Source organism: Colius striatus, chromosome 3, assembly GCF_028858725.1.
Source record: "Colius striatus isolate bColStr4 chromosome 3, bColStr4.1.hap1, whole genome shotgun sequence".
NCBI classification, from domain to species: Eukaryota; Metazoa; Chordata; class Aves; order Coliiformes; family Coliidae; genus Colius; species Colius striatus.
In genome coordinates, this window is record NC_084761.1 from 12069243 (window position 1) to 12297500 (window position 228258).

Sequence of the window (228258 nt, forward strand, 5' to 3'; positions counted from 1 at the left end):
ACACATCACCACTGCCATCCATGTCTGCATCTCGGCAGGACTGTCTTCAAAGTGTCTTCATGCACTTTTCACACCCCTCCATTGTGTTAGGGAGGAACAAACACCACTGGGGTAAGGATACAGCTTCCTCACATCATCGTGGCTGTGTTGCTTTGAGGCTGCAGTCACTGTGTCTCATGTCAAGGGCAAGGCAGCTGTCCTTGTTGTACCAGCTAAAGATTAGAGGGTGACTTGGAGGGGGATGTGGGATGAGGGATTCAGAGCTGTGCCTCGTAGGCTGCTGCCCTAACCCCTGCTGAAACCTTCCTCTTGGGTGTGGGTCACAGCCATTTGTGATGTTGCTATGGCCTATTTGTGGTCAGTTCAGCTCTGCTTACCGAAACATATTTGGTTTTGCAAAGCAAGTCCCTCATTCAAATCATCCACCTCTGCTTCCTCCAACAAAGCAGAGCACCCTCCTGCAAGTTCAGCTCATGCCATTCATGGTCCTCACAAGGCTCAGGGCATGCAGGAGTGTCTGCAGGAGAAGGGTATCAGTAGCTCCCAGAAAACTTCCACAACCAAATAACCATCTAGGTCCCACAAACATACACAGATGTGAGCAGGTTCCAGTGAACACTTTGGGAGAAACTAGAATACACCCTTAAATACAGGCAGAATCATGGTCTGCCACAACTACAGTGTTCCCATTGCCTAGAATACATTTTTCTAGACAACCTTTGCGTTTGTGTGATAACCAATTTGATCTTTGACTGGTTTAAACTGATGCCAGAGTCTATGCAGCATTACATATTGTGCTGGGGTTTACTGTTTTACACATGTAGGCTGTTAATGTCTAGAAGCTGGTTCCCATGCTAACCAAAGGCATTATCCCACACACAGGGCTTTTGTGGAGAAGCTGAGCTGTTGCATCCAGACTCTCACCTTCCTCAACCTCTGAGCCACTGCTACTAACCTGGAGCAGAGCACTAACATCCACTGAGTACAACCATCTTCAGCACAGTCTCTTAACCCTAATACTCCACACTCACTCTATATTCAAGCTTCTTCATGTAAATGCTTAAAGGATCAGAGCTTTACCCAAGCTTTTCCATGTAAATGCTTACAGGATCAGAGCTTTACCTAAGCTTTTCCAGAACATGCAATTGCTGGATTCTTCATGTGATAACCAGGATGCTGCATGTCATCATGAACTTACTGAGGGCAGGAGCTGGGAGGAGGGAGGGGGATTGGTTTTAAAGTATCTGTTTAGCTTTCCATTAAGACTTATTGATTCCCTTAATTTTTCGTCCTCCTGGTTGCTAGGCAATCCCTCTCTCTACTCCTCACGCTGGAAGCCAGGGCTGCAGACAGAAATTTATATCTTGTAATAAAATCAAATATAACAGAGCCTGTTGTCAGTGACGAAAAGAAAGTGTTCCGTAAAGCATAGGCAGAGCAGGAGAAGGGGCCAGCAAGGGTCGATCTCCAGTGGCCTTTGGCATTTAAGTCCCATCACAGTTACTCCAGACTTCACATTGGGAAAAAAACAGCCCACGTAGGGGAAGGGAGAAGGAGCAAAGTTGGAACTAAATGAGCCAGAATTGAAGATAAACTTTTGTTCAGTGGAAAATCAAAGGCTCAGTTCACTCTCATACATATAAGGGAATCATCTTTCACAGGTACAAGGGAACATCTTTCTTATGAGGAAATGCTGCAGGATCTGGGGCTGTTTAGCTTGGAGAAGACTGGCGGGGGGAGGGACCCAATTAACACTTACAAGTATCTAAAGGGGGGACCTCATTAACAATTAAAAATAGCTAAAGGGTGGATGTCAAGAGGATGAGGAGGCACTTTTTTTCTGTAGTGTCCAGTGACAGGACAAGGGGTAATGGACACAAGCTGGAACACAAACAGTTCCAATTAAGCACAAAGAGAAACTTCTTTGCTGTTCAGGTGAAGGAGCCCTGTCACAGGGACAGTGTGGAGTCTCCATCTCAGGAGGTTTCCACACTCATCTGGGTGTGTTCCTGTGTGACATAAAGGAGGGGAACCTGCTTTAGGAGGGAGTTGGACTGGATGAGCTCTAGGAGTTCCTTTCAACCCTGATAATTCTATGATCCTATGATATCCACAGATTTGCTCTGGTTTATCCATGGTTAAGTGGCTGGTTATTGCTCCAGCGTTAGTCAGCATAGCATTGACCCAGGGCAGGCAGTGAGGTCCTCCTGATGGATGTTGGCTCTCAAGGCCTATGATTCCTGGTGTGGAGCAGGAACAAGGTCAGAGCTGACTATCCCACACAGGTAAGGGTGAAGGTTGGCACAGTGGGGCTGGCAGTCTCCTGAGAGGCTGAAGGGCAGCATTGCTCAGGCTTGTCTACCTCAGACTGTTCCCTCCTGTCTGTGCCAACAGGAGCTGCCACCTCATCTGAGCTTTTCCCCACTTTTTTTTTTGCTGTGGGTACAGCCTCTCGGGGAAGGCTTAATGAATTGGCTCCTGCTTCTCACAAAGTCCCTGGCCAAACTTTCCCAAGACAGGTTGTCACTGTCAATGTGTCACCCTCATTCAGATGCTTTCTGTCTCTCCCCTGCTAAGTGACTTGTTAAGTCTGATATCAAATTTATATACATATGTATATAAATACTTCCATATTTATGTGTGAAATGTGTTTGTTTGTAAACATACACACTTTTAACTCAGTCTTTTCTAAATCACAAGGTTGTTGCCTTAGAAACGGCTGTTATTAATGCCATCTCCCGAGCTGCTAAACATAGTGGCAGCAAGGGCAGCCTCTGGAAATGCCAGACTCTGAGGTCAGGGCAAAGGATGCTCAGAAAATCCTGGAAACCTTTTCATCATCTTTGTGGTTAGGCCCTGAAAATGCACAGAGATAACTATACTTTCTCCTTGCCCTTCCATATTAGCTCCTTTCACCCCTGTACTGCCTTGTTTTGTTCATAAAGAGCTGTTTACACTGTTTTTTAGGTAATTTTGCAGCCCCAGCCCTGAAATAGCTAAATCAATGTCACAACCATGCAAATAAAAGGGTATTAAATACTCAGCCCTTTATGTGAATTCACAGCATAACACGTGGAAGCATTAAAAATTCCTGTCTGAACAGCAAACCTTAACAGAAATATCAATAATTCATGCCCCTGCAACTGCATTCAAGCAAAACTCTCAGGAGTAGCAGGTACACTGGGCTGGATCCCTTAGGCTTCCTCAGCAGCACAGGGGAGGCAGCTCTTGGCAGCTGGAGGTCTGTGTGAATGAGCCATAGCACTGGCCACCCGCACCCATGCTAAAGCAGCTCATTTCCGTTGCAGTACGGTTTCCTGTTCAAAAGAAGAAAGAAAAAGAAAGAAAAGAAGAAAGAAACTGAAATCCTAGAGGTTTTTGTTAAAAAAACCCACCCAAACAGAACAATACATCTTCTTTTCTAGGTTATCCAGTTAAATCAGGAGTGGCTATAGCTGGGAGGGAGGAATGCCACAGAGCAGAGAGCTCACACCAGGGCAATTAAAAACTCTTGAACTGGAAAATCTGACACTGGTGCCAACTTGCTCTGACTTTGAGCAAATATCTTTACGGACCCCGAGGGATTTTTCTCCTGCTGAACAGTGAAAAGCACACTGACTGCATCTGCATGGTTAGGATGCATTGCTTAAGTTGAAGAGGATGATGCAAAAGAAAATGATGCAAGGGTGCAGAAATAACAGGCTGAAATCCCATGTCTGCAGAGCTGCTCTGCACTGGCCCTCAAAGAAAAGGTGTTGTGCAACTCTGAAAGTACCTCAGTGGGTAGTGATTTGCAGGTCAGGGTTTCAGAACATTTGCATAGTGGTTAACTCTGCTGCAAAGCCTGGTGTTGCCAGCGTGAAAAAAAAAAAAGGAAAGTCCTTTACTCTCATGGTTTAACAGCCATGCAGATAAAATTATGCACATCAGACCTCACAGATCTTCTGTAAGGGAGAAGAAATGGGGAGAATAAGGACAAGAAGGGAGTGAAGAGCAAAATTTCTCTGCCCATTGACACAAACACTATTCCTTTCGGCTTCTGCAGCACCCTGGAGCTGAGGAGTGCTTTCAGAGGGCTGCACCCCAGTGAAAAGGAAAGTAGCATCAACCACTTCTCTGAATCTGTCTATCACGTGCTCAGGACATTCTTTCTTGTCTGCCTGCACTCTGGCCAGGCTCATGGCAATGATGGGCTGGTTTGGGAATCAGTATATGGCACAGGGGCTGCTTAGTCATCCTTCAGGGGTAGTTGATATCCAAAAGACATCCTAGAGAATGGGGGGGTAATTGATAGCTTGAGAATGTTGGATGTTTGTATGTCTGCTCCACAGTATACTGGTAAATGTCAACACAGGAGATGCTGTGCTGCAGCAATCCTGCTGCTGTTGCACTGGACCCGTTTCATACAATGTAAAATAGGATGTGGAGGGAACAGGTCCATGCAGAATTTGCTCCATGGCAGCAACCAGGTACCTAACTGGACCTATGTTGATTTCTACAGCCTAATGACAGGCTCTCTTCTGACTCAGAGAAATTAGATTAGACCGCTGAAGTCAATAATTCACCTATGCCAGTGGCAGACCACTGCTTTTAGCATTATTCACTATTTATACTAATTAAAGTATAAATTCACCATTATACTAATTAAAATACTTAAGCCAGGGGAAGCTCTGTATGGAGAAAGCTAACATATGTGTGAAAAGATTAATATATAAGAGTATCAGCTCCTCCAAGAAAAGTCAAAGTGATTATTCAGAGCAGGCCATCATCAATTCAGCCTGAGTCAGAGACAGCAGCAGGACAGGTTCGACGTGCAGCCTACAGGGCAAGCACTTCTAATGGAAATTGCTTTTGCTCAATTCCAATAATTAAATCTCTTCCTGGCTCAAATGGCTCACCCTTCCAGGAACAGCTTGGAGACATTCAAGAGAGAGACTGGACTGCATGATGACCTGTTACAGGGTGGAGACGGAAGCAGCCCAGCCAACTGCTCTCTGCTCTGGCAGTCCTGGGAATCAGTAGCTGTTCCTATCAGGGACCGAGTGCCAAGAGCATGGTGGAGAAGAAATAGGACAGAGGTGCTCAAGCCCAGCACATAACTTCTAGTCTGGAAGTGTCTGGAGCAGAGCTTGAATCCCTCAGAAAGAAGACAAATTGTTTCAAAAGGGCACAGGGGAAAAGAGAAAATGGGGCAATTATAGGTCCCAGCAGTCGGTCTTGTATCACAGGCTGCTGCCCTCAGCTGCTGGTCCAGCTCAGACATCTGACACCACATCACTTTCTGCAACGTTGCTGAGCTGTGATTTGAATAAAGCATTAGACAGAAACAAAGCTGTGGTTTTTGTCTAGAAAGAGATTAGAAATGATGGCCTGAAGGAAGCTGCCAAACAGCTGGAGATGGTAATTGAGCCTGCCCCCAATTAACTCTGTCCACAGAAAGTTGAGGACCACATCTTACCCTTTCTCTGGCTGATAATAGGATTGTTTGGATGTCACTGTTTGCCTCCTAAAAGCCCTCACAACATCAAGATCCACAGCATGCTGCTCACTTATTTGTCTATTTCAATACGCTTTGCCAAAGAAAAATCAGCAAAGAATTAATTAACAGCAATTATTTCTAGCAACAACAGAGCAGCCCTGTTCCAGAAGCCATGAAAACATCATCAGGAGACCCCTGTGGCCGAAAAGCCTTTATAAACAGGTGCAAAAATAAACAGTTTTATAGCAGGCTATAAAAAGAGCCCAAGCCGGGTTGGGGAACGGCAGGGGAACAGCCATTATGATGGCTGAGTTGGAGCAGCCACCCAGGTGACTTTTGTGAAGGAGTTTTAATAAACAAACTACAGCAGAAGCACCAAGCTGAGACAAAGAGCCAGCACGACCAGGTTACTCTTGCAAAAGAGGGTTTACTATACCCGTCACTCTGTGTTATTAGCACTGCTGAAGTGATTTACTGTCTAAGTAGTCAGTCCAACTGATGAGAGCTGTGATCCAAAGTACTCACCAGGTCTAATTTCAGTGATAAACATCACCCTCCTGCCTATTACTTGCTAAAATATGCTGAAATAAAGCCATCAAGCCAGAAATCTCTCTATTCAAATGAGTCCTTCTAGCTGGTACCATCATACCTGCAAGTCTCCTGTTGTGACACTGAGAGGATGGAGGTAGATGTTCCAGACACACTCTCATTTTTCACCTACCTGGTCCTTTTTTCAGGAGCCAGTGAACTCAGCATTTCTGTCCCTTTGGCCAGAACCCTCACATCTCCCGTCACCAAAGCCCTGCAGTGACCTGGTTCCTGTTACACCCCTGTGCTGCACAGCATGTGCTGAGCATCTCCCTGCGTGAAGAGGCCAAGATGCATCTCCTGACAGAGGTGTTCTCCTCCATGCTGTGTCCTATTAGGTGTCAGTGGACAGTCCCTCTTTTCCACTGGAGTCTGTAGCATAGTTTGGGGAGTGGGGGAAAATAAATGGAACCCCATAGTCTGTTCACTTGTACCATTCACGCTGATGTCTGTGCACAGGGACTGCTAACACCTCATCCATGGCATTGCCTGTGCTCTCCCTCATGGATACTTGTCTGGGACAGGGCTGCACAGACTACACAAACACCTCTAGATCAGACAGAAATTTGTATGCATAAAGAGAGGTGAACAAACTTATCTAAAAACTGTTCCAAGCATGCTCATGTACACTGGAGATATGCCAAACAAGAGGCACTGTGTGTCACAGCCATGGGTGGTTAGAGTGAGGCGTTAAATACAGCCCGCTAAATCCATGGGCTGAAGGTGGCACAACCTAACTTCCACACCCACCCTGAAGAGCAAAAGCCAAAGGAGGCAACCACACCAATGCAAGCAACTAGTCTCATTACACTCCTGGGATTTCCTCTTTGGTACTTGTTCCTAGGGATGTGAAGGCTCATTTATCAAGGTGGGGTTTTGCACCTGCCTGGTTCAGCATCCTTGTTACCAGCAATTTTCTCAGCACCGATCTGAGCCACAGCTTCTGTACAATTCCTCACTGCCAGTGGGAATTTTTTTCCCATTTAGGTCTGCCTGCCCAAAAACTGACTTCCTTGGTCCAATGAAACCCTTTTGACCATCCAGCAAGCCATGCACCCATGGGGCTACAAGAGCAACCCAGAGGGAAAAGCTCTCCGTAGCCTGGCAGCAGATTGCTCCTCTAAGCAGGCTGCAGCACACAGCATCACATCAAATCCTCAGGGCAGTCCCACTGTCCCAGATTCTGCAGTGCTATCCTTCTCCTGCCTTGTCCACTAAGGAGATTCAGTGATTCCAAACCCTGCAGAAAAACATAACATGATTTGATAACAGAAAAATGTAACTTGAGCAAACAAAACTGGGCCTGACTCCCTTGCAGAGCACCTCCTCCCATGCGACTGCCTGCCCACACGCTATCCTTGATTAGCAGCTTTGCAAGCAAGCTCACAACCAGGCATGTGAGCAGGTTCTTGCTGAGCAGGGCTTGCCAGCAGTGAGAAAACTAGAAAGCCTCCAGAAATCAGAGCTGTCAACTCCTAGAAGGTTACTGAAGAAGTCAAAGAACTCGGTTGCCTAAAATACCTGCAGAAGCACCTCTCACTGCCTGCTTTGGGAAACCATCAAGGTGAAGTTAAAAGCCTGCGTGATTCTGGGCAGTCTCCTCGATTTCTTCACCTTCTTGCTGTCTTTTTGCAGGGCTACTTTCCTCCACTGCTCCTACTGGTTTGCCATAATTCATAAGGATCTGAACAGAAAAGCATCTGTAACACTGGGTGGTTTAAAGTGTTGCTCATTACACACAGCCAGATGGACAACAACTTACTTCCCACAGTTGGGAACCCACTCTACTCTGTGTGGGAGCTGGGAAAGTCTGCTTCTGCAGAGCTACACATCCCACTGGAGGTGGGGAAGCATGGTACAGTAAGAAATGGATTCAGCCCACCAGACTTGATGCACCTCAACTGTTTTGCACTCAGAGGTAACTGTGGCCTTTGCTGGGCTATATGATGAATGACAAACTTGTCTGTGGTGATTTTCATCCAGCCAAGCCCAGCAGGAACCAGCAAGCATACGACTATGCATCTGCTAATGCAAGTCCCAAGATCTCCTGGAATAATGGGAATAAACAATACAAAGGTGAAACAGTCTGTGCAGTGCTGGAGAGAGAGCACAAGCATCAGAACCTCTAGGAAGAGCCATAAAAATCTGTTTCTGTATCACCATCAGTCCCAGGGCAAAAAAAAGCATCAAGGTCTGTTAAGTTCTCTGCACACAGCCGTTGGACTTCGAGGTGACTTTCTACGAAGCTCCTATTTTGAGCAGCGATCAATTATGCATTTCAAGCCATATGGCAGCTTCATTCCAGAAGGAGGGCATTTTGTCTTGAAATCTGTAAGCTAGAAAATCTGCTGCATCCTGACGGAAATGCAGCATTGCCAGATACTCACAGAGGCAGAATCGTTAACAGAAAAAAAAAACAGAACTGAGATAAGACTAATCAGACACCCAATTTCCACTGAAATGCCCTGGAAGAGAAAAGGGACCCTGGTATGTGCCCTACAAACAAGGGTTTTTTTAAATTAATCTGAGTTAAAGCTTTGATTTTTATTTCTTTGTGGGAAACCTGATACAATATGCAATATTCTCAATTTAGCAGAAGCATCTCCTCCAGGCAGAAAAGTAACTAAAGTCCTCTGGAGTCACTGAATATGCTACCAGAAATGACTGCACTCTTGCATAATAGCAGGAGCGTCATTTGCTTCCTAGGAATCACAGATGAGAAATGTAGAAACATACTGCTCTCCAGTGGAACTCAAACACCCAAGGTGCTTTTCAGAGTCTACAGCAACAAGTGATGCTACAGACACTTTTTGTCCAGGGAGCAGGCTGCTCCTTCTCTCGTAGCCTCATATACCTCAGGTTATGTCCCAGCAGCTTAGTGGAAACAGCATTGCCTCCCCCTGCTCTCCAGGCCTGCTCAGAGATAACATGGGGTGAAATCCAAGAGATGCTCCAACTGATCCAGCCCCTTCTCACTGTTAGCATTGGTTGAGCCAAACCTATGAAAGTGGCAGTAAGCGAAAGCTATTTAGATTGCTGACACAAAGGGCAACTAATCACTAGCAAAGGCCCCAAAGGAAACCAACTGAGTGACTACTTGCCCTAAGTGTAACGCCCAGCTCCAAGGACTGCCGTGGCCTTGAAACAGGCAGGACAAAGCGGGCAGAAGGCTTTGGAAGAGGGCCTGGCGCAAAGGTCGGCTGCTACACCCATTGCCTCTAACTGCACAACCCCAAACATCCACTTCATGGGTGCTGGCAGGGACAGCCCTCCTGCCACACCAGGTAGCCCACTTCCAGGTGGCAGATGCAGCAGCAATCTTTCCCTAGCACAGAGGCACAGGCTCATTGTGCTCTTACAAAGGACTTTGGACTGTGGCCTGCTTCCAGCACAAGCACAGGAGGTTCTTTGTACGGGCTTCTTTATGAAAAAACAGCCAGAAATGTTTATTGTAATCGTTATGTTTGGAAATGTTTATTAAACCTTTTCTTCCTTGTTCTGCAGGGCATTGTAGTTGTTTGGAGAGATCCACCTAGAGAGCTCCAGGTCTCCGGGGAAGACATACTGACCGCTGGCTTGAAGCATTCACTGTAAATAACTGTGCTGATGAAGGTTAAGCTCTTTGTGGTTCATTTGATTCTAATCTGAGCAAAGAAAGAGGGAATTGTGTGGGCAAGGCTCTCCAAAGCACCAACATGCAAAGCTTTGCTGACCTAAAGCCCTCCAAGACTCCCTGGGACAGAATCCCAAGCAGGAGGGTGCCTAGAGTTATAATGTGAGCTAAGCTTTGCTGAAGAAAAGCTATAGAAAAGAAAATGACAATATCCTCACTTATTGATTTCTATTATTCTGTTAACAGTTTACACAGATCTTCACCAGAGTCAACACTCCCTCCTGCTTCAGGCTATCCCTTAGATTACAGCACAATGCTCGTACAATGACACACAGTTTCAGCATTTCAAGAGCATAGATTTTCCCAATTTGGTGTCAGGCTTCTGGTGAGGTTCCTCCTTGGGACACAACAGGAACATTAACTACAAACTTAAGGCTTTCCTTTGGCTTATACACTGCTTTTATTTTAACGAAGCATTGACCAGGATCCCACAAGCAAGGCTAAAACAAAGAGGTTTATATGGAAAGGCTTTAATTGATGATCTGGATCTTAGTGGGGATAAATTGCAGAGCATTCTGGGACTTCTCACAGATGACTCTGCTGTTGTAGAGGCTTCTCCTGTAGAGCAAGTTGGGAAAGTCATCGGACCTCGGGCTTGCCATTGATTAGCAACTTGTTTTTCCACTATTTGTCATGTTGGATCTCAACCAAGATGAGCTGATGGTCCTCACCAGCTCTTACAGCCGCACTGAATGTATTCTCTTCTCCAGCTAATGCCAGAGTCAGAAAATACATGTCACTGCCAATTCCCTGAGTTTTTAGCTCTCTCCTCCCAGCCCTTCTCTTGCCCTGGCATGAAGGGGACAGTACTGTGCAGCTGACTCACTGTGCTGGGAGGAAGGATGAAACATGCCTATGGATATGGACAGGATGAGGGTCATCTTTTCTGGGCTGCTGAAGGGTGTAAAAGTCTCACTCCAGCATTCCCTTTTTAGGGTGGCAATTGCTACTTGTGGAGATGTTCTGGGCAGGATGAAGCCTGCTGTCTGTTTGCAGTGCAGGGTCCCATGGCTCCCTCACAGCGCAGCCACACTCCCCGTGGCACAGACCACTCTTCACTTCAGCAGGACAGAAAGTTTTTTGAAACTGCTTTTCCCATCACTCCATCTCTCTCTCTAGGAGGTCCAAAATTTGGGCCTTTGTCACCATAAACAGTGCCCAGTGGTCACTCTTTCAGGGTGTAATCTGTTTCATTTAAATGGTGACTATCGCTCCAGCTCAACAGCCAAAGTTCCATCACTCAAAGGCTCCAAAACCTTCACCCCTTTCACTCTGTAATAACCTGGAACACTGAGCTGGTATCAACCCTCTCAGGAAAAACACGCACCTAACTCCTGAAGTAACTGTTTGGTGTCAAATGACAGTGCAGAGTAACATCCAGAGGATGGAACTAGCACTGGTAATAGCCCAGACTGCTCCATCACCACTGGTGGGTTCCTTCATATCTACCAGGGACTCGCTTCATAACACTCAGGGAGCACAGAAGCATGAAATTTGATTTCTTTCTTCTGAAGATGCTGGAGATTATTTTAATAATTCTTACTTGGTATCACTGAAAGAAAGCTCTTGTTCCGTGGTTTCATATAAAGTCTTTTAATATCTGTTTCAGCAAAAAAAAATCTCTGTTTTCTTTTCTATAAATGTACTAATCTCACCAAAGGACATAATTTAAACAGTAGAATGAAGTAGAATAAAAATACGCAGCAGCCAGCAAACATTCTTTTCCAACTGGAACCCACTCTGAGCTACGTGCAGGCTGTTCCATCAGATTAGACCCCAGTAACAATTTAAATCCCAGCTCCAACCATCAGTATGAAGAGTAGAATACGTTCTTTACCTGGGTCTCTGTGAGAACAGATGCACAGCGGAGAGAAGCAGAAGTGAAAGGAGTAACAGCAGACAGCAGGACAGACAAGACACATCAAGCAGAGGACATCAAATCAAGGAGAAAGTGTAGGTGAACTGCCTTGGCAAACTGTGTATATCGCTGTCTGCAGGCCCTGACCCTCAACCTGCTGTGTGAGAGTCAGATACACAGAGGAGCGATCCACAGGGTTAAAAGGGGGAAAAAAAAAAAACAAGGAAAATGAAACAGCAAAGGGGAAAGGAGAGGAAATACAGAGGGAAATCCGTTCAGAGACTTACAACTTTCTTGCCTGCTTTCTAGGAAGCTAAGAGGCCAAATTATTTTGGCTTGAACTCAGTATTAGGAAAAAAGAAAGCTCCTTTTCATTAGTACACGTGAGAGAAATACCACTGGCTCTGATAATAAATGGTTAACTTACGCAAACACCAACCAGGGACCTTACAGACATACTCAGACCTGGCTGCTGCTCTGCTCAAAGTGCAGGCTGCAGCTGTGTGCTTTGGAAAGAAATACACTGTTTCTGAGGTAGCTCACTCTTGATCTACTCTGGTTTTTAACATTAACCATTTGTTTTTAAAAGAATGTCCAATGGCATTTACCTGTACATCTCACAGTTACTACATCTCACAGTTACTTACAGCACAAATAATTACCATTCCTATCTCCACATAGATTTCACTGTAAAGATATCAAAAAACCCAAGTGGCAGCTCTACTTGGAGAAATGAATACATTCACAATGAAATATTCCTAGTTAAATGATTAAGTAAAGTTGGTTGAACACAGCTGGCATGGTAAATGAAAGCAGAATCACTACCTGAGTGGTGCCTGGAACTAGAAATACTCTCCCAACAAAGACAGAGGTTATAAGATGTTCAAAAGACACTGAGGGGTATGGTTTAGTTTAGTGATGGGCTTGGCAGTGTGAGGTGAGTGATGGGACTCAATGATCTTAAAAGTCTTTTCCAACCATAAGGATTCTAATACTAAAAAAAAAAACCCCACCCCAGTACCCAACTGTTTCCTATAGCAGGGTGAGAAGGAGACCATCCCAGAAAATGGGATTAGTACCAGTATTTAATAAAAAGCAATTTGCAAGTGCCACAATAGTTTTATTTCCAACCGACAAGTCATTGCTGTAAGCATGTCAGTAATGCCCACGTAAGACCGATCTATAGTTCAAGATCTACACCATTGTTGTCTTTTCAAAATAAGACTTCACTGTTTTTACAGACACATGGAGAACACTTCAGGCAGTAATTGCTTTCTCCCAGGCAAAACATCTATATGGATCTTTAAGAGTAGGCTAGAGAAATGAAAAGGAAAAAGAAGAAGAGTTTCCTTCTTTACAAGAGAAGAGATACTTGAGGGAAGCAGACAAAGGCAGTACTTTTGCTCATTTAAAAATATCTTAGAGAGCTGAACTTTGAGAAAAGGTTCCTTCAGGAAACGCTTCCTATTGCATAGAACGTACAATATGTACTACATAAGAGTTATGTTTTCCATACATGAGGAGTGAAGGTGTCTTTCCTCATCACAGCTTCTCAGGTTTTGCTTCTGATTTCTCATCTATCAGATCTTTAAATCCCAATTTTTCCAGCGGTTCGTTAGCCATAAGTTGCCTAAGGTAAAAAAACCAATAAAACAGTGAAAGAACAAAACCATTATGCAGAACACAGTCTATAGCCAAGAGAACAGCAGTATTCTCTATTTCGTTCAATAGTATTTACTCAAAAGATATCCAAGATGTCCATTCAGAGAGACTGGCACTTGGCAAAGCCTCAGAAATGTCAGCTTTGGGAAAAGGGTACATTTTTCCCTCTTCAACACCGTTTTTTTCAATTAAATGTGTTGTTTCCTGACATAAGACGCTGAATAAGAGACATCAGAGATTGACTTGACTCGCTAAATTTAATTAACAGGCTGCCTGAGAGCTTCCTAAAATTCTATCCGTGCCATTTACCAGATTTGTAAGCTCATGTGGTTTAGGACAGCACTTGTGGAGCCACTATGCATTGCTGCAGGGATTATCTAATGGTTTTTGATTTGCAGCCTTTTCTGCCACCAGTCCACACAGAGTATGCAAGCACTTGGGTATTTCACATTCTTTGTGTGTTTCCCTATGAGCTCCCAACTCCTGCTGAACAGAAAACACTGCAAAGCAATGCAGGAATGGAAACATCCCTCGAAAAACAACTACCAACATGTTGTTTTATCTTGTTTTATTTTGGTTTTTACTTGAACTATGGAGCAAGTTAGTTTTTTTAACTTGTAAACACGGGCAGAAAAAAAACCCCAAAGCTTCACACTGAGAAAGGCAATTGCGCAATGCAGAAGGGGGACAGGCCTCGCGGTTATGCCACTCTTCGGGCTGGACAGCCACACTACCTCAGAACCATCAGCCAAGTATAGTGCTGAAGCCATAATGTACACTCGTTTCTTAGAAGGACCTAAGCTTCCTGCGTGAATCCTCCCCTTCCTCTCCCCGCAAAAGCCGATCCGCTACTTTCCCGGCCCTGGCTGCCGCTCAGCCCCCGCCGCCTGGCCCAGCTCCCACTTGCCTCTCCATGCGGCACTCCAGGTAGGCCATGGAGTGCTGCCGGCAGGCTCCGCTCTCGTAGCCGCTGTCGCGGAGACACTGCATGAACCGCTCCTTGAAGGCGCTGCACTCCCCTGAAACAGACAGCAAGGGCCACGCTACGGCGGGGCTCAGGCGGCCACAGCGGGCCCGCGTCCCCCTGAGGAGGCGGGGGTAGGCCCGGCGCCACCTGCGGGGAGGCCGGCCCCGCGTTACCGCACCGAAGTGATCCAGCGGGAAGGCGCCTTTATCCGGCGGCCGCGGCTTGAAGCTTTTGCTGCTGAAATTCATGGCGGTGGACATATCTCCGGCGGGAAGGACGCGGGACGGGGTCTCTCCGGTCACACACTCGCCGCCGCCGGGGGGAGCCGAACTCCACCCGTCGGGCGCTCCCGCGAGCGCCGAGCGCATCGAGCGAAACACGTGACCGCTGCAGTTCGGCGGGGCGGGGCCACAGCGCTGTGGAAACGGCGTCGCCGTCGCTATGGCAACGGCAGCGCGGCCGCGCGAGGGGGCGGGAATGACGTCAGCGCCGCGAGCCGCGGGTAGCCATGGAGACGCCACTGCCGCCGCTCGCCATGTTGGCCCGGGCCGGTGGCCCCCGGCGCCTCTGGTCACACTGGAGCTGATCCGACCGGCCCCGCACCCGGGCCGCAGTCAGCCTCAGCGAAATAAAACAATTTCTTGGCATAAAACCTTGTTATGTCTCTGAATGGGAAGGGCGGGCTGCCTGCTGAGGGGCAGGGGAAGTGGTTTGTCCTCTCACACTTGTCCGTTTGGAAATGATGGGAAAAAGATTTCAGAAGGAGCCTATGACATGAAACTTGGCCATCAGAATGTCATGGTTGCTCATCCCTCATTAATCCTCACGGTTTAACACCCATGCACAAGCCTGACGGGCAGCACAGAGGTGTTTTATGCCTCCTGCAAACCATGGGTGAGCAGGCAGCTTCCCATCACATGGCACCGATGCTGATGAGGCCAGCAAAACCAGGTAGTCCTACAGCCAAGTGGTCATTGGCAGGTGCTTGGGAAACGGTGACATTCCAGATCCTCAAGACAGATAACCAAGAAAAACAGCCCTTGTTGCCTGGGGGTTTACAGCCTCTACCTGCAGAACTTTAGATCTCATCCTGAGAGGAGGATGAGAAATGGTGTTAATTTAACCCACCTGAGTGTTAAGTGTGAATTACACTGTTAGGGTCTTTTTTCTTCTTTGCCTGTAGCTGCACTTGATTTTAAATGATATTTCATCTGGTTTAAGTTGATTTTCTTTTAATTAAATGACTAAGATAAGTAGAAAGAATTTGAGACTGGGAGGAAAAAAGCCCAGCTTCAATTATTAAGGACAGCCATTAGAGAAATATTACCTGCAGCCCAATTTAAAGTGCATTTTGTTTATGTTTTGATTGCTTTCTTATTACAGTATTGAAATTGTACATGGAAAATTACACCATGTTCTTTTATCTAAGCTACTGCATAAGCTGCTACATAAGTAGCCTGAAATTTAAGGTTAGATTTATTTTTATGTTTTCAAGGGCTATGAACAATAGGTGTTTCTTCTTGTACGGTGATTACCACTTTTCCACTTGACTTCGTTATAACACTTAACAGTAAAGGGAAATACTCCTCTTTCATAAATACATGCAGCAAACTGTCTCCCATATCTCAGAGGACTGAGCAGCAGAGAAGCAGCTTTGGTTTATCTGGACAAGTTTAACTGAAGTATGGAGTCACTTGATTTTGAGCAAACTGCTCAAATTATGTTCCTTAATTTCTCTCACAGTAGTTGACTTGCTGTTCCCCATGTAATGAAGGAAGAAATCAAAGGAAAAAGATATACAGGGCTCCCACGGTGGAATTATTCCCAAACAGCGACAATTCTATGCAAAAGCTATATCAACTTCCTGCATTGTATTATACACATGTTTTGGTTACCTGTTAACTTGGTGTATTTCTTTGGATTCTTAATTTTTGTAGTCACCCAAATTCAGGTGAAGTAGCAGGTGTTTGTTTTTGCTCACTTTATGTTTTTATTGCAAATGTTAGTTGTATCTTCTGGAGTTTCTTTTAAAGGTACAGTTTGTCTTAGAAGCTGATACACGTGCATTACCAGTTTAGTATGTATTTTTCCCAAGGAGATCAAATGAAACCCTGTTAGATAATAAGTATAAAGAAAAAAACCCTCTTATTCACAGATTAAGCCGTTGAGTTCCACAAGAATTCAATAAATCAATGCCACAAAGAGCAGTGCCATGAACAGGGAATCAAATGCTTTTCACATATCATCTTTCAAAGAAGTGAGAGACTTTCACAGCACCTGGGAAATATGTAATAGCTGTTTCAGGGAAAATGTGCTCATTGTAAAGAGAGATCAGATCATTTGTAAAGCATCCAGTGTTTTACAGTATCTCTAGTCTGGAGTCCCGAGCCCTTTCCAAAAATTATAAGGCTGAAATTGGAAGCCCCTCTCCCAAACTAGGGAAAATCTTGGATCTTCCCCTTTAAGTTACACAACTTGATAGATTTAAAAAGAAAAAAATCCTTTGCTTGAATCAGAGCTGTTAGTCATTAATTATGGAGTAAAGAGTCATTAATTATGGAGTAAAGAGTCATTAATTATGTACTAAAGTAACAGTAAAAAATGTTTGCTTTTTTATAGTGTTGTCAGGTCACACTGAAAACTTACTCCACTCTTGGTGCTTGTCCAGCATTTGTACAAATGTACCTTCAGAAGGTGTTTTTAAACACTTAGCATAACTTTGGGAAGCACCAAAATGACTAATACAGAGCAGAACATTTATTGCTTTATATGGGCAGGTTAAACTCCGGGACTTTCATAATTTTCTCCCTCTCACCATGCCGCCTCTTTGAAGAGCCTACAGATTCAAATTATCAGGTAGCTAATTTGAAAATAATTTGTTGACAAGCTGTGAAAGGCTTTGAGTGAAGTACATGGGGATTTTGTAGCTTGACTTGGGATAGCTGTAAGAAATTAATCAGCTAAACAAGACCAAGCACATTCAGACACTGGAATTTGTGCCCTTGAGACTGCTGTTCCCAGCCCAGGCACAGAACACACCTCAGAGAAACATCCTTCCAGGATCACTCATTCCTACGCCTCACCCTCGCGCAGAGAGCACACCGCCAGCTCTTACATAAGGTCTCTTGCTCCATCACTGCCATGGGCTGTTGTAAACCATTTTTCTCCCTTTTAGTTCAGGTTCCTAGATGAGCAAAAATGTAGAATAGTGCCAGAATAGTCTGGGGAACAGGGATTTCTGCTGTGGATGATTAATGAAATCTTATTGTTTTGCACTTACAGGGAAACCATAGCTTCATACCAGTAAGGTCAGGGCCTTAATATAGTATGTGCTTGACAAAGATGTACAGAACAATAGCTCATTTTCTGTTATGACTGAACTAAAGCCCCATCAGGTTAGAGGGGAACATGGTAGAAATAGCAACACTGCGCTGAAAACCAAAGCAAACTTTTTTTCTTTTACAGTGCTAGGTGCAATTCTGGTGTATTTAAATCTTCTTCTCTACATCTCTCTCTGCATCAAGACTGGGTTTTCAAAAGTAAGATGCTGGCTCTGTAGATACCTACCAACTAATCATCCTTCATGATATGCCCTAAAATTGCCCTTGGATTAGTATAATTTCAGCAGTACTGTAATGAGATAGCCTAAAGGTAGAGACACAGAACAAAAGGCTCCTTGGAGCTCTGTCAGAGCAGTTGGTTCGTTCAGTTGGATTTTGAAAATAGATTCTTCATGACCTGACCTCCTCCATCCCAACTTCCTAGGTCAGACTGCCATGGCTTCTTGTGGAACCTGGGAGATTGTACTTCTGGATATAGCCACAGTAGATTTTAGTGCAAGTATTTTATGTAGAGGCATATTATGGAGTACACTACCAGCATCAGATCCCAGGATCTCCATATATTTTTTGTCACTGAGGGAGACCCATGAAGGAATGACATCTCTTCTTTCTGAGAACAAAGCTTTTAAAAGCAACAAAGTTCCTGAGAATGGTTTCTTACTAAAAGGGGTAAAAGCTTCATACATGTGGGAAATAGTCACCTTAGGCTTTGCATTGAGACAATGCACTAATCCCATGCACAGATTTTCTTTTCCCATCACATCCAACCTTTCAGCTCAGGATATGGAGGAAGAAACTCAACCCAAGAACCTTTAATTCGAATTTTGCAGTGAAATGTTGATTTTTTAAAGCACTGTTTGGGAGACTTTTGAAGTAGATGTGCATTGATTTGACAGGTGAATGCAAAGAAATCCAGTAGAAGTTGGTTTTATCAAAATGAGCCCAGTAAACATGTGAGATACTGACCACCAGCCTGTAGCTAAAACCTGATGTGCAGGATGGTAAGGAGTGGGTGTAATCCAATAAAACAATGCAATTAGGGAAAATGGAAGGAGGTCAAAGTCGGAAAGCTTTTGATTGCTTTTTGCACTGGCATTTGTCAAGGTGAGCAAAACCCATTAGCAAGGAGCAGGCTGAGTTTTAACACATCTGAGTCTTTAAAAATGTTAATATTTAATAGGGTGTGCTCGTGCTTTATATATCCCTGATAACAATGGATGGGCTGATAGGCATCTCTTGAGGTTGTAAATCAGTGGCAGAGCCTTGCAGGGCACACAAGCAGTTGGTGTTCACTCTCATGGTTTATTGTGTTATCAGAACTCATTGACTGAATTATGGCCTTATAACAGCTCTTTCTCTGCATTATCCTACTGTTACTGTAGCATTATTAACCTGTGTCCCATTAGAAGACTGTATGCCCTTCTCCAGATGAGCACACAGAAGTTAGATCACTGTGACTGTTTAATTTACAGGCTCATTTTCTAGAAGGAACTGTTTATTTCCCTGAGCTGTGCCCACAAACTCTGCTTGCCTGAGGATGGTACCAGTTCTGGCTTGGGCTGGAAGAAAGACAAAGACATGTGAGCAGGGAGCAACGTTTTCTCCTCAGTCCTGTATGAGATGCCTCACCTGCAAGCCAACTGCTCAGTAAGAGTCCCAGCAATCACATTATTTGCTCAGAGAAGAGTTTAACAGAGCAGGATATTCTTGGAAATGTCTGGGAAAAGAGGGCACAGATCAAGACCCCTCAGTGGTGCAGCAAATCTTGAGATGGACACAACCATCCATTGCCCTCCTTTCTTTGCCCATCCTTCCTAGTCATCTTCTGCATAGGACAATCCCATCTCATGAAAAACTCCACTCTTGATAACAGGTCTTGGAGAACAGGCAGACATGCAGGCACGTTTTTCACATCAATCTCATTAGAGTTTATTGATCTCCCTTGCCTTTGGTTAATGTGCTTTTATTATTATTAATAAATCATCTTTTTTTTTCTATCGGAGCCTGCACCCAGGAGCCTTGGAGGATTCTAGCGTTATTAAAACTAAAGATTTCTAAAGGATTAAAGTGTCCTGTAATCTGACAGAATCTGCCACTGAGGAGTAAAATATCCCTGCTTGAGAATGTGAGAGAGCATCAAACTGTCTCCTTCTCCTGAGCCACCATTTAAAACTGCAGCCTCCTGTTCATGATCACCTCTGCTTTGTTGTCATCCCCCAAGGGTGTAAAGGGTGTGGGTGGCTCTTGGGAGCTGTTGCCCAGGCACGTGGGCTCCCGCAGGACCTTGCCCTGGCATGGTACACAGCTCAGGACAGCTGGAGTGACAAAGCTGCTGCTGTGACCTCCTTCTGGCTGGCTCTCTCTCTGCAAGAGCTGCCCACGCAGCCTCCATCCTCTCACCAGCTGTAGAGCTTGGTCCTGGCTTCTTCCAGGTTACAAAGATCCAGGATCTGTTTCCCAATCTAGGCAGGAGTGCCTGGAGGGGATGGTTTCTTCTGGAGAATTGCATGCATCTGCTCATAAACAGGCAGGACAGCCAGGAAAGGGTCATCACCAAATTCAGAGATAGATATGGACATCCAGGCACACAGTAAACTACAAAATAATGACTGAAGATGTCTCAGGAGCATTTTGAGATTGCCAATAGAGCATTTTTGGGGCAGAAATCAATATCAGCGTCAGCAATGAAAGCACTGTGTTGCTCAAGTAGATAATTTTGCTGGAGTGGCAGAAAGCAAAGAGAATCAGAGCCGTAAGTAGACCCACTCTCATCTGCAATCTTTAATTGACTTATCTTCATGCCACAACCATTCCTCCTTGGTCAGCCTTGTCTCCCATGAGGACTTCCCTGCCAGCTACACCCTTGTCCATGCAGTACTTTGGGCTTCCTCTCGTTTGCCCTGCCTCCTCCACTGGACCAGCAGTGGTTCAGCCAAGTCCTGTGACCTGACACTGTGGCAGCAATCCAGCATGGGTCCTATCCTTTAATTCTGCTCCTGAAATCATGTTGACCACAACATGCCCATAACATAGATTTTCACTGGAAAACAAGCCTTGCCTCAGTGTTGTAGATGAAATAAGAGCTCCAGATTAAGGTAATCCAGGTTTCAGAATAAGATAAGGTGCTTTATTTGGCAAGAATAAGAAGTACATCTGGTCTAAATGGTAGTAAACAAGATCTCAGAGTCCTTTTCTCCATGTAAAGCCACTTTCGCAGAAGGTGTGTTCAGGCAGTGACAGAAGGGCTATAAAGGGACCCCAAGGTACTCGTCCCTACACTTGGACCTAGATATGGCCATACTGAGTTTGCTGCAGTACATGGACTCTAGCTCATTGCTCTATTTGGCAGCAGGGGTGCTTGCTCTCCTTTACTTTCTCAGCAGCTCAAAGAAGTCCATTTGCCGTTTGCCTCCCGGGCCACGACCTCTTCCTCTCATCGGAAACTTGAATGTGGTGGATCTGAAGAAGCCATTCCAGTCACTGATGGAGGTAGGGCCTGAGTGAGCAGGAGGAAAACATACCAAACTTGAAGTGAGAAATGCAGCTGGGGAAATGGAGATGTGGTTGTGTTTGTGTTGTGTGGAGGGCAGAAATGAGAGCTATCACGTACAAGCAGGCTGGCAGAATTACTTTACCCTCAGAGGTATACACACACATACATGTATTTACATATATAAATGTAATACACACATTCCTTCCTTTATATACACACAAATGTAGACCCTCACCCCTTGCAATCAGCTCCACAGTGTTGGTATTTTGAGCCCTTCAGAGGCTGCAGGTAAAAGACTTGCCTTGAGCAAGTCTGCTGAAAGATCAGGAACTATCAAAAGATGTCTAATCAAAAAGATGGCATCAAAAGATGTCTAATTGCAGACCTGCAGACGGACCTCTAGGAAAGAAGGAAGGAAGGAAGGAAGGAAGGAAGGAAGGAAGGAAGGAAGGAAGGAAGGAAGGAAGGAAGGAAGGAAGGAAGGAAGGAAGGAAGGGTGGGTATCATCCTCATAGCAGAGGAAATAGTGTCATATGCATGTTTACTTCCAAAGCTACTTATACCTCTACAATGCAGAGCTCAGCACTGCCTTCTCAGCCCTTCCCCGGCACAGACACACTGGCAAGTGGTATGTAAGACTTGATTTGTGGTTTTTATATGTCTAGGTAAACAAAATGCTTTTCCTTATGCAGCTCCATGGATATTTTTATTTCCAAAAGAGAAGAAAAAAAAAGGTCTGAAATATTACAAAGCCGGGTGCAGTGTTTGTTTGAGAAAGTGTCTGGTGTGTTCACATGGGGAAGTTGGGACAATTCCCACATGAATTTAGACTTCCTCTTTAGAGGTTGAGGTGCCATGAGTGACCTGTCACATACTCCATGACATTCTCCAGTTAGTCCTAGAGGAAAGGGCATCCTGGGCTGGAAAAGTACAGAATCCCTATAGCAGTCACACCGTGTTCATCTGCCTTAACTTAGGGTGCTCAGGATGGTGCAAAGCACAGTTTTGATGAGCTTCTGGTCCTGAGCTCCCAACTGATCATCAGTATGTTTGAGGGTGATGGTATGGAAGAGGAACTGGTTTTGGTGGTATTGGGGATTTTATGATAGAAACATCACATGAAGGCACCAAACTAATTTCCTATAATCCGCCAAACATCTTTCCTTAGGCTTTCAAGCCTGCCACATCCAATACCTGTGTTGCTGAGAAAAAACAGGGTTGATACCAAGAAGTACTTAATGCAAAGAAATGACCAAGGGAAGGCTGGGAGGCAGCTGTGATTCCCTGCCACACACCCTGTGAGCTGCCAGGGATGAAAGAGCCAGTGTTAATGTTATCTCCCAAGCCGTCAAACCACCGTTTGATGAAAACAAATTCAATTTGTCTGGTGTAATAACAGGAGCTGCTTCTAATCTGAAACTCAATTTTGGGAATGTATCAAATGCATTGCAAACGGTAGCCCAGGCACATCGGAAACAAGCAAACATTTGGAGGGGATGGCTTGCAGGGTGCTTAAATGGAGCCTAAAACACCAAGTGAATGATTGGATTTGTCAAAGCCACCTTTCTGTGTAACAGATGATTCATATTTAATTTGCTCTAAAAGCCTAGGGCTCCTGTGGCATTACATACAAGAATATGCTTCCTAGTTGAATTCAAGTTCCTGGTGGCCAGCGAATAATTTCGCAATGACTGCAACACTACCCACCTTGCCATAATTAGAGACAAGTGCTGTCCTGAAAGAAAGGATTATTGTCTAGCTTTGTTTTTGTAGTGTTTGTGGCTTCAGCCTCAAAGGTGTGTGCATGCCTACTTGCCTCAGGTCAGCAGCATTAAAATAAACAGGCCTGCCTGCTACAGCATTTCCTAACCAGCCTCTGAAGGGTAGTATCACTACTGGCCTGTTACTGCAGAACACCACAGGAATGCAATGGCATTCTGTTGGCTTCTCTGATAGTAGCAGAGATAGCAGACACCTTGTTGTGCAAACAGGGTGCAAGCAGAGATGCTGGCAATCGATAGCTGCTGCTCATTTGTTGCATCACAGCAGCAGCTGGAGACTTCAGGCAGGGCTGGGAGGCTCTTTTTGGGCTAGAAACCACCCAGGGTGACTAGTGCCAGTATTTGAGTCCAGATCTGGGCTTGAATGAACATATTTATTCACCTTAACAGCTCTCTAAGATATATGGCAATGTCTTCACTGTGCATTTTGGACCCAGGAAAGCTGTAGTGCTGGCTGGATATGAAACCATCAAGGATGCTCTCTTAAATCACGCTGAAGAATTTGGAGAGAGGGCAGAAATACCCATATTTAGGCAAATGACACAAGGAAATGGTAAGTGACCTTTTGGTTGCTTAGTTTTTGTTGTTTGTCTGTGCTCATTACATTCTTACAGCAGAGTATCATCCTCTCACAGACTGCTTTTAGTTTCTGTAGCTTTGGCAGGAGTATAAGGCCTTACAAATGCTTATTAACCACAGGTAACGTAAGGATGTTGCACCTGTATTTTAGGCATAGTATTCAGCCACGGAGAACTATGGAAAACTATGAGAAGATTCAGCTTGTCCACACTGCGAGATTTTGGAATGGGAAAGAGAACCATTGAGATCCGGATCCTGGAGGAAGTAAATTCCCTTATCAAATATTTTGAATTCTATCATGGTGAGTGTCAAGACTTTCACACAGAGATTGAAAACATCTCTAGCAGAACAATAAAGATTAATCAAAGTTTAACTCCGAGCAAATGGTATCTCATGGTTAAAGTTCAGCACTCACTGAAGGAGGTTATTAAACCGAGGCCTTAAAATATTGAAACTGAGTTCCCAGCTATGAACTCTGAGTGGTAAGTTCTTTCTTTAGGAGCTCAGGACTACACTTCCAGAGGAATCCAGACTGAAATGAGCATAATCACATCATAAATTTGTTTTCATTGCTTGAAATACAGGGAAACCATTTGACCCGAAGATGATACTCAACTACGCTGTATCCAATGTCATCTGCTCTATATTGTTTGGAGAGAGGTTTGAATATGATGATCCTGCATTTCTAACTTTGCTGAAGCTGCTGAATCAAAATACTAAGCTGTTGGGCTCCCCTATGGTACTGGTAAGAGCTTGACTTTATGTTTTAGCTTTTAGGTGTTTTGGGTGATTTCCAGATGCCTGTGTTTGTCCTCCTGGCCTCCCACATCTTGCTTCTTGAGAACATTATGAGCCAGCCAGCCTGTACAGAACACATCTGGAGGTCTGTATCCACAACACACACATTCCCAGGCCCCTGCACTTAGTCTGACAAGCTTGTTAGTGAAGATGAAAAACCAAAGTATTCATTAAAGGAACTATTTTGCCTTCCTTGAAGAACAGAAGCACAATACATCTCTCATATCAGAGATTGTCCCTGAAATGCCATCTCAAATCTGCCTCCTTGCATTACACTTTCAGTAACTGACTTCTGCAACCCCTAGAACTAGGTTTGACAAAGTTATTTTTCTTTTATTTTGGCCACTGAAACTCAATCTTAGCAAAGTAACAGCTGCTAAAAGCCTGATCCTTCCTGACATAAAGCTGCATCTTTTCTTCTCTACTCTTGTCCATGGAGTCACCTTTCTGAGCTACACTGAGGTCTGGAGCTGGCAGTAAGTCCCAACTAGCTAAGCTCAAAAAGCACAGGACAAAGCTACACACACTGTACAGACACTCTCCCAGGAGAAGGCACCAGCTAACAGCTAAGGTTGGATGTTTGTTTAATTGTCTGCCAGGGCAGATAGTGGTTTCCTTGAAGATGCACACAGCTCTCATGAGATAATAGAAGTGAGACCCCTCCTTTCTCCTGACTTACTGCAATGTTGTAAGTGCTATGCCTAAGCTAATTGGCTTGGAAAGCACCATGTTGACACAACAATATTGTCTGTCTGGGGAAGAACTGGCCAGTTCAAGTTCCTTCTGCTGCCATAAGATGTGATGCACCTGATGGCTCTCCCTGGAATGAATATAAATGTTCACATGTCCATCTTTTACATCTGAGACCCTTTGTCCCATCACTTACATAGCTGGGAGCCCTAAAAGAAGATCAATCTGATGAGTGTCCTAGAAGTCATGGCAAGGACTCATGCAGACGCATCACAGAGAGAACATTCTATTTCGGCAGCAATTCAAAGCTGCTCAGACTGTACAAGTGAACATGGGGGAATCACAGCCTGAAATGTCAGGGTATGGGACAAGGGATCAGCAGTGTGATTTGGGATAAAAGTTTGTGTTCAAGATGCCAATTAACAATAAGGCTTCTCTTGCTCCACAGTTATATAATTTCTACCCATCCCTTGGATTTCTCTCTGGAGCTTCCAAGACTGTGCTACAAAACATCAGTGAACTGAACACTTTTCTCCAGAAGCTCTTCCAGGAACACAAAGATGAGTTTAATGAAAATAATTTAACAGGCTTTGTTGATGCCTTTCTGATGAAGCAACAACAGGTACTTTAAAGCTAAGTCTCAGAATCTTTCTATTCTCTTAGCTCTGACTGACTGTAAGGGTTTGGGAGTGAGTGGAAACAGAAGAAATGAGGTGAACAGAATACAGCAAAGCTCATACTCAGAGTAAGATGTGCTGTACTTCCTCCATAGCTCCACTGAAACTACTGGTTAAAGGGACCTAGTTGTCAAGATATCCCATATGGGTGAAATAAGGCACTGCTCAGATCATCCCAAACCTGCCTGCAAGAATGGCACAGTGACAAACTTCATTGCAGTAACTACATTACAATTGAGCTAATAGAAGGAACTGGGGATTGCAGATACACTTGGGACCACACAAATTCCCTACAGGAATGCTAGAATGCTAAAATACTAAATGTTTAGTTTCTGAGACCACAGAAAGTCACAAAAAGTTCAAATGCAGATAAAAATGGTGACAACACTGTCACATTGGTATCACTTGCTCTACAACTTAAAGGCATTTTGGTATGTTTTGAAGGAGTCAAAGAAACACCACACTATGTTCAACGAGGGAAACCTTCTCTTTTCAACCCTGGACCTCTTTGCTGCTGGGACTGAGACTACTTCCACAACTCTACGCTGGGGCCTTCTTCTGATGATGAAATATCCAGAAATTCAGAGTAAGGCTGAGAAGTTGTACTCTTGTACAATGCACTGCTGCACGCTTAAGGTTTTTGGTTGTGGGAGGGAGTGGAACTCATTCAGTGTTGTTTAGAGTAATTATTCTGAGTACTCTGAGAGAGATAACAACAGTTGACTTTACAAAGGAATTTTATTCATTTGGATTGCAATAAACCAGCCCAGCCAAGTGGGAGAGGCTAAAGGCCAGTCTACAGTTACAGTAAAGCTCCCCTTCGTTATTCTCCTGCAGGCTATGGACTGACGTCACTAAAGGTCTCCTCAGGAGCTGATTCTGATCTGGTTTCTGTTGAATGCTATGGGGTTACAAAGGTGTGTGATCAGAATCAGGCAGGGGCTGTATGGTAGTGACTCCATTCAAGCTCCCTCAGCTCAACAACAAACGTGAAATAACCACGTCGTGCCCTGACTTATCCACTTCTGCCTTTCTCAAAGACCCCTCAAAGTTTTCTCCTTTTTTCATCTTGGCCAAACAGGAGGCCATTTCAGTTGCAAGATAAGAGGGTTATCAGCTTCTTAATCCTTTCCTCCCTCCAAGGAAAGATTCAGGAAGAAATGAACCATGTCGTTGAGCCAGGAGAGCTGCCTAAGTTGGGGGACCGGAAAAAAATGCCTTACACAGATGCAGTGATTCATGAAATACAAAGGTTTGCCAACATTGTCCCAATGGGTGTATCACGATCAACTCCTGCTGATGTGAATTTCCAAGGCTATGTGATTCCTAAGGTAAGTTTTGAGGCTAGCAGCTTACACTGCACAGATTACTTACAGTTTTATTTAAAGCAGGCATATAGCCATCTAAAGGCATCATGATGCGTGCTCTGATCTATGATGTGATCCTTTGTCTTGGGTCCAGGATAGCTGTTATAAATGTGCACAGGACTGTGGTCTGCTACAGCTGTTGGAATCCAGAATAACCATAGAGTTTAATTACATCACATTGATTTGAATCTCTTATGCCAAACGTGGAGCCTCCACTTCAGCATCTTTCATGAAAGATCTGACTTTGTAAGAAGGGAATGTTTTGTGCTCCAGAAAGAGAACAGCAGCTACTGATAACAGGCAGAGACAGAGTGGGGCAGGGAAGCATCCCCCAGTTCTGTTTGCTATGACTCAGTCTTCCTTGTCTCTTCATGTTAGAAAAAAGAAAGCAGCCCTTGCTCAACTAGGAGTATGATCCACTGTAAACAGCCACCATGTGTTTCTTTGATCCTGTTCAGGGTACAGAAATCATTCCACTGCTGACCTCTGCTCTGAATGATGAGTTGCACTGGGAAACCCCGGACCAGTTCAACCCTTCCCACTTCCTGGATGCCAATGGCAACTTTGTTAGGAGAGAGGCATTTATTCCGTTCTCCATAGGTGAGAGGGGGAATGTGTGCACCACCTGGGGCCGGGCTAATGGCACAGTTCACACTGATTTCAGGAAAGTATGAAAGTTGGGGACACAGAACAGAGGATAAGAGATTTCTGGTCATATGTCTTGTCCACCATTGCTGCAGGTGACCATATATTGAAGATCTGGGAGACACTGATTTACCCAGAGTCACTGAATGGTCTCACATAACTACAGGCTTCTGCATGGCTTGAAACCAATTTAGCAGCACCTGCAATACACAGAGAGAAGGAAGGAATAATTTCCTACCTCAGCAGCCTGCTCTTACGGACTGTACATCCAGTTTAGAAAATCTCACACACCAACACTAACAGTTACGGTGCTGATCCTCTCTTTCTCCCCTGGTTGTTTTCAGGACGAAGGGCTTGTGTTGGAGAAGGACTGGCCAAAATGGAGCTGTTCCTCTTCTTTGCAGGCTTGCTCCGCAAATTTGTTTTCCAGCCCCCTCCAGGAGTGGATAAGTCAGACCTAGATCTGACTGCTGATGTTGGCTTTACCTTGAACCCTATGCCTCACCTGGTTTGTGCTGTGCCCTATGAATGATCAAACAGCATGGAAACAGAGTAGTGAACACTGCAAGCTTGAAAGCAAATCTAGTTACAGGGGGGAAATGCTGTCTGTATCTGAGCTTTAGGGGAAGGAAGACTCCGGGCACTGCTAGTCTTTCATTCATGCCACTCTTTCCAACAGCTCTCGTGGTGTCTGTACAACACAAACCCTTCAGACAGTCCTGAATACTGCTCACAGAAGCAGTGTGATTCATGCCCAGAATAGCACATCAGAAAGGCAGTTTTCAGGGCTGTTTGAAAGAATGAAGGCTTCAAGCCTCCTCTGTAGAAGTAACCCATCAGAGGCTCTCCCCTGAGAGCCTCCATGGAGAATTTCTCAGCCTGAAGTCCAGGCTCTGTAGCAGAGCTGATTATCGATGGCCAGCTGGAGACAACAGACACTTACTGGATCTGGAAACCTCCCTGGGACGGTTGTTAGCTGAACCTGGGACTGAGCTTCCATTGTGCCATACAAACCCGCCTTATCTTTATTACAGAGTCCCAGACACAAGGGTGTAACATGGGCTGATGCCAAGAGCCAGGCATGGGTCAGTTATCAGAAAACATCTAAGTGGTTTGGGAAGTGGGTTCATTCCAACTCACACAAGGCAATTTATGCTGAAGAGCCGATTTATGATGAGGCCAATCTCGCAGCTTTCTGCTTCTGTTAAGAAAGGCATTTCTACCACTCCCTCACCTCTCCTGGCTTCATGCTGACTCTGGCACTTGTCTGATCCCTTACTGGGCTATCTTGGATCCCTGAACTGGCAGAAAACGACCAGCCACTGCAAGTGAAGAGTTTCTGAGTCAGGGTTGCTAAAGTCTGAGGCAGTGTGAGGGCAATGCAGCCTGAGGCTGGGCAGCAGGACTGACAAAGAAGCTCCTTTCAGAGCTGAGAGGCTCAGCCCTCTTCCTCACTTACATCTTAGGAGCTGTATCACAGAATCACAGAATCTTAAGGATTAGAAGAGACCTTGAAAGATCATCTAGTCCAATCCCCCTGCCAGAGCAAGACCTCCTAAAGTAGAGCAGTTACTCTCTAGATCCTCTCTACCCTCCAAAGAGAGAGGATTCTTTGGTGGATGATTCAACTGCCTTAAGGTCTGAATTGCTCACTCTCACCTTGACTGCAGAGTGAAACATCATCCACAGGCTCCTCATTCAAAACAGTCTCATGTATCAAGTGTGTTGGGATGCACAGGGACAATGTTTTCCATTTGACTGAAAGTAAGGCTTCAGCTCTTTAGAAAATGTTGCTGTCTGCCTTCAGCTCTACACCAGACACGTAGCTCCTGGCATTTCAAGCTTTCTTCCTCTCCAGACATTCCTTGTGCCAGGGATAGCAAGATCTCCAGGCAGAGTAACAGATCAACTTGCACTGCTGACCAAATACCACCGCCATGGCCACCCACAAAGTTGTATGTGCACGGCAGGAGCAGGGCCCTGGCAATAAGAACTGCAAATGAAATTTTGGTGCTTGCAAAAAGTGCTTTGGCCACTCACGTAGGGACCAAAGTTACAAATGCAGAGCTGTCAGTGCTCACATTCTGTCAGCAGAGAGCCTGCATCACTGTCAGGGCTAATAGGATTTTGAATGTAGTCACTGTGAAAACAGATGCAAAACTGGTAATAGAGTCTGTAAGGAGAAGCAGGTTGGACTTTGTTACCAAGTCACTCACCTGGACCATTATTTGTTGTAAGGGGAGGTCTCTGTAGAAAGCTGGTGACACCCCAGTGACTATGGCTGTCCTAGAGCAGCTGCTTGATTACTACAATTAGTGATTTATTTCATGTTGCAGCCATTAGGAGCAGGACTATACCTCCTGAAGGAAGCGTGGCATGTGTGTGACATTTGAATGGTGGTGGGAGACAGAAAAGGAGGTAGCTTCATGCCACCGTATGAAACTGAGGAACAAGGAGTCACTGAAGGTGCTTTTGTGTTGGTGTGAAGGCAGGAAAAGCAGGTTAGAATGAAGAGAAAAAAAGGAAAAACAGAAAGTTACAGAGACTGAGGGGACAGTTATGGTGAATCTGTAGCATAAACCTAAAGCCACTGTGATCTAAAGCTGATTTGTGCTGAAAATGGAAGGAAAGAAAGGAGGAAGGGAATATGAAGGGATGACAAAGTCCTCCGCCAAGACACTGACTCCTCACACTAGCTTTAGTTCACACAACCAAAAGCAGCACCCTAATTGCTGTACTGTACCTTGTACTGGTTCTGCACTTGGATGTGCATTGTTCCATGAGGCCAGCTCCAGCTTCTGGTTCCATCCAAGGAGTCTGCTTGACAAGAAAAAGAAAGCCTTCACTGCTACACTTGCGTATGTTTGTTTTGCTGTTGTTCTATTTGCACTCCAGCTACTACAAGCCTGACCTTTTCTCCTGCTTAATAAACAAACATTTTTCTCTGCTGTTGATCTATCTGGTGTTGTGTGATGAAATTGATTTTGGGTCAAACTAGTAAAATTGGGCTGCATCACCGTTAATACACTGATGCTAGAGAGGTGGGATCCCTGGGCAATGTTTAGTAATGCAGAGTGAGCAATACTCATAGCCACACGTAGCTTGAAAGAAATAACTGTATTTCTGACTCCAGAAAATCACAACTGCTCTCTGAGACAGGAGGTGGCTCTGGATGGCTCTCTGATGTGGCTCCTTGCTTTAAAGGAACTTATCACAGTAAAAGCCAGCAGGAGCTATCTGAGGCTGCAGTCCTGGATGCATTGCTGGTCGAAAATGGGGCTAGCAGGGAAGGCACAGAGATTTGGAGGGATTTACATTAACTTAAAGGATGCGAGGCTGCTGCTTTACTATCTGGCTGTCCCCATCCTGACTTGCTGACAGCGCAGTGGCTGTGCTTAGGGGTCAGTGGAGGTTACCCAAACTCCAGGTCCTCACCAGCACTACCTGGCTCCCATGCCATGGCAGGGGATTGCCCCACAGACAGGAGGGCGCGAGGACAACCGGTCTGCCAGCAGCATGCGGGGCCGGGCTGCCCCAGGAATGCACCCGGAGGGGTGTCAGTGCCTGGCAGGTGCTCAGTGCTGGGCTCTGTGTGCTCAGGCAGGGGAGCACGTAGCAGCGTGGTTCCGGAGTGAAACACGTACCAGACACATTACTGAGACAGGAATTTCTGGTCATCGCAAGAGCTTTACTTACCTTTGTCATTTTAATGCATTGCACTCAGAGCCCGGTTTGAAAAAATCCAATACGCTCCCCCTGCCTGCCCCCCAGCTTTTCAGAGATGATTTAAGTCTCTTTCTGAAAGGCCTTTGTATGATTTCAGCAGCTCCCAGGGCAGGGAGGAGATACTGGGAGAGCGGCTGTAGCTTTTGCACTGCAGGGTGCTGCCGGTCAAACAAAGCCCTGCGGGAACAAACCTTTTGCACGGGGCACAGAGCATGTGCCATCACAAGTTCTCATCACAATGCCCACATTCTGCATCCTGTGCCAGCCCTGTTCCTTCTTGCCTGTCTTTACAGCCCCTCTGCCTCTTCACTCATTTGAGCAGGCGGGGCTGAGTCATCCTGGGCATGCTTTGGGGGAAACTGTTGCCTCCAACACACTTCTTGGAAACTAATAATAAAAAAAAAATCCCAGAGATGTTGCAACACCCTTTGCTGTTTCTGCTCCTGGGCAACTGTTGAGCTGTGACATCTCCAGCCAAGCAGGCAGCTCCAGCATGCCACCAAGCAGCCGTTGGCTCTAGGGCCATGCTGACCCCAGCAATGCCCCACTTCAGACTTCCTTCCCTACCTTCTTCACAATTGCAAGGCTCATGAGCCATATTTGCTGAATAATGGTCTTTAAGTGATCTAACCTTTGGATATAGGTTACCTTTGCCTTGTGCTTTGTGATCATGTAAGACAGTTCTTTCTTCCCTGAAACGCTCTTCATCCCCAATATCCTCCTGAAAAACCACTATTCAAACAGGTAGATCTCAAACTTTTCTGTATGAGATTTAAATCTTTACGAGGGACACAAGCTCCAGGTTTTTAGTATCTTTGACTTAAAATAATTCTCCTGTCTCATTCCCCTTCTGAAGCCTGCAGGGTCATCCATCTTCATTAACTTCAACTTCCTCCCTATATTTCTTAGAAGCTGCTCTTGCAAAATGAAGAATCCTCCGAGAAGTTTCAAATCTGATTTTGTCTTTCTATTCCACTCAGGAATCCACTCATGAGCACTTGATCCAAGCTAATTTTCCACAGCTAGCCATTACATGTCCTCTGCTTCAGACACAAAGTCTGAAATCACATCCCTTCCGGGCAGTTCAGAGCTGACTTTATGAGGGAGTTTATGGGCTACAACCCCCAGGGATACATGGGCTTTACCACTATTAACAACCTTTGATCTCCACTTGACATCAAGAAAACTCAAGTCTCCCATAACAATACTATTTTTCTCTCTGGTAACACGAAGTTCTCAAACTCTACCCAAATCCAAATCTGGAGGTTTCTACTGGGATCTGAAGAAACCTTTTTATTTCCCCCTCCCAGCAGAGTGTTTGGAGGGTCATAGTACTGCTAATAAAGGACCTCGAGGTCTCAGGGAGAGGAGGAGGTTATAGAGGAATGCCAAGCACCTTTTCCCATGTATATGTTCTTGCACACACATGCATGAGTTTGTAATTTGAAACTCTCTTTACTTCTGGACAGGCTTTGCAAACTGCTTAGACCACATTCTCTGAGGTGTTTAAAGAGGGTGGAGTATGCAGTATTTATTTAGGTACTCTACAAACCTTAATAAGAATCGAGTGCTTGTAGCAATCGCAGAGAGCAAACAGAACGCCAGCTGGCAGAAACTGAACAGTGCCACTGCATTTTTATTGCTTCTAACCCCCAAAACCCAGATTATTACTAAAAAAAAAAATGTCTTTTTTCATTTCATTTATCTCTGATCCTACATTAATTTGTCTGCTGTGTGCAGCAATATTATTAGCTGTACTTTATTTTTCAACTGGCTATAAAAAACCAGCTTTTAAATTTCCTCCTGGTCCAACTCCTCTTCCGATCATTGGTAACCTGCACTTGATGGATCTTAGAAGGCAAGATAAATCACTAATGAAGGTAGGACAAAAACTCCCCAACCCAGATCCTTATAGATTTTAAATCTGTCTGGGGTATATCTGTGAAAACTTTTTGTCTTTTTAAATTCAAACTAAATTGTAAAGGAGTGAAAAGGTGTGAAAATTGCTTTATAGTATTTTTCTGGGGCTTCTTCTAACTAGTGTGTGTGTGCCGATGCAATGTCATTTATGAGCCATCAACCATTAAAAAAGACCTCTGGGTAAAACGGGATTTCTTCCTGTAATTGTGAAGATGTATATGAAGTATATAATGCTTGTGGGATTTGAAATATTAATTTGACAGATTGGGCACCCAGAAATCTTTTCAAGCACTAGGATGTGACTAACGTGAAGCGAAATTGCTTCCCTCCTCTCCTCCTTGGAGAACTGGTGTGGGGAATCACACGATGCATTGACCCCAGAAGTGCTTTGGAGAGGGCCAGATCCAGATGCCCTGTAGCATCTTCTCTCTTGATGAATTGGATACGTATGAGAATCTAGAGAATAGGGGGAAGGCAGAGGTGGAAAAGTTACGCTAAGGAACTAGAATGAATAGCCTGTAAGCAATTGTCTTAACCTGTAATTAAGGCAACTTACCCCACTTAGAATGGCAAACTGTTCTTTGGTGCAAGACAAGGCTGGCAGAGGCTGGGGTGGTTGTGTCGGGCTGCTGGGTGCTCCCCCCTCGCCTCAGCAGACAGTGCCCTCGGGGATTGCCCTGCACCAGGTCGGGAGAGCGGGAGCAGCCAGAGTGCGGCAGATCGTGCCTGGGTGCCGTCGTGGCTCCCGTTAGCACTGCCGCCGGCACAGGCTGGCAGGTGTGGGGTGAGCACTGCCACGGGGTGAGGCTCTCAGCGCCTGCTGCTGCTGCTGTGGGTAATGTCAGGGCTGGGGTCAGTTTACCCAGCGGGGCTGGGCAGACGTTGCTGCAGTCTCTAACGGCAGTTTGGAATTACCTCCGCATGCTTTCATCACCTGCTAGGCTATATTTGGTATTGCCTATGTTTGCCTTGACTTTAGGGTTACTCCAGTGGGGTTATCCCTCCATCTCACCCCACGGAGAGCAAAAAATGTTGACTGAGCAACAGGCTGAAGCATTTGTTTGCTGGGCACCCTGATGGGCTGTCCTCCTCCCCTGCCAAAGCTGCCAGTGGACCTGGAGTGGGCTGAAGCTGCACATGTACACCTGGTATCGGCTTAGGCCAAACTCCTATCAGCTGTCCCTGAGCGCTATTTTTAAGCTTCCAGGGAGCAAGATGCAGCCACAGCGAAGGTAGGCAGAGGTAGGCAGGAGCTTGAAAACCACACAGCAAGGCACAGTTGTGGCAGGCAGCTGTGGAGAATTTGTCCTGAGGTGTGTGGCAGTGGAAGAGCCTCTGTGTTATGGCAAAGATACACCCAGAGACTTCTCAGTGTAAAACGAGCATCACTTTCTGTACAAGCATGTACAGCCTTCTGTTCCTGCTGTGAATTTCCGTGCTGTGGCCAGTTAAGCTATAGTTACAAAAGCCAGGTCCCAGTAGAAGGGCAGGGATTTGCCATTTGTGGTCATCCAGAGCAAACTAAACATCCAGAATGGGGCAAACTGCTCCTCTGGTCTAGTAGCAGGGATGCAGGAGTGCTTTTGTACAAAAGGAGCATCATACCAAAGCTTTCCTGTGCAACAGCATCATTATTTGCACTGAAATATATTCTCTGTTCTCATCTTTCTCTGCCTTGCCAATTTGTGTTGCCCTTTGAGGTCTGGTCTTTATGTGGTTTTTTTTGGTTTTTCATTTACTTCCTCCTTAATGACAAAACCAGATCAGTAACATACTGATGGGGGTAGGGGTTCCTTTGTGGCAATAAGCCTAAAATCCATGTGGATGCTGGCCAGGCACCCATACAAAATGCCTCATCTTTGACTGTGATGAGCTCCGGCTCACACATGCTGTTCTGCAGGTAGTGACTGAGCATCTGTTCCCAGTAGGATGCTGACTCACAATATGTCCCTTCAGAAAGCAAGGGGCACTTGCCCCAAGCAATCTCCCTCTTTCCCTTCCTCTCTCCCTTCCTGACCATCACAGCTCGCCTCTTTTTCAGCTTGCGGAAAAATACGGCCCTATCTTCACCCTCCACTTTGGGTTCCAGAAAGTTGTGGTCCTGACCGGGTACGAAGTTGTGCGGGAGGCGCTTGTGAACTACACAGAGGAGTTTGTAGACAGACCATCCATCCCAATATTTGACCAAATTCAGAACGGAAACGGTACTAGAGCAATGAGCGGGGGTGGGTGGGAGGGACGACAGCGTCGCTTAGCGCCAGCCTAACTGTGCGTGCCCAGAGCACGGCTTTTAAACATCCCCCTCGGACCCTTCTGAAGCCAAGCCAGCAGAAAACATTTGGCTTTCCTCACTGGCAGTGCAATGGCTCCTGGCTTTCCATCATTATTGGTAATGTACTTGTGGCCAATCCATATCCTAAACATTGGAGGGTGAGGAGTGGGGTATTTAAAAGCACGATGGTAATTCTGGGGTTAATTTCACCATATTTACAAATTTTCCCCACAGTTTCAGGGGACTTTGGACTAACTGGTTTGGCTCTAGGGTTTTTTTCCTTTTTCCCACTTCCAGGTGTCACAATTTTGGACACCATCAGTCCCTCACACCTTGTCCCTCCACAAAGGCTCTTGGGTGGATCAACATGAAACAAATTCAGGCAGAAGCAATAGGCTGAGGCTGGAAATTCACTCCCACAAACAGGCCCATCATTTTTCCAAGGCAATTTGCCATCCCTCAGGATTTCAGAGGACTTTTGGCCTTGTTTTTCCATCCTCTGCTTCAGCTGAGGCTTCAGCTTTGTGCATCCAAAAGGCAGCTTTATATGCTGGTCACAGGCTGAAGTTGGGATTACAATTAGGAATTAAGTTACCCAGCCATAATATCAATAGATTTCTTTATCACTACATAAAGAAAAAAAAATGATGAGGAGAAAAGCATTTTTCAGAGCTAATTTGCATGCACAACATCCCCATGGGAGACTGTTAGTTGTGCACTTACCTGCTTAGCCCAGGTCTGAGCCACTTAGTGGTGAGTCAGAGCTGTAATTCACAGGGATTGTTAAGTAACAATGGTCACAAATTCTCCCATGAAAACATTTTTTCTTCAGAAAATGCCAATTTGTTGGCTCTGAAGCTGTTTACAGAAAAGGAATGATCCAAATTAAATTGGAATTAAAGAAAAAAATTAAAACACTTAGAAATTTGGTTTGCAATTTTTAAAGAATTTTTGCTTTCCAATTAAAGCTTCACTGCTTTAAAACTCTGTTTATTCCAGAAAAAGCAAACACATTTAAAAACCTTGCAGTCAAGATGAAGAAGTGAAGTGCTGGAATCCAGCTTTTAGATTGACACCATCTGAGACAGTCTTTAGATTATTGGCACAATTTTTTCTCCCACTCTTTCCAACACTCTGACAGGATCAAATACCCATCCCTGCTTGGTGATGTTAGTGATTATCAAGGCAAGAGCTCAGAAATCTCCACAAAATTATAGTATTTTTGTCAGTGGTGAAAACACGGTGTTGCTGGGAATCTCAATAAAACAGTTCAGCACTCAACAGAGTTTGGAGTCTGAGTTATCCCATCCCACAGAGATAAAACATCTTTATGACTAGAATAGGACGAACAGAGAAGCTTCAAAGCCACAAGGTTATTGCTTGAGGCCTTAGACTTGCAACCAAACAGGGTCAGAAAGGTTGCATGACTGACTTAAACCAACATCTCTCCCCAGCTCTACAGCCAACCCATTCTGGTCTGAAAGCCATACCTGCTTATCTTGCACTGAGGAGAGGGCTGGGGCAAAGTGGGTTGGGTGGGAGCTTGTTTTCCCCAAGCCACAGGCTCTGTGAGACTGGGAGAAGGGAGCTAAGAGGATTTAGGGATGGGGCTCACAAATGGATGAATCTTAGTCCCTAAATCCACGGGCAACTGAGCATCAGAGAGACTTGTGGAGATCCTTCTTCATCCAGCCCCCTGCTTTGTCTTGTGCGGTGGGGCTCCTCCGCGCATGAGCCCAGCGGCGATGTCTCATGGCCTCTCCAGGTTTGTTCTTCTCTGTTGGGGAGCTGTGGAGGACAACTCGGAGGTTCACCGTGTCCAGCATGCGCAACCTCGGCATGGGGAAAAAAATGATAGAAGGCAGGATTTTTGAGGAGCTTCACTTCCTTACTGAGAGGATCAAATCCTTCAAAGGTGAGCAGCAGACCGTCGAGGTGCTCCACTGTTGCAGATGCTGATCATGTGCACCGCTGCTGCTGCAGCCTCTCACATTGCCATCTTCCTCCTGTTGCAGGGGAACCTTTTAGTCTGACATCCTTCAACTGTGCTCCAATCAACGTCACCTTTGTCATGCTCTTTGGGGACAGGTTTGACTATAAGGACCCAACATTTGTCACTCTCTTAAGACTCATAGATGAAGTTATGATTCTTCTGGGATCTCCATATTTGAATGTAAGTCACTTCCCTCACAGATTAACATTTGTTTTACACTGGGCTATTACATTTGTGAGCCATGGGAACCACAAGATTTAGTTCAGTGTTTTTCAAATGTTCAGAAACAGCCATTACACCTAAAACGTGGCAGTTCTCTGTGTACCACCTTGGCCATACAAATGTGCTGCCACATTCCCTTTTGCTACTCTCCCTTTTCAACCATCCTGCACATCTGGGTAGAACTAAAATGAGAACTGAACTATGGTTATTTTAGCTCCACAATTTTTTCTTTTTCAACATAACTGCACCCTTCATTTAAGCTTTCTTTGCCTTTGCTGCATTTTCTGAAAAGACTCATTCAGCGTTGATGTCCAGTTGAATGAAACTTCAGAAACCATTAAAAATGCTTCCTTGGAGAGTGCCAGAAAAACTTTGCTTATCTTCAAGCTATCACATCCAGCCCTTGATAGATTATGCTGAGAAAAACTAACTAGTTTCACACTGATCTAAACTGGCTGATGGTCTGGACACTGAAGCCCCGGCTCTGTTGAGAGGCTGACCAAGCTTTTACTTGTAGAGGATCTGTTCCCATAGAAGAGCATAAATGCTTGAAATGAGGTACTGCTAATTAAAGGCTCAAAAGTTGCAAAGCCTTCCTTTATGAAAAACTTCCTGGGAAGTTCCTAGGATGCTAAGATACTACTGCTAAAAGAAAAAGAACTCAATGGAAATGCCATACCCTGGGAAGAAGCTGTTTCAGCATTTTGCTATTTCTGCAGACTTAATGTTTTTCTTTTTTAATTCCTCATTAGTATTTCAATTTCTACCCATTCCTTGGATTTCTTTTCAAAACCCACAAAATCATGCTTGGGAAAATAGAAGACGTGCGTGTCATCTTAAGGCAATACATGAAGGCAAGCAGGGAGGACATCAATGAGAACAGCGTGAGGAGCTACGTTGATGCACTGTTATTCAAGCAGCAAGAGGTATTTGACTGCTTAGCTGTGTTGACTGTTTGCAACATCTCCTTGGGATTTTCTGAGTCTTGGTTTTCAGTCATTTAGTGTAATTCTAGTGGTATTGAAATTAGATGCCAGTCTGTTACAGGTGGTATCATTTACTGAAAGGATTTTTCTATCAAAATCAGGATATGAAAGCCCCTGTCTCCATCTACTCCTTAAACAGCAGCACTAATAATGTCAGATTGACTCCCTGTTTCTACTAGAAAATGCACAAATTCACATGAAAGCTGACCCTGCCTTTCTTTTTACAACAAATCAATAAATTATTGATACTGTTACTCCAAGGTGAATGATAAAGTACTTGACTAATAAATCACCAGTACAAGTCCGAGCCTTGCCCTGCATCCTACTTTAGTAGAGACTTGGTAGTTGATTTAACTCAACACAAAATATTTGTGCTCTGAGTTTTTTCTTCTTTCCAACTGGACCTGGGCCAGCCTTAGGCACTACATATTCCACCCAGCTATGTGGAGGAAAGGTCACTACAGTCCTAAACCTTCCATCTTTGGTGCTCCCATCTTTAGAGAATGCTGTGCATTCAAGATCAGGTCTATTTTATCACTCAGTTCACAAACACAAGATTGCAGTCAATAGTTTCATAGGCTATGCAATATTTCCCAAGCTTGCTGAGTACTGAGACTGATGGTTTTAAGAGCTTTCTTTCCACTTCTATTTTTCAAGGAGAAAAACAAGAAAGACAGCCTCTTCCATGATGACAACTTAATAGCATCCTTACTCGACCTGGTCATGGCAGGAACAGAGACCATAGCCACAACGCTCCAGTGGGCCATCCTGCTGATGATGAAATACCCAGAGATTCAGAGTGAGCTCCTTTCTCCTATGATCCACCTGTGGCATGGCTGATACGAGGAGGGGAGATGCCTGGCCTCATAACCATAGCTGCTCTTTTCTCTTAAAAGCTGAATGCTGTCTCTTTATTGTTACAAACCCCTGATGTAGTTAACTGCTGAATAAAGTCACAACAAAATAATTCTTTGCTTTGCTAGGAGGGAGGATGAGAGGAAATGAAAGCAGGACTCTAGGGAAACAAACCCATCCACCTGCCTAGAGCAGGGAAACCCAGGCTAGTGTTTTAAGAATCCTTTACCACCAGACTCTGGAATAATATGCTTTTCCCAAAATCAAATCTGAGGAGGGAGTTGGCTTCCTTGCTGGGATACATCCCTTTTGCTTGTTCCTTCCAGAGAAGGTGCAGGAGGAGATTGGGAGAACCGTCAAAGCTGGAAGCTGGGCTACGTACGAGGATCGGAAGAACATGCCGTTTACAAACGCGGTGCTACACGAGGTGCAGAGGTTTATCACCCTCCTGCCACATGTTCCTCGGTGCACTGCTGTTGACACCCACTTCAGGGGCTACTTCCTTCCCAAGGTAGGTAACTGCTCCATCCCAGGAACACACCACCCTCTCCAGTTTTGAGAGGGCCACTGAAGACCCATTTCTTTATTGGGAATGTAGGACAGAAGCCCTAAGTAGGTGTCCAAAACCACTCCCAGAAGAGTTTCTACATTAAGTCTAAGAGACTGGTATTGTAAGAGTATTGTTTTATAGTTGAATCTATTCAGCTATGGCAGGTCCAGAGAGATTGGTAATGTAGGACTTGATTCAGTTCCTCTCATGCTTGGGACTTCCTCAGTCCATGAGTGACCCTGATTTACCTCCTCGATGCCTTCTGCACAGTGAATTATCTGCTGGGGAATTTACAGGATCTGACTCTCTGTCTGAGGTTTTCACAGCACTATGTGGGGTTTGGTTTCAAGCCTTGGCACTGATGGGAAAATCTCTCTACTGGCTTGTGGGATAAAATCCTCAGTATCTTCACCTACCCCAGGTGAAGCAAATCTCATGGGACACTGAAGTCTGTGTCACAAAATGAACAAAACCAGAGCACTTTTGCTATCTTTTGTTCCAGGGTATAATTGTAATCCCATCACTTACCTCAGTGCTGCTGGATAAGACGCAGTGGGAGACACCACATCAGTTCAACCCCAACCACTTCCTTGATGCTGAAGGGAATTTTGTAAAGAAAGGGGCTTTCTTGCCCTTCTCCACAGGTAACTAGAGAGCCCCCAATGCCCAAAGGGATATTTCCTCCAGAATCCTACAGATCTCCTCGCATAACCTTATACTTTCCAGCCATTCCCCTGAAAGGATGACTTGAAGGCAAAGTGCTCCAAACACAGACCCTCAGCAGTGACTCTGCATGTTAAGAAGCCAGTCCTCACTGTCCATTAAGTGCTTCAGCTGTACGGGGACCATCATGCAAGGGCTGGGAATCTAGCACAAAGAGGGGGCAGGAAAGAAGAAATACAGTCTTTTAGAAAAGTGGGATGTTAGGATAAATTCCACAGGAAAAGTGAGTTTCAGACTGCTCAGCTTTGGGAGGAAGTGACATTTTTCTATCAGGCTGCTTTTCAAAGAGAAAGGGTTAAAAATGCTGGGAAGGTTGGAAGAGACAAGGAGAGGATGCATCATAAGTGCATAATAACCCTGTAACACGACTGTGACCTGTTGCTGCAGGTAGCTGTGTGACAAGAGATCAGGCAGGCACACTGTGCAGTGTGACTGGGACAGCTATCTTTAGCAACATGGGCTCCTCTATTCTAAAATGCTCTGGTACATTTCAGGGTTTGACTCCTGCTTCCACTAAAACAGCTCAGTTGCTAATGTATCTGGGGCAAATGTTCTAGTTTGGTCTTTCCTTCAAGTAAATACACCACTTTCATCTACAGGGCGAAGGAACTGCATTGGAGAGAGCCTTGCCAAGATGGAGCTGTTTGTCTTCTTTGTAGGGTTGCTTCAGACTTTTACTTTTCAACCCCAGCCAGGAGTCTCAGAGTCTGACTTGGACCTTACAGTCCCCCAAACGACTTTCACATTAAGGCCTCAGCCCCAGGCAACCTGTGCTGTCCTGCGTGAATAAGCACAGCCCTGCTGAAGAGCAACCCAACCTGTGGGGAAGCTGCTTACACCCAACCTAGCTATGCCAAGACCATCACCCCATCCTGCTACGTCACCCTTTCTCACATCCCTCTTCCCACTGTCTCCATCCACTCTGACTCCACTGCCCTCCACTGCTATATGTGCCCCACGGGTTGCTGACTCCCTCGTTGCTCCCGTGCTGCGAGGAGGTGCATATGATCAATGAGAAACCGTGATGCTGGTTGACAAACATACACTTCTCAAGACAGACTGTGCATGGAGCCAATGGAGGGACCAAGAAGGTGATCTGGTGAAGGGGATGCAGCCCATGAGTTGTACATGTGACACCCAGGCTCCTGTGCCCAAGCAGTAAGGAGATCCATTGATTTCTGGGAGCCACACACTTGAACCATGCATAGGCACCTCCTGAACTTTTCCAAGCTCACTAATTATCCATAGCTTCCAGCTAAATCCTACTCAGTAAAGCAGCCAAGGCAAACACTGAGAGAGAAAAAACAGATAGATTCATGTGATTTGAGGGCAAAATTACTTCTGCCTTGGAACAGTGTCCTGAAAGATGCCCCAGAGCCTACAAGTCTGTTAAGACAATCAAGCGCTGCTAGCACCAAGTTCAGCATGGCTTCACAGTCTGAATGAAAAGAGATCTACATTTTAAGTTTGCAGTGTAAATCATAAGGCTAAATGAGATCTGTACCAGCAACTGATTATAAAAGGATATTGATACAGCAAAATAAACTAGATCCACTTCCAGTTTTAAGCATTTCTGTCTTTCCTGATCCTGTTCCTCTCTACAGATGTCCAGGTTAAAGTTCATAGTCAACACTAGGAGTCAGTCTGGTATTTGGGGTGGTCTGGCCACTGGAACCAGTCATGTAATTTCCCTGCAAATGGTGTTTAATTTCACAGTGCTTGTGTTGCACACACACACACACAAGGAGAACTGAGATCGGGGATTAGACTAGACCTGGCTTTGGTTGTTTTCCTTTCCTCTGTAGCTTTGTCTGGCTGTTGTCCTTGTCCATAGCAGTCTTATCTGCCATTATATTCCACAGTCTCATGCCAGCTGACGTAGAGCTCAAGCAATTTTTCATGCATTTATCTGCCTGTGAATTGCCACTTCTTCATATGCATTTTCTTATCATGTGCTTTGTCATATCATTTGTTTCCTCCTTCATTGGAATCCAATAAAGTTCTAATGACATTTCTTGATTACATTTCATATGCCTTCCACCCAGCTTTGTATTACATAGAAATGCAAATGCCATGGGCCCAGAATAACAACAAATATTATAACTTTACTTCAATCTCATGGGTCAGAGGTTCTGCATACTTTCATCCTGGCAAAAAAACAGGTCAACGGGACACCTGTACCTGCAGAGTGGCTTCTCCAGGGAAAAAAGCTTTCCCTTTGTGCTCAGCTGTAGGCAACTAGGCAGTCCTGGGATAGTCTTGTTTTTTCACTTGTATGTCTTCAACTCTTGCCTGAAATGAATGAAAGGTTGCCACCATAGCTTCACTGATGCTGGTGCTGTCCCTCTGCTTAGTACCTTGGACCCTGAGCCTCTTGTCTCTTGCTCTCAGAAAGCATCACTTGTTGGCAATGTCACTCTTGAGGAATGATTGCAGCAGGATGGGGAAGGCAGTGAGAGGCAGGTAAAGTAACCGAGGAGCAAGTCAGGTGTCAGCTCAATGAGCTCTTGGCCTTGCTGAAATTTTTAAAATATGACTTTTGCCTTTGGCATCAGAGAGGCCAGGACCATTCCTGCTCTAATCTCTCCAAAATTCATAGGAACTGAAAAGATAGTTCAGGAACACAGAATCATAGAATGGTGGGGGTGGGAAGAGATCATCCAGTCCAACCCCCAGCTAAAGTGGGTTCCCCTGCATCAGGTCACACACAAACATCTTGGAGCAGGACAGACAGCTTGATGTTTTAAGTAAGAACTGAACAAATCCAACTCACACCGTGTCTATGGTTCGTGTCCCATAGCCCAGCGTGCCTCTCCTTCTGCTGTAACGCTGAGACCAGGGGCTTCTGCACTCAGGGACGTTGCTCAGGTGCAAGGATTGCAGCATCCCCTCTGGTAACTGGCCAGAGCAATAAGCGCTGTGCAAAATACAATTGCTATTTTCTTTTGCCACGAGATGGCACCAGGATCCCTCAGAGTCGCAGGCAGCCCAGCCCTCCGGTCCTCACGGGGGCAACGCACCCTGCCAGCCACGCCTCCGGGATGAATAGGATCTCTCCCAGGGGTTAACCAGCTCAAATGCTTTGTGGGACAATGGCTCAACCCACCTCCCCTAGCTGTCCCACCAGCTCCTTTGCTCGGCATTTCAGTCCAAGGAAGAAGTCAGCAGCTGTAAATGAGTCCTGTTGCCATCACTGATGAGGGGATATAATGAGGCTCCATCTCTAGTCATCTCAGAGGAGGAGAAGACATGGGAGTGTCAGGAAAAGATAGGAGCCAGACGAATCTCACAGAAAGCTAGGAGAAGTAAGGAAAGGACAGATGGACAAGTTTTCTGTCATTGCCTGGATCTGCCTAGCTTTTGTGCTACTTAAGGGAAGAGCATTTTAGAAGCATCTTTGCAATGTTTGCATGCTTGCTTGTTCACACACCATGCTCTGAAAGGAAGTTGTGCTGATGTATCTGAGCTACCTTTGTAAAAATGTTGTGAGCAGAGTGTCTTCACTTGTCTGGGGAGAGCTGTGAAGTCCCACAACAGTGCAGGTGTAGCAGAGCCTGTGCCCACACAGGGACAAAGACTCCCAAAGAACTCTGCTAAGGTCTCTCAGAGCAAGTGGAATCATAAAACGGTTTAGATGGAAAGGGACCTTAAAAGTTATCTATTTCCACTAGAATAGGTTGCTCAAAGCCTCATCCAACCCAGCCTTCAACAGACAAAAAACAACTTTTAGCATCTGGGATTCAAAACCAGAAGTCTGGAAAGCCTTGGAAGCACATCCATCAGACATAGAAAGCGCAGTTATCTGGGAATAATTTACCCCATGTGCAGTAGGGAATGGGAAAAGAACAGAGATTAGATGGTGACAAACATATGTATCTAACACTGCTCTCCAAGTGAAGAAATGACCCACTCTTGAGAAACATCTTCTCTCAGAAGCTCAGAACTAGAATAACTTTCTTATGTTGTGTATTTAATATGTGAAATGGTGGCTGTCCTGTCATTTCCAGTCATATCTTGGCTGGAATTTTCCAGGTAACCATACCCACCAACCTTTCTCTACTTCTTACACAAACATTCGTTCAATAGATATTTTAAGCATCTGACTAGTACCAACAAGGCTTTAAGAAGGAAGACACTACTTGTGTCTACTGCACAGGGATCTGGTTTCTCCTTTGTGCATCTGCTAGGCTCTGCACAAAACAACGATGTGAATTTTTCCCAGCTCAGAGCCTTGGGCTTATGGACGTAGCACAGCACAGACACATTGTGGATGGGATCTCATGGTGAATCCAGCCTCTGCAGTCATGTCCAGTTCAGATTCTTTGACTCCAGGTGGAGGTTTGAAAGTAACTTCTGCATCAAGCCTGTGAAGAAGATGAAGAGCTCCATCGTGGCAAGACTCTCTCCAATGCAGTTTCTGCGCCTTGCGATGCCAAAAGTGCGTCTGTTGGTGGAATGATTGGGTAAGTGGTGTCTCAGCCCAACATGGCAGCAGTAGTGTGAGAGGCAGTACAGCCCTCAGAAATGCAAAACAGTGTGTGATGATACTCAGCAGCCACCATCATTGGTCTCCTACAGACATTTGAACAGAACTGTTTTACTCTGAGCCTGCAAGGAATTGACCTGGGACACCCTAGAAACCAGTTTTCCCAGTGCAGAGGGAAGGTTGAACTCTTGCTTGAAGGTGAGTCTTCTGTAGGTGCCAGTGGTGTCGTTAAATACCAGGATCCAGTGTGCCTCCCAGTGTGGGCTGAGGAGCTGTTTGCAAGTCATCAAAAGCTGGGGAACATACTTATAAACCATCCCCACCACTGGTGTCTGTGCAGTTCCCAACAGAGGCTCAGATCCTGATACTTAGCTAGTATCTTCTAGGGGGGCACTGGAAACTGAGTGCCCTGTGCAGTATCAAACTCTTTGGTTACCTGTGGAGAAGGGCAGGAATGCCTCCTTCCTTATAAAGTTCCCTTCTGCATCAAGGAAATGGTTGGGGTTGAGCTCCTCTGGCGTCTCCCATTGTGTTTTAACCAGCAGGATGGAGGTGAGCAGAGGAATCACTGTTGTTCCCTGCAGCACAACCACACTCTGCTTTAGCTTGTATGGATACAGTAGACTTCTAGCTATGCCCATTTCACTCTTTGATCTGTGTCTGCAAACAAACTTCTGTCCCTGAAGAACTAATTTCTGGGCTTGCACGTAACCAAATGACCCTCAGTTTGTGTGGATACTGAATTCACTGGAATTACTTACTAATCTGTCATTAAACAACAATGGTTGTTGGTTGTTCCTGAGTTTTGAAGTAGAAGAAAGATGTAGGCCAGGCTTCCTTCCTGTCCAGCTGCTCTCTGCTTGCCTCAAGCAGGCAGAATTACTATGCTGTCATATTCCAGAGGCAGAAGTACTCTATAGAGAATGAATGGCAATGGAGAGTGAAAAGAATAAGGAACAGACTCCAGATTACAGAGACCGAGTTATGGGAAATGGGAAGTTGCGTGCATAAACCTGAAGTCACACTGTCATTGGTCTGGGTGTAGAGGAGAGGGGGGATTAGGGAACTGTCTCTTCCCCACCAAAAGTCCTGTGCTTCAAGCTCCTCCACTCCTGACATTTTGCCCTGTGGGTCACTGGCAGCTCCCCTCTTCATCTGCAGAGCAGTAAGTACCTTGGGGATGAAGTAGCCTTTAAAGTGGGTGTCAGCTGAGGTGCACTGTGGAATGTGTGGCAGGAGAGTGGCAAATCTTTGCACCTCGTGGATCACTGCATTGCTGAATGGCATCTTTTTCCGGCCCCCAAAGTAGGCAAGCATCCAGGTCCAAGAACTCGCTCAATCTCTGCATGCACCTTTTCTGCAGGGCATAGGAAAGTCGTAAAGTGAGTTTCCCTCAGTGGTAAACCACTTGCAAATCCTTGCTCATGCTGACTGTTGGTTGGACTACCCCAGGACAGGAGGTTTGCAGCCCCTGCGAGCAGGCACAGAACAGCCCCTCACATCCTTTGGTCCTGAGAAGCAGCATACAATGGTGGAGAGGTTCCAGATGACTTGATTTTGGGTGCTCTGGCATCCAAAAGAGAGGAGCTCTGAAGCTTTTACAGGTGGGCATCACTTAGGAAGTCACTGCAGAGTACCTCAGTACATTATCTAAGAAAAGCAAAACCACAGAGGTGTCTTACTTTGGATCTCAGGGTACTTGAGCAGCAGCAGGATGGCCCATTGCAGCGTGGTGGATGTTGTCTCAGTGCCAGCCATGAGAAGGTCAAGTGCAGAAGCCAATATATGTGCATCATTAAAAAGTGTATTTCTTTTCATTTGCTCCTTTAGAGAAATATAAAGAAAAAAACCCCACTGCTCTTAGCATAGAAAGAGATAACTAGGATGGGTAACCCAGTCTTCAGAGACATTACAGTGTGATGCATGTGAGTTACAAGTGCCAAGATGCACCACATTGACATTTCAGTACAGAAATGCTTCAGTTTTCAGCAGAAATGTTTTCATACTTTGGATGTTTAACCTGGAGAAGAGAAGGCTGAGAGGAGACATGATCACTCTCTAAAACTGCCTGAAAGGAGGTTGTAGTGAGGTGACAGTCAATCTGTTCTCTCCAGTAATGAACGATGGGACAAGAAGAAATGAGCTCAAGCTGTGCCAGGTTTAGATTGGACATTAGGAAGAAATTTTTCACCGAGAGGGTTGTCAGGCATCCACTACATAGGAGCTGGTGGTGTGTTTGCACAAATGCAATAGGAACTTTTGCATCTCTGCACCTGGGAATCTGTTGCTCTTCCCATACTCGTAGTGAGGGATGCATCTGCCTGGAGCATGTTGGAAGAATGGCATTCCCTCTCTCCCCAGGAATGGACTGCAGCTGATGTCTGAGGATGAGTTTTAGACATTCATGTGATACAGCCTTGTTAATTATTTCTTGTTTTTCCTTCAGTATGTACTATTTAACTTATTAAAATAGGAGGATTTAAAAATTTGCACATAAACCATAGCAGAGTATGTTCATTAGACAAGCAGCACAGAGCATCCCTAGACAAGACACTGCACTAGGAATCACCATAGTGTTAAAATACCTCTTGTTTGAACATCAGAGCATCAATGTAGCTTGTCAGGAAGTTTTCATGAATGCTTTCTTTGCTTTCCTCGATGCACTTCTTTAAGATCACACACACCTCTTCTACTTTTTGCAGTATCATCTTGTGGGGTTTGAGGAGAAATCCAAGGAAGGGGTAGAAATTAAATAACTAAAAGGAAAAAAAGAAAAAAATAATCACAGAAAAAAAATTTCTCCCATTACCCTGTAAAACTCAAGTATCATAATGCAGAAATAATTTATGTGAGGAACAAACTGACATGTGTTTGGAGTCTCTCTTTTTTTGGTAACTAAAAAATTGTAATGTTTAAAACTGTCTCTTCTTACTACAAATTCTCTACAGAAATGAATGAGCCTATCAGACTTGTCTAGACAGAGCCTATAAACACGAAGTTAAAAAATACAATTAAGGGAAAGTGATAGTAAACTTGTGAAACAATGAAATTACATTTTTAAAGAGGTTATAAAGCAAAAAGATAAAGCATTACCCGTTACACAAAGAAAACTCCAAATGTTTAGCAAGCCAAACTACTTATGCCTTGAAGTTGTTAGATCATCATTTTTAACTCTCACATGAATTATAAATCAATTACACTCAGTTCTCGGCATCGTTAAATTTCACAGCACGATAAACAGTTGCATTTTATGTGCAGGGGGGTTATTTACACCATTTCTCAATGTTATAAATAAACTGGTTGCAGAAATAGATTCAGAGAGCCCTCGCTCTTCCTAACTGGTTATAATTTTTGCTGTTTTCTGCAAAACAAAACTTGCCACAGAAGTTAAAAGAAAAAGGATGTTGTACTATTGTAAATAGTTCCCACTCAAGTAATAAATTCATCAGCATATCTTTTTTTTTTTAACAGCTTTTTGGATGACTGTTTCAGTATTACCTTAAGTAACTAACACTCTAGTCCTCGTGATGGAGGATTAAGTTTAACAAGAGCTCTTGGCTCAGATGAGAGCCTCTTAGTTGGAACACTCTTTTTATGCAGCTCCATTGAGCAGGTATTGACTTAATGTCACAACAGGAGGTATTAGAAGTCTGCATGCAATGTCTGCAGCTCTGTACTTTGTACTACTACTCTGTAACTTCACTAGTTTCTCAAACAGTAGCAAGAGACCAAAACCCAATAACCCCGAAATACATGAGCAATGACTCTAAGATATGAGGTTACTTCTGGGTTGTTCACACAGCATCCAGCAGAAAATAACTGGAATGAGCCTGGGTATTTTTCTTTGTACATTTACAAATAAAGTCAGTGTTTTAGTAGTTTTATCAGTAGTGTGTTTTCAAAGAAAGTAACTCTGGCCATGCCTTGCAAGAAGGTCTTGATTCCCTCCCGTCTTTTCCCACTGAGGCTTGTTAGGACTGAACATACAAGGGAGTAGAACGTGCTGGCTTTTTGTGTTTTATTCTGGATACTGCTGGAAAAACACTGACCAAAAAAAAAAAACTTAAAAAACCAGGTAAGCAGGATCTGATCTCTTTGCCAAAAGTGCTATGAACGCTTTTGAAATACACTCCAGGAACATTTTCCTGCAATTACTGTGAAACATCAAAACAAAAAAGTTGCCTAGACGCCAGTCCTATATTAGAGTCTGTTTCCTCATGGGAGACTATAATTTCCTTAAACTGTGAAGTTTGCTAAATAATGTGACTAAAAATAATAACACAAAGGGAAGCTTCTATAGCACTTCTGTAGATTTCCACTGACGCTCATGGATGCTGCCCACTTGAAGTCCCACCATGCCGAAAGTCTCAGCTCTCATATTTTCTGGTCACATCAGCATCTCAACCAAGTGCCATCAAATGATGCTTGACCTCCTTCACAGGATGATTTAATGAAGGGGGAAAAGCTGAAAACAGAATCTCATCCCTGCCAATAGCACGGGAGGTGGATTAGATAATCTTTAAATACCCTTTCCAACCCAAACTACTCTATGATTCCATGAATCTTGTGTTTCAGTAACCTAAAGATTCTCTGAAACCATTCAGCAATAGTAAATTGGGTTGACCTCCCAATTCTTATGAGGTACTAGAGCATCTCAGCACAGACTGTAACTTACATGCAGGAACGGAGAGCCAAGAAGGTGCATAACTTCATCTATGAGTCTTAACAGAGTGAGAAATGTTGGGTCTTCATAATCAAGCCTTCTCCCAAAGAGAATAGCAAAGGTGATGTTGGTGGGAGCCATATTAAAAAATCATAACTGGAAAGATTCACCTAGAAATGAATAAAATTACAACTGTATTGGTCAACTCCTAGAGCAACCCAGAGGTCTTCACAGCAGCTCTGTAAAGTAGCATGAAATACCCAATGCGATCTCCAGCTCACCTTTGAAGGATTTGATCAACTCAACAAGAAAGTGAAGCTCCTCAAGCATGCTTTCCTCCCCATGATGCTTCCCCATGCCGAGCTCCCGCATGGTGGCTATGGTGAACCGTCGCATTGTCCTCCAGAGCTCTCAAGAAGAAAAGAACACACCTACAGAGGCAATGATTGTGTGCCCTGTTTGCTGAGGCAGCACAGGGTTCCCTCAGGTATCTTGCAACCTGGAGGATCCTGCTTGGAAACGGACTTAGTTGGGGCCTGTTTTGTTTAACACCTTTATCAGTGATCTGGATGAGGGGATCAAGTGCACCCTCAGTAAATTTGCTGATGATTCCAAACTGAGCGGGTGTGTAGATCTGCTTGAGGGCAGGAAGGCTCTTCAGAGGAACCTGGACAGGCTGGAGTGATAGACCAATTGTACAAGGCCAATTGTATGAGGTTCAACAAGGCCAAGTGCTGGCTCCTGCACTTGGGCCAGAACAACATCAGTCAATCCTGCAGGCCTGGGGATGTATGGCTGGAAAGCTGTCTGGCTGAAAAGGACCTGGGGGTGTTGATTGATAGTGGCTGAACATGAGCCAGCAGTGTGCCCAGGTGGACAAGAAGGCCAATGGCATCCTGGCTTGTATCAGAAATAGTGTGACTAGCAAGCCTCACTTGTCAGGCACTGTCCCAGGCTGCCCAGGGACGTGGTGGAGTCCCCATCCCTGGAGATATTGCAAAGCTGTGTAGCTGAGGTGCTGAGGGACATGGGTTAATGGTGGCCATACCAGTGTTAGTTTAATGGTTAGACTTGACAATATTAAAGGTCTTTTCCAATTGAAAAGATTCTATGATTCTATGAAGTGGACTGAGGGGCTCTGTGGGGAGCTGGTTTTGGAAAGCACCGTGCCAGGTGGGCTCAAAAGGGCAGGAAGCAGTGTTTTCAATTTGGGTGCTGTGCACACCAAAGCTTGAATTTGGCTTGTTTATAGCTTTGTCTCTTTACAGCCACAGATAGTAAAGGTTCTATGCATGGTATTTGTCTCAGGCTGACTTGTTTTTCCATAGGAACATGACCCAGCTGTTTCAGAGAGCAAGGCTAGGAGCAGATGGCACTGCTCTGTCCCTATCATGAACAGGACAAATGATTTCACTGAACAACTTGTGGCTTAGAGGATGAACTGTGTACCTCACAGGGGGACAAGGAGGGGTGGCAGGGAGGCTGGGGGAATACCTCCCAGCTGGCTAACCCATTGGCCAAATAAAGAGCTCAGCTCAGGTGGTGCAGAGGTGTTTGAGTACAATTCAGAAGTCTTCCCTTCCCAGAAGGGCTTCCAGGGCTGAACAGAGCCTATGTCTTCATATGGTGGTTGTGAAAGCAGTGTAGTGTACCCTTCCTCACACGGGGCCTCTCTTGAAAACATGATGAAAAACAACCCCAGACGCTGTATGCATTATATACATATTAGGTCATCAGATCTTTTCCTTTCAGCCCCTTCATTGTTTTTCAATGTCCAGTCTTGGGCAATGTATTTCTTTTTAACATGCAATTCAGAAACATGCCAAAAATGTGTTTACAGAAGTAATTGTTTGAGGTACAAACAGCCAGTGCTATTGCACTTTTGCCAGTTCTTGCAGTCTTTATCATGAGTCATGCATGATCCACACTTTGTCTGAACTCCCAGTAACTGTAGAAAAGGGATTGCATAAGGACCTCAGACTTCATGTTGTGAAAAATAATTTCCTTCCCTCTGTGTTGAAAAGAAAAAAAACCTTGAAATGTGACCCAAGTGCCACTAAAAGGAAAAAAAAAAAAAAGAGAACACAATAAGAAGATGCCCAGAAGTATTTTTCTTAAGAAAATACGTGTCCCCAAGCCACACAAAATGTAGTCCTCAATAATAAGGATGCAGCTCAAGACCCTTAAAAGTTGCTGTAATTGAAAGAACGTATTGGGGAATGGCACAGCAAGCACATCCTTATCCTTTCCACCTGCCAGTACCATTTCCATGCTGGATGTGACAGAATATGAGTATAGCTGGTCTGTCCATAAACACATCCGCAGTGTTCAGAAGGGCATCCTTCACTGCCTCGTAGCCAGTCAGCACCACCACCTTCTGAAACCCCAGATGGACCGTGAACACTGGGCCATATTTCTCTGAAATCTAGAAGGAGAAAAAATCAGAGCATGGAGGTCATCAGTGGGGGAGCAGTGTGTCCTGCTGGCATGGATGAGTTGCCTTCCTCACTCCTGTGGTCTGAAGGGCTGGAAGGATACCAGAGATAAAGCCCTGAACCACTTAAATGAAAAAGGAGTCAAAGCATATAAACACTTGTTTAACTCAACATCTTCCATAAAACCACTGTTTTCTGAGCTGGCTGGGCTCAATTTGGCACAGTGGGTTAAAAGAGGCAGAAGGTAACAAGACCAACAACACGTAAAAGCATAACCAAGATCTGTCAGACAGCTATGGAGCAACTGCTGCCCAGGTGGGCTGGAATCATATCGTCCACTGCAGGAGGATGAAAGAGCAGAGGTGTCCTTGTTTATTACAAAGAGTTAAATAAAAGCTTTGTTGTGATTAATGCAAAGAAGAATATAATGATTCACCAAGGATGGACATATGAGGGCATAAGAAACCATTGCTCTTTCAATGTGCCTTAGGAAATTATTACAATGCCATGCTCTCCTTTTTATTTCTGCTGAACTATAGATTTCAAGCCAATGCACAGCAGGACTTTATAGTGAGATCTGAGATATCGAGTAGCAGGAGCTCTCTGGAGGCTCACAAACATGGTCCTGCCAGACCTTAGAAGGAATTAAGACTTGACTGAGAGCAACGGAGTTCAAACTACATAAAGCTATTGTGAGATCAAGCCTGGCGTCCCATAAAAGGAGGCCAGTTCTGGCACGTAAACCAGAGAAGGCTCAAAAACATAACAACCCTTCCTGCTCTATCATTGCAAACAGGTAGCCCAGGCAGAGTCTGATCAGTGCTTCAGCAAAATAACCAGACCTGCTGAATTCATGCAAAAAAATCGTTCACAGGACACTCCTTTCAATTATTTGTTCAAAATAATGTTTTTGTTGCTGCATCACATACTGTGCAACTTTCATGGAGAAATCCTGTAGGGATTCTCCTTTCAGGGAGGATTTTCTACTCCAGGAACTTTGTTTGGTAATACCCCAAAGTCTTCTGGCCAGTCAGCTTTCAGGTCACGACTGCAGTTTCACAAGCCAAACGTAAAACCTCATCCCACCGAAGCTGTGGCCCTGAGGTCCCTCCCACCATCCTCTGCCCTTTGCAGTCAGGGCAGAGCAGACACAGTGGAGACACAGGGTCTGCGTCCTCAGTCCCTCTCCTTTCCAGCCTCTGCTTTGCTTATTCCTCCCAGTATGGCTATGCATCACCTCAAAATCCCTTCTCCCCTATCCTCCTCTGCAGAAGGATTTTTGGTCTTGTCAGAAACAAGAATCACAGTCCAGAGTGTTTCCCACTTCCCAGGCTCTGTGTGTTGAGTCCACTGTGAGCTGGCTGGTGTAAGATGAAGATGCATCTGCCCAGGCACCTTGGAGGCCCCTTGCATGGCACCATGGTGGAAATGAGACAGGGAAAGCCAACTCCTCTTCCCTGCATAATGCTCAGCAGCACAAAGGACTGCTGGCAACCTGATGTTAAAAGGCTTGGTGTAAGGTGCAGGATATTCACACCCCAAGTCCTGATGTGGGGAATGTCTGCTGAACCACATTTTGGCTCTGAGAGACTAAACACACTGAAATTCCCCCACCCCCCCCATTTTTTTTTCCTGGAAGACAGATGTGTGGCAACTGTGACTCTTGCAGAGAACCTCATCTTGCACAAGTCCAAGTCATTCACACAAAATCACAGAATCTTAAGGATTTGAAGGGACCTTGAAAGATCATCCAGTCCAACCCCCCTGCCAGAGCAGGACCACCTAGAGTAGGTCACACAGGAACTCATCCAGGTGGGTTTTGAATGTCCCCAGAGAAGGAGACTCCACAGCCTGTTCCTGTTTCAAATGACTTTTCCTACATTTCTCCTTTGGTCTGTGCTAGATTAATTCCCATTCTCATGAAAAAAACTGGCAACATGAATACGAAACACAAGCTATTTTGGCAACCACACTTGAGCATCCATCTTTCAATTTGGCTACGTAGACACTGAAATATTTTCAAGTGTTTCACAACACAAGGAAGATGCCAGAATTTATGTCCATCAGCCTGATCTGGTGAAGATACTCACAGTTTTCAATGTGTGAGTAGTTCTCATGTAAGCACCGCTCATATTTAACAACACCTTCTGCAGAGCTGGGATTCAACAGTTCTCTTGATCATTCTGAAACTTTTTAAGCATCACAGGTTTTCAAAAACTCATTTGGCACCAAAACTCAACTCAGAGCTGTCACCAGAGGAGAATTTTAAGTAGGTACACGCTGACATTCGACACTCCAGAAATAAAGGCCTCTTGTTCTTACCTTCATGAGTGACTTGTCCTGCCTTCTGATGTCCAGCAAGTGCAGGTTGCCAAGGATGGGAAGAGGAAACGGACCAGGAGGCAAATTTAAAGCCACTCGTTTAAAAACTTGTAAAACGTAGAGTGCAACTGATGAAAGCAACGTGCACACCCCACAGACGAGGAGAGGTGTGAAAACAGCCATATTTTGGTGGAGCTTGCCTTTCTGGAAGCCCCTGAGCCACCTTTATTAGAATATTCTCATTATCGCATTGTATTTATTCAGGGTTACTGATGTCATGGGTTTTGCTGCAGTTTGCACCATCTTCCTCTCCATCTCCAGCTCTTCACAAAAATTGGAGTATCTATTTACAAAAGGCAAAGTCCAAGCACAACCCAGCTAACTGCAGCAGGGCAGATTTGCTTCATTTCCAAAGCCTAGCTCAGATTCTTTTGCCTGCAATGATTCCCCAGCACCCAGAAGTCCCATATCTGCTTTATTACTAGGCATTGATCATGAATTTTCTCTTCAGACTACTTCTTCACTCCCCTTTTCCATCCTCTTCATCTAACTTCTCCTCTGAGCACAGACAAGTCTTTACTTTCTGCCTTCTAGCTCTTTACCTCAGAAATGCTGATCATTAAATAATCCCATAGAGTAGACAAGCATCACCAATTCTGTGGTGCAGTGAAGGAGAATCAGGTCCTGCAGGCAAAGACACTTGCTCCAGGCCATGCATGAAGCTGGATGGACAACATCTTCCCTCCTCTTCCACCTTCTTGTGTCCCTGCAGTGGAGCATTTCCTCTCAGTGAAGGGAAACAGAGCAAGGCAACCTCCATATGAAAAAATTCAGGACCTATTTGTTGCCTCTGCAGATTGGGAGCTCTGCTGCTTATCCCCACGCTCTTCCTATTTATTGACACTTTGAATCTGGGCTGTCCTAATGACCTATAGGGTGTGCAGACAGAAAGCTACTCCTTTTTACGTCAGGGAGGCCCTGACACCAGCCCGGTGTAAAACACCTAACAAGGTACCTGAACAATTCTTACTCTTCCTTAGAGTGAGCTACAGTATGGAAAGCTCAATAAAATGCAGGGTTGATGATCTCCTCTTAGGTTTTTTTTATTGTCAGAGGCTGGTGAAAAATTAATTCACAGCTGCAAGCTCCAAAGATGTAATTCAGTGTCATGCCTCCCTCTTTCATGAGTGAGTCTTTTAGTGAGGGACATTTCTTCAAGCTACCCATCCAGTGTTAACTGGTGCCATTTTCACTCTATACACAACAAAAGGCATATAAAAATCACATCTTGGAGAGATGAGTTATTGGATCAATATGAACGTGGAAGGCTTTGTAGGAGATCTGCTGTTCCCCCTGGTTTCTGGCAGCATCTAATGGAGTGAGACTTACCAAGAGACAGTGGAAATACACATCACCTTGTTAAAACTATCCTGATCTCACCAAAAAATGTCATGATCTCGTAAGTAAGAAAAGAGCATTTGACATCTCTTTTTTTGAGCCTTTCTAGATCACAAGGATTTTGTAGCGTTCCATGCTGTGATATGAGATGCTACTAGCTTTGAAGGTGCTTTGGGACTCTTCCAAGATGCAGCAAGGTTCACACTGGACACAACGTGCATTCAAACCTGGACTCTCCCATCCACCTCAGTCAGGCCACAGACTGACTGGAGAGGACATGAACTCAGCTCACACCCTGTCCTCTTCCAAACCATGCACTGCCTGGTAAGCATTCATCCACCCATCCCAAAACCCCTTGTGTTACAAACAGCAGCATCTGTGGTAAGAGCAGGAGCCTAGGAGTCTGGATGTGTGTGTTTGCATCCTTGCTTGGACAATGACTTGTCTATGTGGCTTTGAAGAGTGCAGCACAGAGCTGTGGCCCAGGATGGCCCTGGAGCATGTGTCAGCGCTTGGGCTGTGAATGCAGCCATTGTGCCCCGAGTCCTGCTCCCCTGGGGCTGACTCAGCTCCTACCCTTCATTCTAGACATGTCTGGGAGGTATTTTGGGTTTTATGCAGAAAGGAGGTAAGCAAGACACAGTGTAGGAATAGCATCACCTCACACTGTGAGAATTACCAAAAAGCAAGAGGCAGAGACATTACACTCTGACAATAAAAACACCTGTATGGTTCCCAGAGAGAAGGGAGTGAGGAAGCAATCAGGCTGCCTCTGCCAGCACCCTGCCCTCAGCCTGCCCAGCGGGAGGGAAGGTTACTCATTACCTGCTGGGTGAAGCAACCCGTGAAAAAGGCAAAGCTGGACAAAGATAACAGCGTGGTAGATGGCCTACAAAACCATTTTCACTGGAGAGATGCAAGTTAAAAATTAAAATGAAAATTAATTTTTATCTAGGAGTAAATGACCTCTTTGGAAAAAAAAATTCAAATCTCCCCAGTCAGGGCAGGGTCATGTCAGAAGTCACAGGAGAAACGACAGAAAGGGAAGCACAGAAGGAAAAGCCCTTACACAGTGCTCCAGGACCAAACCACGCATGGATTTGTAGTTGGGGAAAAAAATAGTTCCTCTGGCTGTGTTTAACTATTCAGAGGTCAAGCCCTTCCCAGTCAGCCACTCTTGGACAAAGAGAACCAGAGAGCAGAAAGTGAGGTCTCCTTCCATGCCTCAGCTCTTGAAGCCAGCAAAAGGGAAGGTGGGGTTAAAATTCAGGCTGTGATAATGGCCATTTCTGGACTTACCCTACTGTAACTTTGCAGAGCAAGGGGCCTTGGGAACTGCTCGTGGCTCGAGCCCTGCTCCTGCAGGAACTGGAAGGAGAAGAGTGCCTTCAAAATCTTGTGCTGTGTTACCACAGCACAATGATCAGGTGGATAAATCTGTCCCCCAAAGCATCACCTGGCAGCTTTGAGAAGCACCACATTGTGCACCAGCAGTGGCAGGCAGAGCACACTGGGATGTGCTCTCCAACCCTGCAGCAAAGTCCCTGTCACACACAGCTGCATCCCTCGGCCTCTCCCATGGGTGAGCAGCTCTCATGAATTCATGGCCCTTCTGGGCCTTTGGTGGTTGGAGACAATTTAATTTCTGCTTTAGAAAAATGGTCTCGTTTCCAAGCCAGGTTTCTCATTCCTTTGGTTCTAGAGTATTTTTCAAGGTGCACACAGTGAAACGACCTCACAGCAGAGGCAGATGCTCCGTCCCCTCACTCACAACACTTGGCAGCTCCAGTCTGAAGCTGCTGTACCTGATGAGCACTGGGCCAAGACCTTTAGTGTCACTAGGGCATAGCCTGGCAGAAACTCTGCCCTCAGACCTTTTACTCCTTTCTGAGGCTGCAGGGTTTGCTTTTCATCATTTCATTGGGCTCCTCCTGGCCCAGCACCACTGGCAAATCCAGCTGCAGCATATTTTAAAGCAGGATTTGCTGTGCTTTTTAAATTCTCCTTCCCTGGAATTCTCATCCCATCTGCATAGTCCTTGAAGCCTCAATCCTAGGTTAGAGCTGTTGCTTAATTATGCACAAACATGATATATTTAAAATAAACACTTTTTCACTCCTCTCTTTTTGCATGAAGATCTCAACTCCTCTCCCTCCTCTTTCTCTCTAAAAAAACCCACTTTGCCTCCTTCCTCTGACCTGCTCCCTGATGGTATGCACATTCCCAGCTCCCCCCAGCCCTGCCCTGCCTGCATGGTGTTCACCTGCACAGAAAGCTCTGCACATCTGAGCCTGTGTCTCAGTGGCAAAGGCAAGTAGCCATCCACAGCATTGTGGGAACAGCCACTTCTGCTGCTCACACAGCCCTGTACCAGCCCAGGACACATCCTCACGCAGCCACTGCCTTCCTGGCATCAACAGAGCCTGAGAACAGCAGTTCCTCCAAAGCAAACACGAAATCACTGGCAGGCAGAGCTTCCCATCTCCACAGTCCTGCACTGCTACACATCAAACAACAGCCAACCTTGCCAAGGTAAAAAGGTCAGGTCCCCAGGTTCAGTTTTTCAGGTCACAACCTTGAAAACACCCTCTTCTCTGTCCATGAGTGGGCTCTTTGTCCCTATACCTAACTTCAAGGAGTCCCTCTCAAGCAAGAACAAAAGTGCTGGGGGTCCATGCCCTGGGAGCATGGTGGGAGGCTGCAGGACCCACACGGAGGGTAGATCAGCTGGGAAGAAGCCAGCAGGCCCCCAGCATGGGTGGCCTCAGCAGCACTTGCTCTGCTCAGTGGCCACAGCTTCCAGGCAGCCACAGGAAAATAAAACTAAGCCCTTCTTCATTTATTTTTCTTGCAAGCTGTGTTTTAAATGTTACCCTGAACGGCCCTTTGAAGCGGCACAAGCTGCCTCAGACCCTTTCTCTTCAGCTAATTAACACGTGCCGACAGCCGTGACAGCCTGGCGCAGTGAAGCCCCGAGCACGCTTCAGCCCAAACCCCACCACCCAAACCTCTCCATGCCTTGCACAGCCAAAAAGCTGCTGCTGACCCTGAAACCAGCAAGTGCCTTTAAGGCATTAATCCATGCACAAGCTTTGTGTTCCAGGTTGGAGCTGTCTATTGTGAACTTGTGTCTCATAACACAGCTCAAAGGCACCAGCTCTTACTGGGTTTGGAGAGGTTTGGGGTTTTCTGTTCAGAGCTGCAGGCCAGGGATTTGTCAGAGGAAGGTTAAAGTGCTTAAATGCTGTTAAGAGGGATACAAGCATCTAGAGTTCAGTGCAGGTTGGCTTTTAAAAAGCCCCATCACATTTCTGAGTTCCCAAGGTCCATGACTCATTTCATGGATACTAGCTGGCAGCACTTTACCCTTCACTTGAATGTGAAGTACACTCCAGCTAAAGAAATGCCATCATGCTTGGTTTATAGAAGGAAAATCCAGATGGAAAAGGGAAAAGATGAGTTCAAAAGCCACATGAGACAATGACAGGAACAGAAGCAGAATCACAGCCATCACTGACATGGATACCAAAAAGCCAACACAGTAAATGTGCCTCCAGCAGATAATAAAGTAACTCAATGAATCACAATTTGGATGTTTTATCACCCATGGAGCACTTGAAACATGACTTGCAGTTGCAAAATCCAGCCTGTGGTTTTAAACCTATAGTCTCAGCAGTGACAATATTGAGATAAGAGCCCATCTGTGTTTGAGAGCCATTTTAAGCAAATCCAGACCTTTCCTGGAAGCATTTCAAGGATTTACAACTCATGGGGTTCAGAGCTTCTAACTTCTAACTGCCAAAGGGGCACTCTGCTCCTTTTGAGGTTACAGGTTAACTTTTAACCCAAGTAGTAATTTGAAGCTAACGTGTCACAGTGTTACCTGAGCAGGTTAACAGCACAGACAGTGACCAACTTGCCCATTTGAAAGAAGCCTGGCCAGTTTCAATTTCCTCTTGCTTGCAGTTCTGCAGGAACCAGGCAAAAAATCCACAGAAGTTTGCTCCTTTAACCATTAGCCAGTAAAAGTCTAATTAAGCCAGAGACATACAGTCTTGAACTGGTAAAGAATTCAGCATTGGTGGCTACGGTGTCATTAACATCACAAAATGTGGATGTGTTTCAGAAGCTGTTGGCTGAGCACTGAAAAGTGCCTCAGTGCAGTCCTCATCAGTGAAACTTTTGCTCTCCTAAGCCAGCAAAAAAGGAAAAATGCAACAGTTTGCTCATGAAAACTGCTTTTTTTACCCTTGCTATTCTATCAACTGTGAGCATGAAGATGACACAAAGGATCTTTTCTCAACAGGCTTTTCCCAGACATGAAGAGATTCTCAGAGCTCCAAAGCCTTAACCAAAGAGGAGACGATGGGAAGTGAAGCCAGAAGTAGTCAGTACACTTGATGCATTGCAATTTTATAGTTATAACCTAAACTTAGTTGTTGGAATAAAATGTTCCAAGCCACTGTGAAGCCTTTGCAAATATTCTCCCTTTCATAAAGAAGAGCCCACTGTAACCTCAAAAAAAAATAAATGCCAAGAAGAAATTCCTACGTCTTTATCTCAGCTCTTGCCTGACCCCAGGACTAAAGCTGTGCAGGTTAGTTGGGCTGTTACCCCAGACCTGTGAACCAGGAGGTGTCTTGTTACCACTATGTCCCCATTCTCCAGGCAGGTGAGTAACCTGCAGGAAGCACCACGAGGTCCCAGAACTCATTATATCAAGGAGCTTCCTAACTCCAGAGAGCAGGGAATGTCCTCAGCTTGCCACCATGGTTTAAATTTCATCTCATCCCACTTACTTTGGGCTTCTGCCAAGTGGAAAGGGATTCAGAAGGAGATGAGCTCTGGCATGAGTTGCCTTAGAGAAGATGCATCAGCTTCACCAAGGCCAGGTCTTGTTCCTCTGACATCAGCTGAGTTTTATCACTAGTTTACATTCCAACTTGCCATTAACAACAGCAGGAATTTGGGATATGCTGGAGGGGGAGGTCTCAGTCCCCTACACAGACTCCAGTAACAATCACTTGCTCTTCCAGGTGTCCCAGTGACCCCTTTGTGCAGCGTTCAGTTTTGTGGACACTGTGGTGATCCATGTGCTGCTGTCACTGGCTCCACGTGGGATTTCTGAACGAGTGGAGCTACAGCTCATACCCTGCTCATGCAAAGACACATGCAAGAGTAAGACTGGTAGAATTTAGCCTTCATTTGCAGCATTACAGCCCTGTAATGAGCACAGGGAAGTGTCTTTAAAAGGAGACTGCTTTCTAATTGCTTCTTTAAAAAGCCTTTAACATGGACTCGCTTTGGCATGACTCAGGGCTGCATTTCTAAATCCAGTTTCTCCCATGAAGTTTACTCTGGCTATATGCTTGGGTTGCATCCACATGCTATTTTTATAGTTTTTTTGATCATCAAGCCTGTTTACAACACAGAGGAACAATATGAGAACAGAAATAAAGCTGGGATAAACCCAAAGGAATGAGACCAGTAATGGTATTGCCAGCATCTCTGGCTTGAAGAGCCAGAGGTCATGCAGCTGTGCAGTACCTCAGTGAGACAAAATTGCCTGATCCCTTCTGGTTATGCATTTCAAATCTCAGATGTGTTTGCTTTGCCCATCATCTGCAAGCTTCATACCAAACAGTTAAAATGTCTGCACATCCTTAGCTGCCAGCTTTGTATTTGCAGTATGTTACATGAGAATATGTTCTAGAATACAAAGGCTGAGGGACTGGCTGTCACAACAGTATCACTTTTGGCTTCCTTAAACACAGTAATCAAAGTATTTTGAACAGTAGCCTACAGCTACTGAATGCTTTTCTGTCTCAAAATAGACACAAGCCTCCTCCCACCTTCTGCCACCAGCTTTTTGGTCACTCTGAGGTTTTGGTGGTTCAGTCCAGTTTCCTTTGCTACATTCAGTGTGAGCGTGCCATCTTGTTGCTGAGTCGTTGGTCTAAGTGCCACCAGCTTACCCTGTGAAGCAGAGAGTCAAAAGGACAGAAAATGTTAGCAGAGAAGGTTTGAAAAAGGAAATATTTGCAATATTTGCATTTACTTTTTTAATATAGTCGTGTTGTCTAGAGGCCAGATTTGGGGAATGGAAACCAGGAGCCTGGTTTCTATTTTCAGAACAGCCACTGATTGCTCTGTGTTGCTGGCAAATCTTTTAATCTCTTTCCCTCTGTTTTTCCCTTCTGTAATAAAGAGATGATCAGACCTCCCTAACTATGCCTTGTGTGGCAGCATCCTCTGATGGAACACAGCAAGGACAAAGCATTAATAATCATTCCATATAGAAAAGCCAAGAGGTCACAGGTATTTAAGCACAGTTTAGCTATTGAGTGCTCCTTTATGCATGCACCATGCCTTGATGTTAATAGAAGTTATATATTAATATGGAACGGAAAAGTAGGCCCTTCCGGGCAGAAAAATAACCATATCCAGAGCACCACTGAATAAATACCATACAAAAATGAAATCACTCCAAATACTGAACAAATTAAAAGGCAAGAGGATATTAAAGAGGGAAAAACAAAATCATCCATCCCTCCTCCCAGCTGGCATCTAACCACCCTCAGCATAAAAACATGGATGAAAAGGAGAGTCAGGTACCAAGATGAGATGCTACAAAGCGGTCCCATAAATGGTTAAGAGTTCCCAGTCCTCCATTTCTTTACCCCTCTGGCATCTGGAAATGCCAAGGAGGTGAGCGAAGGACTGAGCTCCCCAGTTGCCATATAGCAAAGCAAGTGCTCAGTCTCACATGGAATCAACCCTGTAAATTATCCCATCAGTCTAGGCCCTCATCCTCCAGGTTTGCCACATTGCCACTTGTCCTCTCCTCCAGAAAACCACCCCCAGGCTCCCCCCACGCAGGCATCCTGCACCACCAGGTACCAAGCCCCCTTCCTGGGCTGCTCCGCAAAGCCGCTGCCCTTTGGATCCCTGCAAGCTGCTCGCAGCTGGGCTACACATGCCTGGGATCTGCCAGGTCTCCTCAGCTCCCTGCTCTCTTCACACCAACTGCTGCACCTCTGGCCAGATGTTACCTTCTCCTCACATCCACTGTCCCCATCACTTGTGTGAATGTTGTCTGGTAGGAATGCTCTCTGACACTGTTGTCTGGACCAGGGGATGAGCAGAGCCCTGCTGTTCCCATCATCTAAGCCACCTTTGCTCACTTTATTTACATGAGCAGCTGCACTGGCAGATTTTAGGGAGGATTCTGGGGATCTTGGTGATGAGCCATCTGCAGCAGAAATCTCTCCACCGGACCACCACAGCCCCAGGAGAGTGTGTCTTTAAAACCTTGAGCATCCTCCTGTCTATTCCTTCAGTCTAGTTATTAAAATGATTTCGAAATGCAGGATGTTGTGCAACAGTCAAGCTGCTTATTCTTTGCACAGCCTCCTGGATCACGCTGAAATAACGTGCATATGCTTTTGGGGCAGAGACCAGCATTTATTTTAAGAGGTGCTTTAGGATCAAGGCAGTCGCCACTAGCTTGTCACATTTACTATTCAGGATTATTGGACCAGAAGTGACCTTTCGGATTCTTAAGACTTGGATTACGAAGGGCTTTATATACTAAGCCTAATGACTTGAATTATAGCCTTAGCATCCTGACAATCAGAACAGGACTATAAGCATTTTACTTTCTTCTATCCACAAAACAGCTTGGGCGGATTTCAAATCCATTTCAAGGGTATGTCAAACTGGTGCCCATCATAATGATGTAGTTGAGTTGCAAGAAAGATAAGATGACCTAGGTAAAGGTCATGTCTGAGAGCATGGCAGGATTTTCTAGATAAGCCTGCTGAGACATCTGTCTGCCTTCCTCCGAGACAATTATTTTATCATTTCCAAATATTGACAAAAACCCCACTCCAAAGTGCTACAGCACATTTTAATCCATGGGGCTGCAGTAGCTGGACATGGTATTTTGGCATTTTCAAATCTCTGCAGCAAAAAGTTTAGTGGGTCTGATAATTATCTTCCTGTAACCGGCTGGACTGGAAACACCTTTCGTCTCTCAAAAACCATCATGCAGGTCTCAGCAGTTGATACGGCACCTGGTATCAAGGCATGCATGCTGCCATTTGCAACCACCCACACAGTTCAACTTTACAGTCTCACAATTTGCTTCCTGGCTTAAATGTCTGAAGCTGGTGTTGTCCATTACCTGTGCCCAGGTGCTCTTTCCTAGGACCGATGCTGGAGCTTACGGCACATTCCCTGACGCGTTCCTGCAGACAGTTAAAAACACCAGTGGCTTGCAGCTGTATAGCAGGTCAAAAGTTTAATTGGACCATTAAAGCAATTTCATGAGGTATACAAGGCCCACAGCCACAACAATGATGCAAATAAAGGCTGATTGATACATTCTGCTGGCCGAAATGCCACTCTGTTAACAAGGAATGGGAGCATCAGCGCAAGGGAAGCAGAGGAGCGTGCTAGACATGCTGTTTGCAGAAGGGCCACATTCATCACAGTCTCTTGGAGTGGCAATCATCTGTAATACTCCTGTGGGGAACACCAAGACTTACCTGCCATGCTTTCATCTTCTGCTGGGATCCCTCAAATAAATAAAAACTCAAACAGAAATGAACTGAGACGCTCTGCCTGCTCTGCATTAACAAGGTAATTCAACAAGTCAGTATTTTCTCATTAAACAATGTCAAAGATGTACTCCTGATCTCTCTGTGGTCACTTTTTTCCTCTCCTTTTTTCCAAAGACAGCTGAAACAATAAAAAAAGGATTTAGAAAACAAAGGGGAACCCCCGGGTTTTGTAGAGAGCCAATGAATATTTTCCAGGACTGAACCAATCTCTGGAAATAATTGTCAAGATCACTGTAGTTTTCCTTCCACACACTGTTGGCAGTCCTGGCTGTTCAAAAGAAAAGTAACATGATACAATAAAGTGCAGAGAGCTATTGCATGACAAACTGCTGCACAGGTGACAATTTTTGAACGAGTCTTATTTAAGTACCACAGACTCAGAATCCAGATAATTACACCTGGCCTGTTTTGAAATAAAAGTTAACTTCTCCATTTCCTAACTTTGATGGGCTATTTTCTTCCTCATCTTCTTTGCTAATTCAATCAGCTGAACTTTTGCATTTATCAGTTAAAGTGGGTTATAATCTGCTCAGGAGCTCGTATAGGAAGGAAAGAAGGATGCTGGTGCAATATTCATAATGCAACCATCCACTCATTGCAGAATTTCCATCTCTGAGGCTAAACAGCATCCTAAAAGCACTGGAAATTAAAATTATCTGAAGCATTTTCTTCGTTTTGATAATAAATGTCTCTTGACAACAGATGGAGTTCCAACTGAAATGCAAGAGTTCCAATACAAACTGTAGGAGGAAAGCACAATTTCTAAAAGCAATGCTTTACTGTGACTTTACCCTTCAAACCACTGTGGCCAACTCTACAAGAGGAAGAGTAGTCTCATCAGCAACTCAGTATTTTGGCCAGTTAGTGCTTATGTCTATGAAGGGACAGCCTAGAGAACAACCCCCCTGAAGGTGATACTGTCTGGAAACCTGAATCAAGGAGCACGGGGAGGTAAATGTGTGGACTGAATACTGGAAAGCACCAGACAGAGGTTTCGCTACCCAAACAAGAGGCAGATGCTCACAGGCATTATCAGAGCACTGATGACCTTTTGTTTGAAGGTTTCTTTTTAGTCATCTAAGGCAGTTTTTAAAGTGCTTGAATAATCTCTGCCATCCACCCCAATTTCTACAAGCCACGCACAATCTGGGATGAGGCTCAGACTGGTCTCACTTTTTCCAAACAAAAGCATGTTACATGTCCAGGTCTAAGGTCTGAATTTGCTTAACAGGACATCTCTCCAGGGAAGAGCTGATGGAGATGGAAATCCAGAGCCATCTTTGAAGGCATTTGAGGTGAATTTTAAGGATAATTCAGTTTTCATGACTATGAGAAACTGAGACCTTTAAGTCCCCAATGCCTTCTGCCATCCCAGCCAAACTGGCAAGCACCAGAAAGCACTTTTCCACAAAAAGGTGGGTAGTGGAAGCAGATTGTTGGGTGCATGAAGACTGTCTGGGTAAAGCTGAGAACCTAGAAGTCTGAGGACTATTTGCTGGTGAATGCTCTTGCTTACAACAGGCACTGGAAGCTTCCAAAAACTTGTGGTAAGTTACCAAGTACTAGCTGCGCTGATCTGAAAGACATCACAGGGTACAAAGAGACACCTGGTACAAGCAAAGCTGTGCAGTTGAACTGGAAATAAGTGTTACCTTTGACAGTCCTCAAAGCTGCCACTGAAACAAGAGAATTTGGCCTGGACATAGGCTGAGCCTGTGCCTCACACTGAGGGTGATCAGGAGGAGGAGAAGGTAGTAGGACTTCAAGAAAAACTTGAGCATTACTGTCATTGCAGATGAATTCTTTAACTGAAACCAAAGCAGGGGTTTCCTTTGCGAGACTGGATGTGACCTGCAGGCAGGCAAGGTGGAGTGGAAACAAATCACACTTCTGGGGTGAGTTTCAAGTTCATCCACAAGAACTTCAACAGCTTCTCCATTATCTGTTTTGTTGCAATCCACAGTAGAATGTGGCCAATGGACTGCAGCCGTCCCAAGAGCTCACAGGCTGCTCTGCATGCACAAGTACCCTGTATTTATGTTACAGTAACACAATCACAACAGAAAGGGATTGGAAATCCTTCCCAGAGATGTCACTGGTGCAGTGAACTGGTTTGACACTGCTGATGAGCATGCCTAAACACTGAATTTCACTGAGATCTCACCTGTTTAACTCCAGTAGTTTGTACACAGGGCCCTGCTTGCCACCAGCCCCAGTATCTTCAGATGTTTTGGCCCCAAGCACTAACCACAAGAGTTCAGAGCAGCTCCATACTTATTCTTCCTGGCATATCTCATAGGATCCCGTTAAACAAGGACCAAAGATTTCCTTATGTAAGAGGGGTGCTATTTGTTATTTTTAACCTTATGGCAGCCAGCGTTTGTGCCAGGTGGCATTTTGCCTTAACCAGGCAACTTCAGGAGGTTACATTCCCGGCTGTCATCATTGCCCTCTGGTAGCTTTGATGCCCATACATGGTTTCTTGGCTGTCTGTCGCTGTGTCTATCTGCTAGCATATATTTGTGACAGCTCACGGAAATACCAGTCTTATTTAACAAGGTACTGGGTGCTGGGCAGTCATTTCCAGGGATCCTGCAAGAGCCACTGCTAATAAAGGGTACAATCTTTGTGAAATCCATAAAGTCTATTTACACGTATCTATGCTACCAGAGAAACACTATCACTGTATCCTAAGCTTTCAATACACCAAAATAGCTTTAAAACGGTTTGTTTAACCAAATGAAGCATGCAGAAAGTAGACAAATAAAATGGTTGCAACTCTCAGCAGGCCAAGACTGAAAATGGGCAGCAAGGCCAAGGAAGGCACTAAGCTGTGAGCTGAGCATCCCCAGCAGCTGAGATCCTGCAGCCTCACATCTCCACAGACACATGTTGCTGCTCGCTTGGCAAATTTCAGAAGCAGCATCGCTGTGCCAGATCTGGGCAATTTCATGGAGCTTAAGGAAGCCTGGCTGATACAAAGGATGCTGCCAAAGCCTGTTGTACCTCTAGATGAGGACAGGGAAACACAGTGTCGACATCCTTCTTTGGGTCCAAAGAGCTCAACAACAAACGATGGTTCCCATATTGCCGTAGCCAGGTCTAGCCATTTATAAGCAAATGAGAGTGACAGATTCCATGTCCCATGGCTTACAATTTTATTAAACACACAGGGGATCACGAGGAGAATAGGTGTAAGTCATCACAACAAAAGGCTATACAATATTTCAATTAGCAGCAAACCTTGCTTAAAGAATCTGAATAACTAAAGCTCGTAGGAAATGTAATTCCACCTCTCTCTGAATAGAGGGTAACCGGTAACCTTAATGTGCTCACATAATTTAGGGGGTGTTGCTTGTTTGTTTCTAACACAATCCCCTCTTTATTCAGTCTCCAGGCTGGAGGCACAGAGAGGTAGAATTTGAATTCTTCTGGGCATTTACATACATGTGGCATTTCTTGACCTTTAGGTATTTGATTCTGAAACCTACTTAACTTTTTAACGTAGGTGTTTTGTGGGTTTTGTTGGGGAATGCCAAAAATTTTCTGCATGTAGGGAAAAAAAGAATCAATAAGAGCAACTGTATGACTGTTTCTTCTGTTTTTAACTGAAAAGTCCTCCCTCCCTCTGTGTCTGTAACACCAGCCAAACTTTCTTAGTAGCACAAGCTTCTTATTCAGCTTTGTTTTGACAAAGAAAGATAAACCACTGTTTTGTGTTGCCCTTCCCCCATCACTTACTCATTAGTTTTATTTAGTGTGTCTTCCCTGCTCCTTGTAGGGAAAATAAGCCATATTTCAAAAAATAATTATCTTTGACCATATTGAGCTGTTGACTATGTATGTTCTTATGAAGAATTTAAAATAGAATGTAATTATAAATCACTGATAAAATGAGCTTGTCCTGCAAAGACAAGGACATTTATTTGTGTCCTTGTATGACTGGAATCCCTGTAAACAACTAATATTCCTATTTGCAGGGGCAGAAATAACTAGCTCATTCAGCTGTACAGAAAGGAAGACATAAAAGGAAACCAAAGGCTAAACCAGAATAAGCCACTGGAAAGTTTTATGTCAACAAAACTGGATTTAAATTAAGTAACATCAGTTCAGTATTTTGCCTATAAATGAATCAGAACATTAAAACATGTTTTAAAGGGAACATTTGTGATGAAACATCTATGACCAGTTCCTATACCAAAAGAATAGGAAAGCTCCAACTTACTTCTTCTGTGTTGGATCAAACAGCAAAGTGAATTTTCTAGCTTGAGTACTACTTATGTAAACCTTAGTTTTGAAAATGAGAATAGCAGCTGAACTGCAAGGAAAACACTGAATAAATAACTTGTCAGTTAGACACATTGGAAAACACAGCACTCGTGAAACAATTAGAGGTTGCATCACACCACATATGCATGAGGGAGTAAGATTAAAATTACACAGACAATTTCTATTCTTATGTTTTCTAATTTTCTGAGTGCTTGGCTTTGCAGCTTAAATCTATTTTATGATTGCTTTTTCTGACACTGATTTGCAGGAATGTGACTAGATTTTAGCATTCATTACTTTGCCTTACTCAGTGGCCAAAGTTTAAAAAACAACAAGAAACCCCAAACCAAAAAAACGCCCCAAGCTCCAATCAAAGAATTGCACTTCTAAGCTACTCAAAATGACAAGAGATGAGTTAAGAGTCACCTTGCTTTAGAATCAACAGAAGGAGGGGAAATAAGGAAATAAACTACAGATTCAACAACTACAGCACACCCTTTAAAGATAAGAACAGAGAACTCATTTACTGTCTAATCTTACAATGGTGATAAATTGAAATTGTGGGCAGACAGCAGAGAACCAAAAAGATACACAATCCAAGGCAAGGATCAGCCAAATTAAAGGGAACTTGTTACACTGTCCAATTCTGAGTAATTAGTACTTCCATTCAAGGCACAGTTCCAGCTTTAAGCAATTCTAAGTAATTAATGTTCCTTTATTTTGCCTAGAAGTCCTGACTTCAGCATTGTCTTAGGATACAAACTCTTCTAGCCAGAGCTACACAATGCAGATTAACTCAACTAGAAGACAATTAGAGTAAGTAGATGAAGATGTAATTTGTCAGTCTGTACATGCTGTTACTTCTAGCCTTGGATGCAATTTTTATTACACAGTAAACTGATTTAAACAGAGGCAGAGACACAGTTTTGTGCTATCTGTATCCATATGACTGCTTAAGCTGCAACCGATGTTGAGATTTGAAAACTCCACGTGACCAAATGGCAAAACAAAGTGAATGAAGTGCCAGATTGTATGTGCCTGTACAGCTACAGGGATTCAGTAACTGGTTAATAATTTAATTAATGTAAAATTCAACATATAGAATATACACTGTAGGGAAAATCTTGCCATACTTACTCATCAGGCAATGTAAATCCCTAGATTAAAATGCCAAGCTGAGCAGGAAGCAGAAGCTGGCCTGATGGCTAGCATATGGAAAAGACAGAATCTGATTGCAGAGATGTTATTGCATTTGAATGCTGTCTTGAGTAAGCTGAGTCCTCTCAATCTTGTGTTAAAATGGGCCTAGTAATACGTTTCCCAAAAATGCATTTGGTTTTGCATTTCATGGGTGTTTTGAAGATGACCTGTTTGCTAACCATTTGAAGATTCTTTAAAAGAAGGGGCAAAGTAAAAAAAGTAAAATGCTATTGTCCTTTCCTACTTGCACTACCAACAGCAAGTATAAGACAAAATACTGCATATTGAGCTTTGGAGCCAAACACATACATAGCAGCAACAGAAAGCAAGCTGTACAAGCCTTTACCCAATTTTGAGACCCCGCTGACCACTGAACCGTACCATACACCATGACACGAGGCAGAAAACATGCTCTGCTTTCTATACCAAACACAAGCACGTTCCCAATTACTTTAGCTTCTAGCTTCTGAATTTTCCATAACTGCCAGCAGCAGAGATCAAAGACAATGTCCTTCACCCAGTAATCCGTAGGACTGAAGAGAAAACTGGAACTGAAGCTGAGGAAGAGGAGAGCAGAGCAGGACCTCATTCACAGATGCCTATTACTGCACTGGTGAGAGGCTCTGTTCTTTCCCAAATGTTACTGTTCACATGGATTCCAGATTGGCAGGCTTTATGTGCTGCTAATATTAATTGATATAAAAAGAAATATGACATTCTCGATCTACAAAGCCTGTCTTCTCAAGATTTATCATGTATGCACCTGGTCAGAATCAAGGTCTACAAAAGGCAAATCTCACAAAATCTGTCAAAATCACAAAAGATATGTATTTTTTTCCCTGGACTTTACCATCTTTTTTACACTGTAAAGACTATTCTAAAATACAGTTGCACTATACTTGTGCTTTTAAGCTACAAGGTATCTTAAGTGCACAACGAGGACCCACATTTTTGTGTGATATTCAAAAGTGGTGATTTTCAAAGACCTTGAGAGAACACAAATTCTCCTCTGACACCTAAAATACAGTCATAATGTCACAAAGAAAACCACTTTGAAAACCTCGCCCCTAAGAAATTCCTATTTTTCTTGATGGAAATGTAAAATATAAGATCCAACGATCTTTTGTGAATTCACTAAACGTCAGTATCACTGCATTTTATTACAGACATTTTTCACCAACTTTTACACTGGAAGATCGGTTTTATATAGCTTTGGGCCTCAGATAGGCTTTGATACCACATGCATCCTCTGCAGCCCCCATCCAGCTGTGGCCCAACGTTTACAGGAACATCACCAGAGCTGCTGCTGAACCATCAGCACTGGCCACTGCTGCTCAATTCTGCCCAGCATTGCATCAAACTCCATCACAGCTACTGTGTTAGAGCAGGGCATGCTGGTCTCTAGTCTTTTTTTTGGCTGAAAACATGATCTTCAAGAAATCAGAAGCATAAGTTATTTGTAACTAGTAATATATTTCATCTTTTTAAAGATTTGGAATAATCCATGCCTGTGAAGGCTGTCAAATCCACTCGAATGCTTCTTATTGAAAAATTAGGTTTGCATATCCATAGATCTCCCCTGATTCACTCATCCAAATTGAAGCTGTAATTCCCAAAGACTGACACTCTTCTAAAACACCACACATTTCATATACTTGTTATTAATAAAGCATGACAGTGCTCGCAGAAGCACTAAAGAATCAGGTCAAGAACACTGTCTAAATACAAGTGTTATTAAATAAGCCAATCATCCAGCTTTTGAGTAATTAATGTCCTTGGTTTTTACTTGAAAGCCTCATTTTCAGCACGTTCATAGGAGACAAATGTCCCTCATCAAAACAAATGAAGCCAAATTAAGTCTTTTGGATGCCAATTACAAGAGAAAGATGAAGATGCAATATTGGCAGGCTGCATACAAAATGTTGTAGCACAGCACTTCGCAGCGTAGGGTAAATTTAGGTACAACCAGATGATTTCATTACATATAGTCAAAGGATTTGATCTGTTCCCATCTGTGCATTATCTGAATGTCTAAACAATTGCCATAATGAGTTTGAAAACTTTAAAATATAAAAGGAAAACTAACAAAGTTGATGGTATCTCCAGATCACCGTGTGAAGTACTAATAAGCGACTGTGTTATACAACCCGTGTTCAACAGACTGAAAATGATCTTTACCAAATCCAAATGACATACTTCTAAAGCTGAACGTGATAGATTACAGCTGGCTGAGCAAGCACTGTACTGTAGGCTTGTTTTAAAAGCTGCCATTGTTAATGACTCTCCAGGCTTTTTTGGTGATTCCTTTGCTCTTCTTACTAAGAAATGCAAGTCTCTTCTTATTTGCCAGTATTTACTGGGGGAGGTGGAGAAAAACTATCAAGAAAGGTTTATTTTTCCACAGATTTGCAGCAAGATTACTTTTAATAATAGCCCATCTATGGACCAAATACATGACTTTCACTTCATCACATCAAAACACGTGAAACATTTGCAACTGGAAAAAAATATGAGCACAAAAGCTGAAAATTTAGTATGATGATTCTTATTAGAAAATATGTCTTTACAACTAATTTATAGTCTCTGTATATGACATCCTATCCTTCCCTCCACCAGTCAACCATTAAGACACAAAAATACTCTTAAGACAGCAGCTGCAGAACTTGTCGTATGCGCTCGCACTTCTCCAACAGGTCCGGGTCTTCGGCACTGGAATCATCCAATTCTTTCATAAAAGCTTCAGCTTTCTGCACAGTTATGTCTCGTGCACCACCTTGAAGCCCTTGCAGATAGTCCAGTAAAATGGTAAAATACTTGTCTGGAACCTTTAAAGAAAAAGACAAGAAAGGAAAAAGATCTGCTTTATTTTTCTTCTCTCTCAATACTCATTCGCAGTCATGTCAAGCCATCACCTGAAAGACAATAAGGAGAACTCCATGGGCTTTTGCATTTGCCAGTGCCCACCTCTGAGTGGAAGTTTTTCTTGCCAAGGTTCAAGCTGCTGGGAGGGATGGACTGTGGTGAGAGGACTGTCATGTGCTCAGATGGGCAAAGCATCTGAGAGGAAGTTCTAAGCAGATGTGGAAATGCCGATCAGCAAATGCACACACTCCCTGACAGTGAGCTCATGGCTGTGAGGCTTGTTGGGATTAAAAAAAAAAAACAATAGCCAAATCCTGCTTCTGGAAATGTGTATGCAAACCTTACTAAATTCAGTGGGAATTGCATGCACATGTCTGAGGAAAGAATTTTGCTGGAATTACCCTCGCCTCTATCCAAAACTATTTATTTGCTAAAACAAGATACCACCCACCCTCAAGCGCTTTGACAGAATGCTTATACAAAGGAATAGAATTTGATTTGAAAAACAAATGGAATTCAGACATATGGAAATAATTTTGAAATCACACTGACTAAAACTGATAGGCTCCATTAGCACGACTAACTTGAAAAACAGTTTAGTCACCTACAGTTGCATTTCCCCCATTTCACTCTTTCTAGTTAAGTAGTCACAGGTTAAATTCTAGCTTATCTGGTATACTAGATGACCATCACATTAAATAATCTTGGTAATAACCTAGCAAAGACTTTTGAATGATATATTCAGTATTTGAAAACATCACATTTTCAAAAGTATGAGGTGAACGATTCTACATTGAAGCGTATCTTAACTTCACGTTGTGTATCTGTGGAACTGGTTTCAGCCAATAAGAAAATACTTTTGCTGTGAATCAGATGTTAAAATGATCTAATCCTGCAAAGATTTTCCTCCATGTTTAACTTTACACATACAACTTTAAAAGGCATACTCGACATGAGTCAAGTTAAACACATACGTAAGTATTTAAAGGATTGAAGACTAATTATTCAAGGGCTGTTTCAATTCTGCAAAGTATCAACATTTCAGAGAAGACAGAGCTTCAACAGATACTTAATTTACAACTTATTTCTCCATTGATATTTGGCAGCATAACTTTGATCACTAAACTTCTATCACTCCAAAAGGAGAAGAAGAAAGATTATTCCAACACTGCCTTCATCAATCAGGGATATTACAAAGTAATAAATCAAAACTAAAGCCTGCATTCAGCCTCATCACTTTTATGGTATGGAAAACTTTCTAATTCTTCACACAAACACTCTTGCATTAAAGAAACAATACAGATACCCCGAAAAAATTAATTTTACAGTGAGTAACACTGAAATGGAGGATATATGAAGTGTTGCTATAATATACAAATCAAACACATTTAAACATAGTGAAAAATCTCTATATTTTTGAAACTTTTTAAACTCACAGTAGTCTGGTACTAAGGACAGACAAAAACAACTTCAGCATGGTGGTGCTCCTCAGACACTCAGTATTGGGTTTTTAAAGCATGGGCAACATTTTGAGGTTTCAAACCTTGCCCAAATTATCTATGTAATTTACACCTCTTGTTCTGAGGCCTCATGGTACAGCCATACCTCACTCTGTGGAATTAGAGTTATTATTCTACCATTTAAGCAAAGTGCTCGAAAGGGCAATTAAAAGCCTACTCTAAACTATGTGTGCAGGCAGGCATGTGGCTGCCTAAAGCCTAGAAAACATTTAGCGTTTAGCCCTAAGGATAACTGCTCAAGTGTTCAAAAAATATGATGTTTTTTCCTTAACACAGCTATTAGGTTTACTTCAGTAAGAGCTTACAATAACAGTACCACGGAGGTAAGATAATACCGTATTTCCTCCTAACTTACACATCCAGCAGAGCCATACCAAGGGCTGGAATATAGAAAGCGCCAGCAAAAAGTTAATGAAGTCCAAATTTTAATTCTTCAAATACAGTAGTACAAGAGCTGAAATGTCAGGGACTGTTGGCAAAACTTTACAAGAAGGAACACAATCCTCCTTCTAAGATCAGCTTTTGGGCTGGCTTGAAACTGGATATCAAGATCTCCCACCAAAGAGCTGGCAAGTGGAAGTGATGCTTCTGGGATCTTACTATTATTCTTTTGTTAAACTGTTTTGACCTTTTTTGTGTTTCTTTTTCTTTCTCGCACACTAATCTTGCCTCTGTTCTAACTAGCTAATACACACTGGAGCTGACTAATAAAGAAATATCCCAAAGTGAAATAACTACTGTCACGGGGAGAGGAAGGGAAACACTACAAAATAGCAGCAGGGAAAGAATAGTTATCACTTTCAAACTCTACTACATAACTCAAGAGCTGTCAGACGGTTTAGACTTGCAGATGGTCATACATTTTGCAAAGCTCATTGCTACCAAGCTTGCTTTTCTCAGTCACCTTCTGAGGAAGCTCCAGAAACCCCTTCAGGGCCTTGGAGTCCAGAAGCTGAAGACAGATGATGTAGTTACTTTCTAAAAATGCTATGCCAGATGACAAAGATCAACAAATGATCTAGTGTTTATTTTATACTGGATCCTGAAGAAGCATATACACTGTAGGTATACAGGCTGGCTTGGAAGCTGTCAGCCAACAACCAGATGGATTTTAAAGGGATGTAAAGGGATGTTGCAAAGGGCTTTAAAACCTCAACTTATTTCTTACAGAAAGAGGCCTGAAAGTACAGGAAACTCAATTCACTCATTTGCATGGCTTTTCATTAGGCATCCAAGAGACACCATGAGATTAAAGATGTGGTTTAGGAAGGAAAGAAACATCTCCTTTTGTATTTTTGTCATGCTTGGATATCCAACAGATTTAATTCTGTAATGGACAGGAAGCTAAATTTGAGTATAAAAAATATTCACAAGAAGCTGATCTGCCCTCCCTACAGTCCTCGTGAAGAAAGAGCCTTCATCATATACTTAATTACAAGCACTTGAGCACTTAACTGAATCTGGATGCAGATGTTAATCATTATCTAAAGCTCATATTGAATGCATCTCTGATTATTAAACCACCAAATTTATGAATGAAAATACTTCACAGCACTTTCGTCGGATTTTGTAAAAATAGAAAGGAAGTTTCATTACAGGGCTGAGAAATAAGGAGTTAAGCTGTGTTTTGATACATAAAAAAATGCTACTTACAGTTAATTATTTCCCAGCATATTTCAACACAAAACCCAAAGTAAACAGGTAAAAAGGTAAGAACATCATTCTGCCTGTAAAGCAATTTCTAGGTAGCTCTAAAGGGCGTACATTGATTTTGAAAGGTTGACAAAGACTTTTAAAGGAGAAATTAAAGAGCAGAAGACAGTGTGAGCAACCTAGATACCTCCAATCAAATTCGTATTCTGCAACTAATCTTTTTAAAGTATTACACTGTGTGAACAATTTTGCCTTCATGAAACTCTGCTTTCAATTATCTGGTTCTCTAAAAGTATTTTTAATCAGAAAGGTAACACCTTGTGTCAGGTGACTGGTATAAGAGGTGATGAGTAATTTGGGTCAGGAAGATTGCTGTGCTTAAATGTTTAAGTGCACACAAAAGAAATCAGCAAAAACTAACTGAATGTCAACTAAATGAATCAATAAGTAAGGCACTGTGCAACTGGCTAGATGTTTGTTTTATTACACAACAAAATGAATGACCTGAAACCCAGAGGCTTATTGGAAATTCAATCTATGTTGTTTTTTAAGTTATGAAATGAATGAATTTCAGTAATGATGCAAGCCTAGCTTCTGGTTATACTTCATGCTTTTCAAAATCAACATCAGGTTTCACTTATATTTTAATGAGAAAGTTATTTTAACATCTTGGCAATATGACTGTACATCTTATAAGGAGCCAGAGATATCTGAAGCAATTGAGAATCATGGTGTACAACATTGGGTTGCACATTCAGAAAATGAAATTAAAGGATATGACTCAAATTCTAAGTAAGCTCCAGATTTATATAAAACATGAATCTGCTCTATTTATGCTTGACATGGATCAAGTATAAAAAACTGACATACACAGGAGAATGATCATCAACAAAATAAAAAGATTAAGTGCAAGCAATGAAAATGGTCAGCTTTTTGGTAAAAAAAAAAAAGTAGCTGATTTATACATTGTTAAAAATTATTAGAAAACAACATGGCTAGTAACAGTGACTTTTGGTTAATAAAAATAGCTACAACTAATGTATAAAACTTTATATCATACTTGTTCTCAGAAAAAGCAGCATTAATACAAACCTTCTCTTTATCATACATGTGCAAGAGAAGCCAGGTTTGTCTTGTCTTTTGAAACTTCCATTCTTCTGGATTTTCAGACCAGCTGTAATAAATAATAATAAAACAACCCTTAAATAAAATACTGTGTGATCAAAGCATTCATTATTCCTAAACTATTTCCTACAGTGACTCCAAGCAACACTGCATGTACAACATAGAGTTTCATGACATTGTGTGAAACAGGTCCTAGCACACATTTTATGCAAGTGGTAAAAGAGAACACAAGGGATGGCTACCTGGCTTCAATTAAAAAAGTGAAAAGATTATAGGATGACCAAGAATGTTATAAATTTTCATCAGAAAGCACTGATTTCTTGAAGTTAAAAATCAAGCCCCACTCTTTGGCTTTGACCAGTGCTTTATGGGAGGTCATTGCCTTCATTTGATAACTGAGCACCTCAAATCCTTACCCCAGCTGCATCTCCCAATTAGGGAGATGGAGTAGACAAGGGATCATGTTTGGGTTTCAGAAAGTTGGTATTTCACAATAAATGGAAAATCATATGAAATTAAGCAACCTCTAAAGGACTGGGAGGAGAGACTTGTGCTACAACAGCCAGCTCAGCAATAGCTGAAGCTCATAACAGGTGACTGTTCCAGAGCAGAGAAAATCCACTTTTCAGGAGCATGTTTTAAGGCTTGGATCTGTCTAAAGGTGTGACTTAAATACTGATGCTTACAAGACATAAAAATGCTTTCTATGTCTCCCTTTCCCTAGGAATTCTGATTCCAACACTTGGCTCAAAACTTCCATCTGCTTCAATCCTGTTAAAAGTGATTGAGTAAAACAAATGATTAACATCTGCAAATGTTCTTTGACTGTTTAGCAAACACATTTTAAATCAGTAAAATTTCATCTGGGTTAAAACGTCACATTTACAGACAACTTGAATGTGATTTTAAAGCCAGTATATTCTGTTTTCAATGAAGAAAGAGACTTTTATTCCTACCAGCAAACCTGCAAACTAGCAAATCTCATTATAAAATGAAAGCTGCTTTTTAAAAGCACATGTTTACATGTACAAAATTTGTCAGGACACCAAAATATCATTTAAAGATCCAGAAGAAAATATATGAGGATAAAAAAGACAAAAATTTACACTTATTCGATTTTTCTCTAAAGGAAAACAAGTCTCCAGAGGGTATCATGCAAGATGTCTTTAATGTTCCAGTTTGTTTTACGCAGCAACAGAGAGCACAGAAATCAATCGAAAAGCCAGCTGGGTATGAGAATTAGTATTGTTTAAACACTGTCAAGTCTAATAAAGCGAAAGAGGCCTCATATGCAGTGAATGCTGCACCAGCAAATACATTGTTCAGTCAATTCAATGAAAGAAAAAAACCAAGACCACAAATTTGTACAGGAAGGTTTCATGGAATCCGCTGCAGAAAACCCAACAGAAGAAAAACCAACACTGTCTTGAGTTTCAAATTCAGGATAAAGAAAAAGCAGATAATAGCAGTAAACCAGGAAGGAGAGAAAAAAACACTAATAACCACAATATACCATATTTTACATGCTCTAATTAAATCCACAAATGAACTGATTCAAGGATCACTTTTGGGACATTGACAATAAATAGGCAAATGTTTGCAAGACAAACATTGTGCAAAAGCAGGAGCCCAAAAGCTGCTGCCAGAAGTTGTAGAATCAAATAAAAAGATATTATTGTGGGGAAAACATCCATCTCCCATCACAACCAACTCAGAAACCAAAGTACTCACAAAATAAAACCAACCAGCCCTTTCTGTCACATGTCTTCACAGCAAGGTGCCCAACCGTACAATAACCGTCAAACTGACAATATTTGTAACGTGAGGAGGTGACAGAGAATGAAGTAAAATGAGCTTCTTGTGTGGGTGCACTTTGTGGGGCAAGCTACTTGCTCATTTGTACTCAGTTTCTCTGTTTGCCAGGCAAATGCAGCAGCTCCTCATTGAGAACCTGGAACTTCTGCAGGGAGTGACTGAAATTCTAGAAGTCCTTCAAAAACCAGAAGACAATGCTGGTTAAGAGCAACCCATTGTTTCAGGAGGTCCATTCTTCTGAACAATTACGTGGATGATGTTATAAGAAATGCTGTCTGTTTGCACAGCACAAAGAAGAAGGTAAGTGTAAAATTCTGCTTTACATTAAATAAGCCTGGATAGTGTTTACATTACAATCTTTGCAAGGTGACAAGAACAAGCTGAATGACAGATCTGTACTGGCATCATGTGAAAATGATCTCTCTTCGAATGAGAAGCTTTAACATACATTTTTCTTTCTTTAAACTATACTATGCATTTATACATTTGGAATTACATTCATTGGTTAGACAAATCACATAGTACTCTGAATGTTTTATTCTCTGCTAATTTTATGTCTCTACCATTTACACTATCACCTGAGTACTGTTAGGCATTGACTTGAAAAATACAGCCTGATTTCACTAATCTCCTATAAAGCTATAGGATGTTAAAATATCTTTATTACCTAGTTTATAAACAACTGAGACCAACAAATGAGTGCACTATAAGGTTAATTGCTCTTATTAGCCTGTTATCAAAACCATATGCTCTCTTCTACATGTTAAGACAAGCCATTCTACGCCTGCATCTAAGATCCCACATTGACATCCACTCTAGTGAATTCTCTTGTAGAAACAAACAAAAGTTCTAGCTAGTCTTCCTGAAAGGTTTCAATCTATATACACCATAATAACTCATGTAAACAACACATACTTTAACATAATCAACTGCAGAAAGTACCTTTGTGCCCGTTACAGCACCAGAGCCTCATAAAACATTAATTTTAGTTTATGCTTTATCCTATTAGAATCAAACACTAAATGAGTATGGCAAAAAGGATAGTATTTTCCTTAATAGCCCATGGGTGTAACTCATCTTTTCAGAAAACGCTCCCAAGTTTTTTAACTGTTACCCTATCCATGGTTGCAGCAATTCCTGTTTCTCCCGCTTCAGCAAAATGGTCCTTCTCTTGACCTTAAGTCCTATCAAACTGTGGGCAAAACGCTCCTGATAATGGCTGCACAGTCATTTAGACCGATAATGTGGCAGTTACTGCCTGTTATCAGACCCCCAACAGTTATTACAATAAAAGTTTTCCACTGATTCCTATGACAGCTTTTTTCCTACTCCTATGACAGCTTTAAAACCTATGGAAAGTATCAATCTGTGACAAAATGAGAGAGGTATCTCCTCTTATCAGAATGACACAATTAGTACAGTTTTAGAAATGCTCAACTTTCAAAACTACAAAAGTTAAAGCTCTGTAACACAAGAGAAGTCTCATTTTGCTGTTTATATGCAGATAAGCTTCCTTGACATACTACAGCAGCAGAAAAAGCTTTTCCTTTGAGTGATTAAATATACAGAGCAGGACCAACTACATCACAGTTTTAAAGAACCTTTTGTAGATGATCACAGCCTCTTTCACAGTTTGAATTGATTTGGTAGCCTTTAAAAGTATCTATGACCAGATCTAATATAAAATATAGAATTGAATGAAAAATATACATGTGTGAAACATGTATTTTTCCAGTATGCCCCAGGCTAATTTTCAATATATAGTACAAACACTAATTGCCTTCTTTACACAGTTAATGTTTGAATCTTCCCTATGAGCTCCAGCTCATTGAAAACCCACATTGGTTGACTTTAGTTAAAGAGAACTTTTATGTTTGTGCAAATGATCTTCCTAAATGGCTTTGAAATTGAAGATCCAGAGGAAATGAATCAAATTAATCAAGCAGCTTAGGGAATTTTACATTTGGGCTTTTGGTTTTCAGCACAAGAGTCTCATGCAGAAAAGCTGCACAAGATTCTCACTGGTCTATCTCATAAATGACTTTTAGTCTCTACATTAATCTCACACAAATCTATTCTGAAAACATGGGAATACAAGCAGCATAAGTAGGCAAACAGAAGACAATTGGTAGCGTGCAGGGCAGAGCACTCTCTGGGATATCCTCGTAGAAAGAGAAGGGAAAGTGGTCAAATTGGTTCCAGAAACACAGTAAGAGAAAAACATTATTGTTAAAAATTGGATTCAGGAAGACAACACAATGCAACTGGTTAGACTACTGGCCGGGCCAAAACACTACAAAGCTGTTACAATCATTAAAAAATCTCCTATGTGTAGAAAGGCACTGTGCTGAGAACCAACTTGAAAAGGCTACTTGGTAGGAGACAGGTCTCAAGAAAACAGAACAATATGTGTCTGCTGACAACCTTCCAGGAGACACGAGAGCATTGCTGCAGGACCAATGTCAGGACACCTATTCCCATCTACATCTACTGCTCCAATTTTGTGACACTGACACTGGGGTCCAGTCCACCTCTGATACACTTTCCAGACTGGATATCTATCCAAGGTAAAGGAGACTGCCACCAAATTGAGATTTCTCCAGTGATACAACCCAGCCTCAGCATCAAGGAATTAATTTGAAAAGCTTCTGCAGCCCTGAGGACAGGTCAGAGTGCAGCCTCCTCTTGCTCTGTTGTGATTTACCCATGAGGACCCTTATGTCTTACTCTCTCAAGCTTCACTGAATCTCAAAGGAGGGACAGAGCAACAGATCTGGTCCATTACACTACATTCAAGGCTACATTGAAAAGTTCCATTGAAGATTAAAAGCAGCATAGTACAACACTACACAAAAATATGTCACATTCTTCCCACCTCGTTTGTCTGGGTACTTTTTTGTTTTGGTACACTCAGTTAATCATTGCTCTGAAACCTGTCTTAAAGGATTCACTCATGTTGTTTCATATGCCCATGAGGAAAGCTGAACAGAAGTTTCAGCACATGATTAAGGCTTGCAGGAATCAAGCCCTTGATTCTCCAAGTGCTCTGCAAACAGTGCAAAAGGTATCATTTCTGCACTCACTGCCCTAGCCATAAAATGTGGATAACAGGTGCTTCCTCAATAAAGAACAACCACACTCTTAAAAAAATTCCCTTAAAGATATTTAAGGCCTTGCACAAACACTTGGCACTCAAGTGCTTTGCTGTAATATTTCACAATGCAATACATACAATAGCAGTGATTTTAACATACCATGAGCTTATGTTTAAGGAGAGCTCACTGCCCCCATAAGGCCCAACTTTGGAAACTTTGAATGCTGTTACCAAGCCAGCTCAGGAGTGAGTGCAACAGCACATATGGCCAACAGGTGAGAACGAGAATCCAGCACCTCAGAGAGGCTCTCTGGAAATGCTGGAAGCAGCACAGAGGGAACAGAAATTTGGCATAAAGCTGTTCTTGTGGGAGAAGAGCCATTTTATGATGGAGGCTTTATATGGACATATAAAAAATATATGGATGTGGATGGAAGTTTTATATATGCCCTACAGTGCATACAGTGAAGTGGGAATAATAATTTTTTGTCCAGTTATAACACATGCAATTATTTCAAGGGAAATGTAAAAGTGTTTATTTTTATTTGGGGTATTCAGAATTTCTTCTATTTCTCTCAAGGGCATTTCAAATTAATTTACTTTTCAAAAGACCATTTTTTAATGTCTTTGTCAACAGCTGCATGACCAGAAAGCCACCTTGCAAGTGCGCTTCAGTGCTCAATCCAAGATCACAGAATCACAGGGGTTGGAAGGGACCTCTGCAGATCATCCACTCCAATCCCCTTGCTCAAGCAGGTCCACCTAGATCAGGTCACTCAGGAACGTGTCCAGGCGGGTTTTAAAATCCTCCAGAGAAGGAGACTCCACACCCTCCCTGGGCAGCCTGTGTCAGGGCTCCCTCACCTGAACAGCAAAGAAGTTTTTCCTTAAGTGGAACTTTTTCTGTTCCAGCTTGTGGCCATTACCCCTAGTACTATTACTGGACACTACAGAAAAACGTGTCGCCTTGTCCTTCTGACATGCACCTTTTAAACACTTGTAAGTATTAATGAGGTTCCTCCTCAGTCTCCTCTTTACCAGGCTGAACAGCCCCAGTTCCTGCAGCCTTTCCTAAGGAACACGCTCTAGTCCCCTGATCATCTTGAGGGCCCTGCACTGGACTCTCTCCTGAAGTTCTGTGTCCCTCTTGAGCTGAGGAGCCCAGAACTGGACACAGGACTCCAGATGAGGCCTCATCAGGGCAGAGTAGAGGGGGAGTAGAACCTTCCTCGACCTGCTGGCCACACTCTTCTTGATGCACGCCAGGATAAGAGGAAATGTCATTTCAAGTGTGTGTGATGCTGATTTTCCCCATTTGGAGGAAAAAATCCAAAATTTAAATTCTAAATAGATTTTCAAAGACTTGACTGGAATGGGTGTAGTTAAAAACTTAAGACATTAATCTATCGCAGGACTCAAGATATAGATATGAGACATATCCTTGATTTTTAACGGTGTTCTTCTCATGTTATGAATGATTCTCTCAACCTTGATACCTGGAGAAAGTTAATATGTTTATACTGACATCCTCAAATTCAAATTGGAAGCTAATTAAATTACAACTAAGATAAAGGTTTTCCTTATTTTCCTGGAAGAGGAGACACTAATGGAGCTCTTTTGCCAAAAGAAAACTTTCAAAAATTGTCAACAGATTTTAGAATCAGTGTCACATTTTTGGTTGCAAATCCTGGCATCATTTCTCAATCTGTGGTTTAAAAACAATTTTAGTATATTCTTCCATCTGGTTTAGACACAGCATAATGACTAAAGACTTCTGAAAAGGTGAAGGGAGGAAGTTTTTTTTCTCTTTCTTTTTATTTAAATTTAGGAATCACACATTTAAATTTAGGAAGGATCACATATCTAAATTTAGGAAGAAATAAACGGGCTTTTTATTATCCCATTTTGATGTCCAGTATAAGGACAGATTGTATCTGATTGTATCAGTACAGGAAACCACACAGGTCACAGAATTTTCTTAGAAAGTATTTATAAAGCAAAAGGAAAGGGCCTTTGTGCCTTAAAGCAAAGCTTTGATTAAATCTACATAAAATGTTTATCACAGCATATCTTTTATTATCTCTACTTTTATCACTTGCCATTATTTGTAGCGTTTCATATGATGTTTGCATCCTGAAACTTCAGCCAAGCTAAAAGTCTCCTTCCTCCTCCACTATAGGCACTGCTCAAACACAACGCGAGACATTCCCTTGAAGAGCTTCAAATATAAACAGATGAGACTGATGATAAATGGAAAGTTGACCCAGCAGATTGTAACAATGCCTCAAAATGATACCATAAATCATCTGTAGAGGTCCTATCTCATACAGTACACGTAGGGGATCTTACCGTGATTCAACTTGTCAGCTTTTCATAGACACCAACCTACTTGCAAATACCAAGAGCAGTCCACTGCAAACAAGTTTTTTGTCCAATCTTTTTGCTAGTCCAGTTATCTAGTTGCTACTATCTGTATTAGCCTGCCTGCAGCAAAACTGTGTTTTGATCTGGAAAAATATAGAGAGCAATAATAGTATGCCGAGAGCTTTCTGTTGTTTTCAGTCACAACAAAAAGGTCAGCAGTAAGCTTGAAAGCCTGCAGCTAATATCACTATATTATTAAGCTAAATGTGCTTTTTTATTTTACATACATTCATTAAAAGGTACACAAAGTAGGAGCTGAATTATCACAGAAGAAGAATTAAAAAAAAATAGAATTCGAGCCCTTCACAGCCAATCTGTTCTGCTCCTGCCAGGAATACACAGCCAAGTTCTACCCCAATGCTGTGTTGAAGTCTCATCTCCTCTCCAGATGTCCATCTTTTTTTGCACTTAATTCTGGTCACACTGATGCTGAGACCAGAAATAAGGGAAAGGGAAAATGAAAACAACTGTTATGCCTCCCTCCCATGAAGAACATCCTGGGGGGTACGAAGAGATAAAGAGGGCCCCATACTGCGTATGAAAATCATGTCAGAAGCCAGCTGCAAGTAAAATAATTTTTAAAAGTTGGCAACAATCCATTTATATAAATGCTTTCTGACGATCAGATGAGGGATATGCTACCAGACTCAGGACAAACAAATACGGTCACTAGTCTTTTGCATAACCGTTACACCGCCTGACATCCAACTGTGGTACAGAGTACTCCTGCCATAGCACAGACTCAAGCTGTGTTGCAACCAGTATCTCATTTGCATTGTTTTGGGGTTTTTTTCTCTTTTAAATCAGCTTCTAAAACTTTAAAGGTTCTCCCCTCAGCATCTCAAAGAAGAAAAGAATAAGAGAAGAGATTAAATAATTAAGAATACATTTAAAAAATGATATCTTAACCTGAAACTAATTGTTACATTTCAAAGGAGGGATTTGAAGATCATGTAGATAGAAATCAGGCTGAAATCACTGCTTACGACTCTAGGTTCTGAAGTAGTTCTCCGCTAGAGCAAATCATTGCTGGATTTGACTGCTCACCAGGATAAGCAATGCAAACCTTAAGATTCAATTCTATTGTTCAGTGCCACAAAACTACAACAGTAACACCCAGCCATGGGTACACAGCTAGTGGAGCATTAATACACCCTCACCTTGCTCTAGGTGTCAATACAAAAAATTCTATTGTTTCAGCAGTGCTGGGTGATATCTATACTAGCTATACTTAGAATATTACAATGTTATTGAAAGAAGAATTACACAAACTACAAAAAGCTGCTATAAGAAGTCAAATATTTACTAATTCAGTTTTAAAAGTCTGTATCATTTTAAGGCCCTTCTCAAAGCTAGCAGTGATAAAAAACAAACTATCTGAACAAAAGTTTTGGTCTTTAATAAGGAAACACCAGAACTGTATGAAAGTGTCATGATTTTCCATATAATGATGTTGAAAGAAAATGCTGAAAGAGAAATCAACTTTATGTGAAAATTTACTGGTGAAATTTTTTGAGGAGGGATGAAGAAATGAGCACTTGGAGATGGTCTTGAATACTGAAGGTGTTGGCTAATCAGTTTTGCTTAGAACCAGCTAGGATGCCAATATTGCTCAGTATACTGAGCTGAAAGTTTGTGTTAGTTATGGATGGGCTACTTTGAGAAGCCCTGAAGCTACAAAATGAGGCTGGCACCCTATGAACCTCTCTAATACAGCTGGGCCTCTGATCAGCAACACTGTTGAAAAGGTGTTGCTTTTTTTAACCAGATGTCTTTAACTTCAGGTTGGGTGTTTCTGTGCTATTCCTACCCTTGCAAAGAGCTAACGGACTTCCATAGCCAACAAGATCAGAAGTGCTCTTCCACAGTTCCAAACTGTCAAGTAACATCCAACTATACTATGAAAAAGCAGTGCTCTCTCATTATGCTAACGAGATGCCCATGTGCCAAACGCCTGCCTGCACCAAGTCGTAGCACCATGCACATTCTTCCTTTCTGACTCTCAGCATCCAGGACATCTAGTCCCAGTTGCAGGGAGCCCAACAAGCCTCCCTTCCAAGATTCAAATCCTGCTCCTGCAGACATCCCCACAGGGCTTCCTTGCACTCTTGAGTTAGAGGAGCTGCTTAGATTGTGGAGCACAGTCTCAGCAAATGTGAGAGATGCAAGGGGTCCAACCCACCCACTGCAATCTGCAGGACAGCCTCCTGTGTCCTCTCCTTGACTGACAAGCAGAGATACTCATACTGACAAATAGCTGTCCTCAAATCAATCCCATCTGTTGTGGGATAGCCCCATCCCAGAGGCTCTAGCTGAAGCCTCTAGGAAAGGAGAACTCCCTTCCTCAAAGGGAAGCTGAACCTTGAGCCTATGCTGTAGGATTGGCTCCACACCATTTCTACAGTCCTGTGCTGTTCTGGTGATGATGTTCTCTAGGGATACAGAAGACATCCTGGACTCCCAAACTCTTATCTAGCCCACATACTCCACTGATTTCTCTTAGGACAGTATTGAAGAACAAATATTTATTAATTTGCATGCCAGCCCTAGATGCACTGCTGCAGAAATTACATTTGCACCTTTTTTCTTTTTTTCTTAAATGAAATTCAAGTACTTTTATTGCTGCCTAATTAGACACAACCCATCTTTGATCCAGGAAGCCCCGCATAGCTCTCTTCAAATAAGCCATCCCCTGGATGGCTTTTACAGTGAATCTGAGTGGATAACACATCTCAGGTTATTCTGGACAAACAGCAAGAACATAGGAAAAAAGAAAAGAAACAAAACAAAACACAACCCCTTCCAACCAATTACCTTTGCCATTGTTTACATCCCAGTTTGGACATCCCATGGCTACATTCATTAGGAAGTATGGCAGAGGCAGGCGGAGAGAATGTTGCAGACCCTTGGCCATTTGAACATCCTAAGTTGTAACCTTATGGAACTAATTACTCTTCTTTTTGCAGAAGAGTTCTAAAAATGGACAAGCCAATGAGAGCATCAAGAGCAACCTAAAAGCGTATAGCAGCTGACAGCCCACTCACATTTTCTTGATTTAGCTGATATGTTCAGATATCTCTCACTGCATAATAAAATCTGCTGCTGCGCTACAGCATTCAGGACAGTATCACATTCTCCTCTTCTAATATCCTGTGATGTGCACTGCACCACTAAGATTTTAAGTAATCTACGCTTAAAGAAACTGATCTGCCAATTACTGCTTCCTGCAGATGGCTCTCATTCCAATCCAATTTTATTCATATAAAAGTAATTACTGATACCTTTTTGGGCATCATCATATTAATAAATGTGTGAAGCAGGAGACGAGTTTTATTAAAGATCCAGTTTTATTATTTCAAAAATATTGCTTGTTATTTTAACTCTGGCTAGGAAGCCTTGACAGCTCCCTGGAGGTAACTGATTAATAATCATTGCCAACTGCATTTTAAATTTTAATTTTGGCTTTGGCTGACTAGACTGAATGATTCCCTGGAGCTATGAAACTACTCACCACTATTTTGAGTATTTGGGCATTGGATGAATAGTTTGAATGTGTTTGAGGAAGTGAGCAGCAGTGTTAATTCTCCTAGATCTAAATTTTATGAGACAGAAAAAACATGATACCTTCCTTCTGTGTTTCTGCCATGTCAAGAACGTAGTCTGAATGGAAGAAGATGAGTGAGCAGAAAATGCCTTTTTTTCAAATCCAGAAGACAGGTTAAGGATGGGACGTCTGGGCTCAGTGCCAAGCGCTAGGCAAGGGGTTTGGAGAGCCTGGGGAGAGCAGACTTCAGAGGCTGGGATGAAAAAGGAGCTCAGGCTCCTGCAACAAAGCCTCACTGCAAAGGAAATTTTATTAAAATAAAGTATTTAATCCCTGCAATCTGCTTTTAGTTAAAAAGTATCAAGAGGTGGTTTGTTGTAATATTTATATGTGAAATGGGTAATTTTAATTATTCGGGTTTTATTTGACCTGAATAGTACACAAGTTTTCCTCAAGACAAACGGAAAAGGTCAAAGTGATTGTGTGAAATGTTGAGCACTCATAACTTCAGTGTGTAGCGAAGGTGTCTCAGGATGTTTCAGGGTATGGATCTGAAGCAGACTAGCCTGTTATTAAAGACTTCTGCTTCTGAATCTCCCTAATATATCTCACAAGGTTTCCAAAAGCCATTTCAGATGAAATAATATATTAAAGCTGCTTAATTATTCAACTAGATGCAATCTGTTCTGTATAATATGATAGACAGATGAAAGCTGGATCTCAACAAGAAATATCTAATGGCTACATTTAATAAACTGTTAAGAAAATTCATTTATACTAAATTTTATTTTACTGGAAATGAGAGTCATTAAGAAAGGATGCATTAAGTTTTCTTAACTGGGTTTGGAAATAAAGACATTATTTTACAGGAAAGAGAATCATGCAAAGAAACTTTTTAACTACTTTTACCCCAACATTTATGGACTTCACACATGTAATCTAGTTTTCTCCACCTGAGGAAGCACTTTACAGTACAGAGGTTAATTACCACTCAAAAAATTTAAAGATGCAACAGTATATATGTGAAAAACTATGAATAATCTTAAAAAGCCTGCTGAAAAAGTTATAAATAAATACAAGCAAACTAAACTTTGAAAAAAAACAGTTAACGAAGAATGCAAGGAAAGCCTCCTCAGGCACATGAGAATGAATCACCTTGAGACCTGTCTTATCTGATACAAGATTATACACAGGAGAAAAATCTTATGTATGTGATTGAGAATAAGTGTCTGTAACCTCCAGCTGGACAACCCAGGAATTTCTGTTCCTAGTTTTATCAGCAGCAGTAAAGCAGAATGAAGCTGCTCTGATCATTTGCAGCAATACCACAAAGGACCACAACTACACGGAGAGCCTAACCACGAAAGACAGAAATCTCTACAAGTGTTTGTAACATTAATCCATACATTGCATGCTCTACCCAGAGATTAGTATAGTTGCCAGTGATCTTTAAGAATGTCTTGAGACACCATTACAGAAATAAAATCCATGCAAACGCTTCTTTCAAAATAAGGAACTGAGAAAAATCCTGTAGGTCTCTTGGGGCCAAGTGTTGGTATAGGGCCAAAGCAAACAGAGCCTGTGCTCAGATGAGAAGAAAGTTATGTCTAGTTTCCTTTGTGTCACTTGCTTGAAAGGAGACCTTTGGATATCACAAGGATTTTGGTGAGTCACAAACTTCATCACTGTTTAATTGAACCATCTGAAAAAATGGGGTAATATAACAATTTCTCAAAACCTGTCAGAACAAGAGGGAATAAATTAGTGTCAAAATATTTGTCATTTATTTTGTCAAAATACAGTCATGATATGCCATCAGGAAAGATATTATGGAAAAGCAAGCTACCATTACTAGGATGGGGAGAGGACATAGAACATGGTTTTTTAAAAAAGAAAATAAAAATCCCTTTAAGGATGAGCTTGTTAGTCGATAACATATTTTTCAGCTCATCCTGTAAATGATCGACATCAGATGAAAGGATGTGTGAATTCACATTAATGATGCTATTAAATACAGTATTTCCCTACGAGAATGTTTGAACCAAATGCCCAAGTAAATATTTTGACAGCTTTGTTTCACACTTAAAAAACAGGAGAAGCAGTAAGAGACTGAAGGTTTCAAAGTGAATCACTCTGCAGCCCTTACTGAAATATGCTTTGAGATGTGTACTTGTGACCTTCCATAAAATTAACTCAAAAGATTTAGAAAGATGAATTATTTGATTTGGAGCCATAAAGCAGGATTAGAGTTTCCTAATCTATTTCTCCCTTTTTGTTAAATTTAGTGACCATTTATGGTTATGGAAATTACAAGAAGAAATCTCTCTCCTCTGCCATAAACTAAATAGGACAACGAGCAGACTTAGAAAGATGGAACAGCTACCGACTCTGACTGGGAAAAACTTAGCACAGACATGCACTTCACTTGCTTTCTTCTCTTAAGCCATACATTAGCACTAAGCAAAGGGCTAAGAAGCTATTCCAAAACCATTTGCTATTGAAAAGAGTTGATTCAGAATAACATTAATAGTTAAACTACAAGAGATTCGGCTCAGGGAAACCAGTGTTAATTGGGCTGCTTCTCCAAAGCTCAGTTGAGTGAGTTGTATCATAAGCATTTACTAATTTGGCTGGAAAATCATGCAATGGTTGATGTTTCTAAAACTTCCTACTTCTGTATGAGCTGAAAACACCAGAGAAATACTTGTAACATCAGAGAACTTCCACGTATAACTAAGCTTAAAGTCTTAGAACTAGACATTTCAGAATTTTCAAAGCAATCACCTGTTTTATCCATAGAAACCAAAATTGCCTTCCCAGCAAGCTAGAAATGGCCAAATACATACAAAAATATGCACCCAGGATTTTCACAACTTGATACACTAGTATGGAGAGGACTTACTAAAAACAACTTACATGATTGTAAAAACTAATTCACTCCACCTGGAGCATTTCCAGGACAGTATTAAAGATACCCAGAATTTATTCCTACAGTTCATTTTCTTCCCAGCAATTCTTGGTAAAAATAGCTAAAATTGCCTCTGAGTTACTTCAAGTTGTTTTTTGTTCTTACTTTTGGTTGCTGTTTTTAGAATTATGTAGTAAATAATACTATTATTTACTTATATATATATAATATATATTAAAAAGTAGAGATATATATTTTAAAAAGTATATATATACTATTATATACTTATCTATATTATTATTGCAATAGCTTTAACTGCCAAGTTTATCTTCAGTAACACCTAAGGAAGCCTCGGTGCCCACTGTGGTCCTGGAAGCTGTTTTAACTTATAAATGAACTCCATGAAATGACTGAGCTCATTTGCAGAGCGCCTTGACTTCTTAATTCAGGCTCATCCGGGTGTTAACCCAGTTATGCAGCCTCCAGACCTGAGTCAGTACTTCTGCACAGCAGTGTGTCACACAGACATTTTCCTCTGTTCAGTTTCAGCACAGACATCTCTTTAACCATCTGCATTGCAAAGCTGGACTGACACAGAAGAGTTGCAGACCAAATTTGCTGCTCACCCTTCTTTCTGGTGAGCTTTCATCAGGCGAAGGCTGCACCACTCAGTCTGGATAGCTGTAGTACATATAGTTGGAAAAAGAGATGAGAGATACATAAGGAACAGTAACCTTCATGAACACTAAATTACAAGTAAGATGTTAATGTGCTTCTTGCAAAGTAGTGAAACTGCTGTATTAGAATCATAAAAAGTAGCTAACTCACCAAGAAGTTAATAGTGGTTTAAAAGCAATTCCTGCACAATATGACATCCTGTGGATGTCAGGAGGGGGGGTTAGAAAAACACTGGCACGGCTCCAACACAGCTCTGCATATCACTTGCCATCAAGATAGAGAAAAGTGAATCCAGAAGTCAGTGACTGTATCACAGAGACTGAAAATCATCAGGTCGGGCTGCCACCAGACATCTTGATTAAAAAGGCAAAAGCTATATGGTGCTGTTACCCAGAGTGTAACGTGACATCCACAGAATCCTAAATGCAGAGTCTGAATAATCAGATGATAATGAGAACACTAACATTTGGAAATGTTAGAAGCCAACTCTGGAGCAGTAGGGTATCTGAGTTGCTGCAGCCAGGCTGAAGAAAGGTGAGAAGCACCGTCCCTTTCACAGTCAGTGAAAAATTTATTATGGCTATAGTTGGCATATTTGTGCCAACACTGTCATGAACACAAAACTGAACAACAGTTTGGCAGGAGGAAAAAAAAAAAAGCAAAGGTTTTTAATATGCAGCAAATTAAATGTGAAATCTTAATGTGCTATGGCTCAAAGATGAATCCAACGTTGATGCCCATAAACTAAAGCCAGAATGACAGGGAGCGGGAAGGAATTGCAGACTCTCAGCCCCTTCTGCCTGAAACTGGAAGGTGGCTCTAGTAAAACAGCACGTTTGCTTCCAGGTCTCATATTATCAGAGTAATCACAGACACAGGAGTTCAAAGAGCAGTAGAGCACATCAGTGTCTGGAAGGAGCTGGAACAGATGAAGGATTATGGACGCACTGCGTCACTGAAGGGGCAGAATCGGTACAGTCATGTGAAGGATGTAAACACCAGGACAGGGAGAAGTTCTTTACAAAATGTGGGGCAATACAGTGATGTAGAAAACCTTGCTCAATAACAGGTCCAACACAGCAGAACATTTTTTCTGCTTCATATACCCTAACAGCAAGCTTTGCCTTCTGCAGAAGATAATATGCTTAAGTACATTTATAGAATAGCCCTAAGCAGAACCAAATCTGTACAGTGAATGTGCCATCTCCACCCACCCCCACAAGAATAACTGCTGGCATATTGGCACCCTAAAAATAGTAAAGGTGTGGGCATTGCAACAGAGAGCTTTGTAGAGTTTCTGAGTAATGCTGGGGCTGCTAGGGAACTGCAAACAAACTGAGGTGGCTTCATCATATGCCATGGGGTACTGAAGTTACACAAGGGAGTGCAGAATAATGATAACTCGCTCTTAATGAGACTACTTTTCTCTACAGTGAATAGAGACAATGACTTCCTTTAAAATGAAGCAGATCTGTCCAACTATCAATATCAACTGGAAAATATTCAGTTTTACAGACACAATGATTAAGGTCAAGGGGAAAATTCCCACTTAAAGGCAAGTCAGACCCTGGTAGAAATTAAAAGTGAAGCAATATAGAAAGTTGGAAAAGTGCTAAAATAAATTCACTGATCTCTAGACTATTAGAAGAAGTGCAAGCCTTTGAAATCAGATAGTAGCAAGTGCCTGCCCAAGTTCATATAAAACAGCCACAGAACAGTGCCAAATGCAAATTTATGCTGTATCTGACTTCTCGGGATTCATGAGGCTCCTTATGGAACTAATGAATGTGACAAAATGACTAAAAGCATGTATGAATAGATTAATTACATCCATAGTTAATGCTTGCCCCAAGAACCTTTAAAAATAGTTCTATGATTATTAAAGCAAAACTAGCCTCCATCAGGCCAGGATGTATGAGGGAAAGTTCCTCTTTTAAGATACTTTAAAGCCCCAGTTGTTGAAGAGAATACAGCAACATTGCTGTATCTAATTACAATGGTTTCTTTTAAGTTCACATACTGTTTTTTATATTGGCTAATTGAGGTTCATCACTTGACCAGTTCTCCAATATCTTACGAAATTCAAGGTAACTGATGAGCTTTTTATATCTGCTGCACCTCCCTGTCAGGAAGGAAACACATTCTCTGTCCTGAAGGGTGGAGGAAGGAGAAATGACACTAAATGCTAATGTCAGTTGCTGTCAAACCCAAGGAGCCTGTCTCTGAAGGGAGAAAAAAAAAATCTGTGTATGATTAAATTTCTAGTGCATCAGCTACTCTTAACATCTAAAAGCTTAAGCCATTGAAGGTCAAACATCACCACTAAACACTTTAACAAGTCTGAAATTAATAAAGACCAGCAGCAATGAGAATGACCTAAGTTCAGAATCAAATATCAGAAATCATCACTGACCATGGCTAAAAAAACTACTTAACCTGTGAAATGAAAAACAGCTTCAGGATGTTACGGATCAATGAAGCAAACTAAATGTGACACAAGCCCACTCAATGTACTTTTCATTTAGAAACTGCTTTTCAACATAATAAGTGTGGTTGAGCGCAGAAGCTCTCTCAGTAAAGTCACCTGCTCCCAAATGTGGTAGATGAGCAGTTTTGTGATTTCCTGAAGGTCCACTGTCATCTCAATTGTTTGCCAGCAAATCTCAAATGTTGCTGCCCTTTATGAAGCCCAGCTCAAGCCCTCCCTGGTTCCTTCAAAAGTCAGAAACTTCTTAGGTGTAACACTGGGTGGACACTAAGCTCCCTATCAATGCCCTTCTCCAGATGGCCTCTGCCACTTGATATACCTTTTACATTTATTTTACTTTATATTATATATATAAAATATAATATCTTTTTAAACTAACAAAGTACCAAAAGAAATGCTTACAGCAACATCCCTCAGATTTTTGTATTCTTTGAAAGGAGGAAGAATGTTTCAGCTTTAATATCTCCCATGCTTGACACTGTTTGTTAAAAAGTTTGACTGAAAACTGGGATTTGTTTTCATTCAGCAAACACAGCAGATAAACAACTGCCCTGGTTGTACACTTCTTTCAGCAATACTGCCACTGCATTCAGCAAAAACCACCTTGTGTTGTGCAGAGTCAGACTATTTCCCCATCTCTCACTTTTGTGTTTCTGTAATGTGCCCTTGGCTTTGTATTACTCATATAAGCATCTTTGGTTTGTTTTTTCCTTTGAAGAAATCTCTGACATTCTCTGAATCTCACCTAAATTTAAATTAGGGGTGAGGAAAGTAAGATCTATAAAGAAAACTGAAAGGACAATGTCTTGGGAAACACTCTGGTGATGTATATTACTGGTATAGGTTGAGGCATCACTTTTTTTCTGTTTTATGTAGCGACACAACAAGGGGTAATGGAAAGAAGCTGGAATACAAAAAGTTCCATTTAAACATAAGAAAAAATGTATTCTACTGAGAGGGTGAGTGAACCCTGGCACAGGCTGCCCAGGGAGGGTGTGGAGTCTCCTTCTCTGGAGGTTTTCCAAACCTGCCTGGATGTGTTCCTGTGTGACCTGATCTAGATGTTCATGCTTCTGCAGAGGAGTTGGACTAGATATCTCTAAAGGTCCCTTCCAACCCCCACCATTCTATCATTCTATAACATAAATCATTACAGAATGAATTTGCTCCAGCAGCTTATTTTTAAAATTTCATTGCAAGGCTTGGGTAATTCACAGCAATGTCAGATAACAAAATTGTCTATTACTGCTACTTCAGATGATATCAACCTTGTAATTCCACATACTTTAAGTGACAACTTTTCAGAACTATGTTTATTCCTTCGATGGGTGATGGAGAAAAATGTATGTGCAGATCCATATAGCAATGAACTTTCTGAGTCAAACACAAGAACAGAAGTGTTTCCAGGACAGACTGGCTTGCCAAGACAAACAAATTCTGCCAACAGTTTAACACCACATAAGGTCAGTTAGGTTATAATTAAGTATAATTACCATTCTCATGAATTGCAACATTTTTTCACTTGAAGGCACTTAATGATCAGAAAAAGACAAATTTTTATTCTTTATTTTCCAAGAATCAAAGTACTGAGACTTTCTAATCTTGGCTTCAAACCTGAATCATTGCTTAGCATCATTATGCAAAAAGACACGTCACCATTAAAAAGAAGAAATCTGTGGATTTTGTTCAACCACTTCCTCACTCCTCCTCTTCCCTGTTCCTCTGTGGTAATTTTACAGGTTTTTTTCTCTTCTGTTCAGTACCACTCTTTTTTTTTTTCATTATGCCACATTTTCTTTTTTTGTTTTCATAGTTTTATAACCTGCTTCCCTTTTTATGTGTTAGCTCCCGATTTTTAGTGCTCCATTTATCTTCAGATCTTCCTCTACAGTTTGCTAGTTGGCATTAGCTGCTGTTGCTGTTGCCATCCCATGTACATGGGGTGGGGAGGAGGGAAACCAAACACCTCTTAGTTGCCAGGATGGTCCTCCAATAAAATGATAATTCAACCTCTCTGGAAGCTGGCAAAGCATCAAGGACTATTTGTTTTTAGCCTGAAATAACAAACCTGGAAAACTGGAAGAACCGGTCAGCTTGTAGCACACTGTGCTCAGCAGTACAGAGGTTTGTTTAGGAAGACCCCTAGCAGCCCCAGGCCACAGGCGCACACATCAGCACTGCTGTCAGCCAGCCACGTGCCTTCAGTCTCCCATTGCTCTTGGTGTGAAGCATTGCTCTGAATCCAGCTCTGTTGTTGCAGTGCTGGTCTGAAAGCCATCAGAAAGGGCCGTAGGCTAGCAGTCCTGCCCCTCCTCTGCACACTGCATGCCTTACTCCCTCTCATTAACTCTCTTCGTTAACTCATCTCCACTAAAACGATGAGGCATGTCTTTGAAAAAGTCACCTTGTGCCTCAGTGAAGAGAGGAAGGAGTGCTGCCTGTGGAAGCATGTAAATGGGATAGAACATGTAAATGGAACAGAACATGCAAATGGAATGGAACATGCCCAGTTATTGCAGATACATTTCTAGGCACAGGAGCTTCCACAAAACAGTTAGTTGCTATTAACTATGTTTTATTTCCTCCAAGTAAAAATTTGTTACTTCTCCCTGATCTTACTGCTTGAAACAGAAATTTATTGTCGTGGTGCAGAATTGCATGCACTGGAAAAGGTGATTCTGCACTCTGAGGGAACTGCTACCTCTTAGAATACGTATCATCTACAAAATAGGTTTCATTTTCCCTTGCATGTCAAAACTTTAGATGTGTAACAAAAAAATCTCTCCCTTAATCCTTTCTAACATTTTTCTTTCAAAGTTATCAAACAAAAATTTCACTACAACAATTTCAGTAGTTTCCTGCCATAGGCTAAAGCCTCATATGGTTGTGCTTTCATACTGAAAATGGTCTCTTAATAAATAAAAATGAGTGGTTTAGTTATCATATGGTACTTCAAGTTCCACCTGTCCTACAGGAGATGCACATATCATCAGGGAATCACAATGTCACTTCACTTAGTATCCCTTATGTCACGTAAGGCTTTTTATTGTAGGTGGGGCAAAACATAAATCCACAGCACCCTTTCGTTTACTTCCAATTATATTAATCTCTTGCATCTCTCAGACTAACTTACCCTCCCTCATATTATTCACATCTGTAGCCCTACAATTGCACATAGACTGAAATCTTTGACCAACTTGAAGCTGCTGGAGGTTTTGCAATGGACTTCCAGAGCTTAGATTTTTGTTTCCCTTCCCAGCTAATATATTACTTCTTCTCTTCTACTTTACATCCAGTCATTTCTTTTTCCAGTCTTGCTGGGTTGTAAAAAAGTGTGAGGTGTAAAAGGATTAAGCTGTTTTTCAGTAATTCACAATGGTGCAAGATGGTCCAGACACATTTGGGGCTAGAACGGTGTCTATGGTTACATTTGCTTGGCAGTTCAGCATGGTATGACTATGAACAATAAAATGCTGAAATAATCCCTCACAATCTATTGCTGTACACACAGGCCTTGGCCTCTGTGCATTACATGACCAAATGTCATAGCAGGTTTACTATTTCAATGCAATTTGTCACAAGTGAAGTGAAACTCTAGAGCTGAATTGGTTCAAATATTAAATAAAATATAGTTTAATTTTATCACCTAACAAGGCAAAAATCCATACAGGTAACAGTGGAATCTCAAGCAAAACCCCACATCTTGTTCCTTTGCTTTCCAAACCTGAAATACAGAGATCCACCACTTACTAGGACACATACCAGAGTAGAGCCTGAGCAGATGGTTCAAAGCTAACTGTCAATCGTTTGCAGTTCAAAACAGTGGTGATCTACTCCAGCTGTTTTCCAGATCAAAAATATTTGTGTCATTTTGCTATCGCTGAGTGCTGAGAGTTATGTAACAAAAATGCACATGTCCCTCTGCCTGGAATGCAATTAATTTCCTCCCTCCCCACTGAGAGTGGTAAGTAACAATTCAGACTGTCTGGATGCTTCACTTTTGAGCATGGCCAGAGATGAAACCCTGGAATTATTCCACGTTGTAACCCACTATTTGTAACACACCAATCTTTTGGAGGTCTTACAGACAGGGTATATTTTGCAGTTTGGAAAAAAAATAAACACTACCATCCTGTTTATACATGATCTCTTACTGTCTGTAGGGTACTACGAATGCTTTGCTGCAGTTCTTTACCCATAGATTTTGCTTTATGTATCATAAATGTGTGCTAACTACAAAAAGCAATTGCTTCCCATCTGAAATCAGACACTATACTTGCTGTAGACTTTGGTATGCACAAAATAAGCCATTGTAGACTACTCATTTTTAAATAATGCCATAATCTCACCTGAATTTACACATATCCAAATATTATGCAGGAAGTGAAATTCAGACTTCATAATGTTTAACCACTTCATGCAATTTGCTTCCATAAAGAGAATAATTGTATCTCCTTTGGTTTAGAACTCAAGAAACAAAACTGATTTCAGTGCAATTTGCTGTTTATCTTTGTTAGTGCAGCTACTCCCATGATATTTATACTTCACCTACAGATCTTCAGGACAGGAGCTATCTTTCCATAAAGAAAGATACCATACTTAACATCTCTCCATTGTTCCTATGATATAAATACAATGAGGTGATCAATTGTATGCTAGGGTGTCAACTGAGATGAATCATTAACTTAGTACTTAACTGCAGCAATTACCATTAATGTGTTATTGCTTGGTTCAGGTTGTTCTGGATTTCTGGAACAGTTTACAGCTTACTTCTGTAGGGAGCATCTTCAGTGCTTTACCTCTTCTTACCTGGTTAAATAGGCCAGAGCCATCTCACATCCAGATGGCTTTTTGGGTGCCACCTTTTTCGTTGAGATTCCAGCTTCCCTCATCATCTGTTTTTCCTTCTTCTTACGCTCTTTTTTTAATTTTCTTTCCAGTTTCCTCTTTTCCTCTGCAGTAAGTTCTTCCTCTTCTTTTGTTGCCTGAAATAATCAACATTTAAATAAGGACTTTTCTGTAGGAAAGTGAACAAAATACACATAAATGCAATTGAAGGGCATAGGTAATATTTAAAACCAGAAGCTTCAAGCTTCATAATTTTACTGATAACTACAATTCCATTACCTTATGCTCTGCTCAATGCACAGAATTGTAAATATTGCACTTGCAGAAATGTGTAGAACTGCGTAGAAGATTATGCTGTACTCAGCAGCACAGTAACCTGAGCAGCTTCTAACTATGTCTTAAACCTCATGTCTAAAATCTGTTTTCCTGTATGCTCTCCCATAGTCTAATCTGAAGGAGGAATCTGAACAGCAGAGACTGTTTCACCGTGGAGGGATGGTATGGATTTCTTTTAGCATACATAGATTTAAGTGGAAGAGGTCAGATTTCCTTAAACCCTTACTTTCTGGAGCTGTTTGCTGTGTAACCTCACACTTATCTGGACTGGGAAAAGTCCTGTCTGCCACACAGGGGCTTCATCTCTATTATGCCAAAGGAGAAGATGAGCTAACTACCATCTTCACCCAAGACCTCTTGGAGATCCTTTAGCAATCTTGGGTAAACATATGCACTACCTTCAATAAACATACACATGTATATCCCACAAAGGCTGAAGTTTCTTTATGTGCAGACAGAACAGTTAATGATTCACATCTAAACACATATTACTATGAATATATGCATAAGCACACCCCAATTTCACATGCACATGAAAAGCATTAAATAGATACATTGAGTTTATCAAGGAAAATCCAGTGTGAGATCACACAGTGTAGAAATAAACCACTGTTCCATAGCAAGATAAGATTGACTCCAGGGACTCCTAAATATCGGAGAGAGGTTTATTCATATCTTCCAGGCAATAGTCTCAGTGAATTGTTATCAACCAGAGGCATAAAAAACCTGCAGCTGGTCTAATACTAGACACCTGTTTATTCAATGCTCTCCCCGATGTTTCCCTGACAGAGACATTTACTTGTTACAGAACCCTAACTATTCTGATGATCACTGTACACAAACCTTCACAAAACTGTAGATGAAGGACTGTCGGGGTAGTCAAACCTCTATGTACCTTGTGAAGCAGCAGGGATTTAGATACCATGAAGCCAATTGTTCTGTGCAATCTCCCAGTAACAACTGAGCAATGGAAAAGTATTAAATCCTGTAAACAAGACTCTTAGACTGTATTAGTCTTGCTTTTAGATACTTCCAAGTCCAAGACTGGAGAGGTAGTGTTCATTCTTATCACAGAATTCTTATAATATCATAGTTACAGATCTTACATAGTCACAAATAAAACTTTGATACCTCCACAGCAGTTGAAGGAACAGCTGCTTCTTAGCCACCTCTGTGGGTCAGGCACCATGGGAAAATGCAGGCTAAAGGTATGCACCTTTTCTTCCATGTTAAGAACAAAAATCCAGTAGTAAAATTACTGGAAATCTTAGCTCTTGTGATGAGTTCAGGCTTTTTAGCTCCTGTTTGCTGCACTGTATTACTTCCCTACTATCATTTGTAGCTAACTCAAAACTGCAAACATGTACAAACTTCTAAATTATGGGCTTAGATTGTGATAGGTTGTCAGGTTCCCATTTTTTTTTTTAATCTAACCATATTCAGCACCTTATGACAAGACCATTTAAATATCCTGCTCACGACATTTAACAAGAAGAAATGGGGTTGCAGGCAACACTGTGAAACAAGTGTCTGCAGTAACATGAGATGTGATAGTGATGTTGTCCAAACAGTAATGATTTGAGAATGACTCCATTGTTGCTTTCTCAACAAACCCAGTACAACTGTTGGTAAGACAACTCAAGTAAGGAATACATTTCTGCAAGGGCAAGTTATATTTATAAGAAGGCAGGGTCTCTGAGTAGGTAAAAGCCACCCACTGACAGCAGTGGACATGGCCTGGATGTAAAGTGGCCCAGGAAGCACTTACCTTATCTGCACAGATGTGGATTTTGGAGCAGACTCTTACATGAAAAGGACAGAAAAATGGGAGATTGCATACAAGTGTTTGTTGAGTTATTTAAATCTGTAATGCTTCTGTCCAAAATAAAGGACATCTTCCAATATTTCTGCCAATTCTGCAAGTCCCTTGGCTACACTTTAAATGTAAGCTGATGAAGGTGGAGTATATAGAGACAAGTAAGGCAATCTGGAGGAGCCACACATGTCTATGACAGCTGTGTTAGCATCTCACATCCCAAGGCTGGGGAAGATAAAGGAGTCTAACAATCACCACCATTTCCAAGAACAAGAATTACATTCACAAAGAGAACTTGGTTCAGATCCAGCAGCTTTACCATAGCATTGTCTTTGCCAGGTGAGGTCTTCTACTAGAGCTCTGGAAACTCAAAGAGGCCAAACTAAGTGTAAAAGAAATGCTCTTCCTCCTCTCTCTGCTCTCTTCTCATCTATTTCACAAACCCATAGCTGAAACCTGAATGCACAAGAAAATCAACTGCTCTATGGAATGGTTGGCTAAAAAAACCTTATAAACTGACAAATCTTTAGTGTTATATCAATTTGTGTTGAGTGCTTCCAAACTCAAATCCAGACTTGGTGCTAAATAACATTATTCTTGCTGACATTCAAGCAAAAGGATGGTTAAACAAGACAATACCCGAACACAATTTTATTTGCCAAAGACACCTGCTGAGGACTAAACATTTGTTCGGTGTCAATTCATGTATCACCTAAGTTTACTCTGACTTGTCTTTTAAACTCTGTGTTTTCAAAGTCCTCCAAAGTGCAAGAAGGCAGAAATTGGAATAAATAGGAGTGGAACAGTAAAGAGGATTTGGGTTTTTTTTCATTTACAATACTTTTTAGCTATTTTTATGGAAAAGACAGCATTCATGTGCAAAACACATGCAGAAAACACGTTGCACTTGTATATAAACGTTTTCTAACTCATGCTGAGAATAAAATAATATTTAGGGTGAAGGTAGGTAATTGTTACACAGGAAACAACGTTTTCATTTGAAAAGCCACCCCAGTACTTACTAAAATAACAATCCAGCCACACAAAGCCCAGGAAAACACTGAGGGTGGTCATTTATAAAGTGTTTGTAAAAGATTACTACAAGCAGCTGTCCAACAGACGACACACTACAGTTAATCTTCTTTTAAAAATAATGTAATGAATTTGTTTACTTTTCTGTGAGCCATGAAGCTTTCAAATAAAGTCACTGTGGCACATCATTAGAGCTGGTCTGATAAAGAGGCCTCTGCTGCTTCATACTTACAGTAAATGTGTATCTCTGTACCTTCCCTTCCCCCCCTCCCACATTCCTTGCATTATCAAAAAGCTTTTTATCCCTCTCCCCAACCGCTCCATTAAAAACAAAACAAGTTGCTCCCTCCCTGTAGGTCCCAACGTAAATACCAAGCCCTAACAACATTTGTTTCCAGCATCGCAATTGATGCACCATGGGCTGCCTGAAACAAGAGCGTTGTTCTCCCTGCAGGGCAAGGGCTGTCCCAGGCATGAAAGAGTCAGGATTTACGGCTGGAGGTACCTTCTGCCAGCCTGCAGCATCACTCAAGGAAAATGGAATTCATGAGGTTTCTGTTTGGGACTCCCAGCACACATCATCCTGAGAAAGCGCCCACAATCTTACAGCTCAAACAACTTCCCTAGTTGCAACTATACTTTTATCCATCCACGTCAACTTGGTTAATCTAGCAGTATGTACCACAATCTGTCCTTTACTGGTTTTTAATTTGAAAGCCTCAAGTTTTATATACATTTGGTGGTATATTCTCCACTGAAGCTGAGGGCAGTTTTAAAAACCCACAAGGCAACCAAAGCCAACCTTCCCCAAAATCTGGGACTTGAAAGAAAACAAAACCAAACCTCTCACTGGAATGTTAAACTTAGCTGTATTTATTTTAACTTGAGCAACCTCTGCTATGATACTCTACTGATGCATCTCTCCTTTCTTTAAATCATCAGCCTTACTTGCTTTTAATTTTGCTTTCTCTGAATCATCACCGTGGTTGTTTTTCTGAAAGACGTGTCCAAAGTTTGTGAGCCATTTGGATTAAGAGTTTTAGTATTATGTCATTAAATCTAAAACCCTCAACCAACAGGACTTCATTGTTGTGAGGTCATAAATATTCCACGTTGTCTTTTTTTATAGAGTGACATCACAATTTGTAGTGCTACAATTTAGTCTTAACTACAACATTGTAAAGTCCGTATCTGAGCATGTGAGACACTTGTTTATTGATGTGATAAATTTAAACCACATGCATGCAGAAAAACACAACACTTGCTTATTTGCAAAGCCTGCTGAGAGCTACCACACCACCTTGGATTGTGGGCTCATTAGATCTCAATCTAAACAAGGTCAGGCTAGGTCAGTACACTTGAATGAATGACATTCAGAGGAGAGCCAGTGTTTCCTTGTGATTAAGGAGGTGGGAGTCTTCCACTTGGAAACTTTCCAGAAGGCCTGAAAAGGTGCTAAAAGGGATATTGCCACTGGATGCCATATTTTGAGTAAAAGACAGACGCCCAAATCTTTAACACTTATGCTCATAAAACCTCATGTCATCCTTGCAAGGATATTGAGCTGTAAGCTCAGGCATCTTCAAGCAAATTCCCAAAGTTCAGACCATACCATGTCCATCTGCATGCAAAGTGCTGTGACTGCCAATACTGTGCCTTTCATCAACGCCAGTCTCTAAATGTCCGAATTGTGTGTAAACATAGCAATATACTGTAAATAGTCTAAGACATCTGACTCAAAATATCTAGAGGCTTCAGCTGTGGCAGTTTTAGATACTAGTTAAAGTTTTCCATTACTCTTTGTAATCTGGAAATATTGCACAAATTAAAAACATTTTGTAAATGATCTTTAGAAACTAGCTTGCTCATGATAAAAGTGGAGCCCTCTCAGACTGAAATAAGACTTTTCACAGTGTAAACTGCTAAGAAATTCAAAATGGAGAAAAACAACTATAACTGCAAGAAAAGCTGGCAGAAAGATGTACCCAAGACACAATTTCTTGCAGATATTCGACTCTCTTTTTCTGCAGCAAGAGTCGCAAAGTCAAACGGGTGTAGTTTGTCAGAGACTGCATCTGCATGAAAGCTAATACTGCCAGGGGACTATGAACCATAATAGCTGGGAAACCAGTACCCAGATAGTATTAACAGCACACTAATTGTATTGTGTATTTCAGCAGAGCAGTAAGTGCAGACTTTTTATTTGTTTCCAGGTTTAGAGTTACCCGAAGGTCTTTGCCTCATACTCGAGTGGACTTGAAGACATCTTCTAAAGGCTTCTGTTCTTCCTCCTCACTCGTCACTGTTTCAAAGACTCCTATATCTGCAACCTTAGTTGATTGTTGCCAGCACAGAGCAAGGCTGAGTCAAAATCTGAAGAACTGCCACAATGAACCAAATCCTCATCTATTACAAATTTGCCCAGGCAGGTCTGAACTTTCCACCTGTCCAGGGGTTCAGCTTTGCCACTAACCCTACAGTGGTAACCACAGACCCAGCCAGAACACTCAATTTATCACTCGTTAGTACCAGGGAACCCAGATCCTCCAAAGCTAACAGACTTTTATGCTTTTCTGCTAGCAAAACAACTCAAGGAATAAATTACATCTTAACTGATAGTGAAAAAATGTATTAAAAAGGGTGTTGATTTTCTGAAGTCCAAAGGGAAAGATGGGGAAATGGATCATATGGTTTATTTCATAGTAGGAGCATTGTATTGCCTTGTTTGTTCATTAAGCTCTAGTTATTTCATAACTTTTAATACAGAGAAATGTCAAAAGGGGCTTTGTTCACTGACCAAGAGTTGACGAGTGGCTACCAACCCGTCACGTAACGGCTACTGCTTACAAGTAGCCCTTTGCCTCAAAAATGCCCTGTGCACGATATCAGCGTGCAAAACGGTCTGTTTCTGTCTTACACAATACATATGAACCCAGATAAATAACCGGCCATCTGCCAGCTTCAAAACAAAAAGCGGGATCTATGAACACAGTTCAAAATCTACACAGAAGAAAGGTTGGCATGTGCTTAGATGCAAGGTTCATAAAAGAAAGATTGACAAATGATTTACTATCTGAGGCTTGCCAAAGGACTGTGCTGCAATGACAGTTAGAGAATTTGCATAAAATGGTTCATGGCCATACTGAATTTAAGTAACTATCTTCTATCATTTAGCAGCCTATGAAAAGAAGAAGTATGACCAGAGAGGGCATATAAAAGTTCATTGCCATGTGGAAAGCAAAGTTTGAATGAAAAGTAACATTTGTAGAAGTGTATTTCTTTACATCACATCTGCAGCACTTATAGAGGAAGAGTTTTTAAAAATTATGCATTGCTCAAAGAAGGAACTATTTTTTCACAGGTGTTTTTAGAATCCCAGCTCCTCACAACAAAACCACCAGGAATAAATTACAGCAGGTTGATTTGTAAAGGTTTCTGTAGACGTAACCCAGGCAGAAAAGCCTCAAACAAGTTCTGCAGGAAGAAAAACAAGCCTTTTATCTTTCAGAACCAGGAAAGGATTCTTTTAGTGGTTGTGTAAATGTTGGGATTTTTTTTAGAAAGTGTTCTTGTGTACACAGGTATGGTATCTCGTAAACACAAGCGAGCAGGTAGCACCTTAAATTTGCAGCTGTACTTCAGAACAGATGCACCTTTATTAGCTTGAAATCAGGCTTAATTTACAGCTATGTGATCTTTATATGTTTCATAGATTTACAGACAGTTCTGGAGAGCACATGAAGTGTTATCATTAGGAACTGCTGAATAAGAAGCAAATGAACAATTTACTAAATTAAATGCATTTATAAGCACACAGAACAATACCATTTGCAGAACCCAGCTTGTTGAATTCCACTTTCTAGAATGGTTGCTCCTATAAAATACACAGTGTAGCAAAATTCAAAGGCATAAATTAGCACCCTACTTTATTTCTCATTTTTCTCCACCAGTATTATAGTCCTGAATACAACAGCAATATTTCAGGCACCTCCGTGACTGCAGGCTGGGGGAAATGCAGTTTTGCTTCATTTGCAACTACAGCACTGCCAGGAATTTTCACATATTTGTTGTTCACTCTCTTACCCTAAATTAAAGCATGCTAACCAATCAGGACAAGATGGAATTAAAAAAAAGAGGAAGAAGGAAAAAAAAGAAAGGGGAAAAAAAAAAAAGGAAATCCCTTGGAAATCATTTTTATCCACATCCCTGTGGCTTACACACAGCCATTTTAACCCCTCTCCAGAAACACACAGAGGAATTTTAATAGAAGGAGCACAAGACTGTAGCAGCACTCAGGGTTTTCCTCACCACCAAAGTCGTCCCCTTTAGGGGTGCTGACAATTTCTTCTGAAGCTTAAAAGGGCTTTGGGCTGCAAGAGGAGGTAGAAGCAGAGCATAGGCTGTTTTGAAATCCTTGCTGGAGAATTAAAAAAAAATAATAAAACAACCCCAAACCACGAGCTCGATCTCCTCCAATGAAAGAGGTACCACAGGGTGTAGGCAGGTTGCCAGGCGAGCTCGGCAGCGTGACCGCACTGCATTGAGTTTCTTTAATGAAAGCCAGGAAAGAACACATTACACAGTGTTTCTTCTGAGAGCCAGCTAGCCTCCAGTGATTGAAATCAATAAAAACAGTCGGCAAGGGGCCCAGTGGGGGAAGAGAGAAACCTCCACTACAGCATTCAGTTTGCTTTCCACTTTCTCCCTCCCCCTCTAAAGTTAAACTCTGAAGATCACCATGACAAGCTGCTTTGCTTCCAGCGCTGCGAAGACACTGGTGGGGATTTAAAGGAAGCGAGTGCTTTCCTTCACCTCCCTGCCATCGCTCTCCCCCCAGCACGAAGGAAATGAAAGGCTTGTTTGGAATCTGAATCCCACCTGGAAAAAGTTCATTGGACAAGTGCATCGTCCCGCATTTCAGGAAAGAGATGGATTTTACGGTCAGAGCACGCTAAAAGGTGAGAGGGGAAAGAAAAGCAGGAAACTGATTCAGCCAGTGCCCACGTACAGGCTAGGATGTCCACCACGGTGGAGGGGACCTCTGAAGCAGCGGGAAGGACTGCAAGCAAGAGCCTGAGATCACCACGATCCACATCCTAAAGCAGCCGAAACACTGGGGAACACGTGACCGACCCAGGTAAGCAGAACCCGCTTTTAACGGATTCTCTGTATCGCGTCTGAAGTCAGAGCGAGACCTTTCAGAGCCTCTGCAGATTGCCCCACGCTCTCCCTCATTAACCTCAGGCAAGTAAAGACTAAGCTTGTCCCGTGTGAAAATCATGTTGGGCCACTAATCCTCACTGACCGGGCACAAAAGCCTTTTGTTTACGGTTTTTGCGTTGAATTTGCTAGCTGACAAGGTAGGATGGGGCTGTTACTTAAGTGCAGCCCCTCCAGGAGCTCACGCTCCCAGTCCCGGAGGGCTACTGGAAGTAAGGAAACACGACTGACACTGCACGCTGGAGCTGACTGTGATCTGAGAGAGTGCCAGTAATGAATTTCTAATATGGTCCATATTTATCTATTTTATTTATGTATTTTAATCACCATAGCAGCCACATACAGTACATACTTGCATCGAGTTCCATGTGTTGGTCTGTACTAGGAATTACAGCAACTTGCATGCACAGGGGCTAGGCTGAATGTTTTGTCAAAAAGAACTTTGTAATTACTTGTTAATAGAGCCAAGGGGGACTTCTGGCATGTTGTTTAGGAATATCAACACAGGCTTACCCAGCACGTGTTAATCTGACGTTGCCCTAATGTATGCAGTTTATATACAGATACCCCTATAAAAAATGGGAAAGATCACAGCTGTAGATGACAACATTCCTCTCAAATTTTTGGCCAACTTCAGATGATTTATCTAGACTGCAGTGAGACACAAAGGGTGAAATCAAAGCCATTTTTGCAAGGCAAGCAAAAATGATGATGGCTACATCTCCTTTCTCTTGGTGGCACGAATTCAATAGAACAGATAATAAAAGGTGCCTGTGGAGCAAGAGCAACCATGCTTGCCCTCTCCATGCTGGTCATCATTAGATGTTGTCAGCAACACACATGCTCATTGCTGAAGAGGGTTGCAGAGGGACTGGATTACTCTACTTCCACTCAATATTTCAGCACCTCATTATCCCAAACCTGCAGAGTAACAGAGTCTGGATGACTGACGGTAGACAGAAGAGATTTCCCAGCATCTCTTTCATTTCAGTACTAGCAGAAAGAATACAAGAATTTAGTACTGCAAGTGCATATGTAGTTCTGCAGGTGTAATGTTCCCTTTTCTTTGGAAAACATAGCTTTTAAGGGGGATTTTATTATTTTCACATCACATGGAAATGATTTCTAGGTCACTCTTCAATGTGTGGAACATCTCCATGACCAAAAGTACAGGGCTGTTACTTTTACATATAAGTTTAAGCATTTTTAAAGCATGAACTCTTCTGACCAAGCTACAAAAATAGCCAAAGAAATAGTTAAATAGTAAGAAGTTTATATGCTGATTTTATCAATCCAGTTTTGAACTCTTCACATAAAACAGTCACAAAATTATAGCTGACAGCATAATTAAAGAACAATAACATACAATAAAAAAGCAAAGTTGTGCTTCATAATAGAATACAGTCCCATATGAGTTTTTGGGCACATCCACAGACTCACAATTACTAGTCTTTCCAAAATCTGTTCCATATTTTGCCTCCCCCTACACAGATACTTTGCAGAAATGACAGCACCTTCATAGTTCAGGAATCACAGCAATCACTCCCACAGCAACCAACAAGTCCATTTTGCACTGCTCTTGGAGCTAAATTTACCTTTATGCAGGGGAATGCATTAAAGTCTTCACTTAAAACTTCATACAAAGAAAGCTTAAGTGGGACTTACACAATGCATATCTCATTATCCCATTACTCCCTCAGCAGAAAGTATAGATATTCTCCTTAGAGTGCAGGGTATTTTAGTTTACAGTGATGTGTTTTTCAGAAGCTAAGTGTTAGGTGTTTCCACAGCATCTACTGTTAATGGCATGTGCTCTTTTCAAACACAAAACATAGGAAAAAGGTATTTTCTCATTGAGAAGTTTTGATCAAATAGGTATTCCGGCAGTCCTATCACAAGGCAAGGCTTGTTAAAACAAGTTTTTCAGTCACGTCAATATTATTATTTCCTGAACCAGGATGCGCTCCTTCGGGCTCTTCCTTTAGAGTACGGAATCTGGAAGAATCCCATGTTGCCTCGCTGAGTTGGATAAAACAAAATAGAACTAATGGGAACCTATTTCTTACATTTCTGCTAGTCTTTAGCATCCTATACCATCAGAAGTACTTCATCCTCAAAAACAATCCACATCTTCACCATAGCCAAGAGTTCATGTCAATTGTCCTCACAACAACATAGGTCAGTGAAAGAGCTTTTAGAAATGAGTATATAAAGTTATGCAACAGTCAGCAAAGTAGATGAAATGCTTTTAAAGGTGGAAAGACAAACACTTTGTTGTAATCTTGCCTATCTAAATCTTTATGAAGGGAAAGATCTGGGATTCTACAAAACAAGTTAAATGGCTATTCCAAAAATGCTGAAATCCGACAATAACAGTGCAAACATCAGAGTATGCTAAACACCTGGATAGCCCATCTCGGGTGAAACACAATACTTGTGTCTGCACTGGTGGAAAAAGACTGTTGCCATCCCTTCCAAATTAACATGAGCTGATGCTTCTTGAATGCTGTAAAGCTTCACGCTGTCTCCATTCTTATTTGTGCAAGTGGTTCATATTCATAGTACTGGATTCATTCAGCTGAGTATATTTAGTTTGTTCAGTCTCAAATTGACAGATGTCTGTAACATACGCATTCTAACTCAGAAATTGAATGTAATTAAACATACAGTTGGAGAAGATACATTTTTCCTCAGAAGATTAGTGAAGCAGAAGATTAATTATTGAATGGGGAAAAAAATAGTTATCAATCCTTAGCAAAGAAGGCTTTCCTTACAATTCAAACAGGGATCCTTATGTTTGACTTAGGAAGACATTTTTTTGTTAAAAACAAATATGCCATCAAAACACATAAAAATTTTCATACCTGTTTATCAACAAGTTGTCATTAGCTTCTTCTCCAGAGTTCAATAGGATGTATAGCTACAGGGAATTCTGTCTTGATGTGTATATATCCACTCTACTTTCAAACCCTCTCTATACTCCCAGACTTCAACAAAACATCAATTCATTAATTTCTTATTAAACAAGCAATGCTTTTATACTTATTCACTTAGATCTGTTTAAAAACCTGAATAACTATCCCAGGATGTATTTCATAGATACAGATAATTATAGTACTCAACTGCACACACATATGTATGCAGGAACATGTAATTTTCAATTCACGATGAACAAGAGCCAAAAGGAGGAACTCAATAAAATGGAGTGAGCAGGATTCATTTTTTTAGCAGAATGTGTTCGTTTCATGATTCAACAACTTTAAAATAGACATCCAGAGTAATAGCCAGAACACAAGCAGTCCCTCAACTGTCCTGCACATTCATACCATGACAACTGAGTGTAAGGGTATCAACAACCACAAGTCACATCTGCTATAGCTTTGCAATAGCAGGAATCGTTTGGGAGACCTGGAATTTGACCCTACATTTGGTTATGAAAAAAAGAGGCATCTTAACATAAATACAGAATGAATGTGATGGATGTTATGTATTTTTGCATTTGACTTTATGCCCAGTGATAACCAGAGCTGGGTGGCTTAGACTATGACAAATCATTTCTGTGAAATGATTAGGCTTGTAAATGTGGCATTTCCATGAACAGGCATTTGAGCATCTGTATGCAGAATTTGCAACTGTTTTAAGAAACAAGTACCATAAAGCTTCACTTTATCTTGTATGGTTCAGCTCCCACTGAATATCCTGTTTTAAGTAGTTTTGTCTCAAGAAGAAAGGTAAAGGAAAACTGTTTCTAAAAGCTGGCAAAATTACATGATCTAGCTTTCCCTCTGATCTGCTTGCTGCTCTTCATCCACCACAAGCAAGTGCAAGAGTATGGTCTCATTAAACATGACTGCTACAAAGAAAGAATTTAGATACACTGTCAGTTTGAAATAGTCTCCTGAAAGTTCCTTAACAAAACTCCATTCTTTGAAATTAAAGTGCAATCAATTCCCAAATCCTATTTATTTAGCAATGCTTTACTCACTTTCTGTTCTTGTGAGCTCCCTGATAACTATATGTCTATAATAGGTAAGCTCTCCAAATTTATCACCCAGTCCTGGAATAGTGAAATGACATCTGGTTTTTATAGCATCAGGTGTGCCCTCATTACGCTTCTGTGAAGCAGAGCAGAAAATTGAAAAACAATTATGATTTAAGACCCTAAATTAAAACCCGTTGACTGTTTAGTAAAAATACTCCATAAAACCTGTTTGTATTTCAACAGACCACACTGAAGATACCATTGTAAAAGCAACACAAAACATGGTGTTGGTGGTGTTTGCTTATTTTGCAATTAAGACATCTAGCAAGTTATCCTAAAATAAAATTGTATTAATCTACATTTTGATAATAAATAGCTTACACATTTATAAAATAAATACTGTCATTTACAACTCATGTTAGTTTTCAAACCAAGCTTTACATGCAGAAGTTACATTTTACGTCTTTGATCGTGACACAACAGAAAATGGCAGCTGCCCACATAATTTTGAAGTGGAGTATAAAACAGAGTAGATAATACAGATGGAATAACATGTGAAATAGAAGGAAGCACGGACCAACCCACTAATAGGAAGATTAAGTTTATCACATACCTGTTCTGTTATCATGTAATTTCTCATGAAAACATGTTAAACAATCAAACGAAAGGAAAGTTTTAAGGTAGGAAGAACAAGTAACTGTCTACACAGGAACAAAGGAAAAAGCACTGGAGGTGGATGTTAGACAATGAAACCACCAAAGCTAAAAGTCTGAGTTGTTAGTGAAAGAAGAATCAACATTTCCATAGTGCATATGGGAGCAGGAAGTGACTGCAAAGCTTTAAAAGTGAAGTAGTTTATGCTTTGGAGAAGAAAGTAAGAGCAAAGGGAGAAAGAGATTAATAGTAAATGGAAGATCTGTCTCAAGGGAAATACTGAACTTCAAGAATTTTTTTTCAAAATTGAACTAGTCTGAGAAAAAGTCAAAATGTCAGAATTCATTTTTCAACGGAAACAGAAAAGTTTCAGATTTCTTTTTAATTGCAAGCAATACAACATACTTTGAAACAGAAAAATCAAACTAAAATAAAAATTAAAATATTCTAGCTTAACATGAGACTTTCCAGAATTATGGATGTGAAATGATAAAGCAGATCTCATACTTCTCTGGTGAAGTCAAGGTGTTTCCTAAAACACTTTAAATACAACTAAAATCTCCAAGAGAAAAATAAAAAAGACAAAGATATTTTCTCTTTTTTTTTTCCCTTTTATTTTTCTAAGCTTTCTTTAGAAATTAGTACTTCCCTTAGGATATTGGGAGCTAAAATCATCTTGTAAGATCTTAAGGTAGAAACGAAGAGATAACCTCTCGCCAGTGATGCAGGCAGCATGGTTACTGAAATGTGAAGTCAAGGAGGACAGAGAACGCTGGAAAAGTCAGAGAAGCCATGAAAATCAACACCTAGTTTTCTGTCAAGATAGCAAAGATAAAACATTATACTTCCTGCACAAGATTCTTCCAGATTCTCTGAACAAACTCTTCATGTTTTCATAAAATCTGTCATTGACCCTTAAAAACTTCTATTAATTGACTCCAAAAGTTCCAAAGTATTTTAGAAGCACTGACTTATCTCCCACTGTACATGACCAACCAGGTGTCCAGAAACAATAAGAGGTGCAATTTCATGATAAATTCCAATTTTCAAGTTATAAACAGGAGCATGATTCATACTTTTCCTGGCTTTGAAAATGTTTACAACTTTTTGTTGTTGTTGTTGTATCAGATCTTGCTATGATTAGACCTGGGATACAACTGGAAATGAAAGATAATAATCTGATTCATCAAACACCCTTGACAACTTTCATGACAGGAAGTACTATTCATGATGGTAGTTTCAAGCCAAACTTTGTAACTTGCCCAAAGTAACATAAATTGAAACCAATTGCAGAACTTCTCATCTTAATGATTTCTAACTTTCCGGAACATGTTCAACGTAACATATCACACAACTTATTTTCTGCTTTTATACAGTGTGTATTATTTTTTACATACATAAAATCAAAAGAGGTTTTAGCTCCTAGGGCCTCCCACTGGATAAACATTCTCAATCTATTTTGTTTGTGTTACATTTTTGCATGTCAGCGCTTTTGCACATTTATTTGTCTGTCTTAGGTAGCTGTAATTAGCATGGCTCAACATGGCAAACAGAGCTTGGAGCCATTGCTTCCTGCCTTCCACCCAGGGCCCTTCACACTCCCTGTCCCTTGCAGGGAGCCCTTAGCTCAGGAAATACAGCAACAAAGCTTAAAGCCCTGTTGTGCTTGGCAAAACATACGACATAGAGTTCTTCAACAAGGTGAAAACGCTGCTCAGGGGTCAGTATAAAGCACTTTTTAAAAAATCAGCCTTAAAGAGTGAGCTATGATGTTGTTCAGTCCCCACTGGTGACACTGCTCCTCTCTCATTCTAGGTTTGTCACACTAACATTTAGATCATTTGATTAAGTACTTGATGCTAATTTGATCAAGTAGTTGATACCTTAAATGCTCCACACTTTATGAGCAACAGGAACAGAAAATCTGAAACAAATACATGAAACCATCTGGACAACATTCTAGAGTTTTCTGCACGTAGAACCAGGAGGAAAGCCAGGAAAGATGCCCCTGGCACAGAATGACGATAGCCTGAGGCCCTACAACTTCCATACAATGTAAAGCTGAGCTTAGCAGCCAGGGGAATTCTGCAGGAGAGAAATACATGAGCAAAACTCCGAGTAGTAGGTAACAATGTTTGCATAACATTTTTCATCTCCCAGCTGGTAGTTATTTTAGGGAATCTGAGAGTTCAGAAAAGCACCATACTGTGTTTTAACTACTGTAATTAACATAACTAATGGTTCTGGTCTATGCCTTCTAATGATTAGATGCATGATTCAATTCTAGTTGTAGTTGGCCCTTCTAAATAGTGTGTATTTTTAAGCATCAGCAGAGTCTTCTATTACTACACTACTAGGCTAGGCTTAGCCAGAGGTGTGATATTGTGGTTAGCAGATCTTATACATTCATTTATCCAACAACTAATCTGAGATACAATTTCATCACTACCTAGAAGATTCCTGCTGCTCTAAAAAAGGCCATGGGACTTATTCTAATGACCATCCCAAAGAAGAACGGTGACAGATGCTGTACAATTCAAATGGCACACAAAATGGAGAGAAAAATATAAACTCTGCATACATGAGGCCCTCACTGGTAAAATATATAGAATGTTCTTAAGTTGACAGTTTTATAACTCTAACTGGTTTTGCAAATGAAATCCAAACAAAAGAGCAGAGATGTACTCTAAATCACTCAGCAATTGCTGCCTAGAAAAAACAGCAACCACTGACTCCAGCAAACAAAAAGAGTTGCTTTATGTAAGTTTAATGAATGGAAAAAAATGTCAGAATTTTTTGTTGTTGTTCTTTCAGCTTTATTATTCTATATTCTTGAATCTATACACATAATGATTCAGTTCGCCCTGACAAATACTATATAACCAACTATCAATCACACCAACTTTTTATATGTTGAGAGAAGTCAGATACCAAGTGATAGAATGAGTTCAGGCAGAGGGCATATGTTAAACAGCTGTGAGTCCATTTAAGCAGTCTATATGCCTAAAAGCTTAACGTCATTACACAGAGCTCCTTTCCCGCCTTTCCCACTCTAGAATACCCACATTATGTACAACAGAAATTACTAACTTACTGGAAGAAATACAGTCACACAGTGACTGCCACAGCACAAACAATACCATTGTAAATTAGATGTAGTATATTTTGTTTACAGTAAAAGATTACACTACCAAATATTTCTGTTTAGGCTTTAAAGGAAGTTTTACTTATGAATAAAAACATCTCAGGTAACAGTTTCAGTAACAATTTAAATCCACATAAGTTAGTACTGCTGACAAAAGAAACGTTCTCCATTTTCTCCCATCTATTCCTTGGGCTGGCACAAGTGTTTGTACAATCTTGTAAACTCATCTGGGTTAAAAATACATCTCTATACCCCTCCCAAAGGTTACTTAAAAATCAGATCAATTCCTTAATTCAATTTACCGTGAATATTTCTGCCACCAAAAAGAGGAGGTGACAGAAAGGTGGAAGCAAGTAGCTGTGCAGCTTGTGCGATCTCATTTTTGCAGACTCTGGCTAAAGACGTGATTCCTTAAGTGTAAACTACATAATATTGCTACGTGTATCCTACCTTTTACATATAGGGATGATGAACTTCAGCTTGCCATCTCTAAAATTAACACCGATCTGTTGGTATTTGCAGCTTTTTAGAGTGCCAAGCACTGGATGGTTTGGGGCTTTCAATTATTTCCCTCTAATTTTAAAATTACAATAGAAGCCTAGCAAAGGCCAAAAACATATTTTTTGTTTCCAAGGGCCTGAACTCAGGCTGTTCCCATGAAGAAGGAAGATATGTCAGTCACCAAGAGTCTTGGTCTATTATCAAGGCTAGTGACAACAGTCCCAATGACCTCAGTCGGAGCAGTGAAAAAGTAGACAAAGGAGACAGCAGGGAGTGGGAAATGTTTTAGTAAAAAGGAACAACAAACTGAAAGGAACTAGTAGGGAACAGAAGGAGAACTGAAAGAGCAGGAGTACCTGTTAAGCACATAGGAGGACAATGTGAGGCAGGAAGGGGCCTCATGAAATAGATGAAGTAATACAAAGTGCAAAACAAGTTGATGGATGAGCTAAACCACATGAAATACCATAAAGGGAGGGTGCAATGGAAAAATGGGGAGACAAAGGCAAAAGTAAGCACATGAGAAAAGTGAAGGATACAAAATCCTTGAGCATATAAGCAATACGACTGGAAAAGCCATTCTACATTTAGAGAGATGGTCAAGACTAAAAATGGTACCTCTCCAAACAAAGCACAGGGCAGAGCAGATAAACGGAAACATTTCCATATGGGGAACAGGCAGCTCTCCCTGGTCATTGCTCAGATACTTACCATTGAATACAGAATTGAAGAACATCACCCAGCTACTATTTCTCAAAGTTAAGCAAACCAGAAAGCAACAATGAGGTAATATTTTTAAATGTATTATTTCCAATTTATGATTTAACCCAAGACTACCAATAACGTATGCTTCATGTTTTTTGTTATTCCAAAGTGTCAGGCAAGAATCCGTTTATCAGAAATCCAAGAGAACTACTTTCCTTCTGCACCAAAAGTATTAGTATAAAAAAAAGTCTCTCACTTTTCTTCATCCTCTTTGGTGATCTATTTACTCTGTTATTTTCACTCTTCAGATGATGTTGTCTGGCTGTTAGATCTGTTTTTCCTTGATCCACAATGTTTAACTGTTCAGCATATACACCAACTTCCTGCCCATCAAAAGCTTGGAAGCATAGCCAGGAAACAGCCAGGGAAACAGACAGACTCCAATTAACAGTTGTCAGGTTTTCTGGCCTTTTCAAGTTACAACTGCATTGAGAAGATGCTGGTTAGCTTCCTGCATTTTATAAAGAGTGAGAAAATCCCCTTCACTTACTACCTACTGATCAGTGAGCAACAGACACAACAGAAAAAATTTTTGGCTTTTGTTGCAAAAATCCATGGCATTGCATACTAATTCTGGGACAGGTAATGATAGCAGTCAATTACTAAACTGCCTCAGTAGTTTAATGTGTTTGAACTAAAATATCACTTTTATTATTTAGCTAATTAAATAAACAATGCTATCATCTAATAATAATCCATACCCATAATTTTATTAAGATATCTAATCTAATAAAGGAAATAAATTATCTTCACATACTATACAAATATATGACAAGATGTGGTCAAGGCAGCTAAAGATATGGGAGGAGAATACACACTGCCATCCTCAGACCTTACCTTCACCTTTCCTCTTGGAGTTGCATCGTGTCTGAAGACATCATTCAGATTGGCAATTACTCAAAGCAAGCAGCAGTACCCTGTTAAAAGTTAAACTAGCAGCTTTTCAGAAGGGTGATAATTATGTAAATGGAAGAGAGAATAATCACTGAAGTCTGTAACCTCACAGCAGATTCACAATGGGATGTGCTGTACCACCAGCCAAACAGAGAAATCATTTGAATCAATTGAGAATTTGAAATCTTATTGCAAAAACTTTAATTTGCTCTACTTAAGACTCTTAGCCATTGGAAGCATGCAAAAAAGTATTTTATGTGTCTAAGCACACTCATGCTATTAGCAACTTGGTAGAAAAACTTTCACTAACAGTGTAGGAAAGGAGTTCACAGCTTCTACTTCTCCCACTAGGATCTTGAGGCACAGCCATTGAGATAGAATGCAACCAGTCATCTATATCAAACACCCTTCCAAAAAAAATGGAGAATTTCCACCTGGGAACTGGTTTTATTTTGTCTCAGGACAGAAGACTGCTCTGCCTTCTGAACCCTCCCACTTAGAAAATTGTTTCTCTCAAACTAAAACTGATGTCCAACTACCAAGTTATCTTTTCACCAAAAATACTTAGCTAATATAAAAGAAAAATAGTTTGACATTATTAGCATTAGACAGCACTACAGGTTGACTGGTCCTTCCCTAGCGAAACTACTGGAACTTAAACATACAACTCTGCTATTTTAACATGAATTAACACAACAGAAAGAATTATCCAAGCTGCAAAAAAAGTTTGTCTGACTAATTTTCATCAGAAAGGTCATGTATTTTGACCAAAGCACTTAGAGTCATTGGCACAGAAGTAATGACACAGAAAAGCGTTCAGGTACAAAATGTCTAATCCTTCAAACACTAGGTTAAGTTGTTTTCTAAACCTAAACCAATATTTAATCAGTTGAACAAATATTTGATACGTGTTTGGCTAGTTATCCATTTAGAAAGAAAATAAATTTATCTAAAAGGACTTTTTTCTTCCCCTTCAGTCACCACAAAACAAGTTAGATTGAGCTCACAATATTTTAAGATATTTTTTAACCTGGTCTCAGATTAGACCTTTCCTAACAGATTTTTGCTGTAAGAACACCAGTGGTAAATGGGAAATGCTGTAGGAACAGGAGTGCTTTAATAGGAAAGAATAGGTACACTGTAAAAACTGATGTGGCAAAACACTCTTCATCTACTACGTAAATAAGCAGAGCTAGTTTAGGTACTAGTTTTACCCTTAATTTAGGTACTAGTTTTACCCTTGAATTAGTATGAGCTGTTTTTCATGATGATTTCTGCTGCAAAAGTGACATCTGGAGAAATCATTACGTTTTCCAGTCAGGCCCACAAGTAAAATCTGTCCTTTTAAAAGAAATGCTCTGTTCTCCTAGTAATTCAAGCACATCTATGATATTCTTACATATGTTTCAGGTTGTCTCTACCTGTGCAGCTGATCTCTTTAGTATCTGAAGAACAAAAAAATTAAACTTGGTCTCAGATCAAGTGTTGAGATAGCATTTTACATTGCAGCAAGATTTCATTGGAGATAGTTTTTTTAATAATTGTATGAAGGTGAGATATTGTGTGAAGATTTGAGCAAGCAAGGGGCATGCAGAAATCAGGATGCTGGTCCATCAGTGCTGGCTGCAGGTAAGGTGGCTTTCTGCAGCTGAGCATGGAAAGTCTCCCAGAGCAGAGAGATTCAACACCTTTCCTGGGCAATACACTCTGGTGGTTAATTACAGTGAAAATGTTTTTCTCATATTCAGCTATAATGCACAGTTCTACTTCTTGCCTTTGTTTTAATGCCATTTCTCACATTCCCCTGCTGTGCACCTCAGCAAGGAACCCAGCTCCTGCTCTAGCTTCTTGGTGACAGATTTGGCCCAAGTAGAAAAGCAATTATATATCAATTATCGCATTACTATTCTACTAGAAAAATTTTATCCATAGTATTTAAATAAATATCCTTTTGAAAAATACCATACTCAACAAGTAAATGTTTTAAGTGCAAATCACCAAACAAAAATAAAGATGCAGTTAATATCATGCAGGTCAGGTACTCCTGAAGCTTTATTAAAGTGCAGGTATATGCTACTGCTTGCTAAATTTTCAACCAGAGGACACCTATTACTGCACTGGAATATATACGGTATATATACTGCAATGGAATACCACACTATACCATTTAGGTGAAAGGAATAAACATTTGACAGTAGAAACATTCATATTAAAATCTATGCAAACTTTCTAACAGGCTGCAAAAGTCTAAAGAAGTGAAAAGTGTCATCATCTCAAAGTTTACCTTCAGTTTAAAACTGGAAGTATGATCAAAAGACTGAAAAAGAGTTGTTGCTTGCAAATGAGTAATTACCCTGGAATGTTTCCTAAACCGTTCAGTCTATAAATTTACTAGAAATAAAAGCAGAAAAATAACTTTCTGAAACAGTTCCTCTTAAAAGCAATTGTCAAGGTTTTTAAGCACTTTTATCTACTCTACTCTACTCTACTGTCCAACTGTTTGTATATCTTTCCTTTTACATTTAAAAAAACCCTGCTTTAAATCTCACATTGAGAGGTGTCAGAAACAAAACAAGAGCACACAGACCACTAAAGCCTTCTGAAATCCTTCACCCATTAGAAAAGCCTTAAAACTTTCATTACTTGCTTTCTACCTTTTCAGAATAAAGATTGTACTTCAATCAAATGAGGCTTAATGTTCCCGGTACTATAACAATTTCAAGTATTAATAATCTTCATAATTCTATCCAAAAAGCTTTAAAATCCCTTGTCTTCCTTAACAAACTTCTGTGGTCACAATAGAACACCAAGTGTAGGTTCTCTGAATGAGTTCAAAACTTACACTGAGGGAGATGCCATTTGTGAATTCTGCTTTAGCACATGCTCACTATATAAAGTTATTTAAGGGCTGTACGATAAATAATATGCAACATATGCTTTCAACACATTTGGAAGTAAAGTCATAAAAGCAGTCTTGTTTTGGCCAAAGTGCAAAAATTTACATGCAACAAATGTTGCAAATAGGAAGCCGCAAAATCCACTACAAATATAGAAAGTTTTGTAGTGTCTTTGTGGCTTTCTCCAGGCTGATAATCAGAATTTAAAAACCTAGAACATAAAATACCTAACTTGCTTGGTTTAACAGGGTCTTTGGTAGCTCTGTCTCCATCTCACATGCTTGTCTGTACGTGTCAGCTAGCAGCATGAGAAATAAGTCACAGCAGCTCCTCAGTACCTTCATTAACACAGAATCCAGAATACTTCTTAGTAAGTGGAGGGAAAAGTGGATCTGTGGTATCAGTACAGGCAATACATTTTAAACAGCTGTAGTGGCTCCAAAGTAATTAACAACTTCTTGGGGTAATTGCTCACAAGAGTATTTGGATTGTGGTGACTCTAAGGCAGTGATCTTGCAGAAATGAGTAATTAGAATCTCTTACAATAAGACTAAGATGGCTTTGACAGAACAAGTGTTGGACATAGCACCAAACTTCAGGAAGATGAGTGAAAGTGTAAGCTGCACTCCCACCAGTTCTTCTGTAAACTCTTAGGTGGAGACACATTTGATAAAGCTACAAATATTCTCTCATTGCTTGTAGGGGCACTCTGGTCCATATACATGTGCCTGGTTGATACTGCACTTGGTTGCTGGTTTTGCATCTATGCCCAGAAGGGTAGGTACCACCAAGAGTGGGAAGATCTCTGAGGGAGGGCAGTGCTAGGAACACTGCTCTTGGTACACGGGATAGCAGTACTGGTCAGTTTTGGTAGTGCTGAGTATTCACCATACTGGCTGGTTTGACACTAGGATTTTGTATGATGCCTGGATCGTTTGAGAAGCTTTAGTATGAGATATCAGCTGGATCATTAGCTTAGGCTTTCCATTTCTGTATACTGAAGGAAGAGATCTCTCTCCAGTCGAGACTAGTGCTCCCTTTTTCTCAGCATTTGAGTGAATTGAGGAGGTGGAAGAAGTAAAAATACATGGAAAACTTGCAGTCATAACTCAAATTGGAATGCTCATCCAGCTCACATGGTTGACATAAAGTCATTCACAGTTGTAAGTAATTAAAAACTGTAACTCAAGAGATAAAAAGTGTTTGTAGGCAAAACCACAATCGAATCCTCCCTTGCAGTTTGTAAAACTGTCTAGTAAAGTCTGAACTTCTCTATTTGCTCACATTACATCTGAAGGCATCTCAGTTCTAATGGTTTCCTGATTAAAGATAACATATGGGACCAGAAAGAAACGAGTCTCTCCAGAGCTGTAGAATCATTGCATGTTCAACTCTGAATCACTACAGAACCCTTTAACAGGAATGTTATTGAAATGCTACATCTACTGCAGATACCAAAACTAAACTAAACGTGCTGTGCCTAAACACTGCCACGAATGAAACAAAAGAATTCATATGCTCTACAAAGAGGATGTCTCAAGGGCACTTTTATCCTGGGAGACAGCTTATTCTCAAATACTGTTCCAGTCTAGAAGTTCAGAAAGGAATGGAAACATTAACATTTTTCTACTTTAAAAAAGAAGGTAAAACCAAAATCTTTGAATAAAACTCTCTTTGTCAGCACTGGATACACTATACCAAGTCACCATAAACCTGTACACTCCTGGTTACTGAAACATTGATGGGTTAATACTGGGAGGAAAAAATGTACTAAGGAAGTCAAGTTTATCCATACTGTTCTTAACAATGTATAGGCAGTAACAATTTTAATGTTTTAATTTTCAGTATTACCTCTGATATAGTTTGTTTCCTCTGCTCCGATTTACACTATAAAATCCCCAAAATTATGAAACTAAATTTCTACTTTAGTCTTTTTGGTGTATTTTTGTATTATTTTGTCAGGCCCTATATCCCAGGGATGTCTTTGCTGTGCCTGAAAGAAGAAAACTTAAACGCTGTTATGTACACATGCAAAAAGAGCATTTAGTATTCAATCCTTTTAGCTGCAAAATCAAATGCACCTAGTGGAACACAAAAAAAGAATCAACATCAGACACGCACTTCAAACTCATTACACAAGAGATCAAAGAAAAAAAGGAAGAAATCTAAAGTAAAGCTACTTGCATAACAGACCGTGCATAAACCACTGAGTCTTTCGAGTGGGATAAATATGTTTCAGACTGTGCCACTAATGTGACATTTTAATGGCGTGAAAACTATAAACAAAACTTTTTAAAGATAGATAATAAACTATGAAGCCTGCTACACCATTCAAAGGATTGAATATATAACTTTGTTTTTCTGCCAAAAGTGGACATCACAAGAATTCTAGTGATGGATGCTTCAGAGTTGAGAATGTTGTCACTTTTTCTGGACAATGAAATGAAGCCACAGAAACCAGCAGGAGAAGCAGCCAAGTTTAGCCATCATGTTGGGGCATCATGATACTATAAATACACACACACAGCATCTAAACAAGGGTATGATTGTCATTCCCCTAGTAAGAAAATGATTAGTTGTACTACGCTAATAATAGACTCTGAAATACTGAGGAATCAGAATCCACATTCATGTAATAATACCAGAATGTGATTCTACACTTCAGTAATAACATTCTGCTGGAAATGCACAGCAAAAATGTGTACAGCAATGGTGCAGTAATACAGATCCAGGGAACCTGTGCAGCATTTAGTCTGATCTGCTACTGTTGATGGCAGGGGAGGAGGACACACTGAGCTATGATGGCATACGCTGATAAAGGAGCTGTCTTGAACTCTTCCTCGTATGAGCTCATTACATACTGTAAGCATGATGCCATTACATAAGTGCTTAAAATGAAAGCTGACAATGTAGATTCCTGCTAATTTCCCTGAATGGAAAGAAAACAATTTACACCAAAATCTTTGTCTTTATTCATATCACAAAGAGTGCAACATAAACATCACGAGAAACCCATATCACAGGAAAAACCCCTTGATTTAATTTAAGAAGAGACAGAACTAGGTCGATTTGATATACCATCATGACTCTGCTTTATCAACAAATACCATACTACTGCCCATAATTCAATTTTAGCAGTATATTATATGGCAGTTTTACAATCAAGATCATTTTTCCTACTGGAAATTATATAAAATTGGACAAGGATAACATTCAACATTATCAAATGGGAGGCATCAGAGTTAGGATTTCTAGGCACAAGTTGTAATCAGATTGCAAGGGAAAGTTCAAGAAAACAGTAATACTCTTGTGTATTAACAGAAGGCCTGTTCTGCTTTGTAGTGCAGTATCCAATGCCATTTCCTTCCTTATATTAAAATTCTAATCAGCCTTCATTTCATCTACAGAAATTTATGGCCTAGTCCAAGTTCTGTGTATAGCTTTAGAAACAAACAGACCTCGAATATGAGACGCAGCATGTTGTAAATTCTTAATTCAACTATAAAAATCTGTACATGCATAAATGGAGAATGTTTAAAACATGCTGAGTTCCACACTGTGCACCACAGTGAATTATTGCTATAAACACTGCAAATGTCTTAGTGTCTAAATGCAGCTGTATTAATTACAGATCTGACGTTAATATCCTAGATATCAAACACTGAGGGAACTGGGCTTACTTTAGAGGAAAGGAAAATGGAGAATGGCAACAACAAAAAGAAATTCTTACAAATTTGTCTTAGCAGTGCTTTCCTAACTGTGGGACACTTGCTACAAGCAACATGCCTGAAAACTGCCAGAAAACTGGAGTACGTTCTCCTAAGCATTACTGCTGTTAAAGTCGATGCCTTTGGCAGGACCTGTGTTTGAGGATTTAGAGAATGATGAAAAATAAGCTAATGAATCTAAACAGAGAAAATAGTTAGCTCACTTAAATTCTTAGCTGTATTTTTTTCTTTCACTCCCAACGAGACACTTGCCTCTGACTTGAATATCATATCTCAGAATTAAGCCAACAGCAAAGAAAAGGAAAAGGGAAGTTCTGGAAAACAGAGTAAAAGTATGTTTACTCTGCAAGGTAAACCAGGGAAATGGCTAGAAGGGCGAAATCATAAATCTAAATGCATAAGTCTCCAAACAAAACATTAAAAAAACATCAAGCTCAAGCTTCAAAGAGTAGTAACAAACCCCAAAGACCACAAGTCTGAAGGTATATGTCTAGTCTTCATGCCTCCACAAAGCTCCAGAGTAGTTATATATGTTAAAATGAATGGGTGGGCCACTGAGAACTGTGATGTAGCAATATCAACCACAGGACTTGCAAAATCCCATTCTTCTTTTCTGTCATAACAACACACTTGACCCACCTCCAGCTTCTCTACTCAGAGTATCACAGAATTGTAGGAGTTGGAAAATACCTCTAGAGATCATCTAGTCCAAGCCCACTGCTGAAGCAGGTTAACCTAGCATGAGGTTAACTAACTCACTCATGAGCAGTACAAAACGCTCACTGTCCCTTCTTCCGTCTCTCTTCTACAACCCTTACCTCTAGTAATGCTGATGACGAGTAAAAGGCACAAAGATAGCTCTCTTCTGTTGCTATCTGTCCCAGCAGGCGGTTAGCTGAGAAATAATCACACGCTGTCAGGCATATACCAGAAAGGGAAGCTACGCAGACGTCCCAGCTGCAGCTTCTCAGGAGGTGGTCATGTTCAGATGAGCCAGCTACTTGGCAAGAAAATGCCCCTGTCCAAATTGGCTGGCAAGCCAAGAGGCACACATGTTCTTCTTTGGGAAGCTGCCTGGCCAGCAACGGTGCCATTGAGCCCTGCAGCACTCACTGCCTCTCAGATGCCAGATTAGAGAAAGTACTTTTCTAGCTTGTCAGCTCAGCAGGTCTGACTTGGAGACATGTGAAATGTAAAGCTTTGTGGGTGTGTTAAGGAATCCAGCTAATGTCCTTGGGCCACAGTATTGCCTTCAGGCAACAAAACCAGCTTTTAAATCTGGAATGGCTCCACTGGCTTACACCAAACTCAGAACCAGCACACTTCATTACACTGGGAGAGAAGGGAAGTAGAGGGGGAAGAAAAATCTCACTCAGTCCATGCAGTTTGGCAGCAAGTAGAATTCTCTAAATCTATCAAGTAAAATTGCATAGAAACATAGAATGGTAGGGGTTGGAAGGGACCTTTAGGGATCATCTAGTTCAACCCCCCTGCAGAAGCAGGTTCACCTAGATCAGGTCACATAGGAACATGTCCAGGCGGGTCTTAAAGACCTCAAAGGAAGGAGACTCCACAACTCCTCTGGGAAGCTTGTATTTGAATGCAATTTTCTCAATACTTTTCCAATCCAGAAGGTACCCCTGAGAGTTAGAAGCAACACTACAGCCACATGAGACTGATCTGCCTGTATCTGAACAGAAATCCTTAGCATTCTGTATGTCCTGCCCTTGCAGGTGCTGCTGGGGCTGCTTCTATTTCAGACTGCAGAAGCAGTTCATTGATTGACCAACAGCTCTAAACTATATTTCAGAAAGTATCCCAGCTCTCAACCTTTCTATTTATTCTGAGTATTTATAAATAAATAAAAAAATCCACAAAATACCACTACGAACAGGCAATTGTAAAAAGTAAAAGTGAAGAATGTAATTAGATTATTAATTTTATCAGATTAATTGTAAAAGATTTCTACAAATTAAAGCCTGTAAAACCATCTTTATTTATATAACAAGTAATGACAAAAGCCTCATAGCTTTTGTCACCGGGAATTTAGACAGACCTTCAGCGATGATAGGGTACAAGTGCAGATCCTCTTGGGTGATTTTCCATTTTCTCTGCTATGTCTCAATTTCTTATAAAAGGGTGGTTTTGGAAGGTTTTGTTTGGTTGGTTGTTGTTGGGGTTTTTTAGCAGGCTATAGCCATGGCAAAGGCTGGTTTTCCATGGTTTTTTAAATTTTACATTTTTAAAGCATGCCATAAAATACTTTCAGAAAGGATATGACACAGCATTTATCCTGCCTGTTCACTCTGGACTAAGTTACTCTTTAAAAAATAACCTAAAAGACAACAAATAATGCCCAACTCAGCTGATAAAGCACATAAATTTCAATGGGAGACAAAATGCTGAAAAAACAGGGAGCTGAGGGGAGCTGACATACGCTGTACATATGAATGTAGAACTGAAAAGCTATCTGTCAGTGAAATTAAGATTTCTGTAAGACAACAAGGTACATGCAAAGGCACTAAACTCTGACACTAATACTTGCAGGGACTTTATTTGTGGAGAGCAGAGATACTGGGCTACAACACAGTAGCGAAGGCAGCAAGCATCTACCACTTAGAAATACCAGCTGAGTGACTACAAACCTAGCATTTGAGCAGATCTGTGTGTACTATAATCTAGCATGAAAATATTGAGAAGCATATCAAGTTAGGCTTGTCAGCCTTAATATTTTCTGGTGTTTTGAACAGGGCCAGAGAATAAGATAAGCATCTTTACAAATCCAGCTGGCTTTACTTCAAATCCAAAAGCTTGCTTCTAAGCTGCACGAGAACAGGAGTCCATGTGAAATCAAATTTTGAATGCAAAGCCAACCCAGTTCTGCTCATCATCCTCTATTCTGAAACTTGTCTGCACCAACAGTTATCTGCAAGTTCACTTACTAAAATACTGTACAACATGTAATTATTTTTGTTAAGTTTTGTTTGTTTAGGGGTTTTTTTTTGCATCTACACTTTGATCTACACTTATCTTAAGGACAATCTGACATTTTTTACTTTAAATTTTTTAAGTTTACACTAGTAAACTTTAGTACCAATATACTAAAGCACTAGTATATTAGGACTGATGAGTTAAAAATTACTTCAGCTTTTTTAGCAGGTTTTAGGAGTTGTTTTAATCAAACTGGTAAGCATTCCCCATTTACCAGGGTAGGTCAGCTTAATTCACTTAGTAGCTAAAACTTGGAGTGAACAACAGCATTTTCAAAACAAATACATCAAGTTAAAGTGAGGGCAGTTGTGGTTCATCCGAATCATATGTCTCCAGATTTCAAATCTAAGCTAAGGAAATAGAGGTTATGACATCCTGCAGCTGGGACAAGTAGTGTTCATAAGGCAATGTTAAATCAAGATCACTTGGCCAGTTCAGGCAGTTGCGTGTGTGGAAGTGAAAGGTCCCATGAGAGCATCTAAAAAAAAAAAGAGATTTTTGGTGTCCCAGCCAAACCTTCCTTCCTTCACTTAATGCCACCAGGGACTAAGTTTCTTCAGAGCAAATGATTGTGGAAAGTTGCTGCCAAGTAACTGCTACTGATTTATTTACATTCAATCACAGAGAACAGGAATTAAACACTTTGCAAAGTCCACAGGCAAGTTAATTACAAGAAGTCTTCCCATGGTACGGAAATGCCAAGGGATTAAGCCTGCCAATTGGTAGGTTAGTTTTCAGAAAGATCGATTCCAAGCTTCAAGTCACCATAGAGTGACACAAACATCAACCCAGAGTCAGGGACAGCAGCAGGGAGAAGATGCCAGGTGTGTTAGCACGGCAGAGTTACATGTGCTGGGAGTAGGGGCATCTACAGGTAAAAGGTTTCATTCCACTTGGGAATCTCATGATAGAAAGAAGGATTGCATCTGGATTTCCCAGTCTCCCATTTGGTAGCATCTTAAAATCTATTTGTTAATACATTAAGCATTGGTAAAAGAGTTCACATTGTTATTTAGAGTAGATGAAAAGTTTGTTTTCGAAATTCTGTGAGACAATACTGGTGGCTGAAGTAGAGGGACCATTCCCTGCTTCTCTGAATACCAGAATAACTGTGCCCATAACTCGGGTTTTGGATGGGTTTTTTCCTTTTCTTTTTTTATTTTGTTTTCAAAGCAGAGAGGAAGCATGAAACAGTAGTACTGATTGGAGACTGTCACAACACTCTAGATGCCAGTGTCACGCTGTGTAAACATGTGGATCCATTAGACACTTGTTGGAAGCAGTGAATTCTAAATTTGATCTAGTGATAGAACTCATGCTGTTTGGAAAAAAAAAAATGGAGTTGCGAAACCACACAAGGAAAATGTTTCAGACTTGTTAAAGAAAAAAAAGTACAATGTGAACAATGATGTATTGGATGGCCTGCAGATCTCAGCCTCTGGAGAGTCTTGACACAGAAAAAAAGACCTCAATTCTTGGTTCTCTAACTGCTAAATAAGTTTATAAAATGCATTCCAATATGGAAGGTTAAAAACATTTTCATCGTGCAAAATTTATACTCACGCACAGAATACAAAATATTTTCCTTGCTAAAAGACAATCTGCAACAATGATTTATATCTTCTTCCGCATTTCTAGTGCACACTACTGCCTGAACTAATGAAGCAATTTTAGTGAAGCCTGAGCTCTGCGGTATCCCCAGTGAAGCTGGTCAGGGAAGGGAGTGGTAGTTAACTGCCTTCCTTTGGTTTGTGCTGGCAACAAAGGGCTTTTTGCTTTACAGTAATTAATGGTCTAAAACAAACATTAAAATTAACTCCTTCATTAGTTATACAGCTGCTAGACCTTATCTTTCATTTTTCTTAATTACAGCATTGCAAAATTTTATGTTGTGATTCAGAATTATATTCAATTAACACATTGTTTATATTTATTAGAATATAAAACACAGGCCTCATTAATAACATTCTACATTACAGATGACATTTAAATTCTTTAAGCTATCTAGAAATACTACACCCATTCTGTCCATGCTCCAACTTAATTTCAAACTGATTAAATAACTTTTTTTTTTCCCCACTTAAGTTGCTTACATTAAAAGACAAAAAACAGTGGGTTCAGCTCTCAGCAAACTGCAAACCCACTTTAAAGCTGTCACTATAAAACTTGTTATTCATCTCCACTGGCTTGTGGATGTGAAGAACAGTGTGCACAGCTCAGCATTTCAGTTATGATTCATGTTGGGATTTAATAATTCCTGAAACATTGTTTACTACATAAAAGAAATTGTACTTCAACAACAAGGACTGGAAAGCAAGAAAATCAAATCAGTCCAGAAGAGCTACTGAGTCACTAGGGAAGAAGGCAATGAGACGCGCATTATCCTTGTGAATCCAGAGTAGTCAGCAATAGCAAAGCTTCTCTTTGGTGACTGCTGAGTGACCACTGTGGACAGAAACCTTCTTCAATCCACTCCTAAGAACTCTGTAAGCACATGACAGCATCCCTCAGAATGCAGATCTCAGTATTGCACTTGCCTCTCATATAAATATGTTTGTGCAACTTAGCCAGCTGAATTCAACAACAGTTGACATGTTTCATTCCAGTCATATCCATATATACATGGATATAAAGCCACAGGCCTCAACTAAGGCACTGAAGGACTGCTTTAGTCAGAAGCCATCTCCTACGGCCTGTCCCTACACGGCAGGGAGCTCCCAGAGCTCCAGGACATATTGCAGCTGTTCCACAGTGGGCCTTTGGCAGTGACAAGTATCAGCCAGGCCTCTTAACATCCACCATTTGAACTGCTTAAATTCTCCTTCCTGTCTAACAAACACAAAGGAAAAGAGCTCTCCACATCCATTTTCTGCTCTAACACACAGGGCAGCTGTCTTACTAGGTCCTTGAACTTGACTTAAATTTTTATGAAAGTATAAACAGGAGACCCACTGTTTCTTTGCATTAATTTGTAGCATATTCATTTTTGTTCCTGAGAAGAGAGGCCAGGCAGAGACTGCAACCAGCCAGCCAGCCATTACAGCATAGCAAGACCATTAGAGCTGGTGTTAGGTGATTTCCACCTGTGTGACCCATCACAAATACACGTTCACCACGGAAATCCCTTTCTCTTAAGATCAAGATCACATAACAATAACAATTTGTGCTTCTATTTACTATTCTTCATCAAACTATGAAATGAAAATTGCAAGCAAAATACTAGCTGCAGTGTCTATTTTTCTTGGATCCTTAAATGCCAGCCACAGTATGTGAAGTGGAGGGCAATGAAAGGCCAAGAGAAGCAGGATGGTTTGGTAGCTCTGTAACTCATAGTAAAGACCAGAATGAGTGCTAATAGCAGAGAAAAGGGGAAGGAAAAATGTGCACCAGAAAGAGATCAGATCTCAAGAAAACTTTACTATAAGAAGAATGTGGAGCCATAGGCTGATATCTTAAACCAGTTTTTTGTAAATAAAGTATTCTGCTTACCTCAACATTCAGTCATAATTAAGTACCCCTTGAATTGCTTAATCTTTCTTTTAAGGGGAAAATTCATCTAGTCTTAAAAGTTACCTTGTTCTCCAAATACTACTGTTCAATAATTTATCCCAGCTAAAACACTTAAACCTCTTTAATGTCTATATATATGTGTGTATTTTAAATTTCTCTTTTACTGCAAGACATAGGGAAATTAGTGCTTTACTAATTACTTTTTCTCCTTTAGATAAGTTGCGCCTGCGTACTGAAATACTGTTACAAATTTTGAGTGATCAGATGTATTTTTCTCATTATCAGATAATTTTTCTCCCAATTTTTACCTCACAGTGTGCAAAAATATATACCCAGTAACCAAAGTGAATTAGAAGAACACTGTATGCCAAAACCGCTACTTTTTACAGTAACGATCCAAACTGACACTTTTCACAGTATCATATTACAAGACAAATATTTCCTATTGGGATTGTTATGTGTCAGTTTTAACCCACAGAGCATGACATTTTCAATGAGAAGAAGGAAGTTATGTTTCTGTTTTTATATCGATCTACAGCTTTTATTCAAGATCCTCAATTCAGCTCACAAATGTAAACAAATCATCAACAAGATTGTGATACGTTAATTCTATTAACTTTTCTGCTACAGTTAAGTCAGTACTTGCAGGAATTCAACACCAAATATAATGAACAATTGTGTTATAGGGTTTATAATCATGAGATGAAAATTACTGTATATTGTAAATATAGCACCATGAGATGCAAGGCCAAAATGAAAGTGACCTGTATTTATCAGAATGGATTACATTTCATTTCTTTCAATCACCTAAGAACAACTGATTCACCTTTTCTGTTTTTTCTTTTTAACAGTGGCTGGATCCCAGACTGACATTCCCCTGAGCTGCACCTTATGTAAGTACAGCCATGGCAATACTGTGTGACTATTACTGTATATGTTTATTTCACCAAGGTACAACAGTAAAAATATTGACCAAAACTGAGAATTCAAAAGGTGCTATTTACTCTTACTCCTCCAGAAAAGTATTGGCTTACTAAATTCTCATGAAGAGTTAGCTAAGGCAAGCAATATTTAATCCCTGATCAGTCTTCTCAAAGATCACAAACTGGCCACCTTAGTCTCCTGTAAAGACACATCCAGTTTACTACATCTTTAGAGGTTTGTGAAATCTGGACTTTATGGAAGTGTTTCATGATCTTGAGATATTCCAGGGCTCCTTGCCAGGCAGGGGAACCTCTATCAATTTCAGAAGAAGTGCAGAAACTGACATCAGCACTCAGAAGTGCTTTTTTTTTGCAAACTGCTTGTCAATCCATGTGAAGAAGGAACTGAGGCTGCAATACTCTCACCACCACCTCTACCACCAGGCCATTATGACAGTTGAAATTGTCTGAAAGCCCACAGCTCACACAGAAAGGGGCCTTTAGAGGTCATCTAGTCCAACTCCCCTGCAGAAGCGTGTTCACCTACATTCATCATTTTCATCATTTACATAGACAAGAGACCATCATGGAAAAGGCAAAAGGCAAAGCCAACATCTAAGGCAATCAGACACACCTTTAAGAAAGCCAAACAGATTAAAAGCAAAGAGACACAGAACTCAGACGTCTAAGTGGCTAATACCATTCAACTGAGCACTGATGGTGCAAATACCATCAATAATCTGAAGGTGTATTTGCACAAAACTTGAACAATGTGCTCCAGTGCAAGGGCTGGCACCTGCTTAGAGTTGGTGGGGTATAGGTGAGTTGTTTGCACCTGTCTAGTACATGGGCAAAGCCCTAGAAGTCAGGAATTATTTACAGTTAATATCAGCTGTGCTGGTTGGGAATGCTGTTCTGTTGCTCTCAGCCAGTCACTTAATCTTTTTCATGTACTCCTGTGTATGATGAATGAAACATTTTTGTGCCCAGTGCCTATCGCCCCTGTGGTTAATTCCCAATGTAACACTCTAGTCATAAATGCACCGTCTCCCTTTTACTTTGATAAAGTACAATCAGCACCAATAGGTAACACATTTTAAAAACTTAATTCCAACTATTGTGAAACAGGAGCTGACTGTTTATGGAGCAGTTATTTTTTTATGTCATACCATAGGGCCTCTTTAGCCGCAAGCTTACAGGCAGAGGCCCCAAGGCATTTTTTGGGAATGGAAACTTTTTGAGTTCAGCTCGTAACCAATTTCCAGCCTGCAGTATGTTTCTCATTAGTCTACATGGTGTTATAATAAATGATGCACTTCCTCTTTCATTTTAGGATTTTTCTGAACATACAACAATTTTTCTGTGTCTGTTTTTTATTACTCTCAATATACCCAATGACACTAATCTTAAAGTCTATGTATAAAGACAGAAAGAATATATTGAACGAGATATCAGCTAGAGCAAGACAAGCTTCCAGTTTAAATTCTTCACAGAAAACTGATTTTAAACCCATTTACATGCACGTAGGTCCATGGACAGACACCTTTTATGGGGCCATTGTTAAAAAATTTAAAAGTCCATTATCCCCAAATCTAGAATTGGCCTAGAAAACACTCCACTAAGCTATACAGCTGCAAGACACTTAATCAACAATATTTGATGCCATTGGCCTGATACAAAATATACAGTCCTCCCTAAGTCTAAATGTAACTTTTGCATAAAGATCAACTTGATACTTCTCTGTACAGTTTGGGGGGCCCCAATACAGGAAAGCTTTCAACAAACTAGAGCAAGCTGAATGGAGGGACACCAAGATAGCCAGCAGGAAGGAACACTTGCACAGTGATGAAAGGCTGAGGGAACTGGGCTTGTCAGGCTGGAGAAGGGAAGGTTTTGGGTGGACCTAGCAACCATGGTGTTACACCTACAAGAGGCTTACAGAGAAGACTGATTGAGGCTCTTTCCAATGATGCACGGTGAGATGAAAAAAGACAATGGGTATATGTTGAAAAACAGATTGGTTCCAACATATAAGGGAATATATACATATATATATTTTTTTAAGTCTCCATTTTATAGATATTTTCAGGATCTGGTCTGAGCCTGCTTTCCTCAGGGATTTGGAGAGGTGATCATCTGACATCCCTTCCAACCTGAGTTAGTCTACGTTGATTCAGCCTAGTAAAAAGTAGTTAACAATATAAACACCAGAAACAGAATGCATCCAAAGTGTATTCAGACTTTTTATTTTCCTCTTGCTACCCATTATAATCATAGGCATATTGGTTTGCTAATATTGTGGTGTAATATTTTTTTTTCCAGTAGTCATAGCAAAAAACAGCCGTGGAGAGCGTTTAACCTCAGACTCCCAATTTCTTAATTGAAATCTTAATTGAAATCTTCCACTGGTGGCTATAGCTTTTTGAAACAAAGTTCAGACAGGCAAAAAGAGGGCAAATATTACCTTAATGAGTTTTGGACATGCAATGACAAGAGCCATCAACAAACCTCATAGTGAAATACCTGTGCTACAGTTAAAAGACTTTTTGGTTTTTAAAATTCCCTCAGCTGTCTTTCCCCAAGTGCACCTTGTAGACATGCTAGGTCTAAACTTTCTTAAGGTGAAGTATCATGATCTTTTGATTGTCACATTGGACTTTTTGTATAAATTAGCCTCAGCAAATGTAAGCATACTTATGAACAGCAGGTAAGTGACCCAAACAAGGTCTCAAATACTTTAAAACTAGCATTAAAAGAAAGCCATAATATTAGGGGAAAAGAAAGTTTCTAAAATAAACCCAAAACCAAACACAAACAAACAAACCAAACAAACAAAAACTCAAATCACCCCAAACAAATTAAAAAAATCCAAAACCAACACCTCATATTTCAGGATTTAAGTCTCCATCCTAAAAACACAACTACTCACATGTAAATCAAGCCAAAGTTCGTTGTGCCATCTTGTCTTACCCTAAACTAATTTGGTGAGCTCTGCAGGAGGTCAAGAGCAAATGCCTTTAACACTACTCTCAAATATCAGCTCTGATATGTTTTCAGGGAATATGCATCTCCTTTCTGGATACATATCCACACCTCGTTACTAATTTAACTCAACACATACATGAAACAGACAGTGCAGTAACTCAAGATAGACAAGCATGTCAAAAGAGGGTACAGTCACCAAGCTCATTACACATACTAGGGATTCCCTGGTGGCTTGCTGCTCCTGCCACCTTCCCATCCATAGCCATGCCAGGAGCTCCTTTCATTATCCATGTCTCCTTCATAATTTACTCCTCTCCAATGATCACTGTGGAGCTCTATGTCTCCAGCTTGCCCCTAATCTCCTTTCTACTGCATGGTAATATCTATGTTCCCTTCATACTCATTTTTGTGCTATTATAAATCTTTGTTTTCTCCCTCTAGAAGTTTCCTTCCTCTCACAAAGCAAGGACTGTGTTCATGTTTCCCTTATGAAGTTTCAGTCTCCTATCCTGATAGATGAGACTATGTTCATTTTGCAAAAAGAATCATTACTAATGTTTTCTATCTGGGAGAAAGGTTGAGGTTCTCAAACGTGTTAAACTTGATTGTGAGGATAGCAAAGGTGAGATCAGACATACTGAAAATCATCATAGATGCTACCAGTGGGTAGAGATTATTGAAACTGTGGATCTGCAGACTCTAAAGAAGCTGCTTTTCTTTTTCTCTTCAATAGTTAAAATTCATACTTATCATCACTTACTGTCATTTACCATCCCCAGCTGCCAAAAACAACAAAAAAAGAAAATACAAGATTGGCTGTACATTTGTTTCAAGAGCACTGAGGAGGTCTTCTGGAGGAGGAAAGCTGAGAAATTTGAGAAAGAAAATTTGAACTAACATTAATGAATATTAACTAAACTAAGATTAGTCAGTCTTTCATTTTGAGACATTTTATCCCAGCAAAACTCACACAGTTAGGAAAAACATCTGTCTCTCAGAAGCATTTCTTCTGGTGGCCCTTCCAAGGAGGAGCAATTCTCCACTATATGTCCCACTGTATGTACTTTTCTATTTTAAATGTTTTATATAGAGCTCATACACACACTTTTTAAAGATAGCCTTCTTTTTACATTTTCTGTTTCTACATAATATTTAATAAGAATGTATTCCCTATGGCTGCCAGCATCAGGAAAACTAGGCTATGCTAACAAGGGATTCCAGTCAAACATCACCACGTCTAGCATACTGTGTTTCATTTACAAATCTTTGATTTCTAAATGAATGGCAGTTCAAAGTACACATTAAACACAGATACTTTCTGCTTATGTATGTAGAGATTGTTAGAGATTAAGCCACTTTTAATTAAAGACTTAAGCAGGTGTCAGTTCACGATACTCTTTGAATTTGGTTTACATGGATATATGTTCCATGATTACCCAGCAGCACATTTTAAATACAAGCAGAATCAAAGAGATCTTCCTAAACAAAGCAAAGGAAAGCTACTTTGTTGGATGGTTTGAAGACTGCTGCTACTCATCTCTCACAGATGGAACATTTAGTTGGAAAAGGCATTCTAAAACACTTCAAAAATAAACAAAAGCAGTGCAAACAGTGCTACAAGACAGAACTCCAGGCCACATAAGTCCTATTAATTTCAGTGGGGTTTTGTTCTGCCTCTGTATATGCATATAACTATCTAAAGTTAATTTTCAGTATCAAGGCCTAAAACAAATAATTTTAAAGCACTCTGGAGTCAAATAACTAGAGCTTTAAACATGGAAATGGAATTATTTCTAAGTAATTTCAGTGTCATGCTTTGGAGTGACTGCAGTAGGAAAAGTGCCCTGTTTCTGCATTACACAAAGGTTATTTTCTCCTTTTAAAGGAAATCCAAAGATTAATTTAAATCCATCTGATGAAAATACCTTAATATTTACCTTCACATTTTGTTGTTATATATACTGAATTCAAGTGAAGTGATTTCAAAAATTATCCTGGATGCTTCTCATTTCAAGATGTTAAATATTGGCTCTTATCAATTTCCATTACACATTGTCAGACATATTTGCTGCTCTGGACTATATGAACTGACTTTTAATTCTGACAAAGGCAATGATAATGAAGTCTGTACAAGCTGGGTACAAGTGTAATTTTAGAATTTCATACTTACTACAAGGCTCTGCAGGTCTAATTTCACATAAAGTAGATGTAAAAAAATGGTTAAAACTGGCAAATGCATAAATTCTCTTTATCCTTTTTTTAATATATTGAGGGCAACATTTTTGTTGCCTTCTTCCTCTGTTTCTTCCTTCCATTTAAAATTTGGTATTAAGAGCAAATACAATACATTTATCCTGTCAAAAAACCTGTTGGGATAGAGATTTATGAATACATTCATTTTCAAATTATCATAGATCAAAAGTGGCAATATTAAAATGGGTAGGTGGACGAAATAAGTCCCTTTTTATTCTCCATATCTTTTAAAAGAAGTCGTTCTTCAACTATGCAGCCTCAACTGAAAAAGATTTTTGTGTGTTTTCACCAAAATCTGGAAGGTTTCAAGAAGTAAAGTTAGGCAGACTTTAAAAGCTAGGAGCACTTCATGGTCAGCTGGCTATGAAATCCTGCTAGCCAGGCAGAGTCTTGAGCATGCAATCTTGCTGCTTTACATCTTTTTCACCAGGATGAAGGGTGGGGGACTGCACCCAAGCACTTAGGGAACCTGGACTTTTTCCTTTCCTATACATCTCCTCTCTTGATTCTCCTGTGCTGCAAAGTGAACTGTAATGCCTCAGCCCATGCTGTAGTCTTCAAAAAATACACACAGAGGGTTAATGCCCTTCCTTCACTCCCGCCACCTGAGGTCTGCAAAGGAAAGCGCTGCTGAAAGCCTAGTTAACTGGAAAAGGTCAGGAGCAGCGCATTATATTCTGTATGTTTAGATTAGCCCACAATAGCTAAATAAACTGATTTAATGTCTAATGACATTTTCAAACAATAGCTAATAAAATTATCCAAAGTATGCAGAGACAAAAGATGCACACAGATGCACCAGAATACGTCTCTCTCCCACACAAGCACTGACCTAACAGTGAATTTCAGTAGTCTGGCCATTCAAATTAAAGGTCAAATATAAAAGAGTCCAAGCTTTAAAAGTTTACTGACTAGAAAGACACAAATACTCCTGCTCATCCATTGTTATGAATTCCATTTGTGTGCAACTATCAGGTTTTGTCCTGTGTTTTTAGCATATAACCACATATTTGAAACTGAATGGTGGTCTTTCCAAAATAAATAAATAACAGGCAGGTTACTGAAGTGAATCACATGCTACGAATGCTTTTGGAAAGCTGCTCTGAATTAGCTGGGTTAGCAGCTCTGAGGGATTTTTGCTAAAGCCACAGAAGTATCCTGAGTCATGTCAGCAGAGGAAGGAGCTGTGATGGATCCAGATGCTATCACTCCTCTCCCAGCTTGTTTGCCACTGACCCTCCTGGAGGTTCCTACTCCTGAAACAATGGAGTCAGCACAAGGAAAATAAAATTTATGCACCTGTCTCAGTGGCTTGTGTTCACTGCAACAACCCTTAAACAGGTGCACCTTTGCTGTCCATTTTGGAAATCAAGTGTAGGTACATGGGTCCCTCCCCAGAAGGGAGGCTGTGCCACCCCGGCAGGGCATGGCACATCCAGCCACCGCAGTGAGTTTCACCAGAGTTTGTTTGTAAACAGGCCTTAGGGAAAGTTGGTTGAATTTCTCAAACCAGAGACGCTGGTTCTGAAGAATGAATGTATGATTAATGGGGTTGCAGCACTGGTACAGTTGTGGTCGCCTTTTTAAAGTTTTCCATCAAAGTTCTTACAACCTGAAATACTGTAGCAGATTAAAAAATGAAAGGGACTGAAAGTTGTGCTCATATAAAAGGTAGTTCTGAAGCAACTAATCTAAAATTTGCAAATAAGTCTTACTTACTTCAGCTGACTTGCATATTCAATCTCATTTTTTTAAGTAGTTACCACAGCACTTTCTGACATGATACGACCAAATATGAACTCTCTGAATACTCACGCTAACATAAAACAAATAAACAGTCCTGAATTAATCCCATTGATATTACATCTTACTTTGAAGCTTAAGACAACAGCACTGAAAAACATGAAGAAATGCCAATGGGGACTGGCCCACTCTGTGATGAACAAGGAGATCTTTGTCCCCATCACAGTCTCTTTTTATCATGTACCACCAGCTGTTTTCACTCCTCTGAAGGTACCATCATTGCAAAGTATAGTATAAAAGTATATTAAAAAGTATAGTTGAAAAGTATATTAAAGAATATTTCTGATAATCCTTTCATACTAATAACTACTCTTTATAGATAATTCACATATGGGTACGAAGAGCCCAAATATACACCCAGTAATTCACTAATGTCACAGTAAATGCTTCAACAAAACCACTTTAGCTCATAAAAATAATATTCTGCCAACCACAGCCCTAAATAACTATCTTTACTTCAACCTTATGTTAATCCATCTGAATCGCTAACTCTACCTAAGTTACTGCATAGAGCACTTCTAAAAGATGAACTTTTGAAAGTCATTACCAAACAAATCTGAACAGAACCTTGTAGCTGTTGTCTTATTTAGCTCCTGTAAGTAGCAAATATTGTCTATCAGTTCTTCACGGATGCAGCAATGTGTCAGAAATATCAGCACCTCAAACAGTGCTTCTGTGAGCCCTGTCGCTTAATGTTGGTAAAGAAAAGGTGGATCAGGTTATTGGTGTGTTTCACGCTCATAGTGGACTCCTGTCCAGCCAAACTTCTAACATGTGCACTGAAAGAAGTATCTGGTTTGTCTTTAAAGGTGCTCTAAGTATGGTCTTATTTTCCTGGCAGGTCACAGCAGAGGCTCCACCTCCACTGAGGCTGGCCACTTTGTAATGAGGCAGAGTTACAAAATAAGTCACTAGAGTAAACCTCAAACATCCTTGTTCACCATTTCACCCGTCCTCTTGCAGCTGCCTGGCCGGGACCAAGGCTCAGCACACAGTCCCATGGGTCTGCCACAAAAAATACCCAGGGAAGTTTTACAAGCAGTGATATTGTTAAAATTTGGACCTTTTTGGTCCAACAATCTCCTCTGCCCCACAAGTCCCTCAAGCTGCTCCAGATGATCAGTGACAAATGATAGTTACATAGCCTAATTGTGTACCGGACTGTGTATCTTTATATTCAATACAACAAGCCTCAGTGAAAGTATGCTAGACAAAACAGACCAGGATAATGTAAAAACTATTATGTTGTGGGCACTGCAACCTGAAATAAGTGATGGATTGTTGAGGCCTATAAGAGCAAGCAATCGCCTGTATAAAACCAAGAGAGAGGCAGACTCGAAGGAGCTACAGTTTTACTTTCTGCGCTACCTAGAGACCGAGTACTAGTCCATCTCCCAGTTTCTGTATTTTGCTCCTGCAAAAAGCTTATATGCTAAAGTTTGTGAGGTCTGAATTTCAAAAGGAAAACACACTTCACCTTGAACCATCACTGGTATTTTATCAGATGTAATTCACCTGAGTTTGGGGGATTTTGCTCTGTATTTCAACATACAAATCAAACATCATGGTTTAATGAAATGAGTGATAAGCATGAACTATTACTAATCATTTTTTAAAAAGGCAAAAGTATAATCCTGGGCTGCCCCACATTGTCTCTTCATGGAAATATTACCTCTGAGGTTAAAGAAGTGCTTGTTTACTTAACAATTTGACCAACCGCTGACAACAGACCACTGAATGGAAAATATTAACAAGGGACCTACAAACAGAAACACTATGTTATAAAGATTTAAAATAGAGGCCTGGAGGGTTTTTTACTATGATAAAAACAACAAAAGCTTATCAAAAGGAACAAAAAAATAACTGAAGTGGGCAAATACTTACATTGTAAATACTGACAGTCAAAAAAGTTCTCAGGTGATAACCTTACAGGCTGTGTTAGAGTCCTATTATGAGGTTTTAGCTTGTAAGATAATCTAAGAATAAAAATTAGCAACTAATGGTACAAAATAAGAAAACACATATTATATATACTGAAGAAAATACATGTGCTACATACATGCCTAGCATGAGTGACACATTCTTCATTCATTTTAGAGTTCAACTCCTTTTTGGTTGATAAGTAAAAGCATAAATTCCACTTTACTGCTTTGGGGAGGAAGGAAAAGACATAAATTAATTCTCCATTACAGTTTAAGAAGGGAAATTATTTAAGGACTATTTGTATTCAAGCTAAGTAGACAGAATCACGTTGTTGGACAGTTTTTATTCAAATGGAAAGAATTTACATTTACACACCATCCTGTTAAAGACATAACAGTAGCATTTTCCTTACTTTTTTTTTTTTTGCCTTTAATTAAAATGTTATTTTTAAATGCTTGAAATAATTCTGAGGTTTACAGTGAAGTATTTGTTAAAGCATATACTGGCTCTTTTTCAGGTCTACTGTTGGCTACTGTCTAAACTTTCCAGAGGTCAAGTGGATACTACAGGCTTTTGCTAAATAACATTGTTTTATAAAGGCAGAAAGGGATGTGACTCCCAATGAACAGTTATGATGACTAACTCTAAAGTAAATAAAATTTTACTAACATAATACATTTGCCAGTTTAGCTTGGTTTGCTCCAGGTTTATTACTCTTCAAACTCATGCGTTAACACATGCACAGTTTTGCAGAAGAGCTGCTCCTATGGTAAAACTTCTTTTCTCATACCAGAAAAGCTCCCCCAGTTCGATGCAGCCAATACTCTTCTCCCGTTACATAACTACACAAAAGGCTGAGCCTGTTCTCGAACCACAGTAATGCCCTTTCAGTTTGTCCTTTCCACAAAAAGATCCCTAAAAAAACCCTTTCACAATTGCAAACGCTGTAAGTATAATAGTCTTTATGGCAGGATCAGGCCCCCTGTTTTTGCAACAGCACTCTGCGCCAATAAGAGCGTGCAGCTGAAGCTTAAAGGATTATGTGTATGTATGTGCGGGGGAAGTCACATGTATACACAGAGTTGGGTGTCACTACCGAGGGCAGCACAGCAGCAGCAGCGGTCTCATTCTAAGCTCTCCCATTCTTTGCTCCTACTAGAGAAATGAGATACTGGAGTTTCTGATGAGCTCACTTGGCAAAGGGTCTGACTTGATGAGCAAAATGTTCCTGCCAGGCATCAAGGAACAACAAGGCAGTGCCTACCAGGTGAGATTTTTAAAAGTTCAGCTTTCAGATTGCTTTTGGGTTTTATGAGCCTAGAAGCATTTAATTTACATTAAATTTATTTACATTAATGCATATAAACCTGGAATCACTGAAAATTAATAGTGCCATCATTAAAACCCAATGTTCAGGTTTTAGGTAAGAGTTCTTTAGGGAAAACATCATTGCTTGAATTTGTCATGCTCCTACTTTTATCTGGTTGTCTGAAAGAAAGCTATAGTAGGCTTTTTCTATTGCATATCAATTTTCATGCTCTTGCACATTTCTGATTTACTGTTTCCTTAAGTCCTGAATAAATGCTTTTAAGTTTTTTATTAATCACTCTGAATACACGAGATCTCAGTTTTTCTGTATATTAAATCTAGAAGTATAACAGTATGGCAGAAGGACAGCACGGGAATTGATCAAAAGTTAATCTAATTAGTCTTTAAGAAAGCAAAAAGTTCTCAGTGAAAGTGAGATACTTAAGAATCTTCTGTGCATAGCATAATAATGAAACACCCAGCAAACCATACTGTGAAATATTGCTGCAAAGCAGCTAAAAGACACAGCAGTAACTAATTAGGTAATTAATCACAATTAAGCTGCATTTTAATTTATATTATAAAAGAAGGTAAGCCAAAGGCAAACTTCAAAGCACCAAAAATTTCCTAACTGCTTTCAGCAGAAGCTTTGAATAAGCAGAATGGCTGCTGTCCTTTTTAGCCTCCATAAGCATTTTTAACTATGCTAATCACCATGCTATTTGCAAATCTGTTTTCTACTGTACTTAGCAAAGATCTAGTTTCCTTTAGGGCTCTGTCAGCTAAACTTTATGTCTTTTTCATATAAATGTAAAGCAGCATAAAGCAGCACCCTACTTTTCATGCCAGCATCACATCCTTTATGTATTTGGTTGGCCCCATGGTTTAACTTAAAGTAGTAACCCATAGATTTCAACGTGGGATCATGTTGAAATGTTCAAATCATCAACATGGACTGCTTCTGAAAAGATGAAAAAAGTTAATCAAATGTCTGGACAAAGTGATTCATGTGAACATCTATGTTTGTGATCAGCATATCAGAATGATTCATTTGAACTTCTGAGTGCAGCATCTAACATCAGATAAGAGTTTATCAGAATATTCTGCATAGTTTCCACAACGGCTAAAATGTGTAAGGCTCATTTCAGTGAAGCCAGGCTAGTAGGCTCCAGTGACCTCCCTACAAGCTGTGGTTTACTGTTGGTATGCACCCTATGTCTGTGTGGGCTATGCAAAAACAACCATTTATCCATCACTACTAAGGAACTGGCTCTGTGACAAACTAATTACTCCTCAGGCTTCCACCCATTAGTAAAGGAGGAAGCAGATTATAAAATTATTTTACATATCAAGGCTTTATACAGCTCCTGCAGTAGCAAAATCTGCCACAGAAGTCATAGTTCTTCCTGTGGTATCCCAGAGTTTTTAAAATTTGTGTACCTATCAACTGACTAACAAACCTGTTTTAAAAATCTGTTAAAATGAAAATAAAAACACCAGTAATTGCTGTCTGGCACGTGACTCAATACACTGCAATTAGTAAGCACTAGCATTTACTTCAGTGTCATTTATTTGGCCCTAGTCCCAAGAATCTGTACAATCTTAAGCATGGCTTCCCAAAATACCCTGTATTGGACCGAACATGGGTAATAGGTGGCTACAGGTAGTATACTCAGGGTGTAACTAAGTTCACAATTGTTTTTGTAATGGAGACTTTAGGTTTAGAGAGGCCTGGTTTATAGAGATCCCAGACTCTTTTGCATATTTCACCCTCAAAACTACTTTTGGGATTTTTTTGCCCTTGGAAACATTTGCCTGGATTCATAGTGGGCTGGAAAAGATTACAACTGTTAAGAATATCTAAAGAATCATCCTCACCCACAACACCTGTGAAAGTATGGGCAGGGATTCAGGACATCAAATACTGGAAACAGTCAAACCCCTTTCAGCATCCTAGGACAGAAAGTGCTAAAGATTATTACTGGCTTCTTCAAGTTCGATGGAAGGGTCATTCCATACACACAGGTGCAATGGGAAGCCTCACAAGAAACCAAGATTATAGGTAGAACTTTTTTTTTCTGAATAAGGGGTAAGAAAACTCTATCACCTATCAAGTGGAGTGTGAAGTGGCAAGTGATCAGCAGTAGATGAACTAACTGGACCCCATTCATATCAGTAAGATGCTTCTTAATTCACTTCAAGCCCCTAGTAAATGAAAATTCCTACTCTAAATCTTACAGTCTACTAATAGCTACCCTGAGATGAACACTAGTATTATACTAGACCTCCTAAAGTGTCAAATGAAAATATTCCATTCAGACATTATAAATCAAATAAGATGCAAGCAGTAAATATGCAAGTTCATCCTAGTGGCAGCTAGGAAATGGTATTTCCTTCACCAAGCAATAGAATTTAAAAGTCACAGGAGTGTCAAGAACAAGATGTCTGAGACTTGCTGACGAACAGCAAAAAAGATATGTTTATCTCCAATATAGATAACAAATTTCAAAGTAATTTCAGCAATTCTGCTGAAGGACAATTTTCCACTTCAAACCCTAAACTGAAACTAGTTTTATACACATAGATGTTTTGTCTTTTGCTTTGCTAATTAGGATGTTAGATTCTGTGCAGAGCGGACTTCATTCAGTTTTTCATTTGATGTTCTCCATCACTTCATGTTGCTCATTTGTGGTTGGACTCGATCTTAAGTGGTTAGACTTCATGATCTTAAAGGTCTTTTCCAACCATAATGATCTTATGATTTCTAAGACAGAACTACATCAATATTTTTGCATTTACTGGAAACATGGTCCCTGCAGCCCATTTCACAGTCACCATGATGCCTTGTTGATAAATCACCAGATCACCTTTCACTGGTGTTTCTAATAGGAAATGGCATTGTATTATGGTTTCCAGGAAAACTGCCATCTGTGCCTCCTGTCAGTCTTTGCAACTGGCAGAGAAATAGATGTGGGGAATGTTTTTGTACTGCCAAATTTCAGCAGTGTTCCCTGTCACAAGTCCGAAGCACGGGTGAAGCTAACAAGCAGCAGGTTAAGATAAGAGCTGCTGTTTCCACTCTGCCAGCTCACCAGGCCAGCTCATTTACAGAATAATTCCATCAGAGTCAGTGCACCTTTGATGCTCTGCCCCTGGAATAAATTCAGTCTGCAGTACCTAGAATAGGAATAATTTACATTAATTTTGACTGGCAAGATTTTGTCGTCTTTACTGGAGTGATGCTGATTCATGTGAACCAGAAACAAAATGTTCAGTTCATATACATTCCTTACCTGGAACCTGAGCAACTCCAGAGTGCTGGAAATGCAGAGATCTAGTCACTTACTATCTCATAAGAGGTGCAAAGAAATGAGTTAAACAAGATTTACCATAACTGTCTTGTAATTTTATATTTTCTCAAATATTGAAAAAGCTGCAGCAGAGTCTTAAAGCTGTGTCCATGATCTGATGATCTTTACATTAAAGAAAAGGAACATAGAAGTTCCAAACTCCAAAAACCAACCAAGTTCCAAAACCAGTCTGAAGTGTCTTGCTCTGCAGCGTGTCTGTAGATACTGGGGCAGAAAAACCATACAGTTAAACATTGATGATTATCATGTAAGAAAGATCCTTTAATGAAACCACCCACGTAGCGTATTCCATTCCTTGTCAGAAAAAAAAGGAACCAGATACTTTCATGAAAAAAAACTTCACAGAACCACAGAAGGGTAAGGATTGGAAAGGACCTCTAAAGATCATTTAGTCCAACCCCCCTGCTAAAGCAGGTCCATCTAGGTCAGGTCACACAGGAACACGTCCAGCTGGGTCTTGAAAACCTTCAGTGGAGACTCCACACCCTCCTTGGGCAGTAAATCTCCTAGGTCCCAGCTACTCTGAACATGAGCATCATGACAGGTGAGATCAGAATGCTTTTGAAGGTGTGTATGATCCTCATTAGATCCATTGAGTTGAACTATGAGAAGAAACTGCAACTTACATTTGATTTTAAGTGGAATGAAAATATTTGCTACAGCTAATGAGCCTGTGTCCTCTTCAAGACACTGAAATGGAAAGTTCTAATTAAGTCTTCTGGTTCCTGTGGCTCACCAGTTATAAGCACAGTGGAGATTTTTCCAGACTACTTTTTTCACTGATCCAGTTAAAAAACATGGAATCATCTTGACACTGAATTTTATTTAAGTTTCTTGCCACCTAGTTTTAAAGTAGGATAGCTGCATCAAAATCAGCTTCCAAATCCTCTGAATACATGGACCAGGAATTGCAGCAGTGCTAACTGGCTGTTCACATTCAGCACTCTGAATGGCACCGTCTACTCTGATGATGCCTCAAAGCTGTCACTTTTTGTATTCCAACTAGGCAACGTTCTAAAATCCAGAATTCAAAGCATCTTGTGAAGCCTGTTTTCTAATATTACATTCATTCTAATTATTCCTGTTATATAATAAACCTTAAGTTACTGGAAGTGAATATGAATACCAGGAAAAATACAAAAGGATTGTTTTGCATATAGCTCATTTTTTTGAAAGAGAAGTATTACTGATATTTGGGCATCTCAAAATGGTATCTCATTTCAGAACTCAGGCAGCTAAGGCTTGTAATCAAATACAGGTAACCACTGTATAAATTCATTCCACCACCCTCTCTTTGGAAACACACAAAAACATTTCACTTTTTGCAGTAATGAAATTTTAAACCACAACATATCTATGATGTATTAAAAGCTGCACTGTTCATTCTATGGTGAATCCTTTCTCTCTGCACATGAGTGTTAAAAAAGCAAAGACACGTCAGGTTTTCCATATAGAGGCTCTTTTGGAATCCAGTGATAAAGCTAAGTCAGGAAGAGGTGGAGCAGGAGACCAGTCACGCTCATCTGACACCAGGATACTGACAGAAGTTAACAAAACGTGATCAAGTTTATCAAGTTAACCCATGCAGAGCCCCCAGTGCAGCTGTGCCTGAGCAGCTGCGAGGAGGACACAGCCACCAACTTAACTTCTGCAGAGCCTCCGTTACAAAGAAATAAACAGCAAAAAAGGAGATTTATCTGGAGTGGCAGATGTGCTTGACAGATAGCATCTGTGCCTGAACATGGGCCTCCTTCCACACAAATCTTAGGGGCCTTAATGCTGGACTATCTCCTATCCACAGAACTTTGGCTCCCTATTTTGCAGGAATGTCATTTGCCTTTTCCACCCTGTAGTATTCTGTTATTACAACCTCCCAGACCACTACCACACTCCCCCTCTCCAACAGATACAACTGTCTCTTTAAAATGTCCTTTAGCACTTCTTATTATGGTTTCCAGAGTCATTGATCTTTTTTTGTGTTTCTTTATTGGAGTATATTATCTCTTCCCATAATCCTTAAGATGTTTAAAAATAGGGCACAGGGAGGGGAACAAAACAGCAAATACAGTTATCTGTTTGTGATGGATACCTTGTTTTGAGCAATCTTCTATGAACTCTGAAGACAGTAGAACATTTTTCAGTTCTAACCTAATATACAGAAGATGAGCATCTTGGAAAACAGCTGCCACAACCTAAAATCAAGTTTTCCTCTCTTTCTTCCAAACCCATGAAGCATCTGAGCTCATCGTTTGCTGCTTACTGAGGTGTGACAGCAATTTCCAGCGACTTCTGACATGGCCATATAGGAACTCAGATTCCCAAAGAGATGAACATCTAACCTAATAATAAAAATGAAAGCAAAAGGTTAAAACAGAAAACAAAAAATGCATCTATTTAAGTAGGTTGCCAGAGGCCAGGGGCAGTAAGCAGACTATCATGGCACAAGTAAGATCTGAACGACCAGGTAGCTGCTATGCAGATGGTTTACCACACATGGTGCTTACACAATGAAAGAATAAACAAGTGACTGGTTGCCTACATCCGTGGAACAATAAAATAGGTCAAGTGAGAGAGTGGCCCACAGGAAGAAGCTAAGGTTTGAAGTTCTCTGAAGACAATGTATATGTAGTTTCTGGAAAAGCAGAGAGTGAGAAATCTCAAAGGATGACCAAAGCAAAATGAAAAGACTGATTTCAGAAGCATGATTATCTCATTCCATAAGACATACAAGCCTTATAGGTTTTGATAATTCAGTTTTTATTGTTGACTCAACATGTGTAAAAAAAACCCAGAGATGTCCTGTGGGAAAGTAACAGAGAAGTGAAAAAGCATCATACTTAGAAACCCTGTTATAATTCAGGTATGATACTGTTTATTTATCATATGAGCAAATGGTGATGAGAGGTGCAGTGTTAACTGTAATGGAGTCATCAGGGAGAGATAAAGAGTAAAGTAAGGGCCTTCTAAAAACCAGAGACTTTAAAAAAAGAAAGGGAAACGTACATAGGCATTTAGGTCTGAACAGAAGGAACACTTAAGAGAATAACACTGGACCAAGGGAAGGTAATAAGGCTGGAAATGGGCTGGAAGGTAATAAAAGCTGGAAATGGGCTCACAGCACTCAAATTGTGCAGAATTAGGCAGGAGCGGGCAACAGTTGGGTGGCTTAACTCAAAGGACTCTTCCTTTTGTTTTAAATTTCCTTTTAATTATCATGCTGCTACTAGAGCAAGTTCATACTGCAAAGGGAATCAGTTTAGAAAAGAGAAAACTGAGCCTAATGATGAGGATGAAAGACCAGGAGGCTGGGTGCCTGTCCTTCTCATCAGTTCACTTGCCAGGGGTACCAGACTCCTTACTCCATGACCTCTCTCACAGGACCAGAGACAGACGATGCTACTGTAGAAAGAAAAATACACCCCTCTTCCAACTGACCTGCTCTTGCTTTTTTATTTGTCCTTTTTTGAACATCCAAGACAGGGTTATATTCAATGCTATTTTATATCAACAGTTCTTGTTATTTAGTCATGGTTTCTTTCTCATTATATTGCACTGAGCTAACTACATTATAAACTGGCACCAAATCAATTATAAGCATACCACCTGCCAAACTGGTCACTGATTGCACCACAAAGACATAAATGATAGGGTTGGAAGGGGCCTGTTTTTCAGCCCAGCACCTGGTATCAAGCAGGACTTTCTTCTCCACTAATGTTAAAAGCATTTTATCTGAGATGCATCATTATATTATAAATAGCAGTAACTGAGCAACTGCATAAGAAAAGGACACTCTGAAATCTGCTTGCCTGCACTACTGCATTTTCTTCCCCATCACATCTAACCGGGGCAATTGAGTTTTATTTTTCTGTATAGGTAGCCAACAAGTCTTCTGTTAATGCCTATGGTATCTAAGCCTAAAAAAAATGTCATGTTACCCAGACTGAGTGGTAACAGCAGTGTGACACTTGATTCTCTCACATTTGAGAGTTCAGAGTGTGTTTCCCTGAGGTAAAATTAATTGCAGGTATGCTGTTTTCCAGAAATAACAATCATCCATTCTTTAAAGCTTTAAGAATTGATCTATAAGTAACACTTAGCATGACACTTTCAAAACTTTTCAAACGCAGATGAGTAGCTGACCATCTACCAAGTCATAGTTTATGTGTCTATGCAACATGTCTGGCCAAGTTTTCAGTTTTCTCAGTTTTGATCTGAAGCAAACACCTGTGGCTTCCTGCAAAGCTCAGTGTAGCACTCAGCCTTCCCCTCTGCAGTACCCTTGGGTTTGAGTCTCTGTAGGAATTAGGAGATCTTGTGGGAACTCTAAAAGACCTGGTGAAGGTTGGAATCCTATGTCTCTTTAGAGACTTACCTCGCTGGCAACAGCTTTATTAGCTGTGTATCATTTATAATGATACTGCAGCTTGGGACAACATGTACTCAGAGGTTAGATAATCTGGATGAGAGCTATATACATATAAACAGTAAAAGAGCAAGCAGGCAAATCATTCATCGACTTTAAAAAAACCTGCAGAGCAAGAGATAGTGCTCCAACTGGATAAAGGTTTGGGGTTTTTTAAGTCAAATAAAATACTCAAGAGTGCAGAGTGATCACAACTGAAACTGTTAACCAACCTGCTCTGCAACTTAGTGCTCCCTTATGAATGAAAATGTCTGAAAAACCCTGACTGCACCTACAGACTCTGTAATATGACAAAGCAGCACTTCACTTTTTCTTATAAAGTTCATTTTCTGCATCTTTCCTAAAGCAACCTTTGCCACCAAATCCTATTAACTTTTTGTGTTTTCCTTAAGTACTTCATGCAAATTTCTATCTAAATAAAACCACCTTCACCTTTTATGACACATAAAGAAATTGGCTTTCAGAATTGTCTCAGAACCCTAAGAGTACCTCTATACTAACATCTTTGCTACTTTGCTGTCACCCCAGTGAACTTACAATGATTAAAGTCCTTCTAAAGTTTTGAGGCAGCAAAGACTTGATGCCACAGTTTGTAACATGGAGTTATGGATAACATATAGGCGATTCTGCCTGTGGACTATGTATCAAATAGGAATATAGGAATTTTCTGCTGAGAGTTAAAATGGTTTTATTATATTCATAATTAATTATTAAAATACCATCCAAGAAGCACCAGACCTTGCCTAAAAACACAAAACTGCAGTGAGATACAGTAACTCAACACAGAGTAACCACTTTTAGTGACTCTCTGGTATTTATTCCATAAACATCTGCTTCATTTTTAATTAGGACAAATTCAGTTTTAATAAGACAAATTATTTCCAAAACGTAAGACAGCTTTCAGTTTTGGTTGACTCTATCAGTTAAAAACGCACTTAGAAAGTGATAACTTCAGTTCATTAGTTTGAGGAGTTTCCGTATAAACAACAGAACTACCACAGTAAAAAATTCAGCATGGGATAAATTATCAACCTACAGTTCAAAAAGCTCTTTCAGAAATGATCCATTTTAAATATGTAGAGAGTATCTACTCTCATATGCATTAATTGCAAAGTGAGATCCAAACATGCTTGAGAACTGTTCAAAAAAAGGAAACAGAATGGACTAACCAGTACCTCACTAAAGGAGGCTCCTGTAGTAAAAGCATTTTCAAAACAACCTCTGGATACAAAGTAAATGTTCAGAAACTTTTCTTCCTGGCTTGCCTTACAAGCTAGCTCACCTTTGCAAGCAGCACCTGTACACTTTGTAGTATTTTTTAAATATTGATTGTTTAGAATGTGTGGCCTATAAAAATGAAACCTCAAAGCTACAGATCCTCATCCCAGGTTAAAAATAAAACCCACGCTCTCGAACGAGAGCGGCTGATTGCACTTGCACGGAATGGCATGGCCTCTCCCATGTCCCCGCAGAACCCCAGCGCAGATGACGATCCCACCGCAAACGTGCGTCCTCTGACAGCCCGTATATTTTAAGCAGTAAATCTGAAACCCAGACAGAGACTAAATCGACCTAGACCCAACAGCTCGCTCCCCTCCGAGCACAGCCTCTCGTTTCTTGAAACTGGCTGTAAACAGAGAAAGGGAGGGGCTTGCCGCCTGCCAAGCCAAGCAGAAACTTGTGAGTAACTTAGAGAGACAAACAAGTGCAGCGCAGGCAGGGCAGCAGGCTGCCGAGGGGCGAGCAGCATGTCCTCCGGGAGCCGCGGGAGCTGGCTGGGCCGCCGGCCGCCCGCCGCCGCTGCGCCGCTGACCCAGGGCGCGGGGCCGGCGGAGGCGGTAGCGGAGGTAAGCGGCGGCGCGCCCGGGCCGGTCGGTGCGGTGCGGTGCGGGTGCGGGCGGCGGGCGGGCCGCGCTGCCCCTGGGGTGCCGGTTGGGATTGTCAGTGAGATAAAGGCGTAAAAGCAGACAAGAGGAGGGGAAGCACTGGGGAAGGCTGAGTCAGGCCACAGTAAACAAGAGGGCTGCAGCAGGCACTTATGCAACAGTCAACCTGGGACTGCAAAACTGCTGCTTGCTTCAGAAGGGGGTAGTTCAGAGGGACCGAGTCAGACTGCTGCACCATCGTAAGGACTTACCCAGACGTGGTCTGTGAAGAAAAAAACGCCTTTAAAATGACAAAAGACAGGGCTGGGTAAGAAATGCTGAGCTGGGCCTGTACAGCCCAGCAAACAGGTTCATTGCCGTCACAGGTAAGTAACAATTAAAAAGGGGTAATTTCTACAGTAGTGGCAAAAATACTTCATCTGGTAATTTAGAAGTCATCAACAAAACTTGTTCAGAAAATATTTTTATTTTGGACATTTATTTTTGTTCATTTCAAAGGTAAGTTTTGTAATTTTCATAAGATTCCTACCTAACACAATGAATTGCCATTTTATCATTACACCAGAACTGTCTTATTTAATTGCAGTTAGAGAACTTAAAGAAAAAAGAGGCAATTACTAAAAACACTTGTGAAACCAGGCATTACCCAGCTCTATGAAGCATGGTAGCAAAGACTGTTGATCTGAGACAATATACAGATGAGTATTCAGTGGCTGATGTAATTTGGGCTGGAGTAATCAAAGCTATATGCTTAAGGATAAACCTACATAATGGCATTACTTGATTGTACCCATGCCTGTGCTTAGTCAACCTTGCACTCACTGTAATGCATATATTTGCAATATCTAGTTCCAGTCTGTTGCTTTGGTTCAATGAAATGTCATTTTGGTTGCCTGTGCAAAACAGCTTTTCTTCTTCTTTCTTAAAAACTTAAACCAAAAGATGCATCCTGAAAGTAAACTGCTCTTTGAGCACTCAAAAATTGTGTGAGGATTGAAAAACAACATGACGACCTTACACTTTCTACTCATAGCAAATACTATAGCTAAAGAACTGATTTGAGAAAACAAAGTTTTTCCACAGAGGTGAAAGAAAATCTTGAAAACAACAAGGTTGCTGCTGCCACCGATGCCACTTATCTGAGGAAATCCAACATATGAGAGTAGAATAAAATGTTTGGCGAGCTAAAATTACTGCATTTTTGGCCTGAATTCTGGCACAGGCTACGGTATTTAGAACTAAACAACTGCAGTGGGAAATAAAAATTGGAAGTTGACATGAATCTAGAACAAATGCTTGTACCATGGCTGAAGTGACAAAGGATTAGCGCTACAGAGATGCAACCACATATCCATATGCTTACAAACCCCACACCGTGTAATTTAGCTGTATGGTTCATGGAGTACAACATGCTGGTCTAGTAACATTCATTTTAATTGCACAATGTTTATTGTGGATTTGATTAAATCTTGTTCTGTCTCTGGAAAGAATGCAGGTACGTGTACTTAGACTTTAGTGTACGTGCTAAAAGAAAAACACACAAAACAACATTAGGTATGTGACAGTGTCAAGAGCACACGTGACATGGGAAATCACCTGCTGCAGAAATTCTGTGCTGTCCCAGAAATGGGCTGGCAGGAATAATAACCAGGATTTCAAGGCTGTGGATGTTTTGAGTTGTACTTAAGAGATTATTTCTGCATTTTGGAAAGAGACTTCTCATGATTGCTTTGAAGTTTGCTGAGTTCAGTTAAAATGTTATCTCTTTACTTACTAATGATAAAGAAAAGATAGATGGGCAACAACTGCTGATACTAGCATACTTTTTTAAAGAATTCAAGCTATTTTGAGAGGAAACGATAGCTAATTCTTGCTTTTGGAAAGTCAGGCAGCCCTGATATTAGGTTCCCTAGACTACAGAGGTCCATTGTTTTTTTTCAGAACTAAATGGTTGTAGGTTGGAAGTCAGAATACAAACCGACCTATAAAGAAACCTCTTTCACCTCAGTTTCCAGTGTCCTCTAGTCTTTGTCAATTTTATCAGTGATCCAAAATATATCCACTATACTGCCTTGGATGTGCCTCCTAAGAAACTAACTTTTCAAGAGAAAGCTTATTTAATGCCTTAGACCACTCTGTCTCATTGCTAAGATTCGTGCTTCAGCTCGTGTCCTTCAATTCTTCAGCAGCTACTCTGATACATTGTTAGCTATATAACAGGTACTGCTCAATAATTTTAAGAAACATTGTACTAATCTTCATATATATTACATGGAAACTTACTTCAAAGAGATACAGTTTATTATTTACCACTGTTGAGTGTCCCCTATCAATTCATTTGCCGCTAATTTTATTTAGATTAAAACTTCAGAACATTTACTAGACTCATGAAATTTTGAATCACAGCTGACTTTCTTCTAGACTAACAAGATCTAAAGGCATTTTAGTCACAGACCTTAAACTGATCAGTTATGTAAAGCATGTTATCTCTACATTTAAAATATTTTCTTCATTGTACACTGCATTTCACTTACAATACAGTATTTTAACAATACTTTCATTATTTCTCCCTACAGAAAAGCTGGTAACCAGCAGAGAAGATACAAAAGCTAGAATCAGCATGTGGAGCTGTGAAACCTTAAACAACAGTACAGAGAACAGTGAGGACCAGCACCTCTGCCATGACTTCCACCTCGTGCTTTCCATCTTTTCCCTACTCTACCTCATTATATGTTTCCCAATTGGCCTTTGTTACAATGGCTTGCTGGTCCTAGTTAATCTTTATAACAAAGCTACTATGACTATGCCAGATGTTTACTTCGTCAACATTGCCATTGCTGGTCTCATCATCAATGCTCTGGCACCAATGTACCTTTTAGGTCTTGCCAATACAAAATGGGCCATCTGGAATTCTAACAACGAAGTTTATATTACCTTACTTATTTTATTCAACGTCTCATCTTTAGTTACCATGTACTCTACCACATTACTCAGTCTGGACTACTACATTGAACGTGCTCTACCTAGAACTTACATGTCAAGTGTGTACAACACCAAACATGTTTGTGGATTCATATGGGGTGGTGCCATGCTTACAAGCTTTTCATCTCTCCTCTTCTACGTCTGCAATCACGTATCCACTAAAATAATAGAATGTTCCAAGATGCAGAACAAAGAAGCAGCAGATGCCATTATGGTGTTTATCGGGTATGTGGTACCGGCGATTGCAGTACTGTACGCACTTATATTGATCTTGCGAATACGCAAAGAGGCTACACCACTGGATCAAGACACTGGACGATTAGATCCGTCAGTGCACAGGCTTTTGATTGCCACAGTCTGCACACAGTTCACGTTATGGACACCCTATTACGTTGTTCTCTTGGTAAGCACATTTACTACCGCACAAGGAAGAGTCACAGATGAAAGTTACAGTCGAATATTACATTTTACCAAGATTTTATCAAAATTCTTGGCTTTCTCAAGCAGCTTTGTAATGCCTCTGCTCTACAGATACATTAACAAAAATTTTCCCAACAAATTACGACGTTTGCTTAAAAAGATACATTGTGGGAATCAAGCGTGTTCTCATGAACGCACAGTAGTACAGCAAGTTATGACGTAGGTATGAAAAATCCCCCCTGGTGCTCTGTTACTGCAGTACTTGGCATACCAGTACTGAGACTGTGATATTGCTGTGTTGGCACACACAGAGTCATTAATGTGAGCATCCCAGCCAAGAGGCTAGAAGGAGCTTTCAATTGCAGTTAAACGAAACAGTCTTAATTTTCAAGTAGTTAATTGTTGCTGAAATCTTGTGAGACTCTAGCCTGTGTGCTGTAATACCTGTGACATCTAATACTTTCAGTGCACTGAATTGGTTACAAAAAGCATCAGCTCTGTCTTCATCGCTCTAATATTCCTGCCTGAAGAAATCACTAAGTTTATCAAAGTCTTGACTGAAGACACAGCACCTTGTATTTTGTATAGAAAAAGGTATTACCTTGTGTTCTGTACAAAGAAGTGATAGTGCTATCCTTGATGAAGTAAATAGCATTTTTCAATGAAGATGATATAGATGATCTTTACTAAAGATCACAACATCCAGTTATACATGTCCAAATAGTAAATGTTAATTATAAATTAAATTATTTAATTTCTCTCTCCATCACTGAATCCCCTCTAAAAGAAGCCTAATTTACCATTCCCAGAAATTATTTTCTCGCACAAACTAACTTAAGTTTTAACATTGATGGTAAATTGATTTTTGTTTTTCTAGCTGTAACAATTAACAAAAATGTGGTTTATTTTTCCAGTGCTTTGTTTGCATCCTAAAACATTTCAAGAATTCAGAAATATTTATTAACTAATTCTAAGGGAACTGAGAGATGTTTGTTCCACATATTAAAATGAAGGACACAGTGGTTTACAAGGTTAAATCAAGATTTAACTAGTAAAGATTGTCTGGCTAAGTGTTATGGTCCACATATGTTCATGTAACAAGAGTAATTATCTTAAAAATAAATATGTTTATGATTAACATTTTGTATTTTCAAGGGATATGTTTGCAAGAAATAAATTTAAATCTCTTGAATCTAAGGCATCAGTGGAGGTTTGGAAATCATACAAAATCCCTCAATACATACAAGATATTTTAAAATAAGAGTATTACATGGGAATCCTAGTCAGCATCAGAGCTTTTTGCTGACCTCTCAGAAATTATGTATCTCAAAGTGATTCTTGAATACTTGGTAAAAGTACAGTTTCTGTATTTCACAGCAGGAAAGAAGAAATGCAATCCAGATTGCCAAATTTTACTCAGTATATGAAATACATAAAAAACACAAACATGCTGCAGAAAGCAAATTAATGCTTACCCACAACAGCAAATGACAAAACAGTGACCCCAAGAACTACCCATTCCTATGCTGTTGCTGCAAGAGGGGGTAGAAGTTAAACTCATGTTCTCCTGGTTTTGGGGCAGCAAGACATCTTTGTCACTGGGCCTGCAACACAGCAGAATCATTTTGCTGCTGAAGTTGTCACAACATAACTCGGATTCCGCGTAACTAGTAAAAATTTTTTTCAAGCCTCTGGTATAGAAAAACTACAGAGCAAAACCAGAACTGAACCTTTACCATCGCTTATAGCACAGAATCATCCGATAATTGGTCTTGTCAGCATAGAGACATAGAATCATAGAATGGTAGGGGTTGGAAGGGACCTTTAGAGATCATCTAGTCCAATGCCCCTGCAGAAGCAGGTCCACCTAGATCAGGTCGTATAGGACAAGGGGAAGCAGGTGGAAAACAGCCTTTTCAGATCTTTTCCCTTCTCTTCAGTATTATTCAAGTGATTACTTCTCATAACCATCTTTGCTTATCGTCTGCATATACAAGCATCTCTTAAGTTACCAACATCCAGGTGGAAGACTCTCCATTAATCTTCACTCCTTTTCCTAGCTTTTCAGATTATTCTTTTTTAAACCCTCAAACTCCATACACTAAATCATTTATTTCCTTGGCATTTTCTCCACACAAAAACTATGCAGCACAACTACATCCATTTACATCCATCCAGTTTTAGACTGTTGGTAAGAACCATATTAAGGAATGTAGCCTTTACTCTTGTGTCCAATCCACACACTAATTCATAGTGCCTCTATGCTGACATGACAATGGCTGCTTTGGATGGGGTTTTTTCCCCCCTGGATAGGTTTACTGTAAATTTCTACACGTCTTGAGCAATTCAAGGTCACTTCTTTATAGAAGTGCTTACTGAAGAAATCTTCCCCTTATAACTGTCAAGCAAAGAGTCTCCTCCTCTTCCTATCTGAAGAAAATTAAGAGTTTCCTAATGCATCAGATTTGATCTCTCGCGTAAAGTCTGCTAAAGAAATTCTGACCCAGCAGAGAGGAACTGGCTTATCTGGTGTGAACAGAGGCTTCCAGAACTGGGACACTGCCAGATCAGTGTGGCTGAACAGGCAGTATTAAGTCCAATTTTTACTTCCACGTTGCTTTCTTCTTTTTCTTCCTCCTTAGATATCTTACTTGCTGTCTCTAACAGGACTCTCACATTTATTTGTTCCTTTTTTCTCCAAGCTCACAGTTTCAGATCATGACTCTTATCATTTCTCTTTATCTTTTTTTCTCATCTTCGACTTCTCTGTGCTATGTAATTTTCATTTTGCTCCTCTGTTGCCGACAATACTTGGGCTTGTACACTTGGCACCATTCACCACTCATGTTTACTTCATTAGACTGACTCCTTTATAATGACACAAATCTTGCTCAGTTATTTGACGTTACAAACGCATTTCTGTAGTAGCGTGGAAGCTGCTATTTAAGAGATGGAGAAAGAATAAGGTTTATATCATTCACCCTTGAAATCTCAATGTTGATTTTTTTTTTCTTAATCTTTCTTATTGCAGCAGAATTAAGTATGTTGGTGTGATTCCTTGAAAATAAACTAAATGTGGTGGCAATCACATAGACAAGCAACTTTCATAATTCAGTGAACAAGACTGATACCCATTCAGCATTTTTTTAAGAGTTAATTTCATATATTACTTGCCTCAAAGAAACTGTGCCATGGAGCTGTCTGGCTGCTGTTCTCCTAAGGAAATTCTGTACTTAATTTCAGCACCATCACATGGTATCTCTTAAAAAGTGGTATCCCAAAAACTGAGAGCTCTGCAATGTTTATATAAAGAACAGTAAATGACCAAGTCAGTAAAATACTTAAGGAAATACATGGTATCACAAACACAGAAGAATTTTATGGGACCCTTCCATTTCAAATACCTGACGGTTTCTGATTACTGTAAATAGGGACTTAACCTATTTCACATTTAAATAAATATGAGTACTGTACATATGCAAGATAAAAATGAACCTGCTGATGTAAAAAGAATTTGCAGAGAATTTATTAAGTTATTTCTTGAAGTGTACCATTTAAATGTAAGTCTCTGAAGAGTAAGGTGTACTCTGTGTTTCTGTATGTATATACTGTATACTGAAAAGTAAGCACTGATTAAGTGCCATTATTAACAGTGGTGTTTTCTCACAAAATTAAACTTAATATTTGAGTTGATCTGTGGCTTATGGCCCTCTTGCTGAACTACCAATTCAGACAAATCAATGAACCAAGAAAAATGTTGCGCTGTGCTTCTGCTAGTTCAAAACAAGTCCTTGTTGACTAACTTAGCAGAGTTCCTAGTTTCAGAAGTTGCTATTTGAGAATCAAATTGAGTTGATCTCTGAAGATACATTTTAGTTAATGAAAGAAAGTGATCAACCACTAGAAAATGTCTGGTTCTATTAAAATTAAATGAAATAAAATGAAGAGATGTGGCCTCCAATATTATGTCAAAATATTACAGAAATGGACTTTCTGCAAAGCTTCACAAAGTAACTATTGACTCATAATACATTCTTAGTAGAAATATTCAAGTGTATCTGGTCAGTAAAATATGTGATTTTTTTTTTTTTGGTCTTGATAAAAACTTGTGTCAGACAAGGTTAAAAATGTGTTTTACTGAATTAAAACATAACAAATTGCATGACTTGGGTGTCAAATCAGACATGTTATCAAATTTTCCAGGTCATATTTTTTACATCATTAAAGTCTTATTTATAAGCATGAAGTTAGACGGGAATGAAAGCAAAAAGGCACACCACCAAAACACTAGCACTCCTTTTTTCATCATAAAGACTCCTGAAACTAATAAGCTAGAGTAACATTGCACCACAGAAATACACGTTGGTGATTAACGCATACATCAGCCATGTCCTTGTCACTTCCTCTTCTTTGCTCTCCCACAAATGAGATCTCGGAAATCAGCTCCCTGCAGAAATTCTCTTGGTTCCCAGAACAACCTAATATAATAACCCTTACCTTTGGCATCCTGAAGAAAATGTAACTTTAAGAATATAACATTCCTCATAATAAATTTATTACAGCGACCACTTCATATAAGCAAAAGATGACTCACCATGGATCAGTTAGTTTACCCCATAATATTTTCCTGGCCATACTTTCAAAATTACTGGTTTGTTCCCTTTAAATTTTCTGTAAAGTGTAGGAAATCAGCGCATAAAACCAAAATCTTAAAATTGTTATTGTTTAGTTCCTAAACAAACAAAAACATTAGTCCAAGGCACTTCTGAGTGTTAAGTCTCAGACAGAAAACAATGAAAACAGCAGCTGTGAAAACAGAAGTTACAATATTACATCATATACTCAGAATCTAATGTCTGACAAGATGCTTTTACTTCTATACAAAGGTTTAAAGATTATTTTCAGTTACTCTAACTTGAGAGCCAGCATCAGAGTAGTGATTTTCTGATGCTTCTTTCCTCATAGCTTTAAGTTATCATCATCATACATGAAGTCTGTGTTTCTCACCTGGATTAGTAATACCCCTTTTATACAACACAGACTTGATGGATCTTAAATGAGAATCAAGTTAGTGAATAAGCAACAAGTTAACAAATCTACAGGCTTGCAAATTCTGATCTTTTTAAATGTAAGTAGAAAAGGTTCATCAGGTGCAACCAAGTCAATAGGTTTACACTAGTACAAACCGGGCCAACATGACACCAGAATCTGCCCTCTTCTGTCAGTATGAGGAGATTTCACTGGAGAGAACCATGTTTTGAAACAGTTGGAAAAAATAGGACTTTAACTATCATATAACAGGAAAACAGCCCCAAGATTGTAAAGAAAAGAAAAATGACACCACTATCAGAAAACTCAGGGGAAGTAACACTTTTTTTAATTAAGATTTAATTCAATAATTTCCATGCTTTGGCTATGTACATAGCTAAACCCTATTTATCACTGCTCATTAAAAATTAAAGCAATACAGTGTTCAGGCCAGGACATTCTCATGAGCTTCACTGCAGCAGCACAGGACTGGTAGGAGGAATCAAAAGCAGAACTAGGCCAAGGGCTGCTCTCAGTTCTGCTGTAAGCTGAGGACCTGGAGGAGTACTGACATTTTCCTAAGTTTCTGCAGCTGTACAGTGCCCAACACACTGATGAATCTGAAACATATGCTCTAAGATTAATTTTTGCAAATTCTTAGTTAAGAAATACACAAGGTTTCTCTTAATAATCTCATGCAGTACTTTTTCCAAGTGAAAGCAAGCTAAATGAACAAAACCAGCTGTGCTGACTGCCATGGCAACAAATTTGAAGTGTGAAATGTTTCCTCTGTTGTATTTCCTTTTGCTTTCCATTATATATCAAAACAGTTTGACATATGCTGAATACATTCTTTTTACATCGGGATAGAAGAGGATTTATTATCTACTTCATCACTCTACATTCTTCCCATCAAGTCCTTTCCTTGGAAGTCCACATGATTTCCTTATATTCCTCCCTTCTAAAGAACTGAAACTTTTTAATTCCACTCACAAGAATGGTGAAAATTATTCAGTCTACAGCAGGCAGAACTCTTATGCTACTATAAATCCCGACAGAAAAATATTTTAAAGACACCAGATTCTTATAAGAGTATTTATGAATTAAATAAATGTATCCTACCAAAATCCTTCCTACCACATTTATTTAAAACAAATAATATTTATAACCAGAAAGATAATCTGTTATCTTTCTGTTATCTAGTTTAAAAGTACTTGATAATGCATGATATGAGAAGATAAATAAGCAGCAGCATAAATACTCCCAACTCAGAGACCTGTAGAGAGGACTAGTAAGAAAAAGGAACAGATTTACAGTTAGAGACGCCTTGCAGGATCTGCACCTGTAAAGATATTACCCAACAGTAGGAATAATTATGTCACAGAAATGCAGAGAAACTAAGTGCTCAACTCTGGATAAAGTTAACCTTCAAACCCAGAGAAGTAAATCTTCTAAAAGTGTTTTTGTTACAATTGTTACAATTGAAACAAAAAGATGTTTAAGTTGTTGTAACTTTTTGTTACAATTTTGTTACATTTTAAAATCTCAATAGGAAATTCTACACATTACTGTGGTGAGCTGACCCTGGCTGAACTCCTTGTGCCCACTAAAGCTGTGCTTGTCAGTTCCCTCATCAGCTGGATGGGAGAGGAAATAGAACAAAGGTATCATGGGTCAAGACAAGGACAGCAAGATCACTCACCAATTACTGTCACAGACAAACTAGACTCGAGGAAATTAATTTATTACCAATTAAATGAGAGTAAAGTAATGAGAAATAAAATCAAGTCTTAAAAAGTTTCCCCCCACCCCTCCTTCTGCCTGGGCTCAACTTCACTTCCAAATTCTCTACCTCCTCCCCTCCAGCAGTGCAAGAGGGAGCTGTGGTCAGTTCATCACAGGCTGTCTCTGCCATCTCTTTCCTCCTCACAGAGAGAACTCCTCAACACTTACCCTGCTCCAGTATGGGGTCTCTCCCACAGGAGACAGTCCTCCATGAACTTCTGTAATGTCCTTTTCATGGGCTGAAGTTCTTAAACTGCTCCAGCATGGGTCTTTTCCATGGGGGCAGTCCTTCAGAAACTGACTCCAGCATGGGTCCCCCTAGGGTCACAAGTCCTGCCAGCAAACCTGCTCCTGCAGAGGCACCTCTCTGTCCACAGGTCCTGCCAGGAGCCTGCTCCAGTACAGGCTTCCCATGGGGTCACAGCCTTCTTTGGGCACCCAACCTCTCCAGTGTAGGGTCCTCCCTGGGCTGCAGGTATATCTCTGCTCCCCTGTGGCCTCTATGGCTGCAAAGGCAGGGCCTGCCTCACCATGAACTGCACCAGAGTCTGCAGGGAAACCTCTATTCAGGTGCCTGGAAGACCTCCTCTCCTCCTTCACTCACCTTGGTATCTGCAGAGCTGTTCCTCTCATACATTCTCACTCCTCTATCTCACTGCAGTTGGTGTTGTCCTGCAACTTTTCCTACTTCTTAATTATGTTCTCCCAGGGCTCAGAATTGGTCTTGGAGCTGGCTGGCATTGCATCTATCAGACATAAGGGGAGCTTCTTGCAGCTTCTCAGAGAAGACACTCCTGCAGCCACCTGCCCCTCTAACTTTGGTATGCAAACCCAATACTACTACCAATTACAAAATTAATTGAAAAATCTAATTTTAGCAACAATGTCAGCATATTCAAGCTAAAATTTATTTTGAAGCTGGTAGAATTTCCACGACTCTTCCAAAACTTTTAAAAGATGATTTTTAAACTAATTCTTGTATTAGGTTATCAAAGCTGCTTGAGAAACTCCATCTGGTGGTCACTAGAAGAATATTCTTGCAGTTCCCAAAAGCAGTAAGATGAGTAAAACTAACTAAAGGAGTTAAGTTAATCATTAGAAAAAGAAATAAAAATCATTCTCAGTTTCTGGTTAAGCACAGATTTGTACCAGCTGGTCTTGTCTGCAGGGAGTAAGGGCATTGCTGCAAGCATTTGTAAAAAGAAACAAAATTAACTACAGCTTCTACAACAAACTGCTGCTGTGAAGATGAGACAGGTAAGAGAAAATCCTGTTGCAAGAAACAAAATCTCAGCAGTGGTTAATTTTGAGTGTGAACTTAACAGAAGGATACCTAACAAGGCTATTAGATTTGATTATTCACAAGAAAGACATATTTTTTTTAAAAGCATGTTTCTCATAGAGTTTTATAAAACACCTGATGCTAGTAATTGTAGTTGATGATAAACAACATATCAAAGGAAGTGCCATTCCCCTTCAGCTCTAGAGCACTGTAGTTTTCTGCCCTTTAATAGAAGGGAATATGTGGAAATACAGGCAATTTTTGAGCTCTCACAGCTGAGTTACATAGATGATCAACTCACACTGAGGAATTTATTCTGTGATGGATAGAAACATTACTGTATAGTAATAATAATAAAATACTGTTTATAAAACAACTCACATTAAAAACAATGCCCAGATAAGCCAATATAAGATCAATAATAGTGAATCATGAGCAAGCAATCCTGAGAAAAGAAGGCATCAGTCAAACAGCACAGAATTTATTCTACAACAAAAGGAAGAAATGTTGATTTACAACCGGCCTCTGAGGTAATAGGTAATCATTAATATCAGTGCTTATCTATACACATCTCCAACTTGTGCTTTTTTTTTTATCTCTATTTGAGTAGAGAGTTCCAAGCAGGGACAGTGAGACTATCAAATCTTACAAATTCACATGGCCTCACATATCTTATAAATCAGCATAAGCATCTGAATTACATTTAAAAAACAGAAACTAAAAAAAAACCCATCCCAAAACCAAATATGCAGGGAATATAACACAATAAAGACATGTAACTTTTTTCACTTTAAAATTCATCCATACATAAAATGCCTTTAACTTTCTTCATGCTAGTTATTCTGTTTGTGAACAACTTCCCTGCCTTTTTTTTTTCCACACCTTTTTTATGTCAAAGGCCTAATATTCCATGGTGTTTTAATTAAGGATACAAACCTGCTTGCTGTCCAGTAAAAAAAGACTAAACATACATAAAATAAAAAGTACAGCCTTTCAAAAGAATTGTACAGAGTTACTGGCTCCTTGGCATCTATAGAACAAAAGATCTAAAATAGATGCTCTTCTGAAATATTTTTTTCCTGGGACTCTTGAGGTATTGCATAAATACAAGTAGCCTGAAGGTGTAAAAATGCCACAAAGAAATGCTTCTTATACGTAAACTCAGCCCCTGAAGGCAATCAAATAATCTTTGACTAACTCTCACTCAAGTTATAGTGTTGTTACATAACACTAGAGGAAAAAAATAAGATGGAAATACATGGTAGTTCATTAAAAATACCTTTGGAAAAAAAATTGTGAGCTATTTCACTATTCAGAATTCCAGTAACACAGCAATTGCTTTTCATCATAATACACTGGTGAACAGGCAATAACAGCCACCTAATATTCCACAACAATCCTATCATACTAGACAAGGACAGTTTTCTTAATAACCTTACATCAAAAAGTCAAGAAAAGACATGTTAGTCAGGAGCAGAAGACAACAGCACAGTTTAAAAACAGACTTCAGGCTTCACATGCAGGATTAGCTCCCTAACAATAATCATTACCCAAGAGCAATCCACTGCAATTCTCAGACTAACTACAAGCTTACTGCAGCCCTTGCTCCCTTCCCGCATTATTGTGACTTTGACCGAGAACTCAAGAGCTCTACCACTCAACTGAGCATTGCGACTCTCTGCTGAACAACTCATCATGATGATTCAGAAGGAAGGTGAGCAAGACAGAATCGCTATCTCTATAAAATTTTACTGGATGAATCTGCTTTAAACCAGAGAATAAAAATACTGAATTCTCATCATTTCAGCCTCCCACAAGTCAGAAACATTGAATGGTGTTTGTTAGATAAGACAGAGAAGTCTCATCTGGCATACAGACAATGTGAGAGAAAGAGACTTAACTTCAAACTAAATCTACTGCCGGGGATCTGTAGTCTGCTAAACACATCAGCAATACTGGTCAATTAAGAGAAATTATTGCTTTTGGTCAAATGAGAAGTGTCTCATTTGCTTTCTTTCTAACAATATCTGTCACTCAGTATTAGGTATATTTCTTTTGCCATAGGAAAAGAAAGATGTGTTTAAACAAGACTTTTGCTCATCACAGCACACTATAGATGACCAATGGAATTGTCTTACCAGCCATTTCTTAAATATTGCCACAGCACCTCACGATTATTTAACTTCTGCAACTTCCACCTTTTCTGCCTGCACCCTGTTTGAAACATTATTACCATACATCAACCTTTTCCATTGAGAGCATGTATACCAATACATACTAATCACTAAGAAATCATAAATCATTAATAAAAACAGTAAAATTATGCATCATCCCAAACACAGCCACTTAACCATCATTATTTTGTAGTTTCATGAAACATTTATGCAAAGGTCTGTTTGCCGCTGTTCTCATATGACTTGCACCCTGTGATCACTTAAGCAAATTAAATAAACTGGTTTATTGTTTAAGGAAGGACACAGCTGGTCACACAACAGCAATATCTTGACTTTTCTTTTAGTAGCACATTAACTGTGACAATAACAGCATAGTGAGCTGTTGCCAAAAGCACGGCATTATCTGAGGTTCAGATACCTCAGACCTAAGGCAGAATTGCAGCTATCAAGATCAAAATCAGCATGGTCTAAACAGAATAAAGAATATAGGGGTGGGAACTTTCGATTTGCTAATCTCCATTTCTTCTCTGGAACTTGATTTATGCCATCAACTTGGAAGAATAAATTTATCGGTAGCCAAGCTTCTCCACCTGTAAAATGAGGGTGCTTTCTGATGTGATTTTCTGAATCTATGTACACATTCTGAAATTGTAATGTGCTACTTGCTCTTGATTCCAAGTACAATAAGTGTTCCTGCCCTCTAAATACCGCTGAATAATGAGGTTTCAGTCAAAGTATGAAATAATGTTTGTAGATGTGAACATAATTTTGAAGTATGAAGCTTTCTCTTAAGATTATTTTTTCTCTTTTAAAAATGGAAGGCATAAAAACCAGCTTTTCTCTTTGGGGCTTTCTGGTTATACAGAGGATAAGTTCCCTTAGAGCTTTGCTTTACTACACTTTGAATTGTCAGAAAAGCAGTTACTGAATAACAGGAAATGTAGTCTTCACACTACTGTGCCAGGGTGTATCTTCAGTTACTCTTTGCTCCCGGAATGCTAATTAACTCAGAATAATTTACACCTTTGCAAACAGTGGGTTGAATGTTCATTAAACTTTCAGTGCAGCCATTGATTTGCCTTTATATTACTAATAATCACAACAGCCACATATCCTTGTGTACATCCACCCAATAAAACTTTAAAACAAGTACAAAGCCCAGTTGTCTGCTTGTGGCTCCCAGCCAAGAAATGATATTACTCCCTGCCTTCCCCCTACAAGAGCCACAGTTACCAATCACATGCCCATTCTGACCACAGCAACAACCCTATGGTATCTCTGTTTAGCATTGCCTTATGTGCACATGTGATCCATTCTGGAAGCTAAAAAGTCCAGCTAGTGTCTGCCAGTTGATGACCGCATACTTTGTGGAATTTTATTGCAATTTCAAAACCAATCATTTGACCATGCTTACATAGAGTTCACTGTGAGCTCTGCACGGCCTCATGTCCTAGAAAGAATAAGGTGAGACTTATTTGCATCTTTCATGGAAAATAGCAGAAGAAAAAATGGCCAACTTGGATATGATTACAAAGTGTATTTTTTCTTTACCATTCTTAATTATGAGAAATTAATACCAACAAAATAAACCTGGATATGGGTATACCTCAAAAGCAAATAAGCCATACTACATGACCAGCTTTATCCAAGCTTTTCAGTAACAGTTTGGAGAAACTACTGCAAATAAACAGGAAACAATCTACTCAGTCCAACAAGCTACTATGCTAGAGATTATTGAAATTCTGAATAATGTGTAAGCTCATAGGAAACCACATTTGACAGAGCCACTGAACTACTGCAGAGCTGTTTTGGAGCACAGCTACTTCACAAAGAACATAAGCCTTCCATCAGAAAGCTGAAATGTCTCTGGGCCACTGCTGCAACTCAGGAATCTCTACTAGTTTCAAAAGAAGTATTTGGAGCAGTAGTGCTAACCTTCATGTGGAACCTGGTGCTGAAATATTTTCTCCAGGTAGTCCAAAACTCCAATTTTGAAACCTAGATTTTTACACATTTGTTTAATTTCATTTCTGTGAAGAAAGTGTTTTGGCTCTTTCTACATATTTTTCAATAAAGCTTGTTAAAGTGCAACAAGTAAGATGCCATGAAAACAGAGAGTACTGATGAAACACCGCTCACAAATTATCTCCTAAACCTATAAAAGCCACTGCAGATTGTTAAAAAAATACAATAAAATTGTTCTTCCCCACGTGCTGCTGAGAAAACATGCTGTTAGCAATGCATTACAGACACAAAAGATACATGCACTGAAAAAAAAAATCATGAGCCAATCTGCTCTTGCTCATTTATGTTTGAGGTTTTAAGAACACTATTCAACATAGTCACTAAGAAGATTGATGCTGAGCCAGACTCAAAATATACTACAGACTCAAACTCCTGTCTTTTAGCATCTCATGGTTGTTGCAGAGCATCTGGAAAAATATTTTATTACATGTGAACAACACCAGGAGTGTTCCAAGAGCCAGGACCCATAGAAAAACAGAAATACACCCTATTTTTAAGAAGAGATACTAGTATTTTTGACATGCACTACTTTTGTGTCAGGTTTCTGTCTTGTTAAAAAGTGGCTTGGCTTGGTGCTAGCTCAACAGGCTTTTCCTTTTCTAGACCTCAAGCACTTAAAACAGCGCACTAGAAAAAAATGTAGCTGCAAGGGCTGGCCAATACGCGTAGGATTACTTCATGAACAGGGAAAAAAATTCCACTGGATGGCCTCAGATACTTAGAAATAGAAGGGACAAACACTACTTTTCTGTTCTAAAATACCTCTGTGTAGAGGATAATTTGAACTTTAAAGTCACATGATAAAACCATAGGTTTGCTAAACATGCAACGTGTATAGTTTGAACGACTTGAACCAAGTTCCTGTTTCCTTCGCAGAACTGTATGTTTTTGTAGTCAGTGAGCATCTGGGTTTTTCATCGTGATATACAGCAGCTAAAGAACTTACTGTAATATATACAACCTGCTTTCTACATAAATAAAAAGGACTATATGCACCAAACAATAATTATATTTCATCTGACTACTCACAGTGGAAGTCTCAGCCCATTGTGTACCTGTGGAGCATTTTCTTGAAAAGGTAAGTGCTTTCTATTACTTTTGAATATGCAATGTTTTATTCATCACATGAGGCTCAATTTGTGAAGCTAAGGTTACAATTTTAAAGTTTTTAGGTTTACGTTCTTTAGTAATATTTGAACTACACAAAGTAAAATACTGTATTTGGGAAACATCCTCAGAAAGCTGAAATTTCTAATAAAGTTGAAATGTATAATGAAGCAGAGTATTAAACAGTGCAATTATGAAGGCTGTTTTCTAGTAAGTACTTAAAACTAACGGTAACTAGATGATGAAATGCAGCTCAGTGGTCTGAGCAAAAGATTCCAACCGCTGAAGTCTGTTAAAGGATGGACATAGTCTCATACTCCTAAGCACACTGCAGCAATTGTATAGGACAGGAAACACGTCAGCAATGCTGCTCAGGGATTATGTTCAGTTACTGCTGATTCATTTATTTTCTGGAAAAGTAAAAATAAAAGCTTTCAGTTTCTCAGAAACTGGTACTTTTTCGGAAGTTAAGGGCAGGATTTCTGAAATCTTTACAACCTCAAATACATGCCCACGTGTAGGGATTTTGACATTATAAGAAAGATTAAGATAGGATTTTACATTTCAGTCTTTCATATACCACAACCTGCCCCCCATCTTTTATCTTGACAGACGCAGTACAAACAGAATGGGCAAATTCACCCCCTAAATGATGTGCAGTGTTTTCAAGGTTTGATGAAAGACATGCACAGCAAGAGTCGAGTTTCACAAGGAATATTGTGTGTATTGTTTTTTGATTGGATGAAAGAATATTTTCCTTCTAAAAAGGATGGTGACAGAACACAGAAAGGCTGCCCTGCCAAACCTTTTATAGAGGCAGACTTCTGGCTGCCAGTGAGAAACTCCGTGTTTTAGGAGCTCTTCTTTCTAGACTTTAAATAAACGAAAAGTTTCCTTAAAACTAAGCTCTTTGTTTGCAGGAGTCAACCATCAAAGTAGAGACACGAGACCAAAACCAATGAAATTTTAGAGACTCAGTCCTCTCAGTACTGAAAGCAGACTTTTTACAACTTGCTATTTTAAAATTGCTCTCTGAACACTATGCTCATTTGCTCAGCTTCATCTCTTGAAGGTAATGTATTCACTGTGCTTCAGAAAGCAAAAAAACCCAAACATATTTGCTTTAACTGCTGACACAGAAGGCAGAGTAGATGATAGTCAGAAAACAGGGTGGGTGGGGGGGGAAGCAAGGCCACGTATGGAACAAATTCATAACATGCAAATGATGGTCAATTAAAACAAAGTCAGGGGAGCAGAGGTAAAGAAGGAACAAAATATTTGAGCCTGACAAAACAGGGAAAGATAATGCAAGTAGCATATTGCAAATTTCCCTCATTAATTCACCTTAAGAGAAACAGGAACAGGTCTGGCTTCTGCCATAGCTTCAATATATGTGAGCTTTGACATACTGTATATTATTATATATTACTCTCAGTTGCCAGTAAGTAAATAGAAATAACAATATCCATTTACGTCACAGGATGTTGGGATGAAAAAATAATAATAATTGGGGTCTAAATGTGTTTGCACTCTAGGATGACAGATTCCACCAAAAAAGGATTTTCCCCCTTCTACCACAAAGCAAAGCATAAACATTACATGCATTTTGAAACAAAATATATGTCCCTGCAGTAAATGCAAGAACCATACAACAACCGAGACAATACCAGATTTTTTCACAGCAGAGAAAAAGGACATTATGAATTCCTTAGTTTTTATGATGGATACTCAAAGTATTTTGACCCAAGAAATGGTTAGCTGCATGGAGATTATGAAATAAAACACATGCTTTGCTGCTCCCATGGAACATATCTCTTTATTTTAAATTAAATTCGTATTACCAAAACTCTATTAAAATTTACATCTATGTTTATCTTACCACAGCAAAAGTTGGGAGCTCCTTCATCTCATTATTAATCTAAGCATACATTTATTTCAGGGCAAGGAATGAAGGCAACACTTTGGGAATGTTTTAAAACTGTAAACGCTTACAATTTGTAAGAGTTGCTTTACATGACAGATGAGCAGTTAAGGCTCTCTGACGTGATCCATTCCAATGTATACAACGTATAGAGAGGTTATGCCATCTGTGCCTATATTCAATCAATCAGCTGCAGAGGGTGCAAAGGAGGCATAATTTTCTGGCAGGGTCCAATTTATAATCTCAGCTAGAAAACTCTAATGCAGAGACTTCGTGAGGTGATGAGCAATACATGTTGTAAAGTGCTACGTATCCTCAAATTTCACTGAAATAGTTATGAAAAGGTAAAATATTAAAAAGAAAAAAGAAAAACCCACCTAGATTATAGGATAAGGTCTTATATTAGAAATATGTATCTAAGTGTGACCTTGTTAGAGAGAAGAATGTACAGGTGTTAGTCTGTATGAAGTATGAGGCATATTTGATTGCAGTCATCTGAACACAAGCCTTTCCTACCACAATCTGAACTCAAACTTGCCATTTGCTCTCTTTCAACTACTTACTGAGACACTAGAAACAAATAAGAAAATAGTCTAACATTATCACTGTTATTGAGGGTTTTTTTAAAGCAGAATAAGAACTTCCAGGAAGAATTTAAGAGGGGAAAAAAAAAAAACCCATTATCTACAGAATTAACTTTAATCTTATTTGCCAAATCAAAAATATTTCTGAATAAGCTATAAACTACTAGGAGATACTTTTAATTGTCATGAACACTTTACTGGATTCAAGCAAGCATTATGCTCACACTAAGTATAGCAAAGCTGCAAACAGTTTGTTGTTTTGGTAACATTTTGTTTGCATAGGTAATACTATGGTGATTTTTTTTTAAGTTCCCTTCAAAATAATTTACCTAGAAATTTGTCCTTAAGTCAGAATTTTAATACTTACACTGATTATAATTACACACATATAATTGCACTGTTATTTCCTCCTAAGTACGTTAATTCTAGGTCAATAGATTACTTTTGTTCAGTTTTAATTCTTCCTCAGATGAGTAAATTAAAAGATGTTAGAATAAAAAAGTCTAGGTGGAGAGTAAGAGTAATATTAATATAATTGTTATTGTTCAACAACAATGTTAAATAACTCTCTGTGGTTATAAGTGAGACTTGTAACCCAATTGAAACTATCTCGGACATCCATCTTGACACCTATGGCAAATGAGTCCTAAACACATTGATAGCCTCTGCGTAACACTGTGCTTGATCATCATTAAAATACCACAACATGCAAACTGGTCAATACAGAAAGAGAAACCAAGATGATGCCCTTTCTTATACAATCAGTTGCAATTACTGCAATATGCTGCATTAAGTCTAACGTTCCTTCCTCTGCATTAAACACCCAAAGCATAGCTAAATACAATTAGAAATACCTTGCTATCGTCAAAGATGAACATGCCATCAGTACCAAGGCCAGATCCTAGGCAAAATTGAACAAGTTTTGGTGTCTTCTTTTTCCTGTGATGTGATGTAAGGTCATAAGCCAAAACTACGTCCTTCATTTCCTTTGCTACCATAAAAGTTGAATGTTTCTAAGCTAATCTGAGATTCTCTGCAAGGACAGGGAGCATGGCTAGTTGGGCAATGACATAGAAGTTGCTGAGAAGATAATGGAGACCTTCACAGCGTCACAACTAAATTGAAATGTTCAGATCTGCAAAAGGCCTGATGGAACTAGAAGGTAGCACTAGAGACTCTCGTGGAAGAGTTCAAAATAGAAACATTTCTTAACCTCCTGAAGCAGATGAAAAAGATGAGGTGCCGAAGGACATGGTTTAGTGACAGTCTTGGCAATGTTAGGTTAGTGGTTGGACTTGATCATCTTAAAGGTCTCTTCCAACTGAAATGATTTTATGATTCTGTGATACTGTGTGGGATGATAACATGCTTTCTGGAGATACTCAAGTGATTCCACATTCTCTATCGATCACAAAGTACCAATCCTTCACTAGATTAAGATTCAAATATCTCTTCTAACAGAAGGTCAAAAATTTTATTTACAGTTTCCTTCATTTGTGAGATTTCTCCTGAGGATTTAAGAAGAGATGAATTGTAGAAGTTAGAATCACATGGTCTTTAGATTTCAAGGAAATAATAAAGAGAAATGAAAGTAGCAGGAGGAAGCCAGAAGGAACATCAAGCTCTGGGCCTGCAGCTGACTGAATAGCACAGTAAATCATCTTTAGCCATAGAGTCAAAAATAGCATAAAATGTAACTTAAAAATCAAACTGATCACCTTTATTTCAAAAGAGATACTTTCAAATTAAAATCTGGAAGGGGGAAAATCACTGGTATCACGAAATACAAAAGGCTTATCAGTTGACTACAGTTGTGAGGTTTTGCAATAGTATTTCCTCCCAACACCTACCATCTTTCAAAATATTTTCACTCAATTTTTCTTAAGATTGTTCATATTTAACAATCTATTTTTTATGCTTCAAAATTATATTGACTCTTAACTTCCACTAGACTTGCCCATCAACACTTTCCAACATGGCATACTCCAGCTCAGAGGTTAGAACACAGTCAGAGTTTGACCAGCCAACTTTTCCTCTCCTGCAAGTGTACCTGCAGCACAAAAATCTTCCCTGGGTACCTCAGTCCTTCCCATAGTTGAATCTCCCAAATAACTTTTTCTAGACAGAAAGAAACTCTGTCTTTAAAGGGAACAAAGAACACTGCTGAATGAAAATATAACTCCACAGTTTTCTAGAAATTAAATTATAATTATATATAAGATTATAAACACACTTAATCAAAGCCACTTAGATAAGTCAACTTTTCTAATTAAAACCAGTATTAGAATTCCAATTCTGAGGAGAGATTAGAAATATCAGAAATATGAAGTAGTGTCAGAGGTAACAGCCATAAATGAACTGTCAAATAGTATTAAGACACTGACTTATCTATAATGAACACTGCTTAAAAACATTAATGCATCTTTATGAACTTTTACCAATTTAAAGTTACTTTCACTTTAAGAGTGAAAAAATCACTAGAATCCCTTTACAGAAAATGCACTGTGTACAGCTAAATATATCACTCCCGTTACTAATATGACTGTAGAGAAACTGCTATACAGAGAACTCCACTGTCCTGTCTTTGCATGATGTTCTATGTACACTGCTTGTATAGACCACCTTTGCATACAATTGAACAAAGTAAAAACACCAAAGTAACTAACACACAACTGAAATCCTTCTGAATAAAGGATTTTTCTTCCAGAAAACAACATTCCACATTGTAAAAATGCCCATGTTTAACTTTTCCCAGTACTTAGGACCATGCTTAGTCAGATATTCAAAATTCATTATGCATAGTGAATTCATTATGTTCTGTTAAAAAATATTTATCCTTTGTAACTAAAAGTTATTTTCTGTACCAATCAACACAAGGTATACAGAAATTTTCTTTTATAATTGAGTTAATTATGCTATTGGATGGTCTGTAAAATATCGTTATCTATTGCACTCAATTTTTCATGAGTACATATTATGTTCTCCTACAAAGCTGTTTGGCTTATAAAAGGATCCTCCAAACATTTCTATCGCAGCAGAATTATTATACCAACATATCACAGAGCCATTACTGTTAACAGCCTATCCATATTATTCTTAAAATTCTCTATTTTCAGGAATTTATAACTCAGCTGTAAAAAATGTTCCATTCTAAAACTTTATCAATAGGCTTATAATGGACCAGTAATCATTTTCTCAAATTCAAGCATGCAGAAAAACATTATTTTTTGCAGTTCTATGCAACAGCTACATCTAAAAATGACAGTATTATTAATGTATAAAGAAGTTTTAGTGCAAAAGCAGTTTGTTCATAACAGGTTTTAAATTCCCATTAATTTTATATGGGTTCCTCAGTGTACACTGCAGTTATGAAAGGCTTTTTTTCATAACAGAAGCAAAATTAAAACAAAGAAAAGAATGTGACTCTTGCCTCATATTGTGATTATCTCTGCATTTTCCTCAGTATGCGGTGTGAGCCCTGAGACTGTCAGCTGGGTTCAAATTATACCAAATTCCCACCCTTGCAACAGTACAGTGAAGCTATTTTGTGGCTGTGGGTGCAACCCACACACTGGAGTTGCCCTGCATACTGCCTTATCCTTTTTTGGCAAGATGGTGAGGAAAAGCAGCTCCACCTAAGCACAGAGCCAACTCCTTCCTCACCCACCAAACAGCCAACTCTCCCATTAATTCTAGAGGCAACATGAGCTCACTGAATCCTGGCTGTTGTCTACAAAGCTGAGCTGCGGTAAGGTCCTGTCTGCATCAAGAGAGGAAAAGGGGCTGTGTTGACAGTAAGAACCAAATAAAAAATAAAAAAGCAGATTTATCTGGCTAAGAATATCAAGCAGGTAAGCTTGAAATTAACATAGAAGCATAAAATCCACCCCAAAAATTACAACAGTTATTCTGAACAAAGGGTGCATAATCCTGACTGCATATAATATTTAGTACACAGATATCAGATGTTACAAACTGTACTTTAAAACCCGTTTCACCTTCCTTTTCCACTCCAGTTTCAAACTCCACTGAAGAGGAAATAAGCACTGTGTGGAAGGAAGGATGACTTCTCTCGACATGACATGGATCAGCTACCCAAGCAAGAACTTGTCTTTCGTCTCCCCAGAAGAAATCGAAGCCTTCATAGCTTCGCAAAACATCATATCAAGACTTATGCACTGTTACATTGCCTTTTTTGTACCAACAGGACTAATAGCTGGCATATGTATTTTGATTGTTTTCACAAAGAATTATCTGCAGTACAAAGTCATAGAAAACTTAGACTTACTACTTCTGCACTTCTCCATCAGCAATATCGTACTGATTTTTTTCTCCTTTACTGTCATTACTAGACCCAACTATTTACAAGCAACTCACCTTGCATGTAATGCACTGTCATTTTTTTTCAACTTCAGTTATTCCAATTCTCAGTGTGTTTGGATTTTTACACTTCTCATACTATTACTCAAGAGATTTCCACCAAGGACTGCTCTCCACAAAGCAACCCAAAGACCCATATTGTGTGTTGGATTTGTTCTTATATATGCCTTCTGTTTGTCACTCACTGAGGCAGTACTGGTTGGCACAGATAACTATCACTTGGAAACAGATTGTCAGTTAGACCCATTATTTGCAAGGCCTGAATATGAGATTGTTAAATTCACCTTTGGATTTGGAATCCCATCGTTTCTTCAGATACTCTGTTTTATTGTTCTCTTCACTAAAGAAGCACCTGCTGAAGCTCTAACCTTACAACAGCACTTTCGTACTTACCCCGCTGCTTACGTTATAAGCATAATGATATTTATATGTCGTCTATTTTACAATGTTATGATTCTCTTCAGGACAACATTCAAATTACAGAAGAACATTGGAACTCCAAAGAATGAACTTGTGATGAATATTGCAGAAATTGTGTTGTTCTGTGAGAGTTGTGCTAGTTTGCTATTTCTACTGTGTCTTCATAAACCATGTAAGGATGAAATACTTAAAGTCATACACAACTGCCGAAGAGAAAACGCTGCACACAACCACCTTGAAATACCAGTAGCAACTATGACCCATGAAAGCAGGTCTCAGTAATACATGCTCTTCTGAAGAACCATCAATCCAGTTTCATTTTTAATTCATTTGTGGGTTTTGATTTGATTTTTTACATCTTCAAAAAAGAATAATTTTTCCTTCTTTAGAACCCAAACTTGCACAATCTTACAGTTAGCTGTACTGAAAGGATAACAAGATATTTAGTTCTACTCTTTGCAGTTATCTATGAGAAAATATGTAGGGTCTGGCAGTGTTTTGGAACTCTTTTTCCATACATATATATATATATATGTTGCCTATTTTATGCAAGTGTTACTTCAAAGCCAAGTAGAAAGAATCCTTGCCATAGAAGTGTGCTTTTGTAATAATATTGATGTCCCTGCAGACACAAACAAAAACATAGCAGAAAGCAACTTTGAACAAAGGTAAAAAACTGCATTTTCTCAGGCATGCTTCCTCTTTTGACTTCTTACCCTAGAAGCTACTTACTTTACAACATTAGTAAATTGCAGTAGCAGAGCAGTGAAGTATGGTTTAAGAATCCATTATAATCCAGAAATAGTATGTGATACCATAGTCTACTGTGACACTTTTTTATATTGTTGATATATATACATACACATACAGAAACTGAGCATTTCTTTCCTTTTTCTGTTTTCCCCTCATACTTCTACTGGAACCTTTTTTTGTCTGAATTCTTGTGCCAAAAAAAACCCTCCATCAAATTAAGGGAAACACTGTTCCATAAAGGAAAGCTTTGAGTCCTTTGTGAAGCACCGAACTGGAAAGATCAACAGGATGGCTAATTAAAACTTTGTGCAAGAATGAAAGCTTTTTGTTAATGTACTCTCAGCTTCAACTTTGCATTAAGACTTACAGCAATTATTGTTTTAAGTCAGTCTTGATGAGTTCATTCAGAAGTATTAAGTCACATGCTTTGGAAGTCACATTTGATAATATACTAACTTTAAAAGATAAAGAAAAGGAGACAAAAGCCAGCCCAGAACGGTATAACTGAAGCGTGCTTTTATAAAGGCAAACAAAATCAGAGTCCCAATTCCAAACTGAAATCAGGATTCTGCTGGAGACAAGATAGGAGCACTACACAGATGAGAATTCATGGGCAAATAGTTGAAAATGAGGAAAAAAATATCAAAAACAGAGAAAAAATAGACATGGTATAGGAGTTAAGATGTAGCCCTGCAGAATCAGTAGTCAATGCAGGCTGAAATGTAAGTACAAAGTTTTAAATGCTTGAGTACATTGTTACAGTAACACAATTTAGCCAGGAGCCATCTTACACATTTGGTTACAACTTTTCCTCTCATAGAATTACAGAGAACAGAAACATCACGGAAAGCACAAAATCGTACTAAATCTTTAAGAAAGACATCGACTTAGATTGCAGATATAAAAAGACAGGGATGTGATGAGAAAGGTTCAAATGACCTGAAGAGTTCTAATAAAAGACACTTTGATACTTAAATATGTGTCTTTGCATGATACACAGATGCTAATGATGCAGTTGTATGCTTTGAAAGGTCTTCCTGGCTGGGTTCAGATTTGTGTGGAGAGCTGATGCAAACCAGCATGGGCTGCCTAAGACAGAGAAAAGTGAGCACTGATCAATCAACAGTAATATCTTCCACACAACAACAGCCAAGTGCATAAATGGAAGTATAGAGGGCACTTGTTCAATAATAATACAGTATATAGATCTAGCATCTAGAGATATGGATCTAGTCTTAGACATCCAAGTCCCAAAATTTACAGACCATGACTGTATCAGGTGCAATTAAAGGGCAATACATGGTCTCACTGTGACTATAAGGACTAACATTTCTGCAAGATGTAAAAATAAACTGGTAAGATGTCTGCATTGTATTATGTCAGCCTGTTTTCCTGTTCAATTTTGTTCTGCTGCCAGCATGAACAGATGGATAATTAAAAAACACTCCATATAAACAGATCATTATAGAACCTGGTCAGAAAGGAAGTACGTAGATAAGAATCATTACTTTGAATACAAGAGCCAATTTCACTCATATTTGTGAAAGGATTTCTCAGATGGCATCAGAGGTTTTGTTTTGCACCTGAGAACAGGGAGATTAAACAACATGAACCAAAGATCAGCCGTGCAGAAAGAAGCTTGAAGAGATAGATGAGTTGTAAGAGCTGTACATCAGTGAAAAAAACTGACAGACTGAGTGAAAGAGTATGTCAGAAGATGGAAGCTGGTTTTCCACATTCAGACAGAATAACATCATTCAGCTGCGCCATGGATAAGTAGGTTATTTTCTAGTCTTGGAATTATGTAAGCAGGGCTTTATTCATTGCTTCCATATATTTTATATTTGAGGATGAAAGAATAAAATGTTGTTTCTGAGTGTTGAATTACTATTAAAGGTGTCTAAAAGAAAGCATAACCAGTAAACATCATCTCTAGTTAACGTTGGCTGCGACCTGGAAACTGGTCTAATGGTGAGTGAATTGCAATAACACATCTGTAAAGAGTCTGAAGGTTTAACATGGGTGGAAAGATGCTTCATGATACTCACAGCTAAGGCAGAACCATAACCAAATGTCTCAAAAATAAAACCTTTAGGGGCCTACTGTCAAGTCTAGGATTCTGGAATAAGTACATCTTGTCAAGAATGAACTACTAGGTATAAGTCTGTCAGTACTCCTGGGTATAGCTTCTGGCTGCCACCTGAGAGAAATAAGTGAATGTACTCTGGTCTTTTCCCTGTCCACAGCTACTGTCATGAGGAAAAGTGTCTTCTGAATAGCTGGTTATATTGTCATACAGAAACCTCTATGTACAATGAAAAGATTCAGTAACTGAGTAGGAGCAAAAAACGTAAACAGGACAGAAGAGGTTAAAAAATGCAGAACACTAATTCAAATACCTATGAATATAACATAGCAATGCAGAAAGGTTTCATTAAATCATTCTTGGTAAAGTCACTCAGAGCTTATATTAAAATTTAGGACAATGAAGATGTAGTCCTAGAGAAAATCTGCTTTCATCCAACTTGAATGTAAGGACAAACACCCCTCTGTGCAATAGAAGAGCCACAGAAACAGTCCCCAAAAGGCATTAAAAAATAGTCTGATATGAAGGAGAAAAGAGCATCTTTAGTTAAGATTAAAAGTAATTTTTTTAATTATTAATAATTTTAAATGTATTTTTCAGAACAAAATAAAATTTTCCTGCTTGGAGAGAATACTTTCCCCTTATATCAGCAATAGCTTTGTTAAACACTTAATTCTTCCAGGCTTCACCTAGTTTTGAACAGTATGTTCCAGAAAAAATAGAGCATATATTTTTATAGGCATGCTGTCAAAGTTAACAAAAAGGTTATACTGGAAAATTCAAGGAAGAGTATTTTACTTCTGTACTGGTAATTTTCGTAACTTTCTAAGACTTTGGCCTGCTTTTGAAAAAAATCCTTCCATTCAGTAATAAAAGATAAATGATCAGGCTTCTGAAGTTCAAGCATGAATATCTGAGTTGGTAGTATGTTTTGGAAGAGAACATGTAGAGACTAAAAACTCATCTTGCTGAACCAGCTGGCTCAAATTTGATCTGATCCCATTGCAAAACAACGTCTGAGCTAAAGAGAGCCTGGATTTGCACACTAGAATCATAACTTGAGCTGCTACATCCCAACATGTATTAGTAAGCCTGGCCTTAGTTACATCCTCCTTTCAAACTTGCAGACCCTGAAGGGCTATAGCAAATAATGCTTGATTTTGAGGTAGCTGCAGAAAATTTGGGGTAGAGTGAAAGCTCAAGCAATTCAGCCAAAATAAGTACTTTATATGATGTTTACACCATACATGTTGCATGACAAATTGATGCACTAATTGGCTAAAATTAAAGAATGTGTTTCGCTTCCATGGTACCAATGTCCAGAAAAGGACTGCCAGACTCAGCTACTAAAGTAAAAATTACTGATGCTTTGTTAATTTCATTTTAAATCATATTTGGATAGAGCCTTGAAACCCTATGATGAATCATCTCTTCACTAGGTAACATTTTGTGGTCCAATTTTGTAAAATTTTCATATTATCCCCCAGAATTTTGCAATACATACTTTAGAAAAATAAGGTTTTGCCAGATTGGAGGGTACAGGTATTGTCCTTGTAAAATAAAAGCCTGAATTTTAAAAAATATTTTTAGTAAGAAAAATGCATTCTCAGAATTATTGGCAACTGAAAAGCCTAAACAAACAAAACACACTCCCATCTGAGGCTGGCTGCAGGCACAGAACAGAATTAATTCCAAATCAAACTAAGTTTGATTATTTGCAAGACAGGGAAAGTTACTGAAGTAACTTTACTGAAGAAAGTTACTGAAGGATGAAGTATCAAGGTGCTCTAGAACAGGCCAATGGACAGACAGATGTCATTCAGTGGCTGAAAAAGGTCAGAGTCAGTATCCCTTCTAACAGAAAGCCGAGAGAGAATTTAGAGATCAATCTACTTGGAAAACTTCATAAACATTACAACAGCATCTGTATTTCCTCTGAAGATAATTTTAGTGAAAATTCTTACACAAATCTTATTTCTTCTGCATGTGGTTCTATTACACTGCAAGCATTTCAACACTAATTTATGCTTCTTTCTCCCTCCATGCAACACAGTACCTTACTTTTTTCCAGCTTTGTACATCCTGACCCTGATCTAATTTCTGCAGGACTCAACAGCTTCCTAGTCAAAGTACTTCCACACTTTTGACAGAATCCAAGAGCTCTTTATAACCTACAAGGCTTATCCTGCTTACTGTCCTACTGTAGAGGCTACTGTAAGGGCAGATCAAGTGATGTGATACACTAGACCTCTTAAGGCTGTTCTCTCCTACACTCACACCTCCCACTTTCTTCCTCCTCAGCTGTCACCTCTTTGCAGCACAATAGCAGGCACATATGCTGAAGCCTGCTAAATTATCTTTATTATATCCCAGTTGAAGCCTCTTGGTCCACCTAAGTACATCACAGCCAATTACACTATTGTTCTTTAAAGACACTGTAGTATTAGGACATGTCTACTGAGATACAGACAATGTTTTAAAAGTTGACTACTACAGATTTTGACATAAACTGCTAGGAGGACTTAAAATATGGGATTATTGAGGTCTGACATTATATGAATGCTATCTCACCAGTTGCTTTCAGCATGTTCTCAGCAACAATCAAGATAAAGTATAGCAGGCAGAACCGAAACAATACTGTCACAACTGTGCCCAAGTATTGAGTCACTCCCTGTAGAGTCCCATGGAATATCAGCAACCAACAGGGAAAGAGAAAGGGTATAATGTCCAGAAACTGCTAAAATTAGTCTCGAGCATTTTTAAGCACCGTTCATCATGGAAGTGATGAACACTGAGATTAAGACAGATTAATTAGTAACAATAATTTGGCTGCATAAACAAGACCTTGAAGGTGGTGTTACCTGTTTTAGGAAACAGTACTGAGAGGATTCATGTGATCATCTCAAAATATTTAGTAAAATACAGAACTCACTAATTACAACATAATAATACTAGATTTGGTTTCTTATGCTTCATAGCTCTACTAGCAGGAAAAGAAGCTATTTCATGGGTATTTTGAAAGAGAATTTCCTAACAAGACTGGAATTATGACAAAGTGACATATCTTTTTCCAATCATGAATTAAAGCATGAAAATTAGCACTCAATTATATTTTTAATAACAAATCAGCTGATATTCACAGCTAGAAAAACAAGGACAAACCAGATGATGTTTGAATCTAAGCCCCCATAATCACAAACCACTAACACCCAGAAGCTAACATTATACACAAAGCAAAATGAAAAATCCTTCTGGCCCTTACAAGATCAGTGAAAGCTCTGAAGGCCAGAATTAAGTACAGCAAACCCACATGATCAACAAGCAACAATAAAGCGTCTTTATAATCCTGTTCTTTGGGATAGCAAAAAACTAAGACCTTCAAAACTGGTATCACAAGATTTTTCTAACATTACAATTATTCCAGTCCTATAACACAATCATGTCTGTATACTTCTCAAAGTAAAACACTTCAGTCTCTCTGTCCCTATAACTCTGTAGGACATTCCAGAAAGCCATTCCACACATGGTGGGAACTCTTCCCTTCAGAAAACTCTTTACCAGCACTAATTTGAACATACTTTATTTTAGGCTAAATAATAATTGACTCCAAAACTATTTAGGATGAGACATCATGTAAGCACATCTTTAAAACTATTTCTAGCAACACTGCCAAAATCCTATGCTCCTATGCCTAGCATGTTACCAAAAAAATCAGCAAATCATCTATTTGCCTCAATGGCACTAGAGGGCAAAGTGCCTTTGACTCCTAAATCCACTTGTGTAAAGAACTTTTGGTTCACTTTTATACAGATGAGATCTTTTAGAATCTAAAAACATGTGACCACTGTAACAGATGTAATACATCCATTATAATGACATATTCACGGTTTACTCCATACTTCTGAAACTGTAACACTGTCTTTTTGAAATCTTAAATGCTGAGATCCAATTCATCTTATTCCAATGGCAGTAGAAAAAGCTGCATCAATGTCCAGCTCATCCATTAATGACACAACATTCGGGTATCAGATCAATATAACTGTAAAAAGTAACTTACACCAATAAAATATTTCTCTTTTACAAGAAAGAAAGGTTTAACTTTCTTTCAGTTCTAAGAATTCTGGCCACTGGGAGGTAGTGTTTCTGGAAATGACAAGTAGGTTTTTTGCCCTCCTACAGATGAAATGCAAAACTCCACCTGCAACACTGGAGGTTAATGCAAGACTGAGGCTCCACATTCTCCACAAGATAAGCCTATTTTTTCCATGTGATTTTGAGCTGAGCAATTCTAAGAACTGTGAGGATGATGACGTATACCTGAAAATTTAGATACAAACAGGAAAAAAAGGGATCAACTTGAAGGTAGGAAAACTGAAATTTATGTTGTTAGTTTAGCAAATGAATTCTTAGCTGCTAGATTTCTCTCATATTTCTCTTTAGATTGTCCAGAGACTTTTAAAAATACTACATATAACAGTAATTATTGCTTTACATCTACATAAAACATGCTTAGTTACGAATTATTAATAAAACTTAATTATCAATGAGCTGAGCTGTAGGTTTGAATGGACTAAATCGTTTGAAAAAAACGGTATAGGCAGAAAGAAGGGCAAAATGAACATTAGGCAAAATAAAACTGACAAATATGAGAGAAAAGATGCTTGACTGGTTCTAGAGAAAAAGATACCAGCAGAAACAGGGTTAATTCTAGCCTTATAAGGCTGTTCAGCAGCACTTCAACTGCAAGCAGATTAGAACAACCCTGGGAATCTATAAAGGTTGTTTTATTGCCAAGGACATGCAGCAAGATCTGCATTTTGCTGTTGTAAACTATCCTTTAAGACGTTTTAAAACGGAATAGACTTTTACATGATTTTTTTTTTTACTGCTCAGTCATCAACAGGTGGCATTCCCTGCAGCTTTGCACATCTAAATACAAGTTTTTACTGACACGACAGTGGAAGTTGACACATCCATTAACCGTACACCCCAGCAAGAATCAGCCTTCTGTTGTCTGGAGGAAAATCAGCTCTGAAGAAATGGAATTAAGGTAAAATGAAATGTTTCACAGTACAGTTACCTGTAAAGCTTGTAATTGCTTGGCTTTTGGTGGCCTTTCAGATGCAGTTAAAATCTGATCACAGGCTACCTTTTAAAATCACTTGCTTAGACTATTAACTTATCTTTTATTATATTTAAAGTGGTTTTAGTGCCTCATTCAAAAATGAAAAGACACTACATAAAAGACAACAGTTCGTGCTCCTTAGCTGCTAGAAACAAACACTGAACCTTCTTCAAATAAGTGTAATTTCACATGGGTATTTTAGCATAAAGGTTTACATTATGAAAATTATTCAAAACATAGCAACAGCTACTATGTACTTACGTCTGTTTCACTAAGAAGTAAAAGCTTTGTCACCGGTATGTTTATTTACGTATCTGCTAGCTACTTCTGATAACTTGGAACGTGTTTAAGCAAACGCAGAGCTGGATTTCTGACCAAAAATATTCTAAGGCTCCTTTCTATCTCCTTTCTGTCCCCGAGACTGTACATCACCAGGATTTAAGTCATAAAAATGGGGAAATATGCACGGATTTTACTAGTAAACAATTTAACTTTTTTAATATGTTTCAGTGTAATTATGAAAGAAAATTTTGGTAGTAAGATGAAGATTAAAGCAATTCAAAATATTTCAAACTTAACATAAAAATACCCTGGATTGGCATTTTCTTGCTCTTTTATTTGTTTAGATGTCTTATTTGGTTGTTTTTCTCTTTTAAATAAACTTCTAGCAATGCTTCAAGTCTGTAGCATTCAATGTTCATAAGTAAACAAATCAGATAACTGATATTTTCCATTCCTATCCAGAAGTTGGTGCAACATAATTCACCACAAAGAAAAGCAAATTGAGTGTAATAACGTTGGTGTAAATAAACATGCTGCTTCTATTATCTTCTTTTCTGAAATCTGTCTTTTCTTTCTCAGTGAAAGCAGGAGGGTTCAACTGCTTTTCCTCTCTGTTGCCTTCTCAGCCACAGACTCTGCTACTTAATAGCCTTACAAACTGATGACTAAATACATAGACTTTTTCTATAGCTCTATATAGAAAAAAAAAGGTTTTCTTCATTAGGCTAAACTCACTCATTTGATTTTCTGTATTGCTACATTTTCCTATACTGAAGCAGTGAAGTGTACGCAAAAGTTGAAGAGATCTGCCCTCACAATATATTATCATACAGAACAAGTTCTTTTAATGGAACCTTTGCCTACCAATTCAAATGTGATGTTTCCTACAACCTCAGCTGTGTATGTTGTTAGCAGAAGCATATGGTACGTGGCACAATGCTGGAGTACAAGATTAATCATTTTCCATTTGCAAATTGCAGGTCCAGAGATGTTCATTGATTATTAAAAGAAAACAAATGGAGCTAAAATTCTACTACTTTCCAACCTGCATGAAGAAACAGTGTTGATGAAAAACTTTTATTAAAGAGACCCAAGTACCATAATGGTAAAAAGATTCCTACATGATTTTAAGGCATACAGAAACTGCAAATTCTCTCATCTGCAATGGATATAGCATCCTGTAAAAAATATATAAGAAATTTACTCCTTCTACTGTTGTTTCCATCTATTTCGAGTCTAATTAATTTGACTTCTAAATAATTTTAATTTTCTACATAAAAGTGTACATCTTTTTCCATTCCGATCAAAATGCTTACTGTGAAGGTAGTTGAAAACAACCTAAAATCTGACTTCTTTGGCATTACCACCAAACTATAAGTACTGATATCTCTGCTGCAAACATTTTAACCATGGAAACTTATTCTGCCTCAGTATCACCTGTTATATGTAACAGTACAACTTTTAACCTAAATGGATCACATCTGTGTAATGAAAGCATATCTTCTAGATTAGCTGATAAATCAGAACATCAACAATATGTTATTGGTCTTTTCTTATCATGTCTTTACACAATATTTCTTTTTCCTATTGGTTTTGTAGGAAACATTCTGATACTGGTTGTCAACATAAGCTTTCGTGAAAAAATGACTATTCCAGACCTTTACTTCATAAATCTTGCAGTAGCTGATCTCATTTTAGTTGCTGATTCTCTCATTGAGGTTTTTAATCTTGATGAAAAGTATTACGATATCACTATTATTTGTACCTTTATGTCTTTGTTCCTTCAGATCAACATGTATAGCAGCATTTTCTTTCTGACATGGATGAGTTTTGACAGATACATAGCACTGGCAAAAGTAATGAGATCCAACATATTTCGCACTATGCAACATGCTAGATTAAGCTGTGGTCTCATATGGATGGCGTCTATTTCTGCAGCACTAGTTCCATTTACAGCTGTGCATTTACAACACACGGGAGAGGTCTATTTTTGTTTTGCAGATGTAAAAGAAATCCAGTGGCTAGAAATAACCTTGGGGTTTATTATCCCCTTTGTGATCATCGGTCTTTGTTACTCATTAATTGTTCGAGTTCTTATAAAAGCACACAAGCATAGGAGTCTTCGTTTGCGGCGACAGAAGGCTCTTCGAATGATTTTTGTTGTTGTCTTGGTATTCTTTATCTGCTGGCTACCTGAAAACGTCTTCATTAGCGTTCAACTACTTCAAAAGAAAAGCGAGCCTGTCTCTTCGAGCAGCCCATCCTTCAGACATGATTATCCTTTAACAGGACATATTGTGAACCTAGCAGCTTTTTCCAATAGCTGTTTGAACCCCTTAATTTACAGTTTTCTAGGGGAAACCTTCAGAGACAAACTGCGACTGTATATTGAACAGAAAACAAAAATGTCAACATTACATCGCTTTTGTCAGGCTGCCTTAACGTCTGTCATTCCTGACAGTAATGAGCAATCAGAAGTCTGATTTAGTAGTGGTTGTATAAAACATACGACTGTGAAGTTGTACAAATAGTGAACAAAATGCTTGCTAACAGAAAAGAGTGCATTTGTGTGTCTGTATATATATATATATATATATATATATATATATATATAGTATCACTCTACAGAGTACTGAAGGTTTATATTCAAAATGTTTTTATGACAAGACTTTAATGTAGAGTAATATGTTTTAGTCAGATTTATATTTAATTATGAACAGGATTATTAAAAGCTGAGCACTGAAGGAGCTTTATTTTGTATTATACATGTATGAATGACAACAGAAGAAAATTTTATCAAGTTAGGAAGACTCTAGATGTAACCTCATTATCAGAGATGATACTTTGCTGGTATATATAAGGTACTTCCAATGAAATAATGAAGCTGCCGTAACAGGGGGGGAAAATCATTACAACGTATTGATGTGGAGATGTAGAAACTATTGATTTTTTCATCCAAATATGTTAAGATAAATGACTTTGCTCAGAAATACTATTGTCACTGTATTCTGGCACGTCTTCCACAATTAACTTTTTTTTAATCTTAATATAGTCTAGCACAGTGGTGAGTTTTTGTCTCATAAATGTAATCTACTGTTTACATCAGTACTTGATCAAAACTGAAATCATCTGTAACTATATTGTTTATCTCAGAGAACTTCACAGGAGAAAAATGTCATGCTTCATTCTGCTCTTTAAGGATTGTCCAAGACAATCCTTCCCAGGACAGACATAATTGGGCCTTTTGTCAAACATGCCAGTGCATATATATGTACATTCATATCTGACTTCAAATTTAAATGCAAGTTGCATGAGATGTGTTTACACTGAGCAAGCATATTTTGATGCCAGCAAAAAATGCTGTGGCTTTAAAAAAATAAGTCACATTCTGCAGAACAGTATAAAAAATGTTTCTGAAAATGACAAAACCCTCAGTTTCTAGAAAGGATAAATTTATGTAATGGGGAGTGTAATTAGCTATTAGGAGGTTTGCACTTTGTGCATCTTCCATCCCACCACTGGCCTTTCAAGATTACGATGCATGTTGGTTGCTTTGTTCATTTCAAGATTAATTACACTAAGAAAACAAATGTTGACACCATGCACTTGAAAACAATAGCTTTTAATTTCTGCTAGAAAATAATTGGGTTTAAATCTGATTAATGCTTAGCACAGGTTACTGCTGAACTTGATCAGAAGAAGCTATAAAGTTTCTAGAGGTGAGTGTGTGAGATCATTAAAACATAACTTGCTGCATCTCTGAAGTGAACAAACTCATTTCACCTCTGTGCTCATTAACTTAAGCACCAGAATTCTTCAGAATAAGATGCTTTAACCTATTTTCAAATGTCATATATGAATTAATTAGCACATTAACAAATTTTAAAGGATCTTTAAATGCAGACAGGCACTTAAAACTATGACTAAAGTTACTAAGCAGTACAGAAAACACTGAAAACAATGATTCCACTCATATTTCTCATGAAATTCGATATTAGTTTCCTAGTGGAAGATTTGGTCACAAAAGACTTGACCTATAAACAGAAAGGCCATAAGACGACAGCTGAATTTCAAGTAGACAGTTAGATATTCCTACAACTGAAACAAGAACTGGAGAGTGGAGGTTTTGGCAACTGTTGATTATCTGCAAGTGACTGCTAATCACAGTCTAAGGAAAAAAGTCACTTAGTCACATCTTCCTTGTAGAAGATCAAATATGTCTTCTCTCATGGAAGATGCCATGCCTTCCCTGCCTAGAACGAGTTACTAAACACCGCTTCACAAGAAATCTCACACCACCGTGCTACGTCACACATCCTCCTTTCTACACATTGCTTTCCCTTTTAGAATTAGCCACAATTCCTTGTATCCTATTGACTGCAAACTTACATTAATCACACCTTGAAAGACAGATATTTCAGGCAACACAGAATGGATGGAATGGCAATTGGCAACGCATTTCTGTGAAGGAAGACACATCATCTGACATTACAGACATATTAGGTTTGTGTAATCTTGACACTTGTACGAATAAATAACTTATTTGGGGTTACAGGAATGCACTTTCCCAATTGCAGTTGGTGCTTATTTTGGTTTTAAAGGAGTAAACTCCTTTTCCCTCTTTCTCCCTTCTGATATAGGAATCTGGTTTTTGATCAAGGCTATGGTAGAACCTCTTTCATCAAAACTGTAGATAACAAATCAAGAAAGTGTCCTTGCTCAAATACTTATAATAATAGTAATAGCAAATGCCTGCTTATACATACTATGAAACAGCTCATTGCTACATGGATCATATTCAGTAATGTCCTGATATCACAGTGAAATCTAGGAACAACCAGATTACTATAGTATGAAGAAAACAGTATCTACTCAACCTGTAAAAATCTATTGCTCATTTAAAACTTAATTACAAATCTAAATTATCTGATGAGTTTCCTGCTGTTGATATTTTGGTACAGGCTTATGAATTTTGCCTGAAATTATTACATTTATACACACTACTTCAAATAAAAAAGTAGTCTCCCAAATGAAAAAATAGCAAACTTCTTCACAAAAATCTTTTTCAACGGTAACCATGTACAAAATGGTATTTACAGAAGTGTTAGACAACTTTCATGTATTTAGATATACAACATGCTTTCTGTGGCTCATCATCTTGCAAAAACTCATTACCACAGCTGATCCATGAATGCAGTTTATGTAGTTTTCTTTAAGTTTAAAGAGCATAACCATCAGTAAACAAAATCTTTTCCTGGAGTGTAGAAGAAAAGTGACACGAGAGTCAGAATTTTCTCTCTGGTTTCTCTCCAATTGTGTAATTGGAGGAAAGGATTCCACGTGCCTTTCTAAAATGCTGGGCTGATCACAACTATGAGATATAAAAAACTCTTTACCCACAGATGTCTACAATCTTTGCCATAATCAGCTGTATCAAGTCTCTAGACAGTTTTAAGAGATACAGTAAATATTGATTGTGCAGGCACAAAAAATCCTCATCTAGAAAAAGCAAAGTCGGTGTAAAGGTAAAGCTTGATTAATTTCTGAAAAGCATGAGGGCATATGACAGGGAATTTGAATCAATGAGTCAGGCAGACCCAGACTTTGACATAATACAGGCAAGATGAAAAAAAAAAGTCAGCTCTCCCTTCCTATTTTGGCTCCACAGAAAAATCAGAGCACTTGCATTCAGAACACTCAGTCTAGCAATTATAAAAGGTAACATACACTGTAAAATTAGGTGTTTCTTAAAAAAAAGAGTAAAAATCAGAATCCTTAAAACATGTTTTTCATTTGCTAGAAACAATACTTACAGAGAGAGATATAGATTCATCTTATATTCCCTCAATGTAACCTGACATTATTAATTTTAAACGGCTTATCTGGCATAGAAAATCCATTCTACTAAACTTGCAAATAGGCAAGCTTTTCCTTTAAAAAAAAAAAGCACAAAGTTTCAACAAGGAAATGCTTTTAGAATTTCAGACTAAGTATATGTGTTTTAAACAAAATTCACTGGTAGTGCAGTGCAGGCTCTAATCTTTTTTTCCAGCCATCAAATTACGTTAGAAGCTAACTGAATTTTTTCCCGTGTAAGGATTTTGCTGTAGTCTCTCATCCATTTACTAAGATTGCAAAAAAAAAAAAAAAGGAAAAGGTTGTCTGGACAATTTTAAATGGTTAGGATTGTCACATATTAAAGTGTGTTAAGAAGTGGTTTACTCTAAGTAAAAGCATGTCAAGTTCAACCTGAATACCATTTAATTCCATTTGAACTTGTTTCTGCATAAATAGGAAAAACAAGTGAGTGCATGAAGAAAGCAGGTTTGAATTTTAATAGCTATTCATGAAGCTATTCATAACCAATGAATTAATTTGATTTTGATTGAGAAGAAAAAAATAGTTTGATGTTAATTTAGGGGATAGTATCCTTCCCTTTTATTCCTAAAGTCTTACCTTACTCATTCAGACCATCAGATAAATATTTCATCATAGAAGAGCATAGGGCCAACTGTATTGTTTCAATCGAGTTGTGTCTTTGCAACAGGACTTCACACTTTACCAATTACATCTACAGCTGCCCATTGGTACATGGTAGACCTAGCCATTCCTCATTCAGAGCATATTGTTTTTACATTCTGTTTAATAAATATATCAACAATAAACCACTTCCACCTTGGTTGCATGATTGTTTTTATGTTAAATCTGCACCAACATACGATAGAGAACAAGTCATTTTTAAGACATGCACACAGATCATCTTTTCTTTATATTCTTGAGCTCTGCTGGAAGAAGTGTGGTACATGCCCTGCACTATGTTGTAAAGAGAGACACACTAGATATGAAAGCTTGAACACCTTCAATCCACATTTATAGTTTATGTGTCGTTTTTAAACAATACTGTGCACACTATTTATTCCACATTGACATATGACACACTGAACTTTGAGCTCTTGGCTTTTGACTTTCTTTAAGACTTCCATCATACAGCAGCATGACACAGCTCAGGATAGGCCTTTGCACACTGAGCCACCTAGGATGATAACAAAAGAGCAATGCCTTCTCAGGACTCCAGACAGGGCAGGATTAGCTCATGACAGACTCTTACATGCTACTTCAGTTATTTTATGTATGTCTAGTGAATTCCACAACAAAAGCACATTCAGGTTTGAACAATTAGAGAAAATAGGTTAGAAACAGTCTCCTACAGGTGTATACATAAGTTTTTAAGCTCTAAAATAACAAACTACTAAACTATTCATTACTACAAAGTAAAACTTAGCTTTTTAACTATAGTTACTCTAAATAAATATCTAATGCAGCAGAATAAGCCATTCCAAGGCAGTAAGTTTGCTTACATGTCCTAAATCACTTGATCTGCAAACAAAAAATCACTGAAAAAGCTTAAAACCTTTTCAAATTGCATGGAATGTGAAGCCTGGAAGGACTTCAGAAAAACTGAAAAAAAAGACATACTAAATAAACAGGAAAACTACTGGAATATTGTTAAATTACCCTTAGCAATTGGAGTTAAGGCTATTTTTACAGAAAGAGCTTAGCGGTAGAATTGCCTAATAGTGGTGGAGATAGATTTGTTTTCTGCCTCAGCACCAGAAACATTTATTTTTCCCAAGCATTCTCTCAATAGAGATAGTAATATAAGGGCAAATAAGATTCTCTTCCTTTCATTCTCTATTCTGACCTACAAATCAGAAATAGCCTTTACCTGACTATAGAAACCTTTTCACTCTTGTGTTCCTGTATATAGTTACAGGTGAAATACACACAGCAAATTGAGAGAGAAACCCAGGAAAGAGCTCACTTGAACAATGTCATGGTATTCCAAATATCCACCGGATATGGAGTAACAGCTCGCACATCTGAGAGAGCTTCATTTGTAAACCTGGCTGGCTTTCAGATCCATAAAGCCAGAATTACTCCTAACATTAAAAAGCTTCAAACTCTTTTCTAAGAGTGAGAAACATGACATGTTATTTTCTTATTCCAAAGTAAAAATGGCTGATGATGCATGACATTGTTGAAGAGTCATGCAATCAGAAGTGCAACTCTGCTGGCAGAGGTGCTGCTGAAGTTGACATCAGAACACACAGAACCTAATTGCACACTCAGCCCTTAACAATGGGTCCATGAGGATCCAAAGAAAACCATCCTTGCCCCTCCTAAGTTTGTGTTTTGATACTGAGTGACACCTTTTGGGTCTTGGACAGAAAATTCTATACAAGACTATAGGATTAGGACAGTCAGTCACTCCTATTCTAAGCCCAAAGTAGACCATGATTTAGTCTAAACAAAGCTTTGTAAAGATACTATGTTGCAAAATAAAGCACACTAAACTTTTACTGTGAAAATAAACAAACAAAAAAGCCCAAACATCTATTAAAAATTCCTTTAGACAATCAGAGCTACAGACTTGGACATAAGAATATCCATAAAAGATGACACTTTCATAATAAAATAGGAAAAACTTGACTATTCCAAAGGTGACTAGAAAAACAAAGAAACCTACTAATATACATAAAAGTTCCAAATTTTACTCTGAGTCCACAACAAGACCATGACCAATTTCAAGGAGCTTTGTATTACAATTCAGTGTAACGGTCTGTAACCATTGAGTTGTTTTAGAAATAGGCAAACATGATTACCTCTCATTTATGACTCAGTACATAAAGGCAGGATAGAACTGCAGTTATTAAAAGCATGTATTTTCCTCACACACTTAATATTTTCTGTTCTCTTTTATATAAGCTTTCTGGGCCTTTTTAAGCAATGTAGCTCCATGTCTTCAGTACATTCTCTTAACAGTTTTGAATGCTTCAATCTGTAAGACAGGAGAAGCAGAGCTTTGTCTTCCCTCGTGTATATATGCTGTTTGCAAAAGCCTAGTTTACAGATGCAAATTATTAAGATAATGCTGAGAAATTTAATAAAACATTGGTTGATGATCTTCTGTTTGATGTCCTACAGAACTCTTGTGGGATTCAATTAGAAATAGGTAAATGCATTCAAAGACAGAGTCTGGTTCTTTAAGCATGAGGTTCCCTTGTCAAATACCTTCATGCTTGTACCCTCATTATTTCAGGCAGCTTCTAAAAGTCAAAAGATTAATTTTCTATTTTAATTACCTGTTGGATGTAACAGACAAGCACTTTCCAAGTATTTATTAATCTGTGTGTCTCTGATCTAATACCCAAGAGCCATTTTATCTATACTGTAATTTATTAACAGACATAAATATACACTAATCTTTCACGTGGCTCACAGTGTTGCATCTAAACACAAAAGATATTTTGGAGGAGGAAACTTCTGGCAAAATAATTCTGGTTTCTCATTTATACTGTGGAAGCAGCAATCATCCCTCTTATCTGCTCCAAAATGTTTGGGGATTTTATTTTAAAGTCTATTCTATCAACACGATAATTTGTATGTTATAAAAATCCTTAAGGCAGACTCCCACATTGTTTAAAAAGGCAGCAGCATTCTGTCAAGGACTGGAGAAAATGCTTCTTAGAATAAACATATTTTAAATATCTAAATCTGTGTGATTATCAAGGTTTGTTTTTTGAACAAATTAACATTAACAAAATAGTACCAAGAGCAATAAAGAGATATGTTACACTGTACACACTTCCAAGTTTCAGGCCCTATAAAGAACAATGACCTCTGAACGTCCATTTCTTTGTTCTTTATCCTATATTAGAATGTAACAGACATTCATCTATTCAAGATCATAATTTCACTTCTTGCCAAGTGGAATGTGTCTTGTGAACCCAAACATGTAATGAGAATTTTGATTCTTTAACCAAAGTTATGTATATTTTGAAGGTTTGTGCAAATTTTCTACATTTGGCAATTGGGACCTTTTCCAACAATTTTCATTTATAATGCCTCTCTCTATGATGAGTTAGAAGTGATTAATATAGAGGAAAAAAATATCACAATTGGTAAAGGGCAGAAAACAATGTTCTCACTGGACTAGAGCTGGGTGACATGTAGTCAAGCAGACCTAGCCTCTGCTCTTTACTTCAACAACTCCTCTAAGACCATTACTCAACAAATTCAGTCCACAGATGGGAATCCTGTGCTGAAATTCAATTCTGTAAAGATATTTGCAGCTAAGTCATGAAAACAAGGATTCACACTGGAAACTTCACAAGAATTGTCATGGAAGGTGTCACCACTAGTAACGGGAACTGGGAGGAAACATTGAGTATGTGCTCCAAGAAGAGACAGAAGAATTTCCCCCCTTAATAGCAAAGAAGGGATGGGTTGTGTTTCACCAACAAACTCTCCATCACTAATATACCCCGGCTATATTAGTAAAAGTAAGGAATTAACTTTGAATGTATATAGATTAAGGCAAGTACCCTGAATTAGCATGAAACTCTTGCTGGTTAATATGTAACAAAGAATGCACAACTCCTTTAAATGAGAGTAATAAATACACCACATATTGTTTATACCAAACACAGTTGGGGACGTGAGCCTTTCGCCTGGGAAAACCATCTTCAAAGTAGCAACTGTTTTCCCAGCTGTGAATACTCTTTCCTGGGAAATCTGTTCCTACCATTACAAAAATAATTTTCAAAGGAATGTAAAATTATTCAGCCTAATCTATGCATATCCATATTTCAGACACAATTTTGTACCTTCTTAGACGTGTCTGTTTACAAAAGGCCTGCTATTGTCTATAAACACTATATGGAGTCATGATCAAATTTACTTCTTTAAAAAAAAAAATAAACATATAGTCAATTTCATAAAATAATTTAAAGCAACTCTATCAATATTGTGCTGAAAAAGTGTAAGCAGGAAACAAATGTCTCAATCCTATAAGCAGCTGTCCTTAAAGTTTGAGGTTTTCTGTTTTCTTTTTCCTAAGAAATATTATATAGATAAGAAAGCAGTCAAACCAATGCCAAATGGATTTATAGCTTCATATTTTTTTCAGCTATCCAAAAGGCCATCATACAAGCAGGCAATAAGAAGCTAGTGGGGTAGCAAACTTGTCTCTGTGCAAATAAAAAAAACCCCACACAACAAAAGAAAAAGAATAAACATTCAAATGAAAGATAGCCCAAAGAAAGGAGAAATAGGCTCAACATTTCAATTATAGATTGACCAAAACCAGCAGGCTAACAGGAGCACAATAATATATTGACATTTAACTTTGCCATTTTGTGAAGTAGCTATCATCCCCCCCCATCACCAGAAAACAGCTAACTGCTGATGTATTCTTACACCAGGGCATGGCGGGGGGAGACGGAGGGAGGGATGAGGGGACAAGATGAAAGATTATGTCATCTTCTCTTCATAACATGAGCAAAACTGTATTTGCATGTTAGAGATGCTTTAAAAACAGTTAAAAAAACCCCCCACAGTACAAGACAAGATTCTTGTTTTAGGAGGTCAGGCTAAAAATAATGAACTTTTTAATATTTCTTTTCCTTTTTTTTCTATATGTAAGATTGTTCTTCTACATATTTTTTAAACAATAAGATAATAACCCCAGATAACACTAATACATACAACAGAGGATTAAGCTAGTAAAGCAAAACTAAACAAATGCAGGAAGAGTTGATAATGGGATTGCAATCCAAGCCTTTTCCAACGTATACAAGACACAGCTAATATCGGTAACCTGGTACTCAGAAGAAAAATCCTGCAACATCACACTAAGTTGTAACTTCATGGCATTTTGTTATGATGGGAAAATACAAAACAAGTTATTTTGATTGTTACAAGATAAGCTTCCCATTAATTAAAAAAAAAAAAATTAATGGAACAATACAGGATTACTGAGTTTGTTTGCAAATCATCCACAATTCATTATTTCAACAACAGGCTTTGGTATGAATTAGTAGGTTGTCAAATAAATAAATACACTTTCTGATGATAGCTTTACAATATCCGCTTGATAGGTTTTGTAGCATGAATGTCTGCTTTGCATTCATTACACATTCAAACGAGCTACCTCATTACAAGCAGCATTACAGATAGTATCAAAGTAGCATTCCTAGCTATTCCACCAAGCTCATGCTAAAATGTTTCATCTCCACAGCTTAAACTTAATTTTATGGGGTTTTCCACCACTACAAGCAAACAATGATTTTGAAGAACATTTTCAGTGGTTTGCTTTGTTGTATGCAGTACTAGCTTAATAACTCCTTACTGGCTTTTATGATAACCTCCAAAAATCTGAACAGAAAAACCCTTTCTCTGCTAATTTTGCCATTTTCCATTTAGTAAACAAATCTTACTGTTTGGGCACCTGCACGCTAGCCCTCTGATTAAAGAAACACCATGAGCTAGTTGTTTATTTGCCATTGTTTGTACTATCTGTATGGAATCTCAAAAATTAAATTCCTTTCCCACTGATTTTTGCCTTTATCTGGGGAAAATGTTAATTCCTCCTCCTCCAACCATTTGTGATGCTGAAGATAACAAGGAACATACAAGGAATCAGCCACTGCCTGTATGAGCAGCACCTAAACTGCCCTTCACCAGTGAACAAGATTTGATTTATAAAGACTGATTGTCTCTTAGTCAATTGTAATTTTCCTTGAAGTTACAACATTTACTACACTAAATAAGGAATAAACAGGAAAATAATGTTGTTTTCTATAGATTATGAATTTTTAGTCTTGCCTAATACGTGTTCAGCTCTGGAAGAATTTCTTACTGCTCTGTAGAAAGCCTGCAGCTCTGAAAACAGCCTTGGAGAAACAAGGTCTTAAATCACACAGCTAAAAGACCCTTTGATACAGTAAGGTCATTCTGGGTAGAACTGACACAGCCTTAGTAAACAAAGCAAGCACAACATGTTGTTCCCTAGGTATGGTGTTGTAAGTGTCAGCACTACAGTGTCAATAAGCTTTGTGGCACTAAGGCAGCTGAAATTCTGAAAGGTGATGAAATCCACAAACAGAAGCAAGACATAGGTAACTGCAAACAGGCACTTCTAAGGCTTCTGTTATTTCAAGATGACATGTTAACAAAATTGTAGCTATTGTTTCCAGAGAACTGAAACAAAATTCATTTGTCCATCAAATTGCCATCAGGAAGTCCATCAAGGTCCATAAGAAGGTTTGTATTTAAGATGCCAGTATTTCACTAGATGGTGGTCTTACAATATTTCTGCTTTCTGCCTATGTTATGTGGCAATTCAAAAAGTATACACTCAAACTATCAGACAGTTTAACATACAAGTATGTTAGCAAAAAACTACCAAATCATTTAAAAAAAACCCATTAAAACTTATGTCCAGGCATTTAAAAGAAAATTTTTAAAACTACATTTAAAATGTAGGGTTTATTGACAAGTAACTAAAACAGCAACATTATAAAAATCTGTTAGGAAAAAAACACAAGGCTGAATTAAGTTTAAAAATTTGTCTTGTTAGCTCCATTAGAGAGGTATAATTTAGAACTGTGTGGCTCTAAGATGATTCATAAAAACATTTATATTTGTCTTGACTTGCTCATTGCTATTTAATGTAAACAGATGAAAATCAATAAAACACCAAGATTACTCTGAAAGGTCAAGTTGTTCCAAGGAAAAACACCTTAGTCTTAGGCTGGTAAGATTTTTTTCAAACAAATTTCATGAAGGAATGGTCAATGTACACTAAGTCCAGTCATTTAAGATACATTTCAACTTGACTACCTGCAACTCTATAACAAAATCAATTAAAGGTTTACATTTTCCACTTTGGAGACTGAGACTGCTGCAGTAGAATAGAAAAATACCCAAAACCCACAGGAAGTAAATTAACTTAATGAAGCAGTGAAACCTTTCTTCCACCAAAAGAAATCTGTTATGCAGCTGTTTTTTGACTTCTTTCCAATACATATGAGACTATCCATCCTTACTTTGACTCTGCCCATCCTTACTTTGAGAATGACAAAAAAAAAAAAAGTCTTTAATTCAGTTACTGTATTAAAAGTTAATCACAGCTCATCAGAATCTGCTCATCATGATTCAGGAATTTCTGAAGATCTATCACAATTCCAGTTTATTTTAAAACAATAGAAATAAAATTTAAGAAAGCAAGGCTGCAGATTGCACACTCTTAGCAGTCACCTTAATTTTTGTTCCAAATTTCTTCTTTGGAACCATCCAGGCCAAACACATCACTGCAGCTTCAAGACTTCCCTGATCTTCCCTATACACACAAAGCAGTTTTAACTTTTTTTTTTTACTACATTTTCAATGCTGACAAGATTCGATGACCAAAAGCAGTTTAAAGCAGAACAACCATTGTGACTTAACCAAGTATTTCACACAAAGGTGAGAGTAACAAAGTGGTAAACAGCTAACTTTCATTTTCCATTTCTGAAGGAAAACTACTTGAGATCTGCATAACAGTTTTTCATTCTCAACAGTTATTTCAAACAAAAGAATGTAGTCTACTAGCTTACATTTCCCTACTATCAACAGTTATGATTTCTAAAGCTGATGCCAAAAAACGGCTAGTCGTAGACCTTGTATGGTATTCCCTAAAACTAACACTATACACAGGTTTAAGCTAACCACTGCCATCAACTTTCATAAGAACTGTCTTGCCTACTGGTGTCCTCTAATACTATTAAGGATTCTTCTTTCCCTTTAATATTTGCCCTTTCTTTCACAGTCCTACAGTCTGCATGGCCAACAAAAACTAATTTGGGAGATATAAGAACTTGTCACTTGACATCAGACAGTCCAAAAAGGCCCCACTTGCTAGAGTTCTGAAGCTCACTTGGCATTTTTTCCCCTTTTACATTAAATTATACAAATAGCCACAGGCAATGAAATTTTAACTTTGACATTCACACTGTTTTATCCTGGAAAAATTATTTTCACTCCAACTAAACTATAGTAATGAGAATCTAAAGTCTATAATACACATCCTACATGTGTAGTTGAAACATTCCCAGATTTTCCACTTTGGCTTTGACATACACAAAGATGCAATCTTTCCCTACCTTACTTAGGAACATTTCTACTAAGTTCAAAACTGCACAAATTTACAGACCTCTGAAGAGCTACTGAGAATAGGCTGGCTTTTCTTATCTTATCCTTCACAAACTCTGAATGTGGAACACTTTCTCACACTGGGACACTTATATAAAAGCTCTCAATAAAGAAACATTCTTGTCAATGAGTTTAAATAAAGTCTAATAACAAAATAAGAAGCACTGCTTTTTAGCTATATGATCTCCATCAAGCTGTGCATGTCATGATAAATGAAGCATCTAGCAGCTTTCACATCTATTTTATATTAGGCCAGAAAACTTCAGAGTTTTTAAGACCATGGCTTAACACCACCTTGAGAACTCCCAAAGAAAAAAAAACTTTCCCTTCTTCACTTTTGACAGTACCAAACTGTTTCAGACTTCTTTGATTCATGTTCCACAGTAACAACTCAGAACAGAAGAATTGAATCACTCTGTTTATGCATCATGTCCATCACAGAAAACTTACAGCTCTAAGTTTCCACTTAACATCTCCACATTGCTAATTTCATTCTCATCGAATTATTCCATAAAATGTTCAGTACTACAAAGAGACTGCTGACATCTTCTGGCCACTTGACATTTTGTCAAAAAAAATCAAGCAGATTCCCAAGAAAACATCTTTTATGTTTTTCAACCACTCAGGATCACATGAAGACTTAAGCTATGTCTACACTGCCATATGACAGTTGCTTAAAGCCATTTGGTTCATCTTTAGCCCACGTTCTCTCACTCATTCTGTCTTTCAGAGAAGCATTCAAAAATAGAGGTCATGTACTCTGACTGCTGCAATCATATCCAGATAAACCTCCTCTGTTTAACTTTCACTCCAGGCATATTGCATCCAAGGAATCACCGCGACTGAATCAGATATTACATTTGGGTTCATTACCAAATCTCCAAACCCATCATAGGTAACAATATATCCACATTTTATTGAATTAAACAATCAAATATGGGAACACCTACCTGCAAATTTTGTTTCTTTTTCTTTGCTTCAGTGTGTGATTCCAGCTCTCCTTTTTGGGCCACATGTTGCTTCAGTTTTTTTCTTTTTTCTGCCTTCTTTTCTTTTTTTTCCACGTTCATTTTCGGCATTTTAAAATGGAGCTATTCTGCAACAGAAACCACCAAACTACAATTAGAGCCTTTTCTTTTTTTCTACTAAATGTCAGTCTCGTAGACAGAGTTATACTATAACTACACTGGTATGAGAATTATTTCATAGAATGGTAGGGTTGGAAGGGACCTTTAGAGATCATCTAGTCCAACCCCCATTCAGAAGCTGGTCCACCTAGATCAGGTCACACAGGAACATGTCCAGGCAGGTCTTGAAGACCTCCAAGGAAGGAGACTCCACAACCTCCCTGGGCAGCCTGTGCCAGGGCTCCCTCACCCTCACAGTGAAACTACTTGCAACTACTACAAAATGTATGCACTAAATTTTAATCCATTTTGAAGAATTTTCATAATGTTTCCTTTAGAAATAATACATTACAGTTAAACTACAGTAACACTAGAATGTCATTCTCCTTTAGAAAACTCAACACATATTGTCTTTTAAAGCCTCATTGTGAAAAATGCTTCACTGATCCTCCTGGTAGTAATCCCCCATAACTGATCATGTGCTTTCTGAGGGTTGTAATGCACCACACTGAACTGTGTGGTCAATTGGGTACAGATCAATCAGCCCTCTCTTTTCTCAAAATATATTAATGTTACTGCTATTAATATACACAAGTGCGCACACACACAGACCACAAGCAAAAAGTGAGCCTACTTGTTTAAACTGTAAGTTTCCCATATAGATTCACATGGAAAAACTATGTTTATTTGTTATGTCTCGTGAGTTTCGTCTTTCATTGAAATTGACATAAGGGTGAGCGAAAGCAGGAGTTGCTGAAAGCCTGGTTCTGAAACCAGATCTAGTTGCAACTGTGTATTATTTCTCTGAGAGAAAAAAAACACCGTTTAAGTGGTTTTCAACAGCTGCCCAACAGTCACTTTCTGTCTAAGAGTACAACAGCTGAGTCAACTGCAAATATTTTAACTTGAAACATACTCTGAAACACAGAACAAGCCCCAGCCGGGTTTGGTAGGTACCATACAGCTGAACCCGCACAACCGACGGGTAGGAACCGCCTGTGCTGTCTTTCAGAGCAACAGAGAGCCAAGTCCTGGGCGCCTCTGTCGCAATGGCACCTCAGTTTGCAATACTTCAGCCAGGCCGAGACGCAGAGGGCAGCTGCCCGCTGGCTTCACGCCAACAGGCCCCTGGGGTGGCCTTTATCGAGGGGAGACTTAAAACTTCAGGGCTAGAACGATTTTAGGTTTGAATCATGCGTTCTCAGGAGCAGCCAGCAGTGACTCTTTCACGGGAAAAGCAACCTTTCTGTCCCGGCTCCGGCACTGCTGCCCACCAGCTCCCACTGCGCTCCACCCTCTGCGGGGGTCGGGGGCAGATAGGGGGACGCTGCACCGCACGGGGAACCCGAGGGATCCCTTCAGCCGCTGCCGCGGCGCCTGGGGCCGGGTCGAGCCGCCCCCGCCCTCCCGCAGCCCCCGCCAGGCAGGGAGATTCCCGAGGCTCCCGCCGCCGCTCCCGCACCGGCGGCCCCACGGGGTGAGAGACACGGAACACGCGCCCTCCCTCAGCCCCTGCCAGCACGCACCTCTCCGACCCGCCTCCTCCGCACATTCAACTGAGCTCCACGCTTGCCGCCGCAGCCCGCCCCCTCCCTCTTACTGGCTATCAGAACAGAACGGAGGCGTGTGATTGGTCTTCGGCATGCCAATCTCCTGGCGGGCCAATCGAAAGCCACGCTCGGACTAAACCCGCCCACCTGGAAACACGTGCTGGAAGAATGTGCGGCCGGCTTTTGGCGGCGCGATGCCGTCATCTCTCTGAGCCGAGAGCCGCCACGCCATACGCCCCGCCTCCCTCTAGCGGGCCTGGCCACCGTCCTTGTCCCCGCCCCCGTTGCCTCGGTGATACCCACCGGGATGCCCGGGCCGGGCGTGGCGGGCGCCTCCCCGCACGCTGGGTGCTGCGCGCAATCAAACTGTCCTTTAAGCAAGGACAAGCAGCCAAGAAACAGCCTCTGTGGTTATACGAGAGCTAATGCCCAGGCTGTAGTAACAGGGTTTAGATTGGGATGCCCATGAACCAACAGCCTCATTGCCTGACCCTGACTGCTCTGTATCCTTGAAGAGGGAGGGAGCAGAGACTGACAAGGAGGGAACCTCCTGCCTCTGAAGGCACAAACTGGGGAAAGTGTCAGAGGAAGATCATGACCACCAACTCACAGCCCACCTACCCAATTCACATCCCAGACACGAAAGAGGGTGAAGGAAGCAAACTAAGCGTGTGTACTCATTACACGCTGGGCAAAGGACTGCTAACCAATTGTTAAATAGAATAACACATACGGATTAGAATATGGTATATTCTATCTGTGCTAATGTTTTGCACCGTTGGTATGCTGGCTTTGTAGATACCACCCAGCACTCATCTTTGCACAAGCGTGTGGTAAAGCAGTCTCTCAATAATGTGTGTAGATTGGTTCATTGCACACCGGGTACTGAACCCAGCTTTGAGGGACACCACCCTCACAGGGATCTCCCAGGGCCTGGCAGCACCCACCCCTGCCCTGGCCCCGCTGCTCCCCACAGAAGGCTCACACCACATGTCAGCTCGTGGGTGCTTTGCCAGCTGCCAACACAGGGAAATGTAGCTCTTGGGAGATGTTGGTGACTCCTTTTAGGAAGTAGATCCTAAAGACTCCACGTCTGAGCATTACCTGCTGTCCTGCTTGGGTCTGAGGGAATGCACTAACAGGCAAATGCTGTGGTTTGAGGGGATGAGAAAACATCCCTGGGACAAGGTTTCCAGGGAACTAATGGGTTTCTGTGTTTTCATTTTCTATAAATATCAAGTGCACAAACATTTCCATTTCCCCTTGGTAATTTACGGGCAAGAATATTTACTACACACACACACACATAGATGGAGCATTTTTTCATGATCACCTGGAGTAGTGTTTCTGTTTCCATTTGCTTTGATCTCAGCAGCAGCTGAGATGCTGGTACCACCAACTCCCTGTGCCATTACATGCACCAATGGGAAAAGGTAAACTTTTACACCTCTGCTTCCTTCTCCTCTCCAAATGAGGGTCACTCCTGCCATTCCTCTCCTTCTACCTCTCCCCAACACATACAGACTAGGAAGTGCCAATCCCATCCTCACTGCTGGGCTGGGCAGAGCCTCTCAGTTCTGGGCCCCATCCTCAGATCATGATCAGCACCTGCTGCTAATTGCCACCAGAAACCCTTTCCCATACCACCAGTGGAGTGCACATCATCATGTGGGAATGCATGGCTGGTTACGTATTATAGAGAAAGATTACAAAAGTCCTAGTACTGTAGCAATGTGGTATGGCTGAGTTACAGCATTGCAGCACACAGGAGAATCTGAGAGCTGTAATTTAAGCTTTTGTTCCAATGTGAATAGGGAAAACATGTTTTCTATGCTTAGAGTTCCTAAAATAATGACTGTTTTATTACATATGCTATTGCGACATCCTGTGGTTAAACACAGTATTACAGATACCGTCAAATCAGTTTCACCCAAACAGTTGCCTCAAAATAAGATTATATGGAATTAGCAGTGATAACTTGTACCTACATTACAGATTCAGTTTGGCCAGCTGCAGTCTCTCATATAGCTTTGATGTTCTGCAAAAACTTCTCATGGGTGAGAAGCAACCACTTAGGGCCAAACTGGAATATGGGACAGCACAGAGATTTTGTTCTGTGCTGGCCAGAAATCACACTACATCTGCCCTTTCTGATGAAAGGTCTAAAACTCACTATGTTGATTATTGACATCCTATCCCCCTAAAGGATCATAAATTCACATTTCCCCTTTGTACAGCATTTGTAGCTTAAGTATTGTGCCTCAAACAGAAACAAGAGGCACACAATAGTCTCTTCCCACCTGCAGTAGACCTGAAGGTTGTATAACGCATATACATTGATTGCATTTATGTTCACATCTCTTTTAGTATTATTGAGGATTATTTTTCCCAGGAAAGGAACACAACACCCTCTGCTCTGCAAACTGTCTCTCCTCCCACCTCCCCAGAACAGCATTGGGCACTAAGAGCTGCAGGTGATGCAAGGGACTGCAATTACCCTTCAGTTAGTCCTAAACCAACACTCCAGACCACTAGCCCCAGTGTGCAGAGGAATGGCTCCAATGACACATGAAATTGAGGTCTTGACCCCCTGACATCATCAGTAAGACTTGACATTTTTCTCACAATTAGTTGGATGAGAGCTCTACTTAGATCCCAGCTGGGAAATTAGCATTGTTCATTAACAGCACATTTCCATTTCATCAACCTATAATATTTCAGGCCTCAAGCTAAGCAGCTGGATATTCATGCAGTTTTAAAGAGCCAAGATAGCTGATCAGGATAATAGATGGAGCATATCCATTATGTCTTGTTTAAGCTTTTCAGGAAGACAGCAAGAGAAGCCTCCCTAGACAATGCTGTGGTTTGGCTTCATTCTCATTACACAAGATAAACTATTAACGCTACTTTCTCTGGCTTCCTTCACACACACACACCCCAACTGCAAAAAAATACCCATGCAAACATAGGTTTCTATCTAAGGGACAATAAACTATGAACTATGTCATGCATGCTTCTGTGAGCACTAGTATTCAGTGAATGGCTTAAGACAGGCCTAGAAAAGCTAGGTATAGCTTCATAAACTGTATACCTCCAATGACATCCAGGAACCAAGAGGCAGCTTAAATGCAATTTGCTTCAGCTGCTGTATGTTGTCAAGCAGAATTCTGCATTGTGTGCCAGTTTGCTTTCAAAAGGATTATGACATATGACAGTAACTTGTATCTTAGATTTTCATCTAAGCTCCTAGTTACAATATAACTTAAGCAAAGCTGGAGGCAATTCATATGAAAGTTAGCCTTCTTCCTACCACCACTCCCCAGTTCCCACCAAGTATTTTTCATAGTATTAAAGTTATTGCTCCTATATTTGAAATAACCTGGCTTTGAAAGAGTGACAGTTTATTGAATGCATAAAACATTTACACAAAAATAAGTTAATTGCATAGAAAATTTTAAACAGCTACAGACAAAGTGAACTTTAGACAGAGGTTTGATCCAGATTTGAAGATCCTCTACTATCTGCATCTGAAAGACATAACAATGTAAGTTACACAACTAAAGTTTCAGTCACAAGGAGTTACAATATAACAAGGAGGAGCAGCTTGGGCCATTTATTTTTATTCAGATACTTGTTATGCTTTCCTCAGCATTCTGATGACACACCGTTTTTCCAGAACTTGCCCAAACCTCACCCTGAGCAGGTGGGAGACCAACCTGCTGATACAACAACTTGATGTCCTAATGCCTGTGTCTATATAACTGTTTTAATCACTACATTACAGAGAAGTAAAGATTTACTTGTGCTGTCAGAACCCCACTATTGCATTCCCAACACCAATTAAAGGTCAGCTACCAGCTCCAGAGCAGTTAAAGGTATGACAGTGGCACTCCTACACTGTGTTGACTCAAGAGTATTTTTAAACAATGTTTGTTTTTTTTCCTTCTACAGCTCATACCTGTTGTACTGAAGACTCCCGTTAGATGGCACTCCTAGTGCTCCCACTGACTTGAAGACTGTTTCAGAGGCTCTCATCAGAGCTGCATACCTACAAAGAAATACAACCAGGCTCAGCACCTCTTTTGCACATTGCTGGTTTCACTCTTCCATCCAGTTTAATTATCTAGATCTGTCCCAAGAGTCTTACAGTCCTGTTGTACTGAACAATAAAGGCACACCATCTGCAAGAGAATGGTTCTCATTAAAACTAAGTTTAAACTTGGCTTGGCAAGGTATCAATTGTTATTGGTTATATGAAGGTGGTAGATAGAACTTCAGTGTTCTAATACTTAGACCCAGGCCCTGAAGGGTACTTGAGTTAGCCAGTGCCTATTCTCAATTAGAAGACTGACAGAAATAAGCTTGGAAGAAAGCATTTATCAAGCTTTTATCTTGGCACACAGACTTTCAGAAATTAAACCTGTGCTACAACAGAGGAAATACTGGTGCCCTCAACGTGATCAGTAGTTTACAGACTTCCCTATTTGTCTGAGCTCCCCACCAATCCAATACTAGCTCTGAAATTTCAGCTTGAGCTCAAACCACCATACACACAGCTTACCCAGCCCTGGAGGTGGAGAGGCTGCTCCCTTTACAGTCATGATCCAGAGGATGACGATGTTTTATGCAGAAGTTGCCACCACACTGTTCACAAACTACCTTCATCATTTCTTTCCTTTTGCAGCCTGGCTTTAAGCACTTGTTTGTGAAGATCTAAAGAAATAACAAAGATGGCAATGTTTGCTTGCTTTCTGTGATCAGCTTACCAAGTAACAACCAAGTTGAAGCACAAATGCTTAAGTGTCCTTAGAAATAAGATCAACCAGAGCAAGCATTCAACAAGCTGATTAGACTTCAACAGCAGTTCCCTTACCCTCTGCTTCTGCTGTGCTGGATTGTATTTGCAGTCTTTGTCCATGTGGGCTCCAACCACAATATCTGGTATTTCCCCCTTCTGTACTGGGATAGGTGCATTACAGAGCGGACACACTGGAACCTGCACATTCTAAGAACATACAACACAGATTAGAAGTCCAATTCAATTTCTCTTCTCTCCTCTTATCCACAGGTGATAAAAGAGTATTCACAAGTGTTTTATGCTCTACTCATTTACTAGTAACACTATTAAAGATACACTTCAAAGGTAACTGGGAAGCATTATCCAAAACCAGTCAGACATTTGTAGCAACACATTTGTCGATTTTAAATACATTTCCAGGCTTTCTGGAATTACAGCCTTCAAATAGTTCAAGGCCCAAGTATGAGCCAGAGATCAAGCTTTGTCCCCACTTACTCTATTTCTTCTGTAGCTTCATGTTTACTATCCTAAACTTAAAGGACTGTGGCTGCAGGAAGTGTTAAGCCACAATACATTACTTAATGTCAAGCACTCCTCTCAGTGAAGATGCTGTGTAAGTAAAAGAAAACTGAATCCAGCAATACTGACCTCTGAACTGTTCTGTTTCTATATATATGAAACTTGTGTATATTGTTAAGTCTTGTGGTTCTCCTATCCACTCCTATCAAAGCCAGAGGTCAAGTTTCAGAGCAGCCTTTATACATGACTCTGCAATTCTGCAGTGTAAATTACTAACTCAAATACAGAAACTTACTTTCTTGTAGGCAGAGCTGCACTTGTGGTCATCATAACGGATGTGATCTTTACAGAAGACATCCCCACATGCATCACACGTCAGAGGAAGGAAATCTGGGAGAAGAAAACAGGATCTAAGAATATCTCTAAGAATAATCACAGAAGACCACAAATAAATTCTCAAGTACAGAACTTTTGCCTTGTTACAATCCAATTATTTCTAGATAAAGTATGCTATTCTTCACAAATATTAGCACTAAGAAAGTGAGATAAGTTCTCCCTCTTTTTATCCATGCTGTTACACTTAGCACAAGCCACATAGACCACAGCCACTCCCCAAATGCAGAAACTTTGGGGAGATCCCAGTCAGGACCTAGAAGCTGATGTACAAACCTAAACTCCTGGCTCAAAAGTCTTTTTATTCCTGAAGAAATACCCCTTAGCAGTTGAACAACATACAAGAACAAAACATGACAGGCTCAGCTACCCCTTTGACCAGATACATTTAACAAAGTTACAGCAGCACTGGCATCCACCACAAAACACAGCAGCCCTGTATAGCCCTGGGGCTGTATCCCCTCCTCCCCCAGCACACAACTACCCCCTTCCTTAGGAGTACCACCCAGACGGGTGCTGCTCAGGGAAGGGACAGCCGGACGGTAAGCCCGCCCGCTCGCTCTCTGCTCACCCAGCTGCCTGCAGGCACGCTCCGAGCAGTGCTGGCCCAGCTCCGGCAGCTCCATGCCCACGGAACACTCACCCCGGGACTCGGTGCCGCCGCCTTTATGAACCTCATGCTGACTCAGCCCGCGCACACGTGCTGAGTCACGCTCCCGCCCGCCCCGGCCACCGGCGATGACGTCACGGCAAGACGAGCCAATGGCGCTGCTCTCCCTCCGCCGCCATCTGCGGCGCGACCAATCGGCGGGCGGGGAGCGCGCTGAGTCATGCGGCGGGGGCGGGGCCGTGACGGAGCAGATTGGGGAGGCAGCGTGGGCGATGGGGATGGGCAGGGCATGGGGCAGGGGAATGGGAACAGGACAGGGAAAGCAACAGGGCATGTGGCTCAGTTCTGGGTGGGAGTGAGAGAGGACAGGGGAGGTGGCATGGGGAATGGGGATGGGTGTAGGAATAGGTATTGGTATTGGGATGAGGATGAGCACTGGGATGGAGAAGGGGCAGGGAAACAAGAAGGGAAGGCAACAGGGCATGGGGAAGACATGCAACTGAGTCCAGGGTGGCAGTGAGGGTGAGCAGAGAAGGCAGTATGGGAAATAGGGATGGGGATGGGTGTAGGAATAGGTATTGGCATTGGGATGGGGATGAGGATGAGCACTGAGATTGAGAAGGGGCTGGGGAACAAGAACGAAAAGCAACAGGGCATGGAGAAGGCATGTGGCTGAATTCGGGGTGGAGGTGAGAGAGGGAGTGGTGATGAAGACAAGGGCCTCTCCAAGTTCCCCAGGGGATTATGTCTGTGTGACACAAGCAGTCCCACTGCTGTCAATACACTGTTGTACAGACAAAGGGATGAGTTCAGGGCTGTCCTGGCTGTGGGACACGTGTCTCAAGTAAGGACACATGAGAGAATGCCTCAGAAAAGCCCGTGTTGGACTTGTTTGCTCCAGAGGACGCTGGAGTGTCTCAGCCCCTTGCCTCTTCCATTTTAATTTCATTTTTTCCCATCAGTGCTTAGGCTGCTGCACCATCCCTTTGTGTTGCAATGCTTCACCAACATTACTGCCAAACTTTAAAAAAACACTGTGGTGAATGAGGGTGTTCTCATCACGGCAGGCTGATCCTCAGGGCCCTGCTGCAGGACTTAAGCATGTACCAGATGGTTCAGGTGGACAAGACTTGGTGGACCACAACTGGTTTGAGCGGACTGTGCCAAATGCTTTGAGTGGATAAGCCTCAGATGCAGCTGTGGGTTTGCAGAAGTCAAATGAATAAAAAGTTCCCAGTTGGTGTCTGTTTTTAAGAGCTTATCTCACTTTAACGAGGTACCTCGAGATCAAGGTGTAGTTTAGAAATATTGATCTTTGAATGTGTGTGATAATACTGGCTTCAGACAGAGAGGGTGGGGGCTATTGATTTAATGACACATGTTAAGGGATTGAGAGACGACAATGTTTTTCTGCCCCTGGTCTCCCTGGAAAACACCTGACTTTCTCCTGTAATACATGACTCAGATGCAGAGTAGAGCCGTGAGATCAAAGAGGAGCTGTAGGAAGGCATGTGGTGACTGACTGCAGTTTGTGCTATCAGACTCTGGGGATCACATGTGCCACTCATGTGTCTTCCAGGTCAGCCTGCCACGTGGCATTCCCATGACTACTGCTGTGCATGCCAGCTTACAGCCAGCCACACCAGTGTTAGGGCCTTCCCAACAGCACAGTCCTGCTGGATTCAATGGTATCATGTTGTCAGCCACTCACCCTTCCCAGGCCTTCCCAAGCATCTTAATTTTCCTTCTTGGACCCGTAACATTATCAAAGGTCCTCATTTAAAGCCCTTCCTGCAAAGAGCCACTACAGTGACAGAGCATTAGGGACTGCCACAAGGTCTTCTTGGACAACTGTGCCACATCCACGTTGAGAGTACCCACTACCTGCCCTGGAGACATCCTGGGAGTGTGATGTAGCCCCACAGGGGTACAGCAGCTCAGGTCTGGGTGCAGTGGGAAAGGCAGTGCTATGCCAAGCAAACCAAGTCCTGTCCTTCTGCCCAGCACGGCTATAGACACAGACTTGGGAGAGTGATGTGAGAAGAGACCTTCTGGGTCATTCAATTCAAGCCTCTATTAAACACACAACTACTTCATGTAATTCCCTTCATAAACAAACCAAACCTGATGTTAAAAGCAGTTTATTGCCATCAGAAGGCTGTCCCACAAGCCCCCTGCTCTCATGAAATAAAGCTTCCAGTTTTCAGTGTAAACGTTCCCCTGGCCATCTGCCTTCAAAGCAATGCTGTTCTTTGATTTACATAGTTTCTTCTCACCATGGCTGTATAAGCAGCAGCTGGAAGAGCCAGGCTGACACTGCTTTGAAAGTGTAACTTAGACCCATTGCTGTGTCTGTGTCCTAGAAGAGCTCTCTGCAGTGATAGTAGGTGTTTCCATCAGATGCTGTGCAGTTCATCTGCTGATGGTGCCATCCTTGGGGCTGTGGCCACCCTCCTCCTGCTCACAGAACTTGTCTCTCAATCCTGTTTGATGTAAACCCTGGCGGTGTCAAGCTCAGGGAGAGCTTTAGCAGTCCCTGCTCCTTTTAGCACATACAAGTGCCTGGTATTTGACAATACAGTCATGCAGCATCTTCCACCAGGTTCCTGTGGCCAATGACATGTAATTAAGAGGAATTCCCCTGGCTGAGCTGAGTGAGATAGATACCTGGTGTCTGCCATGGTGGTGAGGGACAGCCAGAGCACGGCACTCTCCTCAACTTTGCTTATTCTTCTAACCTGGTTGTTTTTGAGAGTTGGGGATGGGGGAATATTAAAAAGGAGGAGGAAATAGCAAGCAAATACCCAAGTTCAAACAGCAGTAAAAAGTCCAGTTATATGAGGTACTCCAAGACCTTTGCTGCATTATTCATCTATACATCTGCTCCCTTGTACTACTTACACAACCCTCAAGAACTTAGGAAGTACAAAGTAAATTACATGCCCTGCTGAGCTCACAGGCTAATTTGTTTCCTACAAAGTACCTACTCAGCACCTAAGAGGATTGGGACCCCAGTGGTCTCCCTGGAAAGCCTTGCCAAAAAGCAGCAAGGTGAGCCCAGCAGAGAGGAAGAGGCTGGTGTCTTCACTGGCTGGCTGATGCTGCCCTGCAGTCTGGAGAGCTGCTGCCAAAGGGATCATGTTTTATGGTGGAGAAGGGAGGAGTCTGCGTATGGATAACAACAGAAATGGCTCTGCGCAGATTAGATGCTCTTAAGGAAGACTGTAAATCCCAAGTCTGGAAACCCACATAGTACAGGCAGCCGTCTTAATAGAAACGAGGATTAGAAATTAGCCAAGGTCTTTAGTGATATTTTTAGAAGGTTGCTCCTGACAGGTTAGGCTGCTGAGAACCGGAGGAAAGTACCGAACCCCGTATTACTCGGGAAAGGATCACACAGTGCAGCGTGTGATTAGAGGCTGGCTAGCTTAGCGACAAGGGGGATAGGTGGGTTAGAACTGATTCGGGAGGAATTAGCAAGGGAAATTGCTTGAGAAGCAGAATTTGATTAGGGGCAGCCAACATGGATTTATGAAAGGAAAGCTACATGTAACTAACTTGCTGGAGTCTGGGGGAGGCACGGTTCCCTGACAGCCTGCAGCACATTGGTTTTGTATAACCTGGTCTGCAAAGTGAAGGCCCAGCCTTTGCCACTGGAGAGGTGACACTGGGTGCCCTTGTCTCTGCACAGAGTCTGTGCCACCTCTTTCATCTCTTTTACTCTTTTTCTAGTTTTTTAGGGGAGAAGGGCTATTGTTTTTCCTTTGTCCTATGATTCTGCTCTTTGTCCTTCCCTTCCTCTCCCTCTAGCCTCTAGGATGGCGTCTTAGTGTCTCTTCATGGGGCTAAAATACCATCACCCACCACCACCATTCCACCTCACCAGCATGGTGATAGCCCTAGGACCTAAAGGGGAATAAAATGCTTGTGAGGATCACAGCCTTCCTCGGCTTTGTGGATATATGCTCCTTCAAACAGGACCCCCAGGAGTCATTATTTTTTGAGAAGGCTAGAACTGCTCTACAGAAAACAGAAAATCCTTTGACAGCCTCAGACCTGCACACCACTGTCCTCCAGTATGGCCGGTCCAGCCTGGCAGCGGCCAAGCACAGAGGAGCAATGGCCAAGGGATACTTGACCCTGACGAAGCGGATGTCACACTGTGCAGAAGAGAAAGGTCTTCAAAGGCCTTCCCTGTCCCCTCTGTCACAGCAGCTCTAATTGCGTGGTTGAAGAGTGGCCTTGCTGCTTTTCAATGCCACGACTGACATGATGGAAAACCCAAATAGGACAGCCCAAGGGCAGCTTCCTTTCCTCCTGTGTTGCCAGGCTGTGAAGGCAAGGGAATGTCCGTGGGATGGCAGGGAGACAACTGTCCCACATCTCTGCACAAATAGGAAGCCAGGGGTGTGGCTGTCTCCATCCTATCTCTTGGGGCAAGATCTGTCCCCTTTCCATCCAGGAGTGTTACGGTGAGCAGCACAGCCCAGACATACCCATGGCCAAGACAAGCCAATCCGTTCACGTCCTCTCTGCCTTGTGTGCCCCAAACTCCTCCCAGCACCGTCCAGAAGATGCAGACAAGTCCCCTGTCTGCAGGACCACCCCATCACCCACAGTCCTCCTGCACTAGCCAGGAACATCCTGCTTTCTGCTCCAGCTGCAAAGCCACTATTACAGCATTAACATTCGGGTGACTTCTACTCACATTTGCCTCTTCCAGGTCTCTGAACCTCAATCCCATCGTCCTGCTTTTCGGCTCATAATTTCGTAACAGGCTCTTAAAACTGAATTTTATTTTTATTGCAATGACCCTGTGGTGCTGCCAGATCCCTCTGTGGAGGAGACGTGACATCTCCATTACAGAGCTCGGATAAGTGTCTTAAAGAGACCACACACAAAGGAACCTAATGGTACCTATTTTTATTAGGTTTATTACAGGAGGGGAAGTAAGGCAGTCCGATCTCCCCACAGGATACTCCGTTAACAGCAGCAGACAGAGAGGAGAGATCTGTGGAGGCAGATCAGTTTTCCAAGAATATTAGCTACTGCTGCTCTAAAATTAGAGTCTAGGGAGAGCAGACAGGTTGACATAATTGAAAGGGCTGTCTTGTGGGATGACATAGTTAAACGAGCCCATGATCAGCTTTAGAGTGACAGCTCAGCGACTTCTCCTAATCCCCAAAGGAGCACTGAGTTGCGAGGCTGTGATTTAACTAGTCCTGGATCTTATCTTGTGATGATGTCAATATTATTAGAACCCATTTCTGAAGAGATGCCTCCAAAATCACTGTACATGAACTGACTGGTTTTATAGTCACGGTTCTCCTGCAGCTTCACCCTGCAAGGCTTGTAGTTGATACAAACACTCCTCTGCTGCCCTTCCTACGTACCCGACCCTGTCCCCGTGGGCTGGGCTACAGGGGCAGACCCAGAAACAGGATTAAGAACCTCATTTCAGGATAGAGCTGAAAAATGTCCTTGAGCTGCCCATTTTATTCAACATAATTTAATATCAAACACAAACTAACAAAGTTAGAGGTGAAATATAATAGCAAGAACCCCATAAAAAGTAACCTAATCTGTAAGATAAATAGACAACACTTTAGCCTGGGGAGATAGCAAATAAAAAAGAAATATGAGCAGAGCTGTTCTCAATTCATAAGTAACTTTAAAGAGAAATAATGAAGATGAGTTCTGCAACTTTTAATGTCCTAAGATTCTTCCCAACTGAAAAAAGGGCATTTTTAGTGTTTTCCTCATACACTCTCACAAGGTGGATGTCCCCAGCCAAATGTCCTGGGTCATTCCCACACAGACATCCATTAGAAGTGGAAACAGTTTGGAGGGTCCATCCTGTAGTTCCTGATGGCGCAGATGACATCAGGGACAGAGCTCTTCTGAACCCTCATGCTGGTGCAGCCTCTCGGTTGCCTTTGGTGGCCACCCCCCACTGCCTTGCTTTGGGTACAAACCCAGAGCACCCACTGCCCTCACAGCAGCGTTAGTTTGACTTTTATTACTTTAACTTTTTTTAGCCCTTTTTTCTTTAGTGCCTACTTTAACTTCAAAGGCTGGGCTTTTCCAAGCAGCCTGATGCATTTAGATACCTAAACCCCATTGAGTTTCAAGGGTGTATCAGCCCTTAAGCTCCCGGTGAATCCTTGCTAAGTGCCCACGGGCTCATCACGGCAGCCAGTTACTCTGCCAGATTTGCACACATACCATTATACCGGTGTGAGCTCTCTTCTTCCATAGAAGAGTCTCTTGTTTAAAGCTCCCTTTCTAAATGACAAACTAAACTGAAAGGGTCTCCTCTGATGGTTAATTTTTGGTGATACATACCTGTCTGAGAATGTTAAATTCTTTCCTTGGGTTATGCTAAAAAAACCTCTTTGATTTGTAGACTGAACTTCAATGAGAGACCAAGTGCTCCTAATCCTCAGGTCTTGGCCCTCCAGGGGAAACCTCAGATTTGGTGTTTTAAGAGGTAAAACCCACTCTATCTCGTACTGCCTCTGATGGCCAGTGCGTCTCCAACCCCCTTGTAGAGCATGCAGGCAGGATTCTCTCAAAAAGGAACATCGTTTTAGGAAGGAGAGGTGTTTCATTCTTCAGTATCACTGTGAACTGTACAAGAGGAACAAAAATTCAGTTTGAGAATGTCTCAGTGCAAAAGGAAAGAGCACAGGCATCAGCCAAGCTGGCAGTGGGACAGAGGGCGCAGGTCCAAAAAGGTTATCTCAAAAGATGGGAAACATTACAACAGGCTTTTGAATAGTAGTGGAAAAGTAAATCTCTTATCAGGTGATTTCTGGTCCCAGATCAAACATTGATGTCTTACAATGGCAACTACTCCTCCCTAGCAGAAAACAGATTAAGAGTCTCTGTGGCAGATGTCTCAGAGACAACAACTGTCTTTTTGTTAAGTCCATACTGCAAATGGCACACCAGGACTCAGTCCACAACTACCAAGCCCCAGATTCCCTGAGCACTGCCATGATACCATCCATCAGCAAGGGAAGTTAAACCCCAAATCCTCCTTATTCATTGCGTTGCTGGTTTCAAATTAAAGCGTTTCACTCAAAACTGAGACTCTGTCCTTAAGTATGTCAACTGATGATGATTTAACAGCTGTGCCAAACCTCTGCATTGTCTTTATTTTGCCTTTTTTTAGTGTAGATATGTGGAGCTATCCTTCTTTCCCATTTTGTAGCACTAAGGAATAAATCTGGACCCTTATAAGTGGGGTTTGGTTTATGCTGTAGGTCAGAAGGGGATCAAACATGTTTCTGGTGCATATGAGTGGATATCCTGCAGGTTCGTAGGGAAAGGTGAGTGGGAAGCCCTGATAGAGTTTTAGAGCCAGGAAGAAAAGGGTAGATCCACGGGGGAATAGCTGAGCAGGGAGGAGACTCTCTTAATGCATGGATCCCATAGCAAGCAGACAGCCCTAAAGAAATCATCTCCAGAAATGATGGCACTGGACAGCAAGGAGCTGGGGCTGAACCCTGCTTTGCATCCACTATTCAAACTAAAGGGTAAGGTAACAGTTTTTGCTATTTCCCTTGTTTTCCAGAGAGTAGTCCCTCACCCATCATTCTCAACCACCCATTTACTGGTGGTCTTTACCAGCCCACAGTGCAACCATGTCCTTGGAGGCACCAGGCACCTCAGGAGGTGATGGAGCACCTTCAGGGTGATGCTCCCCTTGGAAAGATGTCCATCCCACAAGGACAAGGACGTGTGACACTCAGAGCTGGGTGCCACGAGGTGGCACCATGTCCCTGCTAACCCACACAGCAAGGTCACCTCTGCAGCCAAGCAGCTTTGGCAGGACCCTGCTCACCTCTGAGGCCTTGGCCCTCTGAGTCCCATCTGTAAAAACCCCTCACTGAGCTTTTTTTCTTTTAAACAATCAAATAAAAAATACCTGGTCAGCTCTCCCTTCTGTCAGACACAACTGAGGGAGGAGGTAGTGCCACTGCCCTGTCCCATGGAGCATCCTACCAGCAGGATCACTCGCCTGGGAGAGCCTTCTGCATCTCCTGCAGAAATCTGATCACCCTACAGTCAAGGGCACAAGGTCTGTAGAGCCGTGGTGCCATCTCCCACTGGTTACAGCTCTCCTTGGAGGGGTCCTGGGCTTTTGTCCCTGTTGCCACAGTCATAGGTTGGCACTGAGGGAGATTTTGTTGTCATGGTGGTGGTTGTGCCTGGCTGGTATGCACTAGCTGTGCCCTCACTCTTCAAGGACCTGCAGGCAGGTGAGTTTGTTTCTCCCACAGAGCTTGATCGATCATGTCAAGGCAGAGAGGATTCAGGTCACCCTACACCCCTGTGGAACTTTAAGCTTTATGCCTTGGCACATTTAGATCACCTCCATCTTGGGAGCACCAGTGCAGAAAGGAAATACAATGGGTGACAGTCCCTAACCCAGAGAACTTATCTACCATCCGGGTAGTGCCTTGGTTAGGCTCCTGAGCTCCTGATTCCTCAGTTTCCACAGCCTAACCAAGTCTTTAAGATCCTTCAGCAAAGCCTTGCCGCTTAATGCCATATTCTGCTCAGAGGATTACAGCCCCAGAACCTGCCTGTCCCCATCTCATTGCCCTGAGCTCTACTGGCACAGTAGTCTGATGCTGACATCAGTTGGACTGACTGCTTGGGTGCTTCATGGAAAACAAGGTGACTGCTATACCCAAGTCTTACCTAGTGAAGAAAACACAAGTACAAACCACAAGAACCTATTAGCAGAAAATTCCCCAACAAAGGACAGTTTCTCCACACACTGAGGAAGCTCCAAGTAGCTCCCTCTGCTCTTACTTTAGTGCATGGAGCAACCAGCTAAAAAGAAACACACACTTTTTTCTGAAGAGGAAATGGAGAGAGCTGCTCAAAGGGAGCTCTCCTGCATTGCCTTGCTGTCCCTGGCAGCGTGCTCAGCACCGTAAGAGAGAGATAGGTAATACCTACATTATTCCTGACACAAGGCTTTGCAGCTGAACAATGCATTTGCCAATTCAATTTATTCAAACAAGTTCCTTGGGAAGAAAGCAAAGCAAATCCAGGTGGCAATTACCAAATTCAGACTCTGTCCTGGACTCAGGGAAACAAAGGGGCAAGATAGGAGAGAAATAGCAAGTTCTGCTGGAAATCCCACAACTACAGCATCCTGAGAGCTTTTAATCACATGCTTGCTGATATTCAGCTGAAAAACCCCTGTGTCATTGGGCAAGGAGACTGAGCAGCATTGCAATTGCTCTGCTGTAGCACTTAACGCTTTGGAATATCTTTGCTACAAAAATTAAATGGCCTTTTTTGTTTTCTTTTGAAAGCACAGCAGTATTTGGGCTCCAAGGCCCATTGCAATGACATGTAATTGAAGAATCAGTACATTCAATAGACTGAGTGTTGTGAGTCCCACTGTGCTGTGCACTGTCTAACCACACTGCAGATGGATGGGGTGGATGTTGCCTACAAGCTTAGATGAAGTGTCTAACCAGAGCTTAGTTAGACACCTTCAGCCATGGGCTGAGTCTCACCGGATTTCAGATCCTCTTTCTCAGCCCACCAGCATAGATACAAGCCCACAGGGCAGCACTGGTCCCTCTAACCAGGACACAGCTCCAGGACCAGCCTCTTGAATGGCTGGAGGGAGAGAAAAAACCTCCACTTTGGTTCTGGATGTGCTTGAAGGAAACTGCTGTTGCAGAAGCACAGCTATGGAAAATTTCCTCTTACTAGAGCCTGCAAACCCCACAGCACCAGCTTCCCATATCCCATTTGCAGTCACGGGGTGACCCCCCCGTTCATGCTTCACCCCCCCGTCCCACTCCATCCCTTACAGCTGTAGCTCCTCTCCCAGCAAGGCAGTTACACCAGAGCTGAATTTGGCCCCAGATGTAGAATTAGCCAAAGCCAAAAGGTGGCAGCATCTTATTCAGTATCGATTTTGCATGACTATTTCTCCTATTAGCCATTTTTCTTTCTAATCATAGAATGTGAGTTTGTAAATTACAGAGGTGGAGAGTAAATGTATTGCAACCTCTAGCAAATTGATATTTTTGCAGCAACAGTAAACTTTTTCTGATGGCAGATAATTGAAGAGAGCAAGCATCAGATAAAATTCATAAAGATTTGGACCTACTGGAATAAGACAAATGATATTTAATGTTCAGAGTTGTACAGTAATTACCCTGGGCTCCAATATAATAAATACAGAGACATAGTAAATGGAGTTTGGCTGACCAGGTGCCTTTGATGTGGCTCTGTGCAGGGCCCTGCGGCTGCTGGGTGGGTGGAGAAGGGATAGACCCCTTGGTATAGGGGGATACTTTGAGTTGGTGTCACCCCCAGAGATGCCCTTCCATGAGGGAAAAAAGGAGCTGCCTCCCATGCCTGCAGCAAAGCCCTAAGCCCAGCTGCTGGGTATGCAGCCAGGGCACCATCTACACAGCCCTTCTACATTTCCAAAGGCACAAGAAACCTTTGAGTACTCTGCTTCATCCATGTCTCTCAGCAGTGAATAGCTGGTGCAGGCTCTCTAGAAAACCCTCAGCCTCCTCTTCTCATGCTCCAGCCAGGCAACATCACCACCTTCCATCAGTCTCTTCCCCTGGCACCCAAGCTGCTCTGCTCACATCTAACAAAGCGGAGGGTGACCCACTGCCTGCAATGGTCACTGTCCTTCACCCAGCAAAGACAGACCCTATGAGAGAGGGCATCCCAACCAGAGCTTGGTGCTCCTGCTATGGAACAGCAAGATACCTCCCACCACAGAGAGAAATTGCAGATACATCATGACACTCAAAACTAGAAGGCACTAATCCCCACCTAGCTGCAACTCCATCTGCACCATCTGGGAATGATCAGGAGATCCTTCACTTCTACTGAGGAACCACCTCCTCTCCCCTTTTATAGCTCTGCCTCCATCAGCCCTGTCATGGACCTTCACCCTTCAGACTATCTTCATTGCCTGGAGCATCTCACTGTGACTGTAGACAAACCCAGGCCTCACAGAAAAAAAAGAGGAGAAAAAAGTCTGGGAGTGCTCTATCCCAGATGTCAGACTTCCCTGGTGAGATATATGCAGTACTAAAATAGTTTTAATGAAGGCACCTAGTATCAGCTGCTATGTGGCAAGCACATCCCAGCCACCCAACAGTGAGGAGGAAAACAAGCTCCAACACACACCAAGCTGGGAGGTCCCACCCCAGCCCTTCTTGAGAGGTCCTCTGAGTAGCTGCTAAGAATCCACAAGCCAACAGCAGAGCTTGTTCCTGCACCATCACCAGTACTCTTACTCCTAATGTGCCTCTGCCTCTTTGAAGAAGTTGCTTAGAAATTCAGCAGCAATTATGCAGGCTTTAGTATTAAAAAATGCACGTGGATCTGAAAGCAAATACGAAGCTGCTACTGTAACACTAGCTTTGAGCTGTCTGCAGTCCCTGGAAATTCTCAGTGGGATGTTTGAGAAGGATGCATATGTGTTGACAACATTAAATGATCCATGGCTCAAGGACAGAATTGAAACCATACATCTACTTCATACAGGCACTGATCACTGGGAGAGTGTTTTTCTTGAACTAACCACAGGCAGCCAGGCACCTCATCCTCCCCAGAAAGGGATAGCTCAGGGAACAGAAGGTGCACACACGGTCATACCACATCTCAGTGTATAACAGAGCTCCAGTGAAAAGAGAAGAGACACATGGACACCATCAGCAGGAAAAATGTTATTGTGGCTGCACCGTCTTTGAGGGAAATTGAGCATGTCCCTTCAGTGCATCACCCTCTTCTCATCACCTCCTAGAGAGACAGCACCATTCGCACACATCCATGCAACATCTGGCAAGAGAATGAGAAGGGGCGGGATGCTGGGGCACAAATTCGCCTCTTCTGCCATCCCTGCCCCAGAGCACGTCCTTGGCTGCCCACGTGCCTCGGTGCCACCCACAGCACTGCAGCAAGCTACGAGAGACCAGCAAACAGTGCCTCGCTCTCCAAAGCTGCAGCCTTTCCTGGATGTGAAATTCCCAAGGACAAGGCAAAACTGGCAGACAACAAGGAGGATTAGGTGGTTCCCCAAGGAACACAAGAAATGCTGCAAGATTGTATCATTGCCCGTTCCAGTGGGGTGATTAGGCAGTATTTGATGCTGGGAGGATGATTTCTGTTAGGCTGCTTTCAAGCGTTAGCCCAGCAATTTACAGTAGATGGTGGGAAGTCATATCTCCCCAGGTGCAATAAAGCCAGGCTCCTTGAGACTACAGACTCCTTGTCCCAAAATCCAGGCCTGCAATAGCCAGCACCCTGCCCCAAGGAATCTCTGCTCCCACCAGAAGCTGGTTACTGATGCTGGCCCTTGCTGCTCTGCAGCACACTGTTGTGAGCTGCTCATGGGGAAGAAACCTCCCTCCTTGTCTCTCCTGCTTCTCTAACCCCATCACCCCAGTGCCTGACTCAGGTACTGGTTTCCATCATTTCAACTATTACCAAATGAAAGGGTGTTTCTTTGCTCCCTCGTTTACGCTGAATGTTTATTTAATAGGCTGGCCAGCTTCAATTAGGTCTGTGATTACTCACAGATGACAGCTCCAGCATAACAATGTTTACTCTCAAACTCTATCTCCAAGTGTAGCCCGTGATATATTTAAGGAGAAGAGATAAACCCATTAATGTTGAAATAGCTCTACCTATGGGAATGAAGTTTCTTTTTATACCCAAACAGTTGGCAACTGGGCAAAACCGTACCCGGGATATCAACCCCCTTCACCTGGAGATTTAGTTACCCCGGTGAAAATCTCGCATGTTTGAGCTCTCCAGATGTCTTTGCCTTATTACTGACACATGGAACTCCTTGCTGCAGGATCTATATTATCTGAGATGAAGTTTAACACCAGTAAGTGTGCTTTCTGGTCCGTGTTTGGATAAAACCCCTGGATGATTTGTTCAAGAAGCACCATGGCTGGTGGCTGGAAGTGAAATGCAGCACCTTTGGGTCAGGAGGTGCTTGTGGTGCAGGAGGATATATCGCAGGAGGACTGTCCAAAGCCATCAGCTCAATGGGGTTTTACTTCTCAGGAAATGTCAATGGAAGTTCCTGGTCCCCTTGGCTCTGAAAGCCATATATTTACACCCCAGAGTTTATGCCCTGGTAGGTGGCCCAGTCTGGCTACCCCTACAAGCTTAGTACCCAAACCATTAGCTAGGAGAGAGCTACGTTATGAGGGGCTGGGCAGAGCTGGCTTTAGGGCAGCTCAGAGAAAGAGAATGGTTCTCCCCATCCCACCAACCAGCATTCCTCCAAGGAGACTGCACTGGCAGTGCAAAAAGGTCCCAGGGAGAGTCTATAGCCTCCCTTGTAGTATCTTTTAAGTAAAATATCTTCCCTGTAACTTGCATACATCCCTGCAGGTTAATCAGCTGCTTGGAGTCTAATTAGTGGCAAACACTTGGCTGCAAAGCCAGGCAAGCCAACAGACTGTCACAGCAGCCAGCATGTCCCTCTCCTGGCCAGGACACAGCCCAGCCCTCCTCTGAACCCTCCAGACCAACTGCGCTGACCTCAGCCTGGCCATCACCCTGGAGAGGGAGCTGAAAGCAAAGGTTTAGGAGGGATAGGAAACTTCCTGCCTTTAATTCACTGAACTCTTTTGTTGCAGCCACGTTTAATATCTTAGAAATTACGAGTCACGGGGACCTGGGTGAGCCGAAGGAGAAGGCGTGATCTGTGAGGCCAATTAAGAGGCCGATGGCACATAGTGAAACGGGAGCCCCTCGGGGGAGGCCAAGGTTACATAAATAAGTGTGTGAAGGAGCCGCACTGCATCTGCAGACACTCAGCCACTGGTGATGCCCCTTTGAATCTGGGAAAATTAAATATAAATAATAAATGTTTAACCACACAGCAAATAAATACAATGAGGCACCTTTAAAAATTATACTAATAAACAGCAAGCTGTTGTCCTTCTACCCAGGGTGGCTGAGCATCTTATTGGAGACAAAGAACACAATGGAGGGGCTGTGTCTGGGGGGCTCTTCTCAGCCAAGTTGTCTTCACCCCCAATCTGCCATCCTTGTGAGGAAGCCCAGGACAGCATGGAATAAACACCCAGCAAAACTGGAAATAAAAGAGTACCAAGCTCACATAGTGAATGTCAAGCCCCACAGATCAGGTGCAGCTCACCTCTGCCTGTGTGATCCCAACAGACTTCTCTGGGAACCTGGGAGCAGGATTAGAGCTTGGCTCTCAGAGGAAAAGCCCAGAGCCTCCTTGTGATGATACAACATTCAACATGAGCTGCAAAGAATTGCTCTGTGTCAGCACTCACTTTACAATAAGAGCTCTGCTTCTCAGCTTCTCTGTTTTACTGCTTCCTTGGAAGAAGGGGAAAAATGAAATGGAGATATAAAAAATAAAGGGGTCATTTATAGTTAAGCACATTAGGATGGGAGAGAGGGAATAAAGCAGTGAGAATGGCTCAGCCAGGAGCCTATGGGGACTTGTTCTCTGGTACTGGCACAGTCTTTACTAGGTTGCTTGAACCTTTTGCACTCTGCTGCAGAGCTCAGACCTGGGCTATATATCACCAGACTTGCTGTGGCACGCTGTGGATAAGCCCCTAACTATCCCCAACCCTAAGCTTCTCACACTTGTGACAGGAGTTACAGTTTACGAGTGACTTTTATAGGTGGCCAAAACAACTGGTCCAAAACCAAGAGGTGCTGGGCTGTGCAGCAAAGAGTGTGGGATTAAATGCCTATTGAGTCCCTTTCCTATGATGTAATTTCATTTCTCCCCAAATTCTGCAGGGAAGGAGCAGGGCAAAAGGCTTTCCTTGTTATGATTATACATTCACGGGCGGTTTAATTATAGTCTTCAGCTTCTTAAACACTTGGGCAATAAACCCGCAGAGGGCTGCCATCCCACTGTAGTTAGTTATCTTCCCAGCCCTGAGGGTTTGGTTCCACATTTAGTACTGGTCACTGGAGCCAGACTTTCCATGGGGCTATGATGGCTGTCACCAGGGAGCTTGTGCCAGAGCTAAATATGTGTCTCAGTGGAAGCTCACACTGGTGTTTGGGTTTCTTTAGGGCTGCAACCTCTGGTTTTGCTGAGCCCTCATGCCTGCACTGAGCCCCAACATCTCACTGGTCTCTAACAGCTTCAGATTCCCACTTACTATAACTCGTTCTTAACAAAACCCAGCTCCTGGACATGCCACCACGTGTAGGAAGTGCCTGATTCAGGTGAAAAATGAAGTATCCAGAGCTGGTTTTGACACTCAAGCACAAACACAAATATTCTCCAGCCTTTACATCCTTTCTCCATTTTAACTCGTGGCTTCATTAGACTAATTTGTTTCCAGGTTGGAGGATGAATAATGAGCCTCAGCCTCTGGATGCATAATTAAGTTTTGATAGTGAATGTTTTTATCTAACCTTGTTTTCATTTTTATCCTCAGTACCTGAATTACAAGTTAGAGACTTAGGGCTGTAGGTTTGCCTTCACATTAAACCCAGACCTGTACACCTACACGAGGTGCAAGAGTGCTCTGCCCTCTCCCAAGACAGTAATCAACAGTGACACTATGGACTGTCATTCCAGTCAGGTCGAGTCATCGGGGATGTTAAGCAAAAGAGAAATAGTTAATAACAAAATGGTTTTGGCCCTGTCACAGTCAATACAACCCACAGTCCCTGCTCCATGCAGGGTCTGTACACTGATAACTCCTCCCCAGTGCAACGGCACATCCCAATGGCAAAGGTCACCTGGAGCATCTTAGTGGGTCCCACAAACCCTAATGTGGGACATTTCCTAATGTGGTATCCAAAGTCCACCTGGCTTTTTTCAGTCCCCTCAGATGTAGCTGGCTTTGTTGCTACAATTACAATATACGCCTGAAAATTCCCCAGACTGTCCCCAGCCCCCCGTGCCCTGCAGGTGCCTCTGCAGCATTACTTGGCCATTAAGGTCTCTATGTCCTGGGTCTCTCCACTCACCGATGATTTTCTTCAGCTTTCCCGTTGTGCTTTTCAGAACTGCAGGGTGTCCGTCAGGCTTTTCTGCTGATCTTTTTGGCCTCTTACTGCTCCTATCGTTGTCAAGTGGGTTTTCCATAATTCCCTGTCTACAGGGGTGATTTTAGGGATAAGAAACCAGAGCAATTGCTTGGTACCTCTCTGGGCTAAGGTAGGGAGCAGAGCACATCTTGCTGCCTCCACTCCTGCTCTGGGTGGGAGCCGAAGTGCTGCCCGAGCAGGTACTTAGTACAAATGTTAATAGCATCATTGTTTATACTGTAGGATTGGAAAGGGTCTCCTGGGTCATCTGGGGCATTGCCCTTCAGTAGCTCAGTCCGTACTCAAACTATCCCAAGGGTATTTTTAGTCGATTCATGAATCCTTTTAGGAATTCGGCCCGGCGACCTCCGTCAGGAAACAATTCTTTTGCCTAATTGACTTCACTTTCTACATGCCCTGTTTTAATACTGCCTTTAAAGTTTGAGGCTTTTTCTTCTGCTCATAGTGTCATCCACTGCTCAGTTTCAGTAGCGCTTTTTTTTTCCCCTCTTCCTACTGTTTTTGTCTGCATTAGAGTTTCTCACCGATGAAGCCCCCTCCCCTGGAGGGCCAAGTCCCTCAGTGCATGGTGAGATGGGCTCCACCAGATATTGTGCATGGATTAGACAAGGTAACAAGGATGGGAGATGACCCAAAGGGTCATCCTTACCCACATAAACCTCCAGCAGCAGAGCTGGGAACAGTCACAGGGGCAGGCTACCTCTTGGCTCCCATCATGCTGGCTGCAGCTGAGCATCTATTTGGAAGGTCCGAGGTTTCCTTGATGTCTTCAACTTTAGCTATAACCAAAATAACAACAGACAGTGAAGGAAAAGACAGACAAACAGTGAGGACTGTTACCATTTTTTTCTCGCTCATTAGTATTCTTCTATTTAGATCCACTGTTTTGTGTCATGGCATCACTGTGATATTATTTGTAGCACAGACAATTCTGAGCATGTCCGGAGGAAAATGTTGAGACAAGGTTGTGGGAAAGGCAACAAACACTCAAGTGAAGAATCTGCTTCCAACATGTATCACCCAGTTGAAGAGGTAATGTAATGCCTACCCTCACTCTTGCTTTCCTGAGGTCACTGACCCTGCAGACTTGCCTGCTGTTGGCTTGTGAGGTTGCTGCCTAATCAGCTTCACCAGAATGAACTGAAGGTTTTGGTAACCTGACTTGATCCGTTCAATGTAGGTTATGGAGTATCCTCAGCAGCACATCTCCAATGTGGGGTAACATGGGGCAATAACACTTCTGCTGGCGCTGGCCCTTCGTTGACCTGTTCTCCATCCATTTTCCTTTCCCTCTGCTTAGGTTTTGGTGAAAGGACAAAAATTCACATCTCCCTTGATTCAGCTGTGAACTGCTGTGTGTCTAATTTATCCGTAGGAAGAAGTAAGAAAGGAGGAAGCCTGGAGCAGAGAACCTGAGCTAGCAGGTCAGGCTGCAGCATGAATGACCTACAGGAATCCTTGGAGTCCATCAGATAGAATTTATTTTAAATAAACTATGCAAAAGTGCAAGCTTCAGAAGACAATTGTGCCCTTTTTTTCCCCAGGACTGTTACATTTTAGAGAAAAAAACAACTATAAAATGGAGATGGTCTGAAATGATGAAGTCAGCAGAGCTGTAGGCAGGACGAAGACCATGCTCCCCACATCAGTCTCCAAAATCATCATCACAGCCAGCTGGTAAATATTTGCTTCTTCTAGTGATCAGCTGAAAGGTTCCTCCATTCCCACAATACTATTATCTTTGCAAATTACTTCTATTCTAGTGAAAAGCAAAAACCTAAATCCTGTCTGGTTTTAATTGAAAACAAGGGGGGAAAAAAAGAAATAGGGAAAAGGCTTTTTCAATAATAAAAGTATGAAGTTGAGTTTAAATAAGTACTTTTGCATTTTCTCCCAAGTAGTTTGAGACTTTAAAAACTCCACTAAGAGAGTAATTTTGTGTAACTGTGTCTATCCTCTGGTTGGGAAATAGATCACACCAAGCGGATTCACGGGATAGAAATGATCAGGTCTTAACCCTTCCTCCTTCTCCAGCAGAAACCAAAGACTTTGCCTTGCTTCAAGGTAAAACCATGATTTCCATGGGACTAGGCACCCCAAAGCAAACCAGAGGGTGCATTCGCTAACCTAAGTGGTGCAAGAAACTCACAACACTTGAGCAAACAAACCAGGATGAGCACGGTGTAGCATTGTGACAGAGCTCAGAGATGCCCTGGGACCTGCATCCTTAGGGGATGCTCAGCTTCACTGCGCAAGCCATGGACAGCCTGGCTTGGCTCTGAACTTAGACTTGCCTGAAACAGAGCTTTAACCAGAGTCCTCTTGATGCTCCTTCCAGCCCCCAGGTTTCTGGGATATTGTCATGCTTCAGAGCCTTTGTGCCAGCATAGGCTTCTCATGGGCCACCAGTGGATCGTTGCGGATGCCGGTATCCCCCCATGGCATTTGAGTCTCCAAACAGGACTGGGCTCTCACCAGGACAGCTCTCCCACCCCAGCATAAGCTCCTTCCTCCAGTACTCAATAATACCTGCTTCCCCAATCGCGTCAAGGTTTTTTTTTCCTGAGGAGGAAGGGAGTATTATAATCTTTGTCCAAATTATACAGAGGCCTTTAAGAGACTTCGTCTCCCTCCTTCTCCATTTGACTTTGTTACCTGATGCTCAAGGAATGCATTTTCCCCTCTATTAAATGTTTTAACCGCATACAAGTTCCATCTTAATGTTAGCATCTTTAATAGTAGAATATTACCATATTAATTGCTATTGTGAACCAGAAGATACTTATATCATCCAGGCTTTCATTACCGTCATAGAGAGATTTTTTTCCTACTGAGTCAAAAGTGACCACTTTCCTTAATCCCCTCTTTAAAAGCCCTGCAATTCCTCCTGACACACATAGGACGAGGGTGGGCAGCCTTTTCCCAGGGACAAACTTGGAATTAAAGGTATTAATTTCCCAAGGAACACCAACCCCTTCCCAACCTGCTGTGGGTTTCTCAGCAGTCAGGTGGTGGGGAAGTTAGTTTTTAAGCAATTAAGAGACAGCCACTTCGCGTACCCTCCCCACCCCGGTCCTCCTCTGCCCGTGTCGGGGAAGAGAAGACAAGAGGGAATTAGCCGGGAGAACAATGGGGATCCAATAAAGGCCAGATCAGGTTGCAGCTCTTTTGTCACCGGGACCCGTGCCGGGGGTTAATGGGGCAGAAGGAGATGGGAGCGGGGCGGCAGCAAGCCTGGGACACAAAGGCCAAAACACACTAGCTCCGATGGGGACAGATGGGGACAGGAGAGAGAACAGCGCGGGGGGACACTGAGAGGGAAGGGGCTCCAGCGCCCAGCAGTGAGTGGGGGTGGTGGAAGGCCTCTCTCCTGTCCTGTTGAGCGCCCTCAGAACCTCTCCATCCCAATTGCTCCCCCCCAACCCCACAATGTGTCTGTCCCCCTCCATCTCCCTGCCGGCTGGTCCTTTCCGGGCGCATCCCAGCATCTTTTGATCTTCGCGGGCGGCTCGGGCCGCGGAGAGGCGCTGCTGTGCCCCCTCCCCCCCGGGGGGTCCTCCCCGCTGCCTCGGCAAACTCGCCCCCCCGTGCCCGTCCCCAGGCCGGGGCTGGTGGGTGCAGGGCTGCGGGTAGCCCCTAGCAGGCGCTGGCTGCCCTCCGAGCCCGCACAATGCAGCCCGGTGCTGGTTAATTAACGTGCAAATCGCGTAGATTAAACGACTCTAAATAATTAGCCACAGATCCTATAAACAGGATAACATATTTAATTAAGCGGCGATGTAGATTTTTGGAAACAGTTAATGCGTTTTTATAGAAGGGATGCTTAGATCTTGCTTTTTTTTCGCCCCTCTCTAACTTCAAGCGGCGGGCGATCGCAGGCCAGCGGCGGGAGGGATGCTCGGACCGGGCCGGGCTGGGCCGGGGGCTCCGGGCGAAGCTTCCCCAGTGGCCTCGGGCCGGTTCTCCGCCTGAGGCCCCGCACCGGGGCCGGGGGATCACGGGGAGGGGGTGGGATGGAGAGTCTGGAGGGGGTGAGGGAGAAGGTAAGTGAAAATAAAATCCAATTTCATTATATCAATCAAATTTAATTGGCAATTTGTATAAGCAATGACCAGGCTGGCTTTAGGTAAAACTATTAGAGGAAAGTCGGGTTGCTACTAAAATTCTTGGTTAGTTAATTAGCGTCTGAACTGCAGAGGAAAAAGATCCTCAGATTTACTCTCTACAAAGAGAGAGCA

General features: G+C 40.8%; 9 protein-coding genes across 22 annotated transcripts; 5 read left to right on the forward strand and 4 right to left on the reverse strand.

Moving 5' to 3' along the window:
- Positions 1–3056: 3056 nt before the first annotated feature.
- On the reverse strand, positions 3057–14614 carry LOC133625226 (cytochrome c oxidase assembly protein COX19). 4 transcript variants are annotated; one of them, XM_061994063.1, is made up of 4 exons: positions 14406–14614; positions 14168–14279; positions 13115–13228; positions 3057–3317 (listed from the first exon to the last, which is right to left on the reverse strand). In XM_061994063.1, the coding sequence occupies exons 1-3, from the start codon at positions 14593–14595 to the stop codon at positions 13141–13143; spliced, it is 390 nt and encodes a 129-aa protein (XP_061850047.1). In that variant the 5' UTR covers positions 14596–14614; the 3' UTR covers positions 3057–3317; positions 13115–13140. The 4 variants fall into 4 exon arrangements, with proteins under 4 accessions (XP_061850047.1, XP_061850046.1, XP_061850048.1 ...); XM_061994062.1 differs by lacking the exon at positions 3057–3317 and adding an exon at positions 9540–9711 and having other exon boundaries at positions 14406–14613; XM_061994064.1 differs by lacking the exon at positions 3057–3317 and adding an exon at positions 12698–12912.
- Positions 14615–20859: 6245 nt separating this feature from the next.
- Positions 20860–28130, forward strand: LOC104560610 (cytochrome P450 2K1). The gene is made up of 9 exons (XM_061993996.1): positions 20860–21057; positions 23233–23395; positions 23573–23722; positions 24006–24166; positions 25358–25531; positions 26031–26172; positions 26730–26917; positions 27412–27553; positions 27943–28130. The coding sequence occupies exons 1-9, from the start codon at positions 20860–20862 to the stop codon at positions 28128–28130; spliced, it is 1506 nt and encodes a 501-aa protein (XP_061849980.1).
- A 4876-nt stretch (positions 28131–33006) lies between these two features.
- On the forward strand, positions 33007–41635 carry LOC104560582 (cytochrome P450 2W1). Its single transcript, XM_010205983.2, has 9 exons — positions 33007–33204; positions 35286–35448; positions 37282–37431; positions 37532–37689; positions 38484–38657; positions 39375–39516; positions 39899–40083; positions 40625–40766; positions 41445–41635. Exons 1-9 carry the CDS (start codon positions 33007–33009, stop codon positions 41633–41635), a joined length of 1503 nt encoding a protein of 500 aa, XP_010204285.2.
- Positions 41636–45082: 3447 nt separating this feature from the next.
- LOC104560601 (cytochrome P450 2W1-like) lies at positions 45083–54934 on the reverse strand. Its single transcript, XM_061992046.1, is given in 11 exon segments — positions 45083–45198; positions 45201–45269; positions 45768–45909; positions 46505–46644; positions 46647–46688; positions 47014–47155; positions 47917–48087; positions 50007–50164; positions 50276–50425; positions 52257–52419; positions 54752–54934. Coding segments are annotated over 11 exon segments (1476 nt in total).
- Positions 54935–72647: 17713 nt separating this feature from the next.
- On the reverse strand, positions 72648–201637 carry C3H7orf50 (chromosome 3 C7orf50 homolog). 4 transcript variants are annotated; one of them, XM_061992245.1, is made up of 5 exons: positions 201588–201637; positions 199885–200030; positions 99163–99338; positions 77370–77451; positions 72648–73067 (listed from the first exon to the last, which is right to left on the reverse strand). In XM_061992245.1, exons 2-5 carry the CDS (start codon positions 200011–200013, stop codon positions 72885–72887), a joined length of 570 nt encoding a protein of 189 aa, XP_061848229.1. In that variant the 5' UTR covers positions 200014–200030; positions 201588–201637; the 3' UTR covers positions 72648–72884. The 4 variants fall into 4 exon arrangements, with proteins under 4 accessions (XP_061848229.1, XP_061848231.1, XP_061848230.1 ...); XM_061992247.1 differs by lacking the exons at positions 199885–200030; positions 201588–201637 and adding an exon at positions 124862–124980; XM_061992246.1 differs by lacking the exons at positions 199885–200030; positions 201588–201637 and adding an exon at positions 124811–124980.
- GPR146 (G protein-coupled receptor 146) lies at positions 106945–156087 on the forward strand. Of its 4 annotated transcripts, XM_061992244.1 has the most exons (4): positions 106945–107522; positions 131524–131565; positions 141719–141826; positions 154124–156087. In XM_061992244.1, exon 4 carries the CDS (start codon positions 154168–154170, stop codon positions 155170–155172), a length of 1005 nt encoding a protein of 334 aa, XP_061848228.1. In that variant the 5' UTR covers positions 106945–107522; positions 131524–131565; positions 141719–141826; positions 154124–154167; the 3' UTR covers positions 155173–156087. The 4 variants fall into 4 exon arrangements, with proteins under 4 accessions (XP_061848228.1, XP_061848227.1, XP_061848224.1 ...); XM_061992243.1 differs by lacking the exon at positions 141719–141826; XM_061992240.1 differs by lacking the exons at positions 106945–107522; positions 131524–131565; positions 141719–141826 and adding an exon at positions 151220–151508.
- On the forward strand, positions 162795–176038 carry LOC133625124 (uncharacterized). 3 transcript variants are annotated; one of them, XM_061992825.1, is made up of 4 exons: positions 162795–163019; positions 164644–164758; positions 168275–168321; positions 174872–176038. In XM_061992825.1, exon 4 carries the CDS (start codon positions 174918–174920, stop codon positions 175935–175937), a length of 1020 nt encoding a protein of 339 aa, XP_061848809.1. In that variant the 5' UTR covers positions 162795–163019; positions 164644–164758; positions 168275–168321; positions 174872–174917; the 3' UTR covers positions 175938–176038. The 3 variants fall into 3 exon arrangements, with proteins under 3 accessions (XP_061848809.1, XP_061848807.1, XP_061848808.1); XM_061992823.1 differs by lacking the exon at positions 162795–163019 and having other exon boundaries at positions 164362–164758; XM_061992824.1 differs by lacking the exons at positions 162795–163019; positions 168275–168321 and having other exon boundaries at positions 164362–164758.
- On the forward strand, positions 185245–186384 carry GPER1 (G protein-coupled estrogen receptor 1). The gene has a single exon (XM_010196924.2). The coding sequence runs from the start codon at positions 185311–185313 to the stop codon at positions 186382–186384; it is 1074 nt and encodes a 357-aa protein (XP_010195226.1). The 5' UTR covers positions 185245–185310.
- A 3358-nt stretch (positions 201638–204995) lies between the features above and the next one.
- ZFAND2A (zinc finger AN1-type containing 2A) lies at positions 204996–208018 on the reverse strand. Of its 3 annotated transcripts, XM_061992960.1 has the most exons (6): positions 207893–208018; positions 207224–207318; positions 206485–206616; positions 206173–206324; positions 205570–205659; positions 204996–205138 (listed from the first exon to the last, which is right to left on the reverse strand). In XM_061992960.1, the coding sequence occupies exons 1-6, from the start codon at positions 207945–207947 to the stop codon at positions 205129–205131; spliced, it is 534 nt and encodes a 177-aa protein (XP_061848944.1). In that variant the 5' UTR covers positions 207948–208018; the 3' UTR covers positions 204996–205128. The 3 variants fall into 3 exon arrangements, with proteins under 3 accessions (XP_061848944.1, XP_061848945.1, XP_061848946.1); XM_061992961.1 differs by lacking the exons at positions 204996–205138; positions 205570–205659 and adding an exon at positions 205674–205792; XM_061992962.1 differs by lacking the exons at positions 204996–205138; positions 205570–205659 and having other exon boundaries at positions 206169–206324.
- Between the last annotated feature and the right edge of the window lie 20240 nt (positions 208019–228258).

Excerpts from the sequence above, each read along its gene's own strand:
- GPR146 (XM_061992244.1), top strand. The coding sequence starts at position 154,168 with ATGTGGAGCTGTGAAACCTTAAACAACAGTACAGAGAACAGTGAGGAC.
- LOC104560582 (XM_010205983.2), top strand. The coding sequence starts at position 33,007 with ATGTCTTTTTTCATTTCATTTATCTCTGATCCTACATTAATTTGTCTG. Across the intron at positions 35,449-37,281 it reads CCAAATTCAGAACGGAAACG|GTTTGTTCTTCTCTGTTGGG; the intron begins GTACTAGAGCAA and ends TGGCCTCTCCAG. Across the intron at positions 40,084-40,624 it reads GGGGCTACTTCCTTCCCAAG|GGTATAATTGTAATCCCATC; the intron begins GTAGGTAACTGC and ends CTTTTGTTCCAG.
- LOC104560610 (XM_061993996.1), top strand. The coding sequence starts at position 20,860 with ATGGCCATACTGAGTTTGCTGCAGTACATGGACTCTAGCTCATTGCTC. Across the intron at positions 24,167-25,357 it reads TGGGCTCCCCTATGGTACTG|TTATATAATTTCTACCCATC; the intron begins GTAAGAGCTTGA and ends CTTGCTCCACAG. Across the intron at positions 26,173-26,729 it reads GAAATATCCAGAAATTCAGA|GAAAGATTCAGGAAGAAATG; the intron begins GTAAGGCTGAGA and ends CCTCCCTCCAAG.
- ZFAND2A (XM_061992960.1), bottom strand. The coding sequence starts at position 207,947 with ATGGAGCTGCCGGAGCTGGGCCAGCACTGCTCGGAGCGTGCCTGCAGG. Across the intron at positions 206,617-207,223 it reads GCAGCTCTGCCTACAAGAAA|AATGTGCAGGTTCCAGTGTG; the intron begins GTAAGTTTCTGT and ends GTATGTTCTTAG. Across the intron at positions 205,660-206,172 it reads CTCTCCACCTCCAGGGCTGG|GTATGCAGCTCTGATGAGAG; the intron begins GTAAGCTGTGTG and ends ATTTCTTTGTAG.
- LOC133625226 (XM_061994063.1), bottom strand. The coding sequence starts at position 14,595 with ATGCGCTCGGCGCTCGCGGGAGCGCCCGACGGGTGGAGTTCGGCTCCC. Across the intron at positions 14,280-14,405 it reads CTTCCCGCTGGATCACTTCG|GGGAGTGCAGCGCCTTCAAG; the intron begins GTGCGGTAACGC and ends TGTCTGTTTCAG. Across the intron at positions 13,229-14,167 it reads CTGGAGTGCCGCATGGAGAG|GCAACTTATGGCTAACGAAC; the intron begins GCAAGTGGGAGC and ends TTTTTACCTTAG.
- LOC133625124 (XM_061992825.1), top strand. The coding sequence starts at position 174,918 with ATGACTTCTCTCGACATGACATGGATCAGCTACCCAAGCAAGAACTTG.
- GPER1 (XM_010196924.2), top strand. The coding sequence starts at position 185,311 with ATGGAAACTTATTCTGCCTCAGTATCACCTGTTATATGTAACAGTACA.
- C3H7orf50 (XM_061992245.1), bottom strand. The coding sequence starts at position 200,013 with ATGCCGAAAATGAACGTGGAAAAAAAAGAAAAGAAGGCAGAAAAAAGA. Across the intron at positions 99,339-199,884 it reads AAAAGAAACAAAATTTGCAG|GCAACAAAAGAAGAGGAAGA; the intron begins GTAGGTGTTCCC and ends TGATTATTTCAG. Across the intron at positions 77,452-99,162 it reads GCTCTGGCCTATTTAACCAG|CTGGTCTGAAAATCCAGAAG; the intron begins GTAAGAAGAGGT and ends TATTTATTACAG.